This window comes from Oryctolagus cuniculus, chromosome 6 (assembly GCF_051225735.1).
Source record: "Oryctolagus cuniculus isolate XC-2025 breed Fujian yellow rabbit chromosome 6, ASM5122573v1, whole genome shotgun sequence".
Classification (NCBI taxonomy): domain Eukaryota; kingdom Metazoa; phylum Chordata; class Mammalia; order Lagomorpha; family Leporidae; genus Oryctolagus; species Oryctolagus cuniculus.
Window position 1 is genome coordinate 167,838,330 of NC_142872.1, and position 209,907 is coordinate 168,048,236.

The 209,907-nt window shown below is 63.8% G+C and overlaps 10 protein-coding genes and 1 non-coding gene across 24 annotated transcripts; 4 read left to right on the top strand and 7 right to left on the bottom strand.

Annotated features, from left to right (window-relative positions):
• Nucleotides 1-11,521: 11,521 nt before the first annotated feature.
• Nucleotides 11,522-13,559, bottom strand: MAFA (MAF bZIP transcription factor A). The gene has a single exon (XM_051841723.3). It carries the CDS (start codon nt 13,293-13,295, stop codon nt 12,351-12,353), a length of 945 nt encoding a protein of 314 aa, XP_051697683.1. The 5' UTR covers nt 13,296-13,559; the 3' UTR covers nt 11,522-12,350.
• Nucleotides 13,560-18,829: 5,270 nt separating this feature from the next.
• ZC3H3 (zinc finger CCCH-type containing 3) lies at nt 18,830-95,862 on the bottom strand. The gene is made up of 12 exons (XM_051841771.3): nt 95,705-95,862; nt 93,681-94,941; nt 92,601-92,773; nt 66,054-66,207; nt 47,421-47,587; nt 43,447-43,489; nt 43,213-43,371; nt 43,052-43,121; nt 41,255-41,386; nt 22,643-22,824; nt 21,935-22,305; nt 18,830-19,150 (listed from the first exon to the last, which is right to left on the bottom strand). The coding sequence occupies exons 1-12, from the start codon at nt 95,790-95,792 to the stop codon at nt 19,119-19,121; spliced, it is 2,832 nt and encodes a 943-aa protein (XP_051697731.1). The 5' UTR covers nt 95,793-95,862; the 3' UTR covers nt 18,830-19,118.
• Nucleotides 95,863-95,896: 34 nt separating this feature from the next.
• LOC127489877 (uncharacterized) lies at nt 95,897-102,843 on the top strand. The gene is made up of 3 exons (XR_016236637.1): nt 95,897-96,014; nt 100,390-100,570; nt 101,224-102,843. It is a non-coding gene; the product is annotated as an uncharacterized LOC127489877 (transcript).
• A 2,804-nt stretch (nt 102,844-105,647) lies between these two features.
• On the top strand, nt 105,648-111,325 carry GSDMD (gasdermin D). Its single transcript, XM_051841780.3, has 11 exons — nt 105,648-105,925; nt 108,373-108,626; nt 108,756-108,948; nt 109,307-109,475; nt 109,672-109,774; nt 109,927-109,980; nt 110,175-110,231; nt 110,340-110,512; nt 110,588-110,729; nt 110,816-110,889; nt 111,010-111,325. Exons 2-11 carry the CDS (start codon nt 108,410-108,412, stop codon nt 111,241-111,243), a joined length of 1,416 nt encoding a protein of 471 aa, XP_051697740.1. The 5' UTR covers nt 105,648-105,925; nt 108,373-108,409; the 3' UTR covers nt 111,244-111,325.
• Nucleotides 111,326-112,048: 723 nt separating this feature from the next.
• On the bottom strand, nt 112,049-117,104 carry MROH6 (maestro heat like repeat family member 6). 5 transcript variants are annotated; one of them, XM_051841773.3, is made up of 14 exons: nt 116,734-117,090; nt 116,409-116,552; nt 116,075-116,229; nt 115,671-115,788; nt 115,311-115,495; nt 115,087-115,224; nt 114,833-114,947; nt 114,603-114,746; nt 114,385-114,558; nt 113,955-114,122; nt 113,724-113,843; nt 113,443-113,545; nt 113,292-113,357; nt 112,049-113,181 (listed from the first exon to the last, which is right to left on the bottom strand). In XM_051841773.3, the coding sequence occupies exons 1-14, from the start codon at nt 117,013-117,015 to the stop codon at nt 112,943-112,945; spliced, it is 2,151 nt and encodes a 716-aa protein (XP_051697733.2). In that variant the 5' UTR covers nt 117,016-117,090; the 3' UTR covers nt 112,049-112,942. The 5 variants fall into 5 exon arrangements, 4 of the variants coding, with proteins under 4 accessions (XP_051697733.2, XP_089192668.1, XP_089192665.1 ...); XM_089336539.1 differs by lacking the exon at nt 113,724-113,843 and having other exon boundaries at nt 112,808-113,181; nt 116,734-117,099; XR_016236634.1 differs by lacking the exons at nt 112,049-113,181; nt 113,292-113,357 and having other exon boundaries at nt 113,527-113,545; nt 114,833-114,900; nt 116,734-117,100.
• A 1,769-nt stretch (nt 117,105-118,873) lies between these two features.
• NAPRT (nicotinate phosphoribosyltransferase) lies at nt 118,874-121,761 on the bottom strand. 5 transcript variants are annotated; one of them, XM_051841777.3, is made up of 13 exons: nt 121,519-121,761; nt 121,295-121,422; nt 121,130-121,212; nt 120,871-121,001; nt 120,676-120,791; nt 120,291-120,487; nt 120,073-120,213; nt 119,827-119,911; nt 119,670-119,750; nt 119,492-119,594; nt 119,293-119,408; nt 119,073-119,180; nt 118,874-118,990 (listed from the first exon to the last, which is right to left on the bottom strand). In XM_051841777.3, exons 1-13 carry the CDS (start codon nt 121,742-121,744, stop codon nt 118,928-118,930), a joined length of 1,578 nt encoding a protein of 525 aa, XP_051697737.3. In that variant the 5' UTR covers nt 121,745-121,761; the 3' UTR covers nt 118,874-118,927. The 5 variants fall into 5 exon arrangements, with proteins under 5 accessions (XP_051697737.3, XP_051697736.3, XP_069931692.2 ...); XM_051841776.3 differs by having other exon boundaries at nt 119,254-119,408; XM_070075591.2 differs by lacking the exon at nt 121,130-121,212 and having other exon boundaries at nt 119,254-119,408.
• Nucleotides 121,762-122,539: 778 nt separating this feature from the next.
• On the bottom strand, nt 122,540-133,705 carry EEF1D (eukaryotic translation elongation factor 1 delta). Of its 4 annotated transcripts, none has more exons than XM_089334555.1 (8): nt 133,577-133,705; nt 126,768-126,888; nt 126,476-126,547; nt 123,666-123,765; nt 123,491-123,591; nt 123,164-123,382; nt 122,721-122,915; nt 122,540-122,619 (listed from the first exon to the last, which is right to left on the bottom strand). In XM_089334555.1, the coding sequence occupies exons 2-8, from the start codon at nt 126,882-126,884 to the stop codon at nt 122,581-122,583; spliced, it is 843 nt and encodes a 280-aa protein (XP_089190681.1). In that variant the 5' UTR covers nt 126,885-126,888; nt 133,577-133,705; the 3' UTR covers nt 122,540-122,580. The 4 variants fall into 4 exon arrangements, with proteins under 4 accessions (XP_089190681.1, XP_051697682.3, XP_051697680.3 ...); XM_051841722.3 differs by lacking the exon at nt 133,577-133,705 and adding an exon at nt 132,236-132,301; XM_051841720.3 differs by lacking the exon at nt 133,577-133,705 and adding an exon at nt 127,785-128,812 and having other exon boundaries at nt 126,768-126,891.
• On the top strand, nt 132,704-135,514 carry TIGD5 (tigger transposable element derived 5). Its single transcript, XM_051841775.3, has one exon. It carries the CDS (start codon nt 132,824-132,826, stop codon nt 134,501-134,503), a length of 1,680 nt encoding a protein of 559 aa, XP_051697735.3. The 5' UTR covers nt 132,704-132,823; the 3' UTR covers nt 134,504-135,514.
• A 2,523-nt stretch (nt 135,515-138,037) lies between these two features.
• On the bottom strand, nt 138,038-142,518 carry PYCR3 (pyrroline-5-carboxylate reductase 3). The gene is made up of 6 exons (XM_051841826.3): nt 142,253-142,518; nt 141,012-141,076; nt 140,510-140,689; nt 139,710-139,922; nt 139,418-139,510; nt 138,038-139,323 (listed from the first exon to the last, which is right to left on the bottom strand). Exons 1-6 carry the CDS (start codon nt 142,410-142,412, stop codon nt 139,141-139,143), a joined length of 894 nt encoding a protein of 297 aa, XP_051697786.2. The 5' UTR covers nt 142,413-142,518; the 3' UTR covers nt 138,038-139,140.
• A 3,282-nt stretch (nt 142,519-145,800) lies between these two features.
• On the bottom strand, nt 145,801-149,695 carry GFUS (GDP-L-fucose synthase). 2 transcript variants are annotated; one of them, XM_051841824.3, is made up of 11 exons: nt 149,627-149,695; nt 149,074-149,230; nt 148,710-148,824; nt 147,893-148,021; nt 147,736-147,809; nt 147,180-147,313; nt 147,043-147,107; nt 146,803-146,869; nt 146,360-146,439; nt 146,106-146,205; nt 145,801-146,008 (listed from the first exon to the last, which is right to left on the bottom strand). In XM_051841824.3, exons 2-11 carry the CDS (start codon nt 149,217-149,219, stop codon nt 145,953-145,955), a joined length of 966 nt encoding a protein of 321 aa, XP_051697784.3. In that variant the 5' UTR covers nt 149,220-149,230; nt 149,627-149,695; the 3' UTR covers nt 145,801-145,952. The 2 variants fall into 2 exon arrangements, with proteins under 2 accessions (XP_051697784.3, XP_051697785.3); XM_051841825.3 differs by lacking the exon at nt 149,627-149,695 and adding an exon at nt 149,423-149,544.
• A 9,250-nt stretch (nt 149,696-158,945) lies between these two features.
• On the top strand, nt 158,946-184,700 carry ZNF623 (zinc finger protein 623). Of its 2 annotated transcripts, XM_070075594.2 has the most exons (3): nt 158,969-159,085; nt 160,070-160,408; nt 181,245-184,700. In XM_070075594.2, the coding sequence occupies exon 3, from the start codon at nt 181,314-181,316 to the stop codon at nt 182,814-182,816; it is 1,503 nt and encodes a 500-aa protein (XP_069931695.2). In that variant the 5' UTR covers nt 158,969-159,085; nt 160,070-160,408; nt 181,245-181,313; the 3' UTR covers nt 182,817-184,700. The 2 variants fall into 2 exon arrangements, with proteins under 2 accessions (XP_069931693.2, XP_069931695.2); XM_070075592.2 differs by lacking the exon at nt 160,070-160,408 and having other exon boundaries at nt 158,946-159,085.
• Nucleotides 184,701-209,907: the final 25,207 nt, after the last annotated feature.

The window sequence follows — 209,907 nt, forward strand, 5'->3', positions numbered from 1 at the left end:
CCCCCAGCCCCCAGCTCCCCCAGCTCCCCCAGCTCCCCCAGCCCACAGCCCACAGCCCCCAGCTCCCCCAGCTCCCCCAGCCCACAGCCCCCAGCCCCCAGCTCCCCCAGCTCCCCCAGCCCCCAGCTCCCCCAGCTCCCCCAGCTCCCCCAGCCCACAGCCCACAGCCCCCAGCTCCCCCAGCTCCCCCAGCTCCCCCAGCCCCCAGCTCCCCCAGCCCCCAGCCCCCAGCTCCCCCAGCTCCCCCAGCTCCCCCAGCTCCCCCAGCTCCCCCAGCCCCCAGCTCCCCCAGCTCCCCCAGCCCCCAGCTCCCCCAGCTCCCCCAGCCCCCAGCTCCCCCAGCCCCCCAGCTCCCCTCTCCACACCCCTGGCCGCCTGAAGGCACCACAGCAGGCGGGGCTCGCGGCCAGGAGCCGCCCAGGCGGAGGCCACCTCCCTGCCCGGCCCTGGCGCCTGGGCTGGCGGTGACGCCGGGAGCACTGCTGCCCAGACTCTGTGCTGCTCCCTCCCGAGCACCAACCTGGGTGCCTGGACCACGCCAGCCCAGACACCGTGACACCGCCCGGCTCGCTGCTGTGAGCGGGGAGTCAGCTGTCACTCGGCGTCCTCCCAGCTGGCTCACAAAGCTGGTGAGCTGCGGCCCACAGCGGGTAAGCAGTGGTGGCAGTGGTGATGGGGATGGCGGTGGTGGTGGTGGTGATGGTGGTGATGGTGGTGATGGTGATGGTGGTGATGCTGGTGATGGTCGTGGCAGTGATGGTGGTGATGGTGGTGGTGGTGGAGGTGGTGGTGATGGTGGTGGTGGTCGTGGCAGTGATGATGGTGGTGATGGTGGTGGTGGTGGTGATGGGCGTGGCAGTGATGATGGTGGTGGTGATGGTGATGGTGGCAGTGATGGTGGTGGTGATGGTGGTGGTGATGGTGGTGGTGGTGATGGTGGTGATGGTGGCAGTGATGATGGTGGTGGTGATGATAATGGTGGTGGTGGTGGTGATGGTGGTGGTGGTGGTGATGGGCGTGGCAGTGATGATGGTGGTGGTGATGGTGATGGTGGCAGTGATGGTGGTGATGGTGGTGGTGATGGTGGTGGTGGTGATGGTGGTGATGGTGGCAGTGATGATGGTGGTGGTGATGATAATGGTGGTGGTGGTGGTGATGGTGGTGGTGGTGGTGATGATAATGGTGATGATGGTGGTGGTGGTGATAATGGTGGTGGTGGTGATGGTGGTGATGGTGGTGGTGGTGATAATGGTGGTGGTGGTGATGGTGGTGGTGATGGTGGCAGTGATGATGGTGGTGGTGGTGGTGGTGGTGATGGTGGTGATGGGCGTGGCAGTGATGATGGTGGTGGTGATGGTGATGGTGGCAGTGATGATGGTGGTGGTGATGGTGGTGGTGATGGTGGTGGTGGTGATGGTGGTGATGGTGGCAGTGATGATGGTGGTGGTGATGGTGGTGGTGATGGTGGTGGTGATGGTGGTGGTGGTGATGGTGGTGATGGTGGCAGTGATGGTGGTAGTGATGATAATGGTGGTGGTGGTGGTGGTGGTGATGGTGGTGATGGTGGTGGTGATGATAATGGTGATGATGGTGGTGGTGGTGGTGGTGATGGTGATGAAGGCAAAGAACTCGGGATGACGTGGGTGACCGAGCCCGACCTCACCCTCTGGCTGGGGATCTTTAGAGTGTGACTGCCTGACCTCTGCCCTTCGCCTGGGCTGGCATATCTCAGGCACACAAAAGGGCTCCATCACTCCCAGGGACAGGCCCCAGAAGAGGCAGGTGGGGGCAGGTGGCTCTGAGGAAGCCAGGGCACAGGTCCCTGCAGGCGCCCACTGTGGCCAAGCAGCAGCCGGGCTGCGCCTTCCCCAAACTCCCTATACCCAGCCGACAGCCGCCTGTGGCACCACGCTGCGTGCCAGGCGCCCCTCAGGGAAGTCCCTGCCTGGAGCAGCAAGGGACAGGGCCCTCTGGGGAATCTTGGTGGTCCAGCCAGACCCGGGGGATCCGGGAGCAGCCCCAGGAGGAAGGAAGGGAGAGGCCCCCAGGGCTTGGGGAGCTGGCGCTTGGATGGTGGGCCTCCGGGGCCGAGTTCCCCATGCTGCAAAGTCGCGCTCGACCCCGGCCCCACAGGGCCACGGGAGGGTGAGGGCAGAGGGCAGAGGGCCGTGCGCCTCCCCGCCCTGGTGGGCGCGCGGAGTCAGATACAATTACTCACTCCGTGCATCATAATTACGGCAAATAGCCCATTAAAGAGAGATCATCATCAATATGATATTAGCAGACAGCGGGGTAAATGAGGAAAGAAAAGTGCTTACTCCCCCGCCGTCCCCTTAATGGGGACAAGGCTGCAGGCTCCGGCACCCCGGCTCACGACCAGGGGGTTGGGGAAGCAGGGGTCGGCTCACGACCCAGGAGACCCGGGGAAGAAGGGGTCTCAGCTTGTCCTCACCCCGCGGCCTCTGGCTCCGGAGCACCCTGGACAAGGCCCCCAGCGTATGGCACTGGAGTGCGGGGCCAGTGAGCCCGACCCCTCCTGGCCTCTGGACGTCTGGGGAAACAGCCTGGGCCAGGCTCCCAGGCAGGTGGCCTGAGGCTCTACATGATGACAGCGAGAAGTGGCCGTCCCAAACCGGGGCCCTGCCCCACAGATCCTCCAGCAGTGCCACAGCAGCCAGGAGGCACCAAGCAGGATAGCAGAGGAGGGAGCGCCCCACAGATGGGGCACGTGGGACACCCGTGACCCCTGTCAGACGCCTGTCCAGGTCCTGGCTTGTCCACTTCCAATCCAGCTGCCTGCTAAGGCACACACTGGGAAGCAGCAGTGTCAGCCCAGACACCTGAGCCCTGCTACCCACATGGGAGACCTGGATTGAGCGCAGGGCTCCTGGCTTCAGCCTGGCCCAGCCCTGGCTATTACAGGCATTTGAGGGTCTCCCTCCCCCTCTCACTCCCTCCCTCTCCCTTTCTGTTTCTCCACTTTCCAAATAAAAGTAAAATAATTAATTAAAATGTTTTTTAAAAAATGATTTCTGCAATAATTCAGGCATTTGAGAGGAGTTTGTGACCTACATGTAGAAAACTAAAAAACAAAACAAACAAACAAACAAAAAAACCCTGAGAGGCAATTATCAACCCCAGGAAAACCAAAGAGCTGCTCAGGAAAGGCGCTGAATCACAGCTGAACCACGACTGAACCACAGCTGGATCACGGCTGAACCACAGCTGGATCACAGCTGGATCACGGCTGGACCACAGCTGGATCACGGCTGAACCACAGCTGGATCACGACTGAACCACAGCTGAACCACAGCTGGATCACGGCTGAATCATGGCTGAACCACAGCTGAACCACAGCTGAAACATGGCTGAATCACGGCTGAACCACAGCTGGATCACAGCTGGATCATGGCTGGACCACAGTTGGATCACGGCTGAACCACAGCTGGATCACGACTGAACCACAGCTGAACCACAGCTGGATCACGGCTGAATCACGGCTGAACCACAGCTGGATCACGGCTGAACCACAGCTGAACCACAGCTGGATCACGGCTGAATCATGGCTGAACCACAGCTGGATCACGGCTAAACCACAGCTGAACCACAGCTGGATCACAGCTGGATCACGACTGAACCACAGCTGAACCACAGCTGGATCACGGCTGAATCATGGCTGAACCACAGCTGGATCACGGCTGAACCACAGCTGAACCACAGCTGAACCACGGCTGAAACACAGCTGGACCACAGCTGGATCACGGCTGAACCACAGCTGAACCACAGCTGGATCACGGCTGAACCACAGCTGGATCACGGCTGAACCACAGCTGAACCACGGCTGAACCACAACGTGTCACGGCAGCTACGATGCTGGTGCGGTGTATCACCCATCTAACACTTCAGTGTCCCAAATGCACAGATCGAGCACAGCAGCACAGCGGTGGTTGGGCGGTTTGGGGGGACCTGGAGTGGGGCTGGGCCCTGGGCAGGATGCTGCCCTTATGCTTTTGTCTCTGATGCTGTTGCATTTTTGAAATACTGACGTGCTAACGTCACTTTGAACAATGAAATTGGAAATGGCTGGCACCGGGATGAATGACCACAGCCTATTAACTGAGCAGTTTTCTGGACGGCCACAGAAAGACCCGAAACCAGTCTGCCCTGGCTATGGGGCTCAGGAAGCCCCGGACCCAGGACCCAGGACCCAGGCTCAGTGGCCACCCACGGTGTGCCAGGCCCTTCCTGGCTCTGGGGGCGGATGGTGGAGCAAACTTCGTGGCTGCAGTGTGTGTAGGGCGGGGGGCTTCTTGGAGGAGGCAGCATTGGCCCCAACACCCAAGAGGAGAGAAAGCCCTAGAGGGGGAGGGGAGGGAGGGTCTCAGGACCAGCTGGGCAGCCTGGGAGCAGAGGTGGGGGTGGGGCTGTCACAGAGGGGACAAGGGGACAAGGGCAGGAGGCAGAAGGGCTGGGAGGGGCCGGGCACCGCTCATGGCAGGGGCAGGCTCTGTAAGAACATGGGGGGAGCCAGGCTCTGTGAGGACATGGGGGGGGAGCCAGGCTGTGTGAGGGCATGGGGGGGGGGATTCAGGCTCTGTGAGGACATGGGGGGAGCCAGGCTCTGTGTGGACTTGGGGGGGATTCAGGCTCTGTGTGGACTTGGGGGGGATTCAGGCTCTGTGTGGACTTGTGGGGGATTCAGGCTCTGTGTGGACTTGTGGGGGAGCCAGGCTCTGTAAGAACATGGGGGGGATTCAGGCTCTGTGAGGGCATGGGGGGGGAGCCAGGCTCTGTGAGGACATGGTGGGGATTCAGGCTCTGTGTGGACTTGGGGGGGAGCCAGGCTCTGTAAGGACATGGTGGGGGGGGGCAGGCTCTGTGAGGGCATGGGGGGGGAGCCAGGCTCTGTGAGGACATGGTGGGGGGGGCAGGCTCTGTGAGGGCATGGGGGAGCAAGGCTCTGTGAGGACATGGTGGGGAGCCAGGCTGTGTGAGGACATGGAGGGGGATTCAGGCTCTGTGTGGACTTGTGGGGGAGCCAGGCTCTGTAAGGACATGGAGGGGGATTCAGGCTCTGTGAGGACATTGGGGGAGATTCAGGCTCTGTGAGGACATGGGGGGAGCCAGGCTCTGTGTGGACTTGTGGGGGAGCCAGGCTCTGTAAGGACATGGAGGGGGATTCAGGCTCTGTGTGGACTTGGGGGGGAGCCAGGCTGTGTGAGGACATGGAGGGGGATTCAGGCTCTGTGTGGACTTGTGGGGGAGCCAGGCTCTGTAAGGACATGGTGGGGGAGCCAGGCTCTGTGAGGACATGGTGGGGGGATTCAGGCTCTGTGAGGGCATGGGGGAGCAAGGCTCTGTGAGGACATGGTGGGGAGCCAGGCTGTGTGAGGACATGGAGGGGGATTCAGGCTCTGTGTGGACTTGTGGGGGAGCCAGGCTCTGTAAGGACATGGAGGGGGATTCAGGCTCTGTGAGGACATTGGGGGAGATTCAGGCTCTGTGAGGACATGGGGGGAGCCAGGCTCTGTGTGGACTTGTGGGGGAGCCAGGCTCTGTAAGGACATGGAGGGGGATTCAGGCTCTGTGTGGACTTGCGGGGGAGCCAGGCTGTGTGAGGACATGGAGGGGGATTCAGGCTCTGTGTGGACTTGGTGGGGAGCCAGGCTGTGTGAGGACATGGAGGGGGATTCAGGCTCTGTGTGGACTTGGGGGGGAGCCAGGCTGTGTGAGGGCATGGGGGGGGAGCCAGGCTCTGTGAGGACATTGGGGGGGATTCAGGCTCTGTGTGGACTTGGGGGGGAGCCAGGCTGTGTGAGGACATGGGGGGGTTTCAGGCTCTGTGAGGACATGGGAGGCTGGGGAGGAGCCTGCCACCCATTAGCTCCCTGGGGTCTTGTGGGTGGAGACAGCAGGCATCATCTCCTCCTCGCCTGGATTTGCCTGTCTTCTGCCTGCTGTCCAGGCCCTGCGGGTCAGCTCCCAGGGGGAGTGCGGGCTCACCCTCGCGTTCCCCGTGGGCAGGAGTGTGGGCTCGCCCTCGCGTTCCCGTGGGCGGGAGTGTGGGCTCACCCTCGCGTTCCTGTGGGTGCGAGTGTGGGCTCGCGTTCCCCGTGGGTGGGAGCATGGGCTCACCCTCGCATTGCAGTGGGTGGGAGCATGGGCTCACCCTCGCGTTCCCGTGGGCGGGAGTGTGGGCTCGCGTTCCCCGTGGACGGGAGTGTGGGCTCACCCTCGCGTTCTTGTGGGCGGGAGTGTGGGCTCACCCTCGCGTTCTTGTGGGTGGGAGTGTGGGCTCGCGTTCCCCGTGGGCGGGAGTGTGGGCTCACCCTCGTGTTCTTGTGGGTGGGAGCATGGGCTCACCCTCGCGTTCCCGTGGGCGGGAGTGTGGGCTCGCGTTCCCCGTGGGCGGGAGTGTGGGCTCACCCTCGTTCCTGTGGGTGCGAGTGTGGGCTCGCGTTCCCCGTGGGTGGGAGCATGGGCTCACCCTCGCATTGCAGTGGGCGGGAGTGTGGGCTCGCGTTCCCCGTGGGCGGGAGTGTGGGCTCGCGTTCCCCGTGGACGGGAGTGTGGGCTCACCCTCGCGTTCTTGTGGGCGGGAGTGTGGGCTCACCCTCGCGTTCTTGTGGGTGGGAGTGTGGGCTCGCGTTCCCCGTGGGCGGGAGTGTGGGCTCACCCTCGTGTTCTTGTGGGTGGGAGCATGGGCTCACCTTCGCATTGCAGTGGGCGGGAGCGTGGGCTCACCCTCGTGTTCCCGTGGGCGGGAGTGTGGGCTCACCCTCGTTCCTCGCCCTCCCAGGACCAGATCAGAGGCTGAAATCTGCATTTCCCCTCCCCCAGCTGGCTGAGATCCCGCAGCTGGGCTCTGGCCGCGCGCGCTGGAGCTGGACAGGTCACAGGAGTCGCCCTGACTTCTTCAAGGACAGCAAGGCACCCTGCTGGCTCCCCTTTCTCCTCCCTCCTGGAATGCAGATGTGGTGGCTGGAGTGGAAGCAGCCACCTGGACCACAGGCTGGCCCCTGAGGCATAGGCCAAAACAGGAAACACATTCCTCCCAGAGTGCTTTGTGCCGTCCCTGCCGCCCTCCGGACTTCAGCAAGGAGGAAACAACCTGCTTGTCCCTGTCCGCGTGGATCCGTCACCTGGGCTCCGCCACTCACTCTCCGTCCTCAGGAAAGTGGGGGCCGGAGGTGAGGGGCAGGTGGGTGTGGCCTCCTGCCCGACTCCCTCCCCCTGGGACTGGCTCAGCCAGGCCCTGGAATGTTCTGGGAGGGTAACGCATCTTCAATGGCACTGGATGGTGGGGGCAGATCTGACAGCTGCTGGTGCTGGCCAGAGGTCCCGGTGTCTGGGGATGTGCCGGGGGCTCACCGCGCACTCTCGCATGGCTCAGCATCCCTCCAGCCCCGACCCAGGGCCCCAGCGCTCCTGAGCGCAGCCTAACCCAGCTCTCCGGGCAGCGCCAAGGCTGTGCAGGTCTGGATGCACGCGCTGGGCTTTGCCCGCGGGGCAGGGCGCCCCGCCCCGCCCCCCGCAGCGGACAGGCCCCGCGGGAGCTGGGGCTGGCCCGGGGACCTTGGAGTCCCAGAAGCATGGCACGCGCTCCTGGAGAGACCCGGCCGCCGCCTCCAGTGAGCCTTCCCAGGCTGCCCAAGGACCGCCCCTCAGGCCTGCGGCGTGGAGCCTCAGCAGGACCCTGAGCGGTGGGCGCTGACCGAGGTCCGCCTGCCCCTCCCCGCCGAGGCCCCTCCTGCTCCAGCGTGGGGTGGGGCAGCCCCACGCGGGGTCCCCGAGTTCTCGGTGCCCCAGGGCTGGCCGCGCGCACCGCTCAGCCTCGCCTGGGCACAGAGCCCCGCGGGAAGGCGCGGCCGCATCGCAGTCGTCTTGCTGCCAACTCCGCGGGGTTTGCTGAAACGCGTTTTTCCACATAGGCGAGTCCCACGGACTTCGGGACGAACGGAGATGCTCTCCGTGAGCTCCCGGCAGGCAATAAACGCACCTTTTCCAGACGCAGATTCTCCAACTCCGGTCTTACGGTGGAGAGAACGGGGGCTGGGAGCCCGCGGGCCGGGGGCGTGAGCGCGAGCCGCACGCGGGGGCTGCAGGGGCGGGTGCGGGGCGCCACCCCCGCAGCGTCCCCCGCCGGGCCGCGCCCTCAGGGCGGCGGCCGAGGGTCGGGAAAGGGCTTCCCCGAGGGCGCGGGCGCACCGCACGAGGGGCCCCGCAGCCGGGAGGAGGCGCGGGAAAGCGGGCGGCGCCGGCACAGGAGCCCCGGCCGGCCCGAGGGCAGCGGCCTCACCCTGGGGTTTCTGTCCCGGCGCCCTGGGGTCCCGGCCCCGCTGGTGGCGGGGGGCGCCCGCGGGAGACGGTGGGAGGCTCGGCGGACCGTGGGGAGCGGCGGCGGCCAGGCTTGGGCGAAGGCAGCCGGGCTGCGGCTGGCGCTGGAGTCGCGGCGCAGGTCCCGCCCTGGCCGCCTGCGTCTTTCTCTGGCGGCCGCGCTCCCGGCGCTGCGTCCTGGGCTCTGAGTGCGAATCGGCCCCCAAGACGTCCTCGTCCTCCTTCCCCTCCGGTACGAACGCCCCCTCCCCCGGGATGCCCTCCGCCTCCTCCCCCAGCCACGGGCTAATTGGCTGTGACAGCTCCAGCCCCCGCTGATTAGCTGAGCCTGGAGCCCACCCTGCCACCCGTGCTGGTGCAGGGGCCCCCGAGTGTGCGGGGTGTCCAGGCCCCCCTTAATTCCCACCTCCCCACCCTCTCCCTCTTCCTGCTGACCGGGGCCTCTCGGGCCCTCACCCTCCCGAGGGGGCTCCCAGGCTCGGGGAGGAGCTGCCCGCCCTTCTGGGGAGGGTGGATCCCGACCGTGCTTCTGTGGCCCCTTCCCCACCCTCACCCACTGGCCCTTCCGCCCCCAGGGTCCTTACTGGGGCCCTGCCTGCTGGGGGCTGTCACTGCCTGCTTAGCCTGGGCAGGTGCTTAACCAGTGGCCTCCACTGCGGGACTGCGCGCCCCTCCCCCACTAGGGCCGCCCCGCCCAGGTCCAGGGTCAGGGGCGCTGGGGAGGTGGGGCCCTGGGGGCTGGAGCTGGGAGCGCAGGGCACCCTGGGGCCTCCCTGGCCCCGGCCCGACTCGGCGGCCTTCGGAACTGCTGAGCAGGCAGCCAGGGCCAGGGCTGACGTGAGGCTGGGAGGCCAGGGCGGGGGCAGGGCAGGGGAGCGCTGTGGACCCCACGCGCCAGGGCCCAGCCTCCATGGCAGGTGCCCCTTTGCCAGACCACACAGCTGCCGGGGGCCCAGGCGCACTGGGCTCAAGGCAGAGGCCAGCCTCATCCCTTGCCTGGCTCCCAGTCCCCAGGGCTGGGCCAGAGTGCCCCAGACTGGGCAGGGTGAGGGCCAGGAGCCCGGGGAACCCTCGCCCCGGTACCCACCTGTGTGGCATCCCCCGCAGGGCCCGGGAACTGTGCTGCCCTAGAGCAGGCGTGAGTCTGAGAGTATTTTTGTGCTACAAGGAGCTTCTTTTAATTCCATTTCTCCATTAACTGTCAGAAGCCCTCGGCGTGTGCATGGGTCCCCTGTGCGTGTCCAGGCCGTGTGCGCTGCGTGCACGTGCGCACGGCCCTGCTCCTCACCTTGTGCGGGCGCCGGGCGAGAGGACGCGCCGCCTTCCCTGGCTCCAGCCTCAGAACCCGTTATAAATAGGAGGCCAGGGACAAGGCCGTGGCGTGGGGTGCAGGGCCGTCCCAGGACGGACGGGGACAAGGCCGTGGCGTGGGGTGCAGGGCCGTCCCAGGACGGACGGGGACAAGGCCGTGGCGTGGGGTGCAGGGCCGTCCCAGGACGGACGGGGACAAGGCCGTGGCGTGGGGTGCAGGGCCGTCCCAGGACGGACGGGGACAAGGCCGTGGCGTGGGGTGCAGGGCCGTCCCAGGACGGACGGGGACAAGGCCGTGGTGTGGGGTGCAGGGCCGTCCCAGGACGGACGGGGCAGGCACAGGGCCCCAGCAGGCGCACCTGGACCAGGTCTCCGGGGTTTTCCTGCAGGGGAGCGGCAGGCGGCTTCGTGGTCCAGCCGGGTTCCGGGTCCGCGGAGGTCCCGGGCGCTGGGGAGCAGTCAGTCATCAGCTCCGGCCGCCCCAGCACAGACCCTGCGGGCAGCTGAGGCCAGGGCGTGGGACACAGAGTGGAGCCGGTGCTGCACAGGGCCCAGGTCCACAACCTGTCCCCTTGGTCCCCAAGACCTCGCGGCCCCTGCACAGCGCCACAGGCGTCCCCCTCCCTCCCAGGACACAGCAGGCTCAAGGCTCTTCAGTCTGCCCAGGACTCCCCGGGGAGGCGCTGGGGGCCGCGGGCGGCGGGAGTGGGGGCAGGGCCCACCCCGCAGCCCAGGAAGGCTCCTTTGCAAGAATGCCTGGGCTGGCCGTGAGCGCCAAGACAAGGGGACACCCAGGCCAGGCGCCCTCACGTCCTCTCGGGCCGTGCAGGGTCATCCCTCTACGACCAGCCCTCCTACACGGACACACGTGTGATACGGACACGCGTGCACAGTGCACACACCCCCTTGGGCTCTGTAGCCCTCCCGAGGGCCCCGGCTTTCACAGTGCCTCCTCCGCGGCCAGCCCTGCCCCAGCCAGGCCGGGCGTGGCAAACACAGTCCAGAGCCCTCCAGAGAGCCGGGCGGCCCTTCCCGCAGGCGGCCTGTGCAGGGCGAGCCCCCAGCTCCTGCCCTGAGTGCGGGCTCTGGGCGGGGCCGGGGGAGGCGGCTTCCCAGGGGGACCTGCTGGGTCCCGGAACAGAAGCAGCCGCGGGCCTGCTGCGTATCCCCCAGGGAGGCAGGGAAGAGACGGAAGACAGGAAGTGGAGCCGAATCCCCACTGCACCCCTGGGGGGTGCCCCTCTGAGCCCCACGGGGCACACCTGCCCACCAGGAGGCCCTGCCCAGACCCCTGCCCGCGCTGTGGGGCGGTGCCCGGCAGGGAGGGTGCGAGGTGCACCTGCACTTTGCTGCTCCCAGCCGGCTGGGGTGACCAGCTCCCCAGTGCAGTGCCCGCCGTCCTGGCTCCCCACCACCTGGAAACCCTGAACCAGTGGCAGCTGGTGCGGAGTCCCCCTCAGACTGGCGGGAACGAACCCGGCTCTGGAATCAGCCCCGCTCCTCCACCCCCCCACCCCGCTTCTGTCCCCCTGTGCTAGGCTGGGGTCGCACCCCCAGAGCCCAGACTCCCGGCCGCAGCCAAGCCCCGGTCTCGGGGGAAGCCTTGCCCCTTAACCGGGGTGCCAGTCCCGAGGACCCGGGCCGAGGCGAGGCCCACCCCGAAGAGCGGAGCCAATCGCGGTCCGGGAACGCAGCCCCACGCCCCTGCGCGCCTCCGCCGAGCCCAGGGCTCGTCCCCCGCAGCCTGGCCAGGGGGCTGGGGGGTGTGGCCGCCGGCTCGCTTTCCACCGGATCCGGGACCTCCTTTGATTTCTGTCCGGCCCGGGGGCGGGGAAAAAAGCGAAAGCCACAGAGACACCAGCCAGGCTGCAGCCACTGTTGGATCTCAACGGATTTATTTCTGTATTTCTTTCCCTTTCCTCGGTTTCGTAGCAAATGAAAAAAGGACCCAACAGAAACCAACACAAGCGAAGTTCCAACGAGCCGGTGACCGCCGCTTCGACGCGGGCGGACGCGGGACGCGCGGGTGCCCAGCGCCGGCTGGCGCGGGGAGCGGCCGGGCGCCCGCCCCCTGGACCGCCCCCACTCCCGCCAGCCCAGCAGCGGCCAGGCTTTTAAAATCGATCCCACAAACGAAACGAAACACAATTTAAATTAAAATAAAAACAAGTTCTCCACCCACCCCATGCCGGGAAGCTCGGGCTGAAGCTTCCCCTTAAATTTTTTTTTTCTTCTAGAAATAGTGTGCGTAACTTTCCCCTTCCACTCCTCTTTGGGGTTAAAATAACAAGACGTATTTCCCAGGAGTCCCAGGCGGTGCGGTGCATAGAGAAACGGCGGCGCGGGAGGCCGGGCCGGCTCCCAGCCCCGGGCCCGGGCGCGCCGCGGACCCCTCCCCACATCGCCAAGGCCGCCTCGCTTCTCCTCCGGGGAACGCCGAGCAGGGCGGGGACGGGCGGGCAGGCGACACATGCGGGACTGGCGGGCGTCCGAGGGCAGCCCCGGCCGGGGGGAGGAGGGGGCTCCGCCGGGGCTTCTTTCGCAGTCTCCAAGCAAAATAAATAAAAGACCCCGCCAAGTCGGGGCGGGGGGCCAGCGCCCGAGACGCGCTGCACGGAGCGACGGCGGGGCCGCGGGGCGCGCGCGGGCGCCCGGCCGGAGTGCGGGTCCCGCGCGAAGCCGTGCGGCGCCGGGGCCCGCGCTCACAGGAAGAAGTCGGACGCGCCCTTGGCGCCGCCGGGCCCGGCCTGCGGCGGCGAGGGCTCCCGCGCGAGGCCCGCCAGCTTCTCGTATTTCTCCTTGTACAGGTCCCGCTCCTTGGCCAGGCGCCCCACCTCCAGCCGCAGCTGCTCCACCTGGCCCTGCAGCTGGCACTTCTCGCTCTCCAGGATGTGCCGCTGCTGCACCCGCTTGAAGCGGCAGGACTGCGCGTAGCCGCGGTTCTTCAGCGTGCGCCGCTTCTGCTTCAGCCGCGTCACCTCCTCCTTGCTGAAGCCGCGCAGCTGCCGGTTCAGCTCGCGCACGGACATGGACACCAGCTGGTCGTCGGAGAAGCGCTCCTCCAGGCGCACGTGGTGGTGGTGGTGGTGGTGGTGCGCGGCGTGGTGGTGGTGGGGGTGCGCCGCGTGGTGCGGGCCGGCGCCCAGCGCGTCCGCGCCGCCCCCGCCGCCGCCGCCGCCGCCCGCGAAGCCCTGGCCCCGGAAGGCCTCGTAGGCCGCGGCGGCCGCCGGGTGGTGCGCGCCGTGCTGGCCGCTGCCGATGAGCGCTTCCACCGCGTCCTCGGGCGTCAGGTTGAGCGCCTCGGGGTTCAGGTGGGGCTGGTAGCCGCTCATCCAGTACAGATCCTCCGGCGCCGGCTTCCCCGCCGCGCCCCCGACGGCGCCTGGGCCCCCGCTCGGCGGCCCCGCCGCGCCCCCGGCCCCCGCGCCCGGGCTGGGCGCGCAGAAGCTGGGCGAGGACGGCACGGAGGAGCAGGGCGTGCTGAGCGGCGTCGAGGACAGCGAGCCGGGCGGCAGGCGGTGGCAGAAGCGCTCGGCCTCGGGCGGCTCCTTCTTCACCTCGAACTTCATCAGGTCGAAGTCGTTGACGTACTCGATGGCCAGCGGGCTGCTGGGCAGTTCGGCGCCCATCGCCAGCTCCGCGGCCATCGCCCGGGGCCCCAGCCTCGCCGCCGCGCCCGGCCGCGCCCCGTCGGGCGGCGGGGCGGGGGGGAGCCGCGGGCCCCTCCGCTCGCTCCCCCGGGCCGCGCGGCGCCCAGGGGCGCGGGGAGCAGCTCGCGCGGCCGACGCAGGGGCGGCGCGCAGGGGACGCCGCTCGGGGCAGGTGGCGCTCAGCCGCCGCCCCGCCCGCCCCTCCCGGCCGCCGCGCTCCGCCCGCGCCGCCGGCCGGCCCCGCCTCCCACGGCTGAGCGCCGAGCCACGCGCGCCCATTTATAGAGCCGGGCGTCCGGGCCCGCCTCCCCGGGAGGGGGCGTGCGCCCCCGGGCCAATCGGAGCCCCAGCCCCTCCGCCCTCATTTGCCTATCCCCATGGCAACCCGGGCCCAGCTGTCAATCTCCTACGGGAAACAGCTGTGAGAAGGGGCGGGGCGGGCCGCAAGCGGGAGGAGTGGGCAGCGCCCCCTAGTGGCGCCTCCGGGGACTGCAGGGCCGACGGCGCGCGGGGGGCACCTGGCGCGGGGTGCGGAGTCCGGCCCCAACCGGAGATCTCCAGGGCCCCGCGCCGCGGCCGGAGGCCGAAGCTGCCAAGGGAGCGGAGGGGCCACCGCGCCGAGGGTCCCTGTCGGCGCCTCCGTAACGAACAGGGCCTCCCTAGAGCAGGGAGCGGGCCGTGAGCCCGCGGAGGGGTCGGGGCCGCAGCCCGCCTGGAAGCCGCGGGTCGCCCCGCCGGGCCCCACGGGGCATCCCGACACCGCGGACGCCGCGCCCGGCTCCTGCTCCGGCTATTTTTAGCCCCGCGGTTCAGGCGGGTTCAGGAATTTCGTCAACAAAGTTGCTGGCACCTCTGCGCGCCGGGACCCACCGCGGCCAGCGGGGCGGGAGGGGCGCGGGGCCGGGGGAGGGGAAGGGGAGCGGGTGTAGAGGGGGCGTGGAGGGAAGAGGGGGTGCTGGGCCGGGGGGGGGAGAGAGCAGACGGGTGGAGGGGGTGCGGGGTCGGGAGAAGGGGCGCGCAGGTGGATGGGGCGGGGGCGGGGCGCAGTGCAGAGGAAGTGGGGTCGTGCGCGCGCGCCTGGGTGGCAGCGCTGGGACAGGATGCTGATCGGGAGGCAGCGCCCTGGCCGCGGGCCCCGTGGCTGCTGCCCGGCTTGGGACAATTGGGTCCCGAAGTCCCGGCGGCCTCCGTGGTGCTGGCCGGCTCTCACTCCCCACCTGCCCCCGCAAGCTCTGTGGCCTCAGGAGGGGCCCTGGCAGCCCTCTGCCCGGGCTCGCGCAGGGCGCCGAGGGCCTTGGCCTCCGTGGAGCGCATTTCAGAACTCCAGCTCCTCCCCCACGCAACCCGGGCCTGCGGGACCCTCCCCGACTCTGGACCTGGCCTCCCAGACAGCAGGTGTGCCCGGATTTCGGGAACTTCTCGGGGCCAGCAGCCCCACCCTCAGCTCTCGGCGCCCCCCGCAGCCAGGCCCTGCAGGGCTCCTGTCCCTGGTGCCTCTCCCTTGTCATCTGCACACTGCACCCAGGCCCAGCGGGAAGGGGACACCAAGGGCTCTGGAGGAAGCCCGCAGGCCCTGTGGGGGCTCCTCTGAGTTTGGCACGCACAGCTGGCTCTGGGGGGAAGGCAGTGAGGGTCCAGGCCCAGCCCGGGGCCTGCAGGATGCCCACTAAGCAGGGTAGAAAACAGCCAGGCTTCTGTGTTGGCCGTGTCCGTGTGGAACAGCCCGTTTTGTGCCCAATTCTGTGCTGCAGGCAGAGGTGCTGGGTCAGCACCCCACACCCTCCCAGGCTTCTCACCCCCACAGCTGCTCCTGGGTGCTGAGTGCACCCTCCAGTCTAGTGAACACCCGCTGTGAGCCAGGGTCCACGATGAGTGTCGCCTGTCGTGTGGGCTGCGGGATTTGTGCGGGGAGGGTGGGACCTGTCCCACGGTGACCCCACTGGGGATGTGGGGGATGGAGTGACTGACAGCTGTCAGGGGAGCCGTCAGCCACGCCCAGCAGAGGGCTAGTTGGCCATTCTCAGCAGGGTGGAAGGTTGGCTGGTGGCAGAGTGAGCAGGAAGCCACACCCACTGTGGTGGGGGCTGGGCTGGCAACAGACACCTTGTGCAGGTCCCCTGTGGGAGCAAATGACCCGAAACTGGGCTCATGCACTAGCGGGAGCGGGAGCAGTGGGGCCGGCCAGGCCGTGGTCTCACCGGGGGCCACGGGGCTCCTACGCAGGTCGGCCCTCCCAGGTGCCCCCCCCCCACCCCCGCTGGTGGTGGAGCCGCGTTCTTGAATCTGGAGGTCCAAGACCTGTCCTGCCCCTCCAGCTCCTGGCCACAGGTCCCCTGCAGGGACAGCCAGCTGAGGCTTCAGGCGAGTCACAGGTCGTTGCCATCACCGCTTGGTCTTGTCGCAGCTCCCGCCCAAGGCAGGGGCCGGGTGAGGGTGCAGAGGGCAGAGCCCAGAGCCAGCCAGGGTGACATGGGGGACAAGCCTGGGGCCTGGGGGCCACTCCTGCTCCCCGCCCCAGCCACCTCTGTGCACGGTCTGGCACCTGCCCGGGATAGGTGCCACGGGCAGGGCTGGTGGTCCTGCGGCGCAGCAGTGGGACCCTGTGTGCCACTGGGACACGCCCTTTTTATGGCATCTACTTCAGTGGGAAGTTGGCTCCTGCCTTCCCCAGGCCAAGGCTGCGCGCTCTGCATCGACCACCCACGGAGACAGGGGGACACTCCCAAGTGCTGGCCCAGGGCCTGCTGTGCCCAGCACACCTGCTCCCCTGCGGGGCACACCATGCTGGGGAAGGGGCTCAGGTGAGTCCAGCTGGCCTCCTGCTGCCCACCTGGCCACCCTTCTCCAGTCAGGACCCCCTCCAAGCACGTGGGGGCGCAGACCCCCACTGCCCCCAGCCCCCATGTCCCTCAGACCAGGAGCTGGGGGTGGGCCGCCAGTAAGTCCTCAGGATCTTACCAGGGGTGGGGGCTGCAGGGACGGGGGGGCAAGGGGACCAGGGGTGGGGGTGCAGAGAGCGGGGTACGGGGGGACCAGGGGTGGGGGCTCCAGGGACGGGGGGCAAGGGGACCAGGGGTGGGGGTGCAGAGAACGGGGTACGGGGGGACCAGGGGTGGGGGCTCCAGGGAGCTGGGGTACGGGGGGACCAGGGGTAGGGGTGCAGAGAGCGGGGTACGGGGGCACCAGGGGTGGGGCTCCAGGGAGCTGGGGTACGAGTGGACCAGGGGTGGGGGTGCAGAGAGCGGGGTACGGGGGCACCAGGGGTGGGGGCTCCAGGGAGCTGGGGTACAGGGGCACCAGGGGTGAGGGCTCCAGGGAGCTGGGGTACGGGGGCACCAGGGGTGGGGGCTCCAGGGAGCTGGGGTATGGGGGCACCAGGGGTGGGGGCTCTGGGGTATGGGGGGACCAGGGGTGGGGGCTCCAGGGAGCTGGGGTACGGGGGGGACCAGGGGTAAGATCCTGAGGACTCCCCCAGTCCGGCACTGGCCCACACCGCTCTGCCCCAGTGGACCTAGGACCCCAGGTCGGCACGTGCTCATGTCTTGGCAGGGCTGGCCACTCTCCGGCCAGGCACTGGGCAGCAGAGGGGGGTGGGGGCTGCCTGGGAGGACGCTGAGACAGAGGCCTGAAGGTCAGTGTCACCCCCACCCTGCAGGCTTCAGTGTGGCCATGGACAGCACAGGGCGGGACTGACTGGGCCTGCGACAGCTCCCCCAGCCATGTGGCAGCACTGGCAGTGGTGACAGGTGGAGCTGCCCCCTGTGAGTGTGGCCTGAGCCGCAGACCAGAGCCCTCCAGGTGGGCAGGCAGCTGTCACAGCCCACCTGCAGCAGAGGTGAGGGGCGGGCAGAGGGTCTGAGCGGACAGCTCTGCACCCCCACCCCTGGTCCCCTCATACCCCACTCCCTGCTGTGGCCCCACCCCTGGTCCCCCCGTACCCTGCTCCCTGCTGCAGCCCCACCCCTGGTCCCCCGTGCCCCGCTCCCTGCTGCAGCCCCACCCCTGGTCCCCCCATACCCCAGCTCTGCAGCCCCCACCCCTGGTCCCCCCGTACCCTGCTCCCTGCTGCAGCCCCACCCCTGGTCCCCCCATACCCCAGCTCTGCAGCCCCCACCCCTGGTCCCCCCGTACCCTGCTCCCTGCTGCAGCCCCACCCATGGTCCCCCCATACCCCAGCTCTGCAGCCCCCACCCCTGGTCCCCCCATACCCCAGCTCTGCAGCCCCACCCCTGGTCCCCCGTGCCCCGCTCCCTGCTGCAGCCCCACCCCTGGTCCCCCCGTACCCCAGCTCTGCACCCCCACCCCTGGTCCCCTCATACCCCACTCCCTGCTGCACCCCCACCCATGGTCCCCCCATACCCCAGCTCTGCACCCCCACCCCTGGTCCCCCTGTACCCTGCTCCCTGCTGCAGCCCCACCCCTGGTCCCCCCATACCCCAGCTCTGCAGCCCCCACCCCTGGTCCCCCCATACCCCCACTCCCTGCTGTAGCCCCCAGCCCCGGCCCCCTCGCCCCCAGCTCCCTGCAGCCCCCACCCCCGGCCCCCTCGCCCCCAGCTCCCTGCCGCAGCCCCAGCCCCGGCCCCCTCGCCCCCCAGCTCCCTACAGCCCCACCCCCAGCCCCCTCGCCCCCCAGCTCCCTACAGCCCCCACCCCCAGCCCCCTCGCCCCCAGCTCCCTGCAGCCCCCACCCCCGGCCCCCTCGCCCCCCAGCTCCCTACAGCCCCACCCCTAGCCCCCTCGCCCCCCAGCTCCCTACAGCCCCCACCCCCGGCCCCCTCGCCCCCAGCTCCCTGCAGCCCCCACCCCCGGCCCCCTCGCCCCCCAGCTCCCTACAGCCCCCACCCCTGGCCCCCTCGCCCCCAGCCCCCTGCAGCCACGTGCTGGCCTGCTCCATTCCTCTGAAGGCTTGCACCCTGGCTGGCACCAAGGGCCCCAGGAGCTGTGAGCAGGCTGCCAAGCTGGAACACAGGCCCTGCAAATGCTGGACACAATGTACCCAGCCCAGGCCCCTCGGGCCCAGTGGCCAGGCCCGCACACCGCCTGCTCACGGGCGGAGCTCTGGTCCTGCCAGGTGGGTCACAGCATCTGCTCGGGGGAGCCCCTGCCCTCAGCCGGGCATGCACCCCGTGGCTTGGGCGGCAGGGGCAGAGCTGCCCTCTCCCAGGGACCCGCCCCGGCCAGCGCAGCTCTTCAACCTCATCACTGCCGGGCTCCAGGCGGCAGGTGTGGCCGCACAGGGCAGTGGCCAGGGGGTGCAATGATGGCTGCACACGTAGGCCACTGGGGGGCCCTCCAAGGGTGCCACCGCGTTCTCAGACAGGGCCCCGTCAGGTCCCTCAGAACCCAAAGTGCCAACAGGGTGGGTGGAGCCAGGGTTGCCCCCACCTCCTGCTCGCCTGACCCCCCCCCCCCAGATGGTGCTGGCTCGGCCACAGGGGACTGCTCTGACCCCAGAGCATTTATGTGGGGCAGGGCGGGCGCCGGCGTGCGCAGTGGTGCGGCGGTGGCGGCCGGCACGGGGCGACCGAGTGCAGGACAGAGCCTTTATTGCTGGACACAAAGTACCTGCGAGGAGGCCGGGCAGCCAGGGCACGGCCACCCACGCCCACGGCAGGGGACGGGACGGGGCACCCTGAGGGGCAGGGGTGAGGAGGGAGGGGCACGGGGGCCGGCTGGGCAGGTGCCTGGCCCAAGGCAGGAAGACAAGGCCCTGGGCATACTGGCCACAGAAGGCTGAGCGTCAGGCAGGCAGGACGGTGCCCCTGCAGCCCTTCCTCAGGGTGGAGGGTGAGGTAGGTGCAGGCTGGTCCCGGGGCCCTCAGAGGCGCGGCTTGATGTGCAGAGGCCTCCCTGTGTGGAGAGGGCAAGGGTCAGGGCTGTGGCGACCCCCAGCCAGGTGCAGCATCCCCCCAACAGGCTTCTGCTCTGGGGCTCAGGATGGGCGGCCCGCAGGGTGGGGGACGCAGATAGCCCAGGCTAGGGAGGGGACCACAGCTGTGGACGGGAGCCTGCCCCCAGCGGCCTCCAGGACCTGGCATTCCCAGGGCCCACCCAGCCTGCTGCAGGCCTGGCCTGGCCAGCCATGGGCAAGGGAGCAGAGCGGCTACAAGGGCCTCTGCTGTGCCCAGGGCTTGTACGGCGGGGGTGGCGTGGCCATGCACACCCCGCACAGATGTGCACACTCACCCCTGGCCTATGCACACCCCGCACGGATGTACACACTCACCCCTGGCCTATGCACACTCCACACAGATGCACACACTCACCTCTGGGCCATGTACACCCACAATGTGCACACTCACCCCTGGCCTATGCACACCCTGCACAGATGTACACACTCACCCCTGGCCTATGCACACCCCACACAGATGCGCACAATCACCCCTGCCTATGCACACCCCACACAGATGTGCACTCTCACCCCTGGCCTATGCACACTCCACACAGATGCACACACTCACCTCTGGGCCATGTACACCCACAATGTGCACACTCACCCCTGGCCTATGCACACCCTGCACAGATGTGCACACTCACCCCTGGCCTATGCACACCCCGCACAGATGTACACACTCACCCCTGCCTATGCACACTCCACACAGATGCACACACTCACCTCTGGGCCATGTACACCCACAATGTGCACACTCACCCCTGGCCTATGCACACCCTGCACAGATGTACACACTCACCCCTGGCCTATGCACACCCTGCACAGATGTACACACTCACCCCTGGGCCTATGCACATCCCGCACAGATGTACACACTCACCCCTGGCCTATGCACACTCCACACAGATGCACACACTCACCTCTGGGCCATGTACACCCACAATGTGCACACTCACCCCTGGCCTATGCACACCCTGCACAGATGTACACACTCACCCCTGGCCTATGCACACCCTGCAGAGACGTACACACTCACCCCTGGGCCTATGCACACCCCGCACAGATGCGCACAATCACCCCGCCTATGCACACCCCACACAGATGTACACACTCACCCCTGGCCTATGCACACCCCGCACAGATGCGCACAATCACCCCTGCCTATGCACTCCACACAGATGTGCACTCTCACCCCTGCCTAGCACACAGGAGGGTGTGTGTGATGTGAGCACACAGAAGGGAGTGTGTGGTGTGAACACACAGGAGGGTGTGTGTGGTGTGAGCACACAGAAGGGAGTGTGTGGTGTGAACACACAGGATAATGTGTGTGGTGTAAGCACAGGAGTGTGTGGTGTGGTGTAAGCACAGGAGGGTGTGTGTGGTGTGAGCACAGGAGGGTGTGTGTAGTGTGAGCACAGGAGAGTGTGTGTGTGGTGTGAGCACACAGGAGGGTGTGTGTGTAGTGTGAGCACACAGGAGGGTGTGTGTGGTGTGAACACAGGAGTGTGTGGTGTGGTTTAAGCACAGGAGGGTGTGTGTGGTGTGAGCACAGGAGAGTGTGTGTGTGGTGTGAGCACACAGGAGGGTGTGTGTGGTGTGAACACAGGAGGGTGTGTGTGGTGTAAGCACAGGAGGGTGTGTGTGGTGTGAGCACAGGAGGGTGTGTGTGGTGTGAACACACAGCAGGGTGTGGTGTGAACACAGGAGGGTGTGTATGGTGTGAACACAGGAGGGCGTGTGTGGTGTGAACACAGATGCACACACACCCCTGCCTATGCAAACTCTGCACAGATGTGCACACTCACCCCTGGGCCATGTACACCCACAATGTGCACTCTCACCCCTGGCCTATGCACACCCCACACAGATACACACGCTCACCCTTGCCTATGCACACCCCACACAGATCCCACACTCACCCCCGGCCTATGCACACCCTGCACAGATGTGCACACACACCTCCTACTCAGGGGGGCTGTGGGAGCAGCTTGCTGGGTGGGGTGGGTGGGGCAGAGCGCGGGCCCCACACTGAGCAAGGCTGGCTCAGTGCTTCCTGCCTCACTCCCCAGTCGATTCAGGGGCCACCTCCCAGGTGCCACCCAGGCAGCCGAGCCCACCCCACCAGCTGGCCACCTTGGCAGGGCAGCCTACCTCTGCCCAGAGCACCCAGGCCCTGTGGGTGGGACCTGAGGGGGGAAGGAAGTTCTGACGGCCCTCAGCACCCACCCCGCCCCCAGCCCCCTCCCAGTCCTCACGGGCCCCTGCTGGTGCAAGGCACGAGGGCCTGGCCGCGGTGGCTGTGGCGAGCTCGGCAGGGCTGTGAGGGGGCTGCAGTAAGCACCTCCATTAGCGTGACGACCGTGAAATACGACAATAAAACGCCGGCCGTATGGCCGCGCATTTGCAGCCCGCCGAGCTGCGTGGGGTTTATCGTCACTCAGAGTGCGGAGAGCTGTAAAGTGTTCCCAGAGAGGGCCGTCTGCAGCCATAAAATCCTCCCTTCTCCCTAAACAAGGCTGAGCGGAGCCGTTCACCAGGCCCCAAATGTGCATCCCGCGAGCAGGAACATCTGCTCTCCACAGCAGCGCCTCTGATCGTCCAGAACAAATTAACACAAACGGCTGCCTCCTAATTAAATCAGCCCGGGCCGGGCTGCACCTCACGGCCCTGCCCACGGCCGGCCTGGCTCACAGGGCCCCACCTGCAGCTCCGATGCCTGGGCCGGGCCTGGGGCTGCCTACCTGAGTCCTTGGAGCGGGGGCTCCTGGGGGTCCGCGCCCGGGTCTGGCCTCCCGGGCTCGGCGAGGACTGCAGGGAGATGAAGGAAGGCAGCTTGTAGAGGCCCCCAGAGCTCGAAGCCACCGGCACGGCCGCCTCCTGGAGGTGCGGTTCCTCCTGGGAGGAGGGAGAGGGGGAGGAGGGGGGGGAGGAGGGGCAGGAGGAGGAGGAGGAGGAGGAGGAGGAGGAGGAGGAGGCGGCAGCCGCCTTGGGTGAGGAAGTGGAGGGAAAGGCCGAGGCTGACTTCCTTGGGGTCTGGGGAGGGGAGGCGGGGGCAGCCGTGGCAGCAGAGCTGGACGTCTGTGTGGGTGGACGCTGGCTGGCGGAGGGCTTCCTGCAGGACAGCAAAGGGCCCCAGGTGAGGGTGGCAGCCCGCCCCCACCTCCCCTCTGCCGGGGCCCCAGGGGGTTACGGGGCCTCTGCCTGAGGCACCCGGGCTCGGCCGGCTGGTGGCAATCCCAGCTCCACATGCACCCCGCCTCGCCTGCCCTGCCTGGGCTCCCACGCTCACACAGCAGGTCCCCTCTCCAGGCAATGGGTCATCAGAAGCTCCTACCCCCTCCAGGGGCTGGGGATGCCTTGGCTCAGTCTAGCCTCAGGGACCCGGGGGGGGGGGCACCACCCCAGGGGGTCCCATGTGCCCTGACACGCCGTTCCCACTGCACCATCACCTGGGCCCGTGGCCGGCCGAGGGCCTGCTCCTGGGGGTGGTGTCGCCGGGCCCCGGGGTGGGGGGCGCTGTCCGCCGGCCGTGGCGCTTCTTGTTGCGATGCAGTAGCTGGCACTGGGTGCCGCGGGGACAGGCGCCCCTGCGGGCGAAGTCGGGGCACAGCAGCGTGTGTTTCTTCTTGCACTGGGGAGAGGGGCGCAGTTGGGCGGCTGGCTGGCTGCTGCAGCCCCAGGCCAGGCCCGCCAGGCCTCAGGCTTCCTGCTGGGGGCTGACGTCACCAGCAGAGGCTCCGCCTGGGCTCCACACCTCCCACCTGCCCGAGATGCCCTCAGTGATCCCTGGGGCGCTGCGCAGGGATTGAGGGCAGGGGTGGGGCCAGCGCCAGGACTCCCAGAGCCTGTGCCACTGCCCGGGATTCCCCTCCTGACCATCCCTGTGCTAAGGGGGGTGGGGCCTGAGGCCTCCTCAGGATTCAGCCTCTGAGCCTTGGTCCAGGGTGGGGCAGGTCGGCCAAGGCCAGGCAGCACTGGGTCAGAGTTGGGCACTCGATACGCAGCACCTGTCATGGTGGCTAATTATACCCCGGGTAGGAAGGGCAGCAGCCGGCAGGTGCTCTGGGCAATAGTGGGGCCTCCGCTCCGTCCCAGGCCACTGGGAAACTTGAAGCCCATCCAAGGCCCCGGGGCCCAACCCAGGCTGCCTCCCATGCCTTCCCTTCCACCCCAAGGAGCCCACCTCTTGCCCGGGGCCTCTCCAGGACAGGGATACCCCTTCAGTCCCCTCTGCAGCTGGCTCCAGTAGGCAAGACTCCCAGGGGACAGCTGGCGTCCAGCCGGCCTGGGACACCCCAACTGCACCTCGCAGTAGCCTAGACAGCAAACCCTCCCTGGACACCCCAGACAGCCAACTGCCAACACCAGCCCCGGGGCCCCCGCCTGCTGGCACGGCCAGTGAAGACGATGTGGCAACAGCCCTGAGCCACTTGCTCCCAGCACCCGGTCCTGAGCCAGCAGGGATGGGGGTCTGTTCGGAACATGCGTCCTCCTGACCTGGAAGCTACCCACAGAGTGGCTCAAAGTCCTGGCCACTCACTGTGCCCCACGCCTCTGTGGGGTACAGTCAGCCTCACCCCTGCCCCAGCCACAAGGCAGGGGCCCCGTCCCATCCTCATTCCACGGCACAGAGCCTGGAGACCCAGGGCGGTGTGGACAGAGAGGACGGGCAGTGTGGAAGGAAGGACTCCCACCAGAGTGCACGAGTGTGCCTGCAAGCTACAGGGGGTGCGGGCGGCACGCTGGGCAGCACAGTGCCAGCAGGTCCCTCGGGGCTGCGTCTGCAGGTCCGACCACAGGCTGCTGAGCGGGGCAGTGGACGCCAAGTGACGGCTGCACAGCTGCAGCCCCAGAGCCCGCGGCCGCCGAGGGTGTGCAGGAAGCAGCACAACGTGTGGAGGCTGCACCTCTTCCCTGTGACGCCCGGAGCGTCAGCACGCTGAGCCTGGAAGCCACTGTTTCCTGTGAACGCCCACTGGCTCCTGGCAAGGGGACGCGACACGTGGGGCTCACACACACTTTCAGTGGATGGCGTGGGTCCGAGCTTGCGCCCCACAGAGCAGGACCCCAGGAACAAGACGAGGACATTTAAAAATTACCCAAGAGCTACGAGAAAGCAAAACCACGTTACAAAACAGCCCAAAAAAGCTGGACACGAGGCAAACCTCGGGCCTCAAGGCCCACGTTTCCTCCTGGGCTGCATTTCGCTGACAAAATGTCAAGGGCTGTCCAGCGAGTTCCCAGAACGTCCTCTCAAGATCTGAGAATCGGCCGGCGCCACGGCTCAATCGGCTAATCCTCCGCCTGCGGCTCCGGCACCCGGGGTTTTAGTCCCGGTTGCCCCTCTTCCAGGCCAGCTCTCTGCTGTGGCCCGGGAGTGCAGTGGAGGATGGCCCAAGTGCTTGGGCCCTGCACCAGCATGGGAGACCAGGAGAAGCACCTGGCTCCTGGCTTTGGATTGGCGCAGTGCCGGCCATAGCGGCCATTAGGGGAGTAAACCAACGGAAGGAAGACCTTTCTCTCTGTCTCTCTCACTATCTGTAACTCTCTCTCACTAACTCTGTCTGGCAAAAAAATAAAAAATAGAAAAATAAAAAAAAAATCTGGGAATCAAGATGATCGCAGTTCAGTGAGGCATCCAACACGAAACGGGGATGAGGCCACGTCCAGAGCCGAGTGACGGCCCGAGACAGCAGCACCGCAGCCCGCGGGTGGCCGAGGGCGCTCAGCGCAGCAGCCACGCTGCCGTCAGGGCCCTGCTCCGCTGCAGATTTTGGCTTCCTGCTGAAGCACACGCTGCCCCCACTCCTGCCGCCCTCGTGGGAGCCCCGCATTGAGTGCTGGGCTCCTGGCGCTCTCCCTCTCTCCGCCGCTTCAATCAATGAAGATAAAACTGCGGGACGCAGCTCAGCAGTGCTCACAGCCCTCAGCGCTCGCATCAGAAAGCACGGCGTCCCCAGCGCCACGGGAAAACAGCACGAGGAACCCAGGGAAAGCAGAGGGAAAGACCGCCAACGAGCCCGAGAGGGCCCCAGGCTGGTGCTCCGCCAACACGCGCACCTCTGCCGCCGCCATCAACTGGAGGGGCAGGCATTCCGTCGGGCAGCTAAGGTGCCTCTAGTGCCACTGCCCCACACAACCGACTGCTCCCGACCCAGCTTCCCACTGGCGCACGCCCTGGGAGGGAGCGCACCCTGCACACAGGGCCGAGCTCTTGGCCCAACCGCTGTGGGCATCTGAGGAGTCAATCAGCCGAAGGGAGAGCTCCGTCTGTCCCTCAAATAAATAACACATTTTAAAAGACTGACCCGGAGGCAGAGAAAAGGAATGCACGAGTGACACTGGGGGACAAGTGGGCGGCAGCAAGGCACCAGCCCCACACTTCACACCAGCAAAGGGGGAACACACACAGAACTGACAAGTGCCAGAAAAGATAAAACCCTAATATTCCTATGCCCACAAGGAATTCGAATGAGTAACTAATGAAAGTGGGGGCAGGTGTTGTGCTGTCGCAGCTCGTCGCCCGAGACACCAGCATTTCACGTGGGCGTTGGTTCAAAGCCCGGCTGCTCCACGCGAGACCCAGCTCTCTGCTGTGGCCTGGGAACGCAGCGGAAGGTGGCCCAAGCCCTTGGGCCCCTGCACCCACGTGGGAGACTGAAGAAGCTCCCGACTCCTGGCTTCAGCCTGGCCCAGCTCTGGCCGTTGTGGCCGTTTGGAGTGAACCAGTGGATGGAAGACTGAATTCTCTCTTACCTTTCATACATAAAAATAAAACTTTAAACATTTTTTGAATAAATAACATTTAAAAATGACAGCTCGCCAGCGCTGCGGCTCAGTAGGCTAATCCTCCGCCTTGCAGCACCGGCACACCAGGTTCTAGTCCCGGTCGGGGCGCCGGATTCTGTCCCAGTTGCCCCTCTTCCAGTCCAGCTCTCTGCTGTGGCCCGGGAAGGCAGTGGAGGATGGCCCAGGTGCTTGGGCCCTGCACCCCATGGGAGACCAGGAGAAGCACCTGGCTCCTGCCATCGGATCAGCACAGTGCGCCGGCCGCAGCGGCCATTGGAGGGTGAACCAACAGCAAAAGGAAGACCTTTCTCTCTCTCTCTCTCACTATCCACTCCGCCTGTCAAAAAAAAAAAAAAAAAAAATGACAGCTCGATATAAAGGAGAATCTGTAATCCCTAGAGCTGCCAAGGACGCAACATGGCGACGTGGAATGTGGGGCTGCCTGCCCCTGGGATTGTTCACGCAAAGACAGGCAATGAGCACGTCAGAAACCAAATACGGCCTTGACCTGGGGCTGGCCTGTGGTGTGGTGGGCTAGGCCTCCTCCTGCAGTGCCCCTACCCCATATGGGCACGGGTTCAAGTCCCAGCTGCTCCACTTCCGATCCAGCTCCCTGCTGTGGCCTGGGAAAGCAGTAGAAGATGGCCCAAGTCCTTGGCTCCTGTACTAACGTGGGAGACCTGAAAGAAGCTCTTAGCTCCTGGCTTCAGACCGGCCCAGCTCCGGCCATTGCAGCCATTTGCGGAGTGAACCAGTAGGTGGAAGACCTCTCTAACTCTGCCTCTCCAATAAATACATAAAATCTTAAAAAAAAAAAAATACTAAGAGCTTGGTTTGAAGGCTGAGAAAGGAGGAGGAGACAGCGCGTGCGGCCTGAGCTTGCCCTGTGCCCCGGCAGGAGTCTCCCAAGGCAGAAGCGGCTCCCACGCGGGAAGTGCAGCGGCAGGAACCCTGCAGGCCCTTCAGGCCAGCTCCACGAGGACGGGGCAGAGGTCCCGCACGGATCACAATGCGTACAGACACGAATCCACCACGGAACCGCGCCAGGTCCATCTCTGGAATGCACGGCTGGTTTAACACCAGAGAATCGGCACAGTCAAGGCTGACGGGCAGGCCGTGGGAGAAGAGGTTTAGTGAGATTCAAGCTCCACGCAAAATCCAGTCACGGGGTGGTTTATGCCATAGCCAATCTACAGAAAAGGAAGCACTAGGCCAAGGAGCACTCAAAGGACACTTTCTGGTGTTCCTCACAAGAACCTTCCAGAAAGCACAAAGCACTGTGGGAAGGCGGAAGCCCACTGCCACCAGCAACGCTAGAACCCGTGGTCCTGGACAGTGCGGCAGGGCAAGGCAAAGAAAACGAAGAAGGAAAGAAGATCGTTGGCCGGAAAGGTGCGATGCTTGTGTAGAAACACCCACGGACCTGTGGGCAACCAAGGTGCACACCCCTGAAAAGCAGGAAAACAAAATGTGAAGACGGGCATGCTATTTCCAATAGCAAGAGTGCCTGGAGCAGGGGAGTGGGCATTTGGCCCACCAGCTAGGACACTCGTATCCCACACCAGACGCCTGGACTTGGTCCCCAGCTCCTGGATCCAGCTCCCTCTAATGCAGGCCTGGGGAGGTGGCAGGGGAGGGCTCAAGTCACCCAGGTGGGAGACCCGGGTTCAGTCCTGGTCACTGTGGGCAAGTCGGGAGTGAGCCAGTGTGTCGGAGCTCTGCCTCTCTAAGTGTCCTTAAAGTGCTTGGAATACAGTTCTCAGGAGGTGAGCGAGACGTCGCTAAAGGACACTAACGGGGGGCTGGGGGAGGGGCGGCTATGGACAGACAGACACTGAGACTTGAACCAGCGCTTACGCCCAAAAGATGTATTTTTCTGTGGTCAGCGATGTGGTAAAAGCTGCCACCTGAAACACTCCCATATGGGCTCCAGCTCATATCCCGGCAACCCCACTTCTGATCCAGCTCTCTGCTGTGGCCTGGGAAAGCAGTGGAGGATGCCCAAGTGCTTGGGCCCTGCACCCATCGGGGATACCCCGGGAAGTTTTTGGCTGCAGCCTGGCCCAGCCCCAGCCGTTGTAGCCATCTGAGGAGTGAACCAGCAGATGGAAGACCTCTCTCTCCCTCTCTCTCTGTAACTCTGCCTTTCAAATAAATAAATCTTAAAACATAAGTAAAATAACGTTTGATTCTTCTAATGGTCAAGAAGAAAAGGCTGGACCTCCCAGGGCTGCCTGGAAGCGGTGGCCTGCGCCCCCTTCCCCCGGCTGCAGCTGCCCTCAGTGCAGCCCCTGCTCTGGGCCAGGGGCTGCAGAGCCAAGCTGTGTGCCAATGACTCAGCTGTCACCGGCTTTTGGACTGGTGCCAAGACAACGGTGTGTAACAGTGCTGATGCCCGGTGCCCCTGCCACACCCTCCCCACTCGGAGCACCCCATGAAGGGCGAGCCGCCGCCGGCCCCCACGGCCGCCCCAGGCCAGGACAAGCACTGTGGCGGATGCACAGGCCAGTGGCTTCTGCCTGGCAGCTGGTGTGGAGAGCAGGATTCAGAAGGGTCCAACAGGGGGCTCTCCTCACAGGCTCACAGGCAACAGCCCCAGGCCCGGCTCCACAGCGCCACCTCCTGACAGCCTCTTCCCACTGCCCAAAACCAGAGGACGCACAGACTGCTGGCTGCGTCCCACTGCCCGCCCCTGCCCCCACCTCAGGAATTTCTTCTGCTGCCTAAGTCTCCAGCCTGCGTTAGGGAGAGCGGCCATGTGCCCTGGAGCAGAAAGCAGACACCGTTCTCAGGGAACTGCCGGCCACATGCTCACGTCAACCAGTGTGGACAGCTGGGGGTAGTCACCTGCCAGGAACGGCGCAGAGCGTGGCAACTCTGGGATCCCTGCACCTTTCTGGCAAATCTAAACTTCAGCAGGGAACACGGTAAATGGCCACGTGCTTTGTGCTGGGCCCTGAGCAGTGGACAGCCACAGTGCAGCCTGCAGGGCCACTCGGCTACTGGGGCAGGGCTTGAACGCACTCCAAGGGCACAGGAGCCCCTGGGGGTGGGAGTCCTGCAGGGAGGGGGCAGAAGAGGGCGGGGCGAGAACTGGCTCTATTCAGGGCTGCTGTCAGACGCCCCGCCCAGCCCCAGACAGCTCTGAGAGCCCTACATCATGGGGAGGGGAGGGTGGGATGAGCTGGGAGGCCAGGGACTGAGCCCACAGGGGCCTAGGGTTCTGATGAGGGAGGCCCTATGGGCTGGCAAGGTCAAAAGGCTGGAAGCTGGGGCCAGTGCTATGGCGTGGCTGGTAAGTCAGCATCCCATATGGACACCAGTCCCAGTCCTGGCTGCTCCACTTCTGATCCAGCTCCCTGCTATGGCCTGGGAAAGCAGTGGATGGCCCACGTGCTTGGGCCCCTGTACCCAAGTGGGAGACCTGGAAGAAGCACCTGGCTCCTGGCTTCAGCCTAACCCTGTTCCAGCCACGATGGCCACTTGGGGAGTGAGCCAACAGATGGAAGATCTCTCTCCCTCTCCCTAACTCTGCCTTTCAAATAAATAAATCTTTAAAACAAAACAAAACAATGGCTGGAGGTTGTGGCAAAGTTGGGCCAGGTCTGCAGCTGGGGGAAGGGAAGGGGCGGGCAGGGGAGCTGGAGACGAGGCTGCGGTGCCAGCTGGGGTAGTGGTGGGTGACCCTCAGCCCTGGCTGCCTTGGCCTGGGCTGCTGTGTGCTGAGCCCCCGCTCTGAGCAGGGTGCCCCAGGGCTCAGGCTGGTGGAAGGCACTGGGATCCAGGCGGGACCCAGCCAGTGCCCAATTGCTGGGCAGAACCCATGCTCGGGGAGCTGCAGTGAGACCAAGTCGCCATGGAAACAGAGGCCACAGCAGGAGGAGGAAGGAGGCCGCTTTAGAGCGAGGCGCCAGCGCACCACTGCCTGCTGGGAAGGGCCCTGAGACGGAGGCAGCGCACGCCTCTCTCAGACGGGAAAGCAGCTCCCAACACAGCAAGGTCTGTGTAGCCACGGCAGGGCACCGCCTCACTGCAGCCAAGGACGTGGACATGCCCATGGGTGGACCAGGGCAGCCGCCCACTCCAGTGCAACCCCCAGGTGCACGGCGCACCCCACTTGGCTCACTGGGCATGACCCCAGCCAGGCTGCAGGCGTGAAAGGGTGTCGTGGAGGGCGTGTGGGTGTGGGAGAAGCAATGTGGACTCCACCCCAGCCCAGGCAGGGGCACCAGCAGAGGCTCTGTGGGAAGTGCCCTGCCCCACCAAGCAGTGGCAAGGAGACCCCGCCCACAGCATCAGCGGCAGAGCAATGGGCGGCACCTCCTGCTACGCCCCCAGTAACAGCCAGCACGTCTCAGCTCCCACGGAAAATGACTCCTCACTCCAAAAACCAGCGAGATCTCAAACTGACTGTACGTGAAACACTGCTCTCCACAGTGCAGCACACACCAGCCACACGCCAGCCACGGTGCTAGAGACAGACCTCAGCTCAGCACCAGACCGTGCTCTAGAAGCACCCACACACGCAACCGCAACACACTCCAACACGCAACCGCAACACACTCCACACATACAACCACAGGCACTCCACATCTACACACACAACTATAAACACACCTGACACATGCAACCACAAACACACCCGACACACAACCAAACACACCTGACACACGCAACCATAAACACACCTGACACATGCAACCATAAACACACCCAACACACACCATAAACACACCTGACACATGCAACCACAGACACACCTGACACACACAACCACAAACACACCCGACACACAATCATAAACACATCTGACACACGCAACCATAAACACACCCGACACACACCATAAACACACCTGACACATGCAACCACACACCTGACACACACAACCACAAACACACCCGACACACGCAACCACAAACACACCTGACACACGCAACCACAAACACACCTGACACATGCAACCACAAACACACCTGACACACAACCAAACACACCTGACACACGCAACCATAAACACACCTGACACATGCAACCATAAACACACCCAACACACACCATAAACACACCTGACACACGCAACCACAAACACACCTGACACACAACCACAAACACACCTGACACACGCAACCACAAACACACCTGACACACGCAACCATAAACACACCTGACACATGCAACCACAAACACACCTGACACACGCAACCACAAACACACCTGACACATGCAACCACAAACACACCCGACATGCAACCACAAACACACCCGACACATGCAACCACAAACACACCTGACACATGCAACCACAAACACACCTGACACATGCAACCACAAACACACCTGACACATGCAACCACAAACACACCCAACACACACCATAAACACACCCGACACATGCAACCACAAACACACCCGACACACAACCACAAACACACCCGACACACAACCAAACACACCTGACACATGCAACCACAAACACACCCAACACACACCAGCCACACACCAGCCACGGTGCTAGAGACAGACCTCAGCTCAGCACCAGACCGTGCTCTGGAAGCACCCACACACGCAACCGCAACATGCTCCACACACGCAACCGCAAACACGCTCCACACACGCAACCACAAACACACCTGACACATGCAACCACAGGCACTCCACATCCACACACACAACCACAAACACACCTGACACATGCAACCACAAACACACCTGACACACACAACCACAAACACACCTGACACACACAACCACAAACACACCTGACACATGCAACCACAAACACACCCGACACACAACCATAAACACACCTGACACACGCAACCACAAACACACCCGACACACAACCACAAGGCTTTGGCCTGGCCCAGTCCCGGTCACTGTGGCCATTTGGGGTGTGAACCAGTAGACAGAAGAAGAGCTCTCTTGCGCTCTCTCCTTCTCTCTCTGTAACTCTGCCTTTCAAATAAACAAATCTTAAAAAAAAAAAAAAGCCAGCAGCAGCAGCAGCTGGCAGATTCCCAATCAGACAGCAGAGAACCCCACACAGGTTCACTCGCAGAAGTCACAGAACGGATCCTCAGAGCAGGCAGAGAGAAGTTCACCTGTCGGGGAGGCCGACGACAGCGCAGGCCCGACCACACATCAGCGAGGACGGAAGCCGAGAGGACAACGACCAGCACGCGGAACCTGCACGGTGGACGGCCTTCGGGAAGGAGGAAGCACCGTGCTCCCAGGTGCGGGCACTGGGGGCTGCGTTGCCAGCAGGGCCGCCCGGACAGCAGCGAAGGAAGCGACAGAAGAAGGAAGAACAGAATTAGCAAAAACAGGAATAAACACACCAGACTTCCCTCTTCTTGAGTTTTCTAAGTTGTATTTGATGTTTGAGCAAAAATGCTAACAGCTTCTGTTACGGCTCTAAACGTGTGGGTCACACACTTAAGATAACTCTAAGTATCCTCGCTGTGGACGGGCACTGTCCTAACAGAGGGTTAGCGCCCACTGCGGATGCCGGCGTCCCCACCCCACACTGCAGCTCCGGCTCCCATCGGCCGCCCTGCTTCCCATCCCGCTCCCGCCGACACGTCTGGGAAGGCAGCGGACGACCGCCCAGGTTTGTGGGACCCTGCACCCATGAGGGAGACCAGGATGGAGCTTTAGGCTTCTGGCCACTGCGGCCATTTGGAGAATGAACCAGTAGATGGAAGATCTCTCTCTTTCTCTTTCAAAATAAATAAATCTTAAATAAATAAATGAGAGAGGGTAAACAGACATGAAATTAAGCTTTCTGTACTTAAACTGGTAAGATGGTAGGACTGGTAGACTTTGATAGCTTGTGAATATACAATTTAACACCCGGGATAATTACTTGAAGTTATGTAAAGATATCCCCCTCTTCTTGCTCTAATGCATAACAAATTATTTTATTGAGGATTTACTTATTTATTTGAAAGGCACTTATTTATTTATTTGAAACTTTAAAAGTTACAGAGAGAAGGCAAGAGGGAGGGAGGAGGGAGGGAGTGTAGGAGGGAGGGAGTGTAGGAGGGAGGGAGGGAGAGAGAGAGATAAATTGATCTTCCATCCACTGGTTCACTCTACAAATAGCAGCAAGGACCAGGTCAAAGCCTGAAGCCTGGAGCTTCATCCAGGGGCCCAAGCACTCAGGCCACCCTCCACTGCTTTTCCAGGCCATTAGCAGGAGGCTGGATGGGAATCAGAGCAGTGGAACACAAACCAGCGTCACAGGGGATGCTGGCTTCACAGACAGTGGCCTAACCTGCAGTGTCATAATGTTGGCCCCATGAATAAAAAAAATTTTGAAAAGAATACAGTAAAAAACCACTACAGATAATTCCAAATAACATTCTAAGCAATGCTGAAGTAATCCACAGAAAGCCAGTGGAAAAACAAGAACTGAAAACCAGAAAACAAGAACTCAAACAGCCTGAAACCCTAATATAGCCACAGCCACACTAAATGTAAATGGCCTAAACACAACAATTAAAGGACAGACGGCCAGGGCCGGGCGGCAGTGCTCAGCGTTTTGGTTAAACACCCGCACCCCCATCAGAGAGCCTGTGTTCAGGCCTGGCTCTGGCTCCGCTCCCTGCTCCTGCCATCCCCCAACCCCGAGGGAGACCTGGGTTGAGTTCCGGCTCCCACTCTGGTCTCAGGCCATCCTGGTTGTTGTAGGCATTTCGGGGGTGCACCAGCACAAGAGAGCTCTCTGTCTCTCTGTCTCCCAAATAAATGCATTTAAACATTTTAAAATAATTGAAGCTCCCACCTGAAGAACTCAGAGGGGACAAAAGGAACAAAGCAGAAATAAACATAAAGCGAAGAGTGGGAAGCAGTGAGCTCAGAAAAACACAGAGAAAAATCAGTGAGGAAGGAGCTGGTCCTGTGAAAAGATCGATAAAATTGATAAACCTCTAGCTGAAGAGATGGTTAAAAAGTCACGAATTTCCATTACTGGTATGAAACAGGGCTCCTACATACCCTGCAGACATCAGAAGGGGAACTGGAAATGGGTCAAACCATGCCGCGCACTTGGATCTGCAACTTAGATGAGCGAGATACACAGCCTGCCAACGCTGACTCAAGAAACACAGAAAACCCGAGCAGGCCCAGCTGCAGTGAGGCAGTGGGCAGACCCTCCTTGGAGGGGAGCTGAGGGCCGCGCAGTGTCATTGGTGACTCCTACTCAGAGAACGCACAGCGACTCTCAAGCTGCCCCAGACATGAGAGGACGGTCACTCTGCTGTGCATCCAACAACATCTGCATTGTCCTGATGCCAAAAGAAACCGCAGGACAAGCAGAGCTGAGACCAAGTCTTTCCCCAGCACTGCCGTCCCTGGAAAAACCTGAAGACCAAACAGCACCACACGGGCAGCTTTATTAAAAAGACATTTCTGGAATGCAAGGATGGTTTAACATACAAAAACCAGCCAGTGCAAACTGGCTATGATTTAAGGCAGCAGACAGACCACCTTAACAGAACAAAGGAGAAAAGCCCTGAAGGGCCACCTTGAGTGACAAAGCTCAGCACCCAGCACAGAGCAAGTCCCCAGCTGGTCACAGCTGATCAAAGATGACAACTTTCCCTCCAAGGCAAGGAAGAGGGATGCTCTCTCTTGCCACTTCTGTGCAACATAGTACTAGAAGCCTTTGTTTTGAAGCCTTTTTAAAAAAAGATTTATCTATTTATTTGAGAGAGAGAGAGAGAGAGAGAGACAGAGACAGAGAGGCCTTCCATCGCTGGTTTACTCTCCAAATGGCTGCAACGGCCGCAGCTGGGCTGATCCAAAGCCAGGAGTCAGGAGCTTCATCTGGGTCTCCCATGTGGGTGCAGGGGCCCAAGCACTTGGGTCATCTTCCACTGCTTTCCCCTACTATGCCACAGCGCTAGCACCTAGGAGTCCTACCCAGAGCAATTAGGCAAGAGAACAAAAGGCATCCAAACTGAAAAGGAAGTGACTCATCTGCTTACTCACAATGTAATCTTATATGCAGAAAACCCTGAAGGACCCACACAAAAAATGAATTAGCCCAACAAGAAGTGCTGAGGAAGGCATGCAGGAGTGGGAATGCGTGTGCACAGCTTGTAGGAACACAAAACCCCACAGCCACGGAGGAAAATGGTTCGGCGGTTCCTCAGAAAGCTATGCACAGGGGCTGTCACTGTGGCATGGTGGGTTAAGCCACCACCTATGATGCCAGCACCCCATTTCAGGGTGCCAGTTCCAGTCCTGGCTGCTCCACTCCCTGCTAATGCACCTGCAATGGCAGCAGATGTTGGCCCAAGGGCTTGGGCCCCTGGGAGTGAACCAGCAGACCAACAGATAGATCTCTTTCCCCCGCCTCTGTGCAATTGCTGTTCAAATAAATAAGCAAGTATTTAAAAAAAAACTAAACACAGAATTACCATCCACGCCAGCAATGCCACCCTAGGTGAACAACCCACGTGTCTACACAACTCAGCCCAAGCTCTGACACCCCCACCCCCACCCCAGGAGCGACCTGTGCTAAGCAGCGTGCTTCATACAACTCCGTCTACAAGAAGCGTCCAGGACAGGCAAGTTCTTGGAGAAAGCCAGTAGGTCCATGGCTGCCAGGGGCTGGAGTGGGAACAGAGTCATTGCTTAGCGCTCACAGTGCTTCTATCTGGGGTAAGGAAGCAGTGTCGGCTGGGTCGGCGCTGTGCTACAGCAGGTGAAGCCACCGCCCACAACGCCAGCGTCCCATATGGGCACTGAGTTGAATCCCGGCTGCTCCACTTCTGATCCAGCTCCCTGCTAATGTGCCTGGGAGAGCATGAGGACATGGCTCAAGTCCGTGAGCCCCTGCATGCACGTGGAAGGCCCACATGAAGCTACTGGCTGGATGGAAGATATGTCTCTCTGTCTCTCCTTCCCTCTCTGAAACTCTGCCTTTCAAAAAGAAATCTTCAAGAGATAGTGACAGCTGCATAATTCGGTGAGTGCAATTAATGTCACTGAATTATGGACCTTAGAAATGGTTACAATGGTGAACCTGTCACATAATTTTACACATATTCTATTATATTTATTGATTTTAAAAATTAATTTACTTTCCTTTTATTAGAAAGGCTAAGAGAGACAGATAGAAAGAGATCTTTCATCTGTTAGTTCACTCTACAAATGCCCAGGGCTGGGCCAGGCCGAAGCCAGGAGCCTGGACTCAGACTGCATCTCCCGTGGCGGCTGGGACCCAGGGTCCGAGCCATCACTGCTGCTCCCCCGGCTGCACCTCCGCAGGAAGCGGAGTCAGAAGTGGAGCCAAGACCCCCACGAGGCACCGAGGGTGCTGCAACTTCCCCAACATGCTCCTCCCCTAACTACAAGTCAATAATGTACTCACGCAAAAACTGTTGAACTGCACACCTTTTTAAACTTTCATATAGGAGAGACAGAGACCATTCCTCTCCACTGTTCACTCTCCAAGTGCCTACAACAGCCAGGACTAGGCCAGGCCAAATGGAAGCTGGGAGCTGGAACGCAACCCGTCGCTGACACGAATGGTGGGGACCCCGTTACCTGCGCCATCACCACCGCCTCCCGAGGTGGTGGAGGGGAGCTGGGCATGGAACCCTGGTACTCTGGCATGGACAGGCATCTGAAGCACTAGGCCAAACACCCACCCTGAACTGTGTACCTCCGATGGGTGAGTCTTATGCTGTGCAGACTGCACCTCAACAGAGCTGTGTGTGTGGGGTTTGCTTTTTGTTTAGGGTGAGAACAGCCAATCAGCACACAAGGTGCTCACCATCACTAGCCACCGGAGACCGTGACTAGGCCTGCAGCCGGACAGGGACGAGAGCTGGTGAGGTGTGGCCACAACGCAGCCCTCCCTGGCTCCCAGTGGGGCTGTGAGGGTGCAGCCTGGCAGGCGGCGGCTGCGGGGGCGGGCAGGCCATGCTCATTCAGGCTCTGGCCGCTCCAGGACCCAGCAGTCCCACTCCTTGCCACCTACCCTGGAGCAACGGAGACACACACATGTTGCAGACGCGTTCACAGCCGCATCAGTGACAGCCGCCTCAGACCAGAAATGGCCCAAATGTCCAGTCCCTGACCGTGGGAGGGTAAACAAACTGCCCAATGTGCAGGGCGGGGCGCAGCTCCCGTGCCAGGACAGACAGCAGCAACAGGACCAAGGGCCAGGGCGCACACTGCGGGGCACGTGGGGGACGGGGAACCCCGGGGACTGCACAGCATGGAAATGCACCCCAACAGAGCTGAGTCTTTTCAAGTAGGAAGGGGCTTGGGGCCCGGTGCTATGGCATAGCAGGTAAAAGCCACCACCTGCAGCGCTGGCATCCTATATGGGCGCTGGTTCACGCCCTGTCTGCTCCACTTCTGACCCAGCTCCCTGCTAACAGCATGAGAAAGCAGTGGAAGATGACCCAAGTCCTTGGGCCCCTGTACCCACGTGGGAGACCCAGAGGAAGCTCCTGGCTCCTGGTTCCAGCCGTTGCAACCGTTTGGGGAGCAAACCAGCAGATGGAGGACTCCTCTCTCTGCCTCTGCCTTTTAAATAAATAAGTAAATAAACCTTTAAAAAAAAAAAAAAAAAAGAATGAGGTTTGGGTGAGGCTCAGGCACAAAGGACACGAGGCCTGGTGGGCCTGCCCAGGAAGCCGCCTGTGACCACACTGGCCCTTCCAGGTAGGCGCCGCAGACTTCACACGGAGACAGAGGCGGGAGGCAAAGCGACGCACCCAGGGTCATGGAGCAGAGTGGCTGGGATGGGCTCCCTGGTTCTCAGCTCTCTGTTGGAAGCTGGCAGTCCATCCCCAGGGCCTCCTCCACCAGGCAGGCCACCTTCAGGCACTAAAGGCACAGGAGAGCCAGGCAGCTGCCTGCGGATAACGGAGGAGGAAGCACAACACTCACAGCATGGAAATGGAGTGAGTGGTAACTATGTCCCCCCTACACACACGCACACAGGCACACATGCAGCAGTCCTGTGGCAGTACCACGTGGCACACTGGGGGCAGTGCTCCCCACTGCACAGTGCACAGAGCACACAGCACCCACACCGAGAGCACACAGCACCCACGCCGAGAGCACACGGCACCCACGTGGAGAGCACACAGCACCCATGCTGAGAGCACACGGCACCCACACCAACAGCACACGGCACCCATGCTGAGAGCACATGGCACCCACACCAACAGCACACGGCACCCACACCAACAGCACACGGCACCCACACCGACAGCACACGGCACCCATGCTGAGAGCACATGGCACCCACACCAACAGCACACGGCACCCACGTGGAGAGTACACAGCACCCATGCTGAGAGCACACGGCACCCACACCAACAGCACACGGCACCCACACCGACAGCACACGGCACCCATGCTGAGAGCACATGGCACCCACACCAACAGCACATGGCACCCACGTGGAGAGTACACAGCACCCATGCTGAGAGCACACGGCACCCACACCAACAGCACACGGCACCCACACAGAGAGCACACGGCACCCACGCCGACAGCACACAGCACCCACACTGACGGCACACGGCACCCACACCGAGAGCACACGGCACCCACACAGAGAGCACATGGCACCCACACCGACAGCACATCGCACCCACACTGACAGCACACCGCACCCACACCGACAGCACACGGCACCCACACCAAGAGCACACGGCACCCACATTGACAGCACACGGCACCCACACCGACAGCACACGGCACCCACGCTGAGAGCACACGGCACCCACACCGAGAGCACACGGCACCCACATGGAGAGCACACAGCACCCATGCTGAGAGCACACGGCACCCACACCAACAGCACTCGGCACCCACACCGACAGCACAAGGCACCCACACCGACAGCACACGGCACCCACACCGAGAGCACACGGCACCCACATGGAGAGCACACAGCACCCATGCTGAGAGCACACGGCACCCACACCGACGGCACATGGCACCCACACCGAGAGCACACGGCACCCACATGGAGAGCACACAGCACCCATGCTGAGAGCACACGGCACCCACACCGACGGCACATGGCACCCACACCAAGAGCACTCGGCACCCACACCGACAGCACAAGGCACCCAAACCGACGGCACACGGCACCCACACCGACGGCACATGGCACCCACACCAACGGCACACGGCACCCACATCGACGGCACATGGCACCCACACCAACAGCACACGGCACCCATACTGAGAGCACAAAGCACCCACAGCGAGAGCACACAGCACCCACACTGACAGCACATGGCACCCACACCGACAGCACACGGCACCCACACCGACAGCACATGGCACCCATACCGAGAGCACAAAGCACCCACAGTGAGAGCACACAGCACCCACACTGACAGTGTACAGCACCCACACTGACAGCACATGGCACCCACACCGACAGCACACGGCACCCACAACGATGGCACATGGCACCCACACCAGGAGCACACGGCACCCACACTGACATTGCACAGCACCCACACTGCCAGCACACAGCACCCACACTGCCAGCACATGGCACCCACACCGACGGCACACGGCACCCACACCGACGGCACATGGCACCCACACCGACAGCACACGGCAGCCACACTGCGAAGTCCCGATGGAGCCAGGGCCCCTGCAGGAGCAGCCGCCCAGGACAGCACCCTGTTGTCCTAGCACAAGGATGTGCTCAGCGCACGCTGGCAGCCAGCAGCGAGGGTCGCAGGGGCCTCCCGCAGGCCAACCGGGCCACGCCACCCTCAGACCGAGGAGGGACCGCGAGAGGTGGGTGTCTGGCGCCCTGGCTTGGAGACCCAGCTCCACTTCCCACTCCTGCTGGGCAGACCCTGGGGGCCAGCAAGCGAGGGCTCTGGCGGTGGCCCCTGCCACCCACATGGGGGGCCTGGACTGAACTGGGCTGCGGCAGAACCTGCGGACCGAGCCCTCTGTCTGGTTCTCTCAAGTAAGTAAACGAGAGAACACAGAAGCAAAGGGAGCACTGGGCGCGCGGCCGCAGCCGGCACACACAAGCGAGTGCGGGCGAGCGCTCGGCACAGGGGCCCCGGGCAAGGCTGGCGGACAGAGGAGCACTGTCCGCAGACACCTGTGAGCTGGGATGGACATGGAGGGAGACATGGGGCACCGCGCTCTGGCTGCAGGACACCCCCACCGTGGCAAGGGGTGTGGGGTCACCTACCCCGCCCGAAGCCCTGCAGCCTGGGAGGGGAGAGGGGAGCAGCTGGCCTGGTGCTGCGGGGCCCCGGAAGGGGAGAGTGGAGATTCACTCGCCACCTCAATTATTCACAAGGAGAGGGAAGGCGCCTCTCTGGCCAGCCCCGCCCCGGCAGCAAGGTGAGCAGTTTCCCGATCCAGTGGAACAGCCGCAGCTCTCTGGGGCCCGTTGGAGGACGGCTGCTTCAGGCACAGGGTGACGACTCAGCACTTTCTCTGTTATTTAGAGAATGAAGTTAACCCTCCCAGGCCCAGGCTGCTGGATGCGGCCTGCTCAGCGCTTTCCCATGTATAATTACAAGCTGCCATCCATCATGCCGCCGCGACACAGCGCCGAGCGCGGAAAGGCACGCCGTAAGCACTTCCCCCACCAGGGCCCCACACGGCGCTGTGATATTTTCATTTAATTTGGAATATCTTAGGGCAGTCGTGCACGGCCATCGTTAGGGGCTGCTCCAGGACCCCGAGGCCTCCCTGCTGGGGTGCACAGGGAGAGGGAGATGCACCCCTCTAGAGCCCACTGACATCCCCTCACCCCAACACCAGGTACCATGGACTTCACCGGGGTACTGCCAGACTGGGGGCCATGAGGCAGGGCCCACACAGGCCCCCAGGAAGCCTGCCAGCCCCCCACAGGAGCACAGGAGCAGGAGCCCAGGTCGGCACAAGTGTGGAGGCTGTGACGGGGAGGGGCGGGGCTCCACAACAACCCCCGGGCTGCATGGGGCCGAGGCCCTCCAGTCACTCAAGGGGTGCTCTGCGCCCCCTCAGCTCCACGCAGGCCACCACCTGCCATCCCAGGGGATGGTCACCCTGGCTCTGCTGTCCCCTCACTGCATGGTCTGTTCTCAGCTGTCTCCTGGAGGCTGTGCAGCCCAGCCGCCCACTGGGCCTCTCCCTAAGAGGGCTCCAATCCCCCCCCACTCTGCTGTGCCCCGCCCTGGGCCACTGTAGGCGAGCCCGATGACGGCGCCACCTCGGGCTGCAGGGACTCTCAGCCGCCCGCGTCCCCCCCGGCCCCTCACCTTGGCGCCCAGCGGGCAGTAGCCTTTGAGGAAGTCGCTGCAGACCTCGGCCTTCCGGGACACGTACACGTGGCTGTAGGGGCAGCTGCTGTGGCTGCAGACGCCCCTCAGGAAGTAGGAGCACACGGGCATCTGGGGGGCGGAGGGGGTGAGCATGCAGGCCCCGCCCCACACTCCCACCCGCATCACAGCCGGACACCGGCCCACACACTGGCTGGACACCTCTCCTTGGCTCTCCTGCGTGTGGCACAGACACCCAAGGGTGGTCGGAGGAGCCAGGGGGCCTCCTGCTTCCCCAGGCAGCTGTGTCCAGGGCAGGGCGTGAGGCTGAGCACCCTGCAGCAGGGGCAGGCCCGTGTGGACTTCCCTGGAGGCCCCACCAGCTTGAGCCTGCCCAGGGCCCTGGGCCGGGGAGGGCCACATGGCTGCCTGGGCTGCTCCAAAGCCCCTCAAGTGGTGGGGACGGCGTCAGGGCTGGTGGTGGCAGCAGCCTGGGCAGGGCCTTCCTTCCCCGCCCCTGGTGAGCGCTGGCCACAGTCACTGCTTGTTCTCACCACGTGGGCTGGTGGGCTGAGACAGGGAGGCAGGAAGTCCTGACTTCTCCAGCACCTGCTCTGCCTGGCCCCGCTGTGGCCAGCAGCCTGTCCTGAGGTCTGGACCCACCGCCCTGCCTCTGCGTGGTCCCCCCAGACCCCCCAGCAGGCCTCCCAGAGGTCGTGCCCGGCCTGCAGGGGCCTGTCGGCCTGAGACTTTACAAAGCCCCTTCTGAGGAGGGAGGGGCTGGGCAGGGGGGAACCTGGCTGAGGCTGAGGAGCTGAGAGGGAAGGAGGGAGAAATCAAGGAAACAAAGGGTGATTTAAGGAGTGAGAGTTGATTTTTAATTGTCTTTTAACTGCAGCCGCAGAGGGAAGAGGGGCTGGGGGCCCGTTTGGGGCTGGCGGTGGTGCGGCTGTAGACAATTCCCTTAATGTGGTTTTTGATATAGAGCCCAAATTAGCTCTAATAAAAAGGGATAATAAAGCCAACTCTTACACCAAACGGGGCTCCTCCTGGCTGTCAGAGCAGGCCGTTATCGGGAGGAAACTGCATTCTCATTTCAATTAACCTTGTTTGAACCCCTCCACGTCCACACAAATAACAATAACATTAATTCAGGGCGCTGGCGCGGGGCGTCCACACCAGACAGCTTGGAGCGCGCTCCGGCGCTGGAGCTGCGGCTAATGAACCCGAAACTCGACGTGAATTTCCAAACTGCTCACAGCAGAGTTTCGGAGCGCTATTAGGGAGAAAAATGCTGATTCTCCCCAAGCTCCTCAAGGGGAAAAGCTGCGGCGGCAGCAGCGCCTCCCTAACCTCAGCCCCCTCCCCACACCGAGCCCAGGGGGCGGGGCCCACTGACCCCTGCAGGAAGCCTGCGTGGGCACAAAGCCTAGGAGCTGTGCAGGGCGGGAGTCCCCGCACCACGCCAGTGCTGCTGCGACCACAGGCCCTGCGGAGCTGTCCCCTCCACTCCCCCCGGGGGCCTCCTGCCCCCAGCACAGCTCCCCTCACCAGCCCCAGGCCAGAGAGGCAGGTGAGGCCTAAGACCCCCATGGGGCCAGCTCCCTGGAGCACGCGGGATGGGTGGAAGGGGCCTTGGGGAGGAAGACCGTGTGCAGGGCACTGCTTCCGGCAGTCACCGGGTGGGGTGGGGGCCCAGGAGGCACACAGCTCCTCAGAGACGTCCAGGGGCAGGGCTGCACCCAAGCCCAGGGAAAACCACAGGGTACCACCTGCCCAGGGCCCAGGGTCACTCACCTTCTCCTTGGACACTTGGTGGGAGAAGGGGCAGGTCCCATCCGTCTTCTTGCACGTGCCCCGCACAAACCTGTGGCCCAGGGAAAAGGGGGTTTGAGGAGGGCCTGGCGGAGACCGGGGCAGGGTCCCACAGGCCCCTGGCCCACCGGGAGGGCAGGCACCTGGTGCACACGGCCACCTTCTCAGGGTCGTGGATGTAGGGGCAGTGCTCGCCACGGTTGCACCTGCCGAAGCGGTTGTAGTACATGCAGTACTCCTTCTTCTTCTCCTTCTTCTGCTTCGCCTGCCGGATGATGGCCAGGCTGCGCTGGACCGCCCGGCTGTGGGCAGAGAGAGGCTTATGAGCCACAGGCTAAGCAGGGGGCAAGCCAACCACCCCACCCTAGGGGACGCACCTGGCTAGGGAGCGGCTACAGCTGCTGGGAGGGTCCAGTCGGCCTGTAGGGAGAGAGACTCGGTCACCCCAGGCTGCAGCCCCTGCCCACCCTGGCCTGCACGTGGCCAGAGTCGCACCCTTTCTCAGTGCTCCCCAGCCACCTCCCCGCCCCGCTGCAATGAGCTCCAGCACCACTGCCCCTCCAGGAAGCTGCACAGACCCCTCCTGTGGCTGGGCCAGGTACCCCCTGGGCTGTCCAGGCCTCTCTGGGGACGGTGAAGAGGCTGGGGGCAGGGCCAGCAGATCCCATGCAGGGCATGGACCTCCAGGAGACAGGTCTCAGGGGTTAAGGGCTGACACACCCGCCCTACCTCTCTGCCCCCAGTCAGCCAGGCTCCCTGAGACCACACGTGGAGCTAACCAGACATCCCCACCTGTGGGCGTCCCTCAGCCTTCAGATCCTCAGGGGGCAGTGGTGGCCTGCAGCACTCTCCAGGCCTCTCTTTGGCCACCTAGGAGCTGCCCTGCAGTGGCAGAGCCCAGAAGCTGGACCTGAGGGGGTGGCTTGGACCAGGGCAGCAGCCATAAGCCCACACAGCCCACAAGCCACATGTGGCCTAGCTTTGCAGGACAGTTGTCATGTGTGTGGGCGGGCCTCAGTGCTCAGGCTGTGTGACATGGACAAGGGCACTGGCCTGAAGGCTCCAGATCGTGCAGTGCTTTGTCCAGCGCTTCTCAGAGGCCCGAGCCGAAGCCAGGCAGGCCTTTCCGAGATGGCCAGCCAGGGCCAGAAGAGTGCTGCAGCGACGGGGGAGGATGCAAGGCCAGCTCGCAGCAGGCTCACAGCCTGGCCCCAGGCCCGCCAGGGGCAGGCGGGGTGGGGGGTGGGGGGCAGGGCCTGCTCGGATGGCTTGCCCAGGTTCCTCAAGTGCCCGCACGGCCCCTCCCAGACCAGATCCAATTTCCTGCTGAAATGGACACGCTGGTAAGAAGCAGAAGTGACATCACCCAGGAATCCTGGGGCCCTGAGGCCATGACACAGACACCCAGTTTTAAAACGGGCTATTCCAAGGCTGCCTGGATCTGACAGTGGATCCCTGCCCATCTGAGCACCATGAATCTGGAGGACACTGCTCCAAAGCTGCCTCTTCTCACCCCTCTCCCCAGGGCATCCTGGGCCACACGGCCCAGTGACGACACCATGCCTGTCCCAGGCTGCCCTGTGTCCCCAGGTGGGCACGCCCTGTGGTCCATCCAAACCCCAACTCCTTTGCCCCGCAGGCCGGAGCCTCACTTCCATGCTGTCCCAGACTGTCCCTCGTAGGGGTGCACAGCCCCTGCCTGCTGCCGAGTCGCTAGGACTAGGGGATCTGCTCTGCTGGGCGGGCTGGGAGGCCCGGCCTCCTCTCAGCCTGTGGCTTCCAGCCCAGAGAGGGTGGCTCCAGGACTAACCAGCAGCACCCACACTGGGGGGAGCAGGGGGCGGCAGGCACAGGGCACGGAGAAGGCAGCAATGGGCAGGGGTGGGGAGGGATGGGCAGCCCTTGTCCCCAGCTGATCGAGGCCCAGGTGGCACAGACAGGACCTCACACCTGCTGGCTTGGGCAAGTGACACACAACCAGACAGCTGTGGTGACACTGCGGCAGGGCAGGGCTCCATCTGCTCCCTGCCTGCAAGGGGGTGGGGTGCTCCCTCCCCTTTCTACGTTCTGCTTTTCAAAAACTGCCAGTGTGGCTGGGCTCACGGTGGGAGTTTTGACAAGAACAGGAGGCACCTTTTCAAATGCTTTGCAGCGTTAAAAAATGCACATAAAGTAGCTGGCTTGAGAGGTGTGAAGGCAGCAGCCTGGGAGCAGGCTGAGGGAACTTTCACTTCCTGGTCTTCCCAGAATAGACCGGCTCCCTCCAGCTGCCAGGCCACGGGGGGCCTCTCAACCACCAGGCAGGGGTGGGGAGCGGGAGGGGTCAGGCAGCCACGGGCAGGCCCGGGCCCAACCCGCACAGGCACAGGAAGCTGCACTCTGGAAGGAGAGGCAGAGGGGGCCGGGGGGAGGCAGGCCAGGCAGCTGTCAGGGTCTCCCTCGTGTGCCCTTCCCTGTGGCCCAGGAGGGTGGGCAGGGCAGAGGAGGGGAGGAGGCAGCAGGTCCCCTCGTTCAGGCACAGCACGGCTGCCCAGGTCGGCCCAGGTCGGCCCACGGTCGGTCCCACAGCTTGCAGCTGGGCTCCTGGTAGGCACCCAGGGCCCACGGGAGGGGTGCAGGGTCGAGGTAGGTGTACTGAGAGAAAAGCGCCTGGCTGCAGAGAGCCAGGGCAGGAAGCCAGGGGGAGGCGAGCCCCGCCCCTCCCAGGGAGACGTGCACTTTCTGGTTCAAGTTGAAGTTCTGCTGACATCGGGGCAGGAAATTTATTTCTTTAATTATTATTCATCTAAGTGGGCTGGGCATCAGCGGCCCACAGCTGGGAGCAGCAGTCGGGAGGGAGGCAGCTGGGGCCCTGCCTCTCCCCCCGCCCCACATTCCTCCCCAGCGAGGCGAGGGCTGAGCCCCAGGCCTGTCCCCGGAGGCTGCCAAGTGCGGTCAGCAGATAGCAGCTGGAGCCCTGCTTGGCAGCAGGTGGGGTCCTCGCTGGCGAGGGGAGGAGGTTCCTGGGCCCTGGGCCCCACAGTGTGCCAGAGGGGCAGGGGATGGGGACAGCTCTGAGGCCAGCTCCAGGGCCAGGCAGGCCGAGCGGAGGCAGAGCCAGCAGCTGAGTGCGGCAGGACAGAGTGTTCACACTGGTGACACAACAGCTCTGGGCCCCTGGGCTCAGCCAGTAGCCCGCGGAGGGCAGCCTGCAGACCTCGGCACTTGAGACCCAGGGCAGCGGGAGCGGGCGGCAATGTCCGGTGAGGAAGGGTGGCCCCACTCCCTTTCTCAGGACAGAAGCCTGGGCTCTCCCCACTTGGGGCGGGGGCATCAGTGACAAAGCCATATCCAAACTGCCAGTGCCCTACAGGCTCGTGGACACAGGAGGGCGTGAGGAGCGGGGTGGCGCGTGTCGCCCCACCGTGGAGCCCAGCGAGGGCCGGCGGACACGTCTCCAGGCTGCTGATGAGCTGCTCCCGCACTGGCCGCAGTCACACCAGCATGCGCTCTGCGGCCACACGGCAGGGCCGCTGGGACGGGGATGCAGCTGTCCGTGGGCGGTCGTCATTCTCTGAGTTGACACGGTTCTAGGGTCAGAGGTGACCACAGCAACCCCAACAGGGCAACGGGAGGCCTGAGCCTCAGTGCGGCTGCGGGAGGCCACAGCAGGTCTGCGCAGGGCCCGCTGAGCCCCCGGCTCTCCCGCCCAGCCCGGGGGTCTGATGGGGAAAGAGACAGCCAGGCTTCCCCTCAGATCCTCAAGCGGAGGAGGACTGTGCCTGCCAGTGCACCAGGGAGCCCTGGCCCTCAGCGCGGGCCTGGCTCATGCGGGACATGCGGAGTGCTGGGGATGGGGCCCAGCTGCCCCACTCCCAGCGGCAGACCAGAAACTGGGGGTGCTTCTGGCCGGGAGTTCTCTGCGCCCACCTCCAGCCTCCTCCCCAGCCCCCCGGGGGACGGGTGGGTGGGGTGGGCTGTCAGCTGCTCCCTCCTCGATGGACAAGGAAGGAGTGTGACTGGACTGAGATCAAAATAGCTTTCCAGTTAACGTGCAGCGAGCGAGGCCGCACTTCCTTCCCCGCCTCCTGACACAGCTGGCGAGGCGTCACCAATGCGATTAAGGGCGACGCGGCCCCAGGTGCTCACTCGTCCAGGCGTGCGCGCCATACCTGGCCCATCCTGCGTCCCAGAGCAGAGCACGGTGCTCGCACACAGCCCCCACAGAAGAATTGGCAGCTGCTCAGCCAAGCGCGAGGCGGGCGCCACGCTGGGCCCCTCCCAGGGGAGGCCGCTGCGTGCACGCAGGAGTGAAATCAATTCCCGGGCCGGGTCAGGAGCTGGGGGCCCGCAGCTGACGGCGCAGCCTCACCTGGGCGCAGGAGGGGCCTGCCGCCCGCGTCGCCCAGCCGGCCCGAGGTCTTGGAGAGCTTGTTGGCGGACACCTTGTAGAGGACGCCTCCGATGCAGCAGTAGCCTTTGTTCCCCCAGCGAGCAGAGCCTGCAGCTGTCGGACGCACGCGGTTCAGCGCGAGGGCCCTGGGGGGAGAGTGCGGGGCCCGTCACACACAGCCCAGCACAGACTGCAGGGACAGCTCTGGGCAGCCACCAGGATGCTGACCACGAGTCCCAGGACCAGGAGGCGGTGCCCCTGCCCCTTCCCCTTCCCGTGTGCACCTCCCTTGGACACAGTGGCCAGCTGGGCCGTGCACGGCTCAAGGCTGCCTGGGGCTCTATGCCCAGACTGGTAGACATCTGTTCCGACTCTGCCCAAGCACACACCGCCCTGCCCCCACCCCTCTCATCCACCACTTTGAGAGCCCACCCCTGACCCCAGGCAGCTGGCCTCAAGGTCAGAGGTCTAGAGGTCTAGAGGAGGCCGTAGGATCAGCCACGTAGGCAGTCCAGGTCAGAGGAGCAAAAATGGGGGTGAGCCTTGAGGCTTGACACCCTCACCACAAACTAGGAGACGGGCCCCACAGCCACTGTCCACGTCACTGGACAGGCTGTTAGAGCGAGGCGTCAGGAGGCCTAGGTCCAGACTAGCTTACGATATCATGACTGCCAACGGCACACAGGCCAGCCCAGGGGGGCAGTGCTGCTGTCAGGCTGCAGAGGTGTTTCTGTGTGCGGCTTGAGGTGGCAGGAAGGGGGAGGCTGTGGGTCCTGGCCTGGCGCATGGCCCCGCCCCTCCCTTCTGGCTCCTGAGCCTGCAGCCCACCCCATCCTGGGTCCTGGAGGAAGTGAGATGGGAAGTGGGCTCCTCCCCTGAGGAGCACCTGTGGCTGTAGGAGATCCCGTCCCAGCAGGCCAGAGCCAAAGCACGTGCACCCAGAGTCACATCTGCCAAGGAACCCCCTGGCACCGCCCATCACCACCAGCCCTGCTGCCTACGAGGGGTCACCCAGAAGAGGCAGCTGGGAGGGTTAGCCGTCCAGCTCTTGGGCTCAACTGCTGTCCCCACCAGTCAGCAACCTGGCCCCTAGGCCTTGGGCCCTCCATCTGCAAGCTGGAGATTCTCAGAGCCAGGGCCTCCCAGGGCCCATTAGAGAGATGCCGGGGCCGAAGCCGCGGCGTAAGCACAAGTGTACAGCGAGGGGGCGGAGGAAGGTGCTGCAGAGACTGCTGGAAGCACTTAACCCAGTTTCCTTTAATTAAAATTCGAGTTTGCAAACACCATCTTAGAGGGAGAGTCCCGCCAGGGCCCGGCTGCACGGCGCAGTCTGCCCAGCCACACTCCCAACCTGACTTGCCCTACAGGCTCCAGCCGGCAGCAGCGGCATGCAGCGGGCGTTCTGTGGCCCCGGGACCCTCCCAAGGAAGTCAGCTCAACTGCGGCCTCTGTGCACCCATGGGGCAATCTGTCCCGTGCTACCGCCAGGTAGGGTGTGACAGGACCAGGTCAGCGCTGCCTGTTCCTGCACCAGCACCAACCAACAGCACTTAGAGAACCCCCTCGGGGAGGGTCCTGACCCTGGCTAGGAGTTGCAGCCAGGACACCCAGCGTGGCCATAAATTCCACCGCCCCCAGTGCCCGCTGCCATGTTCACTCAGCCCGAGGCTGCCCCGGCCCCTGCTGCCCAGAGCCTTCAGTACACCTGCCCCCCGCACAGCAGTGCCCTTCACACACCAGCCTGGGGCTGGGGCTGGGGCTGGGGCAGGAGGGTGAGGAGCTGGAGGGTCCCCACCCCACAGCACTGGCCAGTGGCTGAGCCTCCAGCCACTGTAACTACCAACGCTAGAAGGCAGCTCTGGTCCTCACTGAGTGGCCACTGGGTGCAGGTCTGAGCCCAGTCTCGTGTACCCCAACTTGGGGTGCGAGCAGGTCCTGCCTTCCCCACACTGCCACAGGTGCCATGTCTGGTCCTGGCAACCACCATGAAGCTGAGAAGCATGAGGGGCAGAAGGCGGCCAGGCCAGGATCCAGTTTCCCTCTAGGGCCAGCCCCAGGATGTCTCAGGCAGTGGAAGGGAGGAAGCAGGCCCCAGGGCCCCAGGAACCCAGCCCTGAGATAACTCATCTACAGGGCTGTATGGCTGCGGGGTGACCATGCTTCTCTCCAGAGGTGCCCTGGGGATTGCCCAACCATGGGGTCATGTGAGTACCAAGCCAGGGGCTCCAACACCTGCTTCTCACCTACCCTTCACCCAGGGCATACACAGGCGAAGCCACAGACGCAGGAGGGCACCAGGGCCGGGCAGGCGCCGCAGGCCCTCTGCTGTGTGCTGAGAGAAGGTCCCGTCGGGCTCAGCACCCGCGGCCCGCACCCTGGTGTTCGAGGACCGCCACTGACAGCCGCTGTCCACGCCCAGTTCTCGGGGCTCAGAGGCGCATCTCAGGTGACATGTCCTCCCGTCCTCCCGACACTGCTGCTGACCCCGCACTTCTTCTCAGGGGAGAAGCACCTGCCCCCAGCCCCTCCCTCCACAAAGCACAACTCCCGTGCCGGGATGGCACTTACAGTCTGAGCACAGACCCAGGCGGGAGCCCTGGGCCAGCCCGGTGCATGGTGAGGGCAGGAAGAGCCCTGCGGTCTGAGCGGGTCTGGGACGCCTACCTGCCGCCCCCGGATCGCCCGCCCGCCCCTGCCCTCACGGCACTGGCCCTGCGGCTTCTCACTGCCAGGGGTGTCACAGCACGGCAGTCAATCGCCACCCTAATGGACAGGAGCCTTTGGAAACGAACTGTATTGAGAAGAGAGGGTAAAACTAATGAGATAATAGCGGGGCCAAGGACCCCGCGGGCCAGGCGCCCTCACGGCCGGCTCTGTAATTCCTTTTCTGCCGCCCGTCCGCACGTCTAAAGGCTTCTCCCGCCCGTCGGCAGGCCCACGCCGCCTGGAAATTTCATTAACGCTGGAAAATAGGAAAGGTATTAAGCGTGGATAATGAAGGCCGGGGAGGGAACAGTGCCTCAAGATGGTGTCCTTTCTCGCCTCTGTAATGGGAGGCATGAACCCTCCTTCAAGCCCATCTCTAATCCATTTGAAATACTACAGCAAATTATCTCTCCTTCAGCCCGAAAGCGGCCAGCCAATTTACTCCGAATAGAAGTGACAATGCCCTAGGATTTATCACCATAACCTTGACTACACCGGGGTGAGGCTGGGCCTCCCCTCTCCCCCTGGGGGGGCACGAAGGACGGGAGGGGGAGATAACATTTTAAAGGAAAGGCGGAAAGACACACACACCATAAAGCCAGCTCCGGAAAAGATGTGCGTCCATTGCCCAGGAGCAGCCAAACTTCTGGACTGTTTGAGGGGCAGTGGTGGACACCAGCTGGACAGGCCTGGCTCTTAAGGCCATTTGTCCACCTGGCCTGGGCAAGGCACTCCCAGATGAAGGCACTAGGGCCCAGCACCGGGGCAGGGGGGCAGACAGCAGGAGCGGGGTGGGGGGGCCTCCTTCCTGCCCACAGTGTGAGTGGGGCAGAAAGTGCCAGTGAAAAGGACATAGCAGGAGGGCACTGGGAGTCTGGCCAGGACAGCAGAGAAGTCCTCCGCGAGCCAGGGACCAGGCAGCCTGTCCCGGCCTGTCCCTGCTGGGTGAGCCCCTCGGCAGGGCCCAAGAGTGCTCTAAGCCCCGGCCTGAACTGCCCCTGCCCAAGGCGCACAGCAAGGCTCCAGGGCTGACCCTGGACACCACACTCTGTGCATTCCCTCAACAGTGTGCCCAGCGTGCCCTCTGTCCAGTCTGCACCTCAGTACAAGGCACGGATGCACACACCTATGCGACAGCAGACTGCCGGGGCAGAGGTGTGCACTGCAGACAAGTGAGGAGGCTCGGCTCACACACACGAGCGTGCGCCGTCCCTGGGGTGATGGCCTCAGCACTTGTGTTACGGGCAGCAGGAGCCTGCAGCTCAGCAGAAACGCATCTGACAGCGCCTCCCCTGCCCCCACCTCTCGGGCACATGCGCCCCCGGACTCTGGATGTGCTCCCTGCTGTGGGCAGAGGCACGCCTGCGCTCTGTGCCTGCGCCCTGTGCCGTCGCCAGCCAAGAGACTGGCCTGGGACTGGCCTGAGAGCGCGCGGCATCAGGGCCGCAACCAAGGCTGCCACGGGCGGAAACGCACGCAGAGTCCCCCCCTCAGAAGCGCCTCCGGCCACCTGCCTGTGCCTGTCGGAGTCCTCAAACCCCGCCGTGCCGCCCCTGTTCCCACGGCAACATCTCCAGGCCCCAGCGCGCCCTCCGTAGCCACTGCCCCAGGCACCCGCTCCCCAGCTCCAGGCACGGCAAGCTCCCACTCTGGGTGGGACACAGGCCAGGCATGGGGCACCACAGTGCTGCCAGGGGCAGAGAAGGGGCAGGAGGCGGGAAGGAAAGCCTCGCTCGGCAGATGCAGGGGCAGAGAGGGCAGCGAGGACCAGGGGAGGGAGGCAGGGGCTGTCCACGCCGGCCCCAACTGCTCCCTGCCCCTGCTGGCTCCGCCCTGGAGGGGACACAGGGACTGAAGGAAGAGGGACCTGGGCCGGAGCTGGGAGCCCGGCTGCTGGCCGTGGCAGGGTCAAGCCAGCGTGCCCAGGCCAGTGGTGAGCGTGCGGACAGCGGGCAGGCTGGCAGGGAGCATTTTTCAGGAAATGGAGCGCGATTTTCCGAAGCTTGGAGCCGGCGCGAGTGGGGAGTGCGCCGTCAGCACAAGAGAGCGGGGGAGGCGGCTCCGCGCCGCGGATCCCAAGTAGGTCAGGCGGAGCCGCTGCGCCGTGACAGGCACTAAACTGCTTAAGTGGGGCTTTCCACCGGAAACGCTGACGGCCGCTGGCCGCGCTCAGGAGGGCAGCGTGTGGGGGAGGGGCCTAGCAGGACAGCAGGATGGGGCTGAGAGACCGGCAGAGCAAAGGCTTGGGGGGAGGTGGCTGAGCAGGCCGAGAACTGGCACCAGCTGTGTGCCCAGGGCCCGGGCCTGCCTCTGACGCTGAGGCTGAGGCTCGGCGAGCTGGTGGACGTCGAGCCTCACCGTGGCGCGGCCACCTGACCTCGCAGGACCCTCCTCCAGCCACGTAACCTGCTCTTCTCGAGCCTGACCCTCCACAGGTCACAGGGTCCCAGACACTCCCAGGCAGAGGATCCTAACCGAGAGGGGCTGCAGCACCATGAGCGGGGGCGGCTCACCGTCCTTGGCGTGGCCACCTCACAGCAGCTGTACAGAGCCACACCGACAGCTGTCTTCCGGGACACACATCTGGCAGGTGGGCCACAGGCCTGGGGAGGAGCGGAGACCTCCAGGCTGCAGGTAACGAGAACAGCCGGCCCTGCAGCCTTGGGCTGGGAGCCTGCGCCCCTCAGCCCCCACAGGCCACAGCGAGGCTGCAGAGCCCACAGAGGTGCCGGGCAAGGGCGTGGGCGGGCCCTGTGTGTAACCGCTGCAGCCGGCACAGCTCCTAAAGCCCTGGACCGGGTATGGCTCCTCCCCAAGCAACCCCACCTCTCCCCAGGAATGAATAAAAGGGTGCAGGCACCACCTCCATGACAAACGTGTCCCACTGTGCGCGCTGGGGCTGTTTTATGTGCTCCCATCTATTCAATTGGTATTTCGATCAATGGCTGCATTACAAGCTTTCCCTTTAAGAGCCTAATAAACAACAAGATGGAAAGTAAAATTCTCCATAAAATGACACTTTTAAAAATCCATTTCAGCTGAAACTATTGGTGTTTTGTATGTCGCCTGCAAAAAAACAGGTATTACTGGGCTTAATGGCTCCAGGTCCACTTGGGACTGCAAAGGTCAGCTCGCTGGGCACAGGGCTGCGGCTGGCGGTGCAATGTGGCTGCCCTGGAGGGCCTGGCTGGTGGGGACTGGCCCACGGCCCCCTCAGATCACACCGTGACCTCCACTGGCTCCCTGCAAGAAGGGAGGGGCCCCGGAGACCCTCCCGGGAAAGACCAAGCGCCTCAGTGGAAACCCCTGGTCCCGGAGGGCAGGGCAGGCAGCTAACTGTGCAGCGACTAAGTGTGAAAATCGATGGCTCCCAAAGCATTGCAACGCCCAGGCAGAAGACAGAGAGAAGTAGCGACGGTCGGGGGCGCAGGCCGCGCTCCGCAGCGGGGTGCCCGGCCAGCGGCAGAGGCTGCTGACGAGGGAGTCAGGCGGAGAACCTGACCGAGGGACCCTGAGGCCCACCTGAAGAGCCAACCTCCAGGTGCGGATGAGACACGAGGCAAGGGGACCCGGAGCCGGGGCCTGGGCAGACCAGGGCCTCATTTCAACACACACTCTTCTCCCTACCCCTACCTGGGACCACAGGGGCAGGCACTGGACCTCAAGGATAAGATGCCTGCACCCACATTGTAGTGCGTGCACCCAGCTCCAGCCCCTGCTAATGCACACCTGGGGGCAGCCGAGGCAGCGCAGGTATTTGGGCCCTTGCCTCAAGTTCCAGGCTCCTGGCTTCAGCCCGGGGCAGACTCAGCCTTTGCAGACATTTGAGGGTGAACCAGATGCATGTATCAGCCTCTCAAATACGTAAAATTTAAAAAACAAAGAAAGGCGGTAGGGGTGGCTCACTGGCCTGAATAAAGGCCCAGTCTCCGGTTCAGGAAGCAAACAGCTGTTGGGCCAGGCGAGTATTTCTTAGGACACAAGGAGCACTACTCGTCAAAGCACCGTCTACAGTATGTAAAGAACGGCAGCAAATCAATAAAAAAGCAAATTAACACGCAAATGGGCAGGCCCGAGGCTCACTCCACTCCAGTGCACAGGTGCGGCAGGCGCTCGGCGTCACTGGCCGAGGCGACACCCTGCCTGCGACCTCAGCTGTCACCACGTCTGACCAGCACAGACTGGCCTCGGCACTGCTGGCCATGGCCGGGACAGGCCCCACGAGGCCTTCCCGTGGAGACTCGGCCCCTCTGCAGCTCCTGAGAGGCGGGCACCCTCATCACAGCCAGAGAGCAGCAGCCCCTGCTGGATGGAGCTGGGCTGGGCCCGCACAGCGACGGGGCAAGTGTGCCTGTGCGCTCCATGCTGGGGGCCTGAGGGCAGGGAGGCTGCAGGCAGCTTCTTGGTGTGCCCTGGCGTCCCTTCCTCCCACCCCGCAAGGATGGCCCCACGGAACTCTGAACGCTGGCTCTTGGAGCCCGTCTCACCCGGTGGCTGGCAGACGTGCTGTGATCCCTCAGAGGCCTGCAGCAGGGCCGGAGGGGCAGGGCAGGGACTTGGGGCCGGGAAGGCTGCTCTAAGCAACTCAGCGCACGCAGTCGTTAAGAAGGACTGCCAGGTCTACACGCACAGAAGAGCCAAACCTCGCGGAAGTCCTCACAAAGCTGAAACTGGGGAAGATGACAGGCAGGTGACGTCTCTAAACCCCAAAGCATCCGATGGAGCCCCAAGAAACCCGAGCCACAGACGGACGAGCAGGAAATGCAGACAGGGCTGACCTCGACCAGGAGTGAGCACTCTCCCTCACACGTCTGTCCAAGTGTGTGGCGACGGAGGCTCGCGCTGACCAGGCCTGCAGCATGGGCCACCCTGGAGCTGAGTCAGACCACCGTGAAGAGCAAATCCACACCAGACTTTAAGTGGGGTCAAGCTGCAGCTACCCAACCAGGAAGCCACGAGCCACCTCCTCCGAGAAGCCTTCTGGGCTGCAGGCTCTGGAGAAGGGGGTGTCCCATACAATTCGCTCCCCACTCCGCCATTCCCACTGACAGCCAGCAAGGATACCCAGCACCTGCAGCACCCAGCGGGCACAGGATGCTCGGCACGCAGGAGCTGAGAGGGGTGCCGGGGGGGGGGTGGGCGGCACTGTGCAGCCAACAGCAGGGAGGGGCTGGGGTCGTGAGGTTCTCACTCTTGCTGGAGCTCCTGCAACTGAGCTATGCAGGGCCGGGGGGGGGGGGGGGGGGCTGCTGGCTAGGCTCCGCCCACCCATCCCTGCAGCTCCAGGAACCAGGTGATGGGGGGGCGGGTCCTCGCCCTGCCCCGCCCCGCCCAGGACGGCCCACTGAGGGGACAGAGCAAGACCGTAATTTATGCTCCTGCCTGTGCTTTATGGCTTTCTTAATTCGGCTCCTGCTACTATTAATGTAGTTAATGCTGAGATTATATCTATTTTCTGGCGTCAGGCAGTGATTTACTCAAGCCATTTTTCCGGTGGAGGCTCCCACGCTGTTAAATCACGCGCCTTGCCAATTAAGTGCTGACTGGGGAAGTGGACGCGGTCCTAACAGACGTCCAACTGCAAATTAAACCGGGGCTCCTGACTCCGGGGAGTGGGCGGCTGCCACGGAAGCCCTGCTGACTCGGAGGAAATCGGGAAATCGGCGAGCCTGGGCCTCGAGCCGGGGGGCTTGGCAGGAGCTGGGGTCCCCGAGCCTGTCCGCACCACACCTGTGCCCCAGGCCAAGTGCTTCTCAAGGTACCCCCAGAGACCCGGCAGGGTGCGTGGCTAATGCTCAGAACACAAGGAGGAGGAGACCCCAACAAGGGCCTGTGCCCTCAGGCAGAGAGGGCGGGAGACAGGCCAGGAGAAAGACCCCACTCCCTCTTCTGCAGGCCTTGTGGAACCCTGTCCTGTCCCACCCAGCATCATCACATGTGGACTGGAGTGGGCACTAGACCCAAGCCAGAGAACCTGTACCCCACAGTGGGGCTCTGAGATAAGGCACAGCAAGTCCAACTGTGGCCCTAGGTGACCCTTGGGCTGTGGTCTGTGGTCCTCAGCGGGACGGGGTCCCCTCCAGACACCGCAGCTGTGGCGGGAGCCCCTCCCTCTGCATGCGGGGCGGGGCCGGCGGGCGGGTGATATATTTGAGGAGTTATGTGTGCTATTGATTATCTGAATGGTATTTTACTACACCCTCTAAAACCAGGGTAAAGTGGTGTTTAAAGCGGTGTTTAATTGTGTAAGGCATGCGGGCAAGCTGGGTGACAGGGACATTTACTGCTTCTTGTCGGGGATGTTCAGGGTTCCTGCTCCGGGCTCCAGGAATGCCCCACGGGGATGAGGGCGCTGATAGCGCCGTGGGCTCCGAAGGCTGTCAGCCTGGACAAAAGGGAGGTGTCCTCCAGCGCTGCCAGGAAGCACAGCCACTGCCCCGGGCTCCGCTGTGGGCCCGCGCAGAGGCCACCCTGCGGCCTGGCAGCAGCGCTCATGGCCACGCTGTGTTGGGACCTCCGGGCCCAGGGACCCTCTCTGTCCCAACACTTGTGCAGTTCCAGAGGCAGCAGAGGGCAGCGGGCTGGGTCTCATCTACGGGGCACAGATGTGGCCGCTCTGTCGTTCCACGCTGGCCGGCGTGTTGTTCTAGGCTGGAGGCCTACAGGCCAACTATGGAGAGGCAGCACAAAAATCCAGCAGATGCTAGCCTGCCTTGCCTAGGTCTGACTTGTGGGCAGCCGGGACAGGCTCTGTGGGAGGAGCCTAGGCAGTGGGGTGGGGCAGACTGGGTTGCAGGGTCATGACAGAGAGATGGGTGCAGGGTGCCTCGAGTGGAGCAGGGTTAGGGTGAGCGTGAGCCTCAGGCTGCGTTCCAAGGGGCACCACCTGAGCCCCCGGCCTGGCCACTGACTCCATTCCCAGCACCCACTCCTCTTGGCTGGGAAGCCCCCGGCCTCCTGGCACCTGGTGGTCCACCCTTGGGAGAATCCCCTCCCACCTGGTGAATGGGAGCAGTGCTGGAGGACAGCTCAGCATGGCGGCAGGGGAGGCGGAGAGAGAGAGGAGGGTGGGAGGTCCCAGCCTGGGATACAGCAGAGGGCACTGGGAACCTGCCCCTCCCTCCCATTTCTAGGGCCAAGACCTGACCGCAGTTCCCAGACTCCTGCTTGCTCCTTCCCTGCTCTCCGCAGAGCAGAGAAGACGCCGGCCCATGACCCCCAGGCTGTCTGATCCATGAAGCTCCTGGCCACAATACTCCCTGCACCATGCCAGCAGCCCAGAGGCCACCCGCTGTGGAGGCCATGGCACAACTGGGTACTGGAGGGGCTGTCATGGCAGGGGGTCACCGTGGAGGATGACCTGCTGGCCCCACTCCCGGGTGGCCTGAGCCCTGCATCCAGGACGGCCGCCTCCCGCCCTCTGGCCATGCTGGAGCTCCGCACCAGCAGCTGCCCACCCAGCCCCAGGGCCACCGGCTGGCTTCCCTCTGAGAAACGCCCAACGCAGGGCCCGCAGCAGGAGCCAGGTCTTTCCCACCCTGCTGTCAGGGCTGGGTTCTAAGATCCCTGCGAGAAAGGACAGACAGGGAGGCCCACAGCGCACAGCAGAGGGGCTGAGCCAGAAGCCAGCCCGAGACAGACACGTCGGGGACAGAGGCAGCCCGGGGGAGGCCTCTCAGACTTCCTGGTTGACACGGGGGGGGGGGGGGGGGCGGCCCTCCGCCCTCAGCCTCCCTGAGGCCAGCATGGCACGCGAGGGCTCAGGGCTCGGTCCCGCTGCCACAGGGCGGAGGAGGCTGAGCAGGAAAGCCCGTCCCCTCGCACAGAGAAAGAAAGAAGTACACGGAGGCGCACTTCGAACGGCTTCCAAATTAAGAGCTGCGTCCACGCTGTCAGGCCCCTGCTAGCAGCTTCGGCGGCACCTTCCGTGCAGAAGGCATTCAGCCCATTCATTAGAATGATGAAGGCGCAGGGAGCTAAAAATTGCACTCCTTCCTTAATGAGCAGCCGAAGGGATCGGTAAGCATAATTTCAGAGGCCAGTAATATTTTATATAATCGCCGAGTGGTTTAAATTGAAAACCCCCAACTGAATCAATATTTACTGCATTGAAACGAAATGAATAGTAATAAGTCACTAAGCTCCCTGTCCTGTTTCATAAAATAAAAAATTATAAAAATGAGCACCGGCACAGGGGGGCTATCACATTAACTTTTACAGCACTTGGGGAGCCGTAACCGCCTGTTCTCATAAAATAAAACCCTACAGAACCTGCCGGAAGAGACCTGCTCAGCACCACACACGCCAGCCAGGGTGGGCCTGAGACCCTGCCTGCAGCTGACCCCGCCTGGCACTGCACACGCCTCCCAGGCTCGGACCCCGGCGCTGCACACGCCTCCCAGGCTCGGACCCCGGCGCTGCACATGCCTCCCAGGCTCGGACCCCGGCGCTGCACACGCCTCCCAGGGCTCGGACCCCGGCGCGGCACACGTCTCCCAGGCTCGGACCCCCGGCGCTGCACACGCCTCCCAGGCTCGGACCCCGGCGCGGCACACGCCTCCCAGGGCTCGGACCCCTCCACAGCCACCCTCAGGAAACCACCTGTGCCCCTCTCTTCACCTGTCTTCTCCCACCACACGGGGTCTGACAGAGCCTGACCGAGGAACCCCAAAGGCGGCACAGGAGTGGCCCTGGACCTGTGAGGCTGGCAGAAAAGGGGGCGCCAGCAAATGTCCCCGAGGCACCAGGACCCTGTTCCACAGCAAGCCGCAGGCCGCGGCCCTCTCAAGGTCTGCCAAGGCTGGGGCTGGTGCTGCCGGCATCCCAAATAAATAAAATAAATCTTAAAAAAAAAAAAAAAAAGAAGAAGAAGAAGAAATGCTACGGCTTTGCTCGAGTGAGCACCAGGATACAAGCCCCGCCCGTGTGTGAGGGTGCACGTGTGCTCCTGTGTGTATGCACGCTCTCTCTGTGTGCAGGCATGTGTGGCACATGTGTTTTGCGCGTGTGTACACCTGTGTGCATGTGTGTACGCATGCGCCCTCAGACGTCCACTCTCCAGAGACAGAGGTGAGGGTAGCAGGTGGGGTCACATGCGGCAACGGGAACAAAGTCCCACAGGGCCACACGCCCTGCATCCCCACCAAACCTGTGGACAGGAAGCAAAGCTGCCATCCGCCAGGTGAGGCTCACTAGCAAGGGAAGAAGGAGGGCACAGAGCCCCCGAAAATCAAGTGCATCTACACAGAGGGAGGCTAGAAACTGAAACCACCAACTTAAGAAACGGAGACCATGAGTGGGTACTCTGGTGCAGGGGTGAACCTGCGCTCGGGCACCCACGTTCCAGATCAGAGTGGCTGGAGTGGGCTCCTGCTCCGCCCCCACTGCCAGTCCAACTTCCTGTTAACGTGCTTGCAAGGAAGTCCTCGACGGCCCAAGCACTTGGGCTCCTGCCACCCACGAGACTCAGACGGAGCTCCTGGCTCCTGACGTCGGGTTGGCCCATCCCGGCTGCTGTGGGCATGTGGGGAGTGAACCAGTGGATGGGAGATTTGTTTGTCTCTGTTTCTCTCCTCTGTTGTTCTGCTTCCCAAATAAATAAAATGAATAAACAAACTTTTTAAAAACATTCAAAGGTGTTGCAGAGAAAAGGAGAGAAGAAAAGCGGGAGATCTTCCATCCACTGGTTCACTCCCCAGAAAAGGCGGCACCATCCGGGTCTCCCGCATGGGAGCAGGGCTCCACGCACCCACGCCGTCCTCCAGTGCTTTCCCAGGAGCATTAGCAGGGAGCAGCCAGGACGCAAACCGGCCCCCACGGGGCACCCTGGCTGCCTTGTAGGCTGCAGCTTAACCTGCCTCATCCTGACTGGGCCAAGAAAGGCGTGAACAGATCTTTCACAAGAGAAGACAACACATGGCCTTAAATTAACCCATTTCGCTGAAGAATTGGTCATCAGGGAAATGCAAATGAAAACCACAGCAAGAGGCCACCACGGCTTGTGTAATGGGACCTCACGGGGCCTCACCACTGCAGGAAGAGGCTGAAGACACATCTCCCCCACGTCCCAGCAGTGCCTCCCTGAGGGGTAGCAGACACAGGGCCACACTGCAGGATATCCACAGCCCCCACGGCCTCCAAGGCGAGGAGAACACGCTGACCAACCGGGCAGCAGAGGAGCCGCCCCTTGGCAAGAACAGGATGTGAGCGACACACCACGCAAGGACACAGCACAGGCCGAGCAGGATGCCACGCAAGCGAGGCTGGGGACCTGAGAGGGGGACATGGACTCCGTGTAGATGGCTCTCGAGAACACGAAAACCAACGCCCAGCAGAAGCGCGAGCACGGCTGGCCCAGTTCTCACTGCCACATCACCCTGGCCTAACAGAAGGGCCGCGAGCCAGCGGGACCCCCCAGCCAGGAGGCTTGTGCCCCCAGCCAGCCAGCAGCTCCGACGCTGCCTCTGGGCTGCCGCAGACGGAGAGACGGAGCCGCTGCAGCAGGCGTCCCTGGCAGGAAGAGGGTCCCAAACATGAAGGGGGGAGGCAGGACGAACACACGCACAGACACGCAGCTCCCCTGCACTGGCTGAGGGACAGAGGCCCGGGCACACAGCAGAGTGCACACATCCCAAGCAAGGGCCTCAGTGCTGTGCACATGAGCCCAGCTGTGGAACCTGCCTCACCTCCTGCCCCAGCTTCTGGGGACCCCTCCCTTCCTGTGAGTGCTGTCCCCTCTGCCAGGAGAAGCCCCCCATGCCTGGCTGCCAGTGACGCAGGACCCTGGGCAGTGTGCCCACCCCACTCCATCACTGGCCTCCTGAGGGGCAGCTCCCTGAGGGTTCAGCCCCTTTCACACCCACAGCCCAAATGCCATCTCTGTAAGCCTGGCCAGAAGCCAGGGGCGCCCAGAACTGCCGCTGCAGACCGGCGCCTGAGGGTCTCTGCTCTGGGTCTCCTGACCTGGCGGACAGGCTCTGTGCACACCCACCTGTCAATCAGGGGTCCTGGGAGGCTGTGCAGGGAGGGGAGGAGGGTGTCAGGGGGGAGGGGGACCAGGCCATCCCCCTGCCACAGTACTAGGTACCCTAAGGTGAACAACAACTCTCCCAACTGCCAACTCCCAACCTGGCTGCCTGTCCTCCCCTCAGGCCTGCTGTGGGACAGCAGAGATCTGGGCCGGAGGTGCCCACACAGAGTGACAGGCGCATCCAGTGAGCAGGGGCAGGGAGGCACACAGGCACCAAGGCCTGTCTTGAGGAGCCCCCAACCTCTCACAGGACACAAGGCCGCCTTCCGGGGCACCTGCAGGCCAGCGCCCCCACGAGCCCAAAGCCACAAAAGCCACAGGACCCCACGAAGGCCCAGCAGGAGACGCGGGCAGAAGCAGAAGCAGGAGCAGGCCTGGAGGGCAGCCAGAGCCCCAGCCCTGCCCTGGGGGGGAGGATGGGCTGGGCCCCCAGAGCCAGGGGCCCTGCTCAGCCGCAGAGCTGCCAGGGGACCAGAAGTTGGAATCTTTACCAGAAAAATAGGCAGAAACAGGGACGGGCAAACAAGGAGAAGGAAGCAGTGGCTGTGTGCTGGCGCCCATGGGCTGGCCAGACCTACACCCACGGACGCAGGCTCCCTGCTCCAAGGTGTTCACACGCCCTGTCCTGCCCTGCCTCCTAGAAACTTCTAGATCTCTGAAGCTCTCAGCCTTCGAGGCCTCCGCCCGCTTGTGACAGCGCCCACTCAGAACACTGTCCCTCAGAACCAGCGTCCCTCCTGGCGTGAGCACCTCACAGCCACAGGAAGCTGGGCGTGGCCTGGGTGTCTCTCAGGCCCCAACAAGCAACACTACCCCGCCACACAGCCAGAGATGGGCGCTGGCTGCCTAGGCGAGAGCCCCAAGCTCTGGGGCTCAATGTCCAGGGAAAGGCCTAGCCCCAGGCCCACAGGCCCACAGGCCCCACCTTCCCCGTGCTTCTGCCTCCAGAGGGGCTTCTCTGGGCAAACCACAGAACCGTGCAGCCAGTGCGAGACTCGGGGGTCCCGGCCAACAGCACACCCTGCTGCAGGGTCTGCGTGGCTCCTGCCGGCCACCAGGCACCTGCTAAGGGATCCTAGCCCTACACACCGCCTCCCCCTCTGACCCCGGCTAGACTGAGCAGGCCCTGCACACAGCAGGGGGCGGGGAGCCTGAGTCAGGCCTTCCTGGGGAGCAGGGAGGACCCCCACGTCCCCGTGACAAGCAGACCCTTCAAGCCACCTCAGGAGATGGTGGGAAGCCCAGCTCCAGCTGGCTGCTGGGGCGCGCACCCTGCTGAGGCGCAGACAAGGACCTGCAGGTGGAGCCCAGAAGGCCCTGCCGGCCAGGAGGCAGCCTCAGGGCGGCGGGCTGACCGCGGGCTGACGGCGGGCTGCGGCAGGCAGCCTCCCCCACCCCCCGGAGGCTGCGTGTGCACTGCTCACTAAGGAGACACGCAGCTTCCGGAAGAGGCAGTGTGTGGGAACCGTGGCGGCGCGCAGCCGTGACAGCACCATTTGTAGTCGGGATGGAGGTGCCTCCCCGCGAGCCGGCAGGCGCAGCAGCTTCTGTTTATTTCGCACTTTCACGGCAAATGGATTTGGAAAAAGACAGGAAGTGGCAGGCAGGTTAGGGGACGAGTCCCGTTCCAGCTTCGGCTCAGATTAATGAACTGGCGGGCAGCCGACGCGGGTACAGGCACGCCACGAATCTCAACAATGAACAACCACCCGAGCCTCAGCCCGGGGCCCTGGGGCCCTCCCTGGACCTCCTGCCCTGCACCCCGGAGCCTCCGGCCAACACGACCTGCTGCAGCCGCAGGGACTGCCGTGGGGCTCAGGCAGTGTGCAAGGCACTGGGCCGTCCTGTCCACACTCTGCCCACGGCAGAGCAGCCGAGCCCCGGCCACACAGCACACGGCCAGCAGCGCCCCTGCCCCTGAGCAGCACCAACCCCGGCAGGGGCAGTCTGCACAGGCGGCACCAAGACGGCACCACCGACACCACCCTTGGAGGCCAGAGCCTCGCCCCTGCCTGCTTCTCTCTGCCCTGGTGCCCTGGCCTGCACATACGCTCACCTGGCCAGCACAGTGACTTCCAGCTGACCACTCTCAGAGCTGGCAGTAGGAAGGACGTGATCCCAAGGTGGCCGTGAGCTTCCCAATGAAGGCAAGGCCAGCTTGTGCCAGGAGAGGCAGCAGGACAACCTGGGGACAGCTGATGGCAGTGGCCACACTGCTGCCAGTCTCCAGCCCCCTTGCTGCCCGTGGGCTCTGAAGAAGTTTCTGGAACTTCCCAGAAAAGTGATTTGGCCTCACCACCTGCACTCTCTGCCCTCACCCCAGGATCAGACACCAGGACAACGGCCCCGGAACCCCAGCAGCGGCAGGGCAGCAGCAGACCAGGTCTCTGGGGGCCCTGCGGGAGTGGGGCTCCTTCACGGCCCCCTGCTCTAAGGCCGATGGCAACAGTCTGCAGAGGGGCTGACGGGAGGGCTGTGGGGGCACTGGAGAGGATCGAGACGGGGGGCAGGGCAGGGCGGAGGGGCCACAGGGGTCCTGCTCCCCCTCAGTCCTGGCAGACCGTGGCAAGGTCACCTGGCTGTTCGGGGTCCTGTGCTGAGCCCAGACCCCAGCTACACCTGTGCTCACAGCCCCCGGGAGCCAGCCCCGTCTGCCCCTCACAAGCAGGTTCCACCTGAGGGCCGGTCAAGCAACTGAGGCTCTGACAAGGAAGACGCTCGCCCAGGGCACAGCTCCCCACCCCACACCTCCTCCGGGGGACCATGCTCCAACCACAGCAAGTGCCTGTGGGTGGGCAGGAGCACCCTGTGTCCGTGTGGCGTTGGACCGCTGGGCCTACCCAGGCTTGCAGGACTGCTGGGGCCTGCCCGCCTGGAGAGAGGGGTGGGCTGTAGACCCCACAAGAGTCCTGGGTCCAGGGCTCAGGCTGGCTGCCTGGCGGGACAGCCCACTTTGTCTTCACAGCAGTCCACAGCCTGCAGTGGCCTGCTCCAGCCACAAGTCTGATCCCTCCCTCTGCCCAGGGAGGGCCGAGGGGCCTTCAGGGTTGCCACCACGGCCGAGGCGAGCCTGTCAGCCCCACTGGGCAGCTCTGGGCTGACCAGCTTGGCGTCAGCCCCAGAGACAAGCCTGGGCCCAGTGTGTGCGGCCAGCAGCAGGCTGGGAAGTTGGCAGGCAGCCACTCTGCTGAGAAGGCAGCCACACCAGGGTACAGGTGACCTTGGGCACGGCGGCTCAGCTCACTGCCACCACTCTTCCCAGGGCCTCCTAAGACCCACACCCCTCGCTCAGCACTCTCTTGTCCTCCTCCCGAAGAGTCTTAGACACCCGCTGAGGGGTAGACAGGACTGCTGTGAGCCGTCAAAAAGAGGAGGGCCAGTCCCACCCGTCCTGTTCCTACGTCCACGCTGGGGTGGGCTATATGCAGCGGCCACAAGACCCAAGCCTTCCACAGCATGGCTCAGCCGTGGCAGCGGGCTGCCCTGCGCCAGGCCCCAGGAACACAGCAGTCAGCCCGGCTGCACCCTCCCAGGACAATGTGCCTCAAGGGAGCAGCTGGGCTCCACACACACGCACGCTGGCTGAAGGTACAAAGTAGCCTGGCATCGGTCCTCAGAGCCCAGCCGCTTGCCTCCCTCCCCTAGGAGTCCTCCCCACTGGGGCCTGGGTACCCGTTTCTGTGCAACCCCACCAGGGACCTTCCTGGGCAGGCCCAGCTGGGCCCAAACCCCAGGCCTCCTCAGCCCTCAGAGGCCAGAGGGAGAGAGGCAGGGCTGGTGCAGCCATGCCCCCAGGAGGGGAGGCGTCGGCCGTACGGTGACGCGGGAGGCGAGGATCAATAAATCTGGGCCTCGTTCACGATGATCCGGGGCTCTTATTAAGTAAATTAATTTAAGTTAATTTAGCTCGATCATGACTCCCGATCACAGTGATTTACGGAGGGGGAAATTGCATTAGGAAAGGCCACGCTCACCACATAGAAGAACGGAAGAAAATTAGATCCACTTAGCAATGTGAATTAATATGGAAATAGCAGGTGTAAATTTAACCTTATCGAGAGAGTAAAAATTATCTTCATAAATTTGTAGAAATAGCCCCCAAGATGCTTATAAATCTATTTAAAACAAAAATATTACAAAAAGTGCAGTAAAATTAATTTAAAATATACTTGGAGCTATTGCCTCCAGAGAGTCAGCGGCAGGGCCCACTAGTGCCAGCATGAGGGGAGGCAGGCCTTAGGCACACGTCCGAGTGGCTTCGCCCACCAGGGGCCAGGCCAGGCTCTGTCCACACACCCCTGGTGGGTCCCCAGGACCACAGCAGGGTCACCAACCATGCAGCCCCCAGGAGCAGCCCCCCGTGTCTCTGGCCACGTCCCCTACAGCCAGGTCTGCTGGGGACCCAGTCAAGCAAATCAATCAAGAGGCAGCAGAGTCCCCATAGAGGGGGGCCCCAGGACACTCCCCTGATTCTCACACACAGCAGCTCAGCGTGCAGTCGGGCCACGCCCACTGCCCATACGGGGAAGCCCTGGCGGGGCAAGGAGGGACCGCACATCACTGCCTGGACAATCACTACGATGATGGCTTCCACCCAGCCTCTCTCCGCCAGCCAGTCCTGCCACAGACTCACTAGGGCGCCGACTGCCTGGACAGCTGCGGCTTCCCCAGCGCACCAGGGCCCACCAGCTAGCACACTTGCTAGGAACAGCAGAGGGCGTGTGCACAGGTGTGCGCACCACACACAGGCTGCTCAACAGACACCAGGCTGTGCTCCAGCCGACAAGCTGTGCACCACGCAAGCCCTGGTTCCTGCGGCCCTCAGGGCCCAACCTGCCCCGCCCCGGCCTGCCGAAGCCTGCACAAGGGCCTCCTACCTGGACTGGGAGAGCCGCCGGGCCCGCCAGGAAGGCGGGGACGAGGGGCAGGGCGGGGCGCTGGGGCACGTGGCGGGCGTCTTCTTCACGATGCGGTAGCGCGTCTTGATCACCTTGCTGGAGGGTGGAGTCCGCAGGGAGTGCAGGCTGCAGGCTGCAGAGAAAGCCGGCATGGGCACAGGTCAGTGGAAGGGGCGGGGCAGGGCAGGGCCGAGGTGGCGTCCACCTCCACCCCCTCCCCAGGCAGCATTCCGCATCCAGAATCGTGTGGCAGCTCAGGCTTCCAGAGCTGGCCTGTGCAGCCTCCAGGATGGTGGGCAGGGGCACGTGCTCACAGCCCCAAGGCAGGGCACGGTGATGCGGGGAAGCGCGAGCCCAGGAGAGCTGCAGGCCCGGGTGCCTGGGCTGTGCCACAGGCCTGAGCCCCATCAGGCACGTGGGGCTGGGCCCTGACTCCGGGAAGCTCCGGCCCCATGCCCCACCGCCTGCCCAGGCGGATGTCTGTACTTAATCACTGTTTTCATAACATTCTGCAGGGTGATAGCCACGACGGCTTTTCCTGGCTGAATGTTTCATGCAATTAGCAAGGATCTGTTTTGCCCGAGTTCCTTCCACTTGATAGCCAGCAATTTCTCTGTAGCTTCGAGGAATGCATCTAATTGCCCGACTTTCATAACATGCAGCTCTGACCGCCCAGATAATTAAAGCTAACACAGCAGGGGTGAGGCCCGCCTCTCCTGGCTGCTCACCTCCTGGCCCTGGACGGAGTCCCTATCCCCCGTGCCAGCACCACAGCCCCCATGGCATCTTGTCCCACCTATATCACCAGTAACGCGGGTTCCTAAGACCCTCTTAGAGCCCTCGACCTCCCAGCCAGGCCCCTCCTGGGGAGCTGCTGGGCCCAGCCTCTTGCGCAGCTGCACCGGCCTACACAGCACCCTCAGGGAGACCGGGGCGGGACGAGCCTGCCTGTGCTGTGGTACTGCTCACCCTAGAACGTGGCAGTGGGGGGCCGGGCTCGGCCTGCCCCCTCAACCACAGGGCACCCAGGTGGTCAACTGCAGCCACTTCTGACCAAGTCCCGCTCACCAGCCCCCCACCGGCTGCCACCATGCGATGCAGAGCCAGGAGCCAGAAGCCCAGGCCTGCCTGGGCCGTGCGCCTCCAAGCAAGGCAGGGACTGGGGGCCCCTGCTCCCCAGCACACCCGAGCACCAGGGAGCCCCCTCACCCCACAGTCACCTTCTCCCGACCTCGGGGGCCCGCCTTCCCTCCCAGGTGCCCCAGTCCCCCTCGGCCCCCGCAGAACTGGACTCCATGTTCTGCAAAGGTCCTCCCTGGGAGGGCAGCAGCCCCCGGGGCAAGGCCTGCCTGGGGATGAGCGTCAGCTCCAGCACACCCCTGTGCCCAGGTCAGGTCCATGAACCGCGGTGTTCTACTTGTTGGTACCTGCGTGTCACCTCTGGGAAACACCAGGTGCTTCCAGAAGCTCACAGGAAAACAGAATCAGGGACAGGTAAGGGGCCAGTCAAGAAGCCCAGATCAGGGCCAGCACCATGGCGCTCTAGGTTAATCTTCTGCCTGCGGTGCCAGCATCCCGTGTGGGCATCGGTTCTAGTCCCAGCTGCTCCACTTCCAGTCCAGCTCTCTACTGTGGCCCGGGAGGGCAGTAGAGGATGGCCCAGGTGCTTGGGCCCCTGTACCCACATGGGAGACCTGGAGGAAGCTCCTGGCTCCTGGCAGTTTCAGCCGTTGCGGCCATTTGGGGAGTGAACCAACGGAAGACCTTTCTCTCTGTCTCTCCCTCTCACTGTCTGTAACTCTACCTCTCAAATGAATAAATAAAATCTTAAAAAAAAAAAAAGAAGAAGAAGAAGAAGAAGAAGAAGAAGAAGAAGCCCATACCCCAGGGCCGGCACTGTGGCGCAGTGGGCTAAACTGCCAGCTGTGATTCTGGCATCCCACATCAGGGCACAGGTTCAAGTCCCGGCTACTCCACTTCCCATCCAGCACCTGCTAGTGTGTCTGGGAAAGCAACAGAAGGGGGCCCAGTGCTTGGGCCCTGCACCCACATAAGAGACCATGTGGGGCTCCCGGCTCCTGGCGCTAGCCTGGCCTAGTCCCAGCTGTTGTGGCCATTTGGGAGTGCGCCAGCAGACGAAGGATGTCTCTCTGTGTCACTATGTCTCTCGGGTAAATAAAAATAAATCTTAAAAAAATTTTCTCCACATCCCGCATCTGAGTGCCTGAGTCTGAGCCCTGGCTCCAGCTCCTGACGCGGCCTGCGGCTAAGACGGGCCCTGGGAGGCAGCAGCAATGCTCAGGCCCTGGAGATCGGGCTGAGGCCCTGGCTCCTGGCGTTGCCCAGCACAGCCCCAGCCACCGCAGCCTGCGGACGGGGAACCCACAGGTGGAAGCACTCTCTCTGTCCCCCTCTCTCTCTGCCTCTTAAGTAAAGATTTTTTAAAATATGGAATTAAAAAGTAAGATTATTTTAATGCGAAACAATTCTGAAATCTATGCATAGTCTTTTCTATTATTTTATTTATTTGAAAGGCAGAGTGAGAGACCGGCATCCACTAGTTCACTCCCCAGATGCCCACAATCCACGGCTGGGCCTGGTCAGAGCCAGGAGTCTCCACGTAGATGGAAGGATCCACATCCTTGAGCCGTCATCTGCTGCCTCCCGGGCTGCCCACCAGCAGAGACGGGACTCAAAGCCAGGCCCTCTGTCAGGCCATGTAGGCGGCCCAAGTGGCAGACGGATGCAGGATGCCACCCGCCTGCCCCAAAGGCTCCCAGCAGACCCTTCCTAACAGGCCTGTCATCAATGCCCAGCGCTACCCCCAGGGCAGGCCTCCCATCACACCGGGGACAGGGCCCCGGCCCACGACCCACTGCCGGGTCTCCTTTCCACACAGACACAGGGTGGGCTTCACGCTGTGGCCAGCCCTGGGGACACAGGTGGGGGCGGCGGCCCCTCCCAGGCTGGAGGCTCTGTGTAGATAATCATGCTATTTACATAGGATGTTGGTTAATTCCCTTCATCACAGGCTCCCGGGCTATAATTTCTTCTGCGCGTGATGTATTCCCCGTGGCATGCTTCGCCCAGACCAAGCCCCGGGAGCCTTTACTGCCGCCGTGGGCCCATGCCCGTTATCAGGCCCACACACACAGCCCTCTCCACCCGCCATCCAGAGGTCACTTCTAATGACTAATCGATCTCATTAGCTTTCCTAATTAAAAACTTTACTGCCGCAATGGAAGACAAACTACAAAAAAGCTGCTGGCGTCATATCTGCCGGGCCGCGAGCCCATCCATCAGCGACGCGCGCCCCTGCGCTGCGCTGGGCCCTCGGCCCCCCTCACCCGCACGCAGCCGGAGCCAGCCCAGGGCACCCCTGAGAGCGCAGCTGCGCCCTGCCTCCCACGCCCCAGGCACTGCCGGGGAGCCTGGCCCGGCTTCCCCTCCCCCTCATTCCAGATGGCGGAGCCGCTCGGGGCGTTCAGACTTCACGGAACTTCAGAGGGAGAGGAAGACGCGCACGGGATGGCTCCAGGCCCACAATGCTCCATCAGCGAGATGAGACCAGAGACGCTCGGTGCAAGCAGCAGCCTGCGGGGTGAGGCAGGGTCCTGGGGCCAGGTGAGCGAGTACCCCGCTGGCACTGCTCGGAGGCACCACCCCACCGGACTCCTGCCTCACTGCCAGGCCTCTTCCTCGGCACATGCCCGCCACACTGAGAGCTCAGGTGGCCATGCCCCTGTCACCAGATGCAGGAGGCTACCGGCGACGGGGGGATTAGAACAGCAGTGCTGGGCAGGACCACAGAAGTGCCCCTGCAGGAGTGACTGGGCCCGGCTTGGAGGCAGCAGGAAGAGCTAGGGTTCCAGGCAGAGGGACTGCAGCAGTGGAAGGGGACAGAGGGAATGCACGGGCACACACGCGGGACTGCAGAAGCAAGGGGACAGAGGGAATGCACGGGCACACACGGGGGACTGCAGAAGCAAGGGGACAGAGGGAATGCACGGGCACACACGGGGGACTGCAGAAGCAAGCGGACAGAGGGAATGCACAGGCACACACGCGGGACTGCAGAAGCAAGCGGACAGAGGGAATGCACGGGCACACACGGGGACTGCAGCAGCGGAAGGGGACAGAGGGAATGCACGGGCACACACAGGACTACAGCAGCGGAAGGGGACAGAGGGAATGCTCGGGCACACGCGGGACTGCAGCAGCGGAAGGGGACAGAGGGAATGCACGGGCACACACAGGACTACAGCAGCGGAAGGGGACAGAGGGAATGCTCGGGCACACGCGGGACTGCAGCAGCGGAAGGGGACAGAGGGAATGCACGGGCACACACAGGACTGCAGCAGCGGAAGGGGACAGAGGGAATGCACGGGCACACACGGGGACTGCAGCAGCGGAAGGGGACAGAGGGAATGCACGGGCACACACGCGGGACTACAGAAGCAAGGGACAGAGGGAATGCACGGGCACACACGGGGACTGCAGAAGCAAGGGGAGTGCTTCCGAAGCAGGAAGCGCTCCAGGTGAAGGCGTCCTGGTTTCTCCTCGGGGAGCAGGGGCAGCGAGCGGGGAGCAGGGGCAGTGAGTGGGGAGCAGGGGCAGCGAGCGGGGAGCTGGGGCCTGACTGGTGTTGCACGCTCAGCTCATCAGGAAGGCAGCAAGCACCTGCCATGCCCAGGACCCAGCTGAAGGCCCCTCCTGTGACAGCACTGTCCTGTCCCTCCCAATGTGGGCCAGGAGAGCACGGAGGGGCAAAGGCACGAGAGCTGGGGGTAGGTCTGGGAGGACCCCGGCCCAGGCGGGCAGGGAGCAGGCAGGAGCAAGGGGGCGCCCCAGCTCCGCGGCTGCGAGGCTGACAGTTGGCAGGTGGGGGTGAGGTGGAGGCCTCCCCACCAGGACCCCGCCTGGGACCCTGCAGCCATCAGGGCTCCTCCCCAGAGCAGGCGCGTGGCAGCCAGTCTCTGCCCCAGCAACTGCTGAACTGCACTCGGAGAAACGGCCGCAGAGATTGAAACAGAAGGTGCGGCACCCATCTCAGAGAGCCCGTGCCCCACATCCACACGTGACCCGTGTCTAAGCTGCCTGCCAGCGGCCCCACAGCTGGGCAGGGGCGGGGCAGGCAACGTGCTGCCCAAGCCAGGGGCTCCGCCCACACAGCAGAGACCCCAGCATCACGACGCCAGGGTAGAGGCCATGGCTCCTCCACGGTGGCCCCAAACTCAGCTCAGCCCCTGACCGCACAGCGAGGCCCTGGTTAAGAGTCAGCCCCATCTGAGCTGACCTGTGCCCCCACCACCCTGGGAGCTGGGCTGTCACCCCCAGTTCTGGCTGTGCACCAGACCGTGGAGGCAGCAAGGCCGGGGCAGACTCTAGGGGTGACATGTTCTCCACAGGACAGGCCCCCGGGTCGCGTGTCCTCTGGAGGCAGGCCAGTGGGATGGGCTCTGGCCTCCCACACAGACAAGGGTCCGTCCAGGCCAGCTGCCCATCCCTCTCCGTACCCGGCTCAGGTGGGCTTCTCCCGTCTGCAGCCCCCAGCTGCACCTGCCCCTCTGTGTCTGCCTGTGGCTGCACTACACAGCAGGGCCACTCATGTCCAGACACACACGTGTACGCTCACACACACTGCACCCGCACACGGTCACCTCCTGCCCCCCAGCTCAGGGCCACCCCTCCACCCCACACCCCTGCCCCCCCAGCTCAGGGCCACCCCCTCCACCCCACACCCCTGCCCCCCAGCTCAGGGCCACCCCCTCCACCCCACACCCCTGCCCCCCAGCTCAGGGCCACCCCTCCACCCCACACCCCTGCCCCCCCAGCTCAGGGCCACCCCCTCCACCCCACACTCCTGCCCCCAGCTCAGGGCCACCCCTCCACCCCACACCCCTGCCCCCCCAGCTCAGGGCCACCCCCTCCACCCCACACTCCTGCCCCCAGCTCAGGGCCACCCCCTCCACCCCACACTCCTGCCCCCCAGCTCAGGGCCACCCCCTCCACCCCACACTCCTGCCCCCAGCTCAGGGCCACCCCCTTTACCCCACACTCCTGCCCCCCAGCTCAGGGCCACCCCCTCCACCCCACACCCCTGCCCCCTCAGGTCAGCCAGGCTCCGAGACCAGGCACCTGCTCCCCTGGCAGAGCTCAGGGCCAGCCCACAGGACAGCCGCGCGATGGGACATCCCTGAAGCCCCTGGGCTCCTGTGTGCAGCAGTAGCAGCCCGGCCTCTGCCCCTCAGGGACGTAGCGCCACCCCTCTGGGCAGCCGCAGCATCTCTCCCCGTGTGGGCCAGTCCGGAGGTCCGGGAGGCTAGGGGAGACACGATGTGCAGGCCTCTGGCCCCAGTCCCGCCGACCCTGCGCCCTGGGGCACCGCTCTGCTCTGCCTGACTCAGCAGTCCCACAGCACTCCTGGGGCAGACCCCGAGAACAGGAGGCAGCGCGTGCCTGAGCCGCACCTGCCCACCGTGTGGGGTGTTCATCACGGCCGTCAGGCGGGTCAGCAGCAGGGACCCTGATTAGCAGTGATGAGCACCGAGGCCCAGGCTGCTCATGCGTGACCCCGACTCCCCGCAGGCGGCACAGCCGGCTGAGGGGCCTGCAGCTGTGACGGAGTAATCAAAGCAGACGCCTGGGGAAGCGCAGCCTCCCTGCCCACGCCTCCCAGGCCCTTCCGCTGTGCAGAGGAGAGGATCCACGATGGGCTGCCTCGCCGGGCTCTGGCAGCCTGCTGTCCCCTCGTGCCCCTGACACAAGACCCACGCGCCAGTCCCATGACAGACTGAAGGGCACATCAGCCCCTAGGGCAAGAATCAGAAGGCGACCGACGCCTAGGCAGGAGGGCAGGGCCCCAGATGACCAGGGGGACAGTCTCTCAGAAAGCACAGAGCAGGGCTCAAGGCCCACAGTCCCAGCCGGGAAATAAGGCTGGAGGCACTGCACAGCTGTCCCCCGAGATGTAGACACACGCCTGCCCGCCTCCACCGGTGCCGGCCCCACACTCTGCCTGTACCTCTCCACCTGTGCCTGCCCCACACTCTGCCTGCCCGCTTCCACCTGTGCCTGCCCCACACTCTGCCTGTACCTCTCCACCTGTGCCTGCCCCACACTCCGCCTGTACCTCTCCACCTGTGCCTGCCCCACACTCTGCCTGCCCGCTTCCACCTGTGCCTGCCCCACACTCTGCCTGTACCTCTCCACCTGTGCCGGCCCCACACTCTGCCTGTACCTCTCCACCTGTGCCTGCCCCACACTCTGCCTGTACCTCTCCACCTGTGCCTGCCCCACACTCTGCCTGTACCTCTCCACCTGTGCCTGCCCCACACTCTGCCTGTACCTCTCCACCTGTGCCTGCCCCACACTCCGCCTGTACCTCTCCACCTGTGCCTGCCCCACACTCTGCCTGCCCGCTTCCACCTGTGCCGGCCCCACACTCTGCCTGTACCTCTCCACCTGTGCCTGCCCCACACTCTGCCTGTACCTCTCCACCGGTGCCTGCCCCACACTCTGCCTGTACCTCTCCACCTGTGCCTGCCCCACACTCTGCCTGTACCTCTCCACCTGTGCCTGCCCCACACTCCGCCTGTACCTCTCCACCTGTGCCTGCCCCACACTCCGCCTGTACCTCTCCACCTGTGCCTGCCCCACACTCCGCCTGTACCTCTCCACCTGTGCCTGCCCCACACTCCGCCTGTACCTCTCCACCTGTGCCTGCCCCACACTCCGCCTGTACCTCTCCACCTGTGCCTGCCCCACACTCCGCCTGTACCTCTCCACCTGTGCCTGCCCCACACTCCGCCTGTACCTCTCCACCTGTGCCTGCCCCACACTCCGCCTGTACCTCTCCACCTGTGCCTGCCCCACACTCCGCCTGTACCTCTCCACCTGTGCCTGCCCCACACTCCGCCTGTACCTCTCCACCTGTGCCTGCCCACTCTGCCTGTACCTCTCCACCTGTGCCTGCCCTGCCACTCTGCCTGTACCTCTCCACCTGTGCCTGCCCTGCCACTCTGCCTGTACCTCTCCACCTGTGCCTGCCCCACACTCCGCCTGTACCTCTCCACCTGTGCCTGCCCCACACTCTGCCTGTACCTCTCCACCTGTGCCTGCCCCACACTCTGCCTGTACCTCTCCACCTGTGCCTGCCCCACACTCTGCCTGTACCTCTCCACCTGTGCCTGCCCCACACTCCGCCTGTACCTCTCCACCTGTGCCGGCCCCACACTCTGCCTGTACCTCTCCACCTGTGCCTGCCCCACAGTCCGCCTGTACCTCTCCACCTGTGCCTGCCCCACACTCTGCCTGTACCTCTCCACCTGTGCCTGCCCCACACTCTGCCTGTACCTCTCCACCTGTGCCTGCCCCACACTCTGCCTGTACCTCTCCACCTGTGCCTGCCCCACACTCCGCCTGTACCTCTCCACCTGTGCCTGCCCCACACTCTGCCTGTACCTCTCCACCTGTGCCGGCCCCACACTCTGCCTGTACCTCTCCACCTGTGCCTGCCCCACAGTCCGCCTGTACCTCTCCATCTGTGCCTGCCCCACACTCTGCCTGTACCTCTCCACCTGTGCCGGCCCCACACTCTGCCTGTACCTCTCCACCTGTGCCTGCCCCGCCACTCCGCCTGTACCTCTCCACCTGTGCCTGCCCCACACTCTGCCTGTACCTCTCCACCTGTGCCTGCCCCACACTCTGCCTGTACCTCTCCACCTGTGCCGGCCCCACACTCCGCCTGTACCTCTCCACCTGTGCCTGCCCCACACTCTGCCTGTACCTCTCCACCTGTGCCTGCCCCGCCACTCTGCCTGTACCTCTCCACCTGTGCCTGCCCCACACTCTGCCTGTACCTCTCCACCTGTGCCTGCCCCACACTCTGCCTGTACCTCTCCACCTGTGCCGGCCCCACACTCTGCCTGTACCTCTCCACCTGTGCCTGCCCCGCCACTCTGCCTGTACCTCTCCACCTGTGCCGGCCCCACACTCTGCCTGTACCTCTCCACCTGTGCCTGCCCCACACTCCGCCTGTACCTCTCCACCTGTGCCTGCTCCACACTCCGCCTGTACCTCTCCACCTGTGCCGGCCCCACACTCCGCCTGTACCTCTCCACCTGTGCCTGCCCTGCCACTCCGCCTGTACCTCTCCACCTGTGCCTGCCCCACAGTCCGCCTGTACCTCTCCACCTGTGCCTGCCCCACACTCTGCCTGCCCGCTTCCACCTGTGCCGGCCCCACACTCTGCCTGTACCTCTCCACCTGTGCCTGCCCCACACTCTGCCTGTACCTCTCCACCTGTGCCTGCCCCACACTCTGCCTGTACCTCTCCACCTGTGCCGGCCCCACACTCTGCCTGTACCTCTCCACCTGTGCCTGCCCCGCCACTCTGCCTGTACCTCTCCACCTGTGCCTGCTCCACACTCCGCCTGTACCTCTCCACCTGTGCCGGCCCCACACTCCGCCTGTACCTCTCCACCTGTGCCTGCCCCGCCACTCTGCCTGTACCTCTCCACCTGTGCCTGCCCACAGTCCGCCTGTACCTCTCCACCTGTGCCTGCCCCGCCACTCTGCCTGTACCTCTCCACCTGTGCCTGCACCCCCACCTGTAATCGCTACTCCTGTGCCTGCCCACCGTTCTGTGAGTGGGCCCAACTGTTACCGCGCTTGCACACAGCCGCACTGCCCACCTGGAGCCAGCTCCAGGACCTCCTCACACTCGATCCTCCAGCACCTGCCACCTGGCAGAGTCCAGCCCGTGCCCTGCAGGTGCAGGGCACACGGAGCTGCATTACTGGCACAAAGCCCCCACCCGCCTGCCGCCTGCCTTCACCTGTAAGGGGCTGCTCTGGGGCCTGCAGGGACGCGTCTGCCTTTCAAAGAAGCCTCAATGGCAGCTGAGGCAGGGGGCGGCTGCGGAGCGCCCTGCCCCTACGCTGGCGCAGCAGGAGCTGCCAGGCCCAGTTCTAACAAGCTTCAGATGTGGGATGACTGGAATCACAAGCATGAATTTTTATGAGCCTAATAAATCACTCCTCTTTTCCTGCACTTGATGATTCCCAGCAAGGTGTGGTCCCCGCGCCTGCCTTGAACCTGCACCCTGAGGCCACCAGGGGCCACTCGTGGCCGGCCCGGCCAACAGGCACCTCAGCGGTGGCGGGGCGCCACTCAGCAAGGCGGAGCACAGATGGCCAGGCCACAGGCCTGGGAAGGCCCCGCCAGGATACCTCGTCAGCACAACTCACCTGAACCCTCATGAGCGTCTCGGGAAACCCGCCGTCCTGCACAGGGTGGCTGCAGGCATGCTGGCCGCTGGGCGTGACTGCACCCTGGGAGGGGCCCAGCCAGGCCCGTCCTGGGGGCCTCGCAGCACTTCCAGCTGCGTGCGGGGTGGGCCGACCCCCTGCAGACGGTGCCCAGCACCATCAGAAACAGGATCCGCACCCCGACAGCCACTCACGGATTATCAGATCACAGCGGCAGTGCAGACAGGGCCGTAAGTCACCCTAAGCAGCCGTGTGCACCGCCGTCTGAGGCGTCCAGGCAGCTCAGAGATGACAAACGGCGCTGTCAGCCGCCAGGCCCCCGCACGGGATCCGTGTGCTCTGCTGCTCCGCGCTACCTAGTGTTTAATGACAACAGTGAGGCGGCCGCCGCCTTGGACTGTCAGAGCCCTATTAGGAGGAAGATTGAGACCCTGCTCTTCTTAAAGTCACTCAAGCAACGCCAGTTGCTAGTTCCTGTAATTACCGCACACGAGCATCGATCGCACAGCGACACCGACCCCCGCGGGGGACGACGGGTGCAGTTTGCTCAGTGACAGTCGCCACCGGCTGGGGGTGGGTCTTCCTTCCCCTCTCACGACTGCTCTGCCTCCAAGCAGGGAGGGAGAGAAGTCAGCCCGCACACCCCAGCCACGCGGAAGTACGGGCCTACAGGGGACAGGACGGTGGGCGGTGAGGGGCCTGCCCTCAGAAGGGGAGCACGGGCCTCAGGGGCAGTGGGTGTGGGAGGACAGCGCTCGGCCGCCTCACCCCCTCCCAGCGCCCCTTCAAAGAGGAGGGTAGTCCCCCAAGCTCACCCCACCCCCAGCTCAAGGTCACAGGCAGTCCCTGGCCCCTGCACCCCAAGGCTGGCATTCCCTGTCCTCTCCAGCCTCAGACGCCAAGCAGCACCTGAGACAGAGGCACTGTGATCACCCCGCTTCCCAGCTCTGGCCTGCAGGGCCACACCCCGTCTCCTGCCCCCCCCCCCCACCGCAGCCTCTGTCCTAAAACCTCAGTCGAGCCCTTGGGGGAGGACAGGGCCCCCCAGCACTCCACAGCAAGGTCTCGGCCCACCTGACCACACACCCTCACCCTCAGCTCCCTGCTCCCCTCAGGGACACACTCCTAACTTGTGTCCCCAGGCCTGGCCACCCCCTTGCCCGACCTGAACACCGGTGGGCATGAGCCAGCCAGGCCCCCAACACTGGCAGGCAGGACAACCTCAAAAACAGGGCCTGCCAGGGTCGGCACAGGCAGGGCTCCCGGGCCCTCCCTCCTGGGTCTCAGAAAGTGGCCGTTCCGGGCAGCAGGCAGCGCCGCGCGGAGTCCAGGCTGCACCTCTGGTGGGAACCCAGGAACCTGAACTGCTTGAGCCGCCAGGGGGTTCCACTGGGAAGCCCAACTAACCACAGCGTACCCCAGGGAGGCGCAGATCTGACCAGTACCCCGCAGCAGGCCCACAGAGCTCCCCCGCCCCAGCTGAGGCTGTGAGCTAATCCTGACTTTCACATGTCGGTCCCCAGAGGACATGGCCTGGGGCAGGAGCTTCCTGCTCACTGAGCCCGGCTGCCCTCGAGCCCCTGCACGCTTGCCCATCACAGGCACGGCGGGGGCCCTGCAGGGGCCTGGAAGTCACCTCATCCCAGACCCCGCGTGCCAGTCTCCCTCCAGGCCTCCCCAGCTGTGCTGGCAGCCCGAGGGGCGGAGCTGCAGAGCAGTGAGCAGGCCACGGGGTGGGGGGAGTCCCCAGAGCTGCCACTGGGTCCCTAGGGCAACCCAGTGGGGTCAGGCCAGAAGCGACTCAGCCGGAGCTGTGGACAGACTAGAGAAGGGCCCACATGGGCTGGGGATGGGGGTGTGGAGCCACACGTCAGGAACATTCTAGCCCCCGCTCCCAGGAGGCACTACCGTGCTTGCTGTGGCGTGTACACATGTGCGAGGAAAGAAGCAAGCAGACGGCACAGAGACCCCAGGCACAGGGCCAGGAATCCCCCGGCTACACACTGAGTCCCCAGACCCGACATGGAAAGCCACCCGCAACCAGCAACACCTGCCTCACGTCCCCCCAGTAACAGTGAGCCAAGAGTCCTGCGGGGCCACCGCAGCACCCAGAGGGGGAGGGGGAGAGCAGCGGGGTTCTCCCCTGTGAAGAGCTGGCCGGGGAGGGGAGAGGTGCGAGCAGGCAGGGCCTGGCCACAATACACTCAGCTGCCCTTCCCAGCCCAGAGGCAGCAGGCGAGCGCGAATGTGCTCACTGCGGCACCAAATCATGCCTCCTAACGACCAGCTGTGGCTGCGGCCGCCGTTTCTTGACAGGGAAGCCGAGGCAGAGAGAGGTGTGGCCAGAGGTCACAAGGCTCCTGAGTGCACCAACACCAGGCTCGGAGGGACAGAGCTCACCTTCTGCCCAGCGGGAGCCCCTGCGGCCCCTGGGACCAGCAACAGCACCTAGGGTTCTGGCCCCGGCTCCATGTCCACCCTCCCAGGAGCTCCCAGTGGGCCAAGTGAGGGACTGGCCAAGGGCAGGGAGCTCAGGCTGTGGCAGCACCATACGAGCCCCCTTCCTGCTTCATCACTGGGCCCAGGAATGAGCCACACACACACCCCCAGCACCACCCTCCTGGGGAAGCAGGCAGGCCGCATGCCCCTGCAGGTGGTGGGTCACTGCCTGGCACCCTCCTGCACCTGCTGCCGCCACCCTCACGCTGGCTCTGAGCGGTCCAGAACGCCTCCCCAGGAGGGCACAGGTGCAGCACAGGCAAGGGTGCTCTCACGGCTGCTGCAAGACGGGAGCTGCCTCGGGGGCTTCTCCAGCAGAGGCCTCTGCAGGGGTGAGGCGGGAGAGGGTTGCCTGGCCCGGCCTTCCCTCAGGATCTACACTTATCCCAGAACTGATCAAGTCTCTGCAAGTCTCTGCAGGCATCAGCACCGCCGCTGGAGGGGCCACCCTTAGGCCATGCGGGCCATGCTGAGCTCATGAAACCAGCACCCACAGACCGCACGGACTCGCAGCTGAGGCGCCGGTTAGCAAGCGCACACCGCACACCAGTGCCCGGGTTCACAGCCAGCTCTGGCTCCCAGGAGGCGGCAGCGAGGACTCCTGTCGCTGAGTCCCCGCCCCATGTGGGAGATCGGGATGGTGCTCCCAGCTTCAGCCCCAGATGTCATGGCATCCGGGACAAGGGCTTGCTGGCTGGCTTGCTTACTCTGCCTTTCAAAGGAGTACTTAAAGAAAAATGGAATCCACCATTCTCTGGTTTTGGCAAGATCCCAGTTCATATCGTTCCGCAGCCCCCAATCTAGGCCACCACATGCACCAAAGGCCTCAGAAGTGCTGGCAGAGACCCTGGAGCCGGAGTCCAGGGCTCAGGGCAGGGCTGTCCCTGGGGCTGTCTCTCAGCTGTTGTCCTGTCCAGAGGTGGACCACTGCGGGCCCTACCACCCACCTGACACAACCATCCACGGCCGCTCTGGGTGCAGGCAGACGGACATGAAGGCAACCTAGGGAAGAACCCTGAGCACAGGGTTTGGGGAGACACCTCCCCTGACTTCCCAGGGGGACATGAGGGGAGGCCGGCCACCGGAGGCTCTGCCAACAGCCGCATGATCTCACAGTAGCGGAGCCACAGTGTCTGCACCCCCACCTTGCTCCAGCAAGCCCTTTGCTGCCAGCAGCCGGGGCACTGGAGACATTCCCATAGCCACTTTCTTGAGAACTGGCCACTGACACCGCGGGCCCCCAGTGCAGGCTCTCTGCAGGCTGCCGCACCTGCGCCACACCCGCCACGCTGCTGCTGCAGCACCAGAAGGCGGCCGGACCCCAGCACAGATCCCAGCAGCTTGGCGTGCACCGTGAAGGGGAAACACAGCAGCTCTGGGAATCATTTAGAGTGAGTCGAGCCCCATAGAATGACAGCAGACGAGAGCCGGCCAGCGCTAAGGGCCCACAGGGCCGAGCACACAGGGGCCTCCCCGGGAGAACCTGCCTGGACTAGAACCCTCTCCTAGACACAGCCGGCCTTGCACGGGAGCCCGGGCTCAGGTCTGCTCCAGGCTGATGTCTGGGCGCAGCAGGCGACCCAGCTCTCTCGGGCAGTCCCCCGAGCTGGCTGGCTCTAACAGGCAGGGAGGCAACCATGGGAAGCACGAGCCACACCCCTCAGACGCCTGCGGCCCCTGGCCCTCCCCGCGTGTCCTGCAGTGAGCCAGGCCCAGCTGGGCTCGGGAGCCCTCCCCTCGGCACAGCTGCTCCGCACACAGCTCTGCAGCCCAAGGCCAGGCTGGGACTGCAGCAGTCACTGGGAGCCGCCCGGGCTGGGCCACTCCTGACTCCCAGAGCCCCTGCGAGTGCCCCTCTCTGCTGGGCGCCAGGCCACAGACAGCAGCAGGACAGCTAAGGCCATCGCACTGGACACACCCGCCAGTCCAGCTGGTCACAGGGCCCCATGTCTGGCCCCCACCTCAACAGCCGTGAGGGGGCAGGGCAAGGGTGACACAAGGACAAAGGGGGAGATCTGTCTCCCCTGCACTGGAGGCTGTGGCCTGGGACGAGACCGGCCAGCCTTCCGGAGCTGGACGCCCAGAGCGGTGGCACAGGCGGGGCCCAGGCTCCTCTCCAAGGCCAGTGCGCCTTCCTGCCACACCTGCAGACACTCCAGCAAACCAACAACCAGCCACCCAATGACCAGGAACAGCCGAATTCACAGCCACTGTACCCGGCTGTGATCTTTGGAAGTCCCATCTGTCCTGGGCACTGACACTCGCTCTCCAGCTCGCAAGGCCTGCACGCTGAGATGCGCCAGGTCATGCAGCGGACGCCCAGAAAGTGGCAGCGGGACCCAGCCATGGCCGCGGCTTCCCTGGCCCTCTGGGGCCCACAGGTCCCTCCAAGCAGGGCCCTGCCTGCTGCCAGCAGCAATCGAGTCCCTGGGCTCACCAGGGCAAGACCACAGCTGGAAGGAGTGGGACCACAGCGGGATCACAACAGACCACAGCAGACCACAGGGGGACCCAGCGGGACCACAGCAGACCACAGGGGGACCACAGCGGGACCACAGCAGACCACAGCGGGACCACAGCAGACCACAGCAGACCACAGCAGGACTACAGCAGGACCACAGCAGACCACAGGGGGACCATAGCGGGACCACCGCAGACCACAGCGGGACCACCGCAGACCACAGCAGGACCACAGGGGGACCACAGCGGGACCACAGCAGACCACAGGGGGACCACAGCGGACCACAGCGGGACTACAGCAGACCACAGCAGACCACAGGCCCCCCACCCCCAGGGCTCCTGTGACCTGTTGAGAAGCTCTGGCAGCTAAAAGACACATAACCCAGCCCTTTCCTCACATCTCTCCCTAGGCAGAGCCACACGAGGGGCCCAAAAGCCAGAGAAGGGGAGGGTCTCAGCTCAGAGCCAAGTAGGCGCCTCCTCAGGGGTTGCCATCCATGTCAACATGCTCCCAGTGGACTGCAATGGGCAGTGAGGAGAGCCAGCCAAGAGGGCATGGCCCTGGGGCCCCACGGGGGCGTGCACAGCCCCAGACAGCAGGCTCCGGGGAGGGGCCTCAGGTGCAGAGGCACGCCCGGCCAGGTCTCCTGCTGGCAGTGGCCCACACGACCAGGCAGCACTGGCCACCCTGGCCTGTGAGAGCAGCAGTGAGCAGCCTGTGTCCACCCCTGCCCACCATGGGTCAGCACCCTACCATCCCTAGCCAGGCTTGGCACCTGCACAGCCCCCTCCACACTCCCAGCAAGAGAGGCACCCCAAGCAGCATGCTCTGACCCTGAAGTCCAGGGCCTCCCTCAGTGTCGCTGAGGGGTCTGCTGGCTACACCTGAGGCCTGTCACCCACTGTCACTCAAGCCCACACAGCAGCCCTGCCCCAGGAGAAGCGCCTCACGCAGCCCCCACCGCCCTCAGCCCAGCATGGCTACAGCAGGATCTGCATCCTGACCAGGCATGGCTGCCTGAGGCCTCTCCCCTGGCCTCAAGCTGGAGTGAGGAGAAGCCGCAGGAGGCACTGACCGTCCACAAGGCCCACAGCAGCCCAAAGTGCCTGGACAACCGAGCAGCCCTCCCACCACTCACCCAGAAAGCTCGGGGGCCACAGGATCTGTCCTGTACACACAGGTCACCAGGACCCTGCACTCTGACCCTGCAGGTGGGGGAGTGGGCCACCAGCTATGGGGCGGGGGGAGAGGCTCCCACCCCCAGCTCTCCAGCATGCACGCCCCACTGGGCCAGCCCACCAGGCACTGGGGGTGGGCAGGGGGCCTGGGACCTGGGGCTGCAGGCTGGCTTAGCCTGCCCAGCACAGAGCCTCTCTCTGGGAAGGCCACCCTGGACACACGGCCCACAGCGGCCCTGACCCTTCAGGCTCTGTCCTGTCTGGCCTTCTGCAAAGTGTCCATCTGCAGTCTCTACCACCCAACAGACAAGCGGACCAGAGACCACGAGGAAGAAAGAGCAGGCGTTCAGCACGTGCTTAGGCTGCCGCATCCCCAGTCGGAGCTCCTGGGTCGCGTCCCGGCGCCTCGGCTTCCCATGAGCCACCTGCTAATACGCACCCTGGGATGGCTCAAGTGGTTGCGTCCCTGACACCCATGTGGAACCAGACAATGGAATGGATAGGGATCCAGGTAATTACGCCAACTTGAAAAAAAATAACTAACTACCGATGAGCCCAAGGGGTTAAAAGACGAGACTGCAGGGACAGGTGGCAGAGTGCCTGGCTGTGCCCAGACCCCGCCACAACTCCAACCCAGCTCCCTGTTACATACCTGGGAGGCAGGAGGTGATGGCCCAAGTACTGCGCCCTGCCTCCCACGCGGGAGACCTGGGTCTAGTTCCTGACTCCTGGCTACAACCTGGTCCGGGCCCCAGCTGTTGTGGACACGCGGGGACTGAACCAGTGGATGGAATATCTCCTTCTCTCTGTCTCTCCCTCTCTCTGTCACTCCCCGCCCCCTTTTTTTTTAAACAGGCAGAGTGGACAGTGAGAGAGACAGACAGAGAGAAAGGTCTTCCTTTGCCGTTGGTTCACCCTCCAATGGCCGCTGCACTGCGGCCGGCGCACCGCGCTGATCCGATGGCAGGAGCCAGGTGCTTCTCCTGGTCTCCCATGGGTGCAGGACCCAAGCACTTGGGCCATCCTCCACTGCACTCCCGGGCCACAGCAGAGAGCTGGACTGGAAGAGGAGCAACCGGGACAGAATCCGGTACCCCGACCGGGACTAGAACCCGGTGTGCCGGCGCCACAAGGCGGAGGATTAGCCAACTGAGCCGCGGCGCCGGCCCACTCTCCCTTTCAAGCAATCTTTTTAACACACACATACATACACACAAAGCTCATTCAGGTGCCGGTGCAGTGGCGTAGCAGTAAAGCTGCCAGCTGCAATGCCGGCATCCCATATGGGCGCCGGTTCAGGTCCTGGCTGCTCCACTTCTGATCCAGCTCTCTGCTGTAGCCTGGGAAAGCAGCAGAAGACGGCCCAAGTCCTTGGGCTCCTGTACCCACGTGGAAGACTGGGAAGATGCTCCTGGCTCCTGATCAGCACAGCTCTGGCCATTGCGGCCTGTTGGGGAGTAAGCCAGCAGATGGAAGACCTCTCTCTGCCTCTCCTCTCTCTGTGTAACTCTGACTTTCAAATAAACAAATAAATCTAATCTTAAAAAAAAAAAAAAAAAAAAAGACAAGGGAAAGGAGCCAGTGTTACAGTGCACCAGTTAATGGCGCCAGCATCCCAGCATGCGGTATGAGCACTGGCTCCAGTCCCGCTGCTCCACTTCTGATCCAGCTCCCTGCTAATGTGCCCGGGGAAAGCAGCAGAGGATGGCCCAAGTACAGGAGTTCCTGGCTCCTGGCTTCAGCCTGGCCCAGCCCTGATCACTGCAGCCATCTGGGGAGTGAACCGGAGGATGCAAGATTTCTCTCTCTCTCCCCCTTCCTCTTTCTCTGTCACTTGCCTTTTTTTTTTTTTTAAAGATTTATTTATTCATTTGAAAGGCAGAGCTACAGAGAGGCAGAGAGAGAGAGAAAGAGAGAGGTCTTCCATCTGCTGGTTCACTCCCCAGATGGCCGCAACAGCCGGAGCTGAGCTGATCTGAAGCCAGGAGCTTCTTTCGGGTCTCCCACGTGAGTGCAGGGGCCCAAAGACTTGGGCCATCTTCCCTGCTTTCCCAGGTGCATTAGCAAAGAGCTGGATTGGAAGTGGAGCAGCCGGGACTTGAACCAACGCCCATATGGGATGCTGGCACTGTCACAGTGCTGGCCCCCACTCTGCCATTCAAATAAATAAAAGAACAGAAATGTGAAGAAGATAGAACAGAGGGAAAGCACATGGGAAGATGGTAAACTCAATCCAGATATGTTCATTACTACACTAAATGTAAAAAGACTAATTTTTCAACACTGTTTTATTGATTTACTTACTTGAGTGGTAGAGACAGATTGCCCAGCCGCTGGGTCACTCCAACAGCCCCAGGGCAAGACGAAGCTGGGAGCAAGGAACTCAACCCAAGCGTCTCACCTACAAGGCAGGGACGGACCGCTGAGCCATCACCACGGCCTCCCGGGGTTTGCAGCAGCAGGACGCTGATGGTAGGAGCCAGGCATGCCCCAGGCACTCCCACATGGAAGGCAGGCATCTTTCCCTATCCTAACCACCAGGCCAATGACCACCCTAACTATTTCCTTAAAAGACAACTTCAGGGGCTAGGTGCCTGAAACACAGCACCACACGGGCACCAGTTCGTGTCCCGGAGGCTCCACTTCTGATCCAGTTCCCTGCTAAGCAGTGGAAGATGGCCCACGTGCTTGGGCCCCTGTACCTACGTGGGAGACCCGGAAGAAGCTCCTGGCTGCTGGCTTCAGATTGGCTAAGCTCTGGCCACTGCGGCCATTTGGAGAGTGAACCAGTGGATGGAAGACCTCTCTCTCCCTCTCTGTCTCTGTAACTCTGCCTTTCAAACAATAAATAAGTCTTTAAAAACAAAAAACAAAACAAACAAAAAAAAAAAAACAAAAACAAAAAAAAAGCCAGACTCCCCGCTCCATAAGCGACTTCAGCAGCCACTGCGGTCGCGCCAAGGCAGACGCACAGACTGACGGAGGCTGCCCACGAGCTGCGCCCTCAAGAAGCCTCGGCAGAGGCCAGAGGCTGGAGTCCAGAGCACAGGCACAGACACAGCATGGCTATGGGGTGGCCGTGCAGGGCGGCACTGGGCAAAGTGGCCAGAGCCAGACCACACGGCGGCCCCAGCCACGCGAACGCTCCCCGTTAAAAGCACTGCCTGCCCTGGAGACCGCGACGCGGGTGCCCCTCGTCACCTCTGGCCCAGGCCCACGTCAGCACACGGCAGGGCGGCAGGGCGGCAAGGTGGGCCTGGCTCTCTGGCTGCCACACCGCCCTCAGACACACTCGGGCTCTGAGTGCCACAGCAGGGCCAGAGTGCGGCCCAGCCCCACGCCCACACAGCTCCGAGAGCCAGCCCAAGACCTGCCTGCCTGGGGCCTGCAGTGCGATTCTGAGGGGACCACCGCACCCCTTCCACCACAGCCCAGGGCAGGAGGAGGCCCAGCTGGCCTGAACTTCCCTCAGCTGCCCTCGGCACGAGAGAACTCTGCCCGCAGTGCCAGGCCTGTCCACAGCACACCTTCCCAGGTCTGGCACCCCACACCCCCCCATGGGGGTCACGTCCCAGAGACCAACAGTGGGGCTGCCATCGCTGGCCCCAGGAGCCCCAGGGGAAAGGCCCTGGGAGCCCCTGGGAAGTCAACAGGCTGGGGGCCCTGAGCCAGGCCGCCTGGCCCCTGCTCCTCCTGGGCCACACAGAACGTCCAAGCTGGGAGCTGCTCAGGGGTCAGTCAGAACCGCCCAGCCTGGCTGCCAGGCCCAGGCAGGGCACACGGACCCCAGCTCCAAAGGCCACCCGAGCAAGACAGCAGTGAGAGCAGAGCCTGGCACAAGTGGGGGGCTGAGGACCCGCGGGGTAGAGCTCACAGCTCACAGCCCCCGCCCCCCGCAGCCAGGAAGGGCTTCTCCAGGCCCCCAGCACAGGTCTGCAGCTGCCCCAGCAAATGCTCAGACGCTGGGCCCTGGCACAGCTCGGGGATGGGCCAGCAGCCGGGCATTCCTCCAAGGAGCACACCTCCGTGGCAGCTGTGGCAGCCAGGGCTGCCCGGCGCCACCAAATTCCCACCAGGGGGCAGGAGGGTGGGCTGTGGGCAGCCGGGCCTCTGCACCGCCTTCCAGGAGACTGCTCTTAGCCCGCCTCCTTGCCCTCCTGGGTTTCACTTGGCACCCAGCTCCTGGGCCTGCCACCACGGGGGACTGGACCTGACCCCCTTCAGCGGTCTCTGCCTGCAGCTGGCCCGAGAGCAGGGGTCAAGTCCCCACTCAGAGAGTCCGGCCGCAGGGCTCCACTTGAGCCCAGGGTCCAAGGGCAGGAAGGGTGGGGGCCTCCTCGGCAGGGCCACGAGGAGGGAGGCAGGCTCCAGGGCCAGATGGCCTGCCTGCCAGTGCGGGGCCGACTGCGCCGACTTTCCCAACTCTGTGCCTCCTCGGTGAAACGCACCGAGCAACCGAGCATGGGTCTGGAGAAGCCGCTTCACGGCCATCTGGACTGGCTCCTCCCTCCCTGGGGCCCTGGGGCCCAGCATCCAGGTCAGCACCCATGGGGAGGGGCACCTGTGTCCAGCTGGGGGGCGGGGATAGCCATGGCCCCACCTGGGATCCAGGTCCCTGCACTCAGTGCAGAACCCCCCAGGTCCAGGTCCAGCCTCAGGAAGCCCTGTCCACAGCTGGACTCTCCCTGGTCTCCTGGAGACAGCCCACGTCTCCCAGCAAGAATCATCTCAGTGTGGCTGGGGCCTTGCTGTGCCGGCCATCGGCCACACACCCAGCACCAGGCAGGAGTGCGCTGGATGCTGGGTCAGCAAGGGAGGCCCAGGGCAGGAAGATCAGGCGCCCAGGGACAGCTACAGGCTGGGACGGGGCTTCCTCCCTGTCACAGCCCCACCGCACGCCACGGATGCCGGGGGAGCAGCACAGGTCCCCAGAGCAAGTGCACACCCCCGGAGCTCCAGCACACCCAGCCTGCCCCGGCTGTGGGGGCGGGGGAGGCAGAGTGGAGGGAGTGCCGCCCAGCAGCGCCAGGACCCCCGGGCGCCTGCATGAGGGGTTCAGCCGCAGGCTGGCCCCCAGCAGAGAAGGGGCCACTGTACTGGGCCCCTGGAGGCCACACCTCCCCTCCAGAGGTGGAGCTGCCCAGCACCCAGGATCACAGCTTCTCCGGGCGCTGCCGCCTCGCTCCCACACCCAGGTGTGAAACCCAGGAGCGGTGAGGAGAGCCACCAGGAGGCGGCAGGGACGCTGCGTCAGGCCAGTTCCCCGCGCTGGCCTCAGGCCTGCTGGTCCCGCCTGGGCGCAGACTCCCAATGTGGCCTACAGGGTGGGACGTGGGGCTGGCCTGGCACTGTGCCCAGGAAGCCCCTGACCGTTCGGCGGCACGTCCCCACCGTTGCAGCCTGGGGCATGTAGCAGACCACACGAACTCACACAGCCCGTGTCCCAGCACCCACTGCCAGGCCAGACTCCTGAGCGAGACCACCAGGGTGAGAGGGATCCTGTGGCTCAGGGGACGAGGGCGCTGCCCTCGACCAGTCTCCCAGGGCATGTGGTGGGAAGGAGCCTGTGCCACTCATGGCCAGGAGCACAGCGACTCACCCAACAAAGGGACCCGCACACACTGCCCCGGCTGGGGAACCCAGGGCCCCTGCCCCCACGGCAGCACCAGCTGGGGCCGTCCCGACACACCAGCTTCCGGGGGTGCCCCCAGGACCAGGTCGGCACGGCCAGGACAGCAAGCCGGCCGCCCAGAGCAGACCTGGGAGCTCAGAGGTCCTACAAACTGGCCCTGCAGGGCTGCAGCCCAGGGCGGGACAGGCAAGCCCCTGCTGACCATCCCGCCCCCCGGGGCCAGCACCGCTCTGCTCCCTTTGCCCTTGCAAGCACACACTGCCTCACGTGGCGGCACGCTGACCTCCAGCAGGGCGGCTCCAGCAAACCTCACCTCCCACCGAGGCCAGCTGGGCCTGACGACAGCGTCTGCCCCGGGCCGTCTGTGGGCCCTCGGGACGCACGGCGCTGGCCGGCCCGGGTTGGGTGAGGTGGCACCAGCCCACGCACCCACGGCAGCCTCCTTCCCTGCATCGAGCGCCCTGGCGTGCGTCTCAGCCCAGGCCATGCGCGTGCAGGAGGGCACAGGACCCTGGCCTGCAGCACCAGGCCATCGGGCAGAAAAGAGGGAACGCCCAGGGGTGGGACATGGGCTGACCAGCACCACCACAGATGCCCTCATGAGGGGCAGCGTGGACAGCTGACAGCCTTGAGAGGAAGAGGCCCGGCGCCTAGGCTCTATCTGGTCAGTGTGCGTGCTGACCCTCCCCTCAACATCCCAGCACAAGCCAAGTGCAGAGCCATGGTCAGAGCCGGGCCTGGGCACGAGGCGACAAAGGACCGCATGCACCAGCAGGGCCTGCGCTGCCACCCAACAGGGGACACCAGGGACCTGGGAGGGGGTGGGGAAGAACTTGGGAGGCAGCCATGAAGCGCGGAGGAAAAATAGGACAGCGGAGTGCACACACGCTTGCTGCCACAGCCAGCAGAGCCCACCCAGGAACTGGCAGGGGCTGCCAGAGGGTAGGACCAGTGCCCAGAGGGCCCCCGTGCCCAGGCGTCTTGACCAGGAGAGCTGGCCGACAGGCCGTGGGGTCCTGCACAGGGCGGCAGGTGTCGGGGAGGTGGGCAGCACTCACATGGAAGGGGCCCCCTGAGCACTGCCTCGGAGACTGGGACTCTGGGAACAGGCACCAGGTCCCAGGGGGCTAGTGCAGGGAGGCAGGGAGGCCTGGGGAGGTGAGAGAAGGCGGGGCTCCGGGGTGAGACCGGGGACAGCTCTCAGCGCACATGGTGACAGGGGCTATACCCGGCCAGACAAGGGCCCGTGGCCCACACCTGCCCTCCCTCCAGTGTCCTGGGGCAAGGACAGGTCCAGCCAGGGCTGGGACAGAGGCAGCTGACTCAAGTGAGAACCCGGCAGGTGCAGGTCTGGCGCCAGCTCACGGTCTACACATGAGACCACTGTGCAAAGCGGGTCCTCCTGTCCGCCACAGGTGGACCCCTGCTCACTCCCGCCCAGCCCTCCGCGTCGGAGCCTCCTGCAGGCCCGGTGTAGGTGGTGGAATGGGGGCAGCAGGACGGAAGTCTCCCCACATCGCCACCCACTGCAGCTCTTCTAGGGCTCGAGGAAGCCCCGACTAGGGCACAAGGGGGCAGCTGGAAGAGCGGGACAGCAGCCATTCAGCCAGTTGCCCCATGGTGGCCGAAGCCCCGCGCTGGGCCCAGGCTGTGGCCGGAGGAGGAGAACTTCAGAGCTGGCCCTGGACCCACAAGAGGCCAGCAGCAGTGGCGTCCCTGGTGTGAGCTCCACATGGACCACTTGGCACAATCGCACGTGTGGCAAATCCTACGCCAAGCATGAGACCCCCAGAAGGCTTCCCCCGCCTCTGCCCAAGTGCCTTCCCCGCGTCCGCCTGCTTAGACGGGTACAGATGACGCCGTCTGCCGCGGCGCTAGGCGGACACTCAGTGCCCAGGCTCCCAGCAGTGTCTTCCAGGAGAAAACGCAAGGAGCACACCGCTGGGGCGCCCCGGACCCCCGTCTGGTCCCCAGCCACAAGCCCACCGAGCTCGGGAGGGGGAGGCGGGAGAGGCAGGGAAAGGCCATGACTTTGGCACCCGCTCCGTCCCCAGGGCAGGCGGCCATGGGTGCTGAACAATGCAGTTTTGAATTCAATTAAAGCGATTATCTGCTGTGGCAAATAAATCGTGTACAGCAGCACCCCAGGCACTTCGCACCTCAGCCCCGCATCCCTCCGCTTCCTCCTGTTTACGCACTCGCAAATTAAACTGCTGATAATATGCGCCAAAATAAAAAATGAGCGCACCTTGTCCCGAGAAAATTGATTCTCCCTCCTCCTGAACTGGCGACTGCAGGTTTTATACACTGTTCCTGGTGGTCATTAGTAATTCAATTTTCTTTTTATTAGCCCCCTATCTGCTGAGCAACACAGCGGCAGAGCTGACCTCTTTCACACGGGTAAATGTTTAAAACCCTTTCCTGATTAATTTTGCCAGTTAAGAAAAAGAGGAGAAATGGCCCGGCTCTCGCCCATCACAATGAGTAAAGCTTAATGTTGATTGTGATGGAATTCCTAACGCCAGGGAAATTGATTGAGCGCGGCAATTATGCTGCCGTAGTAACTCAGGGGAGATGGGATCGCTCTCCCCTGGCCGTAGCCTTTTGGTTATTTAAAACAATCCAATTTGCAAGGATAATTATGTATTAGTGTTTTATCTGCCACTTGAAATGAGCAGGGGAGTTTCGATGCTGGCCCAGCATTAGCAGGTTATTGCTGCAAATTACTTGATATCTGCTTTCTTTCACATAAAGAGGAAATTAGGCAATCAATTACCACCAAAAAAAAAAAAAAAAGTGCACCGAGGGGATCAGAGGAGCAAGTGCGCCCTCTGCTGGCCGCCATGCCGCACAGCAGGGCTGCGGTGGGGACACAGGCGCAGCTGCAGGAGCGGCTCCTGGAAGCCCCTCCCTCTCCCACAACACAGCAGCCCCGGGTGGCAGAGCCCACACACCCCGGCAACTGGGACACTCCTCCCACAGGACGGAGCCAGGGCTCACCATCTGCTGGACGCAAAACAGGGAGGTGAGGGCCCCGGGCAGCCACAGAAGGGGGGCCCAGCTGGCTGGCAGCCACTCTAGCCAGGGTCCACACCCGCCTGGAGGAGCTGTGCAAGACCCAGGCCGCCGGGGCCCAGGGAGGGCCTTGCTCCCCAAGCACCCAGGCACAAAACGGACGCCTGTAAGGCAGAGGGCCAGCTCTGCCCACCAGGGCTCAGGACAGGCAGGCAGGCCGCAGGGCAGGGTCTTTGCAAGACGGAGCCTGGGGCAGCCTTACCGACTCCCCAGGATGAGCCAGCCCCCACCTGGGAAGCTGTCCAAGGTAACTCCTGACCTCGTGGAGGGGCGGTCCCTGGGCCTCCTGCCCAAGTGGCCACAGCAGGATCCAGGCCAGTGGCTCACACAGCTCTGCACACACCTTCCCAGGACTCCCTGCCCACTGGGGAGAGCGAGGCCCCCGCCCCGTCTGCCTGCTGGCTCCTCTGCTGGCCACTCCCAGGGCACGTCACGTCCCTGAGGACAGGGATGTGGGTCCAGCTCCCTGCTTGGCTCCGCAGCCAATCACCCTCCCTCCCTGCTGTGGCTACAACCCCCTTCCTCATCACATCCACCCCCCAGCTGCCAGGGTGCCTGGCCAAGGCTGTGTATGGCTGGGCAGCTGGGGCTGGTGACCTCAAACCTCAAACTCCTGCTCCCCGTGGGGCTCAGGGGGCACTCGTGGGCGCCCACGGCCCTGGAAACAGGCCAGCCTGGTACGAAGCAGGATGGTGGCCCCCACAGACCACAGACCCCCACAAGGACCCCCACAGCCGTCCCTCCCACCCAGCCCAGCCACGGTGCCTGCAAGTGCCCTGGACCTGTCACCCTGGATGAGGTCCACACTCGCCAGGGCCCCAAGCCCAGCCGCACAGCCCCTGCAGGCTCTCAGCACTGCGCGGGCCACACAGCACTGCGCACACAAGCACCAGTTCTCAGTCCGACTGCGCATGTCCTGACAGCCCACCTGCTCCAGACCTCACACCTGTCACCAGCCCCAACACCCAAAAGCCCGCCCACCCGCACACGCCCCCAGCTCTCCCTGGCAACCTCGGCCAGTGCCATCCCAGGGCTTCAGACCCCTCCCCACAGAGCCCCAGGCACAAGCCGGCCTGGAGGTGGCATCCCCAACGTGTCCTGGCCTCATCACTCATGGTCGGGGAGGGCAAGGTGGTCCCCACAGAGCCCCCACCTCCTCGAGGCTGGGGCCTCCCCAGGCCACGCCAGGGCCGCAGACCCACTCCTCTGAGCTGCTCACAGGGCCCCGGGTGACAGAAGGGAAGGGAAGCCAGCGCCTCCCAGGCCGGATCTGCGGCCGGGGCCCAGACCGGGAGGCCTCCTCAACGCAGGTCTGCATGGCCACCGCCCTCTCCCTCCCAAGAGGGGCGAGGCTCCGTGCCTGCCCCGCCGCACGCCCCGCCCCAGCCCAGCGTCCCTCCCCCGGCGTACCCTCTCTGGTGGGCAGGCGGCACAGCCGGTGCCTGGTGATCTGCAGCAGGCCCCTGTGGGGGGTCTTCTTCAGGACAGGGGTGCTCCTCCCGCGGACGGCCTGTCGGCGCCGCAGGCTGACAGGCGTCTTGGTGCCGACAGCTGAGGGGCTGCTCTTCTTGTCCCCAGGGAGGCTGTGGGGAGAACACGCAGGCAGCTGCCCACCCACCTGCCCCGCCTCCACTGGCCTCTGCGGCCAGCTGGGGAGCAGCCCCACCCACCACCCCAGGGGATCCTGCCACACACCCCAGGAAAGGATGGGGGGGGGCAGGACCTCCCGCCTCCTCCCCACCTCCCAGGCCAGCTGTCACCGACCCCGAGTGCTGCCCACCAGGCCAGCACTCCCAGAGCAGAGCGAGCCCCGCAGAGGGAGGCAGGGAGGGGCGGCTCCCACAGAGGGCAGCAGGGCAGGGGACTGCCCACCAGAGCCAAAGGCCAAGGCCAGACACAGGAGAGCCTTCCTGGGGGGAAGGCACTATCCCCGGCCCCAGACCACGCACTCCGGGCTACCGCGCATGGGTCGGGGACAGGAAGGGACGTGTGCCGGGGAGGCAGTGCCGGCCTGGCCACCTCACCCACCACGGGGCAGCTGGGATGCGAGGGAGTCGGCTGCCTCTGGGGCAACGGCCCCTGACGGTCAAAGCCAGGGAGGCTGCAGCCCCACAGCCCGCTCAGACGGCTGCCCCATTGTAGCCTGGACAGCGCCCTTCAGCGCAGGCCGCGCAGGGCCTGCGCCCGGGGCAGAGCAGCAAAGACCAGGTGCCCCTGGGCGCTGCTCGGAGCACAGCCACCCCAGCAGAGCTGGGGCCGCCGCTGCAGGCCAGGGGCAGGCAGCCCCGCACCCCACCACGTGCCCTGACCCCGCGGACCTGGGCAGAACAGGCCCAGCGGCCCTCCCATCAGGCTCACAGGAGAGAGGGAGGCCCGCTGGCCGTGCCGCCCCAGCTGTGGGCCTGACCGGAAGCGTGCAGTGGGAGGGAGCACAGGCTCAGGGGGGCAAGGCCTTCCCCCAAAACACCAGAGTCGGGGGCCCGGCCGTACCTGGTGCCGCTGCGCCGCCGGATGATCTTGGTGCGGCTCTTCACTTTGTAAGCCGAGAGCGAGGTCTCCCCGGGCGCCCCCGCCGGCCTTGCCCCCGGAGGGGACCCGGATGGCACGGGGGCGAGCAGGGAGGCGTGGTCCCTGCCGCCAGCCTCGGCCTGCCAGCGGAAGGAGGAGGAGGAGGAGGCGGAGGGGCTGGAGGCCTTCCACTTGTACTTGCTGGGGGAGGGCCCGGCCTTCGAGGCCGCAGCCGGCCTCCTGGCCTTGGCCTGGTCCGCCCGGAGCTGCGCCGGCTCTGTCGCGGCCGTGCCGCAGGGGGTCTTGCCCAGGTTTTCCACGGCTGCTCGGGGACTCAGGGCCCGCCGGGCGGCACGGGGGCTTTTGGCTGAGGCTGCGACCCATTTGTAGTTATTTTTCCGGAACTTGCTGGTTCGACAGGGTACCAGCAGCGAGGCCTCGCGGGCCTGCCTGGCTCCGGAAGCTGGCCTGGCTGGGCCCACGGTGGATCCTGAGGGGACCGGCTGAGCTGGGTGGCCGGCCCTCACTCTCCCGTGCCCCGGGAGCTGCGCGGCACAGCTGGCTGCAGAGTGAGGGGCACCTGTGCGGCCCAGGCCGGGGGCAGGGGCGTGTGCCTTGATGGCCACCGCGCTCTCGCTGACCGTCCGCCGGGGCCCGGGGGCGCTGCCACTCACACTGCCCACGGACCTCACGACCCGGGGCCTGCCCGGCTCCTTCTGGCAGACCAGGAGGGGGTCCTCCACGCTGCGGCCGCCCCTGCCTCTTGCTGGCCTGCAGGGCTGCAGCTGCCCCCCAGGGGGCTCCCCCTCGCCTTCCCGGGGCTGTTGGGCTCCCCAGGGGGTGTCCTCATCTCCCACGGAGCCCTGCAGGGGCACCGGGGCCCCAGCACAGCCGGCCTTCGACGGTGGCTTGATTTTGATGACCATGTTGTGATCTGAGCCAAGCTGGACCTGTCTCTCAAGGACGTCCTGCTGGGGCTCGGGGTCCGGCCTGGCCCCTGCTCCAAGGGCCGTCTGCACGTCGCGGTCACCGGACGGGTCAGAGGACCCGGGGGGCCAGTTCACCAGGGAGTATTTCTTGCGCCACGAAGGCCCCTGGTGTGTGAAGTCTCTCCGGCTGGGACGAGGGTAGCGGGTGCCAAAGGCCCTGTCCCCGTGGTAAGCGGGCGGCTGCCATCGGGGAGCAGCTGAGGTGCCCGGGGCAGGTGCGTTGCCGTGGAGGTTTTTGTAGTCGTCGATCAGACCTGGGAAGACAGAATCACAGCTCGGGTCACCCGCAGGGCCACGCCCGCCCTGGGGGCGCCAGACCCCGACTCACTGAGGGCTCCACCCTCAGCCCGACCCCTGCCGCACAACAGCCCCGTGTGCCCGCCTGCCGGGCCCATCTCTGAAGGGAAGCGGTCCCTGGGCAGCTGCCAGGCCTGGGCAGGAGGAGGCTGGGTCAGCCCAGACAGGGCCGGCGGCTGGGCGCCAGGGACGCGGGCCTGTCCCCTCCGGAGGGGGCGGGGCAGGGGCCGAGCGGCACCGCGGGCTTGCACTGAGCTGGGCGGAGGCCCGGCAGCCGCGGCCGCCCCCGCGGCTCTCCACTCGGCCCCAACAGTCTCCCTGAGCGCACAGCCTACTTTTAATTTTTTTCCAGTTTAGAAAGACCAACTTGGGTCGAAAGACATCAGCGAGCGGACGCTGAGGCCTGGGACCCGAGGCCGGGAGCGGCCCCGGGCGCGTGAGGGCAGACGGGCGAGGGGCGAGGGGCGCGGACGCGGCGGCGCCCCAGCCCGTTACTCAGCCACGCCGCCGCCGCGGCCCCGGGGAGCCCCGAAGGCCGCCGGACCAAGCCGGGGCGGGGAACCGACCAGCCGCGGCCCCGCTGGCTCGGCCCGACCGACGGCCCGCCCCCGCGCCGGCACCGGACGGCGGGCGGAGCGCGACCACCCCGAGGAGAGGACGGGGGCCGCCGTGAGGTGAGGGGGAAGCGGGGGACGCGCGCCCGGCCCCGGCCTGACCCACCCTGTAGGAGGCGGATCTGCCGCCGTAATTGCTCCTTTTCATCCATCTCCCGAGTCCGCGACGCCCGGCCAGGCCCCCGCGACGTCATTGCTGCGCGACCGCTTCCCCGCGGGCGGGGCCGGGCGGAGCCGGAACCGCCGAGGCGCGGGGCGGGGCCGCCAGGGGGCGCGCCGCCGCCTGGCAACGCCCACTGGGGGCGGGGATACGCACGCGCAGCGAGAGAGGCGGTTGCGTCACCAGGGAGCGCCGGGGCCTGGCCTCGCGCGTCCGGGCCGGCGCCGGGCCGGTGGGGCCCCGGGTCAGCGTCCAGGTGCGGGCACTTGGCGGGGGCACCGAGGCCTGGCGGGGACCTAGCGGCAGAAGGGCCGGCTGCAGTGGCTGGAGGCCAGGATGCCGTGTCGGGACTCCGGCTGCGGCCGCGGGGAGCGCAGTGGGGGCGAGCGCGTGGAAGCCGCAGGAGCCCGCAGCGAGCGCGGCTGCCGCGCGGAAGCGGGGGTTGGGGCCAGAGCGGGCCCGCACCCGAGAGCGGACGGCGGAGACGCGCCGGCGGCCGTGCGCAGAGCCCGTGGGCTGTCACAGCCGCGGGAGGGGCGAGGTGGCGCGGACGAGCGCCGAGTGCTGCGCGGTTTCGCGGGGCTGGGGGCTGGGGGTGACCGGATGCTGGCTTCGGACGTCCTGCTGGGCGAGACGACAGCGTTGTGACTGCAGTCGGTGCCCTTGAGTCGAACACCTCAAAGTGGCTGAAATGACAGCTTTTAGGATGTATATGTCTTTTTTAAAGATTTATTTATTTATTTAAAAGAGGTAGAGAGAGAGGTCTTCCACCCGCTGGTTCACTCCCCAGATGGCCGCAATGACCGGAGCTGGGCCAGGAGCCAGGAGCCTCTTCTGAGTCTCCCACGTGGGTGCAGGGGCCCAAGCACTTAGGCATCTTCCACTGCTTTCCCAGGCCGCAGCAGAGAGCTGGGTCGGAAATGGAGCTGCTGGGACCAGTGCCCACATGGGGTGCTGGCGCTGCCAATGGCGGCCTCACCCGCTAAGCCACAGCGCCGGCCCCATGTATGTGTCTTAGTACGGTTAAAAAAAAAAAGTGTCCAGGATGGGCGTTCAGGGTACGGAGTGTCAGGTGCCCAGGTGTTTACAGTATGGAGTGTCAGGTGTCCAAGTGTCCATGGTACGGAGTGTCGGGTGTCCAGGTGTTCACGGTATGGAGTGTCAGGTGTCTGTGGTACGGAGTATCAGGTTTTCAGGGTACGGAGTGTCAGGTGTCCAGGTGTCCACGGTACAGAGTGTCAGGTGCTCACAGTGCTGAGTGTCAGGTGTCCAGGACAGGTGTTCACGGTACGGAGTGTCAGGTATCCGGGTGTCCATGGTATGGAATGTCAGGTGTCCACGATACGGAGTGTCAGGTGCCTGGGACAGGTGTTCATGGTATAGACTGTCAGGTGTCCGGGTGTCCATGGTACGGAGTGTCAGGTGCCCGGGACAGGTGTTCACGGTAGAGTGTCAGGTGTCCATGGTACGGAGAGTCAGGTGCCCGGGACAGGTGTTCATGGTACAGAGTGTCAGGTGTCCATGGTACGGAGTGTCAGGTGCCCGGGACAGGTGTTCACGGTACAGAGTGTCAGGTGTCCATGGTACGGAGAGTCAGGTGCCCGGGACAGGTGTTCACGGTACAGAGTGTCAGGTGTCCATGGTACAGAGAGTCAGGTGCCTGGGACAGGTGTTCACGGTACAGAGTGTCAGGTGTCCATGGTACGGAGTGTCAGGTGCCCGGGACAGGTGTTCACGGTAGAGTGTCAGGTGTCCATGGTACGGAGAGTCAGGTGCCCGGGACAGGTGTTCACGGTACAGTGTGTCAGGTGTCCATGGTACGGAGTGTCAGGTGCCCGGGACAGGTGTTCACGGTACAGAGTGTCAGGTGTCCATGGTACAGAGAGTCAGGTGCCTGGGACAGGTGTTCACGGTACAGAGTGTCAGGTGTCCATGGTACAGAGAGTCAGGTGCCTGGGACAGGTGTTCACGGTACAGAGTGTCAGGTGTCCATGGTACGGAGTGTCAGGTGCCCGGGACAGGTGTTCACGGTAGAGTGTCAGGTGTCCATGGTACGGAGAGTCAGGTGCCCGGGACAGGTGTTCACGGTACAGTGTGTCAGGTGTCCATGGTACGGAGTGTCAGGTGCCCGGGACAGGTGTTCACGGTAGAGTGTCAGGTGTCCATGGTACAGAGAGTCAGGTGCCCAGGACAGGTGTTCACGGTACAGAGTGTCAGGTGTCCATGGTACGGAGTGTCAGGTGCCCGGGACAGGTGTTCACGGTACAGAGTGTCAGGTGTCCATGGTACGGAGAGTCAGGTGCCCGGGACAGGTGTTCATGGTACAGAGTGTCAGGTGTCCATGGTACAGAGTGTCAGGTGCCCGGGACAGGTGTTCACGGTACAGAGTGTCAGGTGCCCGGGACAGGTGTTCACGGTACAGAGTGTCAGGTGTCCATGGTACGGAGAGTCAGGTGCCCGGGACAGGTGTTCATGGTACAGAGTGTCAGGTGTCCATGGTACGGAGTGTCAGGTGCCCGGGACAGGTGTTCACGGTACAGAGTGTCAGGTGCCCGGGACAGGTGTTCACGGTACAGAGTGTCAGGTGTCCATGGTACGGAGTGTCAGGTGCCCGGGACAGGTGTTCATGGTACGGACTGTCAGGTGTCCGGGTTGTGGGGAGCAACTCGGACTAGACTAAGTTACTGGAATTAAGACTTACTCTATGCATCTGCTCTCCCACAATATGGCACTGGGAGAAGAGTAAACAACTTCTACACAGCTGCCTCCAGTTCGACCAATAACCTGCAGGAGCTGATCCTGCTCCTGATTGGAGGAGAGCAGCGTACTCGGCGTGTGGGTAGCAGAGTTGGGATTGGTGGAAGAGGACTATAAAGGAGGAGAGAGACAACATGCACCAGGAACATCTAAGGGGAACATCCGGATAACATCTGAGCAGCCCCCGAGAGAGCTGGCCGGCGGTGTGCCGCTCCCCCGTGGAAGTGGGGAAAGTGGCAGGGGGGCCCGCCCCTCCACGGAGGTGGAAGGATCGGCAGCCAACCCGGGAAGAACCAGCAGCAAACCCGGGGAGGGCCGAGCAGACAAAAGAACAGCGCAGGGTCCTGTGTCGTTCCTCCACGAATGGGGGAGTGACACGGGTGTCCATAGTATAGAGTGCCAGGTGCCCGGGACAGGTGTTCATGGTACAGAGTGTCAGTTGTCCATGGTATGGAGTGCCAGGTGCCGGGACAGGTGTTCATGGTACGGAGTGTCAGGTGTCCGGGCGTCCATGGTATGGATGTCAGGTGTCCATGGTACGGAGTGTCAGGTGCCCGGGACAGGTGTTCACGATACAGAGTGTCAGTTGTCCATGGTATGGAGTGCCAGGTGCCGGGACAGGTGTTCATGGTACGGAGTGTCAGGTGTCCGGGCGTCCATGGTATGGATGTCAGGTGTCCATGGTACGGAGTGTCAGGTGCCTGGGACAGGTGTTCACGATACAGAGTGTCAGGTGTCCACGGTATGGAGTGTCAGGTGCCTGGGACAGGTGTTCACGGTACAGAGTGTCAGGTGTCCACGGTATGGAGTGTCAGGTGCCGGGACAGGTGTTCACGGTACGGACTGTCAGGTGTCCGGGTGTCCATGGTATAGATGTCAGGTGTCCACGGTATGGAGTGCCAGGTGCCGGGACAGGCGTTCACGGTATGGACTGTCAGGTGTCCGGGTGTCCATGGTATAGATGTCAGGTGTCCACGGTATGGAGTGCCAGGTGCCGGGACAGGTGTTCACGGTACGGACTGTCAGGTGTCCGGGTGTCCATGGTATGGATGTCAGGTGTCCATGGTACGGAGAGTCAGGTGCCGGGACAGGTGTTCACGGTGCGGACTGTCAGGTGTCCGGGTGTCCATGGTATAGATGTCAGGTGTCCACGGTATGGAGTGCCAGGTGCCGGGACAGGTGTTCACGGTACGGACTGTCAGGTGTCCACGGTACGGAGAGTCAGGTGCCGGGACAGGTGTTCACGGTACGGACTGTCAGGTGTCCGGGTGTCCATGGTATGGATGTCAGGTGTCCACGGTACGGAGAGTCAGGTGCCGGGACAGGTGTTCACGGTACAGAGTGTCAGGTGTCCACGGTATGGAGAGTCAGGTGCCGGGACAGGTGTTCACGGTGCGGACTGTCAGGTGTCCGGGTGTCCATGGTATAGATGTCAGGTGTCCACGGTATGGAGTGCCAGGTGCCGGGACAGGTGTTCACGGTACAGAGTGTCAGGTGTCCACGGTATGGAGTGCCAGGTGCCGGGACAGGTGTTCACAGTGCGGACTGTCAGGTGTCCGGGTGTCCATGGTATGGATGTCAGGTGTCCACGGTCTGGAGTGTCAGGTGCCGGGACAGGTGTTCACGGTACGGACTGTCAGGTGTCCACGGTATGGAGTGCCGGGTGCCGGGACAGGTGTTCACGGTGCGAACTGTCAGGTGTCCGGGTGTCCATGGTATGGATGTCAGGTGTCCACGGTATGGAGTGTCAGGTGCCGGGACAGGTGTTCACGGTACGGACTGTCAGGTGTCCACGGTATGGAGAGTCAGGTGCCGGGACAGGTGTTCACGGTGCGGACTGTCAGGTGTCCGGGTGTCCATGGTATGGATGTCAGGTGTCCAGGACGGGCGTTCATGACACGGATGTCAGTGGAGATCCTTGAGGCTGACGGCGATGCAGTGTGGGAGCAGCGGGAGCCGAGTGTCCAGCCTCGCAGTGGAGCGCTGGGCCCACGTGGGAGTTCCTGGCTCCGGCGCCACGCCAGCAGGCCCTAGGAGGCGACGCTGATGGCTCAGGTGAGAAGCTGCCTGCCGGGCGGGACTGAGCTCCCAGCTCCTGCCGCGCCCAGTCCTGGCCGCTCTGGGCGTCGGGGAGTGAGCCAGCTCATAGGTGCTTCTCTCTCCTCTGTCTCAAAAGAAAAAAAGCCCAGGAAATGGGAAATACGTTAATCAATAAAATTTGCTTTTCCTCTCCAAATCAGTTGAATAGCTTAGCAAAGATAGTAAAAAGGTATCAGGCGTGCAGCTGTGGCGGCAACATGTGGGGCCCGACAGAGGGCGAGGCGTCCTCCTGGTCGCTGTGCGTGAGGGCGCAGCCCGGCCTCAGCCTCTGCCCCGCGAGCAGAGTGGCACGCTCGGGGCCAGGCTGCATGTGTCCCCCACATCATCTGAGACCCCCGCCCCGATGGTGGGGGAGGGGTCTCTGGGCGGTGCTGAGGTCCTGAGCCCTCTCAGGCCTGGCGCTGTCCTCCAACCAGAGCGCGGCCTCCGCCAGGAGCCAGCCACCACCTGGTCACTCCCCCCTCCCCCACCTGGAAGACCCCCCCAAGCCCACTTCTTTCTCCATGTGGCACTCCTGGCCACGGGGGAGGGGGTGGCCATGCAGACTCCGGAGCTGACCACCGAGGCCTGCCCCTCCCTTCTCCCCTCCTCGGGCTCGTGTTTTACAGATGTGTTTACGTGAAGGAGCAACAGAGGGATCGTCCGTCCACTGGTTCCCTGGGCCAGGCCAGAGCCCATAGGACCCTGTGCCGGGCTCCTTTGTGGGGGCACAGTCGGGCCATCCACCGCCTTCCCGGCCATCAGAACCAGCTCGGCAGGACACCGGCACCGCAGGCAGCGGCTTCGCCCGCTCCGCCACACCATCGGCCCCGCTCTGGCTTTCTCCACCCTGCAGCCCAAGCCCCCTTCTCCCTCCTGAGCTTCACAGCGGTCCCCGTGCCAGCCGGGCCTGGCCACACCCCGCTTCTCTGCAGCCCTGCTTCCTAAGGCTACCCCAGAACCCTCTGTGAGGGCTGGGCGAAGAGGCATGCATGCACTTGATTGACAGGCAGAGAGATCTCCCCCCACTGGCTCACTCCCCAGGGCTGGGCCCAGCCGGAACCGGGAACCAGGAACCCATCCTGGTCTCGCCCAGCACCTGGACCGTCTCCTGCCGCCCTGCTGATACCGGGTGCTCGTCAGTATTCTGACAGTGATAGGCGGTGTGGGCTCTTGCCAGGAATTCAGAGAATTCTGAATACGGCCCAAATAGCTCAGTGTGTAAGCTTTCTTATTCGGTGAGGGGAGCGAGGGCCCCGTCCGCAGCAGGGGGGTCTGGACACTGAGCTGCGTGCAGCGCCCCGTCCACAGCAGGGGTCTGGACACACGAGCCCAGCGCCCCGTCCACAGCAGCAGGGGTCTGGACACAGCCCAGCGCCCCGTCCACAACAGGGGGGGTCTGGACACAGAGCCCAGCGCCCCGTCCACAGCAGGGGTCTGGACACAGAGCCCAGCGCCCCGTCCACAGCAGGGGGGGTCTGGACACAGCCCAGCGCCCCGTCCACAGCAGGGGTCTGGACACAGAGCCCAGCGCCCTGTCCACAGCAGGGGGGGTCTGGACACAGCCCAGCGCCCCGTCCACAGCAGGGGTCTGGACACTGAGCTGCGTGCAGTGCCCCGTCCACAGCAGGGGTCTGGACACACCGAGCCCAGCGCCCCGTCCACAGCAGGGGTCTGGACACAGAGCCCAGCACCCGGTCCACAGCAGGGCGATCTGGATACTGAGCCGCGTGCAGCGCTCCGTCCACAGCAGGGGGGGTCTGGACACAGAGCCCAGCGCCCTGTCCACAGCAGGGGTCTGGACACAGAGCTGCGTGCAGCAGCCTTTGGCTCTGGGGAGCTGCTGGCAGCGAGGGTCTGTACTGGCAAAAAAGTCCCCGGCCCACCGTGTTCCAGGCCTGTTGTCCATGTCCAGCGGGGCGTGGTCATGTAGCCTGATTGGCAGGTGGGGTCAGGCAGGGGCATGAGCTCACACCCAGGTGTGGTCTTCCCGCTCACAAGCCTAGTCAGTTTTATCCTCTCTGCCTGCCTACGTCATTGCCCGGCACCGGAGCTGGGAGGTGGCCTGGGAGCAGCAGTCAGGACTCGAGTGGGGCAGGGTGGACGGGGTTGCCATGACGCGGTGCGCTAGCTGGAACACGCAGCCTGGATCGCTCCAGGAAGCCCTGGAGAGGCGTTTGGGGAGGCACCCAGTGGGTGGGAAATCCATACTTAAGTGAATAAACACATACTTTAAAAAAAAAAAAAAAGCCCACAGAGACTTTTCTGTACTGCTGGCCTCGTGCTCTGCACGGACGTTCGTGGGGGCGGTGGCACTAGGCCGAGATGCCCCGCAGCGACTGGCTTCCTTCCTGCTGGTCCAGGCTGTCACCTGCCCCCCCACTGGGACTCACACAGATAAACCCCCCTCTTCCTTGGGGAACCTGGCTTGCAGCATCGCCGCAGGCCCCGGGACCCAGTGCGGCCCCCAAAGCTGTAACCGGATCCTGGCAGTGACCGCCTCCCACAAAGCGAGCGGCCCTGCGTGCCTAGGGGACCCCCTGCCCCTCAGCCATCCCGCGCACGGCCTCAGGACGGGCGGGCGGGGGTGCGTGCTGGACCCCGCAGCCCGGCTCTGGCCCTGTAGCGTGGGGATGCCCTCTCGACCACGGCCCCGCCGCTGCGGAGGCCGTCCAGTGCGGCACCCTCCCGCCCGGGCACCCAGAGGGCTGTGGCTGCCGCGAACTTCCTCGGGCTCAGCGCCCACCCTGGTGCCACAACCATCCCACTCTGGCGACCCCACCCCCAACTCCACTGTGGTGGGGTCCCAGTGCACGCGGGCAGGGTCATGGCGTGGTCCCCAGCGGGCGGGAGCATGAAGCCGTGGGCCGCTGGCTGGAGCCCGCGTGCGCCCCGAGAGCTGCCCCCCCCCCCCGACTGTTCCTAGAAGCCAGCGCCCTGCCTGCTGCTCCGTTTCCCACAGCCGGCTCACATCCGCTCTCTCGCCCGGGGCTTTTTGTTTCGGGAACAAGAGATTGTATGAGCACTGCCAGTGTCCCCGCCACAGCTGCCCCCGTCCTACCAGCTGGTGGGCAGGCAGGACCACCGCGGGCCACACCCTCAGCTGCCCGAGCTCCTCCTACCGGGTGCCCACGAGGGAGCTAGCCCTCCAGAACAGTGAGACCGGCTGGCCCCACCCCGCCGGGGCCCCACACTCCAGGGCCCTTCAGCAAGGGGGAGGGGCATGCCCAGAGGGGTCCCCAGAGGAGTCCCCAGAGGAGACCTGGGAGCCCGTGGGTCTGCAAGGGCAGGGCAGTGCCCGGGAGCCCACCGCTGCGGGCCCCAGCTGCCCCCCCGGCCTCTAGCACCTGTGACTGACTCACGGCCGCAGAGCAGGGGGTGTCCACGTGGGGGCACTTTCTCACCAGCTTGGCGTTGCTACCAGGACCACCTATCGAAACAGCTTTATTAACATTGCTCACAGACTGCTGGCGGGGGAGGGGCAGACTTCACGAGAAAGAATTCAGGCGTGGGACAGAGGGCGGCGGTCAGCAGGGGGCAGGGGTACGGTGGGACAGAGGGCGGCGGTCAGCAGGGGGCAGGGGTACGGTGGGACAGAGGGCGGCGGTCAGCAGGGGGGCAGGGGTACGGTGGGACAGAGGGCGGCGGTCAGCAAGGGGCAGGGGTACGGTGGGACAGAGGGCGGCGGTCAGCAGGGGGGCAGGGGTACGGTGGGACAGAGGGTGACGGTCAGCAGGGGGCAGGGGTACGGTGGGACAGAGGGCGGCGGTCAGCAGGGGGGCAGGGGTACGGTGGGACAGAGGGCGGCGGTCAGCAGGGGGGCAGGGGTACGGTGGGACAGAGGGCGGCGGTCAGCAGGGGGCAGGGGTACGGTGGGACAGAGGGCGACGGTCAGCAGGGGGCAGGGGTACGGTGGGACAGAGGGCGACGGTCAGCAGGGGGCAGGGGTACGGTGGGACAGAGGGCGGCGGTCAGCAGGGGGCAGGGGTACGGTGGGACAGAGGGCGGCGGTCAGCAGGGGGCAGGGGTACGGTGGGACAGAGGGCGGCGGTCAGCAGGGGGCAGGGGTACGGTGGGACAGAGGGCGGCGGTCAGCAGGGGGCAGGGGTACGGTGGGACAGAGGGCGGCGGTCAGCAGGGGGGCAGGGGTACGGGCGTCGTCAGAACGGGGTGGGGGACAGAACCTGAGAGAGAGCGCCCGTCACTCAGCCTGGGGACGGCGAGGCCCGTGGGTAGGTGGAGAGGGTGCACCCGGCTGGGCGGGCGGCAGAGCTGAGCGCGCAGTGGTCAGACTGCAGCTGATAAGGGAAGGGTCCAGGCCTTCCTGCCGTGCCCGCCTCCCCCCCCCCCCAGGACAGAGGTGTGCTGAGTGTCAGTGAGTGGACTCCTCCCGGCGTTCCCTGCTCAGTGCTGTCAGACGGGGAGCCCCCTGGGCGGGCAGAGGAGCCTCCCTCGGGCGCCCGCCCTGGAGGAAGGACGTGACGGTTTTATTGCTCCGTGTGGTCAGGCCGGGCCACCCGTGGGTGCTGAGAGAGGGTTGTCCGGGGAGCCTTCCCTGGGGGAGGCCGGGACCCCGGGGAGTGGGCAGGACTTGGGGTGTGAAATCCTGGGCCGCTTCCCGTGAGCTTCCGAGCTGCCACCTCCTCTCTCTGACACTCCTTCCTCAGGCTGGCGTGCGCCAGCCTCTCCACAGACGGAGATCCCCCATGTGCCTGCTTCCTGAGTCACGCGCCTCGCCCGGCCCGTGGGCAAGCCTTGTCCAGGGCCCGGTGCTGCCGTGCGACCCGTGTGTTCCACCGTGGGTTTGCTGTGTTTTTTCACCCACACATCAGTTACTTCACGCTTTTGGGCGACGGCAGGGAACACTGGCTCACCAGGCCCACTGGAGCCCTGCCTTCGGTCCTTGCAGGCACTGCGGGCTCACAGGTGGCCAGCACCGCCCCCGCCAACTCGGGCCTCTTCCAGGGAGCACGCGCCACGCTTCCCTGATGACCGCAGTGCTGGCAGCTGTCTGAGTGCTTCCTGACCTTTGCACCTTGTGCACCTCCACTGTAGGCGTTTAAGAAAGTGAGCTGCCCGCAGAGGCCGCCAGGAACGGCAGGCAGCTGGGCGGCCGGGACAGGCACTTCCCCTCCAGGCCCAACTGGTTCCTGGGAGGAGGGGCGGGCCCCAGGGTGGTTTCCGGGAACCCAGTTTCACTTCCCAGGCTTACGCTCACTCTGCTGCTCCCATCTGAGCAGACGACTGGCCCCAGCCCACAAGACAGTCTCACTTCGCTCCCTGGGACCGAGCCTCTGCCCTCCGGTGCCCACAGTCACGGTCACGGTCAAGGTGAGCTGCACCCTGCCCGGCACTCGCTCGGCACTCTGGGTGGGGACAACCTCACTTCTGCACCCTCCCAGGTCACCCCGGGTCTCTGGAAAGCTGTCTGCCTGGGCAGGGCGCTGGGGTCGGCCTGCCCAGCACCCAGGCCCTCGCGGCAGTTGTAGGCATTGGCTTCCTCGAGGAGTGGCTGCCCCTCCGGGCTGGCCCAGGTTTCTTGTGTCCAGCTCTGGCCTGCTTTGGCCTCTGAACCCTGACGCCTCGGCCCCAGACAGGAGGCTCCTGGGGCTCCAGGCACAGAGGAGGCCCTGGAGGCTGGGGGTGGGGCCCAGGGACACTGCTGGGGCTTGCTGCTCGCCCGGTGCCAGGTCCCAGGAGGCGGGGGACTTCTGCTTCCTCCCCGGTCCTCTGAGCCCCTTGGCCAGGGAGGCAGCAGCCACAGGGGTCCGAGCACTGACCCCCGCGTGCTGGCTCTAAGCTTCTCAAGCTGACACGCGCTGCAGCCCCTGGCCCCCTCGCCCCAGCACAGTGCCCAGTGCCTGTCCCAGTGGCCTGAGCTGCCGAGGGCATGAGTGGAGCCGGCCTGGAGGCCCTCAGGGCCCCGTGGAGACAGGGACAGTGGAGGCAGGGTGGACGCGCTGCTGCCGCTCCTTCCTCTCCTTCTCCTTCTCCTTCTCCTTCTCCTTCTCCTTCTCCTTCTCCTTCTCCTTCTCCTTCTCCTTCTCCTTCTCCTTCTCCTTCTCCTTCTCCTTCTCCTTCTCCTTCTCCTTCTCCTTCTCCTTCTCCTTCTCCTTCTCCTTCTCCTTCTCCTTCTCCTTCTCCTTCTCCTTCTCCTTCTCCTTCTCCTTCTCCTTCTCCTTCTCCTTCTCCTTCTCCTTCTCCTTCTCCTTCTCCTTCTCCTTCTCCTTCTCCTTCTCCTTCTCCTTCTCCTTCTCCTTCTCCTTCTCCTTCTCCTTCTCCTTCTCCTTCTCCTTCTCCTTCTCCTTCTCCTTCTCCTTCTCCTTCTCCTTCTCCTTCTCCTTCTCCTTCTCCTTCTCCTTCTCCTTCTCCTTCTCCTTCTCCTTCTCCTTCTCCTTCTCCTTCTCCTTCTCCTTCTCCTTCTCCTTCTCCTTCTCCTTCTCCTTCTCCTTCTCCTTCTCCTTCTCCTTCTCCTTCTCCTTCTCCTTCTCCTTCTCCTTCTCCTTCTCCTTCTCCTTCTCCTTCTCCTTCTCCTTCTCCTTCTCCTTCTCCTTCTCCTTCTCCTTCTCCTTCTCCTTCTCCTTCTCCTTCTCCTTCTCCTTCTCCTTCTCCTTCTCCTTCTCCTTCTCCTTCTCCTTCTCCTTCTCCTTCTCCTTCTCCTTCTCCTTCTCCTTCTCCTTCTCCTTCTCCTTCTCCTTCTCCTTCTCCTTCTCCTTCTCCTTCTCCTTCTCCTTCTCCTTCTCCTTCTCCTTCTCCTTCTCCTTCTCCTTCTCCTTCTCCTTCTCCTTCTCCTTCTCCTTCTCCTTCTCCTTCTCCTTCTCCTTCTCCTTCTCCTTCTCCTTCTCCTTCTCCTTCTCCTTCTCCTTCTCCTTCTCCTTCTCCTTCTCCTTCTCCTTCTCCTTCTCCTTCTCCTTCTCCTTCTCCTTCTCCTTCTCCTTCTCCTTCTCCTTCTCCTTCTCCTTCTCCTTCTCCTTCTCCTTCTCCTTCTCCTTCTCCTTCTCCTTCTCCTTCTTCTTTTTTTTTTTTTTAAGATTTACTTGTAGCCGGCGCTGCGGCTCACTAGGCTAATCCTCCGCCTAGCGGCGCCGGCACACCAGGTTCTAGTCCCAGTCGGGGCGCCAGATTCTGTCCCGGTTGCCCCTCTTCCAGGCCAGCTCTCTGCTGTGGCCCAAGTCCTCGGGCCCTGCACCTGCATGGGAGACCAGGAGAAGCACCTGGCTCCTGCCTTTGGATCAGCGCGGTGTGCCGGCCTCAGCGGCCAATGGAGGGTGAACCAACGGCATAGGAAGACCTCTCTCTCACTGTCCACTCTGCCTGTAAAAAAAAAAAAAAATTTACTTGTTTACTTATTTATTTGAAAGTCAGAGTTACACAGAGAGAGGGAGAGGCAGAGAGAGAGAGAGAGAGAGAGAGAGGTCTTCCACCCGCTGCTTCACTCCCCAGATTGCCGCGACGGCCAACACTGAGCCAGGCCGTCGCCAGGAGCTTCTTCCGGGTCTCCCACACGGGTGCAGGGGCCCAAGCACGTGGGCCGTCCTCGCTGCTTCCGCAAGTGCATTAGCAGGGCGCTGGATCGGAAGCGAAGCAGCTGGCTGGCACCGGCGCCCATAGGGGATGCCGGTGCCTCAGACGGTGGCTTTACCCGGCCCCACCGCTTCCTTTGGCCCTGGGGAGCGGCCGGGGCAGGAGCCTCCCGCCAGCCAGAACGCCTCAGGACTGGCTGGCCACAGCTGCTCTGCAGCCATCTAAGTGCCAACCGCCGCCCCCGCCCCTTCCAGCCCTGCGGCACGTGCCCGACCCCCACTTCTGGGAAGCATGCCGTCGGCCTTCAAAAGCGTGGTCCGCAGCGTGCTCCGCGAGCTGGACAGCGGCGGGCAGCTCACCCCCGTGGACAGCCTCCACAGCTCCACCAGCTTCCGGCCCTACTGCCTGCTGGGCAGGAAGCCCTCCCGCTCCCTGTTCTGGAAGTCTCGGTACCTGTGCATCGACCTGTCAATCAAAGACATCCTGGAGCCGGAGGCCCCGGAGCCAGGTACCCAGCCTGGTGCTGGCGCCCGCAGAGCCTTAGGCGGGCTGGGGCCTGCGCCCAGCCGGCCCGGCACCGGCAGGCTGGCGGGGAGCAGTGCCCGGGGACAGGGCCTGGGATCTGCTCTTGCTGCAGGTGCGGAGTGCAGCGCCTGCTTCGACTTCGACGATGTCGTGGATGCACAGGTGCAGGGCAGCGTGGAGCTGGCCGGCCCCGGGCAGGGGAGGATCGCGGGCGAGGCTGCGGTCTCCGGCAGCAGCAGCAGCTCCATGAAAGTGTGCAGGCTGCGAGTGGGCACGAGCACCTTGGAGGCCATGGTCCGCGGCAGGTGAGTGCGGCGGCTCCGGGAAGGGGGCTGCAGAGTCACCGCAGCCTCCCCGGCCGGGACTAGAACCTGGGCGCCCTGGGCCCCGGGGGTCAGGCTGGGCTCCCCCCACCCGGCTGCTGTGAGAAGGCCATGGAGTGGACACAGGGCCACAGGTGACAGACGGCGATGGAGGGCAGCCAGGGAGCAGCCGAGTCGGGGGGTGGTGGGCATCTCCCCTGGAGCCCATCCCTCCCCCACATAGACACTCACAGGAGCACCAGACTGGTGTCCACAGACTGCTGGGTGCCCCGGGTCAGCGGGGGAGGCAAGAGTCCCGTGGCGTGGCTCCCCCGTGAGCTTCCTGGCCCTTGGGCCCCAGGCGCCTGCGGCAGCCGGAACCCAAAATCCTGCAGCAGCTGCGCCGTCGTGGGGACAACGTGTACGTGGTGACCGAGGCGCTGCAGACACAGCAGGAGGTGCAGGTCACCCAGGCCCGCAAGCAGGAGGGCTCAGGCCAGTTCACACTGTCCGGAGCCGTGCACTTGCAGGTGTGTGGCCAGCCCTGCCCCACCAGCCCCACCCGGGTGGGCTCTGCGGAGACCCCTCTGAGGGACACTCACAGCCAGGGCGTCCTGCAGCCCGTGTTGGCCCCCACCGGTGACAAGCCTGTCACCACCAAGCAGCCCACACCCACCCCCCTGACCGGAGCCCAGAGCCCAGCCTTAGCCCATGTCCACCCCGCAGGGCAAGGGCCAGGGCCACCTGAGCCGGAAGAAGATGGTCACCATCCCTGCGGGCAGCGTCCTTGCCTTCGGGGTGGCCCAGCTGGTCATTGGCTCTGACTGGGGTGAGCGGGGGCTGGGGGTGGCAGGAGGCGTCTGGCTGCACAGCCCGCTGGGCACGAGCCATCAGAGCAGGACCTGCGGTGGCAGGGGAGCCCCTGGTGGGGGTGCTGGGAGCTGCTGACCTGCCCTCCCTGTCATTCTCGCTGCCTCCCAGACATCCTCCTCCTCCCAGAGAAGAAGTGGAAGACGTTCCAGCCGCTCCCCCCAGGTGAGGCCCGAGCACCTCCCGGCCCAGCCTTCTTGGCCTCTGAGGCTTGGGACAGAGGGGCTGTTTGGCCCCATCTGCCTGCCAGGGTCAGAGGAGCAGAGAGGGACTGCGGGGGCCCAGGGGAGGCCTCTGCTGCTGCCCTCCCTGGCCCTTCCCCGTGTCCTGCCTGAGGCACGAGTCTTCCTGTGACGCAGGTGACAAGCCACGGAGCTCCAGCTACTCCCTTGTGCCACATTCTGGGTTTGAGGCAGGTCAGTGGCCCCTGCATGCTCCTGGAACCCCCACGGGGTCGGTGCCTCCTGACTAGGGCGTCCAGGGCCCTGCGGGCAGCCGGGCAGTGCCGCACTCGTTCCCTACAGATGCGCCGGCCGAGTGGCCGGTGCTCACGGAAGACTTCCAGGGCCTTCGGGCAGAGGTGGAGGCCAAGCTGCTGGAGCTGGAGTGCTGGGACAGGAGGCTGAGCCGGAAGCTGCTGGGGGGCCTGGCGCCCTTGCTGCGGGACCACCAGGCCCTGGGGGCCCTGGAGTCGCTGGTGAGCAGAGGGGAAGCCAGGCTGCGGGTGGGGCCTGCCCGGCTGCCCAGGCTCACAGCCCGTGCGTGCCCCCAGCTGGAGCAGGGCCTGGGCCGCGAGGAGCCGCAGCCCCAGGACGGCCCAGCCAGAGCCGTGTTCGAGTGCCTGCCACGTGCCTCCGGGGCACTGGTGATGGAGGTCGCCAACCCCATCTTCTACCTGGTCGGGGCACTGACCGGTGAGCCCCGGGGGCGCCAGAAGGGAGGGACCTGGGCTCTCCCGGCTGAGCTGGCAAGGACCCGTCTCCTCCCGGTCTCTCCCCAGTGCTGAGCGGAACTCAGCAGGAGCTGCTGGCCCGGGCGCTGGAGACAGGGGCCCTGGTGGGGCAGCTGGAGCTGGTGAGTGTGTGCGGGGTGCAGGGCACGGCTGGCCCGTGGGCGGTGGCCCCGGGCGGCTCTGGGAAGGGGTGCAGTGAGCAGACGCTGCGTCACCGGCTTACTCATGCCCCTGCCTGGCAGGTGGGGAGCTTCCTGGAGCAGAGTGTCCCCTGGGAGGAGCGCAGCACGGTGCCCCTGCCCCCCACGCTCCTGGGGAGCAGCTGGGGCGAGGACGCGGCCGCCTGGACCTTGCTGGAAGAGTGTGGCCACGAGCCACAGGCGGGCGCCCCGGAGGTGTGCTGGGAGCCGCAGGCCCAGGGCCCCACGTGTGCGCTCTACGCCTCCCTGGCACTGCTGGCCAGGCTGAGCCAGTAGCCCTGCCAGCCGGCATGGCTGGGCCAGCTCTCACGGTGCCTGGGAGCTGGCGGCACCCAGTAAACGCGGTGTGTGGAGCCAAGAGTGGTCACGGCCTGTCTGAGGGGCCCTGGGCAGGAGTGGGGGGACACGGGGGCTCACAGCAGGCACCAAGGGGCAGGGGGAGCCTGCCCTGTCCTCGCTCGGGCTTGGCCAGTCCAAGCCACCAGCCGCATGGCCGTGCTGGCTTGCCCGAGCCTCGGTGCTGCTGGGGACGGTGGTAACCCAGGCGCTGAGCCTGACCCCGCGGCCACGCGGGAGGGGAGTGGGCCCGCGGTGCCGCTGGGTTTGCCGACAAGGATCCCCGGCGGTACCCTGGGGTGCAGACAAGCCTGTGCTGGGAGGAGTGAGCGCCCACCGGCCTTGGAGCCCGGCTTCTTCTGTCCTGAGAGACACCCGGGAGCTCTCCTGCCCAGCCCCCGCCCTTCCTCCCTCTCTCCCTCACTGGGGGGTCTGGGGCTTCCTGGCCTCTCTGGCACCTCCCTGGGTGTTGAATCCCCTGGCACCATCAGCCCTGGAGGATATCCGGACGAACACACCAGGTCGTGCCCCTAGCTTCACAAAGAGCCAGCCCTGGGCACGGCGGCAGGGGCCCTGACCCCCGTCGGCTCTGTGCGTGCTGCACTCGGCACGCCCCTCCTATCCAGAGAGCCCCAGCCTGACCCCACACCCGGAACCGGCCTGACCTTTAGCCCCGCCACGGGGCCGACCCTTACCCTCGCCGGCCTGAGCGAACAGACACCCAGCCTTGGATCTACACACTTCCTTCATTTCGTAAGATGTATTTGCAGAGAGACCTCCCATCTGCTGGTTCACTGCTCAGAATGGTTGCAAAAGCCAGATCCGCGTCTCCCACGCGGGTGCAGGGGTCCAAGCACTTGGGCCATCTTCCTCTGCCTTCCCAGGCCACCAGCACCGAGACGGATGGGAAGTGGAGTGGCTGGGACTTGAACCAGCGCCCCGTGCGATAGCGGCCCTGTAAGCAGCTGTTTAACCACAACGCAGGCCCCGTCTGTTCGCTTAAAGTGCTTCACCCCTCCCAGGCCGTGCACACGTCCTGTGGGCAGGCGTTCCAGGTGGGACCCGGCCAGGGCCAGCGGCTGGGGGGGAGACTCCCGGCGGCGGGGGCTCCCCAGGGCCTCTCCCCGCGCGCTCAGCCAGGGCACAGGGTGCTGCCAGCAGTGTCCCGGCCTGGTCACCTGACCCCACGGTGTGGTCCTGGCCTGTGCTGTGCTGCTCAGTGCCACCTTTCAGAGGAGACCGCACTCAGGGAGGACCCACCAGGATAGGCGGGGGGTGGCCAGTAGGGTCCAGTGGGTGAGGGACAGCAGGTCAGCTCCTCTCAGGCGGGCACCTCAGGACGGCAGCGAGGAGTGGGTGACAAGGAGGCCCCAGCAGGCCACTGTGGCGCGGGAGTCCAGGAGCCGTACGGGTCAGCTGCCAGGCCCCAGGCTGGGGTGCCAGGCACATCCGAGGACCAGGAGAGCGAGCCTGGCTGGGGGTGGCCCCCTGCACGCAAGGGGCAGGGGCCGAGGGTGAAATGGCCCGGACAGAAGGCACCGCCTGGCCCTTGGTCACACGGCTGCCACGGCCCAGAGAAGGGTCCCAAGGCAGCAGACACCTGCATCCAGCCTCGGGCATTCCGCCGACGTGTCCCAGGTTAGGTACCGCGGGGACCTGGGCAGCCCCAGCGGTCAGCCAGGCTCCGGCGCTGGAAGGGGCTGTCGTCATAGACGGGCGGCTGTCGGGCAGGCTGGGCCCTGCGCCACCGGGCCAGGCGGAGCAGGAGGTGGCCCTGGGGCCGGCCTTGCGCCCGGGCCAGCAGCACTACCTGCTGGGCAGTCACGTGCGCCGCTGCGGCCACTGTGGGCAGTGGGTCGTTCTTCAGCTGGCCCAGGTCTGCAGGAAACCGTGTCTCAGGCAGGTGGGAGGGGAGCCCAGGACGGCGCAGCCGCCCATCCCCGCCCCCCACCTGTCACCTCCAGGACCCTGGGGAGCCAGCTCCTCACCCTGGAGCAGGGAGTCCAGTAGGTCCTGGGTGACACGGCTGGGGCTGGCATGATGGACGAGGAAGCCTGTGGAAGCAAACCTGTGAGTGGGGAGTGGGGCTCAGTGCCCAGGGCACGGGCGGAGACCCCACGTGGCCCAGGCCTGCCTCACCGGTGAGCACGGTGGCCGCCCGCCGCAAGGGGTCCTGGGGACTGCGCAGGTAGCCCTGGGCCTGGCTCAGGAAGTGGTGCACGTGGCTGGGGTGTCGCTGGACCTGGGGACAGAAGTGATTGGGGCGGGGGGGGGCATTCCTACATGGGGAGGTAGCACAGCTGAATCCAAAGGTCCCCCAGGAGCGGCCGGGAAGGGCAAGGTGCCAGGCTTCACCCCGCCAGTGTTGCCGGCAAAGCGGGCAGCCGGCCACGCCCCCATCACGAGCTCCCCCTACTGACCAGGCGGTGGCAGACGCGGTTTAGGGCCTCGGGGCTGTCGTAGTGGGCCACAGTGACCACCTCCTCCAGCAGGCCCCAGCGCAGGGCCTGGTCACAGCGGGCCAGCGTCCACTCTGAGCTCTGGCACAGGGCAAGGGGGCAGGGGTGTGGGCCCAGGAAGCGGCATCCGCCGCGGGGTCGGGGCGGAGGAGCCCTGGGGGCGTCCCTGCCCGGGACGGGGTAGGCGCTGACCTCAGCGGCGTCCCGGCTGGGGTCGTGCAGACGCAGCAGCAGAGGCACCAGACTCCGCAGCACCAGCTTCCGCAGGGGCCCGCGCAGCCCCACCTGAAGCCCGCCCCGGCCCCGACGCACCAGCGTCCCAAGGAGGCCCATCGCCGAGGCGCGCACCGAGTCCCGGGCCTGAGGGCGAGACCTGGTCACTTGGAGTGGCAGCCAAGGGTGGGAGGGGCGGCCGGAGCGCGGCCAGGAGGGTGGGGCTCCTGGCTGGGGGCGGCCCTGCCCGGGGCGCGACCCTGGGGAAGGGGCCGGCCCACGGCGCGCCGGGGAAGGGGTCGGGGTGGGAACGTCGGTGGGGCGGGGCCGGGGAGTGCGCCCGCAGTGAGGGGAAGCGCCCGTGGGGGCGTGGTGGGGGCAGGCGGGGCGGGGGCGGGGCGTTGCTCACGTCGTCCAGCAGCGGGGGGAGGCGCGAGCCCAGCTCGGAGCTCAGGAGCCGCACGGGTGCCCGCGGCCGCAACAGGAGCCTCCGCAGCGCGCCCAGCGCCGCGCACACGAGCCGCGCGTCGCCCTCGCCCAGCGCGCCCAGGAGCGCCGGCAGCAGCGTGCTCCCGTGCCGCACCTGCGGGGACAGCCCCGCCCGGCCCGTGCCGGCCCCGCCCTCACCTTCCCGCGATTGAGCGCCAGGTGGCCGAGGCCGAGCAGCCCCAGCCAGCGCACGGTGGGCTCGGGGTCTTGTTGCCAGGTTCGGAGCCGCTCCAGGATGGCCTCCTCCCGCAGCAGCTGTGCGGTGGGCCGGCTCTGCAGCAGCTGGGCCAGGGACGCGAGGTCAGCGCGCTCTGGGTCCCGGACAGTCCCCCGTCAGCCCTCCCCAGCCACTGGGGAGGCCGGCTCACCCCAGTGAAGAAGGCCATGGCCGTGAGGCGCTGCGGGACGTCGGCGCTGCGCAGCCGGGGCAGCAAGTCTGCGAAGAGGCCTCGCAGGTGGTGGTCGGCGTGCGCCACCATGGCACTGGGGTGGGGCGGGAGTGGGAGCTCTCCCTCCGCTTGGGCGCCTCACCCCTGGAGAAGGCCCTGCCCCGCCACCCTCCTGCCCCTGCCTCGTCCCCCGCCCCTAGCTCCGACCTGGCCGGCGGCGATCCTCTCCTCACCTGGCCAGCAGCAGGACGCCCTCCAGGTGGGTGTGGGCTCCCACCAGCCTCCTCCAACCTCCCGCCTGCTCCATGCATGTGACCACCATGCGGCCTCCATCCCCAGTGAGCAGGGCCTTCAAGGCCTCCACAGCGCAGCTGGAGGTGGGGGCGGTGGGCAAATAGCCAGTGAGGACCTAGAGGTCTCCGGCCCCGCCCCTCCTTGTCCAGGTGTCACCTCTCACCTGGCGTGGCTGTGCGGTGGCCCTCGGTGAGTCGGGGCCCAAACCTTAGGGGAGTCGGGGGAGCGCGCGCCCCGGGCCAGCTGGTGCAGCTGCGTGACCAGCGCGAGTAGCAGGTGTGGGTAGAAGCCCCGCGTGGCTCCCACACAGCCTGACACGGCCAGCATCTCCCCGAGCGCCCGCGTGGCCTGCAGAACAAGCCGCCGACTCAGCTGCGGGGAGCGCTCAGAGCTGCCTGGGGCGTCGGCGGGGCGGAGCGCCTGCCTAGGGCTGGGCGCGGGGTTTTCCGCGGCTCAGCCCGTGCCGCTCGCCCCGCATCAGCACCGGACTCTCCGGCCCCCGGAGGAGGCGCGGGCCACCTACCGCCAGCGCCTCCAGCTCGCTCCCCGTGGCGCGCTTCAGCGCCCACAGCAGTTGCACCAGCACCTGCCCGTTTACGCGCTGGTTCCGGCTTAGGCTTCGCCACAGGTCGGCCGCCGCCCTGGGGTGGGAGTGGGGGCTGGGGTGAGACCGGCGCCGGTGCCCAGGCTGCGGGGTGGAGGCAGCCACGAGGCGCCCCGCAGCGGCACGGCTCCAGATCGGCAGCCGCAGTGAAATAAACCTGGCATTAGATGACTTCTCCCCGGGGAATCCACCCAGGAGTCAACACCCCAGCTGGTCTCCCCGGCCGTCCGAGGTTGGGGGTGGGGGGAGGCCCTGCCTGCCGCCAGGCACCAAGCGGGAAGGCGGAAGGAAGCCGCCGCGTGGGGGCCGCGAGGGCGGATTACCGGTCTGGAGGCAAGGAGCGCGGCAGCAGTGCGCACACCACGTCTTGCGCGTGCTCCAGGGCCAGCGCGCTCAGCACCCGCACGGCCGCCCGCCGCGGCCTCCCCTCGGCCAGGCTGGGCACCTGCGCCAGCAGCCCACGCACCAGGGTGTGCACCTAGCGTGGGAGGGGGCAGAGGGCAGAGGTCAGCGACCAGGCCAGCTGGACCCTAGCACACTGCCCGCGGGGCCAGCATTCCACCGGGTCCCGCAGGCCTTTCTGAAGTGGGCGTGGCATCAGGCTGCGCTCCCACCCCCACGGTGGAGGGCCCCTGTCTGGGGTAGGAAGGGGCTGACCTGGTCGTCCAGGCGCTGCCCCCGGGCCTCCAGGGCCGAGGACAGGGTGAGCGCCGTGGCCTGGGTCCCCGCAAAGCCGGCCTCCTCCAAGCAGGCAGCCGTGTACAGCGCGAGGTCAGCGAGAGCCCCTTCATCCCAGGACCCCTTTGGGGAAGGGGATGCCGAGGACAGGCTGGGGCTGCAGGAAACCTCCGAGCTCTCCTGCTGTCCTCGCCTGCCCCTTTTCTGGCGTCCCGCAAAGTCCCGGCGCTCTGCAGCCCCCACCTCCAGCCCAAGGGAGCTGGCAGGCCACCCGTGACTCCCAGGCACAACCCTCTCAGCTCACCTGGTAGGGGCCCTCGGGGGCCGGCTCTTGGGTGCCGTGGGGGGAGCAGGGCTCACTGCCGACGCCGAGGGCTGATGCTCCACTTTCCTGCTCAGCCTCAGGGGTGGGGGTGGCAGCCTGGACCTCAGCTTCGGCTTCAAGCTCCTGGGGCTGAGGCTGGGGGCCTGTGGGAGGGGGTCCCGGGCTCTGCTCCTGGCTGGCCCGGATCCCTTCAGCCAGAGCTGTCAGACTTAGGGCCCCCACAGGGGCACCCCGGGCCCGGCCCCACACGCCCCCAGCCATGGCTGCCCAGCCAGCAGCACCTGTCTCTGCCTCTCCCAGGAAGTCGTGTCCAGACCTGACCTAGATGTGGCCTGGGGCGGGCCCATGGGCAGGCGTGGTGCGAGTGTGTGCTGGGGAACCAAGTGGGTGTGCCCCCCGTGGAGCCTGCTGTGGCCTTGCAAAGGCCAGTCCTGCCCAGGCTGCTGGACTGGAGTGGCCAGCCTGGCACCACCCACCAGCCCTCGGAAGGGGCAAGATCCCAGGGAGAGGGCAGACACAAAGAGGAGGAGGAGGAGGAGGAAGGGCCCTCAACCTGGGCTGCAAGCCCATCTTGGCCGAGGGGTCCAGGGGCCCAGGGGCCCAGTCCTGAGCAGAGGCCTCGCCAGGTCCAGCCCTGAGGAAGCAGTGAGGGCCGGCTATGCCTGTCCAGCCGCCTGCATTCCAGTCCAGCCAGATGTGTTGGGCACGAGCGTGACTGTGTGAACGGTCAGCGGCTTGTGCGTCTCTGACCTTGGGCAGCCTGGGGGTGGGGCCATCAAGGCGAGAGGAGCTGCTGCCCCTCGAGAGCTCCTGCAGGTGCCCACCGGCACCGCCGCAGCGCCTGCCATGGCCGGACCCTAGGAGCACACAGCCGAGGCTGATGCCCTGTGGCTGCCCGGGACGGGGTGCTCTCTCCAAACTCCCGCTCCCCAGGGTTGGCCTGACCAGCCCTCTGCCCTAAATCTCCACCTTCCATCCTCACCCAAGCACGCAGTGGGCCCTGCCCAGCCCTGAGCACTGGGGAGCCTGCTGATCTGGTCTGGCAGAATACCCAGGCAAGCAGAAGTGCTCCCGGAAGCACCCCGGATGGCTGGCATCCGCCATGTCCTGGCCCGCAGCCTCCACTTGCTGCCAAGCCCAGAACCCCTCTCCCACGCGTTCCTTCCGAAGCCCAGGTTGCCAAAGCCGGCGATCTCCAAGCTCACCACCAAGGTGGGGCCGGGCCATGCTCACTGGGCGCGGGGCTGACCTGGGACCCACTGAGCCAGCTCCTGGAGCCTGCGTGTCATCGTGCCCCATCCCCCTTCCCTAGGATGCTTGTTGGTCAGAAGCCGAGCTCCCAGGCCAGGGCCAGGGTGTACAGGGCAGGCAGCTGCAAAGTGGCAGTAGACGCCTTGGCTTGGGGGACTTGAGATGTCCCCACCGACACTGGACAGTGCCCTTGGCAGCTGTGGGAGCCTGGGCCCGCCTTGGCTCGGGGGACTGGAGATGTCTCCCCGACACTGGACAGTGCCCTTGGCAGATGTGGGAGCCTGGATTCGCATTGGCTTGGGGGACTTGAGATGTCCCCCCGACACTGGACAGTGCCCTTGGCAGATGTGGGAGCCTGGATTCGCTTTGGCTCGGGGGACTTGAGATGTCCCCACCGACACTGGACAGTGCCCTTGGCAGATGTGGGAGCCTGGATTTGCTTTGGCTCGGGGGACTTGAGATGTCCCCCTGACACTGGACAGTGCCCTTGGCAGATGTGGGAGCCTGGATTCACATTGATTGGTTCAGGGGACTTGAGATGTCCCCCCGACACTGGACAGTGCCCTTGGCAGATGTGGGAGCCTGGGCCATGCTTGGACCCTCTGTGAGACACACCCCTCCCCAGCCTGCCTCTAGCAGGGGCAGCTCTTCTGCAGTCATTCCCCAGGTTCAAAGCTCTCCCTCGACCATGGCTCTGGCCTGCTCCAGCGTCAGATCCGGCTCCCCACGGCTCAGCCTCCGGAGCCTGGGATGTGGCCGGGATGCCTTTCTGCACTCAGCCTGGGCCGTGTCTCCCCTCAGCCCAGCCCTGGAGACCTTGGGGGGGACGAGTGTGCGGCGGCTGGGAGAACAAATGACACGGGACACGTGGGGGCCAGCGAGCGATCGTGCTGTTTCCAGAAATCCCCCTCGCCTCCGACTTTCACGGGGAGCCCCTGGCGCTCAGACTGTCCACCAGGGCCTGAAGCTTTTCGGACAGCGCCACCTGCAGGAGGGGAGGAGAGGCTGTGGCTGGCTGTGGGGCGGAGGGCATACAGGGAGGCCGCAACCCACGGCCCTCGGCCCACCTGGTACAGCTCAGGGCCGTGCAGCCGCCTGTGTGCCGGGCCAAGGCGGCTCAGGGACAGCTGGGCGAAAGCTCGCGACTCGGCCAGGGACGGCAGCGGCTGGCACAGCTGCAGGAAGGGCAGGGTCAGGGGCCGGCTCCGGTGCGGCTCGGCTGAGCTCGGGGGGCGGGGGGGCAGTCACCTGTCCCTTCTGCACCCAGAGTTGCAGCAGTGGCTCCACCTGGGCTGGTGTCACCGTGCAGGGCTCCCGGGCCCCTCGAGGCCACACCCTCAGCTCCTGCCCAGCCTGGGGCGGCGGCTCTTCGGCCAACTGCAGCACGTCCGACAGCAGGGCCCCTGGGTGTGTGAGGGGCGAGAGCGACATGGTGAGGGGGGCTCAGGGCTCTTAAGGGGGACATGGAGGGTGGGAGGGGGCTCACCGTCAGCACCCAGGAGCCGGAAGGCAGTCTTGCTGCCCGGCAGCGTCTGCTTCTCAGGGTCCTCCGTGAGCTTCATTCGAGGCTGGCCCCCCACGGACACCAGCTGCAGGGACAGGCTGCTGCGACGACGGCTGGGCCCAGACCCCACCACCCCCCGCCCGCCGGCCGCCGGCCCCACCTTGTAGACGCAGCCCAGGGAAGGCTGTTGGGGGCAGGTGACCACGCTGGTGCCGATGCCGATGACGTTTACCTCACTGCCCTGGGAGAGGCGGGGTGACACTGAGGCCCGCCAGGACCCAGGCGGGGCCACCCTGTGCCTACGCCCCCGCACCCACCTCCTGGGCCAGCCGGGCCAGCTCCTCCTCGTCGACGTTGTTACTGACTGTGATGCACAGCCGCTCCAGCCAGGGCACCTGGAAACTGCAGCGCGGGAGACGGCGCAGCTCCTGAGTGACCCTGTCCCCCCCCCCCCCCGCCTCACCCACGCTCCTCTCCACCAGGGTCCCTCCCTGCCCCGCCCGCCCGGCCCAGCTCCCCAGGGGGTCTCCCAGCAGCCCCGAGCCCTGGTGGGGGGCACTCACTGAGCGGCAGTGGTCCGCAGGACCCCACGGACCTCCCGGGCCTGCTGAAGGAGGTCACCGCTGTCCAGCCTCACTCCCACTGCCCGGTAGCCCAGCTCCCCCAGGGCCAGGGCAACCGCCAGGAAGTTGGGGAGGCCGCTCCTGCAGGCACAGACGAGAGGCTGGGGGGCTGCAGCTGCCCAGCCGAGCCCACCCTGGGGGCAGGGTCTGTGGCTCACCTCCGCACGCTGTAGGAGTCCAGCAGGCCCTGGAAGGCCCGGGGAAAGGCCAGGGCGTAGGCCACGAAGGCGGCTCGCTCCCCGGGGTGCGGCTCCTGCACCCCCAGCTCCAGGTGGGCGCACACACGCGCCAGCCACACCTCCGCACGGGCAGCCAGGTCCACCCCAGGTCCCTCCCCAGCAGCTGGGGCCAACATCTGTGGAGAGGTGGTCAAGGCGGGATGGGCCCTGCCCGCTCCAGCTGGAGGGCAAAGGTGCCAGCTCCCCGAACAGTCCTGGCCCCTGTCCAGGCGGCAGCCACTGCGCGCACAGCTGGGCCTGGCCCAGCCCTCCCGGGGCATAGGCCGCCCTCGGGGTTTGCACTGCGATTGGGAAGGCGACTGACCGGGTCAGGGGGCACCTCATTGCCCGCAAAGGAGGTGACGAACGAGTGGGCCAGGGTCCCGGTCACGGGCACCCCCCGCAGCTGTCCGGCAAGCACATTGCTGCTGCTGTCGAAACCTGGGCAGGGAGTTGGGTGGGGTTGGGGGGCCGCCTCCCTCCCCAGCCACTGCTGCCCTCTCTCTCCTGGGGCTCTCACCGCCCAGGTAGCTGTAGGTGGAGGCCGTGAGGCCGCCGTCTGGGCCCTGAGCCCGCCGCAGACCCATCTCCATCAGCCGCTTCTCTGGTCCTGCGATCAGCCGAAGCCGTGCAGCACTGGTGGCCACGAGGCTGCAGGGAGCCGGGGTCAGGCAACCCAGGAAGCCACCCAGGTGGGCAGTTCCAAGCCCCGGAGCCCCACCTCCCCCAGGCCCTGCAAAGCAGGAGCGGCAGGACCCTCGCGCTTCCGGGGGCCCCACCTGGCGTAGCCCACCAGGCAGAGGAGCGGCGTCTCCAACAGCTGCACCACCAAGAGCGGCCCAGACACCCGCAGCAGCGGCACCTGCGGGGAGCCCGTCAGCTGCGCGCGCCACCCCCACCCCCCACTCAGGGTCGCCTCCTCCGCCCTCTGGCCCCGCACTCACGCCCGGGAAGGCGAGGGAGCCCTCGGGCAGGGCCCGCACCGTCACCCCGGAGCAATCGAGGGCCCGAAGGTGCTCGAAGAACGCGGGGTCCGTGTCTGGGGGCAGCGCCGAGGCCAGGAAGCGCACGTCTGCGGGCGACAAGGCGCCGACGCGGTGGGCGGGGGACGCGGGGACGCGAGGGGCGTGCGGCGCGGGAGCTCGGGAGCGCGGGCCGCGGCGGGTACCTGCGTCCCGCAGGCGGAAGGCGCGCAGCAAGCGCACGCAGTCGCGCAGCCCCGCGAACAGCGCGAAGGCGCCGCCGAAGGGGCAGCGGCGGAAGAAGAGCTCGAACTCGGCGGCGTCGCGCGCCCGGCCCGCGCGCCAGTAGCCCAGCGCCATGGTGACCTGGTAGAGGTCCGTGAGCAGCGGCCGCGCGGCGGCCAGCGCCTCCAGGTCCCCCTCGGCGGCCATGTCGCCCCGCTGCCCTCAGGCCGCCCGGCCCCGCCCCGGCGCCGCGTGACGCGCCCGGGCCAATCGCGCGCTCCGCGGACCCAAAGCCAAGGGGACTCCCAAGACACCTGGGAGCGACCTACCGCCCTTTCGGGCGAGGGGTGGAGCAGCCGGCACAGGTTCCCCAAGGGGCGGGAAGGGGCTGGGCCTCAGGACACACCGCGCCCAGGAAGTTGTGAGTGGCATTTGGCCACCACAGCTGGCACTATAGGTTCTTCGGGCCACTGGCCCAGGGTGGTGGCCTTGGCGGGGTCGCGCACTCCAGGCCCCGTGGGAAGTGCTGGGGGGCCGTTTGTCCCCCTGAGGCTGGCTAGGGCTCCTGGGGTCACTCACTCCACAATCACCGAAATGCCAACCTAGGTGAGCGGCCATGGGCCAGTGGGACCACAGCTGGCCGCACAGGCGGGGGGCCAGGTCCCTGCCAGGGAAGGGCCTTGTTTCCAGGGCTCCAGCACTAAGGACAGAGCGTGGACTGCATCCTGGGGGCCCTGCACAGGGCTCAGGCCCGGGCCATGTGATGCCAGGGGGCCGCAGCAGCGGTGGCACCAGGATGCCCCAGGCACCTCCCCGCCCACAGCCGCAGCTCCCGCGGGGCCAGGAGGCAAGGGCTGGCTAGATCTGGTCTTGGACTCCACCAGCTTGGACGCAGTCACGGGCAGGGGGCAGAGGCGGGGCCCTGCCAGCTGTGGGGAGGCGGCGAGGGGACAGCAGAGGCCTGGCAGGACACGCCACGGAATGACAGGACAGGAGCCAGAGTGCCAGAATCTTGTCTTTAATCACTGGAGGGCCCCCCCACGTCAGATCTTGTTGAACGCTGCAATGTCCACACTCTGCACCTGGGGACAGGCAGGGGCGGCGGTCAGGGCGGGGCGGCTCCTGGGGCGGGGGGGGGGGGGGGGGGGAGCCGGCCCTGCCCGCCCACCCGCCCCGCACTCACGTGCTCCTCGAACTTGGTGATCTCTTCCTCCAGCAGGTCGGTGCCCACCTTGTCGTCCTCCACCACACACTGGATCTGCAGCTTGCGGATGCCGTAGCCCACGGGCACCAGCTTGGAGGCCCCCCAGACCAGCCCGTCCAGCTGGACCGAGCGCACGCAGGCCTCCAGCCGGGCCATGTCGGTCTCGTCGTCCCACTGCGGGAGCGGGGGGGAAGCTGCTGGAGTCGGCCACCCTCCGAGGCCTCCCTGGGGCCCACTCTGAGGACACAGCCTGCTGCCTCCCAGCGCCTGGGCACAGTGGGACCACAGCTGGCCGCTCCGGCCAGGGGCCGGGGCAGCAAGCCTCGCTCCTAGCCCAGGGTTCCTACTCGTGACCGTGAAACCCCGCCAGGCGGCAGAGGGGCTGGCCCGGCCTTCCCGAAGCCCTCCCGGCCGCTGCTCACGGGTTTGACGTCTAGGAGGATGGAGGACTTGGCCACCAGCGCGGGCTTCCTGGCCTTCTTCTCGGCGTACTGCCGCAGCCGCTCCTCCCGCAGCCGCGCCGCCTCCTTGTCCTCTTCCTCGTCACTGCCAAACAGGTCGATGTCATCGTCCTCATCATCCTCTGCCGGGGCGGCCGCCTTCTTGGCCGGGGGCTCCACTTGGCGCATGGGAGACACGTGCTGCCGTGGGGGGAGGGGGAAGCTGAGGCCGGCCCAGCGCGGCCCCTCTGCTGGGTGGAAGAGTGGCAGACGGGGCCGCGCCAGCCCGCTGTGGGCGGCGGCGCTCACCTGGGTCTGTGGGGCTGAGGCCCGGTGGGTGGGCGAGCTCTTCTCCAGCGCGCTCAGGCGGGCCTCCAGCTTGGAGACGGCTCGCTGCAGATCCTGCACCACTGCAGGACAAGGGGTGCCGGTCAGTGGGCAGGGGCAGGCGGGCGGGGCGGCACCCCCCAGGCCCGGGCCTCACCGCCTCGCAGGTTTTGGTTCTCCACTTCCAGGCTGGCGATGCGGACGGCGAGCTCGCTGTGGTCCCCGCCAGGCCCGCTGGAGGCCCCTGGGCCCGAGCTCTGCAAGGCAGGAGGAAGGACCCTCAGAGCCACACCAGGCCCGGCCAGAGGGAGCGTGCAGCAGCTGGGGCGTGGGGGGCGGCGGGCCACAGCCCAGGTTGAATGCTGTGCGTCTGAGCTCACGAACAGGGTGTGAGATTTGACAGAGGCAGCGAGGTGAGGAGCCCAGGGGGAGGCCTCAGAGGACAGCCCCCCCGCCCACCCCAGTACACACATTTCTGTTGTTTAGGCCCCAGTCTGTGGTGCTTTGTTAGAACCGCGCAGCAAACCAGTCCCTAGTCCTAATGACGTCTCGGGCACCAGGATCTGCAGCGGTCCCTGCCCGGCCAGGGTGCGAGTCTGTGTGTGACCCCTGCTCACGGCGGCTGGGTCTGGTGGGGAGACAGCAGGCCCCAGGCAAGAGCAGGCGGGGCCGCCGTGGGTGCCGGCCCCTGGCCCAGGAGGCAGGCAGAGCAGCCCGCACCAGAACCCCACAGCCTGCGGACGTGCCGCCTCACGTGGCAGAAGGGACCCGGGCCTGTGTCACCTGGGGGCCCCCACCACGGGCAGGGAGAGCAGAGGCTGCTGTGAGGGCCGGCGGCCGCGGCTGGCAGCCACAGTGCGCTGTCGGGGCGGCGCTGCAGGTCCCTGCCACTGGGGCTGTCGCCAGCGGTGAGGAAAGGCGATGCGCCGAGTGCCTCCTTCAGTTATTGGCAGAAATTCGGATGTTAAGGCCGTGCCAGTGCGGAGATGCTGGCAGGCGAGAAACACCATCCCAGTGACCCTCGGGCCTCGCAGGCTGGGCGGGCTGCGCTGTGGCACAGCGGGGTAAGCCACCATCTGTGACGCCAGCGTCCCAGCGTCCAACCTGCTCCACTTCTGATCCAGCTCCCTGCTGATGGCCTGGGAGAGGCAGCGCAAGATGGCCCAGGTGCTCAAACGCCGGAACCCACGTGAAGCCCAGAGGGAGCCCCTGGCTCTGGCCTGGCTCAGCCCCAGCCGCTGCAGCCACGTGGGGAGTCAGCCAGGGAGTGGAGCTGTCCCCCTCTGTGACTGTTCACAGCCAACCAGTCTCGGAGACCACAGGTCACCCAAGGGCCTCTCAGCCGTCCTATGCCAGGGAGACCCCGGGTTCTCAGAATTGCGTGTGGGCGGAAACGGTGCCAGCTTGGACCACAAGGGAGAGAGGACGAAGTCAGAGAAGGCTGCAGACTCCCGGAGCCTGCTGCCGACAGGTGCCGGCTTCCGGACGGGACGGGTGGGCGTCTGAGCTGGCGGTCAAGATGCCTGGGTCCCACGCAGCGCCGGGGGCCGACCCCGGCTCCTGGCTCCTGCAGGCCAGGCAGCACCGAGGGCTCAGGGGTTGGCTCCTGGGAGACCTGATCGGGTACCTGGCTCCTGGCTTCAGCCCGGCCCAGCCCGGCGTGGTGCACACGCGGGGAGTGAACGAGTGGGGACGCTCTATCTAACTTCAGGCAGCGAAGGAAGAGTTTTCACCAAGAGCACTGACCCAGGTGCGGCCGGAGCCACCCGGGAGGTGCCCAGCCCCACGCCGTGTGCCCCGCCGGCTCTGAAATCGCCTGGGACTAAGACGTGAGTCAGCTCCGCCGGCAGCGAACGCCAGGACCCACTTCGCTCTCACGGGTCAGCTCCGAGACCAGGCAGCCCCTCGGCTGGGGCTCTGCCGCAGCAGGGGTGGCACAGGCACAGCTTCTGGGGGCACGGCCACATGACCTAACGGCTCCCCGTGCCCACGGATGCACAGCCTGGGTGCGGGAGCCACGGGAGCCAACTCCTGTCCACACAGCAGGCAGGGAGGAGCGTTCCCGCAGGCCCCCCGCCGGCCCCCTGCCGGCCCCGGCTGCGACCTGAGGCAGACGCTCGCTGCAGTGGCCCGGCTCTGCCCAGGGCCCACTCCTCAGACCCAGAAGAGGCTCCTGGCTTCAGCCTGGCCCAGCCCTGGCCGTTGCCCATCTAGGGAGTGCACCAGCAGTGAGCTGGAAGATCTCTGTGTCTGCCTTCAAATAAATCGATCTTAAAAAAAAAAAAAAAAAAAAAAAGCCCCCAAGGTGCCAGTGTCCCAAGCCCAGATCCTGTGACCCGCACCTGTGGCGGAAGGGGTAGGGCCGGGACCCCAGGCGGTCAGGTGGGCTGAGTGACAGTGAGTGGCGGCCGGGGTGCGGTCAGAGGGATGTGTGGACAGCAGAGCTGGTGTGATGAGACTGCCCACGGGGCCCAGGCTGAGGGACCTGCACAGGCGGGGCGGCCGGCTCTCCTGGGCCTGTCCCGTGAGAGTCCTTCCCAGCTTGGGGCCTGACAACTGTGCCGGCACGTGTGAGTTCTCAGCAGTTAGCCTGAGACAGCCAGGAGCAAACCAAGACCCCGCCCACCTCGGGCGCAGCCAGCCCCCTGCACTGCCCACCCTGCCCAGGACGTGGAGGCTGGGCAGGGCGGCGAGCCCCTCGGGGCCTCCGATCCAAGATGGCGCCGGCTGAAGCGGGCACCTGTGACACGGGGAGCAAGGCCGGAGGGAGGCCCAGCGGCAAGCAGCAAGGGCAGGCCCGGCGAGCGCTCAGCACAACACCGCCCCCCGGGCCGGGCCAGCGAGCAGCAAGGGCAGGCCGGGAGAGAACTCGGAGGTGAGGCCTGGGGAGACCCAGCATGGCCCGCACTGCACACTGTGTGGCCGTGGCCGAGCCTGAGCCCAAGGGCGCGGGCTGTGCGTACTCACTCCGGCCAGCGATTTCTGGATGTTCTCTCTGGCTCTCGCAATGTCGCGCAGGATCACGCTGGCGCCATTCTCCTGCGGGCAGGGCAGAGACACCAGTCTTTCTTTTTCATTAAAAGTTTCTTCATTAAAAAACCAAAAACCCCAAGAACCCTCACAGACAGCACAGTGACAGCTCAGGACCGTGAAAAGCAGAGGTGCCCCAGGCTGCGGCCCCAGAAGCCTGCAGAGCTGCGCTGGCCCCGCACCCACGAGCCAGCCAAGGCCACCCTTGCGGAGACCCCTCCCAGCTCACCTGGCGGGAGGGGCCGGGCACGGGCCCGTTCATGCGCTCATAGAAGCTCCGCTCTGCGTCGTCATACTTGAACTTGTCGAACCAGATCTTCTCGTGCACTAGGAAGTTCGTCGTCATCTTCCTGCTGGGGGGAGGGGGCCGGGTCAACGCGGCTAGGGTGAGGGGCCTGGACCGTCCGCAGCCCCACCCTCCCCACAAGCGGAGGACTGGCCAGCGCTGCCTCAGAGCCCCTGGGATGCCCCTCCCCGTCCAGCTGCAGCTGGACGTCCTGTCAGACCCCTGGCCTGGGGAGAGTCCACTGTGCCTGCACACCACCCACACACGTGTGTGCACATGCACAGCCCCCCCCCACGCAAAGCACATTCGGCGAGGCCAGAATCCTTCCTGCAGCCGTTACCATCTGCACCACCCCGTACAGCCCACCGCCCCGCCCAGCGCAGTGAGAACGGACCCCTCCCACCCTGCCACCAACTCCCAGGGCCACGGGCCCCTCACCAGGAAGCCGTCAGGGGCGTGGGCAGCATTCCCACCCCAAATCAAAGCCACCTTCTGAAACCAGCAAACCCAGCCCCCCCACCAGGCAGCACCCCTACCCAGACCCCGGCCCATCTGGCCAGGCTCCAGCCTGCTTCAGGCCTCCAAAGACAGCGGCCGGGCCGCATTCCCCGCCCTGGAGCAGGGCCCCTCTTGGCCCCCAACTCGCCTATCCCCTGGGATCTGAGATGCCCACCTTACCTCAAAGGTGGCTACGGGAGACCAGGTGAGCTGGGCGTGGACAGGACGCCAGGCAGGGCCTGCGTCTCATCCCAGGGGCTCCCCCTGCCCAGCCAGGGTGGAGGGAGTCACTCCTGGATGACCCCCACCCCCACCCCCAGGTCGACCCTGGACACAAGGACACAGCACCACCTCGCCCAGCCCACCGCTGCTTTCAACTTGGCTGGGTCCACCGGGGGAGGGACTGTGGTGGTCCCTGTGCCCACAACCCAGGCCAGGCCCCGCCCAGCTGGTTTCTCCTACTTGGGTCTCAGGCTGGACATGGACGGGCCCGAGCGGGGCCCAGGCCGGTGAGCCAGGGAGGCGGCTTCGAGCCGCCAGGCCATGCGCAGGGCCTCGGCGGCGTGGTGGCGGCACTCGGCGCTGTCGTAGGCAGGCTTGCTGAGCCAGGGGGCCTCTGCATCCTTGTGCAGGAAGTACCAGTAGGGCAAGGCCGAGGGGGCCTCCCCGTCAGCCCGCCGAGACCCAGGCCGCTTGCTTCCCAGGGCGTTGCGGCCGCGCCGGTCCCTGCGGCCACGCCGGGCGCCCTCGGCCTGGCTGGCTCGCTCCTGCAGGCGCACCTTCCCGGGAGGGTGGCCGTCAAACTGGGCCTCGTAGAAGCCCCTTTCAGCTGCGTCGTAGCGCGGCTTCTCCAGCCACACCTCCCGCACCATGGCCTGCAGGCTGCCCAGAGCGGGCTGGCGAGCCAGGGCCAGGTCGGGGGCCTCCTGGCCGCGGCTGCCCTCTGCAGCCAGCAGGAGGGCCTGCGACCACTCCACGAAGGCCCGCTCGGCCTGGTCGAAGGAAGACTTGTTGACCCAGACCCCCCAGGTCACATGGTGGCAGGCCACCAGGCTCCCGTGGGCGCAGGGCCCCCGCAGGGCCAGCGCAGGCAGCTGAGTGGCCTGAGCAGCCGCGTCGGCCAGCCGCTGGCGGTAGGAGGTCTCTGCCTGGTCGAAGAGCGGCTTGTCCAGCCACACGTGGTCAGCCGAGAGGCCCACGAGGGCCAGGTCCGCCTGGCCGAGCCAGCCCTTGGGGGAGCGCTTCCTCTTCTTCTGCAGCGGCTTCTGGCCGTCGCGGCTCGTCCTGGGCTCAGGCCTGCCGCCGGCGTCGGGGGCCTCTGCCTCGTCGGCGTCCTCGCCGCCCGCCTGGCCGGGCCCGTTCATGGCTGGCGCCTCGGCCGGGGGGTGCTGGGCGGCCTCGCGCTCACAGCAGCGCCGCTCGGCTCCCTCATACTTGTGCTTGTCCTCCCAGACGGTCTCCAGCGCACAGGAGGCCTTGCCGCTCCTCATCTTCCGGGGCAGCGTTAAAAAGCAAGCACAAGGAGGAGTTGTGGCGCGCCGGCGCGGCCTCCCGCGGACGGGCAGGGCAGGCAGCCCCGTGCGCAGCCGGGCGCAGGGCTGACACCCCAGCTCCCCGCCCCCCACAGGAGGGGCTCGGACACAACCGCAGACAGTGCCCTCCAGCACAGCTGCAGAGCTGGGGGAGGGGAGGCTGGCCACGGCCAGCACAGGGCAGCAGCCGGCCAGCCCGTGCCTGTGGAACCTGGGAGCCCCGGGACGCGGGGAGGCAGGGCTCGCTGCCCTGGCTGGGGACAAGCCCGCCGAGCAACGTCCCCTCAAGCGCCAGGCAACTCTAAGTGTCTGTGGGCCACAAGCGAGACCGGCAGCATGAGCTGAGCCGCACTGGCCACACAGGACACGGCCCTGCCCCTGCCCCAGGGACCAGGGTGGTGCTACAGGAGGGGTGCCTTGGCCAGACACCAAGCAGCACCCAGGGCGAGCCCCCAGCCTCTATGAGAGCCCTGAGCTCACTCACTGCTGGTCCCCAAGGACAGCTCTGTCTGGATTCTGTCCTGACGGCACCCTGGGTCCTGCCCACCGAAACCCGGGAGCTGACTCAGGAGGGGACCCCCACTCAGCAGGTGCACCCACACCACCGGGCCCTCACCCAGGGACAGCAGACCTTTCTCACCACTGACCTTAGCTGAGGACTTATCCCCCCTCCTACAGCTCAGCCCAGTGGCTAGGGGGGCCTGGCCGCCTAACCCCCACAAATACAGAGGGCCTTTGGGATGGCCCAGCCTCTGGGTCAGCACGGAGCTGCCCCCCCGCCAGGCCAGGGCAGCACTTACCAAGGCTAGGCTGGTGGGACAGAGGCAGGGCGGGGTAGGAGTGGGAGCAGGGCCCAGGCGGCAGGCATTGTGACATCACCCACTGTCCCGCAGGCCCTCCCACCCCCAGCCAGGGCCCCCTGGCACCAGCTGGGCCAGACCTCCCTGTGACCTCACACCTGGTCCCCAGCGCCCCCTGCAGAGGGGGCGTCACCCAGGGAAGGCAGCTGCTTCCAAGATGCCCACCGCCAGGGGTCAGGGCCGGAGAGACCAGGCACTCCGCCAGGCCACCTGGCACACAGGGGACCACGAGGTCCTGCCCAGCGCTGGCTGGGGCCGCATGTGTGGACGAGGTGGCCGGCCCCGGCCGCCGGGCCGTCTGGCTGGAGGAGGGAACAGGGCCCTGGCAGGTGGGTACTTACTTTCGCTGTGACCTCCTACGACAGCATGAAGGAAAAGCAGCAAGTTAGAGGCATCAGGAAGGCCACAAGCCACACGCAGCGACAGGCCAGGGCCGGCCTTCCGGTGCTGCTTGTCCAGAGGGAGAGGAATGGCGAGCGCCGGGCAGGACCAGGCGGCCAGCAAGCCCACCTGCTTAAGGCGGTGTGGCTCCTGTCGACTGGTGCCCGGGAAGGCCTTGGGAGACAAGCAGGGATCCCTGAGCTGCCTTCACCCAACTCCCGGGCGACCTGGGGCAAGGTGAGCCAGGCCCACAGGTGCCCTGGAGCTGCCAAGGGCCGGCAGAGCCTCGCACACCGACTGCCTGGCAGCCGCAGACACCAGGTCTCGTACTGCACTCGGCGAGAGCCTCCTCACAAAGCCAGGCGGCTCTGCAAAGGCCACAGGATCCAGTGCCGTGCTGAGCAACCAGGGCGCCCTGGGGGTCGCCGCCCCCACCCACCCAGGCACAGGGCTCTCCACCGACACCCGCATGCACCTGAGCCCACCCCGGAGCCCAGGTCGGGGCAGGCCCTTGCGCTGGGAGGCCATGGTCCTCCTCTGCGGACAAGGAGGCACACACAGCCTGCCGCGGTCCCCACAGCCCCGCACCGGCCAGGCAGTAGCACGGCAGCTGCCAGACAAGCAGTCGGGACACCAGGGCAGGACCCAGAGGGAAACGGCACAAGGGTCACCTCAGCCCTGTTCCTGGAAGCATGGACTCCCACCCTCCCCGGAGGCAGAGACAGTGCCTGCGGAGCCACGGGGGCCCACCGGGGAAACAAGACCGGGGTGTGTGTGTGTGTGTGTGTGTGTGTGTGTGTGCAGGTGGCTGGTGTGAGGGCCCAGCCGGCACCTGCTCTCCCCAACATGCTTGGAGCCTCTGGCCAGGCCACATCTGGCCTGCTGAGGGGGACACGGAGGCACTGGCCTCCTGCGCCAAAGCACGGCTACTGGATCCTGTGGCTGGGGCTCCACACGGCACAGGGGGCAGAACGCCACAGCCCCGCTGACTGCTCCAGGCCACTGTTATTTAAATAAGCCTTGCTTTGAAAAAGCAGCGCCCAGTCCCAGCCTGCGCCGGCAGCCTGACCGCTGGCCTCACCGGCCAGTGCTCCCTGGACAGCACCTGTGCAGGTGAGTGCCCGCCGGGGCCTGTTCCGGAGGCTTCAGAAAACTCCCGGAGAGGCACTTACTACAAATGATGGGTGGGTTTTTTGATGCGAAATTAAACTCCCTGAAACCCACGCCGCTTTTTCAATCACATTCTCTAAGTCCCTGAAGCTTCCCTGTGCGCAAAAAACCCTGGGATTCCACTTCGGCGAACTTTTAAACAGTTTATTTCCATCTAGTGAAAGTCAGAGCGAGCGCTTGTCCACTCGGCGGTGCAGCCCAGGTGCCTGCCCAGCCCGCAGAGCCACCCCCGACCCGCGGGGCCACCACACGCGTCCCTTCCACGACCTTGCTGCAGACGCACGCTGCAAGCTCCCACCCGCCAGCGAGGGCCCCAGGAGCGGCTCCCGCACCTCGCTCGCCGAGAGCACGGGAACAGAGGCTGAGTCGCGGCCGAATGCTCTGTGCTGTCCTGCACCCCGAGATAACGGAGCGAGCGCAGGCCCCCAGCCCGGGAAGGGAGCCCCTGCCGCCTCCCGGTGGACCGCGGGCTCCGCGCCACGCAGCAGGCCCGCAGCTCGCAGTCTGTGCGCGCGCCAGCTCTGCATGAGGCGGCACTTTCCCGAGACAGACAGGCGCCTGCACCCCGGCGTGGGCGAGGAGGACCCGTGGCCCCCTCCCCAGCAAGCTGCAGTCGGCACCGGCTGTCAGGCAGGGGCCACCCAAAGCTTGGCGACACCAACAGCTCTGTGCCTGCGGCGCGACCGCCCGGGACGCCAGTTCCGACAGAACCGCACAAGCGCCCGCTGCAGACCCCCTCCCCCGAGCGAGACCCCGGAGGCGGCTGCGGAGCGCCCGTTGCGCGAACGCGAAGAGAGAGGTCACCGTGGCGGCTGACCGGCGCCCCCAGCCCCGCCAGGCCGGCCGCGTGGCCCTGGCGCCCCGCCCCCTGCGCCCCGGCCCGCAGGCCCTCCGTGCATGCGGGGACTCGCGCGCCCCGGCCCCCGCCCCCGACAGCGCCGGCGGCCGCTCCGGGGCTTGCGGTACTCACACGCCAACCAAGGACGCGGCGACCGAACGGGGAAGGCTGGCGGGCGCGCGGAGGCTGCGGAAAGGGAGCACCTCCCAGGCCGCGCACGGGAAATGAAGCGCTGGGCGCTACCAAGCGCCGCGGGCCCGGGGCCGCAGGGGAGCACCGCTCTCACGCAAGCGCTTCCCGCGTCGGAGCGCTCGGCAAGAAGCTCCCCGAAACCGCACCGGCAGAAGCCCGTCGGGGCCTGCCCCGAGGCCACTCCTCCCGGGAAGGGGGTCGACGCCGACGGCCGGGAGCAGGGCAGCCCCCGGCCCGACGCCCCTCTGCCGCCGGCGCAGTGGAGTCGCCCGTCCGGGCGGGGCGGGGCAGCCGGGCCAGCGCGCCCGGAGTGACGCGCGACACAGCCAACGCGCAGGCGCCTCGCCGGCGGGGGGGCGGGGCGGCGGCGCGGGGCCGGCGCCAGCGCGCTTGCGCGCGCCGCCGAGCAGGCGAGACAAAGGGGAGGGCCCGGCGGTCCCGCCCCGCGCGCCCCGCCCCGAGCGGCCGGCGCGGGCGGGCGGGCGGGCGTGTGGCCCCCGGGCCGCCGCCGCCGCCGCCGCCGCTGCCATGCATCCCGCGGGCGCCCCTGCCGGCCCGGCCCCGCGCCCCGCCCCCGCCGCGGCCGCCGGGAAGATGGCCTTCCGCAAGGCCTACTCCATCAAGGACAAGCTGCAGGCCATCGAGCGCGTCAAGGGCGGCGAGCGGCAGGCCAGCGTGTGCCGCGACTTCGGCGTGCCCGGCGGCACGCTGCGCGGCTGGCTCAAGGACGAGCCGAAGCTGCGCTGGTTCCTGCAGCAGCTGGGCGGCGAGGTGGGCCGGCAGCGCAAGAAGATGCGGCTGGCCAACGAGGAGGAGATCGACCGCGCCGTGTACGCGTGGTTCCTGGCGCTGCGCGGCCGCGGCGTGCCGCTGTCGGGGCCCGCCATCCAGGCGCAGGCCGAGGCCTTCGCGCGCCAGATCCACGGCCCCGCGAGCACCTTCAAGGCCAGCCACGGCTGGTTCTGGCGCTGGCAGAAGCGCCACGGCATCTCCAGCCAGCGCCTGTACGGCGCGCGCACGCCCGCGCCCGCGCCCGCGCCCGCGCCGCCGGCCCCCGCCGAGGGCGGCTACGGCGACGAGCAGATCTACAACGCCGACGTCACCGGCCTCTACTGGCGGCTGCTCCCCGAGCGGGACGCGGGCCCGGGGGGCGACCGGGTCACCGTGCTGCTGGCCGCCAACCTCACGGGCAGCCACAAGCTGAAGCCGCTGGTCATCGGGCAGCTGCCCGACCCGCCCAGCCTGCGCCACCTCAACCGGGACCAGTTCCCGGCCTCCTACCGCTACAGCCCGGACGCGTGGCTCAGCCGCCCGCTGCTGCGGGGCTGGTTCTTCGAGGAGTTCGTCCCGGGCGTCCGGCGCTACCTGCGCCGCAGCTGCCTGCAGCAGAGGGCCGTGCTGCTGGTGGCTCACCCGCCCCGGGCGCCCGCCCCGGAGGAGGGCGAGGACCCGCCCAGGCGCTGCCGGCCCGAGCCGCTGCAGACCCCCGACGGCGCGGTGCGGGTGCTGTTCCTGTCGCGCGGCCGCGGGCGCGCGCGCATCCCCGCGCCTCTGGAGCAGGGCGTGGTGGCCGCCTTCAAGCAGCTGTACCAGCGCGAGCTGCTGCGGCTGGCCGTGTCCTGCGCGGGCGGCTCCCCGCTGGACTTCGCGCGCAGCTTCATGCTCAAGGACATGCTCCACCTGGCCGGCCTCTCGTGGGACCTGGTGCAGGCGGGCAGCATCGAACGCTGCTGGCTGCTGGGCCTGCGCGCCGCCTTCGAGCCGGGCCAGCAGCCCGCGCGCCTCGCCGAGGAGGCGGCCGAGCGCAGCCGGGCGCTCAGCGACCTCACGCACCTGGCCGCGCTGGCCCACAAGCGCCTGGCGCCCGAGGAGGTGGCCCAGTGGCTGCACCTGGACGACGACGGAGGCCTGCCGGACGCCTGCAGGGAGGAGCTGGGCCCCGCGGCCCCTGCGACCCCGGCCGGCCTGGCCTCCGACATGGGGGGCAGGGAGGAGGAGGAGGCGGCGGGCGACCCAGCAGGAGGAGGAGCCTCGGTGCCCACCGCTGGGGAGGCCGTCCGGGGCCTGGAGACAGCTCTGCGGTGGCTGGAGAGCCAGGACCCCAGGGAGGTGGGGCCGCTGCGGCTGGTGCAGCTGCGCTCGCTCATTGGGGTGGCGCGGAGGCTGGGGGGCCTGGGGCCGTCGGGGGCGCCTGATGATGGTGTGTGACCACACGGAGCAGGTGCCGTTGGTCCTGCTCCTGCCTCCACGCCTCTCCTCCGCCCGAGGCTAGCCCGCCCCAGGGGCTCTGCAGCTTCCAGGGACCCCAGCCTGCCTCGCTTGAAGGGGCTTGGCTGGTGAAGGGTGCACTGGTCTTGGAGCAGCTGGAAGAGAGGTCTGGGTCCAGGCGCCTCGCAGGGCGGGGGTGTGCTCTGGAGGGCAGCTGGCTGTGGCCCCTGTGGGGCCGAGGCCTCCGGGCTGGACCTGTGCATGGCTGCTCTCCCTCCCGCCAGCCACCAGACACTGGACAAGGGCCCAGAGCTGCAGGTGCGGGTCATCTTTGGGGGGCAGAGCCCTGGTTTTGTTACCGTTTTTATACGTCCAGCCCGTTCTTGGGGGCCCCTGTGGCCCAGCCTGGGAGGACGGCGCCCCGTGGTACAGCATAGTGAGGAGGGTGGGGCTCCCGTGGTGCAGCGCAGTGAGGGGGCGGGGCTCCCTGGTGCAGCGCAGTGAGGAAGGGTTCCTTTTCACTTGGATGCCCAGTTCTCCCTGAGCAAATTCTGTCCTGAACAGATGTCTCATTCCCCGGGCTGCAGGGCCTCTGCACCGGGCCCGTGACCTGCCCAGTGGCAAGACGGGCTCCTTGCCTGCGCGCCAGCCACAGCCCAGCCGACCACCAGAACAATCTGCAGTGCCTTAGTGCTGGCTGCATAGGCCCCTCCCCTGAGACCCCCACCTGCCCTGGAGCTGCCAAACGGGTGCTGGGGGGCGTGTCAGAACCTTGCAGGGGGTCAGGGACTGTCTTGCCAAGTTGTGGTCAGAGCCCCCAGGAGGGGCCTGCTTCAGCCACTCTGTCTGCCCCCCATGGGTCCCAGCCTGCAGACCTGGGGATGGGGGTGCAGCCACAGGGGGCATTGGTGGGGGGGGAGGGGCCGTGTGCTGGCCTGGCAGGGGTAGCTGGGGGCATACCCCCACAGCAGTCTCCACACATGTCCCAGAATAAACAGGTCCTTGAACTGCTGCCTGTCTCTGGTCTCAGAGTGAGGGACGGTGTTGGGTGGTAAAGGAAAGGGCCCAGCCTCTGGGCCTGCTGACCGCTGGCCACCTCCACGTCCAGCGTCCCGAGCCTGGGGCCCTGCAACAGCCTGGGCTCGGGCAGGCTGGGGCTGGCCCTGTCTCCAATCCGAGCGGCTGGGGCTGGGCTGGGCTGCAGGAGTTTAGTGTGTTCCATGCATCACCTCCTAAATGGCCCTGGGAGCTGGCAGCTCCCCTCAGCAGGGCTGTGTCCAGGTGAGGGCTGCACACCTGGGCCTTGCACACAGCCCAGTGGCCTCAGGAGCTGCGCCTCACCAACACTGCTCCCTGGTGAGCGTCTCTATCTCGTCAGAGCCAGCCCTCTCCTGGGTGCCCAGGCCCATGGTGGCTGTGTGTCCTCAGCCTCTAGATGGTCCCCGGGCAAGGCAGGTGCAGGCTGGGTGGGACCTGAATGTCAGGTGTGCGCCTGTGCTGGGTGGGATCTGTGTGACAGTGTGCGCCTGTGCTGGGCGGGATCTGTGTGTCAGTGTGTGCCTGTGCTGGGTGGGAATTGTGTGTCAGTCTGCGCCTGTGCTGGGCGGGATCTGTGTGACAGTGTGCGCCTGTGCTGGGTGGGACCTGAATGTCAGGTGTGCGCCTGCGCTGGGTGGGATCTGTGTGACAGTGTGCGCCTGTGCTGGGCGGGATCTGTGTGTCAGTGTTCGCCTGTGCTGGGCAGGATCTGTGTGTCAGTGTGCGCCTGTGCTGGGTGGGATCTGTGTGACAGTGTGTGCCTGTGCTGGGCGGGATCTGTGTGTCAGTGTGCGCCTGTGCTGGGCGGGATCTGTGTGTCAGTGTGCGCCTGTGCTGGGTGGGATCTGTGTGTCAGTGTGCGCCTGTGCTGGGCGGGATCTGTGTGTCAGTGTGCGCCTGTGCTGGGCGGGATCTGTGTGTCAGTGTGCGCCTGTGCTGGGCGGGATCTGTGTGACAGTGTGCGCCTGTGCTGGGTGGGATCTGTGTGTCAGTGTGCGCCTGTGCTGGGTGGGATCTGTGTGTCAGTGTGCGCCTGTGCTGGGTGGGATCTGTGTGTCAGTGTGCGCCTGTGCTGGGTGGGATCTGTGTGTCAGTGTGCGCCTGTGCTGGGTGGGATCTGTGTGTCAGTGTGTGCCTGTGCTGGGATCTGTGTGTCAGTGTGCGCCTGTGCTGGGTGGGATCTGTGTGTCAGTGTGCGCCTGTGCTGGGTGGGATCTGTGTGTCAGTGTGCGCCTGTGCTGGGTGGGATCTGTGTGTCAGTGTGCGCCTGTGCTGGGTGGGATCTGTGTGGCAGTGTGTGCCTGTGCTGGGTGGGAATTGTGTGACAGTGTGCGCCTGTGCTGGGTGGGATCTGTGTGTCAGTGTGTGCCTGTGCTGGGATCTGTGTGTCAGTGTGCGCCTGTGCTGGGCGGGATCTGTGTGTCAGTGTTCGCCTGTGCTGGGCGGGATCTGTGTGTCAGTGTGCGCCTGTGCTGGCTGGGATCTGTGTGACAGTGTGCGCCTGTGCTGGGTGGGATCTGTGTGTCAGTGTGCGCCTGTGCTGGGTGGGATCTGTGTGTCAGTGTGCGCCTGTGCTGGGTGGGATCTGTGTGTCAGTGTGCGCCTGTGCTGGGTGGGATCTGTGTGTCAGTGTGTGCCTGTGCTGGGTGGGATCTGTGTGACAGTGTGCGCCTGTGCTGGGTGGGATCTGTGTGTCAGTGTGTGCCTGTGCTGGGATCTGTGTGTCAGTGTGCGCCTGTGCTGGGTGGGATCTGTGTGGCAGTGTGTGCCTGTGCTGGGTGGGATCTGTGTGTCAGTGTGTGCCTGTGCTGGGTGGGATCTGTGTGACAGTGTGCGCCTGTGCTGGGTGGGATCTGTGTGTCAGTGTGCGCCTGTGCTTGGATCTGTGTGACAGTGTGCGCCTGTGCTGGGATCTGTGTGACAGCGTGCGCCTGTGCTGGACTGGGAAGCCCGACAGTATCCTCTTTCCAGTAAGGAGCAGGCTGCTGAGCCCACTGCCTGGCCGTGTGTGCAGCCCCAGAAGCTGGTCCCAGAGCCTGTGGTGGCACACGCCTGTTGGCAGGAAGCTCTGGTGGTGGCAGATACCCACCTCCGCTGGGCCTGTGAAGTGGCAGAGAAACCCAGCCGGGGGGTGGGAGCCCATGGTGTGTGTGGGTGGCGGTGCAGTGGCAATGACCCCCCCCCCCATCCTTGGCCACCTGCTGGTCCTGGGGACTCACAAGCCGACAGGCACCCTTGCGGCCCCGTGGGACATGCACGTGGCCATCTCCTCAGTGGGGGTGGCCACGGTCAGACCACTGGGCTGAAGATGGACAGGGGAAAGATGGGAGAGGAAGGGGAGGTCCCTGACCCCGTACACGCCCAGCGGGGCTCACTCATGGGGGCACAAGGGGGAGGCTTGACCCCAGCTGCACGCTGCAGAGGACGGGGGTGTGGGGTTCCTGCTGTGTGGACCTTGCTGATAGCCACCCAGAGGGCAAGGACACTACTAACAGGTTGAACAGGAGAGCTCGTAAGCACCTCTATTTTAAACTCTTAACTTGTGATCCGAAGGGCGGTTCTGGAACACAGCAAGGATGGGACATGAAACCGGGATTCGGAATGCCTGCGATCACACCCTCTGTCCACGCTGCTCAACGGTGTTGGCAGTGTGAGGCGAGGAAGGGCCTCAAAGACCCGCGGCCGGAGCCCGGTGCTCCCTCCCCCACACCCACCACTCAGGGAACAGTCCCGGCCCTGGGCTGTGGTCGGCTGGGCGGGGCTCCACACACGCTGGTCACAGCCAGGACCTCTGAAGCGTAGCTGCGCTGGTCGCCGGTGGTTGGCAGGGGCTGGCTCCGATTCAGCAGTGATCTCTCTGGGGGCAGGTGGTCCTCTGGTGGCTGTCCCCAGGGTCCCTGCGCGCAGGCGGCCTGCACCAGACCTGCAGAGCCCGGCCAGCGAGTGGGCCCTTGGCGGCAGGGCTGCCTGGGAACGGGGGTGGAGCTACGGGGTGCAGAGCGTGGGGGGGGGGGGTAGGACATCGCTCCTGTTCTCTGGATGCCAGGAGCCCTGTTTCGGGCGGGGGGTTAATTTGTGTAAGGTCACCCAGCCGGCAGATGGCCCAGCGGGGACCGCCCTCTCACGGCCAGCCTCAGGAGGCTGCTGGGGGGAGGTGAGGGCAGGGCAGGGAGGCCAGGGGAGCCCTGGGCAGTGTCCGGTGCCGGGGACCGAGCTGCAGGTGGCCAGCCGCTCATCGGGGCTGGCGGGAAGCTCCGGCTCCCCATGGCGGCCCCACCCCACAGCAGGCCATGGGCCCCTGGGTGGAGCCAAATGAGAAAGCTGGCCAGGCAGCGCCCCCGGACACTGGGAAATGCAAAGGGCCTGCGTCCAGACCAGGTGGCCGGCTGGGCTGCTGTCGCCTACAGCTGTGCTCACAGAAGGCAGCCCCCTGCACGGTGCCAGCTCTCAGGACCAGTGTCACCGATCACCAAGGGCTCACCAGGGGCCACCGCCCTGGAGCCTTCTGCCATGCGGGGGAGGGAGCCTGCCTGCTCAAAGCCTGGCCCCTTGCATTTCCCTGGGGCAGGGCACGGAGGGCTGCCGGCTTCACCCAGAGCCTACTTCCTGCTGAGCTCCTTGGCCCGGCAGGTGGCCGCCTCCACGGCACTCATGGTAGCCGCGCGCAGCCCGCCCTGCTCCAGAGCGTGCAGCCCGTAGATGGTGGTGCCCCCGGGCGTGAGCACGTCGGTGCGCAGCTGGGCCGGGAGTCGCCCCTCCTGCAGCAGCATCTTGGCTGTCCCCTGGAGGGAAGGGGGTGGTGATGCCTCAGCAGCCGCCCCCGGACCTGGGCCCGAGCTCCTGGGGCCTGCCGCGTCCCCGGGCCACCTCACTCACCAGCAGCGTCTGCGCAGCAATGCGGTGGGCCAGGCCGCTGGGCATGCCCATCTTGATGGCGCCTTCAGCCAGGGCCTCAGAGAACGTGCACGCCTGCGGCAGCGTGTGGGGGCAGGGGTCAAGGCCAGGGCTGTGCTGGCCCTGGTACCCAGCTCTGCACGCGTGCGCAAGGCCGCAGCCCAGGGCCCAGCAGGGGCCGCCCGTCGTTCCGTCCTGGGGGAGCAACCTGGAGGCCCCTGCAAAGAGGGCTAGCCTGCCGGGGTGGGGGGAGGGGAAGGGCGCGAACACTCACGAAGGCCACGCCGCTGCCGCTCAGGCCGGTGTGGATGTCCACGTAAGCCTCGGGTACCTCCTCGCACTGCCCGCAGGCTTCTAGAAGGTTCTGCAGGAGCCTGGCTTCACCGCTCCCAGCACAGCGGCCCAGGGCCATCACCATGGCCCCCTCCTGGACCATGCAGGGCAGGTTGGGTGAGACCCGCAGCACCCGGGTGTTCGGGGGCAGCAGCTGGTGGAGAGAGGGTGGAAGCAGGCAGCCCATGGGGCCAGGCCCTGTGGACAGACACCCAGTGGCCGTGGGCTCCATCCCCCATGCCCCAGGCCGGGCCCTCCCAGACAGACACCCAGCGGCCATAGGATCTGTCCCCCACGCCCCAGGCCGGGCCCTCCCAAACAGATACCCAGCGGCCGTGGGCTCTGTCCCCCACGCCCCAGGCCCGGCCCTCCCAGACAGACACCCAGCGGCCACAGGATCTGTCCCCCACGCCCCAGGCCGGGCCCTCCCAGACAGACACCCAGCGGCCGTGGGCTCTGTCCCCCATGCCCCAGGCCGGGCCCTGTGGACAGACACCCAGGGCCGCGGGCTCCGTCCCCCACGCCCCAGGCCGGGCCCTCCCAGACAGACACCCAGGGCCACAGGATCTGTCCCCCACGGCCCAGGCCAGGCCCTGTGGACAGACACCCAGGGCCACAGGCTCCATCCCCCATGTCCTGGGCACAGCAGCAGGAGTGCCCCTCACCCCAGCACCTAACCTAGCTGGGCCACTGGCTGCCCCCCACATCGGGCTAGCAGAGCCCCCCGGGGCAAGGCCTCACCTCCTCCAGGGTGCTAAGCGGGACCCCGGCAGCCACGGACACCAAGATGTGCTCCGTGGTGACCGCAGAGGCCAGCTCCGCCAGGACGCCAGGCAGGACGTGGGGCTTGGTGGCGAGGATGACGAGGGAACAGGTCTGCAGCACCTCCTGGTTCGAGTGGGTGGTCTGGCAGCCCAGAGCCTGCGTGGGGGACACCAGGACAGGAGCCGGGGCTGCGTGACCGGGGTGACCCCCTACGCCGCGGAAGGCTGCCTGCGTTCCCCCACGTGGCCACGGCCTGGCCTGCACGTGTCTGCACCAGCCCCGCCCACCACTGCAGCACACACGTGCACACCCCTGCACACCCCTGCTCAGGCCTCCAGGACCCTGCCCAACACTCTCAGCGTAGACACTCTCAGAACCTCAGCTCCAAAAGCCCCGCTCCCCGGCCCCGAGAAGCAGCTGAGGGACTGGGGTCGACAGGCGTCGCCCTGGGCCCCTGGGGGACCCCTCGTCCACTCACCCGGAAGTGGCAGAGGTTCCTGTCGGTCGGTGCACTGGCCATCACATGCTGCGCTTCCACCTTCCCTGGAGAGAATGGAGAAGGCAGAGGGGGCGGTGAGAGGGTGGGAGGAGTCTGCTCCCCCGGCCCCGCCCAGCCCTGGCCCCTAGAGACTGGGTGATGTCCCGCCCGCCTGGGGCGACACAGCAGGTGCACTGATTTCATGGGGCAGCCACCGCCCCCTGCCTGCTGCTGGACACAGGGGCCAGGAGCTTGGCCTGTCCAGTGAGCACACGGACCCCAGGGGCTTACTGGCCGGGGCAGTGGGGAGGGCAGCACAGTACGGTGGCCCAAAGGGAGCACCAGGCCAGGGAGTTGTCCTGGTTCTGAAGGCACCTGACCACAGAAGGCTCACTGGGGCCAAGCTTCCCTGGAAGGGGGTGGTGGTGCTGGGATGGCCACGTGGCAGGGAGCTGGGGAGACCGGGCTGAACAGGAAGACAGCCCATCAGCCCCTGGACACAGCCGGGCATCAGGTGGCCGCTTGGGCTCAACATCTGTGACAGCGGCTCCCGGAGCCCGTGGAGCCGGGGAGGCAGGTGATCCCCGAGACCTGCTGGGCGCTCTCCCGGCTGCTCCCCACTCCTCTGCGCCATGAGCTCTGGCTGACGAGGGCAGAAAGGCAAAGGTCGCCCCTCCCGGTGCCCGCGTGGCAGGTGCAGCTTTCCAAGCTCTGGGAGGGTGCGCGGGCGATGCCCCCTCCCCCCGCCCAGGAGACACCTGGCTGTCCGCATCTCCCGACAGACAGCCGCCGGGGATGCCCAACACCCTAGGGCCGCAGACGTCCACAGGACTGAGGGCGCACAGACGGAAAAACCAGCCTGGGGCTCAGGAGGGTGAACCTCACCCAGGCCGTGAGGCCAGGAAGCGGGCCACGCGGGCCAGCACCGTCTCCAGGAGCCGCCCACGTAACCGCACTTCCAAAAGCGGAGGAGACGGATGAAGCTAACCTAAGAGCGCTCTACGTGACAGCACGTCCAGGCACGGTGCGGAAGCGAGCCACGTCCTCGGCCTGCCTCTCCCCTCCTCTCCCCTCCTCTCCCCTCCCCTCCCTCCCCGCCCCTCTCCCCAGTCCTAGGTCTACAGAACCCGGGAGCGCCGCACTCCGCACGCCAGCCCGCGTGGCCGCGGACAGCCGGCTGTGCGCCCGGGAGCGCGGTCCGGAGGGGACCCGCGGGCGCCCTCCCGCCCCGAGCCCGCTACCTGCTCGGATGAGGCCCCGCGCGATGGCCTCCGCCATGCGGCCGGCGCCCACAAAGCCCACGCGCCGCGGAGCCGCCTCCGCCGCCATCGCCGCTGCCGGCACTGGGCCCGTCCCCCGCGGCTCATTGGCCGAGGTCGCCGGAGAGCCGCATCCACCCATTGGCTGAGCGCCGCGGGGGGCGGGGCGGGGCGGGGCGTCGCGGAGCAGGGCGCTCTCCGCCGCCGGTGGGTGGGTCCGGGCGACTGGGCTTCCAGGAAGGGCCACCCGCTCGGAGCTGGTGAAAGGCCCGCGCGCGCAGACCCGGGAGCCCCGAGCGCCCGCGTCAGCCGGCTCCCGGAGCCGGGGCCTCCCCGCTGCCCTGGGGCGCAGGAGCGCTGGGCGAGCCCGGGGCGGGCCTCTGCGTGCCTCAGCACATCTCGGGTTGTGGGGGTCTCACCCGCCACCCGGGCTGAGGCGGCGAAGGCGTTCTGTGGTCTCTGAGCCCCATGACGTCCGCCGCGCTCCGCACCGGCGAGCCCCACCCCCGCATCCCTTCCGAACCGCAAGGCAGCGGCCGGACGGGTGCACCTGTCCCTCACGCCGCGGTCCACTGGGCTGTGGCAGCAGTCCCTCCGCAGCCAACACGCACGCACACGCACCCACGAAGAGGCACGCGTGTGCGCATGCACGCATCCACAGAGGCACACCCACACAGGCACTCCTGGGCGCACACACACCCATCCACGCAGAGGCTCGCGTGGGCACCAACACACGTGACATGCCAGTCTCACCAGGATTCGAGAGCAAACAATGCCGGGGAGGGAGCGATGGGGACTGAGAGGCTGCTCCGGTCACTGCAGCCGGAAGGTGCAGATGCTGGACAGCTGGGCCCACAGTGCTGGCCCTCCCTGCTGCTCTGGTCTGGCTCTGCGCCTCTCCCCGCGTTCACACCGACTCTCGGAGGTCGACAGCTAAGGGAGGTGGGCAGAAGCTCTGACAGCCGGGGTTACGCTCCTGGCAGGCGGGCAGCAGACCAGGCCCAGGGAGAGGGTCCCTGGGAACCAGCGTTTGAGTGGGGACGGGAGAGTGGGGCAGAGGCTGCAGTGACATGGCCGGGAGGGACAGCAGGACACTGGGACCCTCCAGGGCTGCAGCCCAAGCACCCAGTTAGAGGGCGATGGAAGCAGTGGGCTTGGTTTTCTAGGAGATGGGATGGGTGGGGCCACGGGCTGACCCCCCCAGGGAACTGTGGTCTGGATGCTTTGTGCCAGTGTGAGGTCGCCCTGCCCACCTGCTGCCGTCCCTGCTGCCCCCTCTGTCCCTGCTCTCCTGGCTTCCTGGGACTGCGATGCCCTGGGACAAGGACTGAGGGACACGGCAGGGACCTGTAGCACCCAGCCCCGTGTCACACAGGAGCCGGCTGCCTTCGGTGAAATGAAACAGATAAGGGCCACCAGTCACAGCTGTGGGGACAGGACCCAGTGGCCCAATGCTAGCCGCCCCGGCAGTGGGCAGCTCCGCTCCTGGCCCCGCCGCCCCTGGCCATGGGCAGCTCCGCTCCTGTCCCAGCTGTCCCTGGCCGTGAGCAGCTCTGCTCCTGTCCCCGCTGCCCCTGTCCCCGCCGCCCCGGCCATGGGCAGCTCCACTCCTGTCCCAGCTGTCCCTGGCCGTGAGCAGCTCCGCTCCTGTCCCGCCACCCCTGGCTGTGGGCAGCTCCACTCCTGTCCCCGCCGCCCCTGGCCGTGGGCAGCTCCGCTCCCGTCCCAGCCGTCCCTGGCCGTGGGCAGCTCCGCTCCCGTCCCAGCCGTCCCTGGCCGTGGGCAGCTCCGCTCCCGTCCCAGCCGTCCCTGGCCGTGGGCAGCTCCGCTCCTGTCCCACACCATGTTGGCTGGAAGCCCATCAGCCACTTGTCACCTGCCAAGTGCATCCCTGGACCTCTGCTGGGCCCCTCCCACGGTTCCAGACCTGCCTGGCCCAAGGGGCATTCCCTGGACCCTCACATGGACAGGACCCACACCCACAACCCAGGTCCTGGGCTTCAAGGCCCATGAGCCAGAGAAGCCAGCACCCCGGCGCAGCAGGACTGGTGGTGGGAGACGGCTGAGAGGCAGTCAGGGACGGCTTCCTGGAGGAAGAGCCACTTCAGGGGAAACCTGCAAGGTGGGGAGGCCTGGGGCAGGAACTCTGGCTTCCCAGAGGGAAAGGGGTGGTGACAGATGCTAGAGGCTCAGCTGGGCCCAGGGGTGCAGGCGCCCAGGTGTGGGCTCGGGGGTGCAGGCATCCAGGTGTGGGCTCGGGGGGTGCAGGCGCCCAGGTGTGGGCTCGGGGGTGCAGGTGCCCAGGTGTGGGCCTGGGAGTGCGGGCACAGGTGTGGGCTTGGGGGTGCAGGCACCCAGGTGTGGGCTTGGGGGTGCGGGTACCCAAGTGTGAGCTTGGGGGTGCAGGCACCCAGGTGTGCGCTCGGGGGTGCAGGCACCCAGGTGTGGGCTCGGGGGTGCAGGCACCCAGGTGTGGGCTCGGGGGTGCAGGCACCCAGGTGTGGGCTCGGGGGTGCAGGCACAGGTATGGGCTCGGGGGTACAGGCACAGGTGTGGGCTCAGGGGTGAAGGCACAGGTATGGGCTCGGGGGTACAGGCACAGGTGTGGGCTCGGGGGTGCGGGCACCCAGGTGTGGGCTCGGGGGTACAGGCACAGGTGTGGGCTTGGGAGTGCGGGCACCCAGGTGTAGGCTCGGGGGTGCGGGCACAGGTGTGGGCTCGGGGGTGCAGGCACAGGTGTGGGCTTGGGAGTGCGGGCACCCAGGTGTAGGCTCGGGGGTGCGGGCACAGGTGTGGGCTCGGGTGTGCGGGCACCCAGGTGTAGGCTCAGGGGTGCGGGCACAGGTGTGGGCTCGGGTGTGCAGGCACCCAGGTGTGGGCTCGGGGGTATAGGCACAGCTGTGGGCTTTGGGGTGCAGGTACCCATGTGTGACTTGGGTGACCCAGGTCCGAGTTGGGTGCCCGGGACAGGGAAAGTCACCAATGCTGCCCAGGTAACACGGGAGACAGGAGCGTAGGTGAGGACAGCAAGGGGCTCCCGGGAGACCATGGCCAGGGATGGGCCCGGTCCTGGCGGCCCCCACACCAGGAAGGCTGTAGGCAGCAGGACCTGTGTCCACGCCCCAGCACCACCCCGCGGGGAGACTGGCTCAGCCTTCTGGACTCTGGTCTCCCCGCGGAGAACAGGGACTCCGGTGAGGGTGCTCGCCCCCTGGTGGCAGAGCTGACCTGCGCCGGCCAGGCTGAGGCCCCGGCCCCAGACACGGTTGCTTCCGAGCTGTCCAAAGCCCGGCCCCGCCCAGGCCATCCTGTGGCTTCCCAGAATCCAGACAGCGGGTCCTGTGAGGGCCTCAGGGCTGAGGCAGGGAGGCCGGGGCGGGCGGTCACCCAGGCCTGCCGTGCCCGCTCCTGCCTCCCGTCCTCACCCTCGCTCTCCACGCCTCCTGCCCGCGGAGGGCCAGCAGCCGTCCGGCTGGGCAGCACGGGGGGACCCGGCCGGGGGCGGCTGGGCACACAGCTGCCGAGGCCAGGCCTGTGAAATGCACTTTATTGGCAGCACGCTCAGGCCGGGCCTGCCCAGGCCTCGCCTTCCCTGAGGACAGACACGAAGCGGGCGTCCTGGCACGGGGGTGGAACCCCTGGGCTCTCGGCAGGGTCTGAGGCGGTGGCCCCGGCGCTGGCTTCACTTCCGGGCCTGCTCGTAGTTGTCGGTGAACCAAGCACAGGTCTCCTTCACGGCTGCAGGGGTGGGAGGGGCCCGAGGACACAGGGCCACTCTGAGCTGGGCTCCCCGGCCGCACAGGGAGGGGCTGCGGGGCCCGAGGGGAGGGCTCACCCTGCTTGAAAGGCGTGAACCGGAAGTCGGGCAGGTAGGCCCGGAGCTTGCCGTTGCTGGCCGTCTTCTTAAACTGCCCGTCAGACTTGCTGGCGTCGAACTGGGCGCCTGGTCAAGGCCACAGCCGAGAAGCATCCCCGCCCCCTGCCTTTCCTGGGGGCCTCGGGGAGCCGGGGGGGACCCCGTCCTGCTGCAGGGAGGGGCTCGGGGAGGACAGGGCGTCCATGCAGCTCCCCGCTGCAGCCAAAGGATACGGAGACTTCCCCCTGGAAGCCCATGGCCTCCACCACGGCCTCTGCAGCCTCAGCGATGGACACCTCCTCCTCCTCGCCCACTGCGCGGCCGGCCGCAGCGGGGTCAGGCCCGGGCCCAGCGCCGGGGCTCCCGCCCCTCCCAGGCCTCGTCAGGAGGCTGGGCTGGGCCTGCCCCGCCCCCACCCCGCCCCTGACGGTGATGGGCTGCATCTGCCCCGCTCCAAGTCAGGATGCTGGCCTGCACCTGCCCCGCCCCCGCCCCTACATGGTGATGGGCTTCACCTGCCCTGTCCCCTGACATGTGATGGGCTGTGCCTGCCCCGCCCCCTGACGGTGACGGGCTGCACCTGTCCCGCTCCGTATCAGGATGGTGGGCTGCGCCTGCCCCGCCCACACTATGCCCCCAACAGGGTGATGGGCGGCGCCAGCCTCCCCCAGCGCACCTGACAGGATGATGGGCTCCACTTCCTCGTATTCCCGCAGCACCCAGAGGAGCAGCCGCGCCAAGTCCTGGAGGCCAGACGGGAGGGTGGGAGCCGGCCCTGCTCATGGGGTACTACCGGGCCTCCCCCGACGGGCCCCCTGTGGCCGGTCCTGCCTCCCCGTGCGCCGGCAGCTCCCGTGGGGACCCCACAGACCAGGACCGCTCCTCCCGCCGCCCCGCGCGCCCCGTCCCTACGAACCAGCGAGTAGATGAACTGCCTCCGCGGCCTGCCGGTGCCCCACACGGTCAGCGCTGCGCCGCTGCCTGCGCGGAGGACACGGTCAGAGCAGAGCGCCCTCCGGCCGTGCTCGGGCCGCACGCCGCGCGCGCACTCACCCTTGGCCAGGTGCACCTTGTGGATGAGCCCGGGCAGCACGTGGCCGTCCTCGATGTTGAAGTTGTCGTGGGGCCCGAACACGTTGGTGGGGATGACGGCGGTGAAGGTGCAGCCGTGCTGCTGGAAGTAGGCCCTGCGGGGGCGGGGACGCAGCGTCTCGGCAGCCCGCCCGGCCCCCGCCCCAGACTGCGAACCCCACTCCTGGCCCAGCCCGCCCGGCCCCCGCCCGCGAACCCCGCTCCCGGCCCCCGCCCCAGACTGCGAACCCCACTCCTGGCCCAGCCCGCCAGGCCCCTGCCCCAGCCCGCGAACCCCGCTCCCACCCCCCGCCCCAGACTGCGAACCCCACTCCTGGCCCAGCCCGCCCGGCCCCCGCCCCAGCCCGCGAACCCCGCTCCCGGCCCCCGCCCCAGACTGAGAACCCCATTCCTGGCCCAGCCCGCCCGGCCCCCGCCCGCGAACCCCGCTCCCGGCCCCCGCCCCAGACTGCGAACCCCACTCCTGGCCCAGCCCCCGCCCCAGCCCGCGAACCCCGCTCCCACCCCCCGCCCGGACCTGTTCTGCACGTCAATCATCCTCTTGGCGTAGGCGTAGCCGAAGTTGCTGCTGTGGGGCGGCCCGTTGTGGATCTGCCGAGCGGAACGCGCGCTGAGGCCTCCCCTTCCCGGCCCCGCCCCGCCGGGCCCCGCCCCCGCCGGGCCCCGCCCCTCACCATGGTCTCGTCGATGGGGTAGGTGGTCTTGTCGGGGAAGATGCAGGTGGACAGGCAGGAGACCACCTTGCGGGCGCGCACCTCGAAGGCCGAGTGCAGCACGTTGTCGTTGATGTGCACGTTTTTCCTCTGCCGGGCAGGGGGCGGATCGAGACCCCGGCCCTTCCCCAACCCTCAGGGGTGGAGCCCTCGGACAGGAGTGGTCCCAGAGCCTCCCCGTGACCCCTCCAGTGCTGCTGGAGCGCCAGCCCTGGCTCCCTGGGGAGAGGAGAGGTACCCACCCCGTCCAGGGCTGCTGAGGTCAGAGCGGGAGTGGGGGGTGGTGGAAGGAGCCAAAGAGGCCCAATTTGTCCCTGGGGTGCCGTGGGACCCCCACTCCAGGGGGAGAAGGGGCCCCTCGGTGACCCTTGCACAGAGGAACCCACGCAGGCCTGGCTACCCAGCAGCACCAGGTCTTGGTCTGCCCACCCTCCCAGCACCCACATCCCTTCCCCAAGCTGGCCCCGAGATGGCCAGGGCATCTGGACTGTCTTAGCAGAGGGCGGAGGTGGCGGCCAGGCCACCTGCTTGGCACGCTGGGAGCAGGTGGGCCTGGGGCAGAATGTGGTCACTGGTGCAGGCCACGCAGGCCAGGCTGCTGCCCACAGGCAGGGGGGTCCGAGCCGCCGCGGGGGAAGGGTCCTTATACCACAGCCCTCCCCACCAGGGCACACAGCCCTCACGGCAGAGACTGGGGGTCAGCTCTGCAGCCCGTCCCACCTCTGCTCCCAGGGGGGAACCCGAAGCCCACCAGGAGCCTGCTGGGCCCCTCGCTCACCCAGAAGTCCAAGTTGTATTTAATGTTCCGGAAGAGGCCCCCCACCATGGCGGCAAGGTGGATGACGTGGGTGGGCCGCACTTTCTCAAACAGGGCTCGGGTCTGCGCCGCGTCCCTGGGGGAGCCGGGTGTCAGGGGCCCCACGGGGCCGCAGCAGGGGGGCATCCAGTGTGGACGGGAGCGAGGGCATCAGGCAGGGAGGGACCCAGGACGTCTGCCGGGCACACCCAGCCCAGGCCAGCCACCTGGCGGGCAGGTCCGGGACACGTGGCCACTGCCAGGCTCAGGGACAGGCCCAGCCCGGAGCTCGGTGGTGTGGAGCGGGCACGGAGGGGGGGGGGGTCCCCGGGGGTGGCTTCCTCACGTGAGATCCGCGTCCTTGGAAGAGACAAACACCCACTCCTCTCCGGGCAGGCCGGCTCCATCCGCTACCACCTTCTGAATGGCTTTGCCCACCAGCCCAGAGCCTCCGGTGACCAGGATCCGCGTGGACCCCTGGGGCTCACCCATGCTGGCTGCACCTGCAAGCCCGGAGGCTGTGAGGCCCCCTCCTGCCCCCTCTGTTCCCCGGGCGCTCGCGGCTTGCAGCCCTGCACGGGCCTCCAGGGTACGGACAGGAGGGAGGCAGGGGCGGCCCCCAGCTGCAGCCCCGCGCCCACCCGCTCCGGAGTGAACCGCAGAGCGCTCGCGAGCCTGATCCCTCCCGCACAGACCTCCGGACACTCCGCTGGGAGCGCCGCGCGACCCCACGGCCAATCCCGACCCGGGGTGCGCGAGTAGCTGTCACCGCGGCCGGGGTCCCGCGGTCGGCGCCGCCCCCAGGGGGCTCCCTGGCCCTCCCAGAGCACGCAGGGCCCGGGCCCGGGCTCGCCACGTCGCGCCCGCGAGGGTCCCCACGGCGTCCGGTGCAATCTCACCTGTCACCAGCCCCACCTGCCCGGCGGGTAGATCTGCTTCCGGCGCCTGGCGAGTCTCCGGCCACGCGCGCGGCCAGGGGGCGGGGCGGGGGCGGGACCGCGTCCTCTTCCCGCGGCACTCTGGGAAATGTAGTCCCTGAGCCGCGCGCCACTTGGGAAGTGTAGTCCGAGGCCGCGCAGGCACCTGGGAAGCTTAGCCTCACTCGGGAGGCTGGCGCTCCGGGTCCCAAGGCAGCAGGTGGCCACAGCGGCTAAATCCTGGCGGACACCGCGCCTGAGCCCTCACTGGGGACTCTGAAGGCACCGGACAGTCGGGAGCGGGGCCGCACGCGATTCTCGAGCGTCCCTCGCTGACCCTCCGATGTCCTGCTCGCCTCATATTCTCGGCCCACTCGGGGAGCCGGACCTCCGTGGTCCCGGGACGCCGAGGTTCGGCCGAGGTGGGAGCCGCGCCGCCCACGGACAGAGGCGCCTTTGCCGGCGCGGAGGCCTGACCGGTGCCGAGGGACCCCGCACCCACGCGCGCTCCAGTGCGCGCTCCCGGAGTCGCCGGCCACGCTCCCGTGCGGGCTTTCTGTCGCCGTGCGGTGTCTACCAGCTGTCACTCCCGCTGCGACAGCATCTCAGCACGCGAGTTGCTCGGGGGTGACACCGAGCCGTGTCTGGAAAGCGGTGGTTTCGGACGAATTTCCGCCGCGCAGTTGACGGTGCTGGTGAAGGGGCTGGCAGCTTTGTTAATACAGACAGGGTCCCTAAATTAGTAATTATGTTAATTAGCTGCTATAATGAACAATCGTGGGCGGGGCCTTTGGTGCCCGCCCGCCCGCGCGGGAGCAGGCAGCAGGTGCAGGCTGAAGGAGCCGGGTCCCCCGCGCACATGGGTGAGTCCTGGCTCCCAGCTTCCGCCCGGCGAGTTCAGCTGTTGGCGTTTGGAGAGGCCTCTCTGCCTCCCAGATAACCATGTTACCATGGGCGCATCATTTGCTCACTGGAAGGCCAAACCAGACGATGTTACATGCGTCACTGTCCCTCTCCCATGGGTGTGCGCTGGCTTGGAGCCGCTCGCTCTGCCGGGGCTGCGGACGGAAAGCGAGAAGCACGGCTCAGCGAGAGCTGGCCTCTGCGCCCCGGGGTCCCCTCGGGTGACTTGTCAGAGCACAGCAGCTCTCCCCAAAGCTGCAGCTGCAATTGAAATCTGGGGCGCGGGCAGCACAGCAGGCCGAGCCGCCACGGCGCGTCCCCGGGCAGCAGGCTTCCACCCGGCTCCCGCTCTGTGCCCGGGAAGGCACCACCACGTGGGAGACCTGGATGCAGTTCTGGGCTCCTGGCTTCCGCCCAGCTCCAGCCACAAGCGTTCGGGGAGTGAGCCAGCAGGTGGATGATCCAAGTTCTCTCCCTTTCCCTCTCCCTGAACTCTGCCTTTCAGATAAATCAGACTTTAAAGTAAAACCACCTCTCTAGAGAGCAGTTCACCAGCTGGCTGTGTGGACACTGCAGTGACACAGTGTAGACCGGGTGTAGACCTAACTGCCACCTGTTCTCAGCTGTCTCTGTGTGGACACTGCAGTGACACAGTGTGGAGACCGGTGTCACCAGCTGTTGTGGGGACAGTGCAGTGACACAGTGTAGACCGGGTGTCACCAGCTGTCTCTCTCCATGTGGACAGTGCAGTGATGCAGTGTAGACCGGGTGTCACTGAAGGGTTAAAAAGTTAAAAGCCGCTCCCCCCCCACCTCCTCTGGTGAACTTTCCTGACCTCGTTAGACTTGCTCTGCATAGCCATTCTCTATAAAGTTAATTAGTCAGTAAATTACCCCAATGTGAGCGTAACCTTAGTTTCACCTAAGTAAGATAGAAGAAGTCACCATATATCTCTTTGCCTCCTGGACCCCTGACCCCACCATGTGTCTCTTATCGCCATTCAGCTGCATTCCTAGGTATCATCAAGGCAGTTCCTGAAACCTTGTTATGTTTGTTGTGTGGCCCTCCCTTTTGGCAATAGGAGGCTTTTTGATACTCCCTGTATAGGCCATATGGTTCTTTGAAGTCTAATCAGGCCCTTACTCGATATCCTGTACTCCCTGTATTCATAAATCAACTGGTTGTAAAATCACTTAACTTGTATCAATTGTTTACTCTATACCTCTGTCTGATCTATGCAATGATTGATTTTCTTTGTTTAAACGTGTATAAAAACCCCAACCCAAGACTATTCTAGGCCGCTCGCCTGTACTGGGACGGGGGCCCTGACATGTCGGATCATCATTAAACTTTACCCTTTGTTAATTACATGAGAGAAGGTCTCTTGGAGCGTTTTTGGGGTGGCAAGAGCAATTCAACTCTAATTCAACTCTAACATCACCAGCTGTCTCCGTGTGGACAGTGCAGTGACACAGTATAGACTGATGTCACCAGCTGTCTCCATGTGGACAGTGCAGTGATGCAGTGTAGACCGGGTGTCACCAGCTGTTGTGGGGACAGTGCAGTGACAGAGTGTAGACCGGGTGTCACCAGCTGTCTCTCCGTGTGGACAGTGCAGTGACGCAGTGCAGTCCGGGTGTCACCAGCTGTCTCCATGTGGACAGTGCAGTGATGCAGTGTAGACCGGGTGTCACCAGCTGTCTCTCTCTGTGTGGACAGTGCAGTGACAGGAGTAGACCAGGTGCCATGTGCTGCCTTGGTGGTTGGTACAGTAGGCGGTATATCCGTCCACAGTTGCTGCTGCAAGACCCCTAGAGCCCTTGGGGTTTCCTGGGTGGTAGGGGTCTTTTCTGACTTATAGGGAGCTAGGGAGCCCCTGGTGACCACACCTGAGCTTATGCCGATGAGAGCCTTAAGGCAGAGCCCTGGGCAGCTCAGTGGCACAGGTCCACAGGCAGACAGCGTGGGCGCTACAGCTTCCAGCCCCACCCTCTGAGCTCAGCTGCATCAAGTGGGCCCAAAGGTCTGATGAGCTTCCCGGCGGGTGGGCCGCAGAGGTGCACCTGGTAGGAAATGCCGCTGGGGGTCCCGTCCCCCGTACCTGAGCTGCTGGGCCTGTCCTGAGTTGTATGCTTTGTAAGAAGCCAGGAGATGCCAGGAAAGCAACTGAGTTCTGTGAGCCACTCCAGTGGGTTCCTAACCTAGAGGAAGGTGTGGGATCACCTGGAGTTCAAGGAGGCGGGGTGGGGGGCAGCCTCATGGGACTGCACCTGCAGCCTGGGATTCCAGTGACCGTGTCAGAATGGAATGACACCGTGGGACCCAGCGTTGACTTTTCGTCACTGTGACAAGTGCCCAAGAGGAGCTACTTAGCAAGGGAGGAGGAGTCCTTTGGCTCACAATCGGACGGTCCCGCTAATCTGGCATCCTGTGAGGGTGGTGGGTGGCACAGATGGGGGGGACACATGCCAAGCCAGGAAGCAGAGAGACAGGGAGCAGCCGGGCTCTGGAACCAACCCTCTCAGGAGATCTCTGTTCAAAAGACACAGGGACACACCTCCAGCGTCCACAGCACTTTCCGCTGGGCCCCCTCCTAGACACCATGGCTATACCAAGTCTCCCCTTGGGTAAGGTTTGTCTCCCCAAAACACATGCAGCTGTTTCAACCGTGTCTTGGGCCCGCGTTGTGGTGCAGCAGGTTAAGCTGCCACGTATGATGCCAACATCCCATGTCTCAGGTGTGAGTGCCGGTTCCAGTCCCGGCTGCTCCACTTCCAATCCAGCTCCCTGGGAAGCAGCAGAGGATGGCCCGTGTGCTGGGGCCCCTGCACCCACATGGGAGACCAGGAGGGAGTTCCAGGCTCCTGGCTCCTGACTGTTGTCTAGCCCAGTTTCAGCTGTTGCGACCATTTAGGGAGAGACTCAGCTCGCTCGCTCTCTCTCTCTCTCTCTCTCTCTCTGTTTCTATCCCTCCCTCCCTCCCTTTCTCTGTCACTCTACCTTTCCAAAAAAGGAAAAAACAGTCTAAAATAACAAAGCAGGGGCCAGCACTGTGGTGTAGGGGGTAAAGCCACCGCCTGCCATGCCGGCATCCCGTATGGGTGCTGGTTCAAGTCCCAGCTGCTCTACTTCCAATCCAGCTCTCTGCTGTGGCCTGGGATAGCAGTAGAAGATGACCCAAGTCCTTGGGTCCTTGCACCCACGTAGGAGACCCAGAGGAAGCTCCTGGCTCCTGGCTTCGGATCGGTGCAGCTCCGGCTGTTGCAGCCAACTGGGGAGTGAACCATCGGATGGAAGACCTCTCCTCTCTCTCTCTCTCTCTCTCTCTCTCTCTCTCTCTCTCTCTCCCTCCCTCTCTCTGCCTCTCCTTCTCTCTCTGTGCAACTCTGATTTTCAAATAAATAAATAAATCTTGAAAAAATAAAATGAAATAACAAAGCAAAACCTGTAATGTACTGCTCATGGCTGGCTGACTCACTGTGGAGTTGTGGGGGGCACTGAGGGGTGGGTGCGGGAGTCTTGGGCGCTGGGCGCGCCCCCGGAGGCAGCTTCCCCAGCAGGTTTGGTGATTTGAGCTCCGGTGCTGCCTGGCTGTGCTCGCTGCTTCCTGCCTCCCCCAGACCCTGCAGCCTCGAACTGCGAGCTGACACAGACCTGTCCTTTCCAAAGAAGACCCTCTGGTGCTTTGGTTAGAGCACAGAGAGCAGCCCAGCACAGCAGCCACTCAAGCCACTGCCCGTCAGCACCAGCCCATTAGAGCCCGGTGTTAGCCGCGGGTCCCAAGCCTTTGGCACATGGCCTGTGGAAGCTTAGGCTGCTGCATGACCACGTGATTCCCAGCTGGGGTCCACGAGGACCGGCTGGTGACGAGGAGCACAGAAGTGTTCAGGGCGGAGGGGCAGGTCTCCCGGGTCTCCAGGGTCTCCCGTGTCTCCCGTGTCTCCCGTGTCTCCAGGGTCTCCAGGGTCTCCCGTGTCTCCCGTGTCTCCAGGGTCTCCCGTGTCTCCAGGGTCTCCAGGGTCTCCAGGGTCTCCCAAGTCTCCCGTGTCTCCCGTGTCTCCCGGGTCTCCCGGGTCTCCAGGGTCTCCCGTGTCTCCAGGGTCTCCAGGGTCTCCAGGGTCTCCCGGGTCTCCCACGTCTCCAGGGTCTCCCGTGTCTCCAGGGTCTCCAGGGTCTCCAGGGTCTCCCGGGTCTCCAGGGTCTCCAGGGTCTCCAGGGTCTCCCACGTCTCCAGGGTCTCCCAAGTCTCCCGTGTCTCCAGGGTCTCCAGGGTCTCCCGGGTCTCCCACGTCTCCAGGGTCTCCCGGGTCTCCAGGGTCTCCAGGGTTTCCAGGGTCTCCAGGGTCTCCAGGGTCTCCCGGGTCTCCCGGGTCTCCCAGGGTCTCCAGGGTCTCCCGGGTCTCCAGGGTCTCCAGGGTCTCCCGGGTCTCCAGGGTCTCCGGGTCTCCCGGGTCTCCCGGGTCTCCCGGGTCTCCGGGTCTCCCGGGTCTCCCGGGTCTCCCGGGTCTCCAGGGTCTCCAGGGTCTCCCGGGTCTCCAGGGTCTCCAGGGTCTCCAGGGTCTCCCGGGTCTCCAGGGTCTCCAGGGTCTCCAGGGTCTCCCGGGTCTCCTGGGTCTCCAGGGTCTCCAGGGTCTCCCAGACACAGCGCAAAGGTACCTGGCTAACCGAGCAGGCACAAGGCCTGCGGTGCACTTCCACCCTGAATCAGAGTGCCTGGTTCGAATCCTGGCTCTGCTCCTGACTCTAGTGCTGGTGTGCACCTTGGAGGCAGCAGGGGTGGCTCAAGTGCTGGAGTTGCTGCCATCCGCATGGGAGACCTGGGTGGAGCTCCAGGTTCCTGGCTTCGGCAGGGCCCAGCCCCAGCTGTTTCAGGCATTTGGGGGAGTGAATCAGAGGATGGAAGATCTTCCTGTCTCTCTGCCTTTCAAATAAAATGAAAAATATATATATTTTAAGATTTATTTATTTATTTAATTGAGAAGCAGTTACAGACAGAAAGAGGGAAAGACAGAGAGAGAGAGGTCTTCCTTCCGCTGGTTCATTCCCCAGACGGCCGTGACGGCTGGAGCTGGTGATCCGAAGCCAGGAGCCAGGAGCCAGGAGCTTCTTCTGGGTCTCCCACGTGGGTGCAGGGGCCTAAGCACTTGGGTCATCTTCCACTGCTTTCCCAGCAGAGAGCAGGATTGAAAGTACAGCAGCCAGGAGGCTTAGCCCACTATCCCACAGCGCTGGCCCCAATAAATATATTTAAAAATTTTTAAGGGCAGGAGGGTAGACGCAGTGCCAGAACAAGGGCCAGGCCGAGTCCCACCGTGTGTGGCCAGCAGCCATTCTGGCCGCCGTATGTCGGGCCCAGGCCAGTGTTAAGCGTTGGGCCCCCGTGTGGCGATGTCTCTTGGAGCCTGAGAACCAGTGGACCTGGGAAGCAGCCCTGGGGCCACTCTCTGTGGCTTGGCCACGAGCCGCTCGCTCTTGCTTTGGCCCCGTCTGACTTGGGTTTTCGCTCCTCGCTGCTGAGGGTTCTCACAGAGAGCGCGCGCGGGAGGTCATGGGGAGAGGGCGTGGCACGCTGCACCCCGGCACAGGGCTGAGCTCCCAGCACAGGCGAGGTGACGGCAGCCCTGGCCTGCAGCCCTGCCTAACTGCCCCCCGCTCTCGGTTTGCAGGGCTAGCCATGCGCCTGGACGAGAGGGCGGGGGGCAGCAGATGCTTGCCTTGGGGCTCTCTGAGGTTTCCTGTGGTAGAGCCTTCCTGACCCCAGGCCCCCTGGCCACACATGAGTGCCCTGAAGGCCCGGGGCTCCCTCACACACCTGTGCTAACCTCTCCTCCGGTCTCTCTTCATCACGATCTGCGGTGGGCTTGGGGACCGATTTTTTTTTTTTTAGAGATTTATTTTATTTATTTGAAAGGCAGAGTTATATAGAGAGAGAGAGAAGAGAGAGAGAGAAAGAGAGTGTGAGAGACAGAGATCTTCTATCCGCTGGCTCATTCCCACATGGCTACAACAGCCAGGCTGAAGCCAGGAGCCAGGGTCTCCTTCTGGGTTTCCCACATGGGTACAGAGGCCCAAGGGCTTGGGCCATCTTCCACTGCTTTCCCAGGCCACAGCAGAGAACCGGATCAGAAGAGGAGCAGCTGGGACTAGAACTGGCGGCCACGTGGGATGCTGGCACTGCAGGCAGCAGCTTAACCTGCTGTGCTACAGTGCTGGCCGAATGGATTTTTAACAGGTTTTCCTGATGACCCCATTGAGAACGTCTCAGGATAACCCTCATCCAGGGCCTGCCGGGACCCCTACGGCAGAGGGCTTGGCTGTTGCACGCTCTGAGGAAGCAGCGCTCTGTTGCCCAGGGTCTGCTCCGGGAGGCACGGGCGTCTTCACTGCTGGTTGCTTGGGGTTTTGACTGCGGGCGGGGTGGGGCTGGGAGGAGGGCTCCACCTGCAGGCCAGGGCTGGTACTGACTTGCCCAGCATCTTGCCCAGGTGTGAGCCACGAAAGGAGAGAGAGGGGCAAGGGGTCTTAGGATCGCCGCGGCCTCACTGTGGTCTCGTCCTGCTCCAGCGCGTGGCTTCAGAGGGCCCGGAAGCCGACATGGCACCCCTGCGCCTGCGCCCTCTGCCCCAGGGTGACCGTGTCCCTCCTGGAGGTGTCGACGACACCTGCGCTGCCCACAGGAAGCTGGGCACTGGAAGGGCACTGCGGGGAATTCCACTCGTGCGTTTTAGGAAGCAGACACTGACAGTTATGTTTTCAGAATGCAAGCCTCGGGGCCACGCCGTGGCAGAGCAGGCCCGGGAGTCCAGCTGCTCACTTCTGACCGGCTCCCTGCTGTGGCCTGGGAAAGCAGTGGAGGATGGCCCAGGTCCTTGGGCCCCTGCACCTGCGTGGGAGACCGGAGGAAGCGCCTGGCTCCTGATCGGCCCAGCTCTGGCCGTTGCAGCCACTGGGGAGTGAAGCAGTGGATGGAAGTCCTTTCTCTCTCTGCCTTTCAAGTAGCTACTGTGTTGAAGGAACCGCTGAGCCATAGCCAGCCCCTCTCTCTGCCTTTCAAATAATAAATAATCTTTTATAAAAAAAAGTCATGTATGGCATTAAAAGATTAATTAAAAAATAGTCTGTTAGGTACTGAAATGGGTCTCCCCGAAGTCCCCAAGCTGAAGCCTGAGTCCCAGAGGGGCTGTATCTGGGGCAGGCCATTTAACAGGGCCCTGGTCGGCTAGGATCTGTTCTCTCACAGCCGGGCGCGAGCAGGGAAAAGAGGCCGAACGTGGGTCCCGCGAGGGAGCAGCCGTCCCCAGCCAGGGGCAGGGCGCTCAGAAGCCAGCAACGCCAGCTGCTGGGACGTGGGATCCAGCCTCCAGGTTCAGGCGCCCGCACACAGGGTCCGGATGCTCACAACCCGAGGGGTCCTGCGTGGCCGGTGAGAGGCCACATGGGGCTGAGAACCCGGTCTGACACCAGATCTCCACTGAAGTCCCAAGGAGACTGCGCCTGACTTCAGAGCAGTGGGGGAGCCGGCGCTGGGGTACAGCGGGTAGTGAGGTGCCGCTTGCGAGCGCATCCCTTATCGGCCCCGGTTCAAGTCCCGGGTGCTCCACTTCCCACCCAGCTCCCCGCTACGGCCTGGGAAAAGCAGAGGAGGGCCCAAGCGTTGGGCCCTGTCCCCATGTGGGGGACCTGGATGAAGTCCAGGTCCCTGGCTTCAGTCTGTCCCAGCCCTGGCCATTGCGGCCATCCAGGGAGTGGCCCAGAGTCCGTTCGGCCGGTGTTGTGGCCCAGCAGGCCGGTCCCCGTGCACCCGGTCGACACTTCCAGAGTGTGCCTCAGCCGCGGGGCTGCCCGTGAGAGGAGGCAGACGGATCCCGGGTGCTCGCCCCGTGCCTTCCCGGAGCTGCGGAGACACGCGGGGGAGGGCGCGGCGGCTTCCACCGGCTTCCCCCGCCTGCTCGCGGGCCTGCAGGTGGCCCGGCGCGTGGGCAGCGGCTGGGGACGCAGCCGCCGTGAGCAGAGCGGACTTTGTGTACAACTCTGCGGGCAGGATTTAATCTATTTGTGGGGCAGAGTGACGGAGAGAGGCCTTCCGTGTGCTGGTCACTCCCGGGAGCCCCACGCTGGTCTCCCTGTGCACGGCTCGGCCGTCCCCCGCGGCCTCCCGCTGCGCCACACCGCAGGTAACACCCAGCGACCCCGAGGGCCGAGGGCCGATCCTGCGCTCCGCGGGAGCAAGGCGCGGCCGCAGCTGCGGCTCTCCGGACACCGGGTGCGGCCCTCCTCCGACTTCACTCCTCCAGGGCCAACGCCACGCCCAAACCTGCCCCGCCCCCGGCGCCGCCCGGCCGGCCGGAAGTGCGCGCCATCGAGAGGAAGGCCCGCCCCGGCGCTCCTAGAGCGGCGCCGGAAGTGGCCCGGGCGGGGCCTCGGCGACTTCCGTCCGCGGCGTGCGGGCGGTCCTGCGGTGGCCGTGCGGGCTTTGTCGGCAGGTGTCCGGGCTCGGGCGCCGGCGGGCCGCGCCGTCCTCTCGCCGCTGGGCGCCGGGTGAGTGGTGCGCCCCGGGGTCGGGCGGATGCCACCGAGAGGGCCGCCCGCAGGCGCCGGGAGCTGGGCCTCCGCAGCCGGAGTCCCGGGGGGCGGCTCGCGGCCCGCATGTCTCGGGCGAGCCCGCTGGGACCCGAGCTCGGGGTCCGCTGCCGGAAGCGCTTGCCGTGGGCCCGGGCCGGGCGCCCGGGTCTTTCGGCTCGGCGCCGTTCCCGGTCCCCGGGGGCTGCTGTCCTGCGCTGCGGAGCCGCCAGCCCCTGAGGCCGCCCGTGCTGGGGTCGGGGTGGCGCCCAGACGTGTCCTGCCGGTGTGCAGCGGCTCCCGCCTCCCGGCCCCGCTTCCCTGCAGGTTCGCTGCAGGGCGCCAGCGGCCTCCCGGGAGCCCACGCGTGGGCCGCGGCGTCCGGAGGCCTCCCTGGGGTGTCAGTGCGGGGCGCGTGCTGCCCTCCACCGCGTTCTCCGCCAGCGCTGTTCCCGGTGACCCCAGCAGCGCCCCTCTGTCCTTGACGAGCCTCGCCCGTGTGCGGCACTGAGCCTGTCCCGGAGTTAGGGCGGTGGGGGGTGGTGGGGAGGCCCGAGCTGGACACGGCGGAGAGGGGGAGGTCTGGGAGGGGCCGGCCCAGAACCGGCGTGCGCGGAGAAGCTGTCAAGGGGCCGGCCGGCTGGTGCTGGCTGCTTTAGGGTCACCGGAGGCCATGGTGGACGCTGGACTCTTCAGGAGGAGCTGGGGTGTCCTGGGGCAGAGCAGCACGCGGGAGCGGGGAGCCGGATGGCCTGGGGAGGAGGAGGCGCCGCCGCCGTGAGCAGACCGCCCGGCCACCCTCGTGGGCGGCTGTGAGGGCGCCTGCGTGGCGGCGCGTGCAGGTGCGCGGGCACTCAGCTCCCCTCGTGGAATGCCTGTCCAGGGCCGGCTCAGACCCTCTTGCTCTGCTTTGCTTTCCTTTTCTTTTTTAAAAAAATATTTATTTATTTATTTGAAAGGCAGCGTTACGCAGAGAGGGGTGGGGTCTTCCATCCGCTGGTTCACTCCCCACATGGCCACAGCGGCTGGAGCTGCGCCCATCTGGAGCCAGGAGCCAGGAGCTTCCTCCGGGTCTCCCACGTGGGTGCAGGGGCCCAGGCACCTGGCCCATCCTCCACTGCTATCCCAGGCCATAGCGGAGGGCTGGATCGGAAGAGGAGCAGCCGGGAATCAAACCGGTGGCCATCGGGACGCCGGCTCCGCAGGTGGAGGGTTAGCCTGCGCCACAGCACTGGCCCCCGGCGTGCGGATGCGGAAGCGGAGCCCCCAGCCTGCGCAGACCCCTCCCGCGCCGGTTCACAGGCAAGTTCTGTGTGCAGGGGCCGCGGCCAGATGGTGTTGAGATGTTCTCACGTCTTTATTCATTAAAGGAAAGGATGTTGGTTCACTTCTACCTGAATTTACAGAACAAAAGGAGGTAAACAGGAAGTATTGATTGTTGGCTTTCACATAAATGCTTCTTTAGAGCAAGGTAAATTCAGTTTTTTTATTTTCATTTATTTGAAAGAGTTATATAGCGAGATCTTCCACCCGCTAGTTCAGTCCCCAAATGGCTGCAGTGGCCAGGGCTGGGCCAGGCCAAAGCCAGGAGCTTAATTTGGGTCTCCCATGTGGGTGCAGGAGCCTGAGAACTTGGACCATCTTCTGCTTTCCACGGGCGCAGTAGCAGGGAGCTGGATCAGAAATAGAGCAACCGGGACTTGAACAGGTGCCCATGTGAGATGCTGACGTTGTAGGCCGCGGCTCAACCTGCTACACCACAACACAGACCCTGATAAATTCAATTTATAGAACTTCTTCCAAATGTAAAAAAACTAAAAAGTTAAAATGAAAATTGTGGGGTTGGCATTGTGGCGTAGCTGGTAAAGCTAACATCTATGGGGCCGGCATCCCATATGGATGCTGGTTCAAATCCTGACTGCTCCACTTTCAATCCAGCTCCCTGCTAATGGCCTGGGGGAAGCAGCCGAAGATGGCCCAAGTGCCAAAGTGCTTGGGTTCCTGCATCTATCTGGGAGAACCGCAAGAAGCTCCTGGCTTTGGCCTGGCCCAGCCCCAAGTATTTTGGCCATTTGGGGGAGTGATCCACTCAACAAATGACTACATTTCACAATGTCCCTTCAGTTGGGCACAGCCATGTGCCGAGCCGAAGAGATGGCACGGGATAACCACCCCCCAGCCAGGGTCTCTTCTTTCTCTCTCTAACTCTGCCTTTCAAAGAAATAAAATAACTTTAAAAAATGAATCATTAAGAGGCACATATGGTTTTGTTTTAGTATATATTTATTAGAGAGAGTGAGCTCTCATTTGCTGGTTCACTCCCCGGATGCCCATAACAGCTGGGGCCAGCTGGGCCGAAGCCAAGGGCTGGGAGCTCAGTCCACATCTCCTGTGTGGCAGTGGACCAGTGACTCGAGCCATCACCGCTCTTCCCAGGGCTTGCAGTAGCAGAAATCAAGAACCAGAGATAGGAATCAAACCCAGGCACTCCGTGTGGTATGTGGACATTTTTTAAAAAAATGTGTATTTATTTGAAGGGCAGAGTTACAGAGAGAGAATGAGACATAGAGAGGTCCCCCATCCGCTGGTTCACTCCTCAAATGGCTGCAATGGCCAGGGCAGGGCCAGGCTGAAGCCAGGAGCCAGGAGCCTCATCCAGGTCTCCCACGTGGGTGCAGGGGCCCAAAGGCTTGGGCCATCTGCTGCTGCTTTTTCTGGCCGTTAGCAGAGAGATGGGTTGGAAGTGGAGCAGCCGGGACTTGAACCTGTGCCCATATGGGATGCCAGTGCTGTAAGCAGCAGCTCAACTTTGTGTTCCACAGCCCCGCCCCCACCCCCTTTTTAATTCAGGAAAATGACAAGGCTTAAAATCACAGCTTAGTGCTCCAACAGGGTTCCAGCTGATCGCTAAGTAGAAAATCCTGTTGAAATGTCAGATTTGGGGCCGGCGCTGCGGCTCACCAGGCTGATCCTTCGCCTGCGGCACCGGCACCCTGGGTTCCAGTGCCAGTCGGGGCGCCGGATTCTGTCCCGGTTGCTCCTCTTCCAGGCCAGCTCTCTGCTATGGCCCGGGAGTGCAGTGGAGGATGGCCCAGGTGCTTGGGCCCTGCACCCGCCTGGGAGACCAGGAGAAGCACCTGGCTCAGCGTGGTACGGCGGCCATTGGAGGGTAAACCAACGGCAAAGGAAGACCTTTCTCTCTCTCTCTCACTGTCCACTCTGCCTGTCAAAAAAAAAAAAAAGTCAGATTTGGGAAGGGAAAGCCCCTTAGGGATGAGGAAGGGGGCTCGGGCTCAGGCGCACTGTGGCTCTGTCCCTGCTGGTTTAGTGGCTTTGGCTGGTCGACTTGTCTCAGCCTCCGCGTCTTTCTCTCTACAGCACTTCTGGTCGGGGTGATGCCTGTGTCAGGCTGGGGGGGTGTGAGGCGAGGTGGGCCGGCCGCCTGCACTGAGGTCCAGGCCCCGGGGCACTTGTCCCCCTTCCGTCCCCAGGTTCTGAACTGGTCAGCAGAGCCTGCTCTCTTCTTAAAATCTGCATTCCTTTTTTGTTTGAAAGTGGACACAGAGACAGAAAAACATATCTCTCATCTGTCGATTTCACAACAGCTGGGCCAGGCCAGGAGCCAGAACTCAGGCTGGGTCTCCCACGTGGTGGGTAGGGACGAGCCCCTTGAGCCCTGTCTTCTAGCGAGCACGTTAGCAGGAGACCGGCCTGGAGAGTGGAGCTGACTCGGGCCCAGGCACTCCGTTAGGGGACACGGCGCCATCCTCCTGAGACTCCTGGCAGGAAGGGTGGGGGCGGAGTGGGTGACCCTGGAAGCAGCCGCCTCCTGGGGAGGTGGGAGAGCTTGGGCCGCAGTGCCGGAGGTTCCCCCACAGGTGCCGTACTGGGCCTCGCTCCACTTGCTTGGCTGGGCGGCAGCCAGGACACTTGGGGCAGACCTTCCTGTTGAGCCAGCCCCTTGCCCGTGACAGTGATGCCCCAGCCAGGGGCAGTTGGTGTGTACTTGGAGAGTGCCGGGGCAAGTACACCCAGCCATGTGGCAGATGAGTAGGTTCAGTGGGCGACTGTCACTGTTTCTGAAAGTCGTGTGCGTGAATGTCCCTGTACAATCGGTTTAAGCAGGAGTCGGGTGGATGTGTGTGAACAGCTACATTGAATTACCAGAGGTTTTCGTTGTAGTCTATGTTTCTCTGTCGGCTGAGATATTTGTACAATGTGTTTGATGATTTTAGTCTCTAAGAATTGGAAAGATTCATAAAAGTAAAGCTATAAAACTGAACAATGGGGTCCTGATTTCATGAAGTGTTGACGCAGAAGGCTAGAATGGAGATGTTGACTGGTATTGGGTGGGGTTCAGGGGAGCTTGAAAGTAGTTTTCTAAGTTTTTTTGATTGTCTCGTTTTCCTCAGTGAGCATAATTTACCTTTAAATGTGAAAAAATAATTAAACTGCTTTTAAATGATTTATTTGAAAGATTGAGTTATAGAAAGAGGTAGAGCCGGAGGGGGGGGTCTTCCATTCCACTGGTTCACTCCCCAAATGACCGCGATGGCCAGAGCTGAGCCGATCTGAAGCCAGGAGCCAGGAGCTTCTTCTGGGTCTCCCACACAGGTGCAGGGGCCCCAGGACTTGAGCCATCTTCCACTGCTTTCTCAGGCCACAGCAGAGAGCTGGATCGGAAGAGGAGCTGCTGGGACTAGAACTCGTGTCTATATGGGAAGCTGGCGCTGCAGGCTGGGGTGTTAACCCACTGTGCCACAGCGCCGGCCCCTAAACTAGTTTCAGTAAACAGTAGAGAAGATTTTAAGCCAAGATAGAGGACCGTTAGCTCCATCCCCCTTGCAGTGGGTTCCACAGAGCACCCCGCACTCACTGAGAGGAGGGGGCGGGGTAGAGCTGCATTCGCTAGCGCGCTCTTCCGATGCCAGATGCCTGTGCTGGCTGGGACCAGGCCAGGCAGAGCCAGGCTCTGAGCGCTCTGCCGCGTCTGCCGTGTGAGTGCAGGGACTCGGCTACTTGGGCGCGCACCACTGCTTCCCAGGGTCTGCACGAGCGGAGGGCTGGAGTCAGGCCCAGGGCTGGGCCTCAGACGCGGGACGGGGCGTCCCGCTGGGGCCTTCAGTGCCAGCCCAAGCGATGCCCGCGCTCCCTCTCTCGCTGTCGGATTGGCGTGCAGACCGAGTGCGGTCTGGTGTCTGGGCCGCATGCAGTGTTCCGTGAGGCACGAGTTAAAGGTGCTCTACAGGGAGTTCCAAGAAGAGACGGACTTCTGGGTCTCAGGCTGGCGATGGCTCTCGGCCCTGGCTGCCCTGCCTCCCTAGCACCCTGGCTGGGGGGTGGTTATCCCGTCCCATCTCTTCGGCTCGGTCACATGGCTGCGCCCCACTGAGGGGACATTGCGAAGTGTACTCATTTGCTGGGTGGCCACTGGCTGTCCTACGGTGGGGCTTCTGTACTGGGCCACCCATGTCTTCTCACGTGGGACAGCCTCGCCTCGGGTGCTGCCTCTGGCCCAGGGCCCGGCATCTCTGGGTGCCCCGGGGCTTTCTCCATTGGGGATCAGTGCAGCCTCGCATGTGGCTGAGTTCAGACATGATCCGTGTCCCCTGCGTCCGGCAGTGGAGCCCAGCACTGGAGGATAGGAGAAGCCGGCGGCGGCTGGAATCCGGCCAAGCAGGAAGTCTCAGAGGTGCCACGAGGAAGCATTCCTGTGTCCCGTGGCTCCGCAGAAACGAGACGTCTGTCTGCCAGAAGACAAGCACGGGAATGTTCGTAGCGGTGTAGACGTGACGGCGCAAGCCAGGGTGACCCGGATGCCTGTGTCGCCGCAGAACACCGCATCCCAGTAAGAACAGCGCCGTTGGTGCGTCAGCACAGGTGTAAGGCGTCGTCAGGTGTGGAGGTGTTCTGAGTCAGCGCGGCTGGCACAGCCTTTGGAGTAGAGTAAAAGCCACTACGTTGTTTAAAACACTGAATTTGTTTTAATTTAGTTGTGGAAAAATGGGTCTGTGTCAAATCAAAAGCAGGCCCAAGAGGGAAATGCTGTGATTCTATTTAAGTAAAATTCAAACACAGGCCAGATCCCCCAAATAACAGCTCGTTGGTTCTGGGGGGAGCCCTGGTGGGGGAGCCTCTGGGTGACGAGCGATGGACAGGTGAGCGGGAAGGGTCCTCTCTCCTCCGCGACAGCTGCTTTGGTCAGCTGTCCTCTCTCCCCCACGATGGCTGTGGTGGTCAGCTGTCCTCTCTCCCCCACGACAGCTGTGGTGGTCAGCTGTCCTCTCTCCCCCATGACAGCTGTGGTGGTCAGCTGTCCTCTCTCCACCAGTGACAGCTGTAGTGGTCAGCTGTCCTCTCTCCCCCACGATGGCTGTGGTGGTCAGCTGTCCTCTCTCCCCCACAACAGCTGTGGTGGTCAGCTGTCCTCTCTCCAGCAGTGGCAGCTGTGGTGGTCAGCTGTCCTCTCTCCCCCACGACAGCTGCGGTGGTCAGCTGTCCTCTCTCCCCCACGACAGCTGCGGTGGTCAGCTGTCCTCTCTCCCCCACGACAGCTGTGGTGGTCAGCTGTCCTCTCTCCCCCACGACAGCTGTGGTGGTCAGCTGTCCTCTTTCCCCCACGATGGCTGCGGTGGTCAGCTGTCCTCTCTCCCCCACGATGGCTGTGGTGGTCAGCTGTCCTCTCTCCCCCACGACAGCTGTGGTGGAATGTGGGGCAGGTGTTTGGAGCAGTGGGTAAGTCACCACCTGGGACGCCCGTATCCACATCAGATTGCTTGGCCCAGGTACCGGCTGCGCCACTTTTTTCTAGGATTTTATTTACTTATTTGAGAGGTAGAGGGAGAGACAGAGGTCTGCCGTCCACTTGTTCACTCCCCAGATGGCTGCAACAGCTGGAGCTGTGCCGGTCCTCTGAAGCCAGGAGCCTCCTCTGGGTCCCCCATGTGGCTGCAGGCCCAAGCGCCTGGCCCATCCTCCCCGGCTTTCCCAGGCCCGGCAGAGAGCTGGACTGGAAGAGGAGCGGCTGCTCCACCTTTGATCCAGCTTCCTGCTAATGGGGGCCCTGAGAGGCAGGGGATGGTGGTTCAAGTGCTTGTGTCCCGGCCACGCGTGTGGGAGACTCGGGCTGAGTTCTGGGCTTCAGGCTTCACCTGTCCCAACCTTGGCTGTAGTGGGCATTTGGGGAGCAAACCAGCGGATGGAAGGTCTCTCCATCTATCTTTGTTGTTCTGCCTTTCAAATAAAATGAAAATAGGTTTTTAAAGTAAAATGTTTTTAAAATATATTTCGGGGCCGGCACTGTGGTACAGCAGGCTGAGCTGCCGTCTGCAGTACCAGCATCCCACCTGGCTGCTCCGCTTCCCACCCAGCTCCCTGCTGACGTGCCGTGGAAGAGGGCCCTAGAGCGTGGGTCCTTGCCCCCGAGTGGGAGACCCTCAGGCTGGCGAGACCGGGTAAAGCTCCTGGCTTCTGCCTGGCCCAGCCCTGACTGGTGTGGCCGTCTGGGGAGCGAACCAGCAGACGGACAGTCTCGCTGTCTCTCCTTCTCTCTGTAACTCTGACTTTCAGATAACTAAATGCATCTTTTAAAACTATTTATTTGAAAAGCAGAGACAGAAAGATCTTCGTCTGCTGGTCACTTCCCAGCTGCCCACAGCAGCCTCCTGAGAGGCCCTCCCTGCTTTGACGGGCTGACTCTGGACCCCAGCCCCTTAGGGTGCATTCCGGAAGCCAGGGAGCAGCCGGCCAGGCCGCCTCTGGCTCCCTCGGGCGCCGGCGCAGGTTGGCGCAGCCTGGTTGGCGGCACACCGTGGCCTTGGGTTCTCCCGCGTCCTTTCTGTGACCGGCACGAGCGTCTTCCTGGCTCGCCCGAGCCGGCCCCCACGCGTTGGGTTTACTGCGGTGACACTTGTGAGCCCGTGTCTGATGCAGACTGGCCCAGCGTTTCCTCCGTCGTTTGCCCTGCTCCTGCCTGGGCGTTTCTCACAGCAGGTTCAAGCCGGTTCAGAAGGCCGCTGCGCTGTGGCCCCAGGGCGACGGGTGTTCACGTCCCGGCAGCGCATGGTTGCTGGAGGGGAAGGGGCAGCTGCTAGCTCGGTCTGCGGCCTCGGCCCCGCCCCCGCCCCCGCCGTCCCGCACCTGTTTCCTCCCCTGCTGGCAGCCGGGCGCTCCGGGGACTCCGTTAGATGGGAGCCGTACTGCTGCTGTGGCGTGTGGCGTGTGGGGTGTGGGGTGTGTGTGCACGCAGAAGAAACGCGTATCAGATTGTCCACCTCATGCCAGAAGTTGTTGAGGCGTCGTTGGTACAAGACGGCCCCCCCCCCCAGCACTCACATTCCGGGGGGACTGGCAGGATTTGTGGTGCGTGCTTGTGTGTCCCTGTGTGCGCACACTGTTGATTCTAAGATACACATTGCTTCTTTCTTTTCTTTTTTCTTTTTAAGATTTATTTGAAAGGCAGAGAGAGAGAGAGAAAAAGTCTTCCATCTGCTGGCTCACTCCCCAAATGGCCGCAGCCGCTGGAGCTGGGCTGGGCTGGGCTCTGGTCTGAACCCAGGGGCCCAAGCACTTGGGCCATTTTCCTCCACTTTCCAGGCCATAGCAGAGAGCTGGCTTGGAAGTGGAGCAGCCGGGACTCGAACTGGCTCCCCTATGAGAGGAGCGGTGACTTTTACCTGCTACACCACAGCACTGGTCCCTCATGTTTTAATGTCTGAAATACCTGTTGCCTCTTAGTATTGGTGGACTATTTTATTTTTTAAAATTATGTACTTTGTTTGAAAGGCAGAGAGAGAGAGAGACATATCTTCCATCTGCTGATTCACCAGCCAACAATGTGCAACAGGCAGAGCTGGGCCAGGCCAAACCAGGAGCCAGGAACTCCGACTGGGTGTCAGGAGGCCAAGTATTTGAGCCAAGCCCTGCCGGCTCCTGGAGCACGCGTGGGGGGACGCTGGCGTGGGAGCAGCGGGGACTGGAACGCGGGCTCCTGACCGTTTCCCGGACAGTACACACGGTAGTGGTGAGTCAAGTGCTGAGGGCACCTTAGCTTAGGTCAATTATTTGTCAGGCGGCGAGGACCCCGGAGAAGTCAGGAGAGGGGAGTGCTGGGGAGCTAGGTGGGCGGAGGCTGACCCGGCGTGATGGCTCAGGAGTAGTATTTCCGGCAGAAAGACGAGAGGTGCAAAGGCCCGAGGCAGGCAGAGGCAGCAGCGGCCAGTGGCCGAGGAGAGGGTGAGGAGGAGTGGGCAGGCAGACCTGGCCCTCAGCAGAGGGTGTGGAGGAGGGAGGCCCTTCAGAGTCTGAGTGGCAAGTGACTTTCGACCTGTGCCTTCCAGCCTCATCCTGGCTCGGAAGGCGAGGGGGAGGGCCTGGGTGGGCTGGGGCTGTGAGACAGGGTCAGGCTGGCAGGAAGGAAAGGGGGCGTGGGGGCGTGTTGCAGCACCAGGATGTCTGCATCCCGAGTGGGAGTGCCGCGTGGGGGCTGCCGACTGCCTCCAGTTCCTCCAGGAGGCAGCGGGTGGCCAGCGCGTAGGGCCCCGCACCGACCCGGGAGACCGCGATTGAGCTCCGGGCTCCCAGCTTTGGCCTGGCCCAGCCCTGGCTGCTGCAGACGTTCGAGTAGTGACCCTCTCCTCCCTCCCCTTCTCATAGAGGAAAAGAAGCGCGTGAGCAGAGGGAGCTGGGTTCTTGTCTGTCTGTGGCTGCCCGTGGGATAAGGTTCTCACTGAGGGGAGGCGGGACAAGGGGCAGTGTGAGGAGGAAGGCGGAAGTGGGGCCTGTTGGGTGCGAATTGCTTCTGAGAACCCCTAGAAGCTGTCGGGAGGGCTGTGGGGGGGAGTGGGGTGTGTTCTCAGCAGGATGGAGTTCATGCCTGAAGCGGTGAGCTTCTGTCGGATAGCTGAGTCTTTTTTTTTTAATAAGATTTATTTATTTTATTTGAAAGTCAGAATTGCACATAGAAGGAGAAGCAGAGAGAGAGAGAGAGAGAGAGGTCTTCCAGCTGCTGGTTCACTCCCCAGTTGGCTGCAGTGGTCAGAGCTGCGCCAATCCAAAGCCAGGAGCCTGGAGCTTCTTCCAGTCTCCCGTGCGGGTCCGGCAGTAGAAGATGGCCCAGGTCTTCCACTGCCTTCCCAAGACACAGCAGGGAGCTGGATCAGAAGTGGAGCAGCCAGGACTCAAACCGGGGCCCATGTGGGATGCCGGCACTGCAGGCGTCGGCCCCAGATGAGTCTTCTTTACATAAAGATCTATTTATTTGAAAGGGAGAGCTACAGAAAGGGAGGGAGACAAAAAAGGCCTGCTCCTGGAGCGGCCCGCAGCACTCGGCCAGACCTGTGTAGCCAGGCGCGCCGCCGGCAGAGGCCGGGCCGCCAGGCCTCTTGTGCCGTGCCCCTGGGGTCTGGAAGGCACAGGGTGCTGTGAACTTAAGGCTGGCGGCACAGAGTTCCCACCAGCTGCTTCCTGGTTTGAAGCTCGCCGAGAGGGGGAGAGCGTGAGCCGCCGGAGCGGGGGCAGGAGCAGAAGCGGGAGGAGGTGGGGGAGACGCTCGCTCGGGCTGGAGCTCACCCGAGGGGTCAGCAGAGAAGACACTGCTCAGCCCTGGAGAAGAGGCGAGTTCCGATCCAGGCTCCAGAGGGACGCTTGGGCTTCCCCGGCCAGAGAGGGCCGGGCGCCGGGCTTCCCTCCTTTCCACCGGGAGGCAGGGACGGAGGGGAGGGCCCCAGGGAGGCGACAGGTGGCTGGTTGAGGGTGGGCGTGGGCGCTGCTTTCCCCTGGAGCTGCCTCCACGCCTGAGGTTGCTGTGTGGGCAGGCCTGAGGCAGGGCTCCCCACCCCTCAAGAGTGAGCCCGTGCAGTCCCCAGGGCCCAGGCGCCGGCGCCGGCAATGTTGTCCGCACTTTGACATTCAGTGGCTGTTGAAGGGTCTGCGTCAGTGAGGCAGTGGGCTGCAGCCCACCCCTTGGTCCCTGTGCCACTTACTCCTCAAGAAGGGCTGCCAGCTGCTGGACCCCTAGCTGACGGTGGTCGTGAGCCACATACACAGACCAGCAAACCCACATACAACGAGTCTGCACCAGTGTTGCCAACGGCAGCCCCCTGGAGCTGGCCATCTTCCTCGAGACGCCCCTGGGCTGTGCTGTGTACCCTGCAGTTCCGGGAGCTGCTGCCCATGGCCAGTGTCTCGGACACCTTCGAGGGCTGGGTGGATCCGGAACTGGGGGAAATGATTGTGATAGCCCTAGCAGGAAGTTTCACTCGGGAGTGTTTGGGAAGCAGGGGTACGAATGCCAGGTGTGCACCTGTGTCCACACACACGGCCTGCATCTGCCAATACGACAGGAGCGAGCGAGTTCCAGGGTGCCAGGCAGAGGCTGGGCTCAGTGTCCCTGAAGTTCACCATCCACAACCACCGAGTGTCCACTTCTGCGACCACTGCGGCCCCTGACCGTGGGTCGACACGGGGAGCCCGCCGAGACCTGGCCGGCGCGGGGCTGCAGCCCAGAAACTGTCCGCCAACCTCAAGGCTCGTTTCCAGACCGGCCCTACGACGACAGGGAAGGGAGAGCGTCAGAGAAGGCAGCGGCTTCTTTGGTAATCAGCTGGAGGTCGACAACTTGGCGCTTATCTGCGAGCTGCGGAAGGGGGGTTTAGGGAAGGTGATGCTGGTGAGGGTAAAGGAGACCAGGGACCCGTGTGCCCCTGGAGGAGGCCTGGCCTGCAGGATGACAATGTGGGTGCACCGAGACGGAGGACGGGGACCCGTGTGCCCCTGGAGGAGGCCTGGCCTGCAGGATGACGTGGTGCACCGAGACGGAGGACGGGGACCCGTGTGCCGCTGGAGGAGGCCTGGCCTGCAGGATGACGTGGTGCACCGAGACGGAGGACGGGGACCCATGTGCCCCTGGAGGAGGCCTGGCCTGCAGGATGACGACGTGGTGCACCGAGACGGAGGACGGGGACCCGTGTGCCCCTGGAGGAGACTGGCCTGCAGGATGACGACGTGGTGCACCGAGACGGAGGACGGGGACCCGTGTGCCCCTGGAGGAGACTGGCCTGCAGGATGACGACGTGGTGCACTGAGGACGGGGACCCGTGTGCCCCTGGAGGAGGCCTGGCCTGCAGGATGACAATGTGGGTGCACCGAGACGGAGGACGGGGACCCGTGTGCCCCTGGAGGAGACTGGCCTGCAGGATGACGACGTGGTGCACCGAGACGGAGGACGGGGACCCGTGTGCCCCTGGAGGAGGCCTGGCCTGCAGGATGACGACGTGGTGCACCGAGACGGAGGACGGGGACCCGTGTGTCCCTGGAGGAGACTGGCCTGCAGGATGACGACGTGGTGCACCGAGATGGAGGACGGGGACCCGTGTGCCCCTGGAGGAGGCCTGGCCTGCAGGATGGCGACGTGGTGCACCGAGACGGAGGACGGGGACCCGTGTGCCCCTGGAGGAGGCTGGCCTGCAGGATGACGACGTGGTGCACCGAGACGGAGGACGGGGACCCGTGTGCCGCTGGAGGAGGCCTGGCCTGCAGGATGGCGACGTGGTGCACCGAGGCCGAGGAGAAGGTTCTGCTCCGGCCGCAGGCACCGCTTCCTCACGCGGTTATGCTGCTGCCTCCAGAGCCCGGATCCAGGGCTCGCTGGGGTGCAGTTTGCGTGGGGTCGGCTCGATGGTCCGCATCCAGAAGTCTGGTCGTTCGGACCAAGCCCAAGCCCGGTTCTGCGCTGTGGAGGTCATCTCGGCGCTCATGTCCGTGCAGGAGAAAGGAATCGTCCGCTGGCATCTGTGCTGCTGGACAACGGGGCCGCTGTGAGCTGGCCGGCGTCGGGACGTGCGGGAGGGGCTCTGCGGTGGGGTCACCGCAGCCACGTTCCGTGGCACACCCGACCACAGATCCAGGAAGTGCTGCGCAGGCTCAGTCGACTGGTGGCCATGGGCGTGCTGCTCTACGAGGCGCTCTGGCCACGCCCCCCTGAGGCCAAGAACGAGGCCCACCTCTTTGAGGCCATCCTGGATGATGAAGTCGTCTACCCGACCTGGACACCATGGGATCCTCCGTCTTTCATGGCCGAAAACCCCACGATGTGCTTGGGCAGCCTGATGCGGGGACGTGAGCGAGCCGTCGTGCGACACCCTTTCCTTAAGGAGATGGACTGGGCCCAGCTGAACCATCGCCAGCTCGCCCCGCCCTTCAGACCCGGAAGTAAATCCCGAGAGGACGTCGGTAATTTTGACCCTGGCTGTTGCTGTTGCTGTGGAGGACGAGTTCTTTCAATGATGGTCTGTCCCTGTGGGTCGTGTGGGGTGCCTGTGGCAGACTGTATGTTCCAGGGTTTCAGGAAGGAATTAAATCCTGTGATGTGTACGCTGGACAGTTATAGTCTTTATGGTCCAGGAGACACCAAGGACCAGCATGGCTGACTTGACCGCCTTTATCACATTACTAGCCTTTTCTGCAGATCAGGCTGTTGCAGATACAGCCTTTGAGTAAGTATCTACCACCACATGGGCAAACTGAAGTTTACCAAAGGAGTTCATGTGAGTGGTGTCCGCTTGCCAGAGCTTATGAGGAGCAAGGCCTCGCGGGTTCACTCCTGCTTGCTGCAGTGGGCCTAACGGGGCGAGGGGTGCACAACTCTTGCAAGAGTGCACTAGGTGTTTGCATTGGCTCATTGTTAGCTCCGGGAAAAGCAATTTTATGTTGCTTGCTGACATGTGAAATTTTTGGTGTAGAATACGGGCTTGTCTAGGTGTCCAATGGAAGCCATGTTGCAGGAGATAAGACGATCAGCTGTTTCGTTGCCTTGGAAAATAAAGCCAGGTAACCCAGTATGTGATCTTACGTGTGAGATATACCATGGGTGTTTTCTGTTCTTAGTTAGCTCTTTAAGTGTTGTGAACATCTGGTCAGTTGGCTTATTGGTCAGGTTAAAGACTGCAAAAGGGGTCCTCTTTGCTACCTGTACTGAGTATTTGCTGTCCGAAAATATATTTACCGGCCCATCCTGGCTAAGGAGTAGAACCTTGACTGTTACCCTTATTTCTCCCAACTGTGCTGATCCCCTGTGGGGTTCTACATGGATCTTTTCTTCTTCTGTTGAGGGTTTGATCACTATTCCAAACAGTGACATGTTGGCATCCGTAAACGCACACGGTGCCATGGGTATAGGTTGATTAGCAGGGAAAGCATGTGTTGGATAGTTTATTTCTAAGGTTTGTAGTGTCTGGAGTAGCCTGTCCGCTGGCAGGTGATTGTCAACCCGTCCTGGGAAATTTATCATTAAAGTTTGAAAGAGCGTGCTGTTCTGCATCAATGTCAACAGTTCTAATTGTGATAGTGGTAGGACCACTATGTCTGGCTCTGTGTTAAATATCTTATTGGCATAGTATCTTAAGTCCCATCATAAGGGTGGCATCTACTTTGTTAACTATTTTACAATACTCGCTCCAGGCTATGTGCACCCAAAAAAGTGGTCCGTGTTGTTGCCAAATAACTCCTAAGGGGGTCCTGAGGGTAGATATGGTTATGGCAGATAGAGGCACCTGAGGGTCATATCTAAAGGATTTTAAATTTGACAACTGAGTGTTGATCTTTCCTATAGTGGCTTCGGTGGCTGATGTCAGTGTGATTTTTGAAGAAGGGCTGTTCCCCTTAGTAAATCGTATAGCGGCCTGAGCTCTGCAGGTGTTAGGGGGAGGGAGGGCTTCAGACAATTGATTTGGCCGCATAGTTGCTGAAGTTCATTAAGTGAGTATTTATGCTTGACTTTTAGGTTTGGGCCCATTGGAGATATATGGGAGGAGATTTGATAACCCAAGAATTGAAAGGGAGGAAAATGGTGTACCCTTTCTGTGGCAATAGACAAACCCAGGAATTGTAAATGTCTTACTGTCTCACTTAGGCATTCAGAGTTGCTGCATTCTCGTGAGCAAATAAAACATCATCCACATAATGTACGACCAAGCACTGATCTGTAAGTGTGCTGGTGGCATGAGAAACGCATCTTTGGCAAATGGCAGGGCTATTTTTCATGCCGTGTGGGAGTACTGTCCACTGGAATCTTCTTGCAGAGAGCTGGAAATTGGGCCCCCAGACTGTAAAGGCGAAGTAGGCCTTATCCTGCTCTGCGATGGGAATGGGAAAGAAGCCATCTTTGATATCAGTGGTAACTATGTGGAATCTGTTAGGAATGGCCCCTGGAGGGGGAATGCCAGCCTGGAATGTTCCCATCTTTTTTATGATTTTGTTGATGGCTCTCAAGTCCTGTAGTAGCCTGTATTTTCCCTGTTTCTTTGGTATCACAAAAATGGGCATGTTGTGAGGGCTAGTAGGGGGCTCTATGTGTCCCTTTTCCAATTGTTCCTGTACCAGTTCTCTAAGGATGCCAAGTTTGGGTTGTATTATTGGCCACTGCTCTACCCAGATGTTTCCTGTTTTTTCCCACTCAATGGGGATTGGGCCTCCTTTTGTATGAGGAGAGCAGTGGCCCCTAGAATTGGGGGTGAATCTTACTTGTAGGTTCTCCATTAAAGGTGTTGGCTTGTGGAGATTTGTGATCCGTAGTAAGGACCACTTGCATTTATGAGAACGCATCTCTCCCCCATAAGGTCGTGGAAACCTCAGCAATTAGTGGAAAGATGGTTCCCGTATCTCCATTGTCATCTCACCACGTTACAGGCATGATGACCTGATCAGCCAATTTTAATCCTCCAATGCCTTGTAGGTTGGGCCCGGGCGCTGTCTTCCAATGTTGCATTTTTCTTGAGTCCCTAGCTTTTAAGACAGTGGCATCTGCCCCCATATCAATTAAACTCACAAAGTCAATGTCATCTAAATATAAGGTCAATTTTGGCCTCAGATTAAAGATAGGCATCGACCAGTTAATGGTGGTGGGACTCCCTCTTACTTGCTGGGCTGAGGGCCGCCCCACTGGGAGTTTAAGGGCTTGGTCTTGCAATCATTTGCCCAATGAAAGCCTTTTTTACATCTGGGACACAGCGTTTTGGGCTTGCCCCATCTGTCAGCGTTTGGGCAGTTTCGCCGTAGGTGTCCCGTTTCCTGACATCCCCAACAAACTGGAGGGTCATTAGACTTGCTTGTGTTCAGTTTGTTAATGGCCGCAGTCAGGGCCTGTATGGGTGTTTCAGCAGGGTTTACCTCCTTTGTGGCTACTATCCACTTAGAAAGGTCTTCATTACGGACTGGGGCGATTGCTGCTTTTGCCTCTTAGGTAGTATCCAAGCTAATTGTTTGACCAGATTGTCTTGATTGGGGCCAGGTGGTAATCTTTTCTCCACTACCTCCAAGACTCTGGCAAGGAAATTGGGAAACCATTAGCCTGGGCCTTGAACTAGGTTTCTAAAGAGCTGACTATAGTTAGGATTTATATTTTTTAAGGCTCTAAGTGCCAAATCTCTGACCTGATCAAAATAGGCAACTAGTCCAATGTGGGCCTGTCGTGGGGATAGATGCAGGTGCCGCGGCCTGTAAGCACATCAGAGGTTACTATTCCATGGGCAGCATTATTCCTCGCCACAGGTTCAGCCTCTTCCTCATAGGAGGCTTTCCCCTGTAGAACTGTGGTCTGGACAGACATGCTTTGAGCAGTACAACCCAGTCAGAATGCGTTTGAAGGTTACCGCCCATTGTGTGAGCACCTGTTCAAAGCAGGGAGAGTCAGGGCCTGACTCTTGAGACGCCTTTTTAGCACAGTAAGGTTATTCACGGGCGTTGGAATCCAGGGCCTGACTTCTGCGTCCGCGCCGACATTAGCGGCAAACGTGCGTGTGGGATGGGGCCTAGCGGCTGCCCTGAGAGTCTGGGGTGCCTGGGACTGCCACAAATGTGGGGATCCTCACTGGGTGCGGATGGGATGACCTCGCATGGGTTATTGCCTCGAGGTCGTCTAAGTTCATCCCATGGGTATGTGGGGGGTGGCTGACCAGGCATTGCTGTGTTGTCTGCTGTCAGGTCATTTCCACCGTCAGAGCTCTCTCCCTAAATCATCAACTGTTGTCTGTGAGACAGGGACCTGGAGTGTCAGGCTCTTATCACACAGATTCACTATGTTTGGTCATCTGCATGCGCTTCTGAGAGGGGGGTATCTTTCCCATGTTTGAGCACTTAAGAGCGGCGCACCACGCCAACTCTAGCCAAAGGAAAGACGCACAGCACTGCTGCCATAACAAAGCAAATTCCTAGCACCTCTGGTGTTGATGGCATTCTGCAGGGGTCCCCTACCTTAGACAAACAGATAGTGGTGTATCAGGTCGTACGTATGTCCTGTGCTTAGTGGGGGACTTCCCTGATTCATTAGGTCAAGGCCGTAGGCCCACACGGTGTCTCCGGAGCGTCACCTCTCTCAGTGAGGGAAGATGACTTGGTTCCGAATTCTGGGATGATCAGTCCCTTCTGTGAATTCGCTGAGCGAACTGGAAGTAAAAGGAGGAGCCGAGAAGCGGCGTGCACTTCTGGGCGGTGTGTGCCTAACCTGGGGTTGCTTAGACTGAGGACAAGGAAAGGGGCGTAGGAGGGGTTCTGTGCTCACCCTCACAGAACCGAACAGCACACAGAACACTGAGGGGCCCTCTTGCCGAAATCCAGGGGGGACCTTGCTGAGTCCGACACACTGTCTCTCTCTGTCACATTGGCGCACCAGATGTTGCTGTGGATTCATTCTGAGAGGAGGAGCGTGGTGGGGGCAAGAGGTGCGGTGTTACCACACAGACCCCGGGAGTCGGGGGTGGGGGGGGGGCAGGCCTGAGGCGAGCAGCCCGCAGACTCGTGTATTTCAGTTGCTACAGCAGCTTATATAGCCAAGGCAGCCAATCCAGTCAAGGGGCGGTCTATGCCCTAACCAATCACAGCCTGTTCTCAGGCAGTTTCCAAAGCCATCCAATCCCAGCCTGTTGCCAGTCAGGCTCCGTTGTCATGTGGTTTCCGAAGCCATACAGTCACGGCCTGTTGTCAGCGGCCATCTTGGCATGACCTTCTCACCTTCTCATTCCACCACACCTGACTTCATAAAGGAGGAGCATCTCCCGATGATTAACCAGGACGCGTTCAGAAACTTCCTGCCCATCTGCAGAACTGCAGCCGGAGGCTCGCGGGGAGTCGGGTGGCGGGAGACCCAGCAGGGACTTCTGCAGCCTCAGCCCTCAAACCAGCAACCGCACCGCCGAGGAGCACGCAGAGAACTCTCAAGGGCGGAGCTTCAAGACAGCGCCCAGTTCAAGTCCAGACGGAGCCATGGTGCTGCATTGACACTGCTCAGCCTGGGAGGTTCCCTGGCTTTTTCGGGATGTTAACAGGAGACAGAGGGAGAGAGATCCGTTAGGTCCCAGGAATTCTGAGAAAGCAGGATTTTATTTTACTTTAAAAGACAAATCAAGATTTCTGTGGACCACTCTGCTCTTCAGGCTGAGACCCGCTGCTGCCTGCCGTCTGCGAAGTTGCGCATCGCTCTTGAATTGCAAGGCCACTCGAAGGCCACGCATGGCTTTCCAGGTGACGTGGTTTTCTCTGAAGCGTCACAACTGCTCTGGCGGCACTTTCATGTCCTGGCTCTCAGTGAATCGATGTTTATCGAGTGTCCAGGGACAGGTGGCACAGTCCCCGATAGTGTGAACGGTGGATTCGCGTTCCTGAAGCTTGCTTGCTTTCAAGATTCCGTGCATTTGCCCGAGTGGTGTTTGCCTGCTGTGAAAAGCGCCTGCACGTGGCGCTGTCTTCTCTGTGCACACGGAACGTGTTTTTCAACGAAGGGTCCCTGCCACAGCTGCACCGTCCGCAGGTGAGCTGCGGCTTGTGCTGCCTGTTCACCTGGGCTGTCCCAGCAGGTGCGCAGTGCTGCGGACTCAGCAGTGAGCTGCACACCACGCCTGTCCGTGACCAGACTGACGACGCATACATTAGCCATTTATCTAGTTACGTTGTAAGAGACAAAGAAGTTAATAATTAGAAATAGGTCTTGTAAATGGGGCCCGCATCAGAGGCAGGCCTTATAATATGTAACCACATGTGCTGTTGGAGAGTTTTATCTGGCTGAAAATAAATACATTTTGTAACAGAAAAAAGAGAGAGGGACAGACAGATCTTCCATCTCCCCAGTTTGGGTCACTCCCCAAAGGCCACAATGACCAGGGCTGGACCAGGCCAAAGCTAGGAGCCAGGAACTCTAGGTCCCCCACATGGGTGGAAGGGGCCAAGTTCTGGGGCCATCTGCTGCGGCTTCCCAGGCACCCAGCAGGAAGCTGGATTGAAAGTGGAGCAGCCAGGACTGGAACTGGTGCCCAGTGTGGAATGCTGACATCACTAGCAGTGGCTTAACCTGCTGTGCGTTGGCCCTGAAAGTGAATCTTAACGAAATAAAATGGGTGAGCTTTGGGCTGGTGCTGTGGCTTCATGGGCTAAGCCTCCACCTGTGGCACCAGCATCCCATATGGATGTTGGTCATGGGCACCAGTTCGAATCCCAGCTGTTCCTTTTGTGAGCCAGCTCTCTGCTGTGGCCTAGGAAAGCAGTGGAAGGTGGCCCAAGACCTTGGGCCCCTGCACCCACATGGGAGACCCGGAGGAGGCTCCTGGCTCCTGGCTTCAGATCGGCTCAGCTCTGGCCGTTGCAGCCATTTGGGGAGTGAACCAGCAGATGGAATACCTCTTTCTGTCTCTCCCTCTGTAAATCTACCTCTCAAATAAATAAATAAAATTGTAAAACAAACAAAAACAATGGGTGTGGTTGTCTCGGTGAGTGTAGGAGAGGTCTGAGGTCTGAGCCCTGGGGCACAGCAGCCAGGGCAGTGCCAGGGGACATGGCGGGGGGCAGTCCCTGGGCTGGATGAGCAGGGGACTGTCCCAGACTCCACAGGGAGCCTGAGCAAGGAGGGAGGCGGAGGCCGTGGAGAGGCTGCTGGTGGTGGTCGGATGTGCCGGGAGTGAGGACCTGCCTGGGGCTCGGCCTCGGCAGGGAGCAGGTGGAGGAAGCCAGCCTGGGTGACAGTCTCCCTGCGGAGGACAGTAATGGGGTAGTTGACAAGGAGAAGGCAGGCCCAGGAAGCTGTTTCTAAGGTGAGTGGGGCTAGAGTTTCTGCCCACTGATTGGGATGGTGGTGGGCAGGCAGTGAGTTCATGATGGAGGGCGGGTTCTCATGCACAGGTAGCAATAGCGACTTTAGGTCAAGGTCATGTCACGTGAGAGGGAGGCAGAAGATGGCACAGATCAGGTGGGCTTGTAGAAGTGGAAAGAACTCGGTTCTCTTGCCGTTGGGTCTCACTGGGTCAAGACGAGGTCATCAGCTGAGAGGGAGAGTGGAGTGTTGGGCATTTGGGCACAGCGGTTAAGATGCTTGGGACGCACTCACACCTTGTTGGCTCTCCTGGCCTTGAGTCCTGGCTCCCTTCAGGTTTCAGCCTGCCGATACCCAGGGAGGCGGCAGTGATGGCTCCAGTACTTGGGTTCCTGCCATTCCCATGAGACATGAATTATGTTCCAGTGCCCTGGTTTCAGCCTGGCCAAGCCCCGGCTGTTCCAGGCATTCGGGGAGTGAACCAGCAAAGGAAAGATCTTGTCTTTCTCTGCCTTTCAAATTACAAAATTGTGCTGGCAGCTCCTGGGCCCGATTAGGCAAGGGGTTATCCATGTAAAGGAGTCCAGTCGGGTGAACACAGGTGTGGGAGCAAGCTTCCTGTGGCTGGAGCGGGGTTCCCTAAACGTGAGATAGACGAGGGAAAGGACCAGGGAGTTGGGGTTCCATGCAAGCCGCTGTGTCCTGGCTGGGGGGCTGCCTGGTCTGTGAACTGTTGCTCAGTATGGAAGTGCACGGAGTCCGAGAGAGCGCCAAGTGGAAGCGAGGTTGTCTGCGACAGGCGGCACAGCTCTCCGTGCGGAGGAGGGCCCGGAGCTGGAGTCCGGCCTCCCGCAGGCTGGTCTCTTACTCCTTCTCCTCGTCGGACGCGCCGATCCTTCACCTGGTGCGTGCAGCAGGGGTCCCTGCCTCTGTCCACGAGTGTGGAAGGGGTCGGTAGTTGGTTGATATTCCCCATACCCTTACTTTATGTGCCACACTGCCCCTCTTTCTCACTGGTCTGTTGAAGTTGTTTCCAGAGGCATGGACTTTCCGGAATTCGTGCAAGGTCCACTCTTTTTCCAGCCCTGCCTCAGGGCCTTCCTCCCTGCAGCAGGGACGGAACGTCTTCCCTTAGCTGCGGGCATTGGCTCCAGGACCCTCCCCAGATACTCGGATCCTTGGGTGCCCCAGTGCTTACATGCAGTCTGCACACTCCCGGTGGTCTCACTCTCGGGTTACTTACAGTGCCTAATAAAACGTAGACACTGGGGGCTGGCGCTGTGGCTTAGCGGGTAAAGCCGCTGCCTTCAGTGCCGGCATCCCATATAGTCGCCAGTTTGAGTCCCGGCTGCTCCACTTCTGATCCAGCTCTCTGCTGTGGCCTGGGAAAGCAGCAGAAGATGGCACAAGTACTTGGGCTCCTGCACTCATGTGGGAGACCCTGAAGAAACTCCTGGCTCCTGGCTTTGGATCAGCCCAGCTCTGGTCATTGCAGCCATTTGGGGAGTGACCCAGTAGATGGAAAATCAATCAATCAATCTCTCTCTCTCTCCCTCTTGCTCCCTCTCCCTCTTTCTGTAACTCTGCCTTTCAAATAAATCTTTTAAAAAAATGCAGGCACTGTATAGAGAGCTGTTACACTGTACTGTGTAGGGAATAGGGGCCTGACAAAGAACACGCTTAGCACAGACACAGTTTTCTTTTCCTGTGAAGAATGATCCAGAGGTGGTCGAATGTGCAGGTGCAGAGGGCTGACTAAAATGAGTGCGGGGCCCAGCCTGGGTGCTGAGCTGCGGGGGGGAGGAGGAGGACCCGACGGAACGAGAGATGGCGGAGAGGTGGTATTGATAGCTTGCTTCTTTAGAGATGGATGTCTTGATTGTGGGTGGAATCCTTGCTGTGTCCTTGAGGCTGGCGTGCGCTGGTGTCTGACGCCGTGGGGGCTCCATCGGGCGGCTGGGAGGAGCAGGCGTTTCGCCCTCACTTCTGCGACGAGTGTCTCTCTGCGCTTTTGAGAAGCTCCTGTCGTGTACAAAGGGAAAGATGTCTCCTCTCCTCTTGTTTCAGATCTGGCACAGGAGCTGGTGAGCAGCGCTGACCTCACGGCCTGTCTCTGAAGATGAACGTTTGCGTGCGATGCTGTCAGACAAGCTTATGGTGATGGAGCCCCCTGCCCCTGCGTCTGACGTCACGTTAGGAGAGCTTTTGGGAAACCCGGAAGGGCAGAGCCTGGCAGGTTCCCCCTCTCAGGAAGAGGAATTCAAGCAGGTGACAGTGACGCATTGGAAGATCCAGACGGGGGGTCCGGCCTCAGCGTGTGGGGAGTCAGGGCGGGGCCCTCTGCTGAACCCCGACCTGCTGCTACTCCCACCAGAGCTCGTGGGCGGGGGCGCCCATCCTTGCGATGTCTGTGGCGAAAGCTTCACGTTTGGCTCGGACCTTGTTAGGCATCAGACTTCTCACACTGGGGAGAAGCCTCACACGTGCGATCAGTGTGGGAAAGGCTTTGGGCAGCGTGCACTCCTGACAGAGCACCAGAGGCTCCACGCCGGGAAGAGACCTTGCGTGTGTCACCTGTGTGGGGACCGCTTCGCTCACTACGCAGACCTCACCGAGCACCAGCGAGCACACGCCGGGGAAAAGCCCTTCAAGTGTGCACAGTGTGGGAAAGCCTTCGGGCACAGCTCGGACCTGATCCGCCACCAGCGTGTTCACACCAGGGAAAGACCGTTTGAGTGCAAGGAGTGTGGGAAAGGCTTCAGTCAGAGCTCGCTGCTTATTCGCCATCAGAGGATTCACACCGGGGAGAGGCCCTACGAGTGCAACGAATGCGGGAAGTCCTTCATCCGCAGCTCCAGCCTCATCCGGCATTACCAGATCCACACGGAGGTGAAGCAGTACGAGTGCAAGGAGTGCGGCAAGGCCTTCCGCCACCGCTCGGACCTCATCGAGCACCAGCGGATCCACACTGGGGAGAGGCCCTTTGAGTGCAACGAGTGTGGGAAAGCCTTCATCCGGAGCTCCAAGCTTATCCAGCACCAGAGAATTCATACGGGGGAAAGGCCTTACGTCTGCAACGAGTGTGGGAAGCGCTTCAGCCAGACGTCGAACTTCACCCAGCACCAGAGGATTCACACTGGAGAGAAACTCTACGAGTGCAGCGAATGTGGCAAAGCCTTCTTCCTGAGCTCCTACCTTATCCGACACCAGAAGATCCACACTGGAGAGCGGGTGTACGAGTGCAAAGAGTGTGGGAAGGCTTTTCTCCAGAAAGCCCACCTCACCGAGCACCAGAAGATCCACACCGGGGACAGGCCCTTCGAGTGCAAGGACTGCGGGAAGGCGTTCATCCAGAGCTCCAAGCTGCTGCTGCACCAGATCATCCACACCGGAGAGAAGCCCTACGTGTGCAGCTACTGCGGGAAGGGCTTCATCCAGAGGTCGAACTTCCTGCAGCACCAGAAGGTCCACACCGAGGAGAAGCTCTACGAATGCCGTCAGTTTGAGAAGGACTTGAACTCACCGCCAGGCTTCCAGCACAGTCCTGATGCCCAGCAGGAGGGCCTTCCCGTGAGCACGGCCCCGCTGTGTTTGGGGGAGCGGCCCGTGGGCCAGGAGGACCCCCCAGGTGACCTGTGACACTGTCACTGTCCTGTGCAGTGAGAATGCTTGCGAGTCCGTGCAGCTGGGGTCCCTGTGGCTTCTGAGATTTGGATGTGCAAAGCGTCCCAGATCCCCGCCGGGCTGCTCTTGGAGTGGGCATTCAGTGTGCGGCACCTGGGACCCGGGTCCTCCCCTCCTCGGCCCCACACACCCTCAGGAGAGGCAGTGGGGGCAGGGGCGGGAAGGTCTGGAGGGAAGGTTTCTGTGTCTGTTCACCCTCCGTCCCAGAGCTATGCATCTTCTTAAAGGAGTGCTGCCTGCAAGACTGCGCCCTGGGAGGTCGGGTCGGAGAAGGATTCTCTCGTGTGTGGAACAGTGGTTGGGTCCTGTTACCCTTGGACTCAGCTCCAGGCCCCGGACCTGCTCCTGACATGTTCAGCTGATTGTCCATCAGATTCCCCCGTGCTCCGCGCTGTTCCCTGCGCCCACCTGGGTCCTCCCGCTCACTGCTCAGGTTCGTCTCGGGCGCCACGTGTGGCACTGTGTTCTCAGGCCTGGCCCGGCAGCCGGCTTCTGTGCTAATGCTTGCTCGCCTCGTCGCTCGCTCGGCGTGCTTTGCTGCCAGAACTGTGTGTGCTGTCTCGTATCTGCGGTTCCTTGGGGACAGTGAGCACATTCAATCGCTTCTGTGTCCCCAGCGTCTAGCACATGGCAAAGTCCCCCCAAAAACAAGAAACCGCGAACCCGCGTGTCACTGGCGTTTCTCCCTCTTTGTCCTTTCTGTCTGCTGTGCTTCGTGTTGGCCGATTCTGCCGACTGCTCCTCCCCAGCTCAGAAGCTCGGCGCTTGCTGGGCCTGCTGGCTCTGCGGGTGCTTCCCTTCGCGTGCCCAGACCTGGGGCTGGGCGCAGTGACCTGCGTGGCCTGTGGCGTTCTCACCACCAAGGGGCATGCAGTCCCACGCCCTGGGTAACGTCTTTCCCAGTGTTTCCAGCCCTGTCCCGGCTCCCGGCTCCGGGTGACATTCGCTTGAACATGTGTTGGTGTCTGTAAAGAGAGGTTCCAAGCAGCGGGGAAACTGACCAGTAAGACGCTGTTGATCTCAGGTCCCTCAGAGTGAAGCAGGGAGCACAGAAAGACCTGGGCCGGGGAGTTAGCTTTTTAAATCCGAGTATGTTCCTAGGTGAGGGGTCACCAAGCTGAGGTGGCTTCCTGAGAGGCCAGGGGACCCCTGGAGAAGAGAGAGCCCTCGGAGAGGAGATCTGCACCAACAGTGGCCTGGCCCCGTGGTCAGAGCAGGCGGGTTAACACAGTGGGGAACCAGCTAGCAAACTGTGAGTCTTTGCCTCTGAATTTGTGTCTGAATTTCAGCCAAAACATCCAGTTTGGAAATTATAGAAATCGATTTTTTGCCCAGGAGCACGTATCCTGGTCTTAATAAATTCCCACAACTCTAGAAACCTGGAGGGGCAGATAACTGAGCACACACAGAACACCATTTCTTGGAAACTGCTGGAGGTACTGCATGTGGTGAGGGATCAACAAACATATTTCACGTGGTCAGTTTGGAGAAATTGCCACAGCCTTACAACTGCCACACAGTCAAGGAAATAGTGCTCTGACATCAAGGTGGTCCCTCTGCCGTCTCCTGGTCAGTGTCACTTTCGCCGCGTTAACCACTTCCATCGGTCCTAGCTTTGGTTCTAGCAGCTCCTGACGCGGTCAGGTAGGGCGTCCTCTGTCTCCTGACGCACTTTGTCATGTGTTTAGAATCAGCCGGGCTTGGTGACTCAGTAGTTCTCCTTGCTGAGTAGTGTGCATCTTATGGATCAGCTGTCCTTTGTTCGTCCTCCCATGTGGAAATTTGGGTTTCTAGTTTGGGCTCTAAGAATAAAACAGCTGTAAGCATTGTGTAAGGGGATCTGTTTGCACATGTCTTTATTTCTTATCGGATTTCTGTTAAATGTCTGGTCCATTCAGGCGGCCATAACAAAACACCATACACTAGGTGCCTATAAACAACAGTTCTCAAGGCTGGGAAGCTGAAGATCAAGATGGTGGCCAGTTTGGTTTCTGGTCATGGCCCATCCCTTCCTACGGGATGTCTTCTCACGGTGACCTCATGTGGCAGAAGGCAACTGGGAAACCTCAGCCCTCATTCACAGGGGCCCCCATCCCATTCACCGAGGTTCTCTCCTTGTGATCTGATTACTTTCCAACAGCTCCAGCTCCTGACACCATCACTTTGGGCAGTAGGATCTAAAGATACAAATTTTCGGGGGAACATACTCAGCCCATTGCAATAAGTGCATTGGTTTTGTAAAACTTAATTTCTTTAAAAGGCAGAATGAGAGTGAGGTCTTCGATTTGGTTCACTTCCTAAAAGCTTGGGTCTAGCTCAGGTGAAAGCCAGGAGCCTGGGCCTCCATACAGGTCTTCCATGCGGGTGGCAGTGACCCGGGTACTTTGGCCATCAACCACTGTCTTCCCAGGTGCATTAGCAGGAAGCTGGATGGAAGCCGAGTAGTCAGGACCTGGCACTCTGATACGGTGTACAGGCATCCAGTTGGCCGCTGAGCCTGCTGTGCACAGCCCACCCTAATAAGAAATTGCCACGCAGCTCTGCATAGTGGGCATCCTGTTTAACACCCCTGCCCCAGTAGATGAGTGTTCCAGTTGCTCCGCATCCTTCCCAGCACTTGGTGTTGTCATTCTTAACGTTTAAGTCATGCTAGTCCATGATGTTGCTTTGTGTTTGCGTGCAAATGATGCTGCTGGACCCCTCTGCCTGCTGCTGTTCAGTGTGTTCTGTGGTGTGTCTTTTTGCTTCTGCCCCTATTGAGTGGGCTGCTTCTGACTGACTTGAAAGAGTCCTTTCCATGTTCTAGATGAAAAATTCCAAATCTATGTTATCATTATTTCCTTTTAGCCTTTAGTTTGCCTTTCATTTTATTAGGAGTATCTTGAAGATCAGTTTTAAACAATTTTTTAGGGTATTTATTTGAAAGAGTTACGAGACTGGGAGAGGGAGAAATAGAGACATCTTCATTCACTGGTTCACTCCCCAAATGGCCTCAACAGCCGGAGCTGGGCCAGGTCGAAGCCAGGAGCTTCCTCCAGGTCTCTCATGTGGGTGCAGGGACCCAAGCTCTTGGGCTGTCCTCCCACTGCCTTCCCAGGTGCACCAGCCAGGAGCTGGACTGAAGTGGAGCAGCTGAGACTTGAACTGGTGCCCATATGGGATGCCAGCATTGGAGGTGGCAGCTTTACCCACTACACCACAGCACAAATTAGAACAAACTAATTCTGATTAGGTCCAATTTATCAAAGACTTTTTATAATGGCTTTTGGTTCTAAGAAACATTTCCCTTCTCAGAAGATAATATTTACTCTCATGTTTTTGGTCTGGACTTTTTAGAATACTAGCTTTCATATGGAGGTCTCTGACCGTTTTGTTTGTTTGTTTGTTTGTTTTTAATAGAAAGGTCTTTTTCTGTTGGTTCACCCCCAAGTGGCCACTATGGCTGGCGCACTGTGCCAATCCGAAGCCAGGAGCCAGGTGCTTCCTCCTGGTCTCCCATGCGGGTGCAGGACCCAAGGACATGGGCCATCCTCCACTGCACTCCCGGGCCACAGCAGAGAGCTGGACTGGAAGAGGGGCAACCGGGACAGAATCCGGCGCCCTGACTGGGACTGGAACCCAGTGTGCCAGTGCCGCAGGCAGAGGATTAGCCACAGCGCCGGCCTCTGACCTGTTTTAAGTAAGAGTATGAGTTGCTATGAGGGTCAACTTTTTCAGAAATGGGCCCAAGCTGTGGTGTAGTGAGCTAAGCCTCTGCCTGCAGAGCTGGCATCCTATATAGGTGCTGATTCTAGTCCTGGCTGCTCCTCTGCTGATCCAGTTCCCTGCTGTGGCCTGGGAAAGCAGTAGAAGATGGCTCAAGTCCTGGGGCCCCTGCACCCACATGGGAGACCCAGAGGAAGCTCCTGGCTTCAGATTGGCCCAGCTCTGGCTGTTGCAGCCGTTTGGGGAGTGAACCAGCGGATGGAAGACCTCTCTCTCTATATATATAAATCTACCTCTCAAATAAATAAATAAAATTTTTAAAAAGTGTTTCAGAAAAACTTGGGATACAAGAACCAAGTGCCAAAGGCAGAAGGGGCTCAGGAATAAAGTAAGGGGACAAATCCAAGGTTACATGGAATGTTCACTGAGGTGTTCGCAGAGGCATGGTCTGGGGTCACCACAAAACAAGGGTTGCAGGAGACAAAGGATTTCACGGACAGGTGGCCTGTGGCTGATAGAATGCACCTGGATGTTTTAAAGTTTACAGCTCGGGCACCAAATGGACAGTGCTTACTGTGCTTACTGTAGGGCTAGGGGTAACCGCCAGGGTTACCTAAAGGGCAAGACGGTGTTTAAGTCCAGAATGGCAGCAGCCATGTCCAGCCGACTCCACCACATGCATTTTCTATCCATGTGAATGACTGACTGTTTCAATACCATTCCTTGAAGGACCATGCTTTCCCGAAGAGTAAACCTCAAGTTCTGGCCATATGAGTGGTCATGATGGACCGTATCTGTTCTATATGTAATCTTTACCACACTATGAACCTATGTTGATTATTGTAGTTTTATGAGTACTGAAGTCAGAGTGCTTCAATTTTTTCTTTTTTTTAAGAACTATTCTAGTTCCTTTGCATTTCTATGTTGAGTTTTTGTGTCAAGTTGTCAATGTCTACCCAAGAAAACCTCCTGGGATTTATAAACCGATTTAGGGACAATTGACATTTTAGCAATTCCAAGTTTTACTGTTCTTGAACTTGGTATATTATTTGATTTGTCTAATTCTACTCCATTTTCTTCAGTGTACAGGTCTGTCTCTTGTTAGATATTTCATTTCTGGGACCAGCAATGTGGCATAGTGGATTAAGACACCACCTGTAGTGTCAGTAGCCCATATGGGCACCAGTTCCAGTCCTGGATGCTCTGCTTCTGATCCAAGTCCCTGCTAATGGCCTGGGAAAGCAGCAGAAGATGGTTCAAGTGTTTGGGCCCCTGCCACCCACATGGGAGACCCAGTGAAGCTCCTGGTTCCTGGCTTTAGCCTGTTCCAGCTTTGGCCACTGCGAGTATTTGGGGAACAAACCAAAGTATGGAAAGATGTCTGTGGGGCCAGCACTGTGGCGTAGCAGGTAAAGCTGCTGCCTGTGGTACCAGCGTCCCATATGGCCACTGGTTCGAGTCCTGGCTGCTCTACTTCCAACTCAGCTGTCTGCTATGGCCTAGGAAAGCAATAGAAGGTAGCCCAAATCCTTGGGCCTCGGCACCCCCCAGGAGCATCTCTGGCTCCTGGCTTTGCATTGGCCCAGCTCTGCCCATTGCAGCCATTTGGGGAGTGAACCAGCGGATGGAAGACTGACTCTCTCTTTCAAATACGTAAATATTTTTAAAAAAAATCTGTCTCGCCCACCCTCTGTGTAGCTCTCCTCTTTATTAAAAAAAAAAAAAAAAAAAAAAGGGAGGAGGAGGCCAGGAACAGCCAAGACTCGAACTGAACCAGCGTCCATATGGGATGCCAGTGTTGTAGGCAGTGGCTTTACCTGCTATGCCACAACACCAGCCCTGTAAATACATCTTAAAAAAATTTTGTTTCATCTTAAAAAGCTGTTGCAAATGATACAGTTGTTTTTTTTTTTTTTTTTTTTTTTTTTTTTTTGACAGGCAGAGTGGACAGTGAGAGAGAGAGACAGAGAGAAAGGTCTTCCTTTGCCGTTGTTTCACCCTCCAATGTACACCGCGGTCGGCGCACTGCAGCCGGCGCACCGTGCTGATCCGATGGAAGGAGCCAGGTACTTCTCCTGGTCTCCCATGGAGTGCAGGGCCCAAGCACTTGGGCCATCCTCCACTGCACTCCCGGGCCACAGCAGAGAGCTGGCCTGGAAGAGGGGCAACCGGGACAGATTCCGGCACCGCGACCAGGACTAGAACCTGGTGTGCCAGCGCTGCAAGGTGGAGGATTAGCCTAGTGAGCCGCGGCACCGGCGGATACAGGTTTTTTAAAAAGCTATTTCCAACTATTATTGCTGGTATAGAAATGCACTTCTGTGGTGACCCGGTGTCCAGCAGTGTCAGTAGCTCCTTCCTATATTCTTTACCATGTTTACATAGATGATCATGTCATCTGCCAATCAGAACTTTATTTCTTCTTTGTCAGTTCATATGGACTTTGTTCCTTTTTCTTGCTTACTGTACTAAGCACGGCCTCTTGTAGGGTTTTCAGTACATACTGCTTTGGTTTTGTTTTGTTATCTGGGTAATGTTGCTGTCAAGAGTCATGAATTATTTTATCCACATGTATGTCCTGAAGTTTTTTATTTCTTCCTGTTTGATCCATTTCGCTAGTGAAATCCTGGGGTTCCTTTGTGGAAAGTTTTTTTTTTTTTTAATTACGGGTAATAGCCAGAATTTAAAATTTCTGCTTGGGGCTGGTGTTGTGCCACACAGGGTTAAGCGACTACCTTCGACGCCAGGATCCCGTGTCAGAATAACAGTTTGGGTCCCAGCTGCTCTGCTTCCAATCCGGCTCCCTGCTAATGCACCTGGGAAAGCAGCAGAAGACGGCCTGAGTGCTTCCATGCACACGAATCCTCTCACAATGAGATGGCCAGAGCTTACCTGATGGCTTTCCCATGTCACATGCAGAGGGTTTCTCTCGTGGAATTCTGTGTTCACGGAGGTGTGGTTGCTAATTGAGGGGTGGCTTTCGCTTATTATGCTCAGGACCCTGCCGTGTGTCCCCAGTGCTGGTGAAGGCGCTCTCCAGCATGTGCGTGGGGTTTTTCTGCAGTGTGAATTCTCATATACTTTGGAATGACTGAAGTAGAATTAATGGCTTTTCCACATTCATTATACACGTAGGGTCTCAGGTGTGAATTCTCTTGTGCTGTATAGTGTCTGGACTTTAGCAAAAAATTTCCCACAGTCACTACGTCAAATGTGTTTTGTCCAGTACGGTTTCTCTGAGGTCAGAAAGGTTTACAGAAGGCATTCTAATGGCACGAGTTCTCATCTTCCTTCACATTCGTAAGGCCTCTCAGTGAGTCCTCTGATGAGCACATTGAGGTTTTCCTTGGAACTGACATCCCATATGGGCACCGGTTTGAGTCCCGGCTCCTCCATTTCCGATCCAGCTCTATGCTATGGTCTGGGAAAGCAGCAAAGGATGGCCCAATGCTTGGGCCCCTGCACCCACATGGGAGACCTGGATGATGCTCCTGGGTTTGGATCAGCCCAGCTCTGGCCATTGCAGCCATTCAGAGAGTGAACTAGCAGATAGAAGATCTCTCTAACTCTACCCTCCAAATAAATAAATAAATCTTAACAAAAATCAACTACCCAGTGGTAGAGAAATCCACTTGCTAGCTGCCCAGCAAAAGGATTTTGGATTCACGGGGAAGTGCTCCCTAGTCATCCCCACAGTGCCCGGTTCTAAAGGAAACTTCTGTGGGACCAAGTCCACCTCTCCATCCACTCCTGTGCTGAGGGTGACTCTTGCCACTTGTAGTGGGCCGTTGATGCCTTGCTGTCATCAACCTTGTTTTTTAAAATTGTCACCTGTACACTCTAGCTCCAATCTCATTTCCTACTCACAGCTCAACGTGTGGCTTCTCCCAACACTTCTGAAAATCTCCATGACAAGGCAACCAGATCCAAGTGGACTGGACAGTCTCCAGTCTCTCTTTCATTTGGTTTCTTGTTGAGTATGCCCAATGCTTTCTTTGGCAGGGGAGGGGGGAGCTGGCTCAGCTACATTATTCGCTGGAATTTATGATCTTGGGCGTCTGGACCTCAGATGCTTCATCTGAGGAAGAATGAACATAAATCTCGTGTCTATGCCTGGCGTTATGGGACAGCAGGTTAAGACCCTGCTCTCGGGCCTGGCATCCCATAGCAGACGGCTGGTTTGAATCCCAGCTGCTCTGCTTCCAATCCAGTTCCCTGCTAATGCCCCTGGAAGGGCAGCAGAAGGTGGCCCAAGTGCTTGGTCCCTGCACCCATGGCAGATCCAGGTGCAGTTCCTGACTCCTGGCCCAGCCCTGGCTGTTGTGGCCATTTGGGGAGTGAACCTGCAGGTGGAAGAGGTCTGCCTTTCAAGTAAGTAAATACACATGCACACACACACACGTCTTATCCTACAGGGGGTGGTGAATGTTAAGTGACATGACGTGTGTGAATCCTATCATCATCAAGCGTGTTTCTCCTGCCCTTGCTGAGCAAGCTGTCTGCAGTTCTCGTCGACCCTGCTGCGCCTGGCACTGCCCACCCAGTGTTCCTGGACTGCCCTGTCTCTGTCTACCCACACTAGAAGGCCCCCCTGAGGCAGGAGCCCCAGACTCTGCTCCTCATAGCTCATTCTGCACGACGTCGTCTTTGTTTTTTGTATAACTTACCAGCTTTTGTCTCCTAAGCCAGAACTGAATTTCCTCCAATGCAGGGACTCTGACTGCCTCATTAACTGCAGCTCTCTGAGTGTCTGGGGGTGAGGCTGGCAGGGGCTGACCCTCCCCCACTGGGGCAGCTTTGTTCAGGGAGAATTTGGCCAATTCTAGTTCATTCTTCCCCAGTCAACCTTACTCTGTGCTGCCTGACCTGGAGCAGGTTTTTCCCTTGAACTGTTGAGCAGCATCTTTAATTTCCCCTCAGGACAGTGTCCAACCTTGGCCAGCTTTCCCCTGGTGCTGGCTTGTGTTACCTGCTCACACTTGGGTCCTGGAGAGCCTAGTCAGTGGATGTCAACTCCTGAGTGTATCGGAATCGGTCAAGGAGTGGGCCCTGACTTGCCTGGAGGGGACACGCCAGGGCAGCACACACAGGGGGTGGAGTCCCTAAGGAAAGATGGACACGTGTGTTAGGGGAGTGGTCATCTTGCTGCTCACCCCCTCTGGCCACCGCCAACTCAGGAGGGCACTTTTTCCACCTGTTCCTGCCGACTCCACGCCGGGGACCCCTTTGCTGCAGCTGAAAGGGCAGCCCAGGTTGGGAGAGAAGAGGCTGAGCTAGGGAGGGAAAATGGGGTCCAGGAACTGTGGGTGGTGCACACTCAGTAGGTAGGTGCCACTCGGGCTGTGCACCCCAGGAGGAGCCACAGTGGGTGAGGGAGCTGTCGAGAGCCACGGGACGCCGCGCCGAGGGAGCCAGTCTCTTCCCTTCCATCTCTCCCTCCCCGGGTTCGTGTCTTCCAACAAAGGGTGCCTGGTTCCTAAGGCCCCCTTGCCACCGTCTTCATCTTGCCAGGACCACCACAAGGCAGACTTCTTCCAAGCTGCGTCCCTAGCCGCGAGCACCGTCAGGGCAGGGTAGGAGCAGCTGCCAGCAAGCAGCGCGGGGCACCTCGGGTTGCGGCCGCCTCGCAGGTGCTCGCCCGCGCAGCAGAGGGGCGTGCTCCGTGCCCCTCGCCCCTCCTTCCCATGCAGCTGCAGGTGTCGGCTCCAGACCCATGTCCAGATGCTCCCACGCGAAGCACATGGCCACCCCGCGCCACGGGGTCCCCACGTGCATCCGCCTCAGGAAGCGCAGCCGGCCCAGGCCTGAGTCAGGGCACGCCCTGCTGCAGGTGTTGGCGCCCAGCACCCAGCGCCTGGGGCCTCGGCGAGGGGTCGGAGTGGACACAGGCTTCGACCGCCCCTGGGCCCGCACCAGCATCGGGGAGGCGCGTGGGGAGGGCGGGCACGTGGCGCTGTGTCAGGCAGGCAGATGCTGAGTGGGCAGGGGCCCCACCCGTGACTGCGGGCCTTGCGGTTTCTCGTGCGGTTAGTCTCCCGGCGAAACCAGAGCCCTCTAGTTGACGGCCACGTGCGCAGAGAGAGAGGCCAAAGGAATGCAACGGCCAGACGTCAGTCACGCATGCAGTCACCGCCGCATCGGGTCAGCTCCGCTCCCACGTGAGGCAGCGCAGTCCCAAATCGTGAGGAAGCGGTGCCGCGCGCACTGTCGCCCGGCTGGCCCCACGGAACGGCGATGACCGCTGCGCCGCTGCCCCCACGTCCGGCCCTCAGACTGTTGCCGTTCACTGCTCCCTTGCGGGGAGGAGTGGTGACGCGTGGGCGGCGGCTCTGGGCGGGAGGGCGTCCGGGGGCCGCTCCCGCTCCGTCCCGCGTTAGCGCGAGGCCCGCAAGTGGGCCCGCGGAGCTCGGAGCCGCCGCTGGGCGCGCCTGAGAGGCCGCGACGCTAGCGCTCCGCGGGCGGGAAAGTGAGGCTGTGAGGGGCGGGGCTGAGGGGCGGGGCTCTGAGGGACGGGGATGTGAGGAGGGGGCTCTGAGGAGGGGCTCTGAGGGACGGCGATATGAGGAGGGGGCTCTGAGGAGGGGCTCTGAGGAGGGGGCTCTGAGGAGGGGGCTCTGAGGAGGGGGCTCTGAGGGACGGGGATGTGAGGAGGGGGCTCTGAGGGGCGGGGCTCTGAGGAGGGGGCTCTGAGGGACGGGGATGTGAGGGGCGGGGATGTGAGGAGGGGCTCTGAGGAGGGGCTCTGAGGGGCGGGGCTCTGAGGAGGGGGCTGTGAGGGGCGGGGCTGTGAGGAGGGGGCTCTGAGGAGGGGGCTCTGAGGGGCGGGGCTGTGAGGAGGGGCTCTGAGGAGGGGCTCTGAGGGACGGCGATATGAGGAGGGGCTCTGAGGAGGGGGCTCTGAGGGTCGGGGCTCTGAGGAGGGGCTCTGAGGAGGGGGCTCTGAGGGGCGGGGATGTGAGGAGGGGGCTCTGAGGGGCGGGGATGTGAGGAGGGGGCTCTGAGGGGCGGGGATGTGAGGGACGGGGATGTGAGGAGGGGGCTCTGAGGAGGGGGCTCTGAGGAGGGGCTCTGAGGGGCGGCGATGTGAGGAGGGGGCTCTGAGGGGCGGGGCTCTGAGGGGCCGGGATCTGAGGAGGGGGCTTTGAGGAGGGGGCTCTGAGGGGCGGGGATGTGAGGAGGGGGCTCTGAGGGGCGGGGATGTGAGGAGGGGGCTCTGAGGGGCGGGGATGTGAGGAAGGGGCTCTGAGGAGGGGGCTCTGAGGAGGGGCTCTGAGGGGCGGCGATGTGAGGGACGGGGATGTGAGGAGGGGCTCTGAGGGGCGGCGATGTGAGGGACGGGGATGTGAGGAGGGGGCTCTGAGGGGCGGGGATGTGAGGAGGGGGCTCTGAGGAGGGGGATCTGAGGGGGGATCTGAGGAGGGGGCTCTGAGGGGCGGGGCTCTGAGGAGGGGCTCTGAGGGACGGCGATATGAGGAGGGGGCTCTGAGGAGGGGGCTCTGAGGGGCGGGGCTCTGAGGGACGGCGATATGAGGAGGGGCTCTGAGGAGGGGGCTCTGAGGGTCGGGGCTCTGAGGGGCGGGGCTCTGAGGAGGGGCTCTGAGGGGCGGCGATGTGAGGGACGGGGATGTGAGGAGGGGGCTCTGAGGGGCGGGGATGTGAGGAGGGGGCTCTGAGGAGGGGGATCTGAGGGGGGATCTGAGGAGGGGGCTCTGAGGAGGGGGCTCTGAGGGGCGGGGCTCTGAGGAGGGGCTCTGAGGGACGGCGATATGAGGAGGGGGCTCTGAGGAGGGGGCTCTGAGGAGGGGCTCTGAGGGACGGCGATATGAGGAGGGGCTCTGAGGAGGGGGCTCTGAGGGTCGGGGCTCTGAGGGGCGGGGCTCTGAGGAGCGGGGCTCTGAGGAGGGGGCTCTGAGGGGCGGGGCTCTGAGGAGGGGGCTCTGAGGGACGGGGATGTGAGGAGGGGGCTCTGAGGGGCGGGGATGTGAGGAGGGGACTCTGAGGGGCGGGGATGTGAGGGACGGGGATGTGAGGAGGGGGCTCTGAGGAGGGGGCTCTGAGGAGGGGCTCTGAGGGGCGCCGATGTGAGGAGGGGGCTCTGAGGAGGGGGCTCTGAGGGACGGGGCTCTGAGGAGGGGGCTCTGAGGGACGGGGATGTGAGGAGGGGGCTCTGAGGGGCGGGGATGTGAGGGACGGGGATGTGAGGAGGGGGCTCTGAGGAGGGGCTCTGAGGGGCGGCGATGTGAGGAGGGGGCTCTGAGGAGGGGGCTCTGAGGGACGGGGATGTGAGGAGGGGCTCTGAGGGGCGGGGATGTGAGGAGGGGGCTCTGAGGAGGGGGATCTGAGGGGGGATCTGAGGAGGGGGCTCTGAGGGGCGGGGCTCTGAGGAGGGGCTCTGAGGGACGGCGATATGAGGAGGGGCTCTGAGGAGGGGGCTCTGAGGGTCGGGGCTCTGAGGGGCGGGGCTCTGAGGAGCGGGGCTCTGAGGAGGGGGCTCTGAGGGACGGGGCTCTGAGGAGGGGGCTCTGAGGGGCGGGGCTGTGAGGAGGGGGCTCTGAGGGGCGGGGCTCTGAGGAGGGGGCTCTGAGGGACGGGGATGTGAGGAGGGGGCTCTGAGGGACGGGGCTCTGAGGAGGGGGCTCTGAGGGACGGGGCTCTGAGGAGGGGGCTCTGAGGGGCGGGGCTCTGAGGAGGGGGCTCTGAGGGGCGGGGATGTGAGGAGGGGGCTCTGAGGGACGGGGATGTGAGGAGGGGGCTCTGAGGGACGGGGCTCTGAGGAGGGGGCTCTGAGGGACGGGGATGTGAGGAGGGGGCTCTGAGGGGCGGGGATGTGAGGAGGGGACTCTGAGGGGCGGGGATGTGAGGGACGGGGATGTGAGGAGGGGGCTCTGAGGAGGGGCTCTGAGGGGCGGCGATGTGAGGAGGGGGCTCTGAGGAGGGGGCTCTGAGGGACGGGGATGTGAGGAGGGGCTCTGAGGGGCGGGGATGTGAGGAGGGGGCTCTGAGGAGGGGGATCTGAGGGGGGATCTGAGGAGGGGGCTCTGAGGGGCGGGGCTCTGAGGAGGGGCTCTGAGGGACGGCGATATGAGGAGGGGCTCTGAGGAGGGGGCTCTGAGGGTCGGGGCTCTGAGGGGCGGGGCTCTGAGGGGCGGGGCTCTGAGGAGCGGGGCTCTGAGGAGGGGGCTCTGAGGGACGGGGCTCTGAGGAGGGGGCTCTGAGGGGCGGGGCTGTGAGGAGGGGGCTCTGAGGGGCGGGGATGTGAGGAGGGGGCTCTGAGGGACGGGGATGTGAGGAGGGGGCTCTGAGGGACGGGGCTCTGAGGAGGGGGCTCTGAGGGACGGGGCTCTGAGGAGGGGGCTCTGAGGGGCGGGGCTCTGAGGAGGGGGCTCTGAGGGGCGGGGATGTGAGGAGGGGGCTCTGAGGGACGGGGATGTGAGGAGGGGGCTCTGAGGGACGGGGCTCTGAGGAGGGGGCTCTGAGGGACGGGGATGTGAGGAGGGGGCTCTGAGGGGCGGGGATGTGAGGAGGGGACTCTGAGGGGCGGGGATGTGAGGGACGGGGATGTGAGGAGGGGGCTCTGAGGAGGGGCTCTGAGGGGCGGCGATGTGAGGAGGGGGCTCTGAGGAGGGGGCTCTGAGGGACGGGGATGTGAGGAGGGGCTCTGAGGGGCGGGGATGTGAGGAGGGGGCTCTGAGGGGCGGGGATGTGAGGAGGGGGCTCTGAGGGGCGGGGATGTGAGGAAGGGGCTCTGAGGAGGGGGCTCTGAGGAGGGGCTCTGAGGGGCGGCGATGTGAGGGACGGGGATGTGAGGAGGGGGCTCTGAGGGGCGGGGATGTGAGGGACGGGGCTCTGAGGAGGGGCTCTGAGGGGCGGCGATGTGAGGGACGGGGATGTGAGGAGGGGGCTCTGAGGGGCGGCGATGTGAGGGACGGGGATGTGAGGAGGGGGCTCTGAGGGGCGGCGATGTGAGGGACGGGGATGTGAGGAGGGGGCTCTGAGGGGCGGGGATGTGAGGAGGGGGCTCTGAGGAGGGGGATCTGAGGGGGGATCTGAGGAGGGGGCTCTGAGGGGCGGGGCTCTGAGGAGGGGCTCTGAGGGACGGGGATGTGAGGAGGGGGCTCTGAGGGGCGGGGATGTGAGGAGGGGCTCTGAGGGACGGCGATATGAGGAGGGGGCTCTGAGGAGGGGGCTCTGAGGGGCGGGGCTCTGAGGGACGGCGATATGAGGAGGGGCTCTGAGGAGGGGGCTCTGAGGGTCGGGGCTCTGAGGAGGGGCTCTGAGGGGCGGGGCTCTGAGGAGCGGGGCTCTGAGGGGCGGGGATGTGAGGAAGGGGCTCTGAGGAGGGGGCTCTGAGGAGGGGCTCTGAGGGGCGGCGATGTGAGGGACGGGGATGTGAGGGGGGCTCTGAGGAGGGGGATCTGAGGGGCGGGGATGTGAGGAGGGGGCTCTGAGGAGGGGGATCTGAGGGGCGGGGCTCTGAGGGACGGGGATGTGAGGAGGGGTCTCTGAGGGGCGGGGCTCTGAGGAGGGGCTCTGAGGAGGGGGCTTGAGGGACGGGGCTCTGAGGAGGGGGCTCTGAGGGGCGGGGCTCTGAGGAGGGGGCTCTGAGGGACGGGGATGTGAGGAGGGGGCTCTGAGGGGCGGGGATGTGAGGAGGGGGCTCTGAATGGCGGGGCTCTGAGGAGGGGGCTCTGAGGGACGGGGATGTGAGGAGGGGCTCTGAGGAGGGGGCTCTGAGGAGGGGCTCTGAGGGACGGGGATGTGAGGAGGGGGCTGTGAGGGACTGGACTCAGGAGGGGGCTCTGAGGAGGGGCTCTGAGGGGCGGGGCTCTGAGGGACCGGGATGTGAGGCGGGGTCTGTGAGGGACGGGGCTGTGAGGGGCGGGGCTCTGAGTTACCGGACTGTGAGGGGCGGGGCTCTGAGTTACCGGGCTCTGAGGGGCGGGGCTCTGAGTTACCGGGCTCCGAGGGGCGGGGCTGTGAGGGGCGTGGTCTCAGGGGCGGGGCTCTGAGGTGGCGCAGCGTGGCCCTGGAGGTCCTGCCGGCCACCGCGGCTCCACCTGGGGGCACGATGGAGGGAGGTGGGGAAGTAGAGCCCGCGGTGCTGCTCCGGCCCCTGCTGCCCCCGGAGCCGCAGGAGCCCGGGGAGCCGCTCCCGCGTCCCTCTGGGCCCGTGCGGTCAGGAGGGCGGGCGCCTGCTCCCGCACCACTCGGCCGAGTCCCTCCCTGTCAGCTTCCTCCCTGCCAAGCAGCGCCGCAGTGGTGACCCGCCCTGCTCTGTCCCGCTCCGTGCCCAAGGGCAGCGCCTCTGGGATCACCAGTCCTCCCTTCGGTCCTGCCTCTTTCTGGTCAGCTCAGCAGAACCTGCTCCGGCTGACCGCGGGATGGACACCTTGACCTGCGCTGCGACCTTGTGCTGTGACGTCACAACAGCCCACGTGGCCGTCTGAGAACTCGACGGACACACAGATGCGGCCCCCACAACCACGTGCCTTCGCAAGAGAGGAGAGCCCGCGGACATCACGGCAGCGGGACAGCCGGGCGCCACAGCTCAGCGTCGCCGCCGTCCCACCCCCGCTCCGGCCGGGGCAGGTCCCGCCGGGGCCCCGGGCTGCCCGAGGGGCGAGGAACGGACACGGCGGGAGCAGCCCGCGGCCCAGAAGCCGCCCTGGCGCTGGTGGCCGGAGCGCGCGACAGCCGCGCGCGGTCAGCCGGGGCGTGCACCAGCGAGGGGCGCTCAGCCGCTTCCGGCTGCTGGAGAACGACTTCCGGTCGGCAAGTTTGTGAAAGGGAGCGGCTGCGACGCCGGGGGACGCGGCCGGTGAGCGCCCCCCGCCTCAGGTGGCGCCCCTGCCCCACCGTCCCCCGGCGGCCTGCAGCCAAGCAGAGCCCTTGGCGCTGCGGCCTCCCCGCGTGCCCGGCTGGCGCCGCGCTGCCCTTCAGCCCCCAGCCCACCTCTGCCCGCGCCGCGTGGGTCCGCCGAGGCTGGACTCTCCCTGGGCTGCCCTCGCGGTTCAGGAACAACCTCCACGGCTGTGTCGCGCCTCCGCCTGCGCGGCCTCAGGGAGATCCGGACCCCTGAACGGCGTGCCCAGCCGCCGCCCCTCGCTGTGTTATGCCCGCAGTCCGTGGTCCCCCGAAAATCACACCACCAGAGACGGAAGTTGAAGCCAGCTAGCAGGGCCTCCCAGTGCCTCCAGGAGAGGAAGCCCCGAGCCCGATTCTTACAGAGCTTTTATTATCATGTCCAAGCAGGCTTTAGGGGAATGCTATAGATCAAGTTGACACTTCTGATAACGACAACGCTGACTCCAGGGTAGGGGCTGGTTGTTATCTAAAGCTTTAAACCTCCCTTTACATTCCTGGACCCGGGTCAGGGTAGGGTCACATCTGGCCAGATGGAGGGAAGGGGAGTGTATGATCGCGAGTGCCAGGAACGGGCAGTGGTGCGGGTAAAATAATGATAATATTTTAGTAAAAGCCGGTTGTGCAGTGTCTTCTCAGCTGCTCCCCGATGCCCGTGCACCGGGCCCTCCAAGGCGGTGTCCTGTGCAGTGTCCCATCCAGGAGCCTCTTCACCTTGGCCACCATCCTGCCTACCCCTGTCCCAGCTGCCTTCTGGGGTGGGGGGAGGTCCGGGTGGTGGGCTCGTCGCTGTCTCCCCCTCACCCCCATGCTGTCTTGCTGCCCTCGATCTCACCATGAAGGGGTCTTTAAAAATTATGTTATTGTTTTTAAAAGGTTTACTTATTTATTATTTGAAAGGCAGAGTTAGAGTTGTGGGGGAGGCTGAATCCGGAGAGGCCTAGAGGAAGCTTCCCGAGCCTGCCAGGAATTTGAAAACCTGTCTTTAAGTTTCAAATCCCTGGTGGCAAACACCCCAGCCCCAGGGCGCTTCTGCCTACGGATCATTAAGGTGGTGCAATAGGAGTGGCTAAGACCCTCTTGCATTGCATCACCCACCCCTTGCCCGCATCCGCTCTGTACCTCAGCTATGTGTACACCTCCCTTTTACAATACAGTGAGACCCTGCCTCACTGGGCTCCACACCGCGCCTGATTGTCCCCCAGGTTTTGGGAAGGCTGAGTGGTGGGTGGCGGGTGGCGCACTTGCCCTCCTCGGTCAAGGCAAGCTGCGGGCAGCCTGCCTAATTCTCCGGCGGTGACGGTGGCGAGGAACAGTCACCGCACAGAGTCAGAGGCAGAGAGTGAAAGAGGTCTTCCATCCAAGGCCTATCCAAAACTGGAAGCGAGGAGCTTCTTCCAGGTCTCCCACACGGATTTAGGGGCCCAAGGACTTGGCCATCTTCTACTGCTTTCCCAGGCCACAGCAGAGAGCTGGGTCAGAAGTGGAGCAGCTGGGACTCAAAACTGGTGCCCATATGGGATGCCAGCACGTCTACCTACTGTGCCACAGCGCCAGCCCCAAAATTTGTTATTTTAAAAATGATTTACCTGGGGGCCAGGGCTGTGGTGCAGTGGGTTAACACCCTGGCCTGAAGCACAGGCATCCCATATGGGCGCTGGTTCTAATCCCTGCTGCTCCTCTGGCGATCCAGCTCCCTGCTGTGGCCTGGGAAAGCAATAGAGGATGGCCCAAGTCCTTGGGCCCCTGCACCCACGGGGGAGACCCGGAAGAAGCTCCTGGCTCCTGGCTTCAGATGGGCACAGCTTCGGCCATTGTGGCCGACTGGGGAGTGAACCAGCTGAAGAGCCACTCCTCTCCGTCCCAGATGAAGTAACCTTTGTCCTACTTAGTGAGTTAGTTCTTAGAAGTACCCTTTGCCCCACTTGGTGTGCTAGCTCCTAGAAAGAGCCCCAGGCACCAGCTGTCACTTGAGATGTGGTTCCAGCAGGAGCCCCGCCTCGAGGCTTTGCGATAACTCCTAGTTGCAGAGCTCCTTCTGGCGAGCAGCAGATGTCCCACCCTAAAGTCTTACAGCGACTCCTGCGATAGCCAGAAACATTTTCCCGCCACTAACCCCCTCATTTAAATCCTCCAATCAGTGTGTGAATCGTGTGTGTATCATTTAAACCCTCCAATTAGCGTGTAAATTGTGTGTATTAAGTAAATTGTGTGGTTTTTCCCTTTAAAAATGCTCGTTAACAACTGTTCGGAGCTGCTTCTTTGGATGGCTTTGTGCTGTCGAGAGGCCTGTCTGCGCAGATGTTGAATAAATCCTCTTGCGTGTTGCATCTACTGGTTTGGAATCTGAGTCTTTGGGGTGCGCATTTCGACGTGTCGGGATCCTAGTTCAGGAACCCAACACAGCGGATGGAAGACCTCTCTCTCTGTCTCTCCTCTCTCTGTAACTCTGTCTTTCAAATAAATAAAATAAATCTTTAAAAAAAGAGATTTATCTAAACAATTGAGAGACTACTTCCAACTACTGCAAGTTCACTCCTCAAATGCCCACCACAGGGCTGGACCAGGCTGGAGCTGGGGGCAGAAGTGCCTTCTGGGTCTCTCAGGTGGGTGCAGGCAGCCGATGTTGAGCTGTCCTCTGCCTCCGGGGATGCACACCCCAGCAGGCAGCTGACGAGGGACTCACCCTCAGGCACTGTGGTGTGGAATTGGGGTGTCCCAGGCAGGGTCGTTGCAAGGCCTGCCTCTGATCTTATTAAAATGCAGTGTATCACAGTATTCTCCCATATTACACTCTTTACTGCATTCCCTATTTTTTTTTTAAGATTTATTTTATTTATTTGGAAGAGTTACAGAGAGAGGTAGAGACAGAGAGAGAGAGGCCTTCCACCTGCTGGTTCACTCCCTAAATGACCACAATGGCCAGAGCTGAGCTGATCCGAAGCCAGGAGCCAGGAGCTTCTTCTGGGTCTCCCACACAGATGCAGGAGCCCAAGGAGTTACACACACAGAAAGAGAGGCAGAGAGAGAGAGAGAGGTCTTCTATCTGCTGGTTCACTCCCCAAATTGCTGCAACGGCTGGAGCTGCACCTATCTGAAGCCAGGAGCCAGGAGCTTCTTCTAGGTCTCCCACATGGACACAGGGGCCCAAGGACTTAGGCCATCCTCCCTGCCTTCCCAGGCCACAGCAGAGAGCTGGATCAGAAGTGGAGCAGCCAGAACTCGAACCAGTGCCCATATGGGATGCTGGCACTGCAGGTGGCGGCTTTACCAGCTCCGCCACAGAGCCAGCCCCAGGGACAGGTGTTGTACACGGCACTCGGCTGTCCCCATTTACACGGCACTCGGCTGTCCCCATTTACTGGGAGTGATACTAGCCCCTCCCCACCACCTCTGGACTTCCACCCAATCATCTGGTGACTTGGTGGTTTGGAGCCAACCCACGTGTGTGTGTGTGTGTGTGTGTGTACACGTGTGTGTAGCTGCGTCTCTTCACTGGGTAGGTGGGGGCTCCTGGGCCAGGGGGGCTGCTCAGTCTGGCTGCTCCCTCTCTCTCTTCGTTGCCTCCCTAGGTTGGCTGCTCCAGCACCTCCGTTTCCCTAGGCAGGACAGCCACCTGTCCTCTGGATATATCCCAGGTAAATCAGCTGTCACTGAGCCAGGCCCTGGCCCAGGCACGCCAGGGGCCAGCAGGGGTGTCCTCTGGTGACCCTTCACCCTCTGCCAGCCGTGTTGTTGCTAGTTCTCTTCCATATGGCAGAGCAAAAAAAAAAAAAAAAAAAAAAAAAAAGGAAATTGGATTGCTTTGCATGAGGAGCAGCACAGACGTTAGGCGGTCTGGAAAGTGCGCCTGGTCTCAGGTGCTGTCTTAGTCGCTGGAGCTCAGGAACAAAGTGCCAGACGGTGGCTTAGCCCCTGACAGCTGCTTTCTCTGTTCTGCCACCTTTATGCTGTGGCCTCACGTGTGTGGGGACCCCAGGGAGCCCTGTGGCCACTCCTGGAGGGACATCCTGGTTCATTAGCAGCCCCTCTCCAACCGCAGCCGCAGCCGCAGCCGCAGCCGCAGCCACAGCCGCAGCCGCAGCCACGCTGGGGTGGTGCCCGGAGCAAGCGCTTCCCAGTCCTGTGGCCGTGGGTTTCTTGGGTTTCCTCCTTGGAGACCTCCCCCGCCCCGAGAAGGCTTGGGTGTCCGTTCTCCACGCGCTCTCTGTGTCCCAGGAGCCAGTGACCTTCGAGGACGTGGCGTCCGCTTCTCCAGGGCAGAGTGGGAGTGTCCGGATCCTGGCCAGAGGGCTCTCCGCCGGGACGTGATGCTAGATCCCTTCAGGCTCGGCTGTGCCAGGTAAAGGCTGCACGCCAGCCTCTGGAGCCCTCTGAGCCCAGCGGAGGGGCTCGGGAGCTGGGAGTCCGGCCCGGGGGCAGCTCCATCTTCCCTCCCAGACCCTGCCAGGCCCTCGGTGGACATGGCACCGGCAGGTGGACAGCATCCAGACCCCTCGTTGGCCTCTCTGTGGCAGCTTCTTCAGGGATACCCTGAGGGCTGGCCTGGCCACTGGTCTACTTTATGCTGACCCCAAGCTGCTGGTCTGAGCTCCGACCTTCGCTTTGGCTCTATGCAAACACAATGCTTTTTCTTTCTTTGAGAAGGGTTTTGTGGCTGCAAACCAGCCCTCCTCTCTTCCCTGGAACAGTGGAATGAGCCATGGGTTTCCCTCCTCCCCCGCAGAGGGAGAGTGGACAGCAAATGGCCCATGAATTAGAGAGAGACACACGGCTGGCAGCCCCGCTCCGAGGCCTGCCGCGGGGTGACGCGGGAAGCTGTGCTCTGTGGCCGGGCACTGTCCTGTCGAGCTCCTTGTGGGCGGGTGCCTGCCCCTGCCCCTGCTAGCCACCTTGGGGCCCCAGGTGAGGTTGCAGGTGTGAGGCTTCCTCCAGGTGAGGACAGGCCTCTCCCCGGTGCGCGCTGGCTGCTCTCTGCGAAGGTTCCACTTCTGCTCGAAGGCCTTCCCACAGTCACTGCAGGCGTAGGGCCTGTGCTCCATGTGCACCTTGCCGTGCTGGGCCAGGCGGTCCTTGAGGCCGAAGGCCTGGCCACACAGCTCACAGCTGAAGGGCCTCTCGTGGGTGTGACCCCTCTGGTGGCGCAGCAGGTTTGACGCCCACCTGAAGGCCTGGCCGAACTCGAGGCACTCCAAGGACCTGGCGCCCATGGGCGGCAAGCTGGCGGTGGCCGCGCATGCGCCCTGGCACCGCAGGGTTCCCGCCAGCCCCTGTCCCGGGCGGCGTGGGCCCGCTGGTGTGTTCTGCGGCAGCTCCGGGGAGCCGCGCGCTACCCTGGCTCAGGACAAAGCTCTCCCTGAAGCCACCTCCTTCCCCGGCGCTTCCTTGCACGTGGACTTTCTCGCGGGCCCACGGGGGCTGATCACTGGCTCTCCTGTGGTCAAGGGATGTCCTCGTCCCTGCAGAGGAAAACCGACAGCTCCCGGAGGCTGGGGCCTGTCCGTGGGAGGCGGCAGGGCAGGAAGGGAAGCTGCCGGAGCCACAGCCAGGGAGAGGAGGGAGCATGCTGGCCTTCAGAAAGAGCGGGGAAGCCGAGCACGGCTCTCAGCACACCGCGCCGGAATAAAGCCACGTCTCATTCTGCTCCTCCCTGAGCCCTGTGGCGCCATCAGCAAGCTCAAACCTCCGAGTGGGAAACCAAGGAATTGAGACCCACACCCACGCAGGCAGGGCCGTGTGCTCTGGCCTAGGGGTAGGAGGGATGCCGGGTCGCTGTAAATGGCACCCGGGGTCTGTGTGTGCTTCCCGCTGTAGTCGCAGAGACCGGCCGGGGCGACCAGGGCGCATCCTCTCACCCTGCCCCTGCCTTGGGGCCAAGGAGAGCCTCAGCCACCACCGGAGGAGCCTGCACCTGGCAAAGAGGTCTACGCGTGCGAGCGCTGCGGGCAAGGCTTTCGCTACCTCGGCTTCCTCACTCGGCATCAGAGAACTCACAGGCATGGGGACCCGTGGAGGCCCCTGCATGTCAGGCCCTGGGGAGGAGCTCCCGGGAGCAGCCACTCCGTTCGGCCTGGAAAATCCAGCTAGAATCACACAGAGCCAGGGTGCCCAGTCCCTGGGAGGCCACAGGACCACCCTCTGCTCTGGGCCCCCATGCAGCAGGCCCTCCCGATGGGCCCAGGCACTTAGTCTGCCCCGACTGTTCCTTGCCTGCACCCTGATTTCTTTACTCCCCGGCTCTTTGTCACTCTGTGTCGCCCCCTTTGCTCTCCTCTGTCTGGTTCAGGGACCCTTCTGCCACCTGCAGTGGTTAGAAAACTGCGTTCTTGTTGAAGGATTGGGAAAGACCTGAATTAGCGACCCTGTGGCCAGCATGCTCCATGCGTCGGGAAGCGCCCAAGGTGTGGCAGCACAGGGCCAGGACAGTCCCATGAGTGAGGACAGTCGCACATGTGTGTGAGGACCGCGTCTGGGGGAGTCGTGTGTGTGTGTGTGTGTGTGTGTGTGTATGAAAACTGTATAGTGTGTGAGAACCCCGTCTAGGGGGACAGTCATGCATGTGTGTAAGGACCACGTCTGGGGGACTGTCATCCGTGTGTGTGTGTGAGAGACAACCGCATCTCAGGGGACAGTCACACGTCTGTGAGGACCGAGTCTTGGGGACAGTCATGCATGTGTGTGAGGGCCACATCTCGGGGAGAGTTGGGGGTGTGTGAGGACCGTGTCTCGGGGACAGTCGCACACATGTGAGGATGGCATCTCGGGACACTTGTGCACGTGTAAGGACCACGTCTCGGGGTGCCGTTCCTCTGTACAGCCTCTTGAACAGGAAGTGACTCCTGGATGTTGGGTCTCCTGCCTCTGTGGCTCGTATTCATGACCACATGGATCTGCCCAAGTCTCTGGTCATGGGCACCCTGCCTGGGGGTCTTTGCACCAGGCAGAGTGGCACGGCAGTGCCCTGCTGAGGGCCGGAGGCCCGCTGGCGCCTCTGGGAGCTGTGGGGGAGGGCACTGGGGACTCAGCCTGGCTCGTGAGGCCAGACGCTTCTCCCCAGCCCTGCGTGTGCACTGGGCTGCAGGCCCTAGGGACAGGGCCTGCTCAGCCCTGGGCCCCTTACTTTTAGGGTCTTTTCTTTCCATATGCAGGACCCCCAGGGCAGCTGCAAGTGTGCTGATGCTGGGGTAGGTCTGAGCCATGCGCTCGCTCCACAGCTGGAGATTGGACGCTGGCCACGCCTCTCAAAGCGGTGCATCTGATGGGGTCTTTGAGCTGCAAGGCCAGGAAGTGGCGGAGTGCAGCGGCCCCTCCCTGCGGGGTTGATGGAGCCAAGGCTTTCACCCCTGGGTTCCAGGTTATCCACAGCTGGTGAATTTGCTTGTTTTTAAAGAATTCCCTAACATGTGCACAGAGCGGTGGAATTAGAAATGAGTTTCCCACTCTGGGGAAGCTGCGAGCCACGTTCCTGGGGAGGGCACAGGCTGCAGGACCCCAGTCTGAGCACACTAAAGGTGAGAGGTCATCTTGAGCCCGCCTGGCAAGTGGGACCATGGAGTGGGTGCTGTGGGCAGGGTGCAGTAGACGGGTGTGGACTGGGACCAGGCGGTGTTCAGGAAGTGGTTGGGGATGACACGGTGGCTAGGTTTTAAAGAGTCCTTATTCAGATGCGTTTGGACATCTCTATGGGGGAATGACATGGGAGTCTGGGATTTGCCATTATATTCTAATAAAGGAGAAAGACGATATTGGCAAAATGTTTAATGGTTGTCAAAGCTAGATGGTGCGTATGTTGAGATCTCCCTAGTGCTCCTCATTTTATAGCATTGTTGCACAACCTCACGAGTCCATACTGAAGGCTGCGCAACAGCGTCTGGTTCTGGAGGTGTGAGGCGGCCTCTGCCTGCACTGACTGCGGGGACCACCAGGACGGGTACCACTGGAATCGGAGCGGCCAGAGGCGTGCAACCAGGCAGCCAACACGCTCTGTTTCTGGCGAGGGCTCTACGTGGCTTCCAGTGGTGGGGCAGCAAGTCTGTTGTGGGACCGCACGCCCATGACGTCATCTAAACTTAGTGTCCCCCAAGGCCCTGGGTCCAGGCTTCAACACGATTTAGGGGGTGCAGTCCAGTCCACGGAAGCCTCTCGGTCAGTCCTTTTCCCGCAGGCCCTGCTGTTCCCACAGGCAGGGCCCGGTGCTTGGGCACCAAGGATGACACGAAGTCTGGAATTCTCTGCGTTTTATTTTTAGAGAGAGTGAGCTGCCATTCACGGTTCACCTCCCGAATGCCCACAACAGCCGGGGCTGCCAGGCCGTCTGGCTTCTCTGCCCTCTTAGCAGGGAGCTGGTGCAGGTGTTTTCCTCCTGGGCATTTCTTTCAGGGGGCAGTGGCCGGGCAGACATTTCTTTCAGGGAGCAGGCCCAGAGCGGTCTGCTTGTTAGCTTCCTGCTCTGCTGGCGCTGGCAGCGTGTCCCAGGCGGAGCGACAGGAGGGCACCCGGCCGGCGTCCTCAGGGCAGGGGAGCCTGGTCAGCAGCCGTGGCTCCCCCGACACCCATGACCTGCATTTCTCTGTGGCAGAAAATACAGCAGGACCCTTGCAGGCATAGTTGGTGTTTCCGTGGGACCCACAGGGAACGGAGCCATGCCTGTGACCTGGCATCCACCCTGTCCCAGGGCCGCCTGCTGGTCTGGCTGGCGCATCTGTGCTCAGCACATTCCTGCAGGGTCGGGGAGGCCCAGCAAAGGGAGGTGGCAGGCAGGTGCAGCTGAGGGCCCAGGAGCACGAGTCACATGACGGCTGTGACCTGGCCCAGAGGGGAGGCCCACAGCTCTAGGAGGGTCACATGATGGCTGTGTCCTGGCCCAGAGGGGAGGGCCCACAGCTCTAGGAGGGTCACATGATGGCTGTGACCTGGCCCAGAGGGGAGGCCCACAGCTCTAGGGGGTCACATGACGGCTGTGACCTGGCCCAGAGGGGAGGGCCACAGCTCTAGGGGGTCACATGACGGCTGTGACCTGGCCCAGAGGGGAGGGCCCACAGCTCTAGGAGGGTCACATGATGGCTGTGACCTGGCCCAGAGGGGAGGGCCCACAGCTCTAGGGGGTCACATGACGGCTGTGACCTGGCCCAGAGGGGAGGGCCACAGCTCTAGGGGGTCACATGATGGCTGTGACCTGGCCCAGAGGGGAGGGCCCACAGCTCTAGGAGGGTCACATGATGGCTGTGACCTGGCCCAGAGGGGAGGGCCCACAGCTCTAGGGGGTCACATGATGGCTGTGACCTAGCCCAGAGGGGAGGCCCACAGCTCTAGGAGGGTCACATGATGGCTGTGACCTGGCCCAGAGGGGAGGGCCCACAGCTCTAGGGGGTCACATGATGGCTGTGACCTAGCCCAGAGGGGAGGCCCACAGCTCTAGGAGGGTCACATGATGGCTGTGACCTGGCCCAGAGGGGAGGCCCACAGCTCTAGGGGGTCACATGATGGCTGTGACCTGGCCCAGAGGGGAGGCCCACAGCTCTAGGGGGTCACATGATGGCTGTGACCTGGCCCAGAGGGGAGGGCCCACAGCTCTAGGGGGTCACATGATGGCTGTGACCTGGCCCAGAGGGGAGGGCCCACAGCTCTAGGAGGGTCACATGATGGCTGTGACCTGGCCCTGAGGGGAGGGCCCACAGCTCTAGGAGGGTCACATGATGGCTGTGACCTGGCCCAGAGGGGAGGGCCCACAGCTCTAGGAGGGTCACATGATGGCTGTGACCTGGCCCAGAGGGGAGGGCCCACAGCTCTAGGAGGGTCACATGATGGCTGTGACCTGGCCCAGAGGGGAGGCCCACAGCTCTGTGGAGAGCAGAGCACAGCACAGCAGGCCAGCCCAGCTCTCCCTGCACTCTGGAGCCACGCCATTGGCTTTGGGGAGCAGACGCCAGCTCAGTAAAGATACCGGTCCTTTTCTGGTGACAGGGCCTCAAGCCATCTGTTCCGGGGGTTTGCTGTACCTGCCGTCCTCAAGGAAGGCCTGTGTGGCCTGGGCTGGCAGGCCCGGCAGCGTGTGGGCAGCTCCTTCCAGAGCAGGTGGGCCCAGTATGTGACTCCTCAGGCTCGGAGGCGCGGGCCCACCAAATGGAGTACACACCGGGCGGGCTTTGGACATCGGCGCAGAAAGCCTTGCCCGGTGTCATCCGAGAGCCCGAGGAAGCCTCCCTGTCACCCGCGCTGGCCACCTGCTCAGAATGAGAGGGTTGGCAGGACGGGGCAGCTGACAGGAGGGCGGGGCCACCAGGCACGTGCCCGCCCTGCCCACGTGCCCAGTGAGACGGCGCAGCCCGTGTCCACCTGCAGTGCAGATCGTGCCCGCCCCCGCCCACGTGCCCACTGAGACGGCACAGCCCGTGTCCACCTGCAGTGCAGATGGCCACGCCCCCGCCCACGTGCCCACTGAGACGGCACAGCCCGTGTCCACCTGCAGTGCAGATGGCCACGCCCCCGCCCACGTGCCCACTGAGACGGCACAGCCCGTGTCCACCTGCAGTGCAGATGGCCACGCCCCCACCCACGTGCCCACTGAGACGGCACAGCCCGTGTCCACCTGCAGTGCAGATGGCCACGCCCCCACCCACGTGCCCACTGAGACGGCACAGCCCGTGTCCACCTGCAGTGCAGATGGCCACTGCAGCAACGCTTTCCGATGTCTCGGGCACCAGCGTCCCTGACTGGCGTTTTTAGGAGCTTGCTGATTGGCTGGTCCTGGGCCTCTGAGCGTGCGCATTAACAGAGCACGCCATAAGGTGCGTCTCGCGCTCACAGATGGCCGCGACGCGTCCTCGGAGGTGACGGGCGGTGAGAGGGCCCGTTCCCGTCTGTCTGAGTCAGTCTGCTCGTGCTGTTGTCAGGTCTGGCTGTAGCCAGTTCTGAGTTTTATCAGGGACCCTAAAAAGACAGCTCAGCCTGTTTTTGGCAAAGACAACTATTATGGGATAGCAAGTTGCTATGCAACAGGCAGGTGAGTGATGGGCTGCTAATGTGTTAGGCAGTTAAGGGAACTGCTGTTGAGCTGGTCATTCACCGCTGGTGGTTCAGTGCCACATCAGAGTGGCTGGGTCACCGGCCCCAAAGCTCTCCAAGCAGCCGCGGTGCCTGCACAGACCTCAGCTCCTGGGCCAGGCTCTCCCCAGCACACCTACACAGGACCGCCCCGTGCTGGGCCCACCCCACATGGCAGAGAGGAGCCCGGGGCACCACGCGTGTGCTCTTCCTCATCTTTGCCGCTGCCCCACCCTGTCCCGTGGCACCTCTGGAGCCCCTGGGTCAGCGCCCTGGGTCTGATCTGATCTGTGGCACAAAGTGGGGTGGACCGGGGCTCGGATTCCCTGCCCAGTGAACCGGGCACCTTGTGTCCAGAGAGCCAAGCGCACGCCGTCTGACTACGGGGGCCTCCCTGGGACACACGGCTGCCCGCCAGCCCTGCTCCAACTCTCAC

Bases quoted from the DNA above. Each gene is read 5' to 3' on its own strand.
- ZNF623 (XM_070075592.2), top strand. From the start codon at position 181,314: ATGCTGTCAGACAAGCTTATGGTGATGGAGCCCCCTGCCCCTGCGTCT.
- GFUS (XM_051841824.3), bottom strand. From the start codon at position 149,219: ATGGGTGAGCCCCAGGGGTCCACGCGGATCCTGGTCACCGGAGGCTCT. The intron at 147,810-147,892 runs GTGAGGGGCGGG...TCCGCTCGGCAG, and splicing joins ACCCCATCGACGAGACCATG to ATCCACAACGGGCCGCCCCA. The intron at 146,870-147,042 runs GTTCGTAGGGAC...TCTGGCCTCCAG, and splicing joins GGCAGTTCATCTACTCGCTG to GACTTGGCGCGGCTGCTCCT.
- NAPRT (XM_051841776.3), bottom strand. From the start codon at position 121,744: ATGGCCGCCGAGGGGGACCTGGAGGCGCTGGCCGCCGCGCGGCCGCTG. The intron at 119,751-119,826 runs GTGGGTGCGGGG...CGCCTCTCCCAG, and splicing joins TGGCCCGGCTGGCCCAGGAG to GGCAGTGAGGTAAACGTCAT. The intron at 119,181-119,253 runs GTGACTGCCCCC...CCCTTCCTGCAG, and splicing joins TCTGGGTGCAGAAGGGACAG to CTGTGCCAGCCGCTGCCGTC.
- MAFA (XM_051841723.3), bottom strand. From the start codon at position 13,295: ATGGCCGCGGAGCTGGCGATGGGCGCCGAACTGCCCAGCAGCCCGCTG.
- GSDMD (XM_051841780.3), top strand. From the start codon at position 108,410: ATGCCGTCGGCCTTCAAAAGCGTGGTCCGCAGCGTGCTCCGCGAGCTG. The intron at 108,627-108,755 runs GTACCCAGCCTG...CTCTTGCTGCAG, and splicing joins GCCGGAGGCCCCGGAGCCAG to GTGCGGAGTGCAGCGCCTGC. The intron at 109,775-109,926 runs GTGAGCGGGGGC...GCTGCCTCCCAG, and splicing joins GGTCATTGGCTCTGACTGGG to ACATCCTCCTCCTCCCAGAG.
- ZC3H3 (XM_051841771.3), bottom strand. From the start codon at position 95,792: ATGACGTCGCGGGGGCCTGGCCGGGCGTCGCGGACTCGGGAGATGGAT. The intron at 94,942-95,704 runs GTGGGTCAGGCC...CTGTCTTCCCAG, and splicing joins GCAGATCCGCCTCCTACAGG to GTCTGATCGACGACTACAAA. The intron at 22,825-41,254 runs GTGAGGGGCCGG...CCCTCTCCCCAG, and splicing joins ACTGCCCGCTGGGCGCCAAG to TGCAAGAAGAAACACACGCT.
- TIGD5 (XM_051841775.3), top strand. From the start codon at position 132,824: ATGCATCCCGCGGGCGCCCCTGCCGGCCCGGCCCCGCGCCCCGCCCCC.
- EEF1D (XM_051841720.3), bottom strand. From the start codon at position 128,812: ATGAGGAGCGGCAAGGCCTCCTGTGCGCTGGAGACCGTCTGGGAGGAC. The intron at 123,383-123,490 runs GTGAGCGCCGCC...CCCCCACGGCAG, and splicing joins CCTCAGCCCCACAGACCCAG to CACGTGTCTCCCATGCGCCA. The intron at 122,620-122,720 runs GTGAGTGCGGGG...GCCTGTCCCCAG, and splicing joins TCACCAAGTTCGAGGAGCAC to GTGCAGAGTGTGGACATTGC.
- MROH6 (XM_051841773.3), bottom strand. From the start codon at position 117,015: ATGGCTGGGGGCGTGTGGGGCCGGGCCCGGGGTGCCCCTGTGGGGGCC. The intron at 116,230-116,408 runs GTCAGCCCCTTC...CTCCCACGCTAG, and splicing joins GGCAGCGCCTGGACGACCAG to GTGCACACCCTGGTGCGTGG. The intron at 114,948-115,086 runs GTGAGGAGAGGA...GCCCCACCCCAG, and splicing joins GGCGTCCTGCTGCTGGCCAG to TGCCATGGTGGCGCACGCCG.
- PYCR3 (XM_051841826.3), bottom strand. From the start codon at position 142,412: ATGGGTGGATGCGGCTCTCCGGCGACCTCGGCCAATGAGCCGCGGGGG. The intron at 139,923-140,509 runs GTGAGGCCTTGC...TCTCTCCACCAG, and splicing joins CGCTTAGCACCCTGGAGGAG to CTGCTGCCCCCGAACACCCG. The intron at 139,324-139,417 runs GTGAGTGAGGTG...CCTTCCCTCCAG, and splicing joins TTGCTGCGCAGACGCTGCTG to GGGACAGCCAAGATGCTGCT.